We start from the raw sequence: 288358 nt of genomic DNA, 5'->3' as shown, positions 1-288358 counted from the left end.
TTTTGTTCTGGGTTGAAATACAATTCCCAATTTAGCAATTTCATAATTTAGTGGTTTCTGCTATATCAGAGCTATTTGAAATCTATCCCTAAAAGGGTATATAATATTCAAGGTGCACATTGGGTCATTCAGAATAACTTCACACACACACACGCTTCTGTGCATTTCCAAGTCTAATTCTGTCACTAAATCCATACCGGTCACCCAGCGCCTAAATACTAGGCCTCAAATTTATATCCTGCTAAATCTCTCGTTAACGCTGTCCTGTTGTGGCTGGGAAAGTTATTTAGTGTCCGTCAAAGCACATTTTTTGTTCTGGGTTGAAATACAATTCCCAATTTAGCAATTTCATAATTTAGTGGTTTCTGCTATATCAGAGCTATTTGAAATCTATCCCTAAAAGGGTATATAATATTCAAGGTGCACATTGGGTCATTCAGAATAACTTCACACACACCCGCTACTGTGTATTTCTAAGTCTAATTCTGTCACTAAACCCATACCTGTCACCCAGCGCCTAAATACTAGGCCTCAAATTTATATCCTGCTAAATCTCTCGTTAACGCTGTCCTGTTGTGGCTGGGAAAGTTATTTAGTGTCCGTCAAAGCACATTTTTTGTTCTGGGTTGAAATACAATTCCCAATTTAGCAATTTCATAATTTAGTGGTTTCTGCTATATCAGAGCTATTTGAAATCTATCCCTAAAAGGGTATATAATATTCAAGGTGCACATTGGGTCATTCAGAATAACTTCACACACACCCGCTACTGTGTATTTCTAAGTCTAATTCTGTCACTAAACCCATACCTGTCACCCAGCGCCTAAATACTAGGCCTCAAATTTATATCCTGCTAAATCTCTCGTTAACGCTGTCCTGTTGTGGCTGGGAAAGTTATTTAGTGTCCGTCAAAGCACATTTTTTGTTCTGGGTTGAAATACAATTCCCAATTTAGCAATTTCATAATTTAGTGGTTTCTGCTATATCAGAGCTATTTGAAATCTATCCCTAAAAGGGTATATAATATTCAAGGTGCACATTGGGTCATTCAGAATAACTTCACACACACACGCTTCTGTGCATTTCCAAGTCTAATTCTGTCACTAAATCCATACCGGTCACCCAGCGCCTAAATACTAGGCCTCAAATTTATATCCCGCTGAATTTGAATACAATACATTGGGCCAAATAATATATTTGTTGTTGTGGTGAACCATAACAATGAGAAAAACATCTAGTAAGGGACGTGGACGTGGACATGGTCGTGGTGGTGTTAGTGGACCCTCTGGTGCTGGGAGAGGACGTGGCCGTTCTGCCACATCCACACGTCCTAGTGTACCAACTACCTCAGGTCCCAGTAGCCGCCAGAATTTACAGCGATATATGGTGGGGCCCAATGCCGTTCTAAGGATGGTAAGGCCTGAGCAGGTACAGGCATTAGTCAATTGGGTGGCCGACAGTGGATCCAGCACGTTCACATTATCTCCCACCCAGTCTTCTGCAGAAAGCGCACAGATGGCGCCTGAAAACCAACCCCATCAGTCTGTCACATCACCCCCATGCATACCAGGGAAACTGTCTCAGCCTCAAGTTATGCAGCAGTCTCTTATGCTGTTTGAAGACTCCGCTGGCAGGGTTTCCCAAGGGCATCCACCTAGCCCTTCCCCAGCGGTGAAAGACATAGAATGCACTGACGCACAACCACTTATGTTTCCTGATGATGAGGACATGGGAATACCACCTCAGCATGTCTCTGATGATGACGAAACACAGGTGCCAACTGCTGCGTCTTTCTGCAGTGTGCAGACTGAACAGGAGGTCAGGGATCAAGACTGGGTGGAAGACGATGCAGGGGACGATGAGGTCCTAGACCCCACATGGAATGAAGGTCGTGCCACTGACTTTCACAGTTCGGAGGAAGAGGCAGTGGTGAGACCGAGCCAACAGCGTAGCAAAAGAGGGAGCAGTGGGCAAAAGCAGAACACCCGCCGCCAAGAGACTCCGCCTGCTACTGACCGCCGCCATCTGGGACCGAGCACCCCAAAGGCAGCTTCAAGGAGTTCCCTGGCATGGCACTTCTTCAAACAATGTGCTGACGACAAGACCCGAGTGGTTTGCACGCTGTGCCATCAGAGCCTGAAGCGAGGCATTAACGTTCTGAACCTGAGCACAACCTGCATGACCAGGCACCTGCATGCAAAGCATGAACTGCAGTGGAGTAAACACCTTAAAACCAAGGAAGTCACTCAGGCTCCCCCTGCTACCTCTTCTGCTGCTGCCGCCTCGGCCTATTCTGCTGCTGCCGCCTCGGCCTCTTCCTCCGCCTCTGGAGGAACGTTGGCACCTGCCGCCCAGCAAACAGGGGATGTACCACCAACACCACCACCACCACCTCCGTCACCAAGCGTCTCAACCATGTCACACGCCAGCGTTCAGCTCTCCATCTCACAAACATTTGATAGAAAGCGTAAATTCCCACCTAGCCACCCTCGATCCCTGGCCCTGAATGCCAGCATTTCTAAACTACTGGCCTATGAAATGCTGTCATTTAGGCTGGTGGACACAGACAGCTTCAAACAGCTCATGTCGCTTGCTGTCCCACAGTATGTTGTTCCCAGCCGGCACTACTTCTCCAAGAGAGCCGTGCCTTCCCTGCACAACCAAGTATCCGATAAAATCAAGTGTGCACTGCGCAACGCCATCTGTAGCAAGGTCCACCTAACCACAGATACGTGGACCAGTAAGCACGGCCAGGGACGCTATATCTCCCTAACTGCACACTGGGTAAATGTAGTGGCAGCTGGGCCCCAGGCGGAGAGCTGTTTGGCGCACGTCCTTCCGCCGCCAAGGATCGCAGGGCAACATTCTTTGCCTCCTGTTGCCACCTCCTCCTTCTCGGCTTCCTCCTCCTCTTCTTCCACCTGCTCATCCAGTCAGCCACACACCTTCACCACCAACTTCAGCACAGCCCGGGGTAAACGTCAGCAGGCCATTCTGAAACTCATATGTTTGGGGGACAGGCCCCACACCGCACAGGAGTTGTGGCGGGGTATTGAACAACAGACCGACGAGTGGTTGCTGCCGGTGAGCCTCAAGCCCGGCCTGGTGGTGTGTGATAATGGGCGAAATCTCGTTGCAGCTCTGGGACTAGCCAATTTGACGCACATCCCTTGCTTGGCGCATGTGCTGAATTTGGTGGTGCAGAAGTTCATTCACAACTACCCCGACATGTCAGAGCTGCTGCATAAAGTGCGGGCCGTCTGTTCGCGCTTCCTGCGTTCACATCCTGCTGCTGCTCGCCTGTCTGCGCTACAGCGTAACTTCGGCCTTCCCGCTCACCGCCTCATATGCGACGTGCCCACCAGGTGGAACTCCACCTTGCACATGCTGGACAGACTGTGCGAGCAGCAGCAGGCCATAGTGGAGTTTCAGCTGCAGCACGCACGGGTCAGTCGCACTACAGAACAGCACCACTTCACCACCAATGACTGGGCCTCCATGCGAGACCTGTGTGCCCTGTTGCGCTGTTTCGAGTACTCCACCAACATGGCCAGTGGCGATGACACCGTTATCAGCGTTACAATACCACTTCTATGTCTCCTTGAGAAAACACTTAGGGCGATGATGGAAGAGGAGGTGGCCCAGGAGGAGGAGGAGGAGGAGGAAGAGGGGTCATTTTTAGCACTTTCAGGCCAGTCTCTTCGAAGTGACTCAGAGGGAGGTTTTTGGCAACAGCAGAGGCCAGGTACAAATGTGGCCAGCCAGGGCCCACTACTGGAGGACGAGGAGGACGAGGATGAGGAGGAGGTGGAGGAGGATGAGGATGAAGCATGGTCACAGCGGGGTGGCACCCAACGCAGCTCGGGTCCATCACTGGTGCGTGGCTGGGGGGAAAGGCAGGACGATGACGATACGCCTCCCACAGAGGACAGCTTGTCCTTACCCCTGGGCAGCCTGGCACACATGAGCGACTACATGCTGCAGTGCCTGCGCAACGACAGCAGAGTTGCCCACATTTTAACCTGTGCGGACTACTGGGTTGCCACCCTGCTGGATCCACGCTACAAAGACAATGTGCCCACCTTACTTCCTGCACTGGAGCGTGATAGGAAGATGCGCGAGTACAAGCGCACGTTGGTAGACGCGCTACTGAGAGCATTCCCAAATGTCACAGGGGAACAAGTGGAAGCCCAAGGCCAAGGCAGAGGAGGAGCAAGAGGTCGCCAAGGCAGCTGTGTCACGGCCAGCTCCTCTGAGGGCAGGGTTAGCATGGCAGAGATGTGGAAAACTTTTGTCAACACGCCACAGCTAACTGCACCACCACCTGATACGCAACGTGTTAGCAGGAGGCAACATTTCACTAACATGGTGGAACAGTACGTGTGCACACCCCTCCACGTACTGACTGATGGTTCGGCCCCATTCAACTTCTGGGTCTCTAAATTGTCCACGTGGCCAGAGCTAGCCTTTTATGCCTTGGAGGTGCTGGCCTGCCCGGCAGCCAGCGTTTTGTCTGAACGTGTATTCAGCACGGCAGGGGGCGTCATTACAGACAAACGCAGCCGCCTGTCTACAGCCAATGTGGACAAGCTGACGTTCATAAAAATGAACCAGGCATGGATCCCACAGGACCTGTCCGTCCCTTGTCCAGATTAGACATTAACTACCTCCCCATAACCATATATTATTGGACTCCAGGGCACTTCCTCATTCAATCCTATTTTTATTTTCATTTTACCATTATATTGCGAGGCTACCCAAAGTTGAATGAACCTCTCCTCTGCCTGTGTGCTAGGCCTAAATATATGCCAATGGACTGTTGCAGTGGTGGCTGACATGAAGCCTGATTCTCTGCTATGACATGCAGACTAATTCTCTGCTGACATGAAGCCAGATTGTCTGTTACGGGACCTCTCTCCTCTGCCTGGGTGCTGGGCCTAAATTTATGACAATGGACTGTTGCAGTGGTGGCTGACGTGAAGCCTGATTCTCTGCTATGACATGCAGACTGATTCTCTGCTGACATGAAGCCAGATTGTCTGTTACGGGACCTCTCTGCTCTGCCTGTGTGCTAGGCCTAAATATATGCCAATGGACTGTTGCAGTGGTGGGTGACGTGAAGCCTCATTCTCTGCTATGACATGCAGACTGATTCTCTGCTGACATGAAGCCAGATCGTCTGTTACGGGACCTCTCTGCTCTGCCTGTGTGCTAGGCCTAAATATATGCCAATGGACTGTTGCAGTGGTGGGTGACGTGAAGCCTCATTCTCTGCTATGACATGCAGACTGATTCTCTGCTGTCATGAAGCCAGATTGTCTGTTACGGGACCTCTCTGCTCTGCCTGTGTGCTAGGCCTAAATATATGCCAATGGACTGTTGCAGTGGTGGGTGACGTGAAGCCTCATTCTCTGCTATGACATGCAGACTGATTCTCTGCTGACATGAAGCCAGATTGTCTGTTACGGGACCTCTCTCCTCTGCCTGTGTGCTAGGCCTAAATATATGCCAATGGACTGTTGCAGTGGTGGGTGACGTGAAGCCTCATTCTCTGCTATGACATGCAGACTGATTCTCTGCTGACATGAAGCCAGATCGTCTGTTACGGGACCTCTCTGCTCTGCCTGTGTGCTAGGCCTAAATATATGCCAATGGACTGTTGCAGTGGTGGGTGACGTGAAGCCTCATTCTCTGCTATGACATGCAGACTGATTCTCTGCTGTCATGAAGCCAGATTGTCTGTTACGGGACCTCTCTGCTCTGCCTGTGTGCTAGGCCTAAATATATGCCAATGGACTGTTGCAGTGGTGGGTGACGTGAAGCCTCATTCTCTGCTATGACATGCAGACTGATTCTCTGCTGACATGAAGCCAGATTGTCTGTTACGGGACCTCTCTCCTCTGCCTGTGTGCTAGGCCTAAATATATGCCAATGGACTGTTGCAGTGGTGGCTGACGTGAAGCCTCATTCTCTGCTATGACATGCAGACTAATTCTCTGCTGACATGAAGCCAGATTGTCTGTTACGGGACCTCTCTCCTCTGCCTGGGTGCTGGGCCTAAATTTATGACAATGGACTGTTGCAGTGGTGGCTGACGTGAAGCCTGATTCTCTGCTATGACATGCAGACTGATTCTCTGCTGACATGAAGCCAGATCCTCTGTTACGGGACCTCTCTCCTCTGCCTGGGTGCTGGGCCTAAATTTATGACAATGGACTGTTGCAGTGGTGGCTGACGTGAAGCCTGATTCTCTGCTATGACATGCAGACTGATTCTCTGCTGTCATGAAGCCAGATTGTCTGTTACGGGACCTCTCTGCTCTGCCTGTGTGCTAGGCCTAAATATATGCCAATGGACTGTTGCAGTGGTGGGTGACGTGAAGCCTCATTCTCTGCTATGACATGCAGACTGATTCTCTGCTGACATGAAGACAGATTCTCTGTTACGGGACCTCTCTCCTCTGCCTGTGTGTGTGCTGGGCCTAAATATATGCCAATGGACTGTTGCAGTGGTGGCTGACGTGAAGCCTCATTCTCTGCTATGACATGCAGACTGATTCTCTGCTGACATGAAGCCAGATTCTCTGTTACGGGACCTCTCTCCTCTGCCTGGGTGCCGGGGCCTAAATATCTGAGAATGGACTGTTCCAGTGGTGGGTGACGGGAAGCCAGATTCTCTGCTATGGAACCTCTCTCCAATTGATTTTGGTTAATTTTTATTTATTTAATTTTTATTTTAATTCATTTCCCTATCCACATTTGTTTGCAGGGGATTTACCTACATGTTGCTGCCTTTTGCAGCCCTCTAGCTCTTTCCTGGGCTGTTTTACAGCCTTTTTAGTGCCGAAAAGTTCGGGTCCCCATTGACTTCAATGGGGTTCGGGTTCGGGACGAAGTTCGGATCGGGTTCGGATCCCGAACCCGAACATTTCCGGGATGTTCGGCCGAACTTCTCGAACCCGAACATCCAGGTGTTCGCTCAACTCTAGTGAAGACCCTTTGGCATTGTGTTCTAACGTTTTTATTTTCAGGTTGCCCTATTTAGTCCTCACCCTGATGGTCATGCATAGTAAGGACTCCCCCCATCATCATTTAACCCCTCATGTCCAAGTTCATTGTTTTATCCCCTTTCTCAGGTTACTTGATAGCCTTGTGGAATTACGGTTCTAAATATGTGCTTTTAGACATTTTATGCCTCCTTGGATTACAATTAACTTTTATCACTGTGGATTACAATTCACTTTTTAAAAGTTTCCAGAGGATTCTACAACTTCAAGCACTTCCAGGAAAAAGGACTCAAGTTATTGTTGAGCCTCATATTGCATTAATACAATTGCACTACTTTTATAAAAATGTTTTATTGCAACATAAAAGCTTGCACCCAAAGAAATGACTCAAACGATACCTGAGCTCTTTGTGCTTTACATACTGTAATATTTTTGCACTAAGTACCAGTTTGCCTGTTATGCAACGTTTAAGATAACATGCCCATTGTGTGTATTCTTCTCCTAGGTGCCGCAATGTGAATTTATGCACTATTTGTGATGTTTGCACTTACCATTGCACTTAACTTAAAATGTAGCAACTTACTAAGTATGCCTTAACTTGACAGTTCTTATTCTTTCCTTCCCTTATACAGACTGTCTTCATACGGACGTATAAGAGGTGTCTTATTTCCAGGAGAGCAACGGGATTATAATACCCTCCTCCTGTGACATTGCCAGAAGTATACGGAGATGATGAATACCTCCCCTTCTGAGCCTTTTGCCTAAGGTATGAGCCCTCAAACCTTAGAGCCTTATTTTAGCTACCCCAAAGTCACCATAGTGATCGTGCTTTAAGCCAAATTTCTCAGGCTTTGGTGCAGGAAAGGGAATACAGGATAAAGCCACCCTTTCATTTGCGTGCATTCCATTACATAATGGTGGGACTACAGAGTAAAGACCCCCCCATGCTTTCTTTGGTGTTTAAAGGATACAGAACATTTCAAAGTCAGTCAGTAATGTTTGCTTTGTGCAGTATTTAGGTTCACTGGTTATACCAAAAGAAGGAAACTGTGTGTTGGACACCTAGCGGGCAGAAACCTGGGGAAAGCTGTTATATGTTTTGTCTTTGTATGTCATTATATGTAATTCACGCAGCACTTTGTACTTTATTGGGTACCCCAGAGCTGGTTCCTCTTGCCTCCTAAAGCCGAGGGCGGTTTAACTTAAAGTAAGGGGGAATGTAACATCCCAGAGTTATGTTACTGCGCTCTTTTACCCTGCTACAATCTATTAAGTGTATTTGTACTGTCATCTTGTGTAATTTAATATCACATCCTCAATAATGTGCATTTTGTAAGCCTGTTACATGTATGTGCTGTAATTTTCAAATGCTGCGTCCGCCTTTACTGCCACGTCCGACTCCGACGTCTGCACTGCCACGTCTGCCTCCTCAGCCTGCACTGCAACGTCTGCCTCCTCCTCCATTTGAACAGCCACCTCCAGGCTCAAGATTATTATGTCTTATATTGGCAAAATAGAGAAGTATACTGGACGCACCCAGCCATTGTTATACTCCATTGCACTTTGTGCGTCCTCTTTTCCATCTCCTAATTTTTGGTGTTCATTAGTTACTAAACCCCCCACCAGTTACCATCCTCAGAGAAAGAATAAAGTACAGCATTATATAGATTGTTTAGGACCATAAGAAGAGTGATGGCACTGTTAGCAAGGTAACACTCATCTATGGCAAAATACCTTACTGCCTGTGGTATGGGAATATTGCTTTGGTGCAGCTGTGTGGAGTAAACAGTGCTCTGGAGGTCTGAAGATATGAGGCCCCAACAAAGCTGATAGTGACCTGTCAGAGTATCATCATTGAGGAAGATTTACTACTGTTAATGTTCCCGTTTTTTTTGCCCCCCCACCTTAAAAAAAGAAAGAAAGTGTAGTGCATGCTTTCTACTGCATTTATGAAGGGTCTTAGACACTTTAAGACACTTTGGTGACTTGGAGAACAAAGGGGTATGCCTTATTGGAAGGGGTGTAGCTTAAATTTGACCTGTGCACCAAATCATGCACCAAAAATTTGTAAACAAAGTCAACATGTAGGTGGTGTAAAGTGAGAGTAGATGGTCTGTAGGTGCACCAGATTTATCACCCACCATCAGCCTCTGTGGTAAATCTGGTGCGGGGTATGTTTATACTGTCTTACTATAGATAGTATTGTGTATGTGTTAAACAATGGTTGTGTTCTGTGACATTCAAGTACATTGCGCCAGTTAGAGTCGACAGCATCTTCTACGCACACTGTGCAACAAGCATGGTTCATTGAACAAGAAAAGTAAAATCATCTATCGGACTCTTGGTCTGTGATCATTTCTATAAAGGGGAACACCCCACCTGACCACCCTCTTTTGGCCCTCCTACATAGTATACAGGTAATGAATGGGCTACAATCAGCCAAGGATGATGCGCAGTTGCAGATTATAATGCTCTCCATGGTTCTTTGTTGCTGATCCTTACACTCATTATGCAGTCCTTGTTCTTATGTCTGAATACATATATAACTCCCATCATCTATAAAACAATTAGTATGTGTAATGAATGCACATACACAAACCATTCCTGCATTACTGGTTGTTCTTTGGAGACTGAATGGTACCTACCTTATTTCGTTTCTGTAATTTGAAGGATTAAATTGCAAATGTATTGACAGTGGAAGCTCCCTGCTTGACGTATGCAACCTGTGCAATTGTACAGGGAGCATTACCCCAGTACACTGAATGGGCGCCAGGCTCCAGCCTAGCTGCAGGTTCTGTTCCTCCAGCATTCCACACCTTCACCTTCCACTATTAAGAGTGTTGAGCCCAAGGAGGCTGCAGCACAGAACTCCTATAGACAACCCCCAAACTTCCACAAAGCCCCCCCTGTTTAAAGTACAACATCTGTCAGGAGAATTCAGTTGCTCGAACCTTGGAGGATTAGCTCAGGTGACTTTGCCCTCCCTCCCTTCTCTCCTCCCTTTCTTCCTTCCCTCCTCTTCTACTAGCCCCCAGGCCCATACAACATCACATGGAGTCCTCTGAAGTTGTTCTAAACCTCGTCCTCCCCAGTAAGGTAAATGTACATGTATGTTTGTATGTGTGTTCATTTGATCACAATGGGAACACCACACGGCTACCAAAAGGATTATCTGATGATGATAATATAGGACTCATTATGTAGCTTTTACACTTGAATATAGCTGACTCCCTCCTACTCCCTATTTATTGCCATGGATGCCAAGTCTCCTTTTGTTATATTATAATTCAAGCCTTCTGCCTAGCATGCCTGGCCTGCACTGCAGCTACACTCCCCTGCCACTCTTGTATGGCCTCTTGTATGGCCTTCAAGAGTCAAGATCGGCATGGCTTGGGTGTGGAAGAGGACGGCCCGGTAGGTTTCTTACATTTAGAACTGGCGCTTGATCCACCGCCAGCACAGGGCCTTTATTAAGACCGGTGTCTAAAATGGTGGTCTTAATAAATGTGCCCCTATATTACTAAGTGCCATATAGTCTTCTTACATACACATTGGTCACAAGTAGCCAAAAAGTGGCCAACCCCGTTAAGCCGGTGGAGCTGCCTAATGATTTGCACCAAGCTTATGACAACACAAGGCTTTTTGATCAATATGGTGAAATTGCACCCACTGGATATATGGCTTTATCGCTATGTAATATGTAATGGACCCTCATTAAAACCGCACCCAGTGGATATATGGTTTTCTCGCTAGGTAATATGTGATGGATCATCACTCCCAAGCAAGACCACTTGAACCAAAGATTATGAAAGAAATGCACAACACACTTAAATTGGGTTTTAAATGGAGAAAATTTATTTAAAATTAAATTACGGTATATTCTTTCAGTGCCTCAAATTTATTATCAGACCAATCACTATGAAAATGGCACTGAAAATGGCACCCCCCCGACTCACGAAGAATCTACCCCAGCATTCAGGAGAGGAAAACCCCCTGTGGGGGAAACCTCTAGGGAACCGTGGCTGGAGGGCTGCCCTTCCCTTGGGCTTAGAAAGTTAATGCCAACATAAAACAGCATATTTTATCAAGATTTGTACATTTACAATGCCACATAATATGAATCCACTATAGATATGATGACATTACATAGTCATAAAGGTTAAACAGTGAACAGATTAGTAAGCAGTTACATAGTGTTAAAGAAGGTAAGGCCAAAGCAGACCCCTGTGTGAGCCTCTTATGCAGATATTTGACCACTAAAGGGCTTACAAATAAAGGTGTAGCAGCTAGCATTAGATGTGAGGACGATCTGGCTGGAGCATCTGTCACCCCATTAATCGCTAGGCAAATACGGCTGATCTGGCTTGCTAGGTAGATAGAGCTGATAGTGATGACCTGGTTCGCTAGGCAGATAGGGCTGATCTTGCTGGTTAGGTGGCTAGGGCTGATCTGGTTCGCTAGGCAGATAGGGCTCATCTGTTGGCTAGGCGGATAGGGCTGATCAGGCTGGCTAGGTGGATAGGGCTGATCTGGTTGTCTAGGCGAATATGACTGATCTGGGTGGCTAGGTGGATGGGGCTGATCTGGCTGGCTAGGCGGATAGGGCTGATCTGGCTCGCTAGGCGGATAGGGCTGATGTGGCTGGCTAGGCAGATAGGGCTGATCTGGCTGGTAGGCGGATAGGGCTGATCTGGCTGGCTAGGTAAATGGAGCTGATCAGGCTCGCTAGGCAGATAGAGTTGATGTGGCTGGCTAGGCAGATAGGGCTGATCTGGCTCGCTAGGCGGATAGGGCTGATCTGTTGGCTAGGCGGATAGGGCTGATCAGGCTGGCTAGGCAGATAGGGCTGATCAGGCTGGCTAGGCAGATAGGGCTGATCAGGCTGGCTAGGCAGATAGGGCTGATCTGGCTGGCTAGGCAGATAGGGCTGAAATGGCTGGCTAGGCAGATAGGGCTGATCTGGCTGGCTAGGCAGATAGGGCTGATCTGGCTGGCTAGGCAGATAGGGCTGATCTGGCTGTCTAGGCGGATAGGGCTGATCTGTTGGCTAGGCGGATAGGACTGATCAGGCTGACTAGGCGGATAGGGCTGATCTGGCTGGCTAGGCAGATAGGGCTGACATGGCTGGCTAGGCAGATAGGGCTGACATGGCTGGCTAGGCAGATAGGGCTGATCAGGCTGGCTAGGCAGATAGGGCTGATCTGGCTGGCTAGGCAGATAGGGCTGACATGGCTGGCTAGGCAGATAGGGATGATCTGGCTGGCTAGGCAGATAGGGCTGATCTGGCTGGCTAGGCAGATAGAGCTGTTCTGGCTGGCTAGGCAGATAGAGCTATTCTGGCTGGCTAGGCAGATAGGGCTGATCTGGCTGGCTAGGCAGATAGGGCTGATCTGGCTGGCTAGGCAGATACGGCTGATCTGGCTGGCTAGGCGGATAGGGCTGATCTGGCTGGCTAGGCGGATAGGGCTGATCTGGCTGGCTAGGCGGATAGGACTGATCTGGCTGGCTAGGCGGATAGGGCTGATCTGTTGGCTAGGCGGATAGGGCTGATTAGGTTGGCTAGGTGGATAGGGCTGATCTGGCTGGCTAGGCAGATAGAGCTGATCTGGTTGTCTAGGAAAATAGGACTGATCTGGCTGGCTAGGTGGATGGGGCTGATCTGGCTGGCTAGGTGGATAGGGCTGATCTGGCTGGGTAGGCAGATAGGGCTGATGTGGCTGACTAGGCGGGTTTCCCCTTTCTCTCTTACAGATGATGAAGCTCCTTGTCTCCAGACACATCAAGCATTGATAGATATAGAGGTAGACAGAGATAAAAGAACTAACACCTATAATGTACCAGTGAGTAATAGGTATGAGGATTTGGCAGGACAACATTTTTTAGACCATACCCCGGCACACCACAAGACACGCACGAGATACAGAGACCAGACACCACCACGGCACAGGTCACCTTACAATTCGAGGAACAAGAGCACCAGATATCAACATCCCACAGGAAAGAATCCCCAATCCAATCATCAAAAACTGAATCCATACACACACTATTACAACAACGATTTAAATTCACAAATTCACCAACAATACCGTCACTTGGAAAGAGAAAGAGAAAGACAAGAAGAAGTAAGAGGAAGGGAGTCACGACACATGAGACACTCACAGACCCAGAGATGGGATCAATAATTAATTTAAGTTCTAAAATTTTCACTACAAATTAATTGATTGAATAAGGGGTTGAAGTTTGCCCCGTCCAATACTATAGACAAATTCTCTACCTATATAGGAGTTCCAAAATTTATTAGGAACCTCTGTCTTAGGAAGTATTATATAAAAAACCCTATATCAAGAGATTCTTCCGGAAGTAAGTAAATTGATTTATTTAAACACACCTCTTTGAAAAAGAAATCCAAAATGTTTCCACGCAATGAAATAAGTAGGGAAATCGCAACTTTTCAGAAATGCGTAGAAGATGATCTGAGAAAGATCAGAATTAGACCCCCTACTAATAATAATCTTACGAGGCAAGAAATTCAGGCTATTAAATCACTTCAAAATGATAATAATTTAACTATACGCCCGGCCGATAAAGGCGGGGCAACAGTGATTTCAGATACCGATCAATATAATAAAGAATGCTGGAGGTTGTTAGCGGACCAAACAACATATGCAAGGCTTAAGAATGACCCAATACAGGAATTCAATCAGGGTCTGGAGGACCTATGCAGGAGAGGGGTGGAGCAAGGAATCTTGTTAAAACAGGAATCAGAATTTATTTTGGGCACAGAGAAAAGGTTACCCACTTTCTACTGCTTGCCCAAAGTACACAAGAGCCTGACGGACCCACCAGGACGCCCTTTAGTGTCCGGAATAGGATCCATCACCTCCAACTTATCTCGATATATAGATACCCAGCTCCAACCTTTGGTAAAAAATACCAAAACCTATCTAAGGGATACAACACAGATCATCCAGATCTTAGAAGGATTGGTAGTTGAACCAGGTTGGATCATAGGGACTCTAGACATTCAATCCCTTTATACAGTCATAGACCATCAACATGGACTGGAAGCGGTCAAAAAACAACTAATAAAGAATGGTATGTTTGAAGATCCCCAGATTGAATTGATACTAGATGGGATCCAATTTATCCTGCAACACCATTATTTTTATTTTGAGGGGGAGTATTATTTGCAGAAACGTGGCACCGCCATGGGAACCAGATTTGCCCCAAGTTACACAAATTTATTTTGGGCTGAATGGGAATCATCTACCATCGAACCAAGACTTGGGGCGGATCTGGTCCTATGGCGGCGCTACATCGATGATGTAATTTTCATCTGGAATAAGGGAGAAATGGAATTGATGAGATTCCTGGAGGAAATTAATAAAAACCATCTAAATTTGATTTGTACATCTAATATTAAGGAAGAAACTGAATTTCTGGATTTGCTAATTAAAAGAATTGATAATCGCTATTTGTGCAGTACATACCAAAAACCAACTGCCAAGAATAGCTTTATCCTCTTTAATAGCTGTTACCTACCAAGGTAGCTATTGAATGTCCCTTCCGGACAATTCCGCAGGATCAAAAGGAATTGCACGGAAACAGATAAATTTGAGGAAGAGGCAGTCAGAATGAAGCTCCAATTTTTAGACAAAAAATATCCAGCCACAATTTTGGAAGAATCCTTGAATAAGGTGAGAGGAATGAAAAGAAAGACATTCTTTGAAGAAAAAATTAAGGAGTCTGAGGATTCTAGGATGGATATTAAGATAATCTTACCCTTTAACAGCAATTATAAAAGAATTAACAACATCATAACTAGACACTGGTATCACATATTGAGTGATAAAATAATAGGCTCACAATTGCCCAACACACCTAAGATAGTGTATACGAAGGCCCCAAGCCTTAAACTGAAAATAGCCCCGTCAGTTAAAGAAAAAAGACCCATAAAGACAGGTATAGGATCCTTTATGAATTTAAAGGGGTTCTTTAAATGCGGGAGATGCATTGGGTGCAGGGCAAGTTCACAAGAAAGAAAAACATCCACAGTACACTCAACTCAGAACTCCTTTATTTGGGAGATCAATGATTGCCTCACATGTAACTCTTCTGGAGTCATCTATTTGATACAGTGTCCATGTAAACGCCAATACATTGGCAGAACGAAAAGATTATTGAAAACCAGAATTAGTGAATTGTGTCTTTAATTATAATAACGACATATATGTAGGGATCTAGGCCTATTGACCTCATGGGTTTTATGAGTTGATCCTATATGGAAGTATTTTAGCACTATATATGGACCTTTTTAATGTGTTCATCATATATGATTGTGATTTACATATATTGTGATAATATTTTTATGTAATATTTATTAGGATTTTATCCCGCAATGTATTAGATAGAATTTTCGAAAAAAACGCATCAAAACGGAAAAACCGCAATTATATCGCATCAAAAACGCATTGAAGTCATTACACCTATGTAATCCAGAATCCAGGTTTTCTGGATGTCCAAATGGAGTATAAAAGGTGGAGAGGATTGAGTGGCGCTTTACGCCCCAAAACGCATCTGGTAAAGGAAGGATAAGCGCCCACCTAATCAACCGGATATCTACTGAAATATTGCATGGCCATGCGATATAGACTTTCAGCTAAACCACCGATACAGTTTACAGCAACAGACACCGCCGATAAGGTATCATTCCTGTTTGCATAATCCCGCGATAACGTGACGTCATTTACTCGAGACGAGCAACGCGAGACGCTGAGGGCTGCTGGCACGGCTCTCTCCTCGTGCAACGAACCAGGGGTACGGCTTAACAGGAGACAGGTAGGAACCTGGAACTATCATCTTACTTACCTTGGCGGCATTGTCAAACAGCTGAATAAATAATAAGTAAATTCCGGATGGACTTTTCACCATTGTCCTCTTGCATATTATCCACCTGCATCCGTTGAGGTGATTTATATACACATTTACAGGACATTTTTTCTGTCTTGCGGTTTGCGGTATTCAACGTATGAACAGTGATTTTTTAGTACAACAAATTGGTTGCTCAAAGAGACATTTGAACGCCACATATTATCACTGCACATTACACTATTTAATATTGTGGGTATAGGGGCATCACCCCAACACCAGTATTTTCATTTTTAATGTTTTAATTCTTGCTACCAATTGTATTTTATTTGTTTGATATATGCATTTTTAGAAGGTTTTTATTATACAGGTTATTCCTGCAATCATCAATAAATATATCCTTATGGTCCAAATGTTGTGAGTGCTCACTCACCTTTTTATTAATGGTGCTGCATATGGCCGTGGGCCCCTCTGATATGGAATCTTCTTCCATGGGTTCTTTATGTCATAGACTTATGCATCTGACATCAGCACAGTTGCCATAGTAACTATAGGTGCTTAATGCCTCATTTACTTTCACTATGAAGTCACCTGCAGTGTGCTCAAGTATTGACCCTTTAATGACTGGCATTGTACTTTTCAGCAGAAGCTTCTAAAATGTTCCTGACACTAGGCAGGCCCTTTATTATTATGGCTACGGATGAGCGAACTTCTGTTTTCAAGTTCGGCGTACAAGGTTCGGGTTATGTAAGAATTCCGTTATTGATTCCGCTACCATTGACCATAAGTTATGTGATAGCGGAATCCATAACGGAATTCTTAGTACCTTGTATGCCAAACTTGAAGACACAAGTTCGCTCAACGCTAATTGTGGCATTTATAAGATGCTGTTACAAAAGAAAGTTGATCAGTGTATGTACAGATCTGAGATGTAATAATCAAATGAACGCCCTAAAGGCATCTGTGTTGAAGCTGTTGTTGCAGATTCTTTTATGCAGTTTGTTCAAAATCCAGTCACATTATTATGGCTGCTTCCTATTTTTGACGCTGGCAGCGCGTAGCTCATGAAAAAGGGATGATTATTGGCTTTTAGGCCAAAGGTGGCAGTATTTCTGAAACTGCACAGTTTGTTAACTGTTTGCATGCTGCTGTGTTTAAAGTGTATCGTAAGTGGACAAATGGTACATGGAAACTAGCTACAGAGCATCACGTACCATTGATGTGAGAGGGCAACGTTGGCGGGCGGACCGACACACTACAAAGGTGCAGCTCATCGCCAAATGAACCCTACTGTGTATGGGGCTCTAAGGGTGCATTCACACTACCATAGTGTTTTGCGGATCTGAAAAACTTGGATACCGGCTGTGTGCTTTCCGCATTTTGCGCACTGCACACGGCCTGCACTATGATAGAACTGCCTATTCTTTTCCGCGATTGCAGACAAGAATAGGACAAGCTCTATTTTTTTGCAGGGCCCAGCAATGGAACTACGGATGCGGACAACACACAGTGTGCTGTCCGCATCTTTTGCGGCCCTATTAAAAAAGTATGGGCCCACATCCGTTCCTTAAAATTGTGGAACGGATGCGGACCCATTTATACGGGGTCTGAATGAGCCCTAAAGCAGATGAATGGTCACTGCCTTTCTGATAACAAAGCTTCATAATAGGCTTCAGTTTTTGTGCCAATATAGAAATTGGACCTCCGCTGATTGGCAAAGGGTTGCCTTCTCCAATGAGTCAAGTTTTCTACTTTTTGACTGGATGGACATTGGTGTGTCAGACAAGAAACCTCAAAGAACAAACACGCTGCAACCATAACTGGAAGAACACAAGCTGGTGGTGGCAGAGTTGGCCATGCATGTGGGTATGAATTCATCCTTGCAGATCGCGTACACCCATACAAGCTGAATGTCTTCCCTTGGGCAGATGGGATCTTCCAGCAAGGCAATGTGGCATGTCACACAGCTAGACATGTCTCACATTGCTTGGAAGAGACTTCCAAGTACTACCCTGGTCCCCATAATTTCCCAGACTTCAGCTCAATTAAGCATTTGTGGGACCACCTCGATCATTGCGTTCGCTGTTTGGATTCACCCCCACGCGCCCTCCATGCACTGCAGTCAGCATGGCCCCAGATACCTATGACAACCTACCAGGACCTTATTGAGTCACTCCAAGGTCGTCTAGCTACTGTCCGTGCTGCACATAATGGTTACTTTAGATATTAGCTGGTAGTCATAATAATGAGACTCGACTGTGTGTCACATTTTATTTAGCACGCTTTTCACCAAGACCATATTATGAAATGTTGGATTTAGTAAATTCCCCCCGTCTGGCCTCCTCCACCCCTTAATAGCCAGCCATCACACACCTTATTTTCCCATCGCCCATAACATCACAATCAGTTGTTATAGAAGAGGGGGAAAATGTTAATTATATTTACCGGTCATCTCCGGTAAATATAATTATAGTGGTTTTTTTGCTCTCTTATGTAGTATATATATAGCAGAACACTATACATATAGTAGCATAAGGCTGTAATTGTCATGGGCATGTAGTGTGCCTGGCATGTCCAGGCACATCATAATGCCAAATAATATTTCCCCAACTTACCTATTTGGTGTCATCCATCTCTGTGGCCATCCTCTTGAACAGGAATATCTCTGGTGTTTCTTTGAGGTCCTGATCCTGACTTTAGTCTTTTATGATGATGTTTCTTGCCTGCTTGTCCAGGTCCGGCTTGCCCATCTTGATCTTCTCCTTTCTGAAGCTCTACTTGGGGCTTAGGAAGACAGCTTGCTCTGATGGTATTAAAGAGCTGGTGGATGGTCTGGGGTTTTCCAGCGGATGTTAGTAAATGAAAACCCTGTGAATAAGGCCTGGTGGTTTGCTGACATGGCCAAGTTGCTAGCCTCTGCTGCTTCCAGGATTTGGAGATTGAATGGTCTTGAGCCACGCTGGATGTTGTTTGGCTATAAGAAAGAGATAGTAGAAGGAGGTTATCACACAATAATGATATCTACTCTTCTTAGTACCATGATAAATATGGAAAAAGAGATGAAAGATATGTCACTATCATTTGTGTCTATATTTAAAATGTCTCTAAACAGGACTGTACATTGTTTCTTCTTATACTTACTGGTTTAGAAATGTGTGGTGGACGCATCCTAAGGGCTTCCACCGAGTCCCAGTCAATACACTGAAAAAACCTGTGGGCTCTGATGTTGCCATTGACTCCGAGACGCCTGGTAGGATCTTCCCGGAGGAGCTACAAATAGGAATATTAATTTAAAGTTATATAACAGCTTTATCAAAATTTAGATGAAAAAACCTATAGCAAAACTTCATAGTCAAATTTTTTTTATAGAAAAACATATTAATAGATTTATCTTTAAACATACAATAATTAGGCAATAATTAAGTAATATATATCACTAATATGTCCCTATAAGAAGTTGAGCACTGTTATAAACACCAGAGGGAAGGTTGGCTGTAATATGTAAGATTACTTCAGTACTACTTCAGTACTGCTTCAGTACTACTACTACTACCAGTGTTGTTTCTAGCCGTTTTGCTGCCGTGTGGTTAAAAAAAAAAAAAAAAATCCAGTCCTTCAAACCACACTGTTAACATGGCCTATTATAGCTTGCAGATTATATTACTGTATAATATACTAACCTTTTTAATGATGTTCTTTGCCTCTTTGCTGGAGGCATTGAATAGTCCTCGCTGGTATTTGTGGCTGTTGGTAATCATGATGTTCAAGATGATGCCAAATGCATACCAGTCTACTCCAGCATTGTACTCCTCCGCAGCCAGGATCTCAGGAGCCATGAAGCCCGGTGTTCCAGTGTATTCTGTGGCTGTTCGGTCTCCATAGATGTTCTCAAGTGCCAGACCGAAGTCGGCAATCTTAATATGGCCCGTTTCAGTCACAAGGATGTTGGAAGGCTTGAGATCTCTGTGAAGATAAGAAAAACCTTTATTGTTGTCAGTGTTCCTCCTGTAATTATCAGAGTATAATGCTGCATTTGGCTAATGTTATATTAGTCAGTGTAAGACAAAAATATTTGTTGTGGTGTTTTATCCGGGTATTAGGGAAAACCTTTACTACAAGCTCAGTCTCTAAGTGCCTGTTGTAGGATATCAGAAATGATTGTAGGAACTGGGTGATTGCATGCAGCTTTGTGTTAGAGGAAGAGGGAATCTGCTGATTAAACCCCGACAGATAGTGGACTAATAGTCACCAGACTATCTGGAAATATATTGGTCGAGGGGAATTGCAGATGGTACGGCTTGCAGACATTTGGTTTTCTGGTACACTGACTGCCAGAAGATTTTCCAAAGGTATTTATACATTTGGTGGATCTTCTACCAGCACACTGGTAGATAAGACTGGCGTATCAATCTGTCCCATTGCCTATATCACAAAGGACCATGGTGTCACTAGGATTAGTGCATGTATTTTCTCCTTTCCCTTGCTTGGGTTTCTATGAAATTTCCCCAAGTATGTGCTTGTGTCATACGAAAATGAGACTGTGATCCTGACTATGGGCAAAGACCAAGAGTACATTCTGTGCACAGTTCAGTGGACTATGTTGGTGCTCGGTGCTATATCAGGATGATACAATATATTTCGGGTTACCGGTGGATGATGCCCTTAGAATGCAGATATTGAATTCCACACACAAGTTCTGCGGCGTAGAATCTGGTAGAAAGGAAAGAAAGAGAAGAGAATAGTATTTAATGGATGATATAGTCTCAGAAGTACACAATGCTCAGTAGACCCGACCGGCTGGATTTTATGTTATTTATGACTGGAGTTTATGTTACTATTATGGCCCGGGGGCACAACTGCACTTATCGTTCTCTTCATAGCACATATGTACCTAAACCTGTTATAGTCTGAATATATGAGATTGTTTTATGTTAATATTGAAGACATACTTCCAATAATATAGAAATTATGGAATTGTTAATTCCTTCAAATTAGATCATCTTCATGCTGTTTTGATTAAAAAAAACGTCCTGGTATATGTAAAGTATCCATTACCTAAGACATAGTGTAATAATAATTATATCAGAGGTGGACATATCACATGTATAACTTATCCAGCTGCACAGAGGCCAAAACATAGAGGCCACAGACACCTGGAAAGTGACTTTGTGCTACCTATTAGACTGCATATAATGGACTGTGCTAATGAATATAATTAGGGATGAACGAAACAAGCTTTGCTCAAAACTTCGGTTTAATGACGTCGGAACTGAAGCCGAGTTCGGATCTCAGTTTTAAAATTTTTTTTTTTTTTTTCAGTTTAAAAATCAAATACCGAAGTTAGTCACCAAAGTCTCACAAGACTTCGGGAATAACTCACGTCGCCTTGTCGGAGGTCATACATTTTAATGCTTCACTGAGATGGATCTCCATACAGCATTAAACCGAAGTTATGAGCGAAGCGACTTAGAATCTAGGATCTGAAGCTCACATCGGTCATCCCTAAATGTAATTATCAGGTCTTCGCTTATTCCTAAATTTAATGATCAGGTATAGTGGATTAGACAAGGTCAGAATGCAGGTGAGTATGAAGATAAAAATTACATAACACGACTCAGCACCACTTACACTATATACCACTTACTCTAGTTTGGGGGTGTTTTACAGCTGACAGATTCCCTATAAGATAGAACACTGTATCATAATTGCAACAGACCAAATGAACAAATATTAGGTGGTATAAACTTAGACTAGACAGCCTAAAGGTCGCCAAATTATTTATCCCGCATCAGTCACTGTGATAACTCTGGCACATTTTTAGACTGTCTAGTCTAAAGGTGGCCACAGATCTCAACAGCTATTGGCTGAACACTCTTTTGCTGAGAGCTACGGTATCTCTTGACTCCCTCAAACTCATACACGCTCAGTTTGGCCAAACTCATATGTGTGTCAATTGTGAGAGAGGAGAAAGCTTCTGCCAGACACCTCTGATGGTGTCTGGCAAAAGCATTGTATGTTGAAATTCAGTGCACCCAATCCTTTTCTCCTCTGACCTCATCTGTTGGGGGAAAATCAGGGGATCCTCATATACGTTCGATCTTCTCCCGGCAGGTTCAGCTGACAATAGCTTATGGTGTACGGGGCCTTAAGTTTACACTGTCTAAATCTTAGATAGCATTAGTAAATCTGTCACATAGTTGTACTGTTTAGGCTTTGACTACTGTACCTGGCACTGGGGATGTCAAGACGCCCCTTCCTCCGCAGGAGTTGGTGGAAATCTCCACAGGTGACATATTCCATTCCAAGTAGAACAAGCTCCTGTCAGATGGATACATATTATATATATATATTAGATATCTGTTAAAGTGGTTGTAGAGTTTACATAGTTACAGTAACCAGCTATTTCATCAGCCAAGACATAGGCCATATGGAGACAGTCTGGCTTCCTCTGATGGTCCCTGTATAACAGATCATTAAGCCACTTACTCCTGATAATATAGTTGTGTAATTACAGTAATACTGTGACTTTCCTCTGCTTGTTCTCTGTGTCTGGCATATTCTATGCATGCATATGTAGACCATGCAGATATATTGTGTAAGACATTACATTTCAATGTTTGGATAACTTTACATTATCATGAAGGGCACATTTCTCACCATTTTGAAGCACTCATTAAGAACTACATCCATAGGGAAGGGGAGGACAGTAGTAGATTTTAGGACCCAGTTGGACCACTCCAGGTGCAAGTAAGATGTTCCATAGACTTCAATAACCCAAAGTCAGCCCCAAATGTTTTAGGCACATTGCCTGGTCCCCAGGGTTTGTCCAGTGTTGCCATAGGTGGTGCCAGCTACACATACAAGAAGCAGGACATTAAAATACCATATATATAAATATGTATATATACATATATGTCAGTGCAGGTTATGATATACTCATGAAGTAGTGACAATTTTACCTTGGTCTGGAATGCAAATGTGCCATGAAGAAGGAAGGGGCAGCCAGATGCAAGTTGTAACACTCGCCGCTCCACCATTGCGTGCTCTTCTCCTTCAGCAAGCAGGTCTCTCTTTGTGATGACTTTTACGGCAAATTGCTGGTGGTTAAACTTGTCCTCTGCCAGCACCACCTAGAAAAAACACTTCTTACTGGACAATCTTCATAAGTGTGGACAGGGAGCAGGAAAACACCACCAGTGCTGCTATATATACATATAAATGTCAGATTATGTAAAATGGGAACATTAGCCACAGTCACATAGATGTGGACCGGAAGAGGCCTGTGGCCTGCATCGCTGACAGTGGTGGGAAGTCAGGTGAGTATCTTTTTTCTTCTTTGTGTGTCAGGGAAAATAGTATTGGGGCAATATGGAATTGGGATGGGACATTATAACTACAGGGGCTACTAAAAGGTCTAGGGGCTCTGTAAGGTGTGGGGGCAATACAGGGGGCCCAATAAGGACTAAGGGCACTATAAAGTCTAGAAGCAGTACAAGTGGGCAGTATAAGGTCTAGGGGCACTACAGGGGGCACTATAAGATATGGGAGCAATACATGGACAACACTGTAATGACTGGGGGTACTACAAGGGGTTCTATAAGCTTAGAAACAGATGTCTAAAGCTTAGCCATACGTCTTCCTTCATCCACATCCTCTCCCATCCCCGGGCTAAGCCAGTGTCATTTTCTAACTGTACTAGGTAAACTAATGACAATGTTTTTGATACAAGGCCCTAGTCACATGACCATGTGATGGCCGTGTACATTTTGCGGACCACAGACCACAAATCTGCAAAGCACAGGCACCAGTTGTGTGCACCCTGCAAAGCGGTGCGGACCCATGGACTACAATAATTCTGAAACACTCAAGATCCTCCCAAAAATAGGACATGTCCTATGTAGGGACCCAGAAGCACATGAAAGCAAAGCTCCCACTCATATAAAGACATATTAGGAAAAAGGTCAGTTAAGTAAAAAAAGATTCAGGGGAATTAACCATTTGTTTCAGAAATTATATTATCTATTATATTATAAGTACACATTAACCCATGTATAGCCCTGGTCTACCACAAATAATGCTATAAACCTCTTCACTATCCTAAAACACCAGGGATATTAGGTGTTTACTCCTAAAAGGGAACATTACTACTAACCACTAATGCCAAAATATCTGCCATCTCTGCTATGTGCACCAGCACATTTGGGAATCTCGATGGATTTGCCTCTGGTGAGGTAGCACCAGTCAGAAGCCCTTGAGGGCGGCATGATGCTTCTGACATTACTTAAAGGGGTTGTCCAGGTTCAGAGCTGAACCTGGACATCCCTCCATTTTCACCCCGGCAGCCCCCCTGACATGAGCATCGGAGCAGTTCATGCTCCGATGCTCTCCTTTGCCCTGCGCTAAATCGCGCAGGGCAAAGGCATTTTTCTGAGTTCCGGTGACGTACCGGGGCTCTCTATGGGGCTGACAGGAACCCCGGTGACGTCACCGGCACTGATGGGCGGGATTTGGCTCTGCCCTAGCCAGTAAAATGGCTAGGGCAGAGCTAAAGCCCGTCCCTCAGAGCCGGTGACGTCACCGAACACACTGCTGGGCGGAAGTTACCGCCCGGCAGTGTGTTATTGTAAACACAAGAGCTTGTGCCCTGCGCGATCTAGCTGGAGATGCTCCGATGCCAGGCTCAGGAGGGCTGCCGGGGTGAAAATAAGGGTATGTCCGGGTTCAGCTCTGAACCCGGACAACCCCTTTAAGGGGTCATGTCTGCTTTATTAGGCAAACAATATGCTTGTAGTTTTATGGTTTCTTACCTTTCCAAAACTTCCCCGACCAAGCACATGGTGGAAAATGAATCTCTGGATGTTGTTAGAGATTGTGCTGGTGGGGTGGGATGGCCGACCATTGCTGTTTCCTAATTGAGAAATAAAACACAGGATTAGAAATTAAATTACTATAGTATGTTCCTAATGATTTGGATTTTATTTTTAATCTTAGCAGAAAACTATTAGGGGCATTTATCAAACTGTTGTAAAGTAGATAAATGGCATAGTTGATTCCACCATTTTTGACAGCTCATTTGCTATGGGCAACTAAGCCGGATCTACTTTACACCAGTTTGTTAAACGACCCCCATATGTTTTGCTCAGTTTTGGAATATGTCGGCCTCTGTCCTTAGATTAATGTTCACATAGAAGCATTGGGAACACGTATTTATCTCTGTTGTTGATGAGAGAAGACTGATTACAATGTGCGGTTCAGTTGAGTATTCAAGGTAAGGCTCTATTCACACCCAGGTGAGACGTTCTGTTCAAAGCCACGTCTCAGATTCTGTGAAATATGACGGGAAAAATATAACTGCTTGCAGTGCTCTGACAGCTGGTGGGGCTGAGTGAAGACCCCAACACCAGCCTCTTAGTACTTACAAACATTAACGTCACAATACACTGCAATACAGAAGTACTACAACGTTTTGTACAAGCTATCAAACGATCGCATGGGGAAGTGAAAAAGCCATTAATATTTTTTATTAACCTTGTCCCTTTAAACATATAAAAATAGTACAATAGTACAGTGCTCTGAAATTTCTGGCAGCCCCATAGAGAATGACTTGAGTGGCAGGATGCATGCCTGACCTGTTGTTTCATCAGATTGGCAGAACGGGACCCATGTTCTCAGGATTGATGGGGTCCCAGTGGTCGCCCCCCACCCCCCAGCAATCAGTTAGTTATCACCTACAGTATTTTTCGCCCCATAAGACGCACTTTTTCTTCCCCCAAAATGGGGGAGAAATGCCCCTGCGTCTTATGGGGCGAATGCTTGCAGTTTTACATCGCTGGCAGCGATGTATCAGTGAGCGGGGACTCGGGGAGGGACTGGGAGGAGGGGCTGACGGCTGGCAATAGCGGCGGGGCGGTGCAGTCAGTGTAGTATAGCACCGCCCCGCCGCTCCAGTATACTAATATAAGATGTCATTTTCAAGTAATACTTATTAAACTTGACCCCTTAGTCCTATTACTACCTTACATCCTAATCGCGGCAGTAGAATTCAGGCCGGGCGGGCGGGCGGCAGCGTAACTCTTGTCACGTGCCTGCGCCGCCTACTTTATGAATGAAGCAGGCGGCGCAGGCAAGTGACGTCAGTAAGAGACGCGCCGGCCACCCGTCCTGCCTGCCTGAATTCTACAGCAGCGATTCGGATGTAAGGTAGAAATAGGACTGAGGGGGCATGTTTAATAAGTATTAATTGAATATGACATCTTATTTTAGTATACTGGCGGCGGGGGCGATCTGTGGATGGCCCAGTTATGGGCTGGGGGGGTCTGTGGATGGCACTGTTATGGGCTGGGGGGGGTCTGTGGATGGCACATATATAACAGTGCCACCCACAGATCCCCCCCAGCCCATAACAGTGCCATCCACAGATTCCCCCCCCCCCTGTAACAATGCCATCCACAGATCCCCCTGTAATAGTGCAAGCAACAGATGCCCCTTATAACAGTGTCCATCATCCACAGATCCCCCCATAACAGTGTCCGTCATCCACAGATCTCCCCCATAACAGTGTCCGTCATCCACAGATCCCCCCATAATAGTGTCAGTCATCCACAGATCCCCCCATAACGGTGTCCGTCATCCACAGATCCCCCATAACAGTGTCAGTCATCCACAGATCCCCCCATAACAGTGTCCGTCATCCACAGATCCCCCCATAACAGTGTCCGTCATCCACAGATCCCCCATAACAGTGTCAGTCATCCACAGATCCCCCACATAAGTGTCAGTCATCCACAGATCCCCAGTAATAGTGCCATCCAGAGACCACCATTCGTTCCAAACCCACCAAACACACAGCACACCTTTTGGTTAAAATTTTTTTTTTCTTATTTTCCTCCCCAAAAACCTAGGTGCGTCTTATGGGCCGGTGCGTCTTATAGGGCGAAAAATACGGTATCCTGTGGATGGGGATAACTTCTAAACTTGACACAACCCGTTTACCATGATTGAGCATAACGTAGCAGACTGACCAGCCATGATCAACTGTGGCATTACTTGATATACAGACGTATATAGCGTTATTTTGGCACCAGCTGCTCCAGGATGGTCACTTTAACACAATTTGTAATACAACTGTAATGAGTTTTTCTTGCTTTAACAGGTTAAGCTTTTTCTAAATAGCGGTGGCTACATCTGTAAATCAGATTTTATTGAGATGCTCCCCCAAATAAAGAATATGTAATATCACTTGTCTTTATTAAACAACAGCTAAAGGGACGGTCAAATTATTTTCTGCATTTTCCATCAATAATTAATAAACTCATCAGGTTCTAATGTTTTGCCTGTCTAACTAATACTGACGCTATAAAGCTATGTACTGGGGTAAGAGGTAAGACTTATAAATATTGCCCTGATTTAAAAGAACTGTTCTTCATCACTGTCTATAAGTGACGGATGTCACAAGATGACTCTAACATGGACACATAGAAGTATGTACATGAGAAGCTACATTTCATGGTGTGCCCTATGGTAAGCTGCAGTATATCATTATTTACCTAAGCCCCTGGAGTTCTCCTCTTCTTTCTTGATTGAAGAGTTTTCTCTTCTCTTCTTGGCTCCGTTTCTTCTGTCAAGGACCTCCTTTTCCTCTTCCTGTTCTTCTCTCTGGCCTTGGTGATCTGTCTTTTGGGAGACGATCCCCTCCTCAGAGCCAGTTCTCTTCTCTCCCTGGCTCTTCTTGCTGGACGATTCCTCATCCTCCAAAAATGTGATTCTCCTCTTCTTTCCTCTCCTCCTGAAGACCTCCTCTTCGCTATCCATTTTCTTGCTTCGCTGAAGGCAGCTCCGCTCCATCCACATCCAACGCCAACTGTCACTCTCTAACTGCCAAGTGCCAAGGTTCTGTTTACCCTCACACCACTGGTCATGTGACTAATACCTGACTGATGGCATTCAGATATATGTCTATATAGATACATGTAGGATTTCAATTTTTTTTTGCCAGTGATAAAAATAAAAAATGCCACTAGGTCAAGGTTACATTTGGAGTTTCACTAAAGTGGTTTTGCAGTGGGGCAATTGAAGCATCCAGATGTCTCATGAGGTTAAAAATCGATGTAATATAAATCATATCTGCACTTTGCAATTAAAAATGATGCATTTTAGCATTTTTCAAAGTCCCATCTTTATCTATTGTAGTTTTGCTGTGTTTATCCCGATTTTGAAATGCACATGTAACCACCTGATAGCGGTATTTACAGGGACTATTGAAAGCAATTATTGGCCAATTTCCATAACTAGTCCTTTAACCGCCTCCAGACCGCCTAACGCAGGATCGCGGTCCGGAGGCAGCAGTCTCAGGCACAGTCACGCATATACGTGTCATCTCGCGAGACGCATGCGCATCGTGGGCCGGCAAAAGTTCAAGGGGGGTTACATCATCAGCCTGCCAGCCAATGATCATCGCTGGCAGGCTGATGATTTTAGAAAAAACGAATTACAGGCCAGTTAACACTTTATATTCTTTTCGTCGGTTGGTCTCAGCAGAGGAGCACAGTTCACAGTGAGTACACCAAACACTTCACTTAGCCCCTAGATCACCCCCCATCACCCCAATTAACCCCTTGATCGCCCCTGTCAATCACCTAGTGAAAGGGAAAAAAGTGATCAGTGTAAACTGTCACTTTTTTTTCCCACTGGTATTGACTGATAGCTTTTAGGATAGTTTAGGCCCCTTGGTTAGGTAGTTAGCAATCGGTTAGCGCCCAGCCCACCGCACCGCAGTCACTGATTCGCTGATTAGCGTATCGCTAATCAGCATTTGTACTTTTATAGTATCTGTAAGTGATCAAAACTGATCACAGTCAGATCTATAATAATATTAGTGTCACCTTAGCTCGCCCTCCACCCAAAACGCAGTGTTTGCCCGATCAGGCCTGATCGGTCGCCCACACGTGCGTTCACCCACGCCCGCCCCGCCGCAGTGACCAAAAATTATTATTTTTTTGATCACTGCACAATCACTTTCCAAGCGCTGCGGCGATAAAAAAAATCAGTTTTTATATTTTTTAGAAATCGCAGTGGCCTCCGGTACTTCGCTAGCCGTCCATTTGTAAGACAGGCTTGCTTTTTTTTCTTGGGTAGTCTCAGGGAATACCCCCTAAATTTAGTAGTCCAAATGTCAAACAAGGGGTATTCTTCTGAAGAGGCCTACAGGATTCTGACCCAGTCGGATGAGGAATGGGAACCCTCATCTGACGAATCCAGCGGGTCAGAATATGAACCTGTAGAAAGCAGTGGCTCTCTGACCCAAAGTTCGGACGAGGAGGTTGAGGTCCCTGATAGCACCAGGCGTACCCGGCCCCGTGTTGCTAGACCACAGGTTGCGCAGAATCCGCTTCAAGGGCAGCAGAGTGGGGCTGGCGCTGTCGGATTACATGGTGAGGCATACACCAGCAGCGCAGCCCACCCTGGACCTAGTACCAGCACTGCCGTACAACATGGTGAAGTGGCGAACACCAGAAGGGCAATTGAAGCTGGTATGGTGGCACGTGCAATAGTTACCCCGTCGCAGCCACCGCACAGACAGGCCCGTAGACCCCCTAGAGTCCCTGAGGTGCTGGCAAACCCTGATTGGCAGCCCCCAACTTCAGCCGCACCAATAGTTCCCCCTTTCACCGTCCAGTCTGGAGTTCGGGTTGAGACAGCTCAGATCGGTTCGGCACTGGGATTTTTTGAGCTGTTCTTGACTGCGGAGCTCTTGGACATAGTCGTGGCCGAAACAAACCGGTATGCCACTCAATTTATATCCGCCAACCCGGGAAGCTTTTATGCCCAGCCTTTCCGGTGGAAACCCGTCCTAGTTTCCGAATTACATTTTTTTCTGTGCCTTCTCCTCAACATGAGTCTAACCATAAAGCATGAATTGCGGTCATATTGGTCCACAAACCCAATTCATCAAATGCCCATGTTCTCTGCTGCCATGTCCAGTGCACGATTTGAGGCCATCCTGCATTTCCTGCACTTTAGCGATAACATCACCTCCCGTCCCAGAGGCCACCCAGCTTTTGACCGGCTCCACAAAATTCGGCCCCTCATAGACCACTTCAACAACAAATTTGCAGATTTGTATACCCATGAGCAAAACATCTGCGTAGACGAGTCCCTTATACATTTTACCGGGCGCCTTGGCTTTAAACAATACATCCCAAGTAAGCGTGCCTGGTATAGGGTCAAATTGTTTAGGCCACAGGCTATACCCACAAATTTCAGATCTATGAGGGTAAAGATCAGACCCTTGGCTGCTGTGGCACCGCGCGACCTAGTCGCCGGGGCTTCCCCCAACGGCTCGTTACCACCCGTCTTGCAAGGGGGGGAGAGGGCTGCCTTGTGTAATGAAGAACTGCTCGCGGTGAAATGGAGAGACAAGTTTACATGCTCTCCTCCATTCACGCAGACACGACAATACAAATTGAATGAGCAACCAGTGTCATTGAAAAGCCCCTCTGTGTCCACGACTTTAATTCGCTCATGGGAGGGGTGGACTTCAATGACCAGATGATGCAGGGGTGTAACTAGAAGTGACTGGGCCCCACAGCAAATATTTGTAAGGGCCCCCCCCAGCGCGCTTCGCACCTCCCTCCTCCTGTGTAAACCCCACTCCTTTGGCACAGTGTAGCGTTATACTGTATATTGTGGGGCACAGTGTAGAGGTATACTGTATATTGTGTGGCACAGTGTAGGCTATATGTGTATAACATAAACATATTTCATATGAAAACTTACAGTTACTTGGCCCTTGGGGATCTCGGATACCACTTCCACACTTTGGCCGAGGGCTCGGCGGAGCTGATGTTGTGTTTTCTCCTAATGAGAAAGATTTCATAATAAGGATTTGGAGAAGGGGCAGAGGGATAGCAGAGCAGGGAGAGGCTGGTGCTGCTACTAGGGGGTCATACCATTGGGGAGTAATAAAGCCCACCATAATGCCCCCCCCAGTAGAAATAATTCACCTTATAATGTGACAGTGAAAAAAATACCCCCTTGTAATGCCCCAAGTTGAGCTAATGTCCCCATAGTGCCCCCATAATGTGGCAGTATAAAATACCCCAATAAAGTGCCCCCAGTAAATTCCCCCATAGTGCTCCTCTCCCCCTTCCTGCTAGTGCCCCATAATGTACCAGTATAAAATGCCCCATATTTAGTGCCCCAGTAGATGCCCCTCAGTGTCCGGCCCCTGATGGGCTGCCGGCCTAGTGTCCCCCATAATGCCCTCCAATAATGTGCCAGTAAGTGTCCCCATAGATTCCCCCCCTCCCACGTGCCAGTATCAAGTGTCTCTCTCCTCCTCCCCACACGTCCCAGTATTATACACTACGCGCAGAATTATTAGGCAAATGAGTATTTTGACCACATCATCCTCTTTATGCATGTTGTCTTACTCCAAGCTGTATAGGCTCGAAAGCCTACTACCAATTAAGCATATTAGGTGATGTGCATCTCTGTAATGAGAAGGGGTGTGGTCTAATGACATCAACACCCTATATCAGGTGTGCATAATTATTAGGCAACTTCCTTTCCTTTGGCAAAATGGGTCAAAAGAAGGACTTGACAGGCTCAGAAAAGTCAAAAATAGTGAGATATCTTGCAGAGGGATGCAGCACTCTTAAAATTGCAAAGCTTCTGAAGCGTGATCATCGAACAATCAAGCGTTTCATTCAAAATAGTCAACAGGGTCGCAAGAAGCGTGTGGAAAAACCAAGGCGCAAAATAACTGCCCATGAACTGAGAAAAGTCAAGCGTGCAGCTGCCAAGATGCCACTTGCCACCAGTTTGGCCATATTTCAGAGCTGCAACATCACTGGAGTGCCCAAAAGCACAAGGTGTGCAATACTCAGAGACATGGCCAAGGTAAGAAAGGCTGAAAGACAACCACCACTGAACAAGACACACAAGCTGAAACGTCAAGACTGGGCCAAGAAATATCTCAAGACTGATTTTTCTAAGGTTTTATGGACTGATGAAATGAGAGTGAGTCTTGATCGGCCAGATGGCTGGATTGGTAAAGGGCAGAGAGCTCCAGTCCGACTCAGACGCCAGCAAGGTGGAGGTGGAGTACTGGTTTGGGCTGGTATCATCAAAGATGAGCTTGTGGGGCCTTTTTGGGTTGAGGATGGAGTCAAGCTCAACTCCCAGTCCTACTGCCAGTTTCTGGAAGACACCTTCTTCAAGCAGTGGTACAGGAAGAAGTCTGCAAGGTAAGAAAAACATGATTTTCATGCAGGACAATGCTCCATCACACGCGTCCAAGTACTCCACAACGTGGCTGGCAAGAAAGGGTATAAAAGAAGAAAATCTAATGACATGGCCTCCTTGTTCACCTGATCTGAACCCCATTGAGAACCTGTGGTCCATCATCAAATGTGAGATTTACAAGGAGGGAAAACAGTACACCTCTCTGAACAGTGTCTGGGAGGCTGTGGTTGCTGCTGCACGCAATGTTGATGGTGAACAGATCAAAACACTGACAGAATCCATGGATGGCAGGCTTTTGAGTGTCCTTGCAAAGAAAGGTGGCTATATTGGTCACTGATTTGTTTTTGTTTTGTTTTTGAATGTCAGAAATGTATATTTGTGAATGTTGAGATGTTATATTGGTTTCACTGGTAAAAATAAATAATTGAAATGGGTATATATTTGTTTTTTGTTAAGTTGCCTAATAATTATGTACAGTAATAGTCACCTGCACACACAGATATCCCCCTAAAATAGCTAAAACTAAAAACAAACTAAAAACTACTTCCAAAAATATTCAGCTTTGATATTAATGAGTTTTTTGGGTTCATTGAGAACATGGTTGTTGTTCAATAATAAAATTAATCCTCAAAAATACAACTTGCCTAATAATTCTGCACTCCCTGTAGTGCCATCCCCCCCATGTGCCAGTATCAAGTGCCTCTCTCCCCCCCATGTCCCAGTATCATAGTGCCATCTCCCCCCCAAAAAAGTGGCATTATCAAGTGCCTCTCTCCCCCCCATGTGCCAGTATCATAGTGCCATCTCCCCCCCCAAAAAAGTGGCAGTATCAAGTGCCTCTCCCCCCCATGTGCCAGTATCAAGTGCCAAACCCCCCCTCCCACGTGCCAGTATCAAGTGCCTCTCTCCTCCCCCCATGTCCCAGTATCATAGTGCCCTCTCCCCCCCCCCAAAAAAAGTGGCAGTATCAAGTGCCTCTCCCCCCCATTTCCCAGTATCATAGTGCCATCTCCCCCCCAAAAAAGTGGCAGTATCAAGTGCCTCCCCCCCATGTGCCAGTATCAAGTGCCTCCCACCCCCCATGTGCCAGTATCAAGTGCCTCTCTCCCCCCCAAAAGTGCCAGTATCAAGTGCCTCTCTCCCCCCATGTGCCAGTATCATGTCCCAACCCCTCTCCCCCCCATGTGCCAGTATCAGATGCCTCTCCCCCCCATGTGCCAGTATCAGGTGCCAACCCCCCTCCCCCATGTGCCAGTATCAAGTGCCTCCCGCTCCCCCCATGGCAGTAACAGTCAAGTATTAAAAAAAAAAATAAACACTTCTACTTACCCCCATGTCAGCGATGCGATGCAGCCTCTTCCTGTGTCCCGCCCTGTATGTCCATATATGGAGTCAGTGCTTGTATTTCAGAAAAGTTTCTGCTGGGATTCAAACCCAGCCACGACCTTCTGTATCAGAGGCAAAGCACCTAACCACAAGACCATAAGAGCTGCCTTGCTGCTGACTGAAAAAAATATGAGACTTCTACTGTTATAGCTGGCTAAGTGTACATCTATACACTTGACAGCTGCTCATATATAGAGATATAGCAGAGCTGAGTGTGCTGGGACAGCTGTCATATAGAGATATAGCAGTGCTGGGTGTGTTGGGGCAGCTGTCATGTGTATAGATGTACACTTAGCCAGCTATAACAGTAGAAGGCTTTTATAGCTCCACCAGTGTAGTGAGCCGTCTACACGAGCGAAATTTCACCAATGTCGTTGCTGGTACCTCAGCCCAACCGTCACCCCGAAAAAGATGTCGTGTCTGTAGCAGGAGTGGAATAAGGCGTGACACCCGCTATTTCTGTCCTGACTGCCCTGACCACCCTGCCCTATGCTTTGGGGAGTGTTTCCGGAAGTACCACACACAGGTACACTTAGAATAGGGATTGCATCTCACAGGACAGGCACACAGGGCAATTAGGGCCCTTTCACTCACAGCTGCTGCAAACCTCTCCTTTCACCTGGGACAAAGTGCATAATGTACTACACCACATCTATGGGTGATTTGCGCTTTGCACATTGTCCCATGGGGAAGGAGAGGTTTGTCCTATAAAGGTAAAAAAATCAAAATAAAAAAAATCACCAGTAAGCAAATAAGTTAACATTCTGTTCAAAAGGTTAAATAAGGTTTATATGTTCCGTTCAAATGGGTTTATAAAGTTAATTAATTTATTGCCTTGCGGCCTGGTTTTTTCTTTTTTTTTTTTTTTACGCTGCTGTCAGATTGCACAAAAGTCGGTGTATGCGGCGCTGCAAGACGAGATTTCTCCTCTGTAGTAAAAGATACGTTTGCCGAGGCATATGAGCTGAGGAGGCGGCGGTGTTCATATGCTTTGGTAAACACTTTGTATATAAAAAAAAAAAAAAAAATTCCGGCAATGATTTATTCATCCACATCGATTGATGTGAATGGAGAAATCGGGTTTGCCAGGGCATACGAGCTAAGTGTGTATGGATGTTTGGCGGAGCTCCTATGTCCTGGCAGACGCCTTTCCCCCCCCCTTTTTTTTTTTGGCAGAGATTTTTTCATCCACATTGATCGATGCGAATGAAGAAATCTGTGCCGTTCATTTTTTCTTTCAGCCCAGAGTCTGAACGGAAAAAAGAAATCTCATTACCTGTATGCTCAATATAAGGAGAATAGCAGAAACTCCTAATGCTGGCCATACATGTAATGATTGCGGAGACCCTCAAATGTCAGGGCAGTACAAACACCCCACAAATGACCCCATTTTGGAAAGAAGACACCCAAGGTATTCGCTGAGGGGCATATTGAGTCCATGAAAGATTGACATTTTTGTCCCAAGTTAGCGGAAAGGGAGACTGTTAGAAAAAATAAAATAAAAATAAATTTCCGCTAACTTGTGCCAAAATGTTTTTTTCCTATGAACTCGCCATGCCCCTCATTGAATACCTTGGGGTGTCTTCTTTCCAAAATGGGGTCACATGTGGGGTATTTATACTGCCCTGGCTTTTTAGGGGCCCTAAAGCGTGAGAAGAAGTCTGGGATCCAAATGTCAAATAATGCCCTCCTAAAAGGAATTTGGGCCCCTCTAGCCTGCAAAAAAGTGTCACACGTGGTATTGCCGTACTCAGGAGAAGTAGGGCAATGTGTTTTGGGGTGTCATTTTACATATACCCATGCTGGGTGAGATAAATATCTTGGTCAAATGCCAACTTTGCATTAAAAAATGGGAAAAGTTGTCTTTTGCCGAGATATTTATCTCACCCAGCATGGGTATATGTAAAATGACACCCCAAAACACATTGCCCAACTTCTCCTGAGTACGGCTATACCACATGTGTGACACTTTTTTGCAGCCCAGGTGGGCAAAGGGGCCCACATTCCAAAGAGCACCTTTCGGATTTCACAGGGCATTTTTTACAGATTTTGATTTCAAACTACTTCTCACGCATCAGGGCCCCTATAATGCCAGGGCAGTATAACTACCCCACAAGTGACCCCATTTTGGAAAGAAGACACCCCAAGGTATGCCGTGAGGGGCATGGCGAGGTTCCTCGAATTTTTTCTTTTTTTGTCACAAGTTAGCGGAAAATGATGATTTTTTTTAATTTATTTTTTTCAAACAAAGTCTTATATTTCACCAGTATAACTACCCCACAAGTGACCCCATTTTGGAAAGAAGACACCCCAAGGTATTCCGTGAGGGGCATGGCGAGTTCCTCGAATTTTTTATTTTTTGTCACAAGTTAGCGGAAAATGATGATTTTTTTTAAATTTTTTTTTTTCAAACAAAGTCTTATATTTCACCAGTATAACTACCCCACAAGTGACCCCATTTTGGAAAGAAGACACCCCAAGGTATTTCATGATGGGCATAGTGAGTTCATGGAAGTTTTTATTTTTTGTCACAAGTAAGTGGAATATGAGACTTTGTAAGGAAAAAAATAAAAAAATAAAAATCATCATTTTCCGCTAACTTGTGACAAAAAATAAAACATTCTATGAACTCACTATGCCCATCAGCGAATACCTTGTGTAACCTGTAAGTATCGATAAAACTCAGTACGGGGCAGCTGGCACTGCTTCTGAAAGTAACTAAATGGCCGAACCACATGATATTGATATACATCCTTAAGGTAGCATACATTATGTGATTTCTAATATTGGGGACCAGGGCTGGGAACATGGGATTATCCCACAGAGGTAGATCTATAATCACATCATGGAAGTCATGGAATTCCTTTGTGGCTGTCCATACCTGTATGGCAGTCCTGTGGATAGGAAGTAATACCCTGGGAAATAGTTGTGGCTTTTCCAAGACTGGCCAGAGGGACTTCAGGATTAGATAAAATGCCAGATGACCATCTGAATTTGGCAGCTGCTCCCATGGTGTGCGCCAAGCTTTCAAATCGCAAAGCTGACCCCCCAAATAATAAAAGAAAAAATCTGGTAAAGACTTGCCGCCGCTTGATCTTGGGCAACACAGGGTTGAAATAGAGAGCTTAGGTCTAGTAGACCCCCATATAAAAGGCTCATAGGAGGTAAAATCTTTTAGGGATGATGTAGGGAGAGTCCTCCAGTATATATAAACATTTGGGGAGTACAATAATTTTGATCAGGTGTATGCAGCCTGCAAACGATAATGGGAGTAAGCCCCAAATCCAGAACTTATCTTTAAAGTAAGTCAGGGTGGGATGCACATTCAGAGAGTGAAAGGAATTGGCCTCTTTGGTTATGACAATACCTAAATACTTAAAGGGAACCTGTCACCAGGATTTTGGGTATAGAACTGAGGACATGGGTTGCTAGATGGCCACTAGCACATCCGCAATACCCAGTCCCCATAGCTCTGTGTGCTTTTATTGTGTATAAAAACCAATTTGATATGTATGCAAATTAATATAAAACATAAAAGAGTCATATCTTACTTGTGTGAGCACAGAAGAGTCATATTTTCAAGCTCTGACTCATCTCAAGTTAATTTGCATATGTATCAAATCGGGTTTTATACACAATAAAAGCACACAGAGCTATGGGGACTGGATATTGCGGATGTGCTAGCGGCCATCTAGCAACCCATGTCCTCAGCTCTATACACAAAATCCAGGTGACAGGTTCCCTTTAAAGTGAGAAACTATTGGCAACTCTTAAATACAGTCAGACCAGTCTGCAGCAAATAATGGTAGAAAAGAGGACTTGGTCCAATTAATACATAACCCCGAGTATCAGCCAAAATCATTAATGATTTCCATGGCTCGGGGAGTGTATCTTTAACACGGGACATGAACAGGATCAAGTCGTCAGCATATAATCCAACCCTATCCTCCCCATCTCCCAGAGCTATGCCCTGATACGTATATGTGATCTTGTCGCAGGCGAATTGCGAGAGGTTCTATGGCCAAGGCAAACAGCAGGGGAGACAAGGGCACCCCTGCCCAGGTTAAAGTAAGTGAAATTAATGCCATTAATTGACACGTTGGATCCAGGGCTCCTATAAATAATACATACCCACTTAATGAAGGCTGGCCCAAAACCGAAACGTCTGAGTGTACCAAGCATATAAGGTCATTGAACTGAATCAAAGGCCTTAGCCACGTCGAGAGATGCCAAGGCCCATCGTTGTTGCTGTCTAATCCCTATCTGGGTGACCACCTGTACCCTACTGATATTTTCTGTTGTGGACTTACCTGACATAAATCCGTATTGATCTGGATGGATAATACTGAGGATGCATTTATTTAATCTAATCGCCAATATCTTAGCAAGAATCTTATAATCTAGATTCAGCAAAGAAATCGGGTGATACGACCCACAATTAATTGGACTCTTGTCAGGTTTGAGAATGACCACAATCGTGGCATCCCATTAAGATGGATGTAATGCACCAGTTGAAAAGGCCACTGCATACATTTTCCCTAGGGGATCTAAGAGCATTTCTGAGTATTTAGTATATATGTACTTCCAATGGGATGCCATCGGGGCCTGGGGACTTCCCATTAGCTAAGGAAGCAATAGCTATCTCCTCATTAGAGATAGGGAAATCCAGTAGGGTTGATTCATCTGGGGATAGTTGGGGAATCTCCAGGTCATGAAGATAAAGGTTTATATCCTCGTGAGTAGTAGTCAGCTGGGATTGATATAGTTCATGATAGAAATTCCTCTCTTGGAAGCGGTGGGCAATCGCTGTCACCTTGTCCTTAGACAGTATACACAAGACTGCTGGGCACTTTTAATTCTGATGTGCCAGGTGGACCAGCAATTTACTAGATCTATTGCCCAGCTCAAAATATCTCTGTTTGGTAAAGAAGAGTTTTATTCTGTGCTTTCTCCTTCAAGAAGGCAAGCTATTGATGACCCTTAAGAAGCCACGCTTGCCTCAGAGAATCTATAGGGTTGGCAACATAAGCCGCCTCTAAGCGAGCACAATCATCAGCAAGTTCAGTCTACTCTCCAGACTGAAGATATAGACATTGATAAAGAGCGTTTAAGGCAGCCTCTAAGATATGCTTTTAAGGTTTCCCATAACAACAGTGGATCCCCCTGTGACTCATGGTCGGTCAAAAATATTGATAGCTGTATCCAATCGCTAGATGTCAGGAGTGTGAGCCAGCATGGGTGCATTCTCATGGAGGTGCTAGGGTTATTCACTGAGACAGAAACAGTAAGTTGTATGGAGGAATGATCAGATACCCCTCTCACCCCATATTCAATGGTAAGGACTTTAGCACAAAACATGGAGTTGCCTAGAGCATAGTCAATGCGGGACAGTGACTGATGGTTGATGGAGTGGCAAGAGTAGACGGCAGCACTAGGGTGTCTGTGTCGTGATATATCCACCTACCCAACCGCCTGCAGCAGGTTAGCAAGTGGAGTAGGGATTTCAGAAGAATTAAGGGGATTACCCATTGGGCAAAATTTAACTGCTAAAGGGTCTAATAGCATATTAAAGTCACCCATACATAACGTCATAGCCTGGAGAAAGGCAGCGGCAAAAGCCACAGCTTGATGCAATACAGTCCATGGAAGTGGGAAAGGGAGGGGGAGACATAGACACTAGTGTTGATCGAGCATACTCGGCCGAACACCAGTTCAGCTGAAACATTGTGATGCCCGGCATATCGAGGTGTTCGGCCGAATACCGTGTGTGCTCGTGCACGATGCTCGAGTCTCCTCCCCACACATTTGTTGGCTGCTATGCAGCCAATAAATGTGCAGGTAATTACTGCCACTCACTGTAATGCCATAGCCATGTTGGTTACTGGCATTACAGTGATTGGCTGGCCGGAACGCGTCATCAGGTGCTATAAAGCACCCTATGACACGTGGTTCGCCCAGTCTTAGTCAGGGAGAGCTGTGCTGTAGAAGGGACAGATAGTGTAGAGAATTTAATTAAATTTTTTGTTAGGCAGGGTTGGTTTTAGAGACCGAAAAGTCCTTTTAAGGACTATTGTTGTATCTGGCAGCAATATATATTATTAGCGCAACCTGCGCTAAATTGCGTGCAATTGTTAGAGACCCAAAAGTACTTTTAAGGACTATAGTTGTATCTGGCAGCAATATATATTTTTAGCGCAACCTGTACTAAATAGCTTGCAATTGTTTGGCCGCTGCAGACAGCGACATTATCTGTGGAACATCTCCTGTGTAACGTGTGCGCAGCCTAAAAATATCTGTGACATCCAGTGTACTTTTTCCATAGACGGTGTCCGCTGCGGACAGTGACATTACCTGCGCTACATCTCCTGTATAACGTTTGCGCATCCTAAAAATATCTGTGACATCCAGTGTACTTTTTCCGTAGACGCTGCGGACAGTGACATTACCTGCGCTACATCCCCTGTATGATGTTTGCGCATCCCAAATAGCTGTGACATCCAGTGTACTTTTTTCGTAGACGCTGCGGACAGCGACATTACCTGCTCTACATCTCCTGTTTAACGTGTGCGCATACTAAAAATATATGTGACATCAAGTGTACTTTTTCCGTAGACGGTGTCCGCTGCGAACAGTTACATTACCTGCGCTACATCTTCTGTATAACGTTTGTGCATCCCAAATAGCTGTGGCATTCCCTGTAATTTTTTATTAGCCGCTGGTGACAGCAGCGACATTACCTGCGCTACATCTCCTGTATAACGTTTGCACACCATAAATATCAGTGATATTCCCTATAAAAAAGATTTTAGCCGCTGGTGACAGCAGCGACATTACCTACGCTACATCTCCTGTATAATGTTTGTGCATCATAAATATCAGTGACATTCAGTTTCATTTATTTGTGCATACACTTAGAAAACCTGCGCTAATGTACGTGTGACATACTTGCAAGCATATAAACCCTTTAATATGCAGAAGGCGAGTAGTAAGGGACGGGGAAGTGGCCGTGCTGCTGATGGCCCAGGACACCACTCTCGAAACCAGACCAGTGCGACCAGGTGGTCGGTTGGATTGTAGCAGATAATGCTTCCAGTCGGTTAAGCACCACCCTGTCTTCCACAAAGTCTCAGTAACCAAGAGTCTGGTCAACATAATCCTCACCCTGATCCTCCTTCCTCCCACCATGGAGAGTCTTACCAAACAAGTGATCCCACACTTGGATATTCCGAGGAGCTCTTTTCATGGCCATTCCTTGATTTGGGCCTCTCGCCAAGCCTGCTTGATGAGGGACATGAGGAGATCGTGTGCAACGATGCCCAAACTCTTGAGCATCCACAGTCACAAGAAGATGACGGTGGGGAATGGCAATTAGTGTTTCACAAGGTGTATAATGATGATGAGGCACAGTTGCCAATAAGTCAACGGCAATTACTTTTTCAAGAGGTTGATGATGAGGATGAGACACGGTTGTCAATAAGTAAGGTTTTTGTGAGGTCAACAAGTCAGAAGGATGATCAGAGTGAGAAAGTGGAAGAGGAGGTGGTGGACGATGAAATCACTGACCCAACCTGGGAAGGTAGCAAGCCCACAACTGTTCCCCGGAGCACCCCCTTGCAGTGAGCTGTGATTTTCACACATCACTTATGCGTTGCGTGAAAATCGCAGCATGCTCTATATTCTGCGTTTATCACGCAACGCAGGCCCCATAGAAGTGAATGGGGCTGAGTGAAAATCGCAAGCATCCGCAAGCAAGTGCGGATGCGGTGCGATTTTCACACATGGTTGCTAGGTGACAGTCTATACACTGTATTATTTTCCCTTATAACATTGTTATAAGGGAAAATAATAGCATTCTGAATAAAGAATTGGTGGTGATGGATCATGTGATTGGAGCATGTGATCTGACGTCCCTACAGGTCATTTAGCCGGCAGCTCATCATTAAAGAAGTAAGAAGAGACCGGCAACTACGCGATCAAGAGGAGAAGGTGAGTTAATTTTTATTTTATTTTTTAACCCTCAATTGACCACCTACTAGGCATTCTGTATTCAGAATGCTATTTTTTCCCCCTATAACCATATTATAAGGGAAAATAATAACATCTACACAACACCGAACCCAAACCTGAACTTCTGTGAAGAAGTTCGCATCTGGGTAGCACAGTCGGTTTTTTATCACGTGCGTGCAAAACACATTGCACTCGCGCGATAAAAACTGAACATCGGAACGCAATCGCAGTCAAAACTGACTGCAATTGCATACCTACTCGCGCGGGTTTGCTGCAATACACTGGGATGCATCCAGACCTAATCCGGACACGCCCGTGTGAACCCAGCCTTACTTCTAAACTTCTAAGCCTTGTAACGTCCCCCAAAAATAAAATGTCATTCCCAAAATGATCCTAACATGAAGTAGACATATGGGAAATGTAAAGTAATAACAATTTTTGTAGGTATTAATATGTATTATAGAAGTAGAGAAATTGAAATTTGGCAAATTTGGTAATTTTTTATAAATAAAAAAGATTTTTTTTTACTTCATTTTACCAGTGTCATGAAGTACAATATGTGACGAAAAAACAATCTCAGAATGGCCTGGATAAGTCAAAGCGTTTAAAAGTTATCACCACATAAAGTTACACTGGTCAGATTTGCAAAAAATGGCCTGGTCCTGAAGGTGAAAATGAGCCCGGTCCTTAAAGGCCCACTAAACCGTTTTTTTTTTGTTTACTAATAATCCCTATACTGCGATCTCTGCATACATAAGCTAAATAATCATTTTGGTTCAGTAGAATTTGATAAAAAAGGAATTTTTTTAATATGTAAATGACCTTGCTACCAGCAAGTAGGGCGGCTACTTACTGGTAGCAGCCGCATCCTCCGATCCTAATGACGCCCCCTCCGCATTGTGATTGACAGGGCCAGGGAACGGGATCGTTCTCTGCTGGCCCTGTTTGAATTCCAAATCTTGCGCCTGCGCCGTACCTGTCTTCAATCGGCACAGGCGCACTGAGAGGGCGGCCGCTCCATCTTCAATGTGCCTGCGCCGATGACGTCACATCTACACCCGGCGCAGGCGCGCTGAGGATGGAGCTGCCGAGCGAGCGTCCGCCTCTCAGCGCGCCTGTGCTGATTGAAGACAGGTACGGCGCAGGCGCGAGATTTGGAATTCAAATAGGGCCAGCAGAGAACGATTCCGTTCCCTGGCCCTGTCAATCACAATGCGGAGGGGGCGTCATTAGAATCGGAGGATGCGGCTGCTACCAGTAAGTAGCCGCCCTACTTGCTGGTAGCAAGGTAATTTACATATTTTAAAAATACCTTTTTATCAAATTCTACTGAACCAAAATGATTATTTAGCTTATGTATGCAGAGATTGCAGTGTAGGGATTATTAGTAAACAAAACAAAAAAAACGGTTTAGTGGGCTGACAGAAGCCCTTTAAGGGGTTAATTTTCAAATTGCTCTGCTAGATTTATATCAAGCTGGAAGCTTGAGGGGAGTGTCCTTTCTTCTACAGCCCAGGCAGGGTGTGTCCTTTTTTGTTGCAGCTCTCCCTATCACAGCTCAGGAGGCAGTTGAAGGATGAAACTGAGCATGTGCTGCCTTCTTCGGCTTTCAGAGTTCGGAGCGGATCCGTCTGGTGTCTGCACAGACGGATCCGCTCCTATAATGCAGACGATGAGATCCGTTCAGAACTGATCCGTCTGCATTATATTTCAGAAAAAAAGTGTGAAAGTTAGTCAGACGGATCCGTCCAGACTTTACATTGAAAGTCAATGGGGGACGGATCCGTTTGAAATTGAGCCATATTGTGTCAACTTCAAACGGATCCGTCCCCATTGACTTACATTGTAAGTCTGGATGGATCCGTTTGCCTCCGCACGGCCAGGCGGACACCCGAACGCTGCTATGCGGAGTGGAGGCCAAACGGTGCCAGACTGAGGCATTCTGAGCGGATCCGCATCCACTCAGAATGCATTGGGGCCGTACGGATGCGTTCGGGGCCGCTTGTGAGAGCCTTCAAACGGAACTCACAAGCGGAGCCCCGAACGCTAGTGTGAAAGTAGCCTTAGTGAGCTAGGCAAATTAAATAAGAAAATAAACAACCTGCAGGTGGCACTATTCAGCTATATTTTATTGCATAAGTCAGTGGCTATATAGTATTTTGTGCTGCACTATGGTATTGCTGGTCCTATCTACTTCTTTTGACCATGCTGTCTGTCAATTGGGACCCACCTACAACATGAGGCTACATTTATTATTTTTCTAAGACCGTGTTAATTTCCTAGTCCACATGAGGGCTTCTTAAGTTGTATTTCTTAAATGCACCATTTAGTTTACAATATCTTGTGTTGAAAAATGTGATAAATTGAAGAAAAAAAGCGCAATGCATGGTTTATTAGGTTTTGTTTATACGACAATCACTGTGCACTACAAATGACATGACAACCATATTCTGCGGGTCCGTGCGATTATGGCAAAACCAAAACTGTAAAGTTTACTGTTCTACTAGGTTAAAAAAAATAAGAACCTCTGAAAAAATGTTTTTCTTAACCAAAACCCATCATTTTTTTAGATTACCATCTCCAAAGCTGTGTGAGGATTTTTCTGGATGCAGCAATATCAATTATGTTTATTGTTTATTATCTTGGCAGTTCATGCTCCCCCAGGCAGCCACAAACTCCACTCCAAATACCTCCAAATACCTTAGAGCTGCTGCCACTTCTGCTCTCCTTCAGACCTGCTGGCCCTCCTCTGACCTCCAGCAGCCGCCCTGACCATCGGAACCATGTGTGTCCGTATTCTGCCACAGGTGACTGGTGGGGCCTCTTCTGTTTGCCTGTAGGGTTCATGTGCACGCATCCTTACTCTTAATAGGCCAGCACGCACACCTTAATTCTTTCCAGACCTATAGCTGACCACCTTTGGGAAGGTGCCTGAGCAATAGGTTCATCTAGCTTGCTAGTCTCTGCAAAGGTGTGCTGTTCCATTTGTCTGCCTGTGTACACCAACCTCTGCCTGATTCCCGACTCTGATTCTTCGCTGCCTGACCTGACCTCTGCCCGATTACTGTATTGACCCTTTGCTGCTCTGACCTTTTCACTGTTTACAAATTCACATGTACTCTGCCTAACCTATGCTCAGCCTGTTACTGACTATGAGTTTGGCCTGATTCCTTTTTGCTTTGTACAGGTGTTTCTGACCACCATATGTCAGCTTTCAAACACACAGGGACTACTCCAAGAGGTAGTGGCCTATTGGCTCCCCTGCAGCAAAGTCCATATCCCTGTATAATGGTTAAGGAGTGAAAACCAGGGAATTTCCAGGATAACACCCTTAGGATTAGCCCAATGTCAAACCTTTTGATTGTCAAAGTGGTTCCACGCCCACTGTCCGTAACAGCAGGCAGTTTACAATGGCAGACCTGGGAGCCTTCAAAAGACTCAGGCTACCATAGCAACCAATCGTAACCCCACCATTTTGCCATGGGACACCTTAGGGGTTAAACCACCGGGATCGGATTATCTGTTATCTGAGTCATTGTGGTTAGATATGAGTACAGCCACCACCAAACTGAAGAGCCCTTATTACAGCCAAAGCAGACAACCCCTTTAACAGAACGGGAACAGCATTTTACTTCTTCTGGTTCCTGTGCTGTGGCTTGCGGATCAGAGAATTCATTTCAGCATTACAGACCAGTCAAAATTGAGAGCATTTCTCCCAAATTGCCAATTGCTTTTCTTGGAGGGTCCATTACCATGGGGTTCTCATATGACATGTCATGAAATCACTATTGGTATGGGAATATGTGGTCATTATTGAATATATGGAGCACTCAGCAATATTTGATTGGTGGGGGTCTCACACCTTGCTGATCAGCTGGTTTTGAAGAGCTCCGGTGCTGAAATTACACAGCGCCATCCGTTGTGTAGTGGACGGAGCTGTGTACTTCAAGCATGGAATAGCTTATTGGCTTATCCTCACGATAGACCATCAATATAAAAATACTGGAAAACCCTTTTAACCCTTTTTTGACATTCACCTTACAGGTATTGCAGATGTTGGGTCTGTCTTTGGAATCAACTCCAGTCACAGACTTTTAACCTCTCAGATGCTGAGGTCTATTGCCATCTGAACAGTAATTTATTGGGAGCAGGTCACTCCTGGTAACTGAACGCCCCCCCTTTCCAATGAGATTGTTCAACCTGTTTGGTTGGCTCTGAGGCCTGCCATAGTAAAGTGGCCCTTAATAGGAAAGCAATTATGTTCCCATAGACTACAATAGTAAACCACTGCCATCTATGATATAAGCAATCTAACAATCACATGTTGAAGTTTTTAACCCATTGATGCATAATGCCGTACATGCGCAGCATTGTGGGCCCACATTTGTATTGAACGGGCTGCTACAGTGAGTCTGTTCCATACCCGGTGGGTGCCGGCTGTATAATACAGCAGGCACCCTGTCACAATGATGTTGATCTCGCCAAACCCCATTATTTAAACTTTCACATGCCACGTTCAACGCTGAACGCTGCATCTGTGAGCTAAGGCAGAGGGATGTGGCTCCCTCTGCCTTCCAATCGGAGGCCCCACAATGAAATCACGGGGCTATGATCATTTACCATGGCAGCCTGGACGCTCTGAAGCCTTCTAGGCCTGCCGTGGTAAGCTCCCTGCTGAACTGTGCACAAGGCATAGCTTAGCAGGGACATTGTCAGAATCCTTTTCACCCTAATAGATCTCAGTGAGGGTGAATAGGACAAGGGTTCAAAAGATCCCAGGTTTTATCCCCCAAGGGGGCTAATAGTTATTAACTAACCTGTAAACAAAAGTTACAAAAATAAAAAAACTGCAAAATGTAGACATTTTAAATCTAAAATATATAAAAATATATAAACAATAAAAAAATTAGGTATCAACGTGTCTGAAATATCTGAACTATTAAAATATAAAAAAAAAATCCTGTGCCTTGAACGCCATAACGGAATAAAAAAATTATAAATGCGATTCGCTGTTTTTTGTCATCTTGTCCCCCCAAATAACTTGAATAACAGTGATCAAAAAGTCATACATGCCACAAAAATGGTACCAATAAAAACTACAGATCTAAAGCTCAGTAGACCAAAATATTAAAAAGTTATGGCTGTCAGATTATGGCAATGCAAAAAAAAGTTCGATTTTTTTCAAAGGATTTTACTTTTTTAGAAGTAATTAAACAAAATAAAAGGCAGCAGTAATATTGAGCCACAGAATAAGGACGTCATGTCATTTTTAGCGCACAGTAAATGCTGTGATGTCAAAACTCCAAAAACCTTGGCACCAATTTTTTTTTTCCTGTTTTCCTATACACGGCATGGTGAATTAAATGGTGGCATTAAAAAGTGCATCTTGTCCCGCCAAAATTAAGCCCTCATATGGCTATTGGAACGTGAGGTGGAAAATCAAAAATGCTAAAATAAAAATAGGCCCGGTCTTTAAGGAGTTAAAAAAATATATTATATATATATATATATATATATATATATAAAATAGAATTCAAAATTCAAAGCACCCCCTTTCTGCATTTTACTAATAAAAATAAACATTAACCCCCAAGAAATCTAGTGCATCTTTGCCGAGGCGTGAACGGCATGACGTAAGCACGTAAGCGTGCCATGCTCCCCGCCCCCTCCTTCGCCTTGCTCACCGGTTTGATCTTGCTCCCCTCATGGTTTGCTACCTCTGTGAGTCCATGACCCAGGTATGGCCTGACTTTTGGGGATATTCCTGGCTCCCGCTTCTTACCACTTGTGGTGACAGCACGTGAGCTGCGGTATACCGCTGCCCCCGCAGACATAGACGGGCACAGTAATACAGGGGGCCTAGGGTTAAGTGTGCTGGCCTGGGATCAATCGCGCTGAAGATACCTGTCCCGGCAGGGGGCCATCTCTCTGCCAAAAAGTTTCTCCGTCTGTGCGGCCTGTTCTTGGATCGCGGTCCCTGATATGAGAGGTTTGACTTCTGGGGGCTGCTGGAGGAGAGCTGGTGGACTGTGACCCGATCTCTGAAGATTGGATTCGGCCCCTAAATGTGACGCCGGACAGGTACAGGACGGACACCCCTAGCCATCTGAACTGGGCCTCCTAGCGGCTTGTGTCTTTTAATTTATATTGCGTTGGACATATGTGGCTGCAGAGGGCCTTAACCACCTTATCCCACTCTAAGGAGGCGCTCCCCATTGAACTGGGAGATAGTGGGTTCATTTTCAATATCCCGGACTGGGTCTGCTAAGAAGTCTGGTAGGACTAGCTGAATGCGGATGGAGCTCTCTCCATAACAGAGGGGCCAGATCAGAGGACAATCTGGGAAGTTTCTTAACAAATAAAGTTTTTTTTTTCCACTTCAGATATAATTAAAAGTTACCATCCACCTTCAGACATAGCTGCTCATATTGAAGATTCCTGGAGCAGGCTCTGGATGGAAACCTATAGAAGCTGGATGAAAGCATGATGGATCCATTCTGTCCGTATTTGGGGTACCGTGAGTAATCCACAAGCTGGACTTGGATACTAACGCACTAACACCATAATCTCCATTTCTCCGTGGTATTGAGTAACCCTGCTAATCTTTATTGGATTATCTCCCTTGAATTGATAAGTGCAGGACTAGAAAGGGCATAGGATAGTGTCCTTATTAACTTATGCACTATTCTAAGTAACAGTTCTATATGTGGATACTAGATTTGCAGGTTGTCAACTGCGTCATTTATTAACCGGGCCAACTAAACATGCTAACATGATGTTATTATGTTTTCCTTAATAAATGTATGAATTCTTAGATCTGGATCTCCTTTGTTGGAATCTTAAAGTGTGGAGTGGCCAGAGCCAATATCTGTAAGTCTCGATACTAGATTATTAACTGTATTAAACTCTTTAATTTTGGGGTGGTTATTTACTTAGCAACTACGATGCTCAGGGGGGTACATGTAGCTGAATTCTGTACAGGCATAGTAGCTGGAGGATTTCTGTAAGAGGTATTGAGTTGTGGATGCTGTGGCGCTAAAACGCTACGGCATTAGTTTCTTAAGCGGTACTGCTCTGGTGTCTTCTGGTGACTGTAATAGCTATATTTTGGTCTCCCCCCCTGCCCCTTCTGGGAAGATGCCTCCTAAACCGGTTAACAGGAAATCGTCTGGGTACTCATCACCTAAAAGTGTAGGCCCGGGTAGCCTCTCAGCAAAAATAGAGAGATTCTATCTCCGCATAAGACAAGACAAGCTCATAAATCACAACCACCTCAGGAAAATCCGGGTACCCTTGATAAAATTGATGTAGGGAGTGATATTGATGGGACCTCGGCTGGAGAAAACAGGATGGAACTAATTGATAGTAAATTAGCTGATATATTGGCAGCGGTGCATCTTTCCAATCAATCACTGAAGGAGCTCCCGCTAAAGGTGGTATCGGTACAATCCGATATTTCCCTAATAAAAGACGAAATGAATAAGATATGGGATAAAGTCAGGGAGTTACAGGGCTTCACTAAAGAAATGAAACAGGATTTGGATGTGACCACGGGGAAAGCCAATGCATTGGAATCCGAGAACAAAACATTGAAGGATAAATTGGCTTCCCTGGAGGACATGTCCAGAAGATCTAATCTTAGGCTGATGGGGGCTGAGGGTGATATGGCAGAAGAATTTATACAGAGTTGGTTAGCAACTAATATAGGAACGGAATCCCTTTCGCCCTTCTTCTGTGTAGAAAGGGTGCATAGGATCCCGTTTAAAAAACCTCCACTGGGTGCCCCACCGAGGGCAATGTTAATCAGATTGCTATCTCAAAAAGACAGGGATAAGATTTTAAGGGAAAAGAGGGAGATCAAAGATTTGATCTATAATAACACCAGGATTGAGATTTACCCGGACTTCTCAAGAGATACTCAAGAGAAACGCAGGGCATTTTGTGAGGTGAAGAAACAGTTAGCAGCTGCAAAAATTAAATATTCCATAAAGTACCCAGCAACTCTTAGATTAATACATACTGGAAAGACGTTGTTCTTCCCGAAATTGGACGAATTGGTATTATGGATGGAGCAAGAGGGTATTGCTAATTAAATAAAGAATGGATATGGGCGAGGGGGGAGGGGGGAGGAGCGCAGAGAGGAAGGGGCTGTTGGGGAGGGATGCTACTCCCTGATGACCAGAAAGAGGGGTTGGGGGTGAGGGAGGGAATTCGCTGTCTGGGGGCATGTCTATGACATATACGCTGGGGAGATTGCGCTCCCAAGAATTGTTCTAGACCCCAGATAGGTGTGATCTAATGACAGATAGACTGTTGGTATGGAATGTCCGCGGGTTAGCGGACAGAACTAAAAGAGTGATTGTTTCTGATGTCATTGGTAAACATCTTCCGGCGATCGTGTGTCTAATTGAAACTCACCTGACTACTGAGACACTGCCTCGTATGAGGAAAAAGTGGGCACAGGCTGAGTACCACTCTTGTTTATCTTCCTTCTCACGGGGGGTTAGTGTGTATATACACAATAAAGTACAGTATGAACCGATTGGACAAAGAATAGACAAAGAGGGCAGGTTTGTGTTTCTCCATTGCAGATGGTCCCAGACAATATGTATATTGGCGTTTGTCTATGTCCCTCCACCCTTCTTCCTGCATATCATCTCTCAACTCTTTGACTTTGTAAGTCAAAGAGGGGAATGCCCAATCATACTGCTTGGGGATTTTAACAAAGTCATGGATCGTGCATTGGATAGGATGTCCGCAGGTGGAAGGAGTGGGGGAGGAACTGGAGGGGCATCCCATTGGCCAGTATATGTCAGGAAATTGCTCTAATAGATATTTGGCGTCAACTATACGGAGAGGCAAGAGTTTATTCCTGCTTTAGTCGCTCTTACACTGCCCTATCCAGGATAGACCTGGCTTTTACAACGGCAAATTTTATTTACAGGATTGTCCGTATGAAATATGAGTCACATACAATTTCATATCACTCCCCAGTTCTCCTAGTAGTAAAAAATCTGGAGTCTGTTGGGAGACCTCGCACCTTTAGATTGAACCCTCACTTGCTTAATATACTTTAGGACCAGGGAGCACTGGGGAGTGATCTGGAAGAATTTGGGAATTTTAATGTTGGTACTGCTCATGACCATTACGTCTGGGACGCCCTAAAAGCCTTTATTCGAGGCATTCTCTATTCTAAGATTCAAAAACTTAAAGCTTTGTATATTAAAAAGGAGAATGATTTGGAACAGCGGATATCCACTTTACAGGGTAAGGTAGCCATAGATCAAGGTGCAGGTGTATGGCAGTCTTTGCTTAGGGCAAGGGAGGAATACAACCGCCACCTTCAAGACAAATGTCAACAGAAGACTTTTTTTTGCAGGGCAAAAACAGTTTTGTGAGGCAGGCAAGCCAGGGAGATTATTAGCTTCCCTGATTAAAAACCAGCAAACTACTACTATAATTAAGGGTACTTTCACACTTGCGTTTTTGTTTTCCGGCACAGAGTTCCGTCAAAAGTGCTCTATGCCGGAAAACGACTGATCAGGCATATCCCCATGCATTCTGAATGGACAGTAATCCGTTCAGAATGCATCAGGATGTCTTCAGTTCAGTCATTTTGACTGATCAGGCAAAAGAGAAAACCGCAGCATGCTACCGTTTTTTCTCCGGCGAAAAATACTGAAGACTTGCCGGAATGACGGATCCAGCGTTTTACTCCATAGGAATGCATTAGAGCCGGATCCGTCGCAAAGGTTTCAGTTGTTTGCCTGATCGACGGATCCGGTTCTTCTTTCTGCGCCTGCGCAAACGAATAGGAGGAGCTGTGGGCGCCGTCAACTTCCTGTCACTCTTCGATCCTGCCTGCGAGGGAGAAGGGAGGACGCCATTGTAGGTGAGTAGAAACTTTTTTTTTTTTCTTTCGTCTCCGATTTTTTGGGTATAAAATCAATATAAGCAGCTCCTATGTAATTATACATGGGAGCTGTAGTAAATAGATCATGCTAGGGGTAGTAGTCCTGTTGACTACCACCCCTAGCATCCACTATGTACTTCCACCTCATGCAGGGCCTATGTAGTTTTGCATAGGCAATGCATGTGGTGCAAGTACATAGTGGATGCTAGGGGTAGTAGTCCGAAAAAATGTTAAATTATTTTATTTTTTTCCCATGTAGTCCAAAATCGAAGAAAGAAGAAGAAGAAATTTGAATAGAACTTCAGAGAATGTCAAGTAAGTATTATTAGTCTTGGTTTGTTGTTAATATTTAATAATAATAATAATCAGAGTAATATTTTTTTTTCTACAGGCTCAACATCTTCAACTGATGCCGGGACCTCTCCTCCAAGATGTAGGCGGAGACATGATACGGTAACCATTTTTTTAAAGCATTCTGCATTTACATTATGAACGCATTTCTTAATTTTTTTATTGTTTATAATTCACAGTCATCATCTGCGGAGGAGAGGCCTCGCGGCCCAGAGACCGCTGGAGAGGAGGAAGCTGGTGGTGGAGGACATGAAGCGGTAAATATTTATTTTTTATTTTTTTATTTTTTTAAACACAATATTATGATTTGTTTATTTAATTTTTTTTTTTGTTATTGGTATTTCTATTACAGGTCGCTCCTCCCGTTGGATCCAACAGAGGTCGTCAATCGAAAGCCAGATGAAGTCGGGGAGCCCGCGGCGGTCGTGTTCGTGTGAGTATTTCCTAGAGGAATATTTTTAATTTTAAAACTGTTAAAAGGATTTCTGTCAACAGGTTTGGGCCTATAGAGATACGGACCTGCACGGCTAGATCGCCGCTAGCATGTTCGCAACATATGTGTCCTATAGGGCTGTGTGGTTTTAATTTATTTCAATTTTTTTTTATAGATATGTAAATGAGTGTTCAAGGGCTGCACTAACCTTCCTTGTGAGCAGTGCCTTTATATTGTTCCTTCCCTGTCCTGACATCAGCTTCATGCCGAGAACAGCGCATGAGCGACACATTCAACACTCATTTACATATCTATAAAATCCTTTCTCTTATTTAATTAAAACCACACAGCCTTTTATTGGACACATATATTGAAAACATGCTAGCGGCGATCTAGCCGTGCAGGTCCTATCTCTATAGACCCAAACCTGCTTTAAACATGAGATTATAATTTTTTTTTTTTTTTTTTTTTTTTTAGGGTTCACGACGCTCCACCAGAACGGATGAGGAGGAATTTGGTAGTTGTATAATTGACAATGAACTCCTCATCCAGATGGTGGAGGATAGACCACCACTCTGGGACCACACGGACCGCCGCCATGCTGACCATCATGGTACCCGGCTCCTCTGGCTTGAGATATGCGAAGTCTTAGTGCCTAATTGGGACGACCTCAATGAGAGTCAATGGGAGGAGTGCCGTAAGTATACTGTAGTATAATGCACATGTGTACTTTTCATTATAAATTGGTTTTGTGTCTGGTTGAAGTTGGTCACTCAATGCTACCTATAGTGAACATCAATAATTTTTTTATTGTTGTTGTAGCAGGTTCAAACAAATACTAAACCATTTCTGATGTCTGAAATAAATTATTATAATATTTATTTTATTTATTTTTTCTTGCGGACAGGGACTACAATCCTGGTGCGGTGGCGGTCAATGAGGGACCGCTATAAGAAGGACTACAACGAGGAGGTCAAGCGCCCGAGTGGTTCAGGAGGAAGCCAAAAGCGGCCGTACCGTTATGCGGCCGCATTAGGTTTTCTTAGGAGAACCCTACAGCTGCGAAGGTAAGCTGTAATGTTTATAATAATTATGAATACTAATCTCCAATCTATGTGTGTGGCCTAGACAGACTGTCATTTGACACTCTGTCTGGGACAGTCACACATAGTTCCCTATTTGTCCATTAATTTTTTTTTTTCCTTTTACAGCACATCTAGCAGTACTCGGGCGCAACAAGCTCCTCGTGAAGTCCTTCCAGAGTCCGGAGCTCAAGAGGCGGTCCCCGAAGAGCCGCCCACCGCGGGTCCCTCACGTCCTACTCCAACAGCTGGTCGGGACCTCAATGTTCCCCTACCTGTGCCCTCTGGCGACGCAACAATGGCCACAATGGCACCACTTTTTGAGGCATTGATGCGTCGCCAGAGGACCGGTAGGAGCCGTCAGGCGGACTACGAGGATCTCACAAGGCTCGTTTACGAGTCCTTGATGGGATATACCAATAGGATTGCCGCTTTGGAGGAACAAGTGCGACGTCTGCAGGAGGGGGCGGTGCATACGTCGCAATTGGGTCCTGTGCATCACTATTGGTATTCGTTGCTCCCCGTGATGGAACGATTTACGCCCGACCAGTTGTTTGAGGCCCGAAGACAGGTGGACAGTGTCTTGTGGCAAGTTCAGCACCGCCCCACATCCTATCCCCCATCCATGCCCTATCCCCCATCCATGCCCTATCCCCCATCACAACCTCAACAACCCCCTACCCAAACTACCTACCCACCTTTCCTACCTCCTCATCCCAGCCTCCACATTCCACCGAGCACTTTTCTCACCACTTTTCTCCTTCTCCTCCTCAATATTTTCCAACTAGCAGTTTCAACACTCCTTCTACTCTGGCTCGGTCAACTCCTTCTCCCGCTCCCCCATCCAGATTGAATACTCCCTCTGTTGTGCTTGCCACAACACACACTTTTATGTCCACAGGGGCACAGGAACGAGGGGGACCAACCAGTGTTGAAACCTCCACCACCCAACCTTCTACTCCCACCACTCCCACCGGTCCTACTTACAGGCATTTGTAGCCTTTTTTTTTATTTTTTTATTATTCTAAAAAGTTATTTATATTATTTAAAAAAAAATATTTTTAAAATAAAATAGATATTGTTTATAAATTTTATTTGTTTTGTATTTATTTAATTTTTTGGTAAATAAAAGCGAACATCTCACATCGCTTTTGAAGTGAACTATACTTGGTTTGCTCCGACAGCGATGGGAGATTACTTTAGTGTATGTAGGAAAGGTCTTTAAAATTGTACGATCGCCAGCAAAGCGACACAAGTATGTGTCGCTCCGCTGGCGTTGGTCAGATTACTACACCATAACAGGCCTGATAAAATCTACCTTCGCCATTGGAGCGACACAAGTATGTGTCGCTCCGCTGGCGTTGGTCAGATTACTACACCATAACAGGCCTGATAAAATCTACCTTCGCCAGTGGAGCGACACAAGTATGTGTCGCTCGCTGGCGTTGGTCAGATTACTACACCATAACAGACCTGATAAAATCTACCTTTGCCAGTGGAGCGACACAAGTATGTGTCGCTCCTCTGGCGTCGGTCAGATTACTACACCATAACAGGCCTGATAAAATCTACCTTCGCCAGTGGAGCGACACAAGTATGTGTCGCTCCGCTGGCGTCGGTCAGATTACTACACCATAACAGGCCTGATAAAATCTACCTTCGCCAGTGGAGCGACACAAGTATGTGTCGCTCCGCTGGCGTTGGTCAGATTACTACACCATAACAGGCCTGATAAAATCTACATTCGCCAGTGGAGCGACACAAGTATGTGTCGCTCCTCTGGCGTCGGTCAGATTACTACACCATAACAGGCCTGATAAAATCTACCTTCGCCAGTGGAGCGACACAAGTATGTGTCGCTCCTCTGGCGTCGGTCAGATACTACACCATAACAGGACTGATGAAATCTACCTTCGCCAGTGGAGCAACACAAGTATGTGTCGCTCCGCTGGCGTTGGTCAGATTACTACACCATAACAGGCCTGATAAAATCTACCTTCGCCAGTGGAGCGACACAAGTATGTGTCGCTCCTCTGGCGTCGGTCAGATACTACACCATAACAGGACTGATGAAATCTACCTTCGCCAGTGGAGCAACACAAGTATGTGTTGCTCCGCTGGCGTTGCTCAGATTACTACACCATAACAGGCCTGATAAAATCTACCTTCGCCAGTGGAGCGACACAAGTATGTGTCGCTCCGCTGGCGTTGGTCAGATTACTACACCATAACAGGCCTGATAAAATCTACCTTCGCCAGTGGAGCGACACAAGTATGTGTCGCTCCTCTGGCATCGGTCAGATTACTACACACTAATTAATGATGAAATCTACCTGCACCAGCGAAGCTACACAAAGATGTGTCGCTCCTCTAGCGATATAGAAGATTGAAATTGAGTATCAACACAATTATATATCTGCAGTGTAGCAAATCACGAATGTATTTTTTCTCTTATATCGTGCTAAAAATAATATATAATTAAAATTTCAAATACTTTGAAAAACTATATTTCTTGAAACACAAATCCAATTGAAAACTAATACAAAAAACTGTAAACCACTAAAATAAACAGAAATTAACTGTAAATCTCAAAAAAACTGAAAATGTTTAAACAAATCGGTCCTGCCAGTCCACCCTTCCTGCCTCCGAGCAAAAATAATCTGCAAAACAGTCTCTCATCCGTGATACTTGACCGTGGTCCAAAACTTTCAATGCTTGGCATCTCGCTGTCCTCCTGTATCTGTTCCAAATTCAGTGGTTCCTTTTTAAGGAGGTAGTTGTGTAACACAACAGCACACTTTACAACCTCATCCACCGATTCCACCTTCATATGAATTGGTTTGGTAAAAATCCGCCATTTTGCAACCAAAATTCCAAATGTACATTCAACCATTCTTCGAGCCCTGGTCAAGCGGTAGTTGTATGTCCGTTTTGTTAAATTTAATCCGCGGCTTGAATAAGGTTTCAGAAGATTTCCACACATTTGGAAGGCCTCATCACCAACCAATACAAACGGCATGGGTGGGGCATCAGTACCTGGCAGTGGTTGAGGCTGCGGGAAATCAAATTCTCTATTATATAGACTCCTGCCCATATAAGAATTTTTAAAAACCATGGAATCGTTGGTGCGTCCATAGGCCCCCACGTCGACGGCAACAAATCGGTATTCTGCATCAGCGATAGCCATTAGAATTATTGAAAAATATTTCTTATAGTTGTAAAACTCAGATCCGGATCCTTGGGGCTTGATTATTCTTATATGTTTCCCGTCTACTGCACCTATGCAGTTGGGAAACTGACAAATATCCCAATATTTTTCAGCAATTTCGGTCCAATGCTGTCTAGTTGGATGTGGAATAAATTCCTCATGAAGTTGATCCCACAAAACACGGCATGTCTCCTTCACAATAATGGAAACAGTCGATATGCCAAGGCGAAATTGGAAATGGAGTGAGCTAAAACTTTCTCCACTTGCAAGAAACCTATGAAAAAAAAAACATTTTTATTTTAGAAAAAATTATAATATATATCATTCAAGATACAATTCTATGGGACGTTTTTTTAATCAAGATTTTTTATGTAGACAATAATAATGTAAAAAAAAGGAGAAAGGTTTCTTCTCCATGGTGACCGATATTTATCACAGTTCATTTGACATTGTTTGACCATTATTTTGATTTAAGCATAATTAAAAATAATAATGCTGATCATCACTTGTGGCCTATCCACTTTCTACAATGATCACAGGAAATAAAAATTTAAATTATTTTACTTTTACACTACCAATGAGCAGCTTTAAAAAATTAGAATTCGTACTATATATAATATTTATCTACTTTACCTTATGGTCAACAACAGGCGTTCTGCTGGGGAAACACAGCGGCGGAAAGTGGTGTCTTGCCTTTGAATGTGAGGTGACACCCGTTGTAAGAGATCGTCAAAACTTTCTACCGTCATCCGTAAGTAATTAACAAATTTCTCTGGATAATTCCTCAATTCGGGAAACAAAGTTTCAAAAACTCCCCTTCTTATTCTTGCAGATGTTATTGGATGCACCCAATAGCGACGCTTTCTACGCTGTCTGTCTCGAAGACGTCTTCTCCAGCGCGAAACCAGAATTAGAGCCTGAAATCCAAAACTAATATGGTCTGGCATCATCTTTACACTCTGCAGAAGGAACTTCTGAGTGGTAAGTGACCTTCGGTTTTCTTTTATAGCCACTTGTAGTATTTGCTTAACAGATTGCATCTTTTTATCTCTGAAATTTGAATAACGGATCCGTCCTTCCGTTTACAAACGGAAGGAAACGGAACAGACGGATCCGCTATTACGACGGATCCGGCAGACGGATCCGTCGAAAAGTGTATGTCGGGTGCAACGGAATGACGGATCCGGCATAAAATACTATTGCCGGAACGACGGATCCGTTGCATGAAAAATATCCGTTAATGTTGATTTTGACGGATCCGGCAGGTAATTCCGGCGACGGAACTGCTTGCCGGATCACTCTGCCGCAAGTGTGAAAGTAACCTTAAAGTATCAGATCGTGCAAGGGAAACATATGTACAGACAGAGCGGATATTGAACAAGAATTTCTCCGTTATTTTGCTACATTATATAAATCGGAGTTAAAGGACCGACATATTGATCATGGGATATTCTTAGATGGGATTAATCTCCCCTCCCTCTCCCGGGAGGATCGATTGATGCTGGAGAACCCTCTCCAATTGTTGGAGTTGGAAGAGGCATTGAAAACAACTAGAAGTAACTCCTCTCCAGGGGCAGATGGCCTCCCTTTTGAATTATACCGGCGGTATAGTGATGTGTTGTTACCTCACTTGCTCCAGGTGTTAAATGTGTCTTGGAATGAGGGCCAATTACCCGCATCAATGACGGAAGCTATTATCACACTGGTCCTGAAAAAGGGGAAAAGTGAATTGGAGATGGGGTCATATAGACCCATCTCCTTACTTAACATGGATTATAAAATTGGTGTTAAGGCACTTGCAAATAGACTTAGGCCTCCTGCACACGACAGTATTTTTTAACGGGCCGCAAAAAGTGGTTCCGTTGTTCCGTGATCCGTGCCCGTTTTTGCTTCCGTTGTGCTTCCGTGTGTCCGTGTGGCCGTTTTTTTTGCGGACCGTTAGAAAACTTGGCATTTTGAAAAAAAAAAAACGATTTTTAATAACTCCACCCAGGATACTGGTATAAATCAAGGGCACCTGAGTATGCATTTGTGGCCATTTTCTGTAGTCTTTGCAGAGTACAGAGGTTATTTTGGCTGCTTCTCTTTGCTGTTTCATCATGTCTGATACAGAGGAAGAGTTCGTTGTGGATTGGCTCATTGGTCGGCAATGTGGTCCGCGCCCTCCTTTGTTGACTGAGGAACCGCGTAGAAGGCGACGATTTTGGGTCCATCCGATAGTTTCCCAACGGTCCCGGAAAGGACACTTCCATATCCTCTATGAAGATCTGCGGCTGCATCCTGCGAAGTTCTATTCCTTCTGTCGGATGTCAGTGGGTACATTTGATCGCTTGCTGTCGTCTCTACGTACTGTCCTTACCTTTATGGACACCAATATGAGGCGCAGCATTACTCCAGAGGAAAGGCTCATCGTCACGTTGAGGTAAGCAGTATAGTACTTGTAAAGTTTCACCAGTAATGTGCACTGCTTGTGTCAGGGGGACCATGTGCTCCAAAATGGCTGCTGTTAGACATGTGCTAATGTTTGCCAAACCTATGTTTCTTTCTCCATTTTTTTTCCCTTTCATTTGTTTGTGGCTGTTTTGTTATCCCGTTAATCCCTGGCACCTAACATGCCAATATTTTGGCCGTTGGTTAGCGTTTGTGCACGTTTCAAACGTGTGTTTAGCTATCGGCCTCCAGACAATCCATGAATCCTCTGCACTCGCCAGTAGTTTGTTTTAAATGTCGTTTGATTCAGTCAGTCAGCCATGTTACAGCAAGCTGTGACCTGCCTGTCTGAGTGATTATTGTCAACTTTATCTTGAATTACGGGCATTTTTTTAATAAGGCTTTTTCAACTTAAAGAATTCGGTCCCTCAGTCAGGATCTCTATCTGCGTGTCCCACCCGGAGCAAAGTCTATATACCGATCAGTTCCCTTATTTCGTAGGATTGTGCTGCTGTGAACCCCTGAGATGTCCAGCTAACCTTTTCAGCATGCCTAATGTTCCCAATATTTGGACGCGCCACTACACTCTCTGCAATTAGAAAGGGGCAAAAGACAGTTTATGTTACTTAGTTCTGGTAGTACTGGCCACAGACCAATAGCTGTTAGTGTTTTGCTCAGATACTCCTTTTCCGGCTTCCAATCACTGCTGCCGGCAATAAGCATAGTGTGCCCTGTTCTGATGAATGGTTTGTAAAATCAAGGGGGGATCTTTGAAAACCATATAGTCTTTACAATGGGTGTGCGTGCCCACACAGTGGGCCTTGAGTACCGCCTCTGGCACCCGTCCCATAGGTTCCCCACCACTAGACATAGGGTGTTTACAATCCTGGTGTGTATACAACATTATGCTTGAATCTTGTATCTGTTTTCACTTATATTCGCAGTTTACTGGGGTTTTTTTTTTGTCTCCACAGATTCCTTGCAACTGGGAACTCATTTGCATCACTGCATTTTGAGTTTCTGTTAGGAGCCTCGACAATCTCGAGTATTGTACGACACACTTGCCATGTCATGTGGCAGCAACTCCGAGAGACGGTGATGCCGCAGCCCAAGGTGGAGGATTGGCTTCGGATCGCAGAGGGTTTCCAAGATTCCGCGCAGTTTCCTAACTGCATCGGGGCAATGGATGGCAAGCACATCCGTGAGAAGAAGCCGCCACACTCAGGGAGCCGTTTCTTCAATTATAAACAGTTTTTCTCGGTAGTGCTGATGGCTGTTGCTGACAGTAACTACCGGTTTATAATGGTAGATATCGGGGCCTATGGAAGTACTGCGGATGCTCGCATCTTTAGTGCTTCTAGAATGGGTGAGCGGCTTCGTGCCAACCAGCTTGCCCTGCCCGAGTCCAGAAGACTGCCCGGATATGCAGGTCCGCCGGCGCCATTTGTCATCGTGGCGGATGAAGGGTTTGCATTGACTCCACATGTTATGCGGCCCTTTCCAAAGCGTGGTTTGGATGTCAGGAGGCGTATCTTCAACTATCGGTTGACTCGTGCCCGTCGGTATGTGGAGTGCGCTTTCGGAATACTCTCTAGCAAGTGGAGGGTGTTTTTGTCATCCATACAGATGGCTCCGGAGAATGCTACCCTGGTGATTCAAGCTTGTGTTGTTCTCCACAATTTCACCAGGATTCACGAGGCTTCCTCTTCTGTTGACATGGAAGATCTTCCTACGACTTCAGATTTGGATTTGGAAAGGACCCTGCATAGACGACCTGGGACTGCAGGCATTGCAGTTCGGGAACTCTATGCAGACTACTTTTCAAGTCCAGAGGGGTCCGTGCCGTGGCAGAGGGATGCTATTCGTGGCAGTTTTTGAAATCTTCTGGGCTCTTTAGTTTTTTGTTATTTTCTAGATAGATTCCTGAAATTTAGGATTGTAGTTGAGTGTAGGGACTCGCAAGATAATGAGGACCCTTGACGTGGGCTTGCGGGCTGAGATTTTTTGGACCGCACACATTTAAATATGCATCTAACGTGATAGAATTGATGTTTTGGTCTAAATCTAAATAGACTTTAACATATTTTCCTTTTTTTTTAGTGTAGTCCAAAAAATTTTCTAATACCTCATCATGACCATATCCCCAAATAAAGATGTTGCTCACCCAAATAAAGTGTTGCTTAGTGCGGAAAAGTGTGTGGTGTTTCTTTTTTCAATTGAAATGGGTCAAAGTAAATGTTTTATGTAGCGTGCACACTAAAAAAACAGTCGACTACTTTTTGGCTCAAACAACATTTATGTTTAAGATTGAGCCAAACTTAATAAACAGGAAGCCAATGGCCCCAACATTTTAAGGACAAACATATAAAGTTCTTGTAAACAAAACATTAAACTGGCTTACAAATTCAGAAGGTCCTGAGTAAAAAATCCTGTTGGAAACGTGGACCGTGGCCTGATATTGGCCTGTTGAGGTAACCCAGATGCGAAACTGCCCGGGTAAAGGGGCTGACCCACTTGATGCATTGGGCCCTGGGGGAGTCCATAGTGGGGTTGTGGGTGGTATCCTGGACCTTGTGCTGCTTGTGGCGCACCTTCAAATGGCCCGGCACTTTGCTGCTGTTGCGCATTCTCCAGGTCCACTTTCATGGCATTAAGCTTTCCTAGAAGGTCCCCATGGTTAGGAATAGCAAACATTTTTAGAACTACAGCTAAGGACGCAAGGCACTCATGGTGCTCTAAAGGAGTGACATGCCTCAATAGCTGTCCTAAGCCCCGTAATGTCTTCTCCTCAACTCCTTCACTCCTCCTCTGGGCCAGAAATTCTATGAGGCGGGCATCAATAGCCTCCCGACTCTCTGGCACAGAGGTAGAGGGAGGGAGTTGGCGGCGCCGTCTGGGCTGGGGCTGGACCACCCGTGGTGGACTGCAAGGTGGTACGGGTTCCTCGGCCAGCGTGGAGTCCTCAGGGTCCTCAGCCGGCGTTGGCGACGGAGTTCCCTGGGGAGAAAATCTTGCAGGGGGTTCACTGGCCGACGTGTCGGAATCTTGTGAGGGATCCAGACTGTCCACAGTACTGTATTTAAAAAAAAAAAAAAAAAACACATTAGGTCATTTGATTTCAACATTACAAAAGCACATAGATTTCATTCTGTGCAAAGCAACCGTGCAAATACAATATATATATACGGAGTGGCAGCATACCATCAGAGATTTGAAATTACACAACGACTAACTGCTTCAATGTGAAATGTGGAAATCCCTTTTGAATGGCATTTGGATCTATTAATGGGATAAGTCTTGTAAAGGCCTATTGTTTCGGAAATGGGCAAACATTGTTTGCTGCTTGGAGCTGTCCAGCCTCTGAAGAGGAGTCCTTATTCAAGGACCAAAACCAGTGCTGAAAATGAGGCCAAATCATCTGTATGTGCCCCGCTACCAACATGTAAAGATACAAATTGTCATTTGAACCTAGTAGAACCTCATTTTCAGAGAAACAACATGTACCAGGCCACACTTGACCATGGTGAGAGTACTAGTTGTAATCGTGCTGCTCTTGCGTAGTTGCAACCTCAGCTTCACACTTTAGCCTAGGATGTGGTGATTGACAGTTCATAGGAGCAATGTAAGGAAACCATGTGGGGTTTGGTGCAAAACCATTTCAGCTATATAAATTACTATCCCAGTACATAAAGGGTACACATTTCCCTAACATTCCAAAATGTGAGAATATGTCGTTATGGGACAAATCTCATGCCGCCCAAAAAGTTTGGAAAAAAAAAACCCTACTCCGGGCTCCCATTAAAACGGGTGGGTTTTGGAAAGCTTTTTTAACCATTGGGGTGTGACTAGGAGCCGACATACACGATGAACTACTGTATGAGGAAATAATTCGTGCAGTGCGCAAGTGTCATCTGTATTTGCGGTTCAAAGTGGAATCATCTATGTTCCAGGAGGGAACAAAAATTGCTTCAACACAAACAAAACAGAGAAAGGAGCCGCCATCTGCACACTTCACGTGTCGTCTCATCATTCATCTCATAAGCGGTTGCCCCTGGTTTGACTACACCACTAAAATGATGTAGGCAACCAACACAAGGCATGGACAAACTGTTGCCCTCCAGCTGATGCCCAACTACAACTCCAAGCAGGACCGAGTAGCTTTCAGCTATTCTATCATGCTGGGAGTTTCAGTTGTTAAAGAGCTGGATGTAGTCAGTTTTGACATGGCTGCCCTACAGAAAGTATAGGTCTTCAATAGAACAACAAAACTGTATCCATTAGTTTCAGAAACACTTTAGCTTACCTTAAAAAAATGTAAGTGTGAAAATATGACACCGTTTGAAAAGAACGTAAAAAATACTTACGGCCTCAGTTCCATTACTGGCCGCAGAAACTGTAACTGGGCCGTATAAATATAGGCCCGTTTGGTCGATGAGCCCTCCCCACTCCGGCCTTTGCTGGTCAGCTCCCGCCGGAACTGGTCCCGGCAGCTCGCCCAGCGGGTTTTCGTTAGTTTCACTGTTTAAAAATGACATAGAAGACAATTGTGAGGTAAAAAATTAAGAAAGGGGAAAAATAGACGCCACATTAAAAAACCATGTACAGGCCTTTAGGCAAAAGGAGGCTGGACCACCCTGAAAACACTATTGTCACCTCTGGGACATTCAAACTATATATTAGGGCCACACAGAGGGCAAGGACAGCACAACTACAGTGATAACACTTACCTAATGCGGCCCGGCCTCGGCTATCAGCCTTGGCCCATTCACTTCGCCGCATGCTCCGTGCCACTTTCTCCCACGAAGCGTCTTTTTTCAGTCTGTCACTATAGGCATTTTGCCGGGTATCCCACAGCTCGGGCCTCTCCTGGACGAGACTAATCAATTTTTCTACATCCCAGCGAGGCATGGTGGATGAGATTATTAATCCTCCTGAAATGGCTGCTTCTCCTCACACAAGCTGTTTACCACAGATGTCTAGAAATTTGCATATCCTGTCACCTAAAACTTCCTGTCTTTTTTTTTTTCAATTTATTGCCACAAGTTTGGCTAGACAATTTGCCCATGCCATAAGAAGAAATAAAACGGGCGCGGAGCGGGCGCGGACGCGGATGACAAACGGGTGTGCAACCGCGTTTTTCACGGCCCCATTCACTTGAATGGGGCCGCGACCCGTTAGCCGTGAAAAAAATAGGACAGGTTATATTTTTTGACGGGCAAGAAACACGGGTCACGGACGCGGGTGACAAAACGGTGCAGTAGCCGAGTTTTCAACGGACCCATTGAAAGTCAATGGGACCGCAGAAAAAAACGTTACACGGGCCAACGGCCACGGGTGCACACAACGGTCGTGTGCAGGAGGCCTTAAGAGGATAATAGCTAAGATATTTCATACCGATCAAACAGGTTTTATACCAAAGCGCTCAGCGCATACTAATATACGAAGAACTTGAATTAATATCTATCTGGGAGAGGCAGATGACCGCTCCATCCTGTCTTTAGACGCAGCTAAGGCGTTTTACATGGTGGAGTGGGAGTTTTTGTGGGATGTATAGGATGAATTTGGTCCAAATTTTATTAAGTGGGCAAAACTGTTGTATGAATCACCTAGGGCAAGGATAAATGTGAGTGGCTCTGTCGGCCCCCTTTGAATTACAACGGGGTACTAGACAGGGTTGACCTTTATCCCCTCTGTTATTTGCGATTTTTTTTGGCCCCCTTTGAATTACAACGGGGTATTAGACAAGGTTGCCCTTTATCCCCTCTGTTATTTGCGATTTTTTTTTGGAGCCCCTGGCATGTCAATTTAGACAGGATCCGCATATTTCTGGTTTTGGGTGCCAGGATCTGCAGGACAAAATTAGCTTGTATGCTGACGATGTCCTTATTTATTTAAGGGATGGATATCTAGCCTTGCCCTATGTGATGCAGATAATAAATGAATTTGGCATCTTCTCGGGATATGAAGTGAACTGGCAGAAGTCAGCTCTGCTCCCATTAAATAAAACACCCCCAGTCAGGATCGGGGAGGTTAGATGCCTGAGGTTAACAGATTCACTGGAATATTTGGGGGTTAGGATCAGTTCTATGGTGAAGGAGTATACTAAATTGAATATTATCCCATTGATAGAAAAAATAAAAAATAAAATAAATGTATGGCAAAAGCTGACGCTGGGGCAGGCGGATAGAATTGCTCTGATTAAAATGGTTCTCCTCCCACAGATATTATATTAATTGATTCCCTGTCCGATTTGGATTGAAGACCTACATTTCAAATCTTTAGAGAGATTGTTCAATGAACTAATCTGGGGCAGGAAAAGAGTGCATATTAAACAGAATTATTTGTGGCTAGTAGAGGAGAATGGTGATGTGTCTCTCCCTTGCCTACGGGGCTACTTTTTGGCCTCGCAGATACAGTGGTATATTTCTGCAGCTTTTCACACATTCGCCAAACTTCTTGGAAATTATAGGGGGCCCCAGCGAGACATATTAAAGGGGTTGTCCCACTTTGCTTTTTCAATCTTACCAGCAGTAGATGTCCTGATAACTTCCTGGTTTGGCTCCTGTAGTTGAGTGAAGACTGGCCACGCCTCCTCATGACTCACCCTGAGAGCTCAGTCCTTGCGTGCTCGTTCATGTGGATGAGTCATCCACATGGAGCCGACAATGTATGTGAGCCCCCCCCCCAGTATAATAAACATTGAGTGAGCCCCCCCCAGTATAATAAACATTGAGTGCCGCCCCCCCAGTATAATAAACATTGAGTGCGCCCCCCCCAGTATAATATACATTGAGTGCGCCCCCCCCAGTATAATATACATTGAGTGCGGCCCCCCCCAGTATAATAAACATTGAGTGCGCCCCCCCCAGTATAATATACATTGAGTGCGCCCCCCCCAGTATAATATACATTGAGTGCGGCCCCCCCCAGTATAATAAACATTGAGTGAGCCCCCCCCAGTATAATAAACATTGAGTGCCGCCCCCCCAGTATAATAAACATTGAGTGCGCCCCCACCCCCAGTATAATATACATTGAGTGCGCCCCCCCCAGTATAATATACATTGAGTGCGGCCCCCCCCAGTATAATAAACATTGAGTGCGCCCCCCCCAGTATAATAAACATTGGTGGCGCAGTGGGAAGTGCCAATGAGGGTTAAAAAAATAAATAAAAAATTAACTCACCTCCACCAATTGATCTCGCAGCTGCCGGTCTCCTGTTCTTTCTTTAGGACCTGTCAAAGGACCTGTGGTGACATCACTGTGGTCATCACATGGTACATCATATGATCCATCACCATGGTAATGGACCATGTGATTAGCTCAGTGACGTCACCAGAAGCAAGAACAGGAGACCGGCAGCTACGCGATCAATTGGTGGAGGTGAGTTAATTTTTTATTTATTTTTTTAACCCTCATTGGCACTTCCCACTGCGCCACCAATGTTTATTATACTGGGGGGGGGGGGCCGCACTCGATGTATATTATACTGGGGGGGCCGCACTCAATGTTTATTATACTGGGGGGGGGCCGCACTCAATGTTTATTATACTGGGGGGGGGGGGCCTCACTCAATGTTTATTATACTGGGGGGGGCCTCACTCAATGTTTATTATACTGGGGTGTTGGGGGGGTGCACTGCACCACCAATGTTAATACAAATGCAGGAGGTGGGTGCCGGAGTGAAATAGCCGGCACCCGACCTCTATGATAGGGCACTGCGATCAGCGGCAGTTAACCCCTAAGGTGCCGCTCCCTGTCATAGAGGTCGGGCGCCGGCTATTTGATTCTGGCACCCGCCTCCTGTATTTGCGCATGCGCGGACGTGCGCGTACTCGTACGATACGAATAGAGAGGCGGCCCGATGACTGTGTTCAGCGGTTGTGCGCAGGCGCGGCACAGCGATGCGGCCGGCCAGAAGAGGCCGTATCCATGGGATACTGAAATAAACAAAGGGATCGCTTATCTGGATTTATTGAAAGAAAGGTAGCTTTTTGATAATGACATAGATAGGAAGATATGTTCTGTGGGGGTAAATAAATTAGATAAAACATATTTAATGAAGTGGGACAACCCCTTTAAGCATCTTGGAAACAGGGTATATGGGAGAGATGGGGAAAAAATGTAGTATATTGCACTCTATGCAACTTATATGGAACTCATTTAAAGCTATATTAGTAATTACGCATATATTTAAATTTACCCCTTTATGGTATAATGTGCAGCTCAAAGAATTTAATAAGATGGAGGACATTGAATTTGGGGAAAGAAAGGGAATAACTAGGGTTGAGCAATTGATATATAAAGGGGAAATTAGGACCTTAGCGGATATGTTTGGGCACAGAGATATTGAAATGTTGGATAGGTATAAATATTTTCAGGTCAACCACGCATATACAGACGTGGACAAAATTGTTGGTACCCTTTGGTCAATGAAAGAAAAAGTCACAATGGTCACAGAAATAACTTTAATCTGACAAAAGTAATAATAAATTAAAATTCTATAAATGTTAACCAATGAAAGTCAGACATTGTTTTTCAACCATGCTTCAACAGAATTATGTAAAAAAATAAACTCATGAAACAGGCATGGACAAAAATGATGGTACCCCTAACTTAATATTTTGTTGCGCAACCTTTTGAGGCAATCACTGCAATCAAACGCTTCCTGTAACTGTCAATGAGACATCTGCACCTCTCAGCAGGTATTTTGGCCCACTCCTCATGAGCAAACTGCTCCAGTTGTGTCCGGTTTGAAGGGTGCCTTTTCCAGACTGCATGTTTCAGCTCCTTCCAAAGATGCTCAATAGGATTGAGGTCAGGGCTCATAGAAGGCCACTTTAGAATAGTCCAATTTTTTCCTCTTAGCCATTCTTGGGTGTTTTTAGCGGTGTGTTTTGGGTCATTGTCCTGTTGCAAGACCCATGACCTGCGACTGAGACCAAGCTTTCTGACACTGGCTAGTACATTTCTCTCTAGAATTCCTTGATAGTCTTGAGATTTCATTGTACCCTGCACAGATTCAAGACACCCTGTGCCAGACGCAGCAAAGCAGCCCCAGAACATAACAGAGCCTCCTCCATGTTTCACAGTAGGGACAGTGTTCTTTTCTTGATATGCTTCATTTTTTCGTCTGTGAACATACAGCTGATGTGCCTTGGCAAAAACTTCGATTTTTGTCTCATCTGTCCACAGGACATTCTCCCAGAAGCTTTGTGGCTTGTCAACATGTAGTTTGGCATATTCCAGTCTTGCTTTTTTATGATTCGTTTTCAACAATGGTGTCCTCCTTGGTCGTCTCCCATGTAGTCCACTTTGGCTCAAACAACGACGGATGGTGCGATCTGACACTGATGTTCCTTGAGCATGAAGTTCACCTTGAATCTCTTTAGAAGTCTTTCTAGGCTCTTTTGTTACCATTCGGATTATCCGTCTCTTAGATTTGTCATCAATTTTCCTCCTGCGGCCACGTCCAGGGAGGTTGGCTACAGTCCCATGGATCTTAAACTTATGAATAATATGTGCAACTGTACTCACAGGAACATCTAGTTGCTTGGAGATGGTCTTATAGCCTTTACCTTTAACATGCTTGTCTATAATTTTCTTTCTGATCTCTTGAGACAGCTCTTTCCTTTGCTTCCTCTGGTCCATGTCGAGTGTGGTACACACCATATCACCAAACAACACAGTGATTACCTGGAGCCATATATATAGGCCCAATGGCTGATTACAAGGTTGTAGACACCTGTGATGCTAATTAGTGGACACACCTTGAATTAACATGTCCCTTTGGTCACATTATGTTCTGTGTTTTCTAGGGGTACCATCATTTTTGTCCATGCCTGTTTCATGAGTTTATTTTTTTACATAATTCTGTTGAAGCATGGTTGAAAAACAATGTCTGACTTTCATTGGTTAACATTTATAGAATTTTAATTTATTATTACTTTTGTCAGATTAAAGTTATTTCTGTGACCATTGTGACTTTTTCTTTCATTGACCAAAGGGTACCAACAATTTTGTCCACGTCTGTATGTGCACTAAAGATAAAGAGGTGCTCTTGGTTAAGTCACACAAATTTATAGATTGGTGTTTTAACTTATATCAGAATACGATCTCCATTTCACAAATTTATAGTAAAGGGAGAGCAGAAATGGCTAAACTGAATAAGTTTAGAAGTGAGGTGAAATGGGCTCACAATATTGGTAACCACAAAACACTAAAATGGGAACTAATTTATGGGAATGTTCGAAAAATTTCTATATTAGGGAATCACAGGTTAATTCAGTTTAGGATTTTACACCGTTTAGACTACACACCCATCTCTCTCTCTCGATTTTATAAGGATGCTTCAGATAGATGCCGCAGGTGTCAGGCCCAATGTGCAGATTTTATACATCTGGTTTGGGCATGCCTTCTAATCCAGGATTTTTGGAATAATGTATTTTCCCAGCTCCGCAGATGTTCCTCATGTGATGCAGAGATAGATATAACTATTGCGGTCCTAGGCACCTCTGTATATGATGATCAGGGACGGGAAAACCTGCTTTGGATGAAGTCACTTATGCTGGCCAGGGTAATAATTGCTAGATTCTGGGGCTCCAAAAAACCCTTGTTGATATCTGAATGGCACCACCTGGTGGAGAAAGTGAGGAAATATGAAAAAATTGCTATTCATAATAAAAGTCAGAAAGTTAGATGGGATAGAACATGGCTCACATGGTCGTAAGGTCTAGTGTTGTGGTAGATATGCCCCCTAGACAGCCATAATGAGGGAGGGAAAGGGAGGGGGAATTGAGATATTTGTGTTTGTGTTTGACACTCATGATAGAAAAATGTATTCAAATTGTGTATATTTTGTATTGTAATTTTGGAATATCTTGTTTGTTAAATTTGTTCGTTTTTTAAGGAAAAATAAAAACTGATTTGATAAAAAAAAAATAATAATAATCATTGGTATTGCCACATCTGCAAAATGACCAAACTATTAAAATATAACAGCATTTATCCTGAATGATGTAATGTAAAAGTTAAATAACAATGGCCAAATTGCCACATTAGGATAGGTCATATATCTGGAAAACCCTTTTAACTCAGCATTTCTTAAATGGGTTTTCTGTCTGAGCCTTTCATGGCCAAGATGGGAATTACCCACAATAAGTCCCGTGTCAAGGAGGTGGAGTTACTGAAATGGTTGAGCGGATGACATAGGACAACCCCTTTAATAGGGTATTTGAAAATGAACTTTCAAAATCAGACATCACGTCACCTATAATTTCTGATCTGGCATTGTGCAGAGAACAGAGATTTGGACCTAGAGGGCAGGAAATCCGTGCAGTACTAAGCTACAAGGACCCTCTAGCCCCAGAAAGGAGCAGAGACAACTCTATGAACTTCCTATCTGTACCTCTAATCATCAGCTGTGTGGTGAGCTCATGGAAGGGCTCTGTCTCTGGCAGCATTGTGGGCAGTGGGATTGGCACTGGGTGGGGCAATGACATTCTGCTGGAACATTGGCTGATGTTGTGTTGGGGTACTGACCTTGTGGTGGGGCACTAGCTGGTATTGTGGTGGGTCACTGACATTGTGGTTGGTCACAGTGGCTGTCATTGTGGTGGATCACTGACTGACATTGTGGTGGTTCCATAGAATAAGGAATAAGTGTCTGATCAGTGGGGATCCGACCACTAACAAAAGCCCCCCCAAGTGGTCAAACACTTGTCCCCTATTCGGCAGATAGGAGATAGGTTGTCATGGACAACCTCTTTACAGTGCACTGTTCTATTAACAAACTTGTTGTAGTGACATATACAATGTTTAGAGTTGTGGGGTCTAAGTGCTGAGACTCCTAAAACAAGGAGAAAGTAGCCTTGACACAGGCACTGTCTCTTCTCTGTGCAGAAGACAGGATCAATAGAAAGTATATGAGCCCATCTTGGGGCCATCTCTTGTAGCAAGGAGAGACAGCACTGTGTGAACACTTCTTTCTCCTTATTTTAGTGATCATGGGGGTTAGCACTCTCACCCCATTTGATAAAAACCTTTAATATACCACTATGACAAATCATAAGTTTGCTAAAAGTGCAGACACACTGTAATACACTGTAAATAAAAAGTGGTGTCTTATTTTCATGTTCTAATTCTTTTTATATCATTTTTGCAGGCCGCCCCTTTTAGGTGGACCACAGGTTTGCAGTAGAAAAATAGCCTCATCCAAGAAAATGCCATCATCAGGACCTGCTGAGGACATTCTGTCTCAGATATTCTGTGGCTTTCTTTTCATCTTGACCTCATTATTGTGTTTTATTCTTTAACTTCTGTTTTTTTTTTGGGCCTAAATGGCCTCCTAATTCTTTGTTCTTGTCTGTACACGTTGTATTCTATGAGGTAGGAAATGTTGAACGCTCTTTTTAGTGGATTTTACTAAGACTGGCATTTCATACACTGATCTTAGCCCAAAGCGCGTTGGAGTAAGATGTGACAAGTTTGTTAATGGGGTCAGGCTTCTTAATAAATTTCTCATATCTTTGCCGGTCTGTGTGCCAGAAAATCAAATCTATGGAAGCTATGAGTGTGTGTAGAATTGCGCTATAACTTCCACTAATTTCTGGTGGAAATTTTAGTAAAGCTGTCTGACCGTGAGAGGCCCCACCCACTTAGGTTGGGTAATCAAATTGTTAGGTTGTGTGTATATGATGATTATTTTTTTATTCAGTGTAATGCTGATCTAACTTTCTTTACAATAAAAATGTGCCCCATTTTTACTGCTTTTGATTTTTTTTATTCCCAATTTTTACCAGTCCGATATGACCATGGAGCCATTTGTAGGGAGGATAAAAGGGTTAATTGGCCTCCACCACAAGACATCTCCATCACATAGTTTCTCCTGCCTTCATCAGAACCAAAAATGCAAGATATGTGGGCCTTAGTTTAATATTTGGCAGAAGAGGTTATTACTTAGCTTTTCCTATTATTACTCAGGGTTTCCCCAGTAGCAGAATTTAGGGAGAGGGGGGCAGTGGAGCTTTCCTAATATCAGTTAGACTGTGTTGGAGCCTATTAACAAATATCTACTTGTTGCATCCGGCTTTGATTAGTCCCACAATGCATGCCGCTGTTAGTGGGGAGGTATTACCATAACATTTTTGACCAGTCGTCTTCACAGGACTTAATCAGGCCCTGACCAATTGTGCCATTCCACAGTGATGTTTGCTATTTAGGAAAGCTTTCTGATTTCCTGTCATTAGGATTGTAACTGACAACCCCTCCCTTCTGTGGTTAGTAATGATCAAGGGGTTTAACAATTGAAATGGCATACAGCGGACCATTTCATGTTAAGGTAGATTTACAATGCCCGATTTTTTAGCAGATTATCGAGAACAACCGTCCTACGAACGCTCGTTCCCGACAATCTGCCCATCTCAATGGTGGTTAAGGGTCCGGCAGTAGCGTGGTCACCTTGAAGGTAGACCATACCACTACTAAAGGGCCCATGGTGCAAGAGGGCAATGAAGTCATACTCCTTGAGTGAGTTTAGTGCATAGAGAATTGTTTAGTGGGACCTGTATGCATTCCTGTGCACTGAGCTCCCTCTAGTGGTGGTTGGAAGCTGTCTAGTTTCATCATCTACAATGTAAAGGGCATTGGGAATAAAGTGTATAGAGGAGATTTATAAACCATTTTTTTATTGCAAATGCATAAAACGTGTTCAGACTAAGCGTCATATTTATGAAGTCAGTGTGGGTGAAGCTTCAGAGGCACAGAGCGCTGCTTTCTGACCTGGCATCTAAGTCTAAGCCAGATTCATCCCCAGGGTGTTATACACTGCAGGGAGGAGATACCGGCACTCCGCATGCATGGTGCATCAGTATTAACAGAGCTCCCCTATAAAGGGGTGTTATTTTGTTGGACCACTGGGGGTAGGGACGGACAAACTAAGTTTTGTTATGGGACCTTATAATTTTTACGTACATCCATGGGGTGTGGCAGAGTTATACACCACCAGAAGGAGCCCAATGTTCATCCTTCCCATCAGGCCCTCTCACATATATGGACACCTCTGTCACTGAGATTACTTGAATCACACTCATAAGATGCTCTGTAGAAGCAGAAACTGCTCTTTTCATCTTATGATTTGACAGAAATGTAAATGTCTGTGTGTTATATCTTGGCAAAATACAAGTTTTTCTCTTGAATGTGATTGGTCAGTTGCTGGTCACATGATCAGCGCAATTGTGATGATCACATTTGATTGTCAATGAGTGACAATTGGAAATTCAGTTGGAAGTGACTGACGACGGAGGAGGATATGTCTGCTGGACGTAAGCAGAGCGACAAAATGGATGCGGAGGAAGAGAAGGGAGTGAAGAGAAGAAGACTGACCATGGACTCATCGGCTGATGGGAGGAAGTCTTCAGTCAAGAGGACAAAACAACCGGTCCAGAAGAAAGAAGAGGAGATCCAGAAGATGGGAGCCAAGAAGAGAGCAGCCATCTTCAGCTCAGGATGTGGGGCCAAGAAGTACAGGAAAGGTGAAGAAGGCCAGAAGAAAGAAGATGTAGAGGACGAGCAGGGAGGCTCAGGTAGATAATGTACATGTGATCAGTATGGGGAGCCATACAATTATACCCACTGGACACACAGCTCATGTCTAATGCTGCTCTGTCACCTGGAATGATTGTATCATGGGAAATGGCCGAACACTGATGGAAAGGACGTCTTCACCTCTTATGGTGTTCTGTGATAGGCTGGGGTTACATGGGGGTGGGGGTGGGGGGGGGTGATGTGTTTTTGATTATATTGGAAAAAATGAATGTGTTTTTACAGCTGCATTACCCGCTGAAAGCATACGTTAGATAGATTTATCAAAACTGGTGCAAAGTAAAACTGTCTTAGTTGTTCATAACAACCAATCAGATTGATCCCTGGAAACTAATTGGTTGCTATGGGCAAATAAGCCAGTTTCTGAATCTGATAGAGAATGAATGCAGAGGCAGCACACATCCTTTGCTTCCACTCCACTCATTTGGGACCCCTGTTCTCATCGACAGTGGGCTTCTCAGTGAAAGGACCCCACCAATCAGATGCTCATCTTCTATGCTGAGGGTAGGGGATGTTTTTTCTTTTTGACACAGATCTCTATCAATCAACCTTCATCAACTTGGGAAAATCAAGAACCCCATTCTCATGGTTGGTGGAGGTCCCAGTTTTTGAAACCTCAGCGATAAAATGCATATCCTTTTCCTGTGGATAGGAAACACATTTTACCTTGGTAAAAAAACATTTAGGGTACATTCAAACGACTGTATGTATTTTGCGGTCTGCCAAACATGGATCCACAACGTACGGATGACGTCCGTGAAAACACAACATTAGGTGATATCCATATAGCGTCCATTTTTTTTTTTGTAGACCCATTGTAACAATTATTTGTAAGGAAGGCACTCTATCCCCTGGTGTGGCATGGAAAAGACAATATAGTATAGTCAATGTTAAATTTATTATCAATAAAATGTAAAAATAAATAACTAATATTACACTAAAATGATAAACCTTTTTACCTAAATCTCCCAATCGTTCTGCATTGTCCAAACATGATTTCTACATAGATGAATAACATTTTAATGCTTTTTGCACGCACGTGAGAATAAAATCGGCATGTTTGGTACCCGAACCCGGACTTCTTTACAGAACAAGTGGATGAGGTGAGTTAAATTATTATTTATATTTTTTTAACCCCTCCAGCCCTAATTTACTTAGCATTCTGTATTAAGAATGCTATTATTTTCCCTTATAACCATGTTATAAGGGAAAATAATAATGATCGGGTCCTCATCCCGATCATCTCCTAGCAACCATGCGTGAAAATCGCACCGCATCTGCACTTGCTGGCGGATGCTTGGGATTTTCACGCAGCCCCATTCACTTCTATGGGGCCTGCATTGCGTGAAAAACGCACAAAATAGAGCTTGCTGCGATTTTCACGCAACGTACAAGTGATGCGTGAAAATTACTGCTCATGTGCACAGTCCCATAGAAATGAATGGGTCCGGATTCAGTGCGGGTGCAATGCGTTCACCTCATGCATTGCACCCACGCGGAAATCTCGCCCGTGTGAAAGAGGCCTTAGAGCTAGAACCTGTTTTATGCTGTGTTTTATGCCCATGGAATTTTGGCTCGGACCCTTGTGCCGAAATTTCGCCAGTGGCTGCATAGTTTATGCCTCCCATTCACTGTTATGTAAGGACAGCAATGAAGATCGCAGAGCGGCAGTTTAAAAACGTGGCTGTGCCAAAAGTGGACAGGTTCCTTCTTGGCGAGGGCATAGCTTTAAACTGCAGCGAAAATTGTGCCAGCAAAATAACAGTGTGAACACGCCCTTAAAGTAAATGTAGGAAGTGTGATGGCCGTGACATTGTTATGTATAGACTGTGCTGGTAAAGTGAGTGCAAATCGTATAGAGATTAAAGGGTTTTTTACTTGTCTCCTATATGCAGGACTAGGGATAAGTGTCTGATCACTGGGACCCCAGAGATCCCAAGAATGGAGGTCAGGAAGAACTCTATGAGAACCGTGAGGTGGAGCACATGTATGACCACTGCTGCATTCACTTCTATGGGATTAACTGTGTGAGTGCTGTACTGAAGTGAATAGAGTGAATAGAGTGGATGGTCATACATGTGCACCACCAAGTCATTCTTATGGGGCACTCCGGGACCTCTGTTCTCGCATGTGGATTAGTATTGTTAGCGGGAAAACCCCTTTAAGCGTGCTGCCACAATACCGTTTTTTATAGTGTGTCTTTTAACCAAGAAAAAGTCTAAAAAAACACTTGACAGACATGCTCAATATCATTTAAAGCAGTTTTTATGGATTTATTCCCTGATAGTGAGTTTTACTGGTAATTTCTCCATGCCTTGAGTTATCTTTAGATGATAATATGTGCCCCCTGTAATGTCACTTCCTCTGTAGAGCAGTTTGGGGAAAATAGATTGGTACAAAAACACCATTCAACTATGCCAATACATATTGTAGATGCGCTGGTTTTCTTAAACAACAATAAAAATGCAGTAGAAGCTTATGGGAGAAAAATTGCCAGACCCAGAGTAGACTGAGATTTAAAAAAAAAAAAAAGATTTACTTAAAGGGGTTTTCACATCTTGACATTCATGGCATATCCTCAGCATGGACCATAAATGTCCAGTAGTTGTGGGTCCAGCCTCTGGGACTTACATTTATAAATGGAATCACGTTGTGTGCTGTAGTGAATGGAGAGCGGACCGTGCACACATGGCTCTCTCCATTCACTGTTAGGGGACTTCTGAAGATAGCCAAGTAAGTGCGCTCTGCTATTTTCAGGTGTTCCGTATTGTTTAAAGGAGAGACCTGAGCATACGCAGACTGCTCTCCAATCACTATAGAGCATGATGGCGTCCTGTTCTTGATATAGAAGCAGGTCTCAAAGGCAGGACTTACATCGGAAAGACAATTTTGCAAGCTCCTTCTCCAGTGAACTTAAAGGGGTTATCCAAGACCTATAATGACCCCCCATATGACTGGGCCCCTCACACAGATAGTACTTACCTCGCTCCACGGCACCCGCGTTGCTCCTGATGCCTGCACGGCCGCCACTGCATCTCCCAGTCATGTAGATGGAAACATCGAAACGTCCGGGCAGCCAATAGTAGTCAGCAATTGGAATGAGCCTCCCTAGCTTCGCAAGAGATGCTAGGGAGGCTCATTTCCGTTGTGGCCTGCTACTGGCTGCCCCCCCCCCCCCCCCCAACACTGGATATTTTCATCTGCGCAATGGGAAGATGCAGCGGCGGCTGTGCGGGCATCAGGAGCAACGCAGGTGCCAGGCAGCAAGGTAAGTATCTGTGTGAGGGGCCCAGGCATTATATCCCATTTAAGGATCAGAATTTGTCAGAACAGAAGCTCATATTTACAATACTCCTGATATTAAAGGGGTTGGGCAACAATATATATTAATGAGTTATCCTCAGGATAGGTCATCCATATCAGATCAGTGGAGGTACGACACACGGAACCCCCACGATCAGCTGTTTGAAGAAGTTTTAGCTTTGCAGAGTAATGACAAGTACTTGCTCTATTCACTTATAATTACATTCCTGCACAGAAGATGACACGTAGCGTAACAAAGAGGATGAAACAATCATATGGAGTGTCGCCTCCTCTTCAAACAGCAGATTGGCAGGGGTGCCGGGTGTCGGACCTCCGCCCATCTGATACCTATCCTGAGGATATGTCATCAATATATTGCTGCCCAACTCCTTTAAAAACTCCATAGGCGTTATGTTTTTACTGCTCTTCCAAGCCCTTACCTAGTGCGATCAGCAGTTTAGCATAGCCAAAACTGCTGACAGTGTATTTTTAAACATGTTGGCCCACATTTACTAATAGGACTGCACCTAGACCTTGGTGTATCTAGTTTTTGGAAAAATCTACTGCACGTTGGACATCAAGACGTTGGTGCTTAGTGGACAATGGGCATGGCTTACCAGGAAACAGCAGCAGTGGCCTGAGATGCAACATTGTGCACCAAGATTGCACACATTTCTGCAGTGTAGTAAGCCAAGCAAAAGGTGATCTACACTAAAGCAAAACTGTCTAGCCATGCACCAGAGTTATCATCCAGTCTGAATCATTGTAATAAATTTGGCGCATCTTCAGACTTTCACATGTGCGTTTTCCTTTCAGGTTTTGAGATCAAGCAGGGGATCTCAAAACTGGAGGAAAACGCTTCAGCTTTGTCCCCATTCATTGTCAATGGTTACAAAACTAAACAAACCAGAACGGAGTGCATCAGAATGCATTCCGTTCCGGTTTGTTGCGTTCTGTGACCGAACACAAAACCACTGCACACTGCAATTTAGTGTCCAGTTTGCGAAAATGAACAAGCCAGGTCCGGCACTAAAAACAATGTAAGTCAATGGTGCCGGATGTTTTTTTTTTTTTTTGGGACAGGACTGGATTGTTCATTTTCAATTTAATGCAACCACATCTGAATGGAACGGATGAAGCTGGTTGTATAAAGCGAACTAAAGCGTTTTCATTTGGTTTTGAGATCTTCTGCCAGATCTCAAAACCTGAAAGGAAATATAAAAGTAGCCTTAGCCAAGATTAGTAAATCTGCCGCGTGTAATTCCTCTACTTATTCTCCTCCTAGGAAGCAGCGGTGTTCGGCCAACCGGCTCCAGCAGCACAGTCTCCGATAACATCAGAAGGAGATTATTATTCCATCATGTGCTCGGCCGGGGAAGTTTTGGAACGGTCATGCTGGCGGAAGATCCATCTACCCGCAAACACTTTGCTGTTAAGATCATCAGCAAAAGAGCCCTGCTTGCTGAAGGTCATGATGAGTCTGTGATGGTGGAGCGACGAGTTTTCCAGCTGGCATCTGGGAGTCCTTTCCTTGTCCACGCAGACTTTGCATTTCAGACCAAGGTAGAGTATGGACTACAGGATATTAGGAAATGCCATTATATGTACCACGTCCTTCACTGCTTCATGGGCCCCAATGATCTCATCTTCTGACAACATATCATACATGTCGTGTAAATGTAAATGGTATAATGTACCCCTACTGTAAAAAAATATTACCAGTCACCCAGGGAGTACAATGACCTAAAGTATCATGGGACCTCTGAGGTGACTGCTGATATTATTAATATAGTAAAAGCTACATTGGGCCTCTTTTTATTAAAATGTCTAATAGAACAACTGGCCTTGTCACCTATAGCAATCAATCACAGAGCAGTTGAAGAAATGAAAGCTGAGATCTGGTTGGTTTGTATTGGTAATACTCACCATGGAGGCTGATGACGCCACTGCTATAGGACCAGGAGTGAGAGGGGGACAGTGCTGACCTCCGTCTCCGGCTCACCGATATAAATATACCACATCTTCCTGCAGCTGCCACTAAGGGAGCTCAGAGCAAGACGAATTTTGAAGGTGTCATTGGGTTCAATGTTAAAAGGTTTTCCAGTACTTTTACACCATTAGCCTATCTTCTGGATAGGCCATCATATTCAGATTGGCGGGGGTCCGACTCCTAACACCCCCACTGATCAGCTGTTCTGCAGTATCTCTGGTGCCAGTCATTGCTGGAACTACACAGCTCTGCTCATTGTGTAGAGGGTAGAGCTGGTGACGTCAGTGCTGTTCCCTGTACAGAGCTGTGTAATTCCGCCCGACCTCTGGCCCCAGAGCTGCTGCAGAACAGCTTATCCGATAGGGTACAAGATGTCAGGGTAATAGGCTAATTTAGTGGTGCTTGCAGGCAACGAGTTTTGTACTATAATACACTTTATGAAGGGAAACAGGAGATTTGGAACAGTATGGAGGTAAATATCAATGTATTTATGTCAGGATTTCTGAGAAATATGGTGTTCAGAATGAGCACCGTATTTATGAAGCACCTCCTTCCTTATTTCTGACATAGAAGTCGGGTTAAGTAGGTAGGGAAAAGCTCAATTGTTTTCTTTTTATAAAAAAAAATCTCAGAGATCTCTATGGGGAAAGGGGTCCTTGCTAAGTTTTGCAATGGGGCCTTATGAAATGTGTACGCCCCTGGTCAGTTTATCAGTGGTTAAGGCCTCATGCACACAACCGTTTGTATTTTGTGGTCTGCATCCATGTGTCCGTTCTGAAAACATGTCCTATTTTTGTCCATAAAATGCATACTATGAACCCATTTGGTAAAGTGGTGTTATATGTAATCATATATGTAAGTGATCCACCAGAAGGGCATCTCTTTCAAGTCCAATGTCTCGTATGGTCACCAACTAGAAGGTAACTAATAAAAAGAGTACAGTTATACTGCCCTATAGTACCATGTGTAGCAATATAGCTGTATGTCTGTTCTGTGTAACAGCTGCATGTGCTGCTCGGCCTGGAGTACATGAGCTGCGGGGACTTTTACACTTACCTACTGATGAAGGACCAGCTTGACATCCCCAGTGCAAGGTAAAGGTTTCTATTAACTACAAATCTGATCAGAACTGTATATGAGATATAAGATCGTCTCTCTTCATATCTGTGTTGTTTTATGTGCATTTAGGGTTCTAGTATTTTCTGTGGTAACAATAGTGTAGACAAGGGGTGCACAACCTTTTCTGGTTGGGGGCCACATTGTCAACCTGAACCAATTCCAAGGGCCGAAAATAAACTTTAAAGGGGTATTACCAAGTGAAATACTATATTTATGGCATATTGAACATACAGTATATATAATAAATGTCTAGTTACACTTCTAGTACTCCCATCTAATAGGACAATGCATGAAAGATTCATGTGAGCAGCCACAAGACATAGAGATACATGTCTGCTGCCAGATGTTTGGGGGCTGCATAGAATGGTATTGAGGGCCGCATGTGGCCCCCGGGCCGCAGGTTGTGCACCCCTGGTGTAGACTGTGGCCATATTTTAGTCACCAGAACCTCATCAGAAGCCTGACTGACCCATTATTAGTCACTGGGGTCTGACAGGATTCGTTGTGTGTTCTGTGGACAATCATCTATGGAGCAGAAGAAATATCATGGCACTTCTTATATTATCCCAGGATGTTATACTCGTTCATTGTCTTTCTGTCAGATTCTATGCCGCTGAACTCGTCTGTGGAATCTAATTCCTACACTCAAAGGGCGCCATCCACAGGTAATTACACTTTAATTGTCTGTTCCAGGGTTCACCCTAAAGTCTAACCTCAAAATCAGCCATTTGTCAAAGATATCTAATTGTAGGATCAACTCTCCAACAAATAATTGTTTTATATTTAACAGAGACCTGAAGCCCGAGAACATCTTGGTGGCTGAAACGGGCCATATAAAGATCACTGATTTCGGTCTCGCACTTGTCAACATGCATGGAGACCGAACAGCCACCTCATACGCTGGAACAATCGGCTACATAGCTCCTGAGGTGAGCAGAATAGAGATCTTCCATATTGTATTTGTATTAGTCATCATGGATCATACACATGGCCCGACATATGCCCATTACAGTTAGAGATCATCAAATCTCAGTGTATTACATAATCACCCGGATTATTATAGTGATAACTCAGCATGGTGACATCAGATGTAGAACATTTTCACCATCTCAGTATCTACTCTCTTCCTCCTGATAGATGCTGGCTAGGAAGGAGTATAACGCCGGAGTAGACTGGTATTCTCTCGGTGTCATCTTGAAAGAAATGGTTACCAGTGATTGTGCGTACCATCAGACAATCGATGATGCATCCTCCGGCATTAAGAGCATCATTAGAAAGGTCAGTAGTCATACAAGGTATTAGCACTACAGTGTATACAGTGATGGCTGTGAGCATGGTTTATTGGCTGTATATCTTCTATTTACGGGTTTTTATTTGATCATTTTAAGCTCCTTCGGAAAGATCCTGCCAGATGCTTAGGAGTGAATGGTAACATCAGAAAGCACCGATTCTTCCAGCGTATGGACTGGGTCTCTGTGGAAGCCCTAGAGTTGCCTCCACCATACACACCTGAGGTAAGTACATAACCAAATGTTGTTCCAGCACCTCTTCTATTACAGGTTACAGAACTGATTATTTATAAGAGAAGCACTGATAGGAAGAGGACATTCATTGTAATCTTAAAGTTTTTGGAGCCTGAGTATTACTGGTGGCACCAATACTAGGAAGACGATTCCATCCAGATCTACTGTTCCATCCAGGGCGTACTTTCCATGGAATCAATAGTGAATTTGTCGGGCCAGGAGAGGCTATGGTCGCCTTAGTTAGCCTTACCCACTATTATCACTATATTTCAAAATTGGTGAAAAGTGTAGAAAGGTACATCATAATTCATGATTTTTTACGCCATAAAAAAGTTAAAGACAATGATAACACTACCTCAATGAGTTTTAATAGAGTACTATTATTATTTGACATAGGGGGTCTTTTATTATTAGATATACACCAATTTTTGTTGTATAACCGCTGCAAATTCAATTGCAAAGGGGATTAGTGGCTGAATCTGCGACTTTTCCCTGCTCATGGCAGGTTGGCAGGGAAGGGGTGGGCTGGCAGGCCCATCTCATTTATCATTATCAACGCCTGTTTTAGGCGTAGAAAATTATCTAAATTTAAATTTAGGCCAGCAGTGGATGCGCCTAAGTTATGTAGAGGCCATCGGCTCTACGTAACTTAGGCGCCTTATGTGCTAGCGCAAGAGGTATTAAGAACAGCAACTAAAATGCCAGTCTTAATAAATGACTCTAATAATCCTAATATTAATTTTATATTTCATTGTTTTTGTAGCTAACTGAGCCTCATCATCGTCCTAGACCATTCCACCTGGACAAACTGGAGGCAGCAGAGGTCAGAACACCTATTTCAGCAGCGGACCAGGCCTTGTTCGAGGGATTTTCTTTTTGTCAACTTGGAAACCCTTGATGAAACACCAGCTCCATAGTCACCAGAGCAAGCTGCCCCCCTGAGCCTCTGGAAGAGCAGGATCAAGTGAAGAAGAGGAGACTGGACATCACTGCAGTGATCTACAGGCAAGTACTGCAGGAATGAAGAGGAGGAGAAAGAAAGAGTAAGGAGGAAGAGGAGGAAGAAAGTGCAAGGAGGAAGAGGAGGAAGAAAGTGCGAGAAGGAAGAGGAGGAAGAAAGTGCAAGGAGGAAGAGGAGGAAGAAAGTGCAAGGGTCAGGATTGCCTCCTTCATAAACTCTTTTTAGATAAACCATGGTAAGTAAGGTAAGTATAGGTGAGTATAGTTTAGAAATATTTATAGTTAATAGAATTGAAAAAACACAAAAAAACAAAAAAATATACAGTATTATAGGCTTTTTTATGATTTAGAGTAAGTATAGATGAAAAATCCTATTGAATGATTATCCAAATCTGTATGTCTATTCCACAGAGGATAGAATATGTCCTATATTTGGCCACAGATGTGGACCACTTACCCAGTGAAGTCAATGAGTCCAAAAAAAAAAAAAAGATTTAACATGGAAGTCATCCGTATTTGGCGGACCACAGAATACATACAGACATGTGAATGCCGGGAAACAGCAGAGCGATCTGGTGGTCGCTGTTTCAGTAGCTCCCATTGCGGTGCTTGAGAGCTACGGAAACAGCGTAGCACAGCAAGGTATGGTGTTTCTGAGCTTACTGTGCTATGCTGTTTCCGTAGCTCTCATGCACCGCAATGGGAGCTACTGAAACAGCGAGCACCAGAGCGCTCTGCTGTTTCCTGGCCGGGAGATGGTCGGGACGTGTCTCATCTAAATATTAGACATATAATAGGGGTAAGGAATAAGAATTATAAAAGATAGGAATAAGTTAGCTATAACATAGAGGGTAAGACAGGGGGAAGGTAGATAAAGGGGGTCTGAACAGTGGAAGATAGTTAAGTTTGACATAAAACATAAAAAATAAGTTAGATGAGTAAGTTAGATATAAGGTGTACCTGCGCTTTTTCAAAACTTTTGAATTGTCATAGCGACATACAGGGAGTGCAGAATTATTAGGCAAGTTGTATTTTTGAGGATTAATTTTATTATTGAACAACAACCATGTTCTCAATGAACCCAAAAAACTCATTAATATCAAAGCTGAATATTTTTGGAAGTAGTTTTTAGTTTGTTTTTAGTTTTAGCTATTTTAGGGGGATATCTGTGTGTGCAGGTGACTATTACTGTACATAATTATTAGGCAACTTAACAAAAAACAAATATATACCCATTTCAATTATTTATTTTTACCAGTGAAACCAATATAACATCTCAACATTCACAAATATACATTTCTGACATTCAAAAACAAAACAAAAACAAATCAGTGACCAATATAGCCACCTTTCTTTGCAAGGACACTCAAAAGCCTGCCATCCATGGATTCTGTCAGTGTTTTGATCTGTTCACCATCAACATTGCGTGCAGCAGCAACCACAGCCTCCCAGACACTGTTCAGAGAGGTGTACTGTTTTCCTTCCTTGTAAATCTCACATTTGATGATGGACCACAGGTTCTCAATGGGGTTCAGATCAGGTGAACAAGGAGGCCATGTCATTAGATTTTCTTCTTTTATACCCTTTCTTGCCAGCCATGCTGTGGAGTACTTGGACGCGTGTGATGGAGCATTGTCCTGCATGAACATCATGTTTTTCTGACCTTGCAGACTTCTTCCTGTACCACTGCTTGAAGAAGGTGTCTTCCAGAAACTGGCAGTAGGACTGGGAGTTGAGCTTGACTTCATCCTCAACCCAAAAAGGCCCCACAAGCTCATCTTTGATGATACCAGCCCAAACCAGTACTCCACCTCCACCTTGCTGGAGTCGGACTGGAGCTCTCTGCCCTTTACCAATCCAGCCATCTGGCCCATCAAGACTCACTCTCATTTCATCAGTCCATAAAACCTTAGAAAAATCAGTCTTGAGATATTTCTTGGCCCAGTATTGACTTTTTAGCTTGTGTGTCTTGTTCAGTGGTGGTCGTCTTTCAGCCTTTCTTACCTTGGCCATGTCTCTGAGTATTGCACACCTTGTGCTTTTGGGCACTCCAGTGATGTTGCAGCTCTGAAATATGGCCAAACTGGTGGCAAGTGGCATCTTGGCAGCTGCACGCTTGACTTTTCTCAGTTCATGGGCAGTTATTTTGCACCTTGGTTTTTCCACACGCTTCTTGCGACCCTGTTGACTATTTTGAATGAAACGCTTGATTGTTCGATGATCACGCTTCAGAAGCTTTGCAATTTTAAGAGTGCTGCATCCCTCTGCAAGATATCTCACTATTTTTGACTTTTCTGAGCCTGTCAAGTCCTTCTTTTGACCCATTTTGCCAAAGGAAAGGAAGTTGCCTAATAATTATGCACACCTGATATAGGGTGTTGATGTCATTAGACCACACCCCTTCTCATTACAGAGATGCACATCACCTAATATGCTTAATTGGTAGTAGGCTTTCGAGCCTATACAGCTTGGAGTAAGACAACATGCATAAAGAGGATGATGTGGTCAAAATACTCATTTGCCTAATAATTCTGCACGTAGTGTATTGATCGCTGGGGTCTGAGTGCTGAGCTTTGCTCTGCAATCTGCAACAGACACCAGAAAACTGGCATATATCAGTTGGTAAATGACCCCCTAAAAGTTTTTAAAAACTGCAGTTACTCTAACAAAAAAAATAATAGTCATTGTATAGATATAACAGGTGCAAAAAATATGTAAAAAATGTACAAAATCTAACACAATTATAGGCTAGGAATAGGATAAGAATACATTAGACAACAGGTATAAGAGCAATATTTGATATAGGAGATAGTAAACTGATAATTATAGGTTTCATATAACATAGTTATCAGGTGTAAGTATAAGGTAAAGGGGTATTCCTACCTTATACATTTATGGTATTTCCAAACCTCTTCATTGACTCCTAATGGGACAAGGGACCCTCATTCTCTCCATAGATGAGATTCTCAGAGGTGAGAACAGCACATATCAGGCTGTAGGTATGCCATAAATGTTTAAGATAGGAATTGTCACTTAATGATAAGGTAGAAAGATAAGAAAGATAGAAGATATATTAGAGATTAGATAAAGGGGAGCCATAATCAGGTCCTGTTCCACAGACGGATGATAAAGAACAAGCGTTAGCTCCGCTGTTCCTGCTCCTGATCATTGCGGTGTGTACAAAATCCTCGCTCATCGGCGATCAGATCTTTTATGTGGCATTAGAAATGTCCGTTTGTTGGCAGCACATCACCCTGTGTAAACGGCATATGCTGCCGACAAATGAGCACTGTATGGGGATGAATGATCCTATTACCGATCATTTATCCCCATACTAATGATCATTGCTGCACATAAATGTAGGTAATGAGCGCCAAACAACATGGTGTACCGATCTTTACCGGACAGAATATCTGCCAGTGTGACAGGACCTGATATATAATATAGAGATAAGTTATGTAAGATATAAGATAAGTATAATAGAGAATAAGTTACAGATAAGATAGAAGTTAAGCACTAGGTAAAAATGGCCGTAGACAGAAGTTGTCACCTAAACCCAGGATTGTGAATGTTTTACAATCTAACATTCCCTCCACTGCTGACAATCAGTCTGACAACATGATCCGCCATGCTTCTTTATGTGTTGGATAGAACCTATCATTGATGTTGTCAGGCTTATAGGGGCCGATCAGACCTTACAGAAGAGCACAGGGGGTTATAATGATATCTGATATTCCTCGTCTGTGCCGGGTCATTTGGGTTTATAATGTTATCGGCCAATAACATGAGCGAGGGACTAATAAGTCATCCATCAGTCGCCCATCATTTGCTTTGTATGTCTATGACCCGTTAAAGGGTAATTTAGCTATAAGGGGTTGTATAAGGTAAGATTAAGGGGTATAAGATATACCGTAAGTTATTACATATATATAATAATAATATAATATTATAAGATGTAAGGTCAGTATGAGGCTGAATTCACACGTCCGTGGAACACGGTCCGCGAGATACCGGACTTGCATCCTGCTTAGTGAAGGAGTGCACAGCGTCATTGGTTGCTATGACGCTGTGCGCTTTGTGCCACCGCCGCAGTACAGTAATACACTCGTGTAGATCATACCATTGTATTACTGTAGTGCAGCGACGGTATAAAGCGCACGGCGTCATAGCAACCAATGACGCTGTGCGCTCCTTCACTAAGCAGGATGCAAGTCTGGTATCTCACGGACCGTGTGCCACGGACGTGTGAATTCAGCCTTAGTTAGAAATAAGCCATAAGTAAGATAAATATAGAGATAAGATAGAAATATATATTAGGATTAGGATAATATTACATATAAGGGGTGACAGGGCCCATCCAGCGCTGACACTGCAGAGAACCAGGGAGTAGCCGATCGCCAGTTGATGGGGTCAGGAAGGAATTTTTTCCCCCACAGGGGGTTATGTTTTGCCTTCCTCTGGTTCATATCTTCTTACGCAGTAAATTCTATAAAGAGTACTGGATGGTTAATTAGTCCAAATTTAATAACAGATAGGAATAAAATAATTATTTCACTTTAATTCACCGTGTCTGTGTCTTCTTTTCTGTGTGCTGTGATTCATTGTGAGTCTCCTGATCTTCCGTCATTGCCGTTCATGTTTCTACACCACAGATCTGCCTGACAATATTGTTACATAATGGGGGTTTTCCAGGAAATAACTATTAATTACCTATCTTCAGTATAGATCATCAATATCTGATTATTGGGGGACCCACATCCAGAACCCCAGCCGATCAACTATTTAAAAGGATCTCAATGCCCAGCGGTGGAACTACCACTGTAGCGGCCATATTACCTGCTAGAGGGACTGCAATATCCAGACTGTAATTTTCCTTTCAGTAGCTGAGACTAAGTGGACATTCACGAGCAGGGGCGGACTGGGAACTTAACCTCTTCAGGACACAGGGCGATCGGAACCCGGTGCCTGCTCAAATCATTGAGCAGGCACCTTGGCTAAACACGCGGGGGGGTCCCGTGACCCCCCCCCCCGTGTCAGCGATCGCCGCAAACCGATGGTCAATTCAGACCTGCGGTTTGCGGCTTTACCTGCGGTATTCGGCTGCTGGCGGTGGTGCCATCGGGTCTCAATACTGCTTACTGCTGTAGGGAGGACCCGATGGCATGAAAGGCAGAGCGATGCCTAAGGAGTGCATCGCGCTGCCTTCCGGTGACGAGCCTCTGAGATCCAGCCCCCTGGATCTCACAGGCTGGAAGCTGTATGAGTAATACACACAGTATTACTCATACAGCCAATGCATTTCAATACAGAAGTATTGGAATGCATTGTAAAGGATTAGACCCCCCAAAAGTTCAAGTCCCAAAGTGGGACAAAAAATGTAGTGAAAAAAAATTAAAAGTTTCAAGTAAAAATAAACAAAAATGTAATTTTCCCCAAATAAAGTAAAAAAAAAATTGTACAAAAATTGTAAAAAAATAGGGGGGGGGGGGGTATACTTATTAGATATCGCCGCGTCCGTATAGACCGGCTCTATAAACATATCACATGACCTAACCCCTCAAATGAACACCGTAAAAAATAAAAACTGTGCTAAATAAACCATTTTTTGGTCACCTTACATCACAAAAAGTACAACAGCAAGTGATCAAAAAGGCGTTTGCCCACCAAATTAGTACCAATCTAACTATCACCTCATCCGACAAAAAATGAGCCCCTACCTGAGACAATCGCGCAAAAAATAAAAAAAACTATGGCTCAGAATATGGAAACACTAAAACATGATTTTATTTGTTTCAAAAATGAAATCATTGTGTAAAACTTACATAAATAATAAAAAGCATACATATTAGGTATCGCCGCGTCCATATCGACCGGCTCTATAAAAATATCACATGACCTAACCCCTCAGATAAACACCGTAAAAAATGCAAAATAAAAACTGTGCTAAATAAACCATTTTTTGTCACCTTAAATCACAAAAAGTGCAATAGCAAGCGATCAAAAAGTCACACGCACCCCAAAATAGTGCCAATAAAACCATCATCTCATCCCGCAAAAATCATACCCTACCCAAGGTAATCGCTGAAAAACTGAAAAAATTATGGCTCTCAGACTATGGAAACATTAAAACATTATTTTTTTTTGCTTCAAAAATGAAATCATTGTGTAAAACTTACATAAATAAAAAAAAGTATACATATTAGGTATCGCCACATCCGTGATAACTTGGTCTATAAAAATATCACATGACCTAACCCCTCAGATAAACACCGTAAAAAATGCTAAATAAAAACTGTGCTAAATAAACAATTTTTTTGTCACCTTAAATCACAAAAAGTGTAATAGCAAGCGATCAAAAAGTCATACGCACCCCAAAATAGTGCCAATAAAACCGTTATCTCATCCCGCAAAAATCATACCCTACCCAAGGTAATCGCTGAAAAACTGAAAAAATTATGGCTCTCAGACTATGGAAACACTAAAACATGATTTTATTTGCTTCAAAAATGAAATCATTGTGTAAAACTTACATAAATAATAAAAAGCATACATATTAGGTATCGACGTGTCCATATCGACCGGCTCTATAAAAATATCACATGACCTAACCCCTCAGATAAACACCGTAAAAAATGCAAAATAAAAACTGTGCTAAATAAACCATTTTTTGTCACCTTAAATCACAAAAAGTGTAATAGCAAGCATTCAAAAAGTCACACGCACCTCAAAATAGTGCCAATAAAACCGTCATCTCATCCCGCAAAAATCATACCCTACCCAATGTAATCGCCGAAAAACTGAAAAAATTATGGCTCTCAGACTATGGAAACACTAAAACATGATTTTATTTGCTTCAAAAATGAAATCATTGTGTAAAACTTACATAAATAATAAAAAGCATACATATTAGGTATCGCCGCGTTCATATCGACCAGGTCTATAAAAATATCACATGACCTAACCCCTCAGATAAACACCGTAAAAAAGGCAAAATAAAAACTGTGCTAAATAAACCATTTTTTGTCACCTTAAATCACTAAAAGTGTAATAGCAAGCGATCAAAAAGTCACACGCACCCCAAAATAGTGCCATTAAAACCGTCATCTCATCCCGCAAAAATCATACCCTACCCAAGGTAATCGCTGAAAAACTGAAAAAATTATGGCTCTCAGACTATGGAAACATTAAAACATGATTTTTTTTTGCTTCAAAAATGAAATTATTGTGTAAAACTTACATAAATAAAAAAAAGTATACATATTAGGTATCGCCACATCCGTGATAACTTGGTCTATATAAATATCACATGATCTAACCTGTCAGATGAATGTTGTAAATAATAAAAAATAAAAACGGTGCCAAAACAGCTATTTCTTGTTACCTTGCCTCACAAAAAGTGTAATATAGAGCAACCAAAAATCATATGTACCCTAAACTAGTACCAAAAATGCTGCCACCCTATCCCGTAGTTTCTAAAATGGGGTCACTTTTTTGGAGTTTCTACTCTAGGGATGCATCAGGGGGGCTTCAAATGGGACATGGTGTCAAAAATACCAGTCCAGCAAAATCTGCCTTCCAAAAACCGTATGGCATTCCTTTCCTTCTGCGCCCTGCTGTGTGCCCGTTCAGCAGTTTACGACCACATATGGGGTGTTACTGTAAACTACAGAATCAGGGCCATAAATATTGAGTTTGGTTTGGCTGTAACCCTTGCTTTGTAACTGGAATAAAATTATTAAAATGGAACATCTGGCAAAAAAGTAAAATTTTGAAATTGTATCTCTATTTTCCATTAATTCTTGTGGACCACCTAAAGGGTTAACGATGTTTGTAAAATCAGTTTTGAATACCTTGAGGGGTGTAGTTTCTTTGATGGGGTCACTTTTATGTAGTTTCTACTCTAGGGGTGCATCGGGGGGGCTTCAAATGGGACATGGTGTCAAATTGAAATTCAGAAATTTAATCTCCATTTGCCAATAACTCTTGTGGAACACCTGAAGGGTTAACGATGTTTGTAAAATCAGTTTTGAATACCTTGAGGGGTGTAGTTTCTTAGATGGGGTCACTTTTATGTAGTTTCTACTCTAGGGGTGCATCGGGGGGGGGGGCTTCAAATGGGACATGGTGTCAAAAAAAACTGTCCAGCAAAACCTGCCTTCCAAAAACCGTATGGCATTCCTTTCCTTCTGCGCCCTGCCGTGTACCCGTACAGTAGTTTACGATCACATATGGGGTGTTTCTGTAAACTACAGAATCAAGGCCATAAATATTGAGTTTGGTTTGGCTGTTAACCCTTGCTTTGTAACTGGAAAAAAATTATTAAAATGGAAAATCTGCTAAAAAAGTGAAATTATGAAATTGTATCTCTATGTTCCATTAATTCTTGTGGAACACCTAAAGGGTTAACAAAGTTTGTAAAATCAGTTTTGAATACCTTGAGGGGTGTAGTTTATAGAATGGGATCATTTTTGGGTGGTTTCTATTATGTAAGCCTCGCAAAGTGAACTGAACTGGTCCCTAAAAATTGGGTATTTGAAAATTGCTGAAAATTTTTTGCTTCTAAACTTATAAGCCTTGTAACATCCCCAAAAAATAAAATATCATTCCCAAAATGATCCAAACATAAAGTAGACATATGGGGTATGTAATTTAATAACTATTTTTGGAGTTATTACTATGTATTGTAGAAGTAGAGAAATTGAAAGTTAGAAATTTGGAAATGTAAAGTAAAGTAAATTTTTTATTTTTTTTATAAATAAAAACTATTTTTTTTACTCAATTTTACCAGTGTCATGAAGTACAATATGTGACGAAAAAACATTCTCAGAATGGCTTGGCTAAGTAAAAGCGTTTTAAAGTTATCACCACATAAAGTGACACTGGTCCTTAAGGTGAAATAAGGCTGTGTCCTGAAGGGGTTAAAGTGGCCCTGGAAAAAATACTAAAAGTGGCCCCGTTTTGTAGTCGGTCCAAATTGATGGAAGGCAGGGCCAGCAATACCATGCTGTGGCACATTATACAACCCAAACAGAGCCAAATAGTCCATCACAAAATACTGCCGACAGAAGCACAAAATACATCCCCCAAAACTTACACTGGCTGGCATGAAGAGGGCCCAGGCGGCCCCATGGGCATCAGCCCACTGGGAAATTTCCCTGTAAGGTCTATGGCCAATCTGCTCCTGTTCACGAGAATGTATGTATTTTGTGACATCCATGTGACATCTATGTTGTATCTGTTTTTTGTTAACACATTGACTTCCATTTGAGGCCATTGTTAGGATGGGGGCCACAAGGGGGCTGGATCGTTGGCATTGGAACAGAGTGGCAGTAAATAAGTGAGGGCCCTTTTTTTCTTTATGTCACTTTCCCGGTCATAACTAAACATTTTTTGGATCTGACAATCCTTATAACCAATAGGTAGGGAAGAATCTAGGAGAGGAAAGTTTCCGGAGAATGATGAAAAGCCGGGCCCAGTGAAGTCTGATGCTGTTCCCGCAGGGAAGAGGTGGGAATTGTCCTGTCAGAAGAATGGAAGTGACACAAAGATGAACCTGTTCACACAAGCCTGGGAGTAGCGATGAGCAGCATAGGCAATAGTTGTTTTCTCAATATTTCGCTCATTTTTGGCCTAATATTTGCCATAAATTTGCAAATTCTAGAATTCCTGGTCTGATTTTCCTGTCAATTTTTTTCTTGATTGTGAAAATCGGCAATGTAATATGCGTGTATTGCATGCACAATACAGGCGTGTCTCACTTTTGCTACATTTTTTAACTTTTTTTTCAAAGACAAAAGACAAAGACACTAATCCCTATCACAGCACAGTGATTCCTCTCACAGCACAGTAATTCCTATCACAGCACAGAAAAACAGACAGTAAATTACTCTTTTTTTTTTTTTCAAAGATGAAAGACAAAGACACCAATCCCTATCACAGCACAGTAATTCCTATCACACTACCTAACACCCTGCACTGGAACCTATCAGCTACACTATATCACTATCTAATCTACACTGACTATCTCCCACTAACTATCTGTATTATATATATGAGTTAACTAACTATCTAATGTATTTAAATAAGGATCCAAATGACTCAGCAAAGTACAGAACATAGCAATAACACTACTTTCTCTCACAACTGCAAAAAACAGCAGAAAATGGCTGCTCGGGAGGTTCTTATATAGTAAGGGGTCGGCAACTTTCCTATTGGTTGCTAGGGATGTTGCTAAGCTCAAACAAAGATATTGCAGCCTTCTCCTTGGCCCACAAGCAATAAGCAGTGAGGGTACTGATGAAAACAAAATCTAGAATATTATGAAGATATAGCACTATATTCTACATCTTTCCGAATTCTCGAAGTGCCAATATACGCGATAAAAAATTAGCGATTAGAATATTCGCGATCAACACTACCTGGGAGCAGTAGAGAAATGTGGACATGTAGAGGAGGAACTTCTCAGCACAGACATTTAGTCCCCTTTCACACGGGCGAGTTTTCCGCGCGGGTGCAATGCGTTCACCTCACGCATTGCACCCGCACTGAATCCGGACCCATTAATTTCTATGGGGCTGTGCACATGAACGGTGATTTTCACGCATCACTTATGCGTTGCGTGAAAATCGCATTATGCTCCTCTTTGTGCGTTTTCCACGCAACACAGGCCCTATAGAAGTGAATGGGACTGCGTGAAAATCGCAAGCATCCGCAAGCAAGTGCGGATGCAGTGCGATTTTCACGCACGGTTGCTAGGAAATGATCGGGATGGAGACCCGATTATTATTATTTTCCCTTATAACATGGTTATAAGGAAAATAATAGCATTCTTTATACAGAATGCATAGTACAATAGGGCTGGAGGGGTTAAAAAAAATATCATAATTTAACTCACCATAATCCACTTGTTCGCGCAGCCGGCTTCTCTTCTGTCTTCTTTCTTCAGGACCTGGGTAAAGGACCTGTGATGACGTCACTGCGCTCATCACATGGCCCGTCACACGATCCATCACCATGGTAAAAAGATCATGTGATGGACCATGTGATGAGCGCAGTGACGTCACCACAGGTCCTTTACCCAGGTCCTGAAGAAAGAAGACAGAAGAGAAGCCGGGCTGCGCGAACAAGTGGATTAAGGTGAGTTAAATTATTATTATTATTTTTTTTTTTAACCCCTCCAGCCCTATTGTACTAAGCATTCTGTATTAAGAATGTTATTATTTTCCCTTCTAACCATGTTATAAGGGAAAATAGTACAATCTACAGAACACCGATCCCAAACCCGAACTTCTGTGAAGAAGTTCGGGTTTGGGTACCAAACATGCCAATTTTTCTCATGCGCGTGCAAAACGCATTACAATGTTTTGCACTTGCGTGGAAAAATCGCACATTTTCCTGCAACGCACCAGCATCTTATCCGGGTAAAAAACATGATGCCCGTGTTATAGAGGTCTTAGGGAAGGGGTATTCTATGTTACTAACTGAGATATATAAATGTAATGTATAAATGTAATATTAATAAATAAGTCTGTCTTTACTAAAAATGCAGAACAGGAGTAGTGGTAGATCTGACGATAAAAAGGCACAGTTCGAAGGCATATAATAGTGCAAATCCTCCCCAATATGAATGGACAGAAGCAATGATGGACATCGTAGTGCTCCTTCCCTCCGTCTCTTTAAAGTCTCTCACTCTGCAGAACCTTAGGCAAGCAATAACATTGTTGATAAGCTTCTGCCGTTCCCCACTGAGGGGGCAGATTTAGTTACAGCTGGCCAAACCGTCTCAACGTGTTGAAGGGTGCGTTAGTAATATTCCCTCTCACAGCAGTAAGGTTTTTCTCTGCCATAAACATGCACAACATCTTGCTGACTGACTCCAGTACACGGCCTTGTAGATCCTGTATTCTTTAATTGTCTTCTCTTTTTATGGATCACTTTAAGGCCTCATGCACGTGGCACTCGCCCAGCCGTGTCCGTATTGCGGCCCCCAAACAGTAGGTCCGCAATATGCGGGCACTGGCCGTGTGCACACCATGTGCAATCTGGAAGAAGCGGTGAGGAACGGAGGCACGGAACCCCACGGAAGCACTATGGAGTTCTCTCCGTACCTTAGCACCGCAAAAAAAAATAGAACATGGTCTATTTTTTTTGCGGTGTGGACGGATCACGGACTCATTTAAGTTCAATGGGTCTGGATCCGTCTGTGGCAGCTGCACGGATGGGGCCCCGTGCATTGGGGACCACAAGTTTTTAACCACGTCAGCTCCCCTAGCTTAAACCCCCTTAATGACCAGACCACTTTTTACACTTCTGCACTACACTACTTTCACGGTTTATTGCTCGATCATACAACTTACCACCCAAATGAATTTTACCTCCTTTTCTTCTTACTAATAGAGCTTTCCTTTGGTGGTATTTCATTGCTGCTGACATTTTTACTTTTTTTTATATTAATCAAAATTTCGGTTGTAAAATTTTTCAATGAAAACTACATTTCTATATAAATTTTTCTCTAAATGTATTGTTCTACATGTCTTTGATAAAAAAAAAATGCAATAAGTGTATATTTATTGGTTTGGGTAAAAGTTATAGCGTTTACAAACTATGGTGCAAAAATGTGAATTTCCGCATTTTGAAGCAGCTGTGACTTTCTGAGCACCTGTCATGTTTCCTGAGGTTCTACAATGCCCAGACAGTAGAAACACCCCACAAATGACCCCATTTAGGAAAGTAGACACCCTAAGGTATTCGCTGATGTGCAAAGTGAGTTCATAGAAGTTTTTATTTTTTGGCACAAGTTAGCGGAAAATGCGGATCCGCAAAACACATACGGACGTCTGAATGAAGCCTTACAGGGGGGTGATCAATGACAGGGGGGTGATCAGGGAGTTTATATGGGTGATCACCCCCCTGTAAGGCTCCATTCAGACGTCCGTATGTGTTTTGCGGATCCACAGATCCGCAAAACACATACGGACGTCTGAATGGAGCCTTACAGGGGAATTATCAATGACAGGGGGGTGATCAGGGAGTCTATATGGGGTGATCACCCCCCTGTCATTGATTACCCCTCTGTAAGGCTCCATTCAGACGTCTGTATGTGTTTTGCGGATCTATGGATCCGCAAAACACATACGGACGTCTGAATGGAGCCTTACAGGGGGGTGATCAATGACAGGGGGGTGATCAGGGAGTCTATATGGGGTGATCAGGGGTTAATAAGGGGTTAATAAGTGACAGGGGGGGTGTAGTGTAGTGTAGTGGTGTTTGGTGCTATTTTACAAAGCTGCCTGTGTTCTCTGGTGGTCGATCCAAGCAAAAGGGACCACCAGAGGACCAGGTATATCAGACGCTGTTAACAAAACAGCGTCTGATATACCTTTCAAGGGTTAAAAAAAAATCGCATCTACGGCCTGCCAGCGAATGATCGCCGCTGGCAGGCTGTAGATGCACTCGTTTACCTGCCGTTCCCGTGAAGGAGCCTGAACCGGCCGCCTTCGGACCGCAGTCCTGCGTTAGGCGGTCCGGAGGCGGTTAAAGCCACGTTTCTAGCAAAAGGGAGATGATAAATCTCCCCTTAATCACTTATGGGGTCATTTATTAAGACCAGCGTTTTAGTCGCCGATCTTAATACCCCTAGCCTCTACATAACATAGGCACATCTACCTCCGGCCTCAATCTGCGCAAGCTCCCATGCTGGCGTAGATTTAGACAATTTTCTATGTCTATAACAGGGGTAGAAAGGGATAAATGAGACGGGATGGCCTGTCCTCTCTTCCCCGTCCATGTCGCACCCCCTTTTCTAGACCTGGCGTGAGCGGGAAAATGTTGCAGATTTGTTCGTAAATCCCCTTTGTGACCGACTCTTGCGACAGATAGATGCCAAAAATTGGTGCATATCTAATAATAAATGAACCTCCTTAGTGCTGGGACCAAAAGAAAAATGATAAAGAAATAAACAAAGCATATTCTCATGATGACTTTAATAATAAAATGATTACAAAAAGCTTAAGGCCTCAGGCCTCATGCACACGACCGTTGTGTGCATCCGTGGCCGTTGTGCCGTTTTCCGTTTTTTTTTGCGGACCCATTGACTTTCAATGGGTCCGTGGAAAAATCGGAAACTGCACCGTTTGGCAGCCGCATCCGTGATCCGTTTTTCCTGGCCGTGAAAAAAATATGACCTGTCCTATTTTTTTCACGGCCAACGGTTCACGGACCCATTCAAGTCAATGGGTCCGTGAAAATCACGGATGCACACAAGATTGGCATCCGTGTCCGTGATCCGTGGCCGTAGGTTTTAGTTTCATACAGACGGATCCGAAGATCCGTCTGCATAAAAGCTTTTTCAGAGCTGAGTTTTCACTTCGTGAAAACTCAGATCCGACAGTATATTCTAACACAGAGGCGTTCCCATGGTGATGGGACGCTTCTAGTTAGAATACACTACAAACTGTGTACAAGACTGCCCCCTGCTGCCTGGCAGCACCCGATCTCTTACAGGGGGATATGATAGTACAATTAACCCCATCAGGTGCGGCACCTGAAGGGGTTAATTGTACTATCATATCCCCCTGTAAGAGATCAGGGCTGCCAGGCAGCAGGGGGCAGACCCCCCCCCCCCCTCCCCAGTTTGAATATCATTGTGCGGCCCCCCCCCTCCCCTGTTGTTAACTCGTTGGTGGCCAGTGTGCGCACCCCCCTCCCTCCCTCTATTGTTTTAATACATTGGGGCCAGTGTGCGCGCCCCCCCCAACCCCCCCCTCCCTCCCTCTATTGTTTTAATACATTGGGGCCAGTGTGCGCACCCCCTTCAACCCCCCCCCTCCCTCCCTCTATTGTAATAATACTCCCTCTATTGTAATAATAGCATTGGGGCCAGTGTGCGCACCCCCCCCCCCCCCCCCCGATCATCGGTGGCAGCGGAGTAGAAGATTTTCATACTTACCTGGCTGCTGGCTGCTGCGATGTCTGCGTCCGGCCGGGAGCTCCTCCTACTGGTAAGTGACAGCAATGCGCCGCACAGACCTGTCACTTACCAGTAGGAGGAGCTCCCGACCGGACACAGAGATCGCAGCAGCCAGCAGCCAGGTAAGTATGAATCTTCTACTCCGCTGCCACCGATGATCGGGGGGGGGGGGGGGGGGGGGTTGGCGCACACTGGCCCCAATGCTATTATTACAATAGAGGGAGGGAGGGGGGGGTTGGGGGGGCGCGCACACTGGCCTCAATGCTATTATTACAATAGAGGGAGGGAGGGGGGGGGGTGGGGTTGGGGGGGGCGCGCACACTGGCCCCAATGCTATTATTACAATAGAGGGAGGGAGGGAGGGGGGTGCGCACACTGGCCACCAACGAGTTAACAACAGGGGAGGGGGGGCCCACTGGCCACCAATGAGTTAAAAACAGGGGGGGGGGGTCTGCCCCCTGCTGCCTGGCAGCACCTGCCAGGCAGCAGGGGACAGTCATGTACACAGTTTTTTTGTATATTCTAACCTGAAGCGTCTCCATCACCATGGGAACGCCTCTGTGTTAGAATATACTGTCGGAAATGAGTTTCACGATGTAGCTCATATCCGACAGTATATTCTAACATAGAGGCGTTCCCATGGTGATGGGGACGCTACAAGTTAAAATATACCATCGGATTGGAGAAAACTCCAATCCGATGGTATAACAGAACTCCAGACTTTACATTGAAAGTCAATGGGGACGGATCCGTTTGAAATGGCACCATATTGTGTCAACTTCAAACGGATCCGTCCCCATTGACTTGCTCTGTAATTCAGGACGGATCCGTTTGGCTCCGCACGGCCAGGCGGACACCAAAATGACTTTTTTTTCATGTCCGTGGATCCTCCAAAAATCAAGGAAGACCCACGGACAGAAAAACGGTCACGGATCACGGACCAACGGAACCCCGTTTTGCGGACCGTGAAAAAAAACGTCCGTGTGCATGAGGACTAACACAGAGGCGTTCCCATGGTGATGGAGACGCTTCAGGTTAGAATATACAAAAAAACTGTGTACATGACTGTCCCCTGCTGCCTGGCAGGTGCTGCCAGGCAGCAGGGGGCAGACCCCCCCTTGTTTTTAACTCATTGGTGGCCAGTGGGCCCCCCCTCCCCTGTTGTTAACTCGTTGGTGGCCAGTGTGCGCACCCCCCCTCCCTCCCTCTATTGTAATAATAGCATTGGGGCCAGTGTGCGCGCCCCCCCAACCCCCCCCCCCCCCCCTCCCTCCCTCTATTGTAATAATAGCATTGGGGCCAGTGTGCCGCCCTCCCCCCCCCCCCCGATCATCGGTGGCAGCGGAGTAGAAGATTCATACTTACCTGGCTGCTGGCTGCTGCGATCTCTGTGTCCGGCCGGGAGCTCCTCCTACTGGTAAGTGACAGGTCTGTGCGGCGCATTGCTGTCACTTAGCAAACTGGCCCCAATGTATTAAAACAATAGAGGGAGGGAGGGGGGGGGGTTGGGGGGGCGCGCGCACACTGGCCCCAATGTATTAAAACAATAGAGGGAGGGAGGGAGGGGGGTGCGCACACTGGCCACCAACGAGTTAACAACAGGGGAGGGGGGGGGGGCCGCACAATGATATTCAAACTGGGGAGGGGGGGGGTCTGCCCCCTGCTGCCTGGCAGCCCTGATCTCTTACAGGGGGATATGATAGTACAATTAACCCCTTCAGGTGCCGCACCTGATGGGGTTAATTGTACTATCATATCCCCCTGTAAGAGATCAGGGCTGCCAGGCAGCAGGGGGCAGTCTTGTACACAGTTTGTAGTGTATTCTAACTAGAAGCGTCCCATCACCATGGGGACGCCTCTGTGTTAGAATATACTGTCGGATCTGAGTTTTCACGAAGTGAAAACTCAGCTCTGAAAAAGCTTTTATGCAGACGGATCTTCGGATCCGTCTGTATGAAACTAAAACCTACGGCCACGGATCACGGACACGGATGCCAATCTTGTGTGCATCCGTGTTCTTTCACGGACCCATTGACTTGAATGGGCCCGTGAACCGTTGGCCGTGAAAAAAATAGGACAGGTCATATTTTTTTCACGGCCAGGAAACACGGCTCACGGATGCGGCTGCCAAACGGTGCATTTTCCGATTTTTCCACGGACCCATTGAAAGTCAATGGGTCCGTGAAAAAAAACGGAAAACGGCACAACGGCCACGGATGCACACAACGGTCGTGTGCATGAGGCCTAAGGGTGAGGAATAAATAATTTTTAAACAACAGTTATGTTTATTGCATTGCAAAATTCCAATATACCACCAGATGGCAGTAAAGGAGCACTTGGTAAGCATTTTATTTTTTTAGATGTGTAAGTTACAATATGAAGCAGTAAAATAATACACATAGGGGGACAGTTATTAAGACCGTCATATCACCTATCCCCCACTGGCGTCAGATAAACCATTTTAAGGGTTTCATGTCTCTTAATAATTTTGTGTCTGTGCGTCAGAACTGAACTCTACACCAGCAAGGAGACTCCGCCAAATTTTGGGAAAAGTTTTGCCCAAGCAGGTTGTGCGCCAAACTTTCATAACTTTTTTATAGCCATATCATGCTCTGTCAGTTATTCTTCTAGAGAACATCTCTTTAATCATATGGAATCTGATGGAGCATGCTGCATTTTTGTCGGCTAGTCGTACACAGATGCAGTAGAGGTCCATGCACTTGTAGAGGCGCCATATTATACTCTGGTTATACAGCATATAGTCTATTTCTGAGCATAATCCTTGAGCTTTAGAGACTTCAGCCCATTCTAATATTGAACAACATCAACGTGCTTGCCTCGTACAAAGTGAGGAGGTGATAAAATGGAGAGGTCTCATAATGAAAGACTGGGTGAACAAACAAGGGCTGTGGTGGCATGAAATCTCACTCCGTGCCATCTGTTATCTCCTTAGTCCTTGGTTTAACTTATATTTCAAAATATTGCTGATATGCTGTTTAACTCTTAAGTAATATAAAAACCAATAATAATCAGATATCATATAGTACATGACAATCTATTTCTAGCAAAGCTAGTCGCCGTTGAAGGATGGAACTAAGCATGTGCGACCACCTCAGCGCGGTGGACATAGAGCTGTGGAACAATAGCAGCCATATAGGTATATTTTATAGAATAACTCAGTCACTATAATACATTTGTGACAAATGTAGTCTATATAATGCAAAAGTGCAATCTTTTTCAGTATTAGTAAATAAGAGTAAGCTTACTTGAACTTTTATGTTATATGTACAAACCTGATTTTGGAGTTATCCTTTATCTCTTTTTACTGAAAAAGAATAGATTTTATGCTATTTGATCTGGCACTTGTGCTTGATAATAAATGTTTTCGTATTGAGCATTTACAAGGAGTGTGCCCCGATTTTTCTATATATTTTCTTCACATTCAGTCACTATATGATGATTTTCCAGCAATTCAGTTTATTCAGTGCTAGATGTGGTCGTGAACAGTAGAACTGGGGCAGTTTCCATATACTGGCATCAGCCTTAGGAGCTGTTTTTGCACATTTAACATACAGTATACTTTGGGGAAAAAAGGCTGTAAATGCATAGTATACTACACTTTTCTATCCTGCAGAGCCTAGCAAAAAAAGCATATACATTAAATGGATACTGGAGTGTTTTGACAGGTTGGCTTCTAGGGCCCCACTGTTTGTGGACCATCTACTGGTGTGTGAACTTCACCCTCTCAGGACCAATCACAGGAGTTAATGGGGTTCTCTAAGAATGTATCAGGATGGCCTTCGGCAACCCATCTTAGGATGTGACTAGGAGGAGTTGCCTCCATTTCTACAACTGCTTAGGAGGGGTAAGGGGGCGGATGGACCTCATTAAACTGTGCTACGCTGTTGAAGACTCTTTAGGGCTCATGCAGAGGAACGTATTTTCTTTCCGTGTCCATTCTGTTTTTGTTGCGGACCGTATGGGGAACGATTCGCTTTGATGGATCCACAAAAAAAACGGAAGTTACTCCATGTGCATTCCGTTTCTGCATGTCCATATTTCCGTTCCGCAAAAATGTAGAACATGTCCTATTATTGTCCGCATTACCGACAAGGATAGTACTGTTCTATAAAGGGCCAACTGTTCCGTTCCGCAAAATAAGGAATGCACGTGGATGTCATCCGTAATTTTCGCAGATCTGTTTTTTTGAGGACCACAAAATACATACGGTCGTGTGCATGAGACCTTACAGTCAGATGTGCTGGCAGGCTGTTCAGTCTGGCAGCATATCTCAAGTACGATCAGTCGGCTGCTACCTATTGCAGAGCAGGACCTCCGCTCTACAATAGATTGTAATCATATGATGGGAAGCAATTCAAGGTGGTGCGTAGGGAGGTGCCACCACACCGTCACCCCATCCAGGCAGCTCTGCAAGTGGATGGAACCTGTCCTATTTATATTCTAGGATGGGTTACTTGCACCCATTTAACGAATTCTTGGAGAACCCCTTTAAAGGGGTTGTCCAGGCTTATTTTTAACACCCCCACATACACTCCCAGCAGATCCTGTGAAGAGGCCTATACCTAAATGTTCTCCACTTCTCCATATGGGCTCCATGACATCCAGGCGGTCTTCAATAGACTTTTGGTTCTCACCTGTAAACTTCCTGCATGGACAGGGGTCACATGCACTAATGTAGCCAATGACAGGCCTTAGTGGTGATGTGTCCCCAAGCAGGTGAGGGGAGGGGGCAATTAAAAAAAGAAAATCCCAGAACACGCCTTTAAGGCGGTGAGTTATTTGTATAGCATAAAACATGAACGCAGTTTGGTCAATATGCAGCACATGAAGCATAAGTCCTGCAAATTAAAACTTTCTGCAATTGGTCAGACAACGGTTTAAGTCCAAGTCCCAGTGACACAATCATGTGTAGGACACTGCCGATCCAGCAAGTATCTTCACTAAACTTACACAGCGACACTGTTAGGGATCTTGTCTGGAGACAGATAATAATACGGCAGCTTCTTATTCTTGTTGCGATCAAGGATGAAACTGGTGATGTCTTCAAGGTTCTTCCTGAATTTGGCCATTGCTTTTTTCACAGATTTTTCAACAAAATGTTCATCAGGATACATCCCTAGAAACAACTAGATATACAACATGGTATGAGACGAAACATAGTGGAGTGCTATTTCCTGCAGTGGGGGTAACGGGGAAATAAAGAACACCATTTACCGTGGTGTGGTTCTCAGTATGGAGATACTTCTAGGCAGCTAGTGGAAGCAAATATAAGATCTCTCATATGAAAGATTCAGTAACTTAACATTGATTTCTAAGAATCAATTTGGAGCAAGATTTGCTTTTTATCTTTAAAGGGAGTCTGTCACCAGATTTTGACCTTATAGACCGCTTACATAGCGCTCTAGCATAGCAGTCTATGATTCTAATGGTACCTTTGATGTTTTCTTGTGAAGTTCCCCCAAGGCAAAAACGTACTTTTATTCATATGTAAATTAGGGCTCGCAAGTGCCCAGGGGCGGCGTTCACCTCGCTGGTGCCCAGGCTGTTCTGCCTCTTTTTATCATATCCCCGCCCCAGCCTCTTCCTCTGCCCGCCCCAGCTCTCCATTGCTTGGCCGGGGCATGCGCAGTAGCTACTGCAATGCCGTGCCCACAATGGACAAAACTATGGATAGCGCAGGCGCGGGATCTCGCTGCAGAGAAGGAGGACGCAAAGGAAGAGCGGGGCGGGCAGAGGAAAAGGCTGGGGCGGGGATATGACGAAAAGAGGCAGAACAGCCTGGGCACCAGTGAGGTGAACACCGCCCCTGGGCACTTGCGAGCCCTAATTTACATATGAATAAAAGTCAGTTTTTGCCTTGGGGGAACTTCACAAGCAAACATCAAAGGTACCATTAGAATCATAGACTGCTATGCTAGAGCGCTATGTAAGCGGTCTATAAGGTCAAAATCTGGTGACAGACTCCCTCTAAGAAATTCCTGCAGCTGTTTATCTGCTGTTCAGACTTTAAAGGATTGTTTGGGATTTTGTTTATAACAATCACAGAAAATAATGCACTATAATATTAGATGCAATCATAACATATGGACTAAGCCCTCACTCTATTCATAAAGGTGTCTCAGATTCTATCAATAGAGTGAGGGCTTAGTCCATATGTTATGATTGCATCTATTATTATAGTGCATTATTTTCTGTGACTGTATAAATGTAGCCATGTACAGCCGCAACATTCATTATCATATCGTGCAGGATGTTATATATATTTTTTCTGTGATTTGATTTTGATCATAACCCTCCAACAGTCACATTAAAAATGGAAAAATCCTCCCAAAAATGTCACTTTTTAATGTACATTGTGAATTTATGTCTAAAGTAAATATAGTTGGTACACATCTCCTGGTGACTGAAGTACATTTAAACGCTTTAGTGACACTACTTTTAGCCTTAAAGGGTTATTCTGATCTCAGACAATGGGGGCATATCGCCGGGACTCGCACCTATATCAAGAACAGAGCCTAAAAAGTGGTGGAGGGTGCACTGCACATGCGCAGCTGCCCTTCATTCCTTTTCTATAGGGCCGCTGAAAATAGCCGAGCACTGGCTCGGCTATTTCCGTCGGGCCCATAGAAGTGAATGGGAGCGGTGGCCGGTCAATAGCGGTGCTCTCCCATTCACTTCTATGGGTAGAGCACTTGGTGGTGGCCGGACCGAAGTCCTCCAGCTACCACTTTGCGGGGCTCCGGTCCTGATATAGGTGGGGATCCCAGTGGTGGCACTCGCACCTATAAGACAATGGGGGCATTTCCTATTGATAAGCCTCTATTGTCTGAGATGAGACAACCCCTTTAAGGAGCAGTAACATTTCCGCCTTCTATCTTTAAGCAGTCATAACATTTTTATTTTTTATTTAGTTTAATGATTTAAGACCTTTAATTTAGCAGTACAAATTGTACTTTCTTAGGAACCATTTTGGAGTAAATATAGTGTAATAAATAACTTTTATTATAGTATTTTTAGGGGGAAAGAAAAAAACTGCAATTTTTACAGTATTTTGTTGGCTTTCACTCTGTGGTATAAGTAATATGATAGTACGATTATGATGATTGCAAATTCATGTAGTTTTTATTATGTTATACTACTTGCATAATAAAAACACTTGTATTTACAAAATAATCTGTTTTTGTGTCGCTGCATTCTAAGACCCGTTTTTATTTTTCTGACATAAGAGTGTGAGGGCAAATATACAGTATTAGGTTCTTCTCTAGTGATAATTGTCGCCATTAATGTAACATGTATAGTTGGAGAAGCATTCCACATATTGTGCGGTAAAGATAGTATACAGGCAGGAGGAACACTGTAGAATGGAAACTTTATAGATATTAGTGTGTGTGGGTTATAAGTGTTTGGTGTGAACTATTTGACATCATGATCCAGACGCTGGTAAACATGTGGGTCATGGCATCTATAAATTGCCTAATTTAACGCAGAAGGATGATTAGATGGGCGAGAGTCCATCTTCTCACTCCTTTCTTAAAACAAAAGATCCCCATATGTGACAGTTAGAGAGAAAGTATGCTCCTAGATTGATGGAAAAGAGGGGGATAGGTGACATGTGCAGAAGTTCATTTTAACCTCCTCCTGAGATCATGAGAGAGGATGTTTTTGCTCTCCTCCCTGCAACCTGTCAGCTCTGCCACAGCCCTCCTCTCCTCCTCTGCTGAGATCACAGGCAGCTGATGGGGGGCAGGACTTCTTTCATATCTTGTCTGAAAGCTGATAATGTAAGGTTTAGAGTAATACCAAGATCAAAGCATTGGCTGCTATAGTTAGGGCGATATAGCCTATAGAATGTGGGTCAGGACTGGAAGCAGCTGAAGCCTGATTTCTAAAGGCTATATCTCCCAATGTAGAGGAACTAATGCTTAGAGTGTCAGCTTTTAAACAAGATCAGGCTCACATCTCTAGCTGCTACAGAGCCTGAGATATGAAGGGTTAAACAGCATCCCTCGCCTGCTGCCCGAGCTCTGTTAGGTCCTTTGCTCAAAGCCCGAGCAGAACTCGGGCAAAACTGTTCGGGGCTTAGTAGCCTATCCTCAGAATAGGTCATCAATATCTAATTGCTGTGGGTCAGACTGCCAGCAAGCCCACCAATCACTCCGATGGGCGCTGCAGCCTCCTCACAGCTTACCAAGCACAGCACCGTACATGATATAGCGGATGTGGTCAGTTTTGCAGCTCAGGCTCATTCACTTGTATAGGAATGAGCTGTCCCTTGGCCATGGGACCAATAACTGTGACATCAGTAGCCGAGGAAGAGGCTGCCGTGCTTGCCGGAGTGCCATGGCCTCTTCAAACAGCTGATCAGTAGGGGTGCCAGGAGTCGGACCCCCACCAATCTTATATTGATGACCTACCCTAAGGACAGGCCATCAATATAAAAATCCCAGACAACCCCTTTAAGTAAATATATTTAGAAATGCATATGATGGCTCTTATGGTTACTAGGTACAGTAGCTTACCTCATTGTCTTGAAACTGACTCAAAGCCCATACAGCTCCAAGATGCCAACATGATCGACCTCTGTCAGGTAAGCTCTCAATGATGCATTGTATTGTAACCTCTCCTTTCTTTTTGGGTGGAGGACAGCGCATGGTAGGAGGAGCATTGGGGATCCATGAACACCAATCAAACTGCAGGGCACAATGTTCCAATATATTAGGTAATAGAAGTCAGGACTGTGAGTAAAAGAGGTTGTGCAGTGGCTTACAGCTGATGACTTATCCTACTAATCGTGTAAGCGCTGCTTCCTCTGAAAAGTACACTCACGCCATCTCCTTTGTAGTAGCAGTGCAGGATAATTACAACTGCTTGTCCCATTCAAGGAGCAGTTTTAATTACACTGGAGGTGCTGGGCCTCCTCAAAAGCTGATCAGCGGTGGTGCCAGGAGTCGCACCTCCTAAGGATAGGTCATCAATATATAAATCCTGGACAACCCCTTTAATAAACTATATACATAATAAATGTAATATTCATCTATACAAGCAACATTAGAAATATTTTTTCTAAAAAAATTATAATATTGTTTTGTTTCTACAGCTTTTATGCAGACCTACAGTGCATTCGGAAAGTCTTTAGAACCTTTCAAACTTTTTTCACATTTTGTTATGTTACGAGTATGACCTTGTGCTAAAATAAAATAAAAATCAAGATTTTCCCCATCATTCTGCACTTTTAATGAGGAAGTGAAAACAGAATTTTAGAAATGTTTACAAATGTATTAAAAAGTAGAAAATAAACTTTTGCATGGACACAAGTATTCAGAACCTTTGCTGTGACCCTTGAAATTTAACTCTGGGGGCCTACCATTTCTCTTAATCATCTTTGAGATGTTTCTACACCTTGATTGACATCCACCTGTGGTAAATTCAGAAGCTTCTCTGGTCTAATGAAACCAAGATTTTACTTTTTGGCCTCAATTCTAAGAGTCATGTTTGGAGGAATCCAGACACTGCTCAATATCCTCCCTACAGTGAAGCAGGGTGGTGGCAGCATCAAGCTGTGGGGGTGTATTTCAGTGGCTGGGACAGGGATACTGGTCAGGGTTGAGGGAAAGCTGAATGGAGTAAAGCACTGGGATATTCTTAATGAAAGCTGGTTCAGCTGCACAGGGGCCCAGCCTGGACTGGCCCACTGGGGAGATCGTGACTAACAAATGAGCTTTCGGAGTTGCCGGTAAGCTCCTCCCTCTGTGCGATTGCACACAGTAGGACAAGTAGCTGGCTGCAGTGGGGCCTGCGTCTCAGTCTCAGAGGGACTAAGAGATGATCTGCTGGTCAGGGGCTGAATAGCAGCGCTGATTCATAGGAGGGCTGGCAGGTTTTAGTGTAATCAGCACTCCTGGTCAGTAAGGCTGGAGCCACAGGGTCTGATTTTGCGGCAATGTTATCAAAAATAGGACCTTGTGGACCCAACCTTACTGACCAGAAGATGGAGAGCTGATTGGTCTACAAACTGCCACTCAAAAAGCACTGACAGCCTCTCCTCCAATCAGCCAGCTCTGCTAGAAGGAAGGAAGAGCTGCTGCTGTGTGTAGACCGAGCCCTGCTACTGAGAGGGGGAGGAGCCTGAGCCTGCTACTGAGAGGGGGAGGAGCCTGAGCCTGCTGCTGAGAGGAGGAGGAGCCTGACTGAGGACACATGAACCAGCAATACAGAGACAGGAGGTGAGGAAGGGATCTGTATGTAATGTAAAAAAGTGCCTGCCCTGCATGTATGACAGTGTGTGTATGTGAGAGTGCCTGCATCAGTGGCGTACACACAATCCACGGGGCCCCGGTGCGAAACTGATCCATGGGCCCCCCCCCCCCAAACCCACTGCCGCGCGTGTATGCGCGCGCGCGCGTGTGTGTATGTGTGTGTATGTATATATATATATATATATATATATATATATACTGTATATTACTATATACAAGAGGATGATATTCGGTATAACCCACGGTATTCCCACGTAAAACCAGCTCTGCTACATTATGTAGCAGTGCTGGTTTTGTCATGCATTTCTTTTGCCTTCATATAGTAAAATACTTTATTGGCCTATCAATGGCTTTATAACTAACTCTGCTATATTTCTGTAGCCTCTGACTGCCCAGTTGAAACTACTACACCCAACATGTTCTGGCAGTAATAGTAAATGGATATTGGTGCAATTCTGAGCTACTAGTCTATATAATAAATCTGTAGGCTACATATGTATTATATAGACTAGTAGCTCAGAATTGCACCATTATCCATTTACTATTACTGCCAGAACATGTTGGGTGTAGTAGTTTCAACTGGGCAGTCAGAGGTTGTAGGCTACAGAAATATAGCAGAGTTAGTTATAAAGCCATTGATAGGCCAATGAAGTATTTTACTATATGAAGGCAAAAGAAATGCATGACAAAACCAGCTCTGCTACATCCAAGCATATACTAGAAGCTCAATAGAAGTGCCTACACAAAAGAGCTGCACCCCAAGACAACAGAAAAAAAAACCATTACTTCATAGCACAAGTTACCGGTCATAACTTTACATACATTGCCCAACTCTCAGCCCCCATCAGACCTCACTCTGAAAGCCGGACCGGCTTCTTTGCGCAGCGCTCTCCCTCTCCCTTTCTTTTCCGGCGCCTTCTCCCTGTCCCTGCATCTCAACGTCATGTCCGGCACGCCGCACTGCCGGCCGGGGAGGAGACTCAGGGGCAGGAGCGTACATAAAAATCACTGGGGCCCATAGCAGGAATCTAAATTGGGTCCCCATTCCCCTTTAATAGCCCCTCCCTTTGTTCCATGAACTATTCTTGCTGCTGCGTTTTATAATTTATGCCATCAGGGCCGGATTGGGATTACAAAACAGCCCTGGCACACAAAAGAGGTATAATAGATGCAGTGTGTACAGATGTATATTATATACAGCGGTGTACAGTCATATGAGGAACGCGGTATAATATATGCAGTGTGTACAGGTATATAGTATATACAGCAGTGTACTGATATGTGAGGTACGGGGTATAAAATATGCAGTGTATACAGTATATACAGTAGTGTAATATGTGAGGTATAATAGATGCAGTGTGTACAGATATATAGTATATACAGCAGTGTACTGATATGTGAGGTACAGGGTATAATATATGCAGTGTGTACAGGTATATAGTATATACAGCAGTGTACTGATATGTGAGGTACGGGGTATAAAATATGCAGTGTATACAGTATATACAGTAGTGTAATATGTGAGGTATAATAGATGCAGTGTACAGGTATATAGTAAATACAGCAGTGTATTGACACCTCGTACCTCACATATCAGTACACCGCTGTATATACTATATATCTATACACACTGCATCTATTATACCTCATACCTCACATATATAGTATATACAGCAGTGTACTGATATCTGTACCCACAGCATCTATTATACCTCATACCTCACATATCAGTACACTGCTGTATATACTATATATCTGTACACACTGCATCTATTATACCTCGTACCTCACATATATAGTATATACAGCAGTGTACTGATATCTGTACACACAGCATCTATTATACCTCATACCTCACATATCAGTACACTGCGGTATATACTATATATCTGTACATATTGCATGTATAATACTGTGTAATATATGCAGTGTGTGTGTGTATGTGTGTATATATATACACACAAACACACACACACACACACACACACACACACAGCAGTGTATTGATGTGAGACATAGAAGGTATAATACTGTAGCTGCAGTGTTTACAGATATATGTGGTCAGTTATACATTATGGTCACTGTGTGTGTGAGGTATATGAGGTAGTGGTCACTGTAAGGCTACTTTCACACCTGCGTTCAGGTGTCCGCTCGTGAGCTCCGTTTGAAGGGGCTCACAAGCGGCCCTGAACGCAGCCGTCTGGCCCTAATGCATTCTCAGTGGAGGCGGATCCACTGAGAATGCATCCGCCTGCCAGCGCTCAGCCTCCGCTCCGCTCAGTGAGCGGACACCTGAACGCTGCTAGCAGCAGTTCGGGTGTCCGCCTGGCCTGTGCGGAGGCGAGCGGATCCGTTCCGACTTACAATGTAAGTCAATGGGGACGGATCCGCTTGAAGATGACACCATATGGCTCAATCTTCAAGCGGATCCGTCCCCCATTGACTTTCAATGTAAAGTCTGAACGGATCCGCTCAGGCTACTTTTACACTTAGAAACATTTTCTAAGTTATAATGCAGACGGATCCGTTCTGAACGGATGCAAACGTCTGCATTATAGGAGCAGATCCGTTCAGAACGGATTCGATCGAACGCAGGTGTGAAAGTAGCCTAACTGTCTGAAGTATTATATATGAGTGAGCAATGAGTAAAAACAGGGCATGGAGGGGGGGGTAAATGATGAAAAGTGGAGGACCTCCTCTTACCACTCCAGTCCAGTCTGTATGAATTAACGCAGAGCTGATTGTGAACTTCTAATACTTGCTGTTAGGGGTTGAAGGACCTGGGATGATGTCATCACAGGTCCTGGCATATATTCCTTTGAAACCTAGGAACTACACCATTTTTGGTGCAGTTCCTTTGCTAGATTCTGCAGGACCTGTGATGTTGAATATGATGTCATCACAGGTCCTGGCAGATGCACTGTTCTAACCTGGGAACTACACTTTACACTGTGCAGTTCCCTTACAGGACCTCTGATGACATCATCAAAGGTCCTTTAGCTTTAGAAAGATAAATAGGAGCAATTAGGGGGCGGGGCCTCTCCTCCACTTCGGGGCCCCGTCTGCCTATATGGTAGGTAGCCACTGCTCAGGGGGAGGAGACTCAAGGGAGGGTAGGGCTGGTAGCAAGGAAACAACACTGGGGGGGCGGGCCCCGGGCCGGCCACCCGGGTTATACAGGCACAGCACTACTGCAGGGCGGGTCCACAGGCGGCCGGGGAGGAGACTTAGGGGGAGGAGACTCAAGGGAGGGTAGGGCTGGCAGCAGGGAAACTCAACACTGGGGGGCGGGCCCCGGCCGGCCGCCCGGGTTATACAGGCACAGTACTACTGCAGGGCGGGTCCACAGGCGGCCGGGCCCCCTGGAGTGCCGGGCCCGGTCGCAAGTGCGACCCCTGCGACCCCTGTATGTACTCCACTGGCCTGCATGTATGACAGTGTGTGTGTATGTGAGAGTGCCTGTATGTATGACAGTGTGTGTATGTGAGAGTGCCTGCATGTATGACAGTCTGTGTATGTGAGAGTGCCTGCATGTATGACAGTGTGTGTGTATGTGAGAGTGCCTGTATGTATGACAGTGTGTGTATGTGAGAGTGCCTGTATGTATGACAGTGTGTGTATGTGAGAGTGCCTGCATGTATGACAGTCTGTGTATGTGAGAGTGCCTGCATGTATGACAGTGTGTGTATGTGAGAGTGCCTGCATGTATGACAGTGTGTGTGTATGTGAGAGTGCCTGTATGTATGACAGTGTGTGTATGTGAGAGTGCCTGTATGTATGACAGTGTGTGTATGTGAGAGTGCCTGCATGTATGACAGTCTGTGTATGTGAGAGTGCCTGCATGTATGACAGTGTGTATGTGAGAGTGCCTGCATGTATGACAGTGTGTGTATGTGAGAGTGCCTGCATGTATGACAGTCTGTGTATGTGAGAGTGCCTGTATGTATGATAGTGTGTGTATGTGAGAGTGCCTGCATGTATGACTGTGTATGTGAGAGTGCCTGCATGTATGACAGTGTATGTGAGAGTGCCTGCATGTATGATAGGGTGTGTATGTGAGAGTGCCTGCATGTATGACTGTGTATGTGAGAGTGCCTGCATGTATGACAGTGTATGTGAGAGTGCCTGTATGTATGATAGTGTGTGTATGTGAGAGTGCCTGCATGTATGACAGTGTGTATGTGAGAGTGCCTGCATGTATGACAGTGTGTATGTGAGAGTGCCTGCATGTATGACAGTGTGTATGTGAGAGTGCCTGCATGTATGACAGTGTGTATGTGAGAGTGCCTGCATGTATGACAGTCTGTGTATGTGAGAGTGCCTGCATGTATGACAGTGTGTATGTGAGAGTGCCTGCATGTATGACAGTCTGTGTATGTGAGAGTGCCTGCATGTATGACAGTGTGTGTATGTGAGAGTGCCTGCATGTATGACAGTCTGTGTATGTGAGAGTGCCTGCATGTATGACAGTGTGTGTATGTGAGAGTGCCTGCATGTATGACAGTCTGTGTATGTGAGAGTGCCTGTATGTATGATAGTGTGTGTATGTGAGAGTGCCTGCATGTATGACAGTGTGTATGTGAGAGTGCCTGCATGTATGACAGTGTGTATGTGAGAGTGCCTGCATGTATGACAGTGTGTATGTGAGAGTGCCTGCATGTATGACAGTCTGTGTATGTGAGAGTGCCTGCATGTATGACAGTCTGTGTATGTGAGAGTGCCTGCATGTATGACAGTGTGTGTATGTGAGAGTGCCTGCATGTATGACAGTCTGTGTATGTGAGAGTGCCTGCATGTATGACAGTGTGTGTATGTGAGAGCGCCTGCCTGTATGACAGTGTGTATGTGAGAGTGCCTGCATGTATGACAGTGTGTATGTGAGAGTGCCTGTATGTATGATAGTGTGTGTATGTGAGAGTGCCTGCATGTATGACAGTGTGTATGTGAGAGTGCCTGCATGTATGACAGTGTGTGTATGTGAGAGTGCCTGCATGTATGATAGTGTGTATGTGAGAGTGCCTGCATGTATGACAGTGTGTGTATGTGAGAGTGCCTGCATGTATGACAGTCTGTGTATGTGAGAGTGCCTGCATGTATGACAGTCTGTGTATGTGAGAGTGCCTGCATGTATGACAGTGTGTATGTGAGAGTGCCTGCATGTATGACAGTCTGTGTATGTGAGAGTGCCTGCATGTATGACAGTGTGTGTATGTGAGAGCGCCTGCCTGTATGACAGTGTGTATGTGAGAGTGCCTGCATGTATGACAGTCTGTGTATGTGAGAGTGCCTGCATGTATGATAGTGTGTATGTGAGAGTGCCTGCATGTATGACAGTGTGTGTATGTGAGAGTGCCTGCATGTATGACAGTGTGTGTATGTGAGAGTGCCTGCATGTATGACAGTGTGTATGTGAGAGTGCCTGCATGTATGACAGTGTGTGTATGTGAGAGTGCCTGCATGTATGACAGTGTGTGTATGTGAGAGTGCCTGCATGTATGACAGTGTGTATGTGAGAGTGCCTGCATGTATGACAGTGTGTATGTGAGAGTGCCTGCATGTATGACAGTGTGTATGTGAGAGTGCCTGCATGTATGACAGTGTGTGTATGTAAGAGTGCCTGCATGTATGATAGTGTGTATGTGAGAGTGCCTGCATGTATGACAGTGTGTGTATGTGAGAGTGCCTGCATGTATGACAGTGTGTGTATGTGAGAGCGCCTGCCTGTATGACAGTGTGTATGTGAGAGTGCCTGCATGTATGACAGTGTGTGTATGTGAGAGCGCCTGCCTGTATGACAGTGTGTGTTTTCTTATGTAAATGAATCTCTAGACAGATTTGCTATTGAGACTATTTAAAAAGTCGCAAAAAAGTCGCAAAAAAAGTCGCAAAAAATTGCGCAATTTCACTCCAGTGAGGACCATGCTTAACTTATGAGACTTTTTAAAAGAACATGCGACTTTTTCGTAAAGATGTGCGACTTTTGTAAAGCTGCTTACTGACGGATAAACTGCTACCGTCAAACCACATTTATTACAGTCTTAAAGGGCCGATCATAAATCTGACTTGGCTAAAACTGACTTTAGCCATATGTTTAAGTGGAGTGACCTGTCAGAGTCATGATAAATCTGGCCCAATGACTCTAAGCACATGGTCAAGACAACACAGAATTGGCTTAGGGACAACTCTATGAATGGCCTTGAATGGCCCAGCCAGAGACCTGACTTGAACCCAAACATCTCTGGAGAGACCTGAAAATGGCTGTCCACTGACTGTCCCTATCCAAACTGACAGAGCTTGAGAGGATCTGCAGAAAAGAATGGCAAAAAATCCCCAAATCTAGGTGTGCAAACATTGTGGCATCATAACCAAGAAGACTGGAGGCTGTAATCACTGCCAAAGGTGCTTCAACTAAGTTCTGAGTAAAGGGTTTGAATTCTTGTATTAATGGAACATTTTAGTTTTTCCTTTTCAATATATGAACAAGGATTCTAAACATTTACTTTCTCTTTATGGGGAATAAGTGCAAAACATAGTTTTTGCTTACTTTAGCACGAGGCTACAACATAATAAAATGGTAAAAAACGTAACGGCTCTGAAGACTTTCCAAATGCACTGTAGGTTCCTCCATTGTTATAGACTGCAAATAAACCTTGTGTAGTCAACTCGTAGAGTCACGCTCCTTTCCTTCTGTTCTATTCTTATTGCTAATGCTGATCTGGTAAGTACATTTTTTTGTACTAATTGCAATAAATGTAGTCTGATGATGTTTCAGAATCTGATAACATGGAAAAATACTCCACGACCACTTGAACTCCTTTTACTCATGTGAGAGCTTATCCAATCCCTAAATGGTTTCTACCACCAAAAATACTGTTATGTAGCTGACTGATATAGCGATGCGCCCATGTCAGCACTACATAACAGTATGTTTCTAACATTTGTCCCTGCAGCCGTTTTTGTAAAAAAAGCACTTTTATAATATGCTAATGAGCCTCTAGGTGCTATGTGGGCGTAAAATCAGCACCTAGAGGCTCCGTCCACTCACGCTTTATCCCGCCCAGGTCCCCTGTTCTGCCCGCCCCGCTCCTCTTGATTGATGCCACGGTCCACCGCATTGTTGACGAAATTCCGCGCTGTTCACTTCTGTCTTCGGCGCAGGCGCAGTGAGTGAATGATGCGCTCCAGGTGCCGGATTCCTCACTGCGCCTGCGCCGACTACGTCACAGTGAGGAAGCTGGCATCAGGAGAGCGGCCTTCATTCACTGCGCCTGCACCGAAGACAGAAGTGAACGGCGCAGGCGTGGAGTTTCGTCAACGATGCGGTGGACCGTGGCATCAATCAAGAGGAGCTGGGCGGGCAGAACAGGGGACCTGGGCGGAATAAAGCGTGAATGGACGGATCCTCAGGGCCATTAACTAGAGAATAGAATAGTTTGTCTCTGATGTGACAACCTCTTCAAATTAGGGCTCATGCACACAAACGTATTTTTTTTCCGTCTCTGTCTTGTTGTTTCATTTCACATCAATGGGGACACAAAAAAACGGAAATGACTTTGTGTGCATTCAGTGTCCATATTTCCGCATGTCCTATTATTGTCTGCCTTATGGAGAAGCATAGGATTGTTCTATTAGGGGCCGGCTGTTCCGTAAAATGCGGAACGCACACGGCCAATATCTGTTTGCGGTTCCGTAATTTGCATGAGCCCTTATTTTGTCTGTGAGATTTTCATTTATCATTATATATATTAGACTAACCTGGCCAAAGTTCACAGCAGCGTGTTGTCCAGATGAAGTGAATATGACAAGGGTGATGTATTCCACTAACTTCTCTTTTGTCTTGATAGTTTTGGGAAAACCTGTAACAGGCAGAAATGACAGTTTTATGATAATAATCTAAACCTATGGAAGTTTGGAAAGTTTTTAAATGTGTCTCCAACAAAATAAATATGAGGCATTTTTATTGCTTAGGGAGAAAGAGATAAGTGGCCGCCACACAGCTCTGGTTCCGCCTATCTCTTGATTGAGCAAGGATTGAGACATGAACATCCGGTATGTCTGTTCCTTGTTTCCCCAGCCGCTGACATGACTGAGACAAAGCGCCTAGCAGGTACATATCAGATTGTTGGCACGCCCTCCAGCCGCTGACATGACTGAGACAAAGCGCCTAGCAGGTACATATCAGATTGTTGGCACGCCCTCCAGCCGCTGACATGACTGAGACAAAGCGCCTAGCAGGTACATATCAGATTGTTGGCACGCCCTCTTGATTTTGATAGCATATACAGACAATCCACACTATATGACACTGCCACTGGGAGAGAAGACACCCGCCAATTATTTTTGTCCAATGTTTTTTTTGGTCTTAAAAGGGTTGTGCAAGAATGAGGGGGTGGGGGGAATTTGGCAAACCCCCACCTTACCACTTGACCAGACCTGTAAAGGGAAGATTACCTGCTTCGCAGCGCTTGCTCCCCGCTCCTTTTTCTCCCAGCCTGCGATGCTCCGCCGGGTTCCCTTGCTGTAAACATCCGGTTTGACATTGCGGAGCCAATCACTCCTTACGACAAGACAAATGGTCACATAATGCAAGGGGATCCGGTTTCCGCCACGACCAGTGATTTATCAAAAACCTCCCCATTTTTGTACAACCCTTTAAAGGCCTGTTAAGGATGAATTGTGACTAGTAGTAATGAGTGAAGTTTTGGACAATTCGATTCGGCCGCTTCGCCCAACTTTTCAAGAAATTAGATTCATTACAAATTAGGCTACTTTCACACTAGCGTTTCACGGATCCGTTTGAAGGGCATGTCAAACGGATCCGTCAATAAACTTTTGTCACAAATCGCTTTTCATTGTATGGAAAGGGCGCAATGATAGGGAGCATCGATCGTGACACTCCCCATCATTTAACCCCTCAGATGCCACATTCCATGCTGATCGCGGCATTTGAGACTCACATTAAGGTATTCAGGGGGTGACTCCGGGGTTAAAAAATGTTTTAATACTCACTTCATCCACTTGATCGCGGAGAGGGCGTCTGCTCCCATCATTATTGAAGAAAACCTGCCAAAGAACCACGTGATCATGCGCGGTGATATCATCACAGCGTGATCACGTAGTGACGTGTTCATTCGCCGCAGGTCCTTTGGTGGGTTGTCTTCAATCAAGACAGAGCGGACATCTTCACAGCGATCAAGTGGATTAGGTGAGTATAATTTTTTTCTTTTCAGCCACCATTTTAGGAAAAATTTATTCATTACCACGAAGCACAAGGAAATTCGGCTTTGTGGCGATTTTTTTTTTCATCTGGATACAATGTGTTTTTCACTCTAGCCCTATTTACTTCTATGGGGCAAGGGCTGCGTGAAAAACTATAGAACATGCTGCGATTCTCATGCAACGCAGAACTGATGCGTGAAACATGTGCTCATGTGCACAGACCCTTTGAAATGAATGGGTCAGGATTCGGTGCGGGTGCTATGCGTTCACTTCATGCATCGCACCCACGCGGAAAACTCGCTAATGTGAAATAAGCCTAATAGGGTAAGTTTGTTGTGCAACGTGATCTTTTGTGATGAGCGAAGTTTACAAAAATTCAGTTCAGCTGCTTCGCCAAATTTAACATAGAAATTCGCTTTATACAGAATTACTTTGTCACAAAGCGCATTTCTTTGTAAGTAGCGGGCGCAATGACGGGAACAGTAATCGCAGCATCTGAGATAATAAATGAGGGCTTTCAGGGGTTTAAAAAAATAGTCACCTTATCCATTTGAGTGTGAAGAGGCCGCTGCGGCCATCTTGATCATCATTATGCTGGCCGGAGTGGTGACGTTATACGTCACCGCGCACAAGTTTTTGTGCGGGATCTTTAATCAAGATGGCCTCGGCGGCCTTTTCACGCTCAGATAGATGAAGTGAGTATGTTTATTTATATTTTTCAGGCCATTTCAGTCCACTTCGGATACTTTTGTTCGCTCAACCCTAATGATATTGCTTGCGTTGGTTCCCATTGTGCAGTAGTAGTGATTGAGCTTCTTTCATGGACCCTGGCATTGTATGAGGTGAATTATTAGGTGTGGTATATATCATATAACAAAGTTTTGCTGTTACATTTGCATACATTTTTCATAACGTTATTGATAAATATTATTCATTATTTTACCGGAGGCTTCATTGTCCTGAAGTCCAAAAACTAACACATCTTTCACAAAGGCTTGAATCTCACTGTCTTCACAAACTGTCTCGTCACTTTCATAGTAAATGTCTATCACATCTTCCACAAATCTGTATAAAAACAGTATATTATACATATTACATATATATGTCTGGAGTCTTTTCTTTATCTGTAGGTGTAATAGGACCTTAAGGGTACATTTACACGACGTTATGAATGGATCCGCATCAAAGCCAAATCAGTAACCAGTATCCACAGAGATAAACCATGTCGAACCAAAAGAGACAAATAGAACAGTAAAGAAAGCCTGGAGAAGAGTCTGGAAACAGTTCGAGGTCATACATAGTATCTTATACTAGGGATCCTGGTCCCCGCACTGCCGCTGCTGCTTCTCCCCATGCGCGGATGAAAACATTCAGTGTCGGGGGGAGCAGCCAATGTCAGGCGATGACGGGGATGAGCCTCCCTAGTATCGCGGGTGACACTAGGGAGGCTCGTTCCTGACATCGCCAGCCATTGGCTGGGACCAGGAGCGAAGCGGAGAGCCAGGTAAGTAGAATTAGTGTGAGGTGCCAGCATATGGGGGAGCATTTGTTAGTGTCGGATAACCCCTTTAAACACAGATATAATCACATAATGTCCGGACATACCAGAGTAATGATTAATAACCGGCACTGAACAAAAGGACTGTAGGATTTAGGCCTATTGCACACGACCGTATGGCTTTTTCAGTGTTTTGCGGTCCGTTTTTCATGGATCCGTTGTTCCGTTTCCGTTGTGTTTCCGTTTCTGTTCCGTTTTTACGTATGGCATATACAGTATACAGTAACTACATAGATAAAATTGGGCTGGCCATAACATTTTCAATAGATGGTTCAGGAAAAAACGGAACAGAAACGGAAGACATACGGATGCATTTCCGTATATGTTCCGTTTTTTTTGCGGATCCATTGACTTGAATGGAGCCACGGACCGTGATTTGCGGGCAATAATAGGACATGTTCTATGTTAAAACAGAACGGAAAAATGGAAATACGGAAACGGAATGCATACGGAGTACATTCCGTTTTTTTTGCGGAACCATTGAAATGAATGGTTCCGTATACGGACCGCAAAAAACGGCCAGTAAACGGGGAAAAAAAATGGCCGTGTGCAGGAGGCCTTAGGTAGAGAACAGACCTAACTGCTCTATTTCAGGAGTTAGAAGAGGTGAGCCAGGCACAGCTCTCAGTCTACTCCCTCCCCTGCCTCTTTGCCTGGCCTCTGGAGCAGAAAAAGGTGAAGCTGTTACAGTAACATGATACAAGTAAAATTGACTTAATCAAATTTGACTTCCTATATTTGTAATCAGATTTGCTTATCAGTAAATTTGACTGGGGAAGGAGTCTTTATTAGTATGTCTCTCATAAGGGACTGTGAAAAAGGATGCAAACTACCCCTACAGAATAAAGAAAACTCCCGCTATTTTGACCTATCTACCCTGTAAGCAAATGTCATTGTTAAAAGAGAATCTGTCACTGGTATTATGCTACCGTTGGCAGAAGGCAAAGAGAGCTGTAAAGTCTTGAATATGAGGATTCATCAACATGAAACTGGTGACAGATTCCCTTTAAAGAGCTTTCACACATAGAGCATGAAACATCATTTTAAATGATGTGGCCGCTCCTTTTTTTTTTTTGCTTCCACTTGCCTTAGACAAAGCCCTTAGGTCATTGTGCTTCTAGAAGTAATGGCGTATAGATGGGGGTCATGTTGTCAACACTTCTGTGTACTACGGGTTACCTGTATTCTGCTTAAAGACTTATAGGGCTGATAGGAGATCTTCCTCACCTGCTGGTATTCTGTCGAGTCAATCTTGTTCATGAACATTATACCTTTCCAACCACGTTTTCTTGCTATTTACGTGATCAGCAACATCTACCGACAGCTACACTAAGAGGTGTTTCAGACAAGCGTGCCCTCCGTGGGTGAGCGAGATTCCTAGTTATGGACACTGTTCATTTAAGGCGACATGCACATGACCGTATGTGTTTTGCGGTCCGTATGGCATCCGTTTTTTTTGTGGATCCGTTTTTTTTGCGGATCCATTGTAATAATGCCTATCCTTGTCCGCAAACTAGAAAAAAATAGGACATGCGCTATTTTTTGTGCGGAGCAACGAAACAGACAAACTGATGCGGACAGCACACGTTTTTTGCGGACCCATTGAAATGAATAGGTCCGCATCATATCCGCCAAAAAAACAACAGAACGGACACGGAAACAAAATACGGTCGTGTGCATGAGGCCTTAGGCTGCATTCACACGTCCGTGGTGTGTTGCGGACCCGCAAATTGCGGGTCCGCAACACACCAGCCCGTCACCCCCATAGAAATGCCAGTTCTTGTCCGCAAGCTGCGGACAAGAATAGGTCATGCTCTATCTTTTTGCGGAGTTGCAGACCTAAAGATCGGGGACGCGCTCCACAAATACGAATGCGGACAGCACACTGTGTGCTGTCCGCATCCATTCCGTCCCTATAGAGAATGAATGGGTCCGCACCCGTTCCGCAAAATTGCGGAACGGATGCAGACACATTCTGCGGACGTGTGAATGAACAGTGATTTTTAATGCTGTGTGTCTCTGCATGACGTTACTGCTACAGAATCATACTGACAGCAATATATCAGTATTTGGCCTCTTTCACACCACCGTATGGCTTTTTCAGTGTTTTGCGGTCCGTTTTTAACGGATCCGTTGTTCCGTTTTTGTTTCCGTTGTGTTTCCGTTTCTGTTCCATTTTTCCGTATGGCATATACAGTATACAGTAATTACATAGAAAAAATTAGGCTGGGCATAACATTTTCAATAAATGGTTCCGCAAAAACGGAACGTATACGGAAGACATACGGATGCATTTCCATATGTGTTTCAGTTTTTTTGCGGACCCATTGACCTGAATTTGCGGGCAATAATAGGACATGTTCTATCTTTCAACGGAACGGAAAAACGGAAATACGGAACGGAATGCATACGGTGTTCATTCAGTTTTTTTGACGTAACCATTGAAATGAATGGTTCCGTATACGGACTGCAAAAAACAGTCCCTAAACGGGGAAAAAAAATGCTTGTGTGAAAGAGGCCTAATTCAGTAGATACAGGTTATGCAGAGACACACAGCATTATAAATCAGTATAATGCCGTGCTCTCCTGCTCAAGAAAAGTGTCCATAATGGGGAATCACGCTCACCAACAGAGCATGATTTCCACACTCGACATGATCGTCTGAAAGAGCCCTAAGATAAGTCTCAGGGAGTCATGTGCATTGTACTTATAGTCTATTGCAGTTGGGTTTTCTGTAAAAGGTTTTATGCTTGTATTGAATAGTGTGTCAGACCAATGGATATGTACATGACCCGCCATACACATGCTTTAACACGCTGATGGAAAGCCAAATGGACAGCCATGCAGATGCGATTTTCTTACGCTAGTATTGCTTCCCAGACTTTGATTCCATCATCTCTGTAGAAATAATAGGGAATCTTCTCTTTGTCCTCCATGCCCCTCAACTTGATTGCTTCTGGAAAGCAAAGACTCTCATATGTGAACTCTTTCAAGGCTCTCAGCACCAACTCCACATGTCCTCCTCCTCCGGTTGCATTGGCCTGCAACATAATTTACACTGGGATAAAATAATTTCATCTATTTGCATGTATAGAGATTTATTAGATGTACAGGTTACGGGGCAGCTCATGACAACTGCTGCTTTGGACCAGAACAGGCAGCCACAATGATGAAGTTGTATGATCTCTGGAACAGGGACTAGATAAGTATAAATTTGGGACTGAAGTGGGGAAAATGCTTTCAGAGGGTCACTTAGGAGATTGTCACATGGCTTTTGACAGCATACTGTTGCATGGATTCCATGCCAAATAGCGGTCAGTGGCCTGTGTGGGAATCCACCCCCTATTGTTTTCAATGGTATGATGCACTACTATTCATACAAAAGAATTTTAAAAGGCTGTATTACACTGGCAGATTTTCTGCCAGATGATCGCTACTACAAACACTCACCAGCGATCATCTGGCAATTGTGATCTTTCAGCATGCTATAAGATCATGATTTGCCGGCGGCAGATCGTGCTGTCTAATCATGATCTATGGCCGTTAAATCCAAGCCAAATTCATTAAGTAAAAGCCATCATTTGAACAGCCCCTAAAGGCCCTATTACACTGGCAGATAATCTTGTTAGCCATGGTCTGGCAGTGTAATACTGCCGCCGATTACCCGATGATCAAAAATAATAGTTTGCTAGCGGCAGATCATGCCGTGCAATTAGTACTCTGCTACCGGCAAACAATGAATCCGTATGGAGACACGCGATGGAATAAATGATCGCTCATCCCCATACTGAGGAGGAGATCGTTGCATGTAATAGCAGCAGTCTCTTCTGCTAGTGAGCAGGAAATTACTGGGAAGGAACGCTTTTTTCCCGACAATTGCCTGCTATATCTGCAGATGTAATGGGACCTTTCAGCTTCTGGTTTACAAGATGGTCTACGGGAAATCCCAGCAGGGTTTTCCAGTCATCGATATCAGATTGGTTGAGGTCCGACATCCAGCACCCCCACTGATCAGCCGTGTTCGGCACCTGCCAGGACTGGAAACAACTCAGTGGAAGAAGCCGAAGCAGAAAGCGCCATCCACTGTGAAGTGCCCGTGTCTGCCTACTGCAGCTTAGCTCCCATGCACTTGAACCCCCACAGATCTGATATTGATGGCCAATCCTGAGGATAGGTCATCACTATCTAAAAACCGGAAAACCCCTTTAAGCCAGTAATAAATTGACTACCAAACAATATTTGTCATCATGGATAATAGGAATATTGGAAGGTTGACCACCTGCAGATCCTGTTGTTTCCCTGAGATACTGTAAGTGGCCGCATGCACTGCCAGTCCTTCAGTTACTATAGAAATAAAATGCTTCTTTATTCAAAACTGAGGACGGGGGCGTTATGACCTCATGTTGGTGGTCATCTATAGTGGTGCCCTGGTGAAGTTTTAAATCTTTGAGACTATTATTTTTCTACATCATTAGCAAGAAAGCAAAGCTACAGAATATGACACAAACCTTATCGAAGAGGCCACATTCACATATTAGTTCCTCCCGTGCCTTCGTGTTGATTGCTATGGTGAATCTTACATGTGGTATTATAAGCTGCAACATAAAATACATTTTTATTTTTAAAAAAGTGCACATAATAACCAATCAGTCCTGTTGAAATTTTAAAGTGATCTGCTTAACCAGATCAGTTCAGGACATATTGCGGCCCGTCTACAAACCTTTATCAACTTGTATGCATGTCATATCATTTAAAGTATGCCCCTTAAAATATCCCATATCAATAAGGCTTAGTTCACACGAACGTGTGTGATCTGTGGCCGTATTGCGGCCCGCAAATCGCGGGTCGCAATACACGGCCACAGTTCCGTGTGCATTCCGATTCACGGATGCGGACCCATTCACTTCAATGGGTCCGCAAATCCGGAATAGCGGAACGGCCGCACGGGACGGGACCCCTCGGAAGCACTACGGAGTGCTTCCGTGGGGTTAAGTCCCGTACCTCCGTTCCGCAAAAAGATAGAACATGTCCTATCTTTTAGCGGAACGGGCGGATCGCGGACCCATTAAAGTGAATGGGTCCGCGATCCGATGCGGCTGACCTACGGCCGGCGATCGTGCATTGCGGCCCGCTGTTTGCGGGCCGCAGCACGAGCACGGGTCACACACGTTCGTGTGAACTCGGCCTAAGGGTGTGGTTCATTGGGGTAGCTGCAACCTCACCCAGCTACAGTGGCCAATGGCTGCACAAATTTTTGGGATAATAGAGGTATTTCCTTCAAATTTGCATACCCATTGGCCACTGAGTTTGCGGCCATATCTGGAGAACATGACCCTGTCTCATACCACTGTGAATGGAGAGCTGGGTGCACTGCATTTCTATAGGACATTTGCTTCTATGGAACTAGCAATGCATGGTTACTAGGCTATTTTTGGAAATCCTATAGAAGTGAATGGAGAGATCCACTCATGCGCTCACCTTTCATGGCACTGCGGCATACAGCCCTGTTCTCATGGGGTGGGAGTGGGTGCCAGACCTGCACCTATCAGACATTTGTGGCATATCCTGTAGATCTGACACAAATGTCTATGCTCTGTGGGCACTGGCTATGTAATACAGCTACACTGGCTATGAAACCCAGATACAGTGACTGAGATCAGAGATAACCAATCCCAATCACTTAACCTCTCAGATGCTGCAGTCACCTGGAGTGGCAAGCAGTTTTCATGGCAGCCTTGGCCTTGTTAGGGCCAGGCCTGCCATTGCAATGTTTCTATTAAGCCCTGCATGTGGCAGTGTTTGAAAAGGTTTTCTCATTACAACAACTTATCCCCTACCAACATCATAAAAGTGAGGGGCCCGTTTGACTAGAGCAGTGGACATCCATGTGCTCCATTCAACTCTATGGTAGCCGAGCAATTGTACTGGACTATCTCCTGCAGCCCCATATTGCTGAATGGAGCAGTGGACACTCATTCAGACAGGGGAACACAACCCCTGTTCTTGTAATCGGCAGGGTTGGACAACCACTGATCAGACACTTATCCCCTATACTGTGGAAAGGGGTTACGTTTCCTAATATGACAACCCCTTTAAAAATTATTTTCACCAGGAAATTCCCTGTTAAATCTTGTAGGACTAGCTTATCTGAATGAATATCTTTCACACCTGCGTTCTTTTCTTCCGGCATAGAGTTCCGTCGTCGGGGCTCTATGCCGGAAGAATCCTGATCAGTTTTATCCTAATGCATTCTGAATGGAGAGGAATCCGTTCAGGATGCATCAGGATGTCTTCAGTTCAGGACCAGAACGTTTTTTGGCCAGAGAAAATACCGCAGCATGCTGTGCTTTTTGCTCCGGCCAAAGATCCTGAAGACTTGCCGCAAGGCCGGATCCGGAATGAATGCCCATTGAAAGGCATTGATCCGGATCCGGCCTTAAGCTAAACGTTTTTTCGGCGCAACGTCGTTTCGGCGCATTCGACGTTTAGCTTTTTCTGAATGGTTACCATGGCTGCCGGGATGCTAAAGTCCTGGCAGCCATGGTAAAGTGTAGTGGGGAGCTGGGGAGCAGTATACTTACCGTCCGTGGGGCTCCCGGGGCGCTCCAGAGTGACGTCAGGGCGCCCCAAACGCATGGATCACGTGATCGCATGGCACGTCATCCATGCGCATGGGGCCCTCTGACGTCATTCTGGAGCGCCCCGGGAGCCGCACGGACTGTAAGTATACCGCTCCCCCGCTCCCCACTACTACTATGGCAACCAGGACTTTAATAGCGTCCTGGCTGCCATAGTAACACTGAAAGCATTTTGAAGACGGATCCGTCTTCAAATGCTTTCAGCTCACTTGTGTTTTTCCGGATCCGGCGTGTAATTCCGGCAAGTGGAGTACACGCCGGATCCGGACAACGCAAGTATGAAAGAGGCCTTAGCGATTTGTTCCTTCATTCTGGAAAAAAAAGTGCTTTTATTCCATGTGCAAATGAGCAATTAGGTAAAAGGTATCATTGCATTTAGCTGATCTAGCCCTACAATGCGTTGTGCCTGGTTTAAAAGTTAATTTCCTGGTGAAAAACTTCCTTTCATAGAAAGACATCGCAATCCCCATAGACTGTAATACTAAAGTATTGCAGTGTATGGTATAAGATATTAAATGATTGCATGTCTGAGTACCCTAGGGGGACTAAAAATAAAAGTACATTTTAAAAAAAAAAACTATAAAAGAGAGTATTAAAAATGTAAATCACCTCCTTTCACTAATTTAAATATAAACATAAACAATTAAAAAAATAAGCATACTTGGCATCAGCATCTCTAAAAAAAAGTCCAAACTATCAAAATATTAAATAATTCAACCTATACATTGAATGTCAGAATAAAAAAAATAAAAAAAAATACCTGAATCGCCATTTTTAGGTCATCTCACTGCACCTCCCAAAGAAAGGGAATAAAAAGTGATCAAAAAGCTTTATGATGTGTGTTAGGAAATATGGCCAATAAAAACTACAGTTTGGGCCACTAAAACAACCCCTTTCACAGGTATGTGTATGGAAATGTCAAAAAGTTCTTGGAAGGTAGGGTGGAGGGGAAAGTAAAAAGCCCAAAATTACCCACGTCCTTAAAGGGATTATGCCATGACTGATGTAAAATATGAAAAATAGACACAATATAGAGTAGTAACTGACAATCTCCTTCTAACAAAGCTAGAACCAGCCTTGTACCTTACATGGGTCCAGAGCCCCCCCCCCCCCATCATTTTTTAAATTGCTCTGCTAGATTCAGACCTTAGGTACCCTGCCATATTTCACCTTAAAGACCAGGCCATTTTTTTTCAAATCTAACATGTGTCACTTTATGTGGTGATAACTATAAAACTCTTTTATTTATCCAGCCCATTCTGAGACTGTTTTCTCGTCACATATTGTACTTCATGACAGTGGTAAAATTGAGTAAAAAATTTTTTTTTATTTATTAAAAAAATTCCAAATTTACCCCAAATTTTGAAAAATTAGCAAATTTCCGAATTTAAATTTCTCTAATTTTATAATACATAGTAATACCTCCAAAAATAGTTATTACTTTACATTCCCCATATGTCTACTACATGTTTGTATTACCGTATTTTTCTCCCTATAAGACGCACCGGCCCATTAAGACGCACCTAGGTTTTTGAGGAGGAAAATAAGAAAAAAAATATTTTGAACCAAAAGGTGTGCTTTTGGTGGGTTTTGAACTAATTGTGGTCTGTGGATGGCACTGTTATGGGGGATCTGTGGATGGCGCACTGTTATGGGGGATCTGTGGGTGACGCACTGTTATGGGGGATCTGTGGGTGACGCACTGTTATGGGGGATCTGTGGGTGACGCACTGTTATGGGGGATCTGTGGGTGACGCACTGTTATGGGGGATCTGTGGGTGACGCACTGTTATGGGGGATCTGTGGGTGACGCACAGTTATGGGGGATCTGTGGGTGACGCACTGTTATGGGGGATCTGTGGGTGACGCACTGTTATGGGGGATCTGTGGGTGACGCACTGTTATGGGGGATCTCTGGGTGACGCACTGTTATGGGGGATCTCTGGGTGACGCACTGTTATGGGGGATCTGTGGGTGACGCACTGTTATGGGGGATCTGTGGGTGACGCACTGTTATGGGGGATCTGTGGGTGACGCACTGTTATGAGGGATCTGTGGGTGACACTTATGGGGGATCTGTGGGTGACACTTATGGGGGATCTGTGGGTGACACTTATGGGGGATCTGTGGGTGGCTCTTATTGGGGTCTCTGGATGGCACTGTTATGAGGATCTGTGTATGACAGTTATGGGGGGGATCTGTGGATGACACATAGCATCTTATGCTATGTGTCATCCACAGATGCCCTCCATAAGTGTCCCTGTAGTGAATGACCCTCAATACACGCTGGGGGCCGGCATCTGCTTTTATAATGACAGTGGGGCCCGTGCAGTGACTGTATTCTACTACACGGGCCCCGCTCACTGTATAATCGTATCTTTAATAGTTAATTGTAATTGTATGTAATAGCATAAGGAGCGCTGTGTATTACCGGTACTTACAACTACAAGCGCTCGCTGCTCGGTAGGTAGCAGAGAGGAGGGAGGAGGCAGGCCAGAAGGACGGGCGCTGGCAGCGTGAGTCATACGTCATGCGCCCACGCCGCCTGCTTCATTCATAAAGTGGGCGGCGCAGGCGCGTGACGTATGACTCTCACTGCCAGCGCCCGTCCTCCCGGCCTGCCTCCTCCCTCCTCTCTGCTACCTACTGAGCGGCGAGCGATTGTAGTTGTAAGTACCGGTAATACACAGCACTCATTATGCGATTACATACAATTACAATTAACGATTAAAGATACGATATATACAGTGAGCGGGGCCCGTGTAGTAGAATACAGTCACTGCACGGGCCCCGCTGTCATTATAAAAGCAGATGCCGGCCCCCAGCCCCTCCTCCCTCACAGCTGATACACCCGCCGCGCGGCATCGCGGCGGGTGTATCATTGAAAACTCAGCAAAATCTGCAGCATTCGCCGTATAAGATGCACTGCTATTTTCCCCCCACTTTGGGGGGGGAGTGCGTCTTATACGGTGAAAAATACAGTATTTTGTGAATGTAATTTTATTTTTTGGAGACATTAGAAGGCTTAGGCCTCTTTCACACGACCGTATCGCTTTCTCAGTGTTTTACAGTCCGTTTTTCACAGATCCGTTGTTTTGTTTTTTGTTTCCATTTCTGTTCTGTTTTTCTGTATGGCATATACAGTATACAGTAATTACATAGAATTTTCAATAGATGGTTCTGCAAAAATGGAACGGATATGGAAAACATACGGATGCATTTCCATATGTATTCTGTTTTGTTTTTTTTGCGGACCCATTGACTTGAATAGAGCCACGGAATGTGGTTTGCGGGCAATATTAGGACATGTTCTATCTTTCAACGGAACGAAAAAAACTGAAATCCGGAAACGGAATGCATACTGAGTGCATTCCGTTTTTTGGGGGGAAGCATTGAAATGAATGGTTCCGTATACGGAAAAAAAAAAACGGCCCGTAAATGGAAAAAAGAAAATGGTCATGTGAAAGAGGATTTCCCAAACCCACTTTTTAAGGACCAGTCCAGGTCTGAAGTCACTTTGTGGAGCTTGCATAATAGAAACCACCCATAAATGGCCCCATTTTAGAAACTACACTCCTCAAGGTATTCAAAACTGATTTTACAAACTTTGCTAACCCTTTAGGTGTTCCACAAGAATTAAAGGATTATGTAGATGAAATTTCAGAATTTCACTTTTTTGGCAGATTTTCCATTTTAATATTTTTTTTCCAGTCATACAGCAAGGGTTAACAGTGAAACAAAACTCAATATTTATTACCCTGATTCTGTAGTTTACAGAAACACCCTATATGTGGCCGTAAACCGCTGTACAGGCACATGGCAGGGCGCAGAAGGAAAGGAACGTCATATGGTTTATGGAAAGCAGATTTCACTGGGATAATTTTAAGCTGCCTTGTCACATTGAAGACCCCCTGATGCACCCCTAGAGTAGAAACTCCAAAAAGGTGACCTTATTTTAGAAACTACACCCCTCAAGGTATACGAAAAAACTGATTTTACAAACTTTGTTAAGGTGATACACAATAATTAATGGAAAATGGAGATAAAAGTTCAGAATTTCACTTTTTGGCAGATTTTCCATAAAAAAATTTTTTTTTCACTAACAAAGCAAGGGTTAACAGCCAAAAAAAAAGAAAAAATGTATTGCCCTGAGTCTGTATTTTACAGAAACACCCCATATGTGGTACAGTCCTGATCAAAATAATTTTAAGCACCACTTGAAAAATGGCAAAAAATCATATTTAGCATTGCTGGATCTTAACAAGGTTCCAAGTAGAGCTTTAACATACAAGAAGAAGAAATGGGAGTGAGACAAAACATTTTTTGAGCATTCAATTCAATGAAAACAACAAATAAACGGAAACAGGCTGTTTTTCAGCTGATCAAAAGTTTAGGACCACACCTTCAAAAAAAAACTAAACCCCCCCAAAACAGAAATCCAACTTCCAAACATGAACTCAGTAATAAGTAGCTCCGCTGTTATTGTTTATCACTTCAAAAATTTGTTTCGGCATGCTTGATGCAAGTGTTTCCATGAGGTGAGTGGGAACATTTCTCCAAGTGGTGAAGACGGCCGCACGAAGGCCATCTACTGTCTGGAACTGTTGTCCATTTTTGCAAACTTCACTTGCCATCCATCCCCAAAAGGTTCTCAATTGGATTTAGATCAGGGGAACATCAGGATGGGCCAAAAGACTGATGTTATTATCCTGGAAGAAGTCCCTTGTCCTGAGGGCATTATGTACTGTAGCGTTGTCCTGTTGAAAAACCCAGTCGTTACCACACAGACGAGGGCCCTCAGTCATGAGGATGCTCTCTGCAACATCTGGACATAGCTAGTGGCCGTTTAACGCCCCTGCACTTCCTGAAGCTCCATTGTTCCACTGAAGGAAAAAGCACCCCAGACCATTATGGCGCCCCCTCCACTGTGGCGCGTAGAAAACATCTCAGGTGGGATTTGCTTGTCATGCCAGAAGCGTTGGAAACTATCAGGACCATCAAGGTTACATTTTTTCTCATCAGAGAATAAAACTTTCTTCCACCTTTGAATGTCCCATGTTTGGTGTTCTCTTGCAAAGTCCAAACGAGCAGTTCTGTGGCGTTCAAGGAGACGAGGTCTTTGAAGACGTTTTTTGTTTTTGAAGCCCTTCAGTCTCAGATGCCGTCTGATGGATTTGGGGCTGCAGTCAACACCAGTTTAGGGCTTTAGGGTCGAGGATCGTCCAGTGTCTTGACGGACAGCCAATTGGATCCTCCGGCTCAGTGCTGATGAATTTTTTTGGGGTCTTCCACTTGACTTTTTAGTTCCATAACCCTCAGGATCATTTAAGAAATTCCAAATGACTGTCTTACTGCGTCCGACCGCAGCAGTAATGGCGCGCTGTGAGAGACCCTGCTTATGCAGTTCAACAACCTGACCACGTTCAAAAAGGGAGATTTTTTTTTGCCTTTGCCATAACAGCGTGTGACTACCTGACAGAAAATTTATTTGCACAGATTTGGCCTTTTAAAGGCATGTGGTCCTAAAATTTTGATAAGCTGAAAAACAGCCTGTTTCAGTTTAATCGTTATTTTCAATTAATCGAATGCTCAAAAAATGTTTTGTCTCACTCTCATTTCTTCTTGTTGCATGTTGAAGCTTTACTTGGAACCTTGTTAAGATCCAACAATGTAAAATATGATTTTTTGCCATTTTTCAAGTGGTCTTAGGTCTTAAACTTTTGATCAAGACTGTAGTAAACTGCTGTATGGGCACGTGGCATTGCGCAGAAAGAAAGGAATACCATATGGTTTTTGGAAGGCAGATTTTGCTGGACTGGTTTTTTGACACCATGTCCCATTTTAAGCCCCCCTGATGCCCCCCTAGAGTAGAAACTCCAAAAAAGTGACCCCATTTTGGAAACTACGGGATAAGGTGTCAGTTTTGTTAAGGTACATATGATTTTTGGTTGCTCTATATTACACTTATTGTGAGGCAAGCTAACAAAAAATAGCTGTTTTGGCATCGTTTTTATTTTTTGTTATTTACAACATTCAATTAAACAAAAAAAACTATGTTTTAGTGTCTCCATATTATGAGCCATAGGTTTATTTACTTTTTGGGCGATTGTCTTAGATGGGGGCTCATTTTTTGCGGGATGAGGTGACGGTTAGTTCGGTACTATTTTGGGGGGGTATATGCCTTTTTCATCGCTTGGTGTTGCACTTTCAGTGATGTAAGGTGACAAAACAATTGTTTATTTAACACAGTTTTTATTTTAATTTTTTTGACAGTGTTCACCTGAGGGGTTAGGTCATGTTATAGATACCCAATATGTCTATTTTTCTTTTTTACCCTACTTTTCACAAAAAAATTTCCCTTTATTTTGGCAAAAGGATATATATATATTTTTACTTGAAACTTTAAAAAAAAAAAATTGTAAAATTGTTTTTTCGCTTTTTTTTTTGTCCCACTCTGGGACTTTTGGAGTTCTGATCCCCTTTACAATGCACGACAATACTTCTGTATTGTCATGCATTGGCTGTAAGTGTACACACTGTAATACACTTATAGCTTCCTACCTGTGAGATCCAGGGGGCTGGATCTCACAGGCTCTCCCGGAAAGCAGCCACGATGCCTAAGAAAGGCATTGTGCTGCCTTCCATGCCATAGGGTCCCCGTCACAGCAGCGCAGAGACCCGATGGCTGCTTCCTCCCTGCACAGACATCGCACGTGCCGTGGTCAGCGCTTACTGCAGGGTTTTATATGCCGGCATCGGTGATTTCACCGCTGCCAACGCATGCAGCAGGATTCCGGCTATCAGTGACTGCCGGACCCCTGCCGCTGATCGGTTGTTTCAGCTCCTGAACACGCCCGATCACCATGACGCACATGTGCTTCTCTGGTCCTTAAGTCACAGCCAGAGAGGACGTACATGTACGTCATGGGTCCTTAAGGGGTTAAGGAGTGTGTAATTTCTGCTGGAGGTCTCTACGTGTAACTGTCACAGCTTCTAATAGGAGATATAGCAGGTGGCAGTTAAAGGATGGAACTAAGTATGGATGACCACCTCATGTGGGCATGCACATTACTGTATAGATTAAACACCAGAGGACACCATTGTAATGATGTAAAGAGAATATTTCACAAATGGAGAATTTTTGTAACAGAAAGTAAATTACTAAAGTAACTAATTTTTCCTGCTGAATTATGTATATTAAATTAAAATCTAAGGGATTAAGGAATCTAGTAAAGTTAGATAACATACTGTTAAGGAAATTATCCAGCTTTTCTGAAAGTGGATATAAAATTCATAAAATGTTTTTCATTTTTTTCTGTATACGTGTTATAATGTGCTGACATTTGAAAAGAACAAGCGCAAGCTAAAAGAAAACTATAGAAGTGAACTGTGTGTGTTAAGATAAGATAACATTTGTACTACTCCTTGTAATTTTGCCTCTTTTGCTTAAAATTCTAAACCCATTAGTTAACACATTTTTGTAAAAGTGAAACTTGAAAAATAACTAACCAATCAATAGATGGATTCAAAAGCCATTATTGAAATGTCTGTAAACCAATCATGTTTTGCTTTGAGGGGTTACACCCTGTGAACTGTGTATAAATAAAGGGTGCAGGACACTTTCACTTTAGGGTCCTGATAAGGTTTTGAACTATACTCAGACTTCTGTCATTTTCCTCCGTCGACGTCATTCACCTGAACACGAGGCAACGATCATCACATGGCTGACCCTTGGCCTGCCGCAACAATACCTTAGGGATTGGCAGCCATATAGTTCATTACTCAACACAAGCATGTATATATAGTGGGGAAGGGGGGGGGGATTCAGTAAGACTGCTATTCCATACATGTTTTATCGTCTACACTTGCCCTCTGTAGAGCTCTCTGCAACATAAAAGAAACATTGTGTCACGGTCTCTCCCGTGACAGGGTCAGAAGATCTAAGAGACTGGCTGCACGTGATGTGATCTGACAGCTTCTTTGGTTTAACTTGTTTTTGTGTTGTTGCTGGTTATGACCACACCTTTTGTCTCAGGTGTAGCTTAAGTGGTCATTCCAACTCCTCTATTTAGTCTGGTCTCACCCATCATGCTCTTTTCTGTTTGTGGAAGTGCTGGTGTTGGTACTCCTCTGAGTTCCCGCTCGTCCACGTACTTTGGAGTTAAGTGTCTTTTCCTATTTCTTGTTTGTTGTATTTCCTTATCTTATGGTATTAGGCCTGAGGGAGTTTCCTGTTCCTTCAGCTGGGAAGAAACAGGTCATCTTTTGTCCTGTCACGATTTCCAGGGCCCTTTATGGTCAGATAGGGCTCTAGGTTCCTGCGTATGAACATTCCTACCTTCGAGGTCTGTTCATACTGTTAGTAGTCAGGGCTCAGTTTAGGGATTCACTAGGTGGTGACCTTTCTCCGTTCCCTAGTTTCCAGGCCTAGTACCTTTTCCCTCCCCTCCTGTGTTCAGTGTGGAGTTTGTTTATTTCAGAATAACCCACTGGACCCAGGAGGTCAAATAAATTGTTCAATAGTCAAAAGACTATAAATTCCTGATTGTGGTCTTTTACTAAAACATAACTTTTATTTCTTATTTGCACACACCAAACAAAAAACAAAAAAGACTCTATTGATAACTTTAAAAATACATATGGAGGGATATTTGATAGGGGTACAGGTATGTGATGTACTGTCACTGTTTGCAGTGAAAAGTGGGGGATATTATTATATCCTTCTATGAGTGGTGTATAATAGTCTAATATGGTTGCTTAACTTATTTGTTTGACGTGCCACCTGGCATTTAATTATTAGCTCATTTATCTGCTGATGTCATTTGGCACCAGACAATGTAGACTACACTTAATTTAATAAACAGATCGACCTAGGAGCTATGCTAATCGCTGCTTTGAATAAGTGCTCTTATTTAGGGCTATGCTGTATCCTGTGTCAATTACTGCTAAATTAATGGTCTATTCTAACCCTATCATGTGAGCTTGTGCGCACAGCGTCTGCAGATCGCCGTGCTATTGCTCAGAATAGCCCTGCCACAATCTTTAAAATATTGTGAGACGCAGCTCCCCCGACATGTTTCACCGCACAAGGAGGCGTCTTCAGGGGAATGGAGCTACAACCACCCACATCGCGCAATGACACATTGCTCCTATAAAAAGTATAAAGAATAAAGAATTTTGCATTCTACGTAATGCAGTAAGTTACATCAATACCACAGTATAATGGTTTGCTAAGGTTATCTAGGTATTTGAGTCAGCTGCTATGTGGCTAATAAAACACTACAGATTATGCTTTTTGAATTTGTGCCCAAACATGCAAAGTAGATTCGTGACTGGTACAAGGAAAACCAGTGACTAATACATATGAAAATGTATTTAAGAAAAAAAGCACAGAACGCTAATAATGTCTGAAAGAATTTATGTCCTTCCTGATCTTATTACAGATAGCCTTCAGACTTGTTTAGCAATTGGGTGTGAAAGAATTTTTATTCTGGAAAAAAATACTTACGATAATTTTTGGACATTAGATTTTGGCAAGCAGGGCTATATTCTGTAATCTAGTAAATAAGGGCAGCCTGACCTTTCAAGTAACACTAATTAAAGGAAATCCCTGACATTAACCCCTTTGCACTACATGAAGTATACATCCATCCCAAGCGAAGACTTAATTGCAATGATCTTGGGGAACCTATGCATGAAATCAGTAGCAGGAATGCATCTGATATACATAACCGTTCTTCTGTCGCAACTGACAGGATTAGAAATATCTCAGATTCTGGCAGTTTAACAAATTAGATGTCACAGTCAATAACAACAGTAGCATCTAAGTGCTTATCCAAAAGAAAGGGCTCCCTCTGTCATTCCATCATCACTTGACCCCCCCGTACTGCCATCTTAGTATATCTGTTAGGTGTTATGTTGACAGGCTTAAAGGGATAGTTTCATGTCAGACATTGGTGGCATATTGCTAGGATAAGTGCAGGTAGTGATATGCCACCAATATCTAAGATGACACAACCCATTTAATATTCTGCCATATAGAAGAAAGTCCAGCGTCCATGAAAAATAAAATCCAGACTACAATGCATCTAGAAGGTCTTCAGACCCTTTCACTTTTTTACATTTTGTTTAGTTGCAGCCTTTGTCGAAAATAAATAAAAATCAAGTTTGCCACTTAAATCTGCACTCAATACCCTATAATGCGAAAGTGAAAACAGAATTTTAGAAATGTTTGCAAATGTGTTAAAAAGGAAAAACTAAAATGTTACATTGGCATAAGTATTCAGACCCTTTGCTATGATACTTGACATTTAACACTGGGGGCCTCCCATTTCCCTTTATCATCTTAGAGATGTTTCTACACCTTGATTCGAGTCCAACAGTGGTAAATTCAGTTTGTTGGACATGATTTTTAAAGACATACCCCAGTCTATATAAGGGCAATGAGGAAGAACAGAACTGCCTGTAGAGCTCAGAGACATGACCATGTGGAGGTACAGATCTGGAAAAAGGGTACAAAAAAATTCTGCTGTACTGAAAGTTCCCAAGAGCACAATGGCCTCCATAATTCTTAAGTGGAAGAAGTTTGGAACAACCGGGACTCTTTCTAGAGTTGGCGGCCCCCACCAAACTGATTCAGGGAAAAGGGCCTTGGAAGGAGATGTGACCAAGAACTTAATGGTCACTCTGGCTGAGCGCAAAAGATCCAGTGTGCAGGAGGGAGAAACTTTCAGAAGGTCAACCATGACCGCAGCACTCCTCCAATCTGGCGTTTATGGTAGACTGTCCAGAAAGAAACCTCTCCTCAGTAAAAGACACATCAAGCCCACCTGCAGCTTGCAAAAAAAGCACCTAAAGGACTGCCAGGGGTCTTGGGAGTCAGCTCTCAGATTAAAGCGGTTGTCTGATATGAGACAACCTTCTTAATCTGCAATAATATAGTAACAAATAGTATAATAAAAGTTACCTTAAAAATAGGATGAACCGCAGGTAGTTGACGATACATGGCGATAGCAAAAACTTCTGTAACAAGATGGGCCCTCAGAAGATGGGAAACTGTCTGGTGAATGTGGAAGTCAGATGATCTCACCCATATCTTAGCTAACAGCCAGTCATACTTGGCATCAGATGGCAGAAATATAGGATTTTCTGGTCCAGGTATCTGGTTCAGCTATACAGTATAAAGCAATAAAATGTCTTATAACAATATTCATTAACAATAAAAAAATTTGCATTAAAGAGTGTTCCAACATATTCTGCAGAGCTGTCCCGAGAATATACTGTAAGTGTCCTTACACCTACTAGAACCCAAAATATAATTGGAGTAATTTATCAAACTGGTGTAAAGAAGAACTGGCTTAGTTTCCCATAGCAACCAATCAGATTCCACCTTTTATTTTTGACAACTCCTTTGGAAAATTAAAGGTGGAATCTGATTGGTTGCTATGGGAAACTAAGCCAGTTCTACTTTACACCAGTTTGATAAATGACCCCAAATGTCCCTATATCAGTCGTGCTTTGTGGTCAACATTATCAGAATTAAAGGGGTTGACTGTTTTGGTATATGAAAGTAAATGAAATACCCAGCGCAAGCCAAAGTGAAAAATGTGAGACCATACAATCTTGGATTGGCTTGGTCACAGTATAACATATAGACCTAGTGCTGCAATCCCCCCGAGCTATTCTTTCCCCCAATACTAATGACATAGTAAATGTCTTCAAAATGTCACATTTAAACTGATCTTGACCTCATATCTTGATAAGAATTGATGACCAAGAAATATCAATGGCAACACATTACACTGTTTATTGGAAACTGTTGAAAATGTACTCTAGAAAAATCTATAATGTAAACTTGATAAAGGTCCCATTGAGAGGACGAAAACGTTGCTAATTGCACTCCAGCAGGAAAGGGTGCAGACACCAATCGACTCACCCAAAGTCAAATATTAAGAAAATATAAATAATATTAGTCATGGCTGGCCCTCTCTATCTGATGTTGCATGGATCAAACCAATAGCTGTATATTATATATAAAATATTTATTAAACGAAAGGTATCACATAAAATACATGCAACAATTCACATACGCAATACTTTGATATTCTCCAATTAGATGACAAAAAATCTAAATGGAATATCCTCTTACTCCTAGGTAAACAAATGTATTCATCGTCCCTTTTCTACGGTTTAGTTTTTCATATAGAATACAACAGACGAATATATAGAACTTGGAGCTTCATATACAATATGGTGGATAAATGTCTACAATGTTAGTAAGCGTCTCCAGTGTTAATAAGCAGACAAATACATAGAGCTCTAATTGGCCAATATGCTCCCAATGGTCCTTATTGCGGCATAATCAGCTTGTTAGGGCAAATATTCCATGCTGTATTGTAATCACATAGATATTTATTAGCGTTACTTTACCACTTGTAGGATTGGTGCTGCGGCAACTCAGTTTCCCCTCTGTCTCTGCCGGTCGGATTCAGATGACGTCCTACGTGATCGGGAAGCAGAATCTGTGCTTGTCTACCGGGTCCTAGAGCGAGTTGTATAGCAGATTGTCGCAGATCAATTGTCCACAAAAATTCATATAATGCGATGATGATTTTCCAATACTGCAAACAAACCAAACACGTTTCGGAGACTAATATTCTCCTTCTTCAGTGGTGAGAAGAAGGAGAATATTAGTCTCCGAAACGCTTTTGGTTTGTTTGCAGTATTGGAAAATCATCATCACATTATATATTGCTATTTATGATTAGGCATATCCAGCATTGCTACACTAGAATTTTGGAGGACAATCGATCTGCGACAATCTGCTATACAACTCGCTCTAGGACCCGGTAGACAAGCACAGATTCTGCTTCCCGATCACGTGGGACGTCATCTGAATCCGACCAGCAGAGACAGAGGGGAAACTGAGTTGCCGCAGCACCAATCCTACAAGTGGTAAAGTAACGCTAATAAATATCTATGTGATTACAATATAGCATGGAATATTTGCCCTAACAAGCTGATTATGCCGCAATAAGGACCATTGGGAGCATATTGGCCAATTAGAGCTCTATGTATTTGTCTGCTTATTAACACTGGAGACGCTTACTAACATTGTAGACGTTTATCCACCATATTGTATATGAAGATCCAAGTTCTATATATTCGTCTGTTGTATTCTATATGAAAAACTAAACCATCGAAAAGGGACGATTAATACATTTGTTTACCTAGGAGTAAGAGGATATTCCATTTTGTTTATGTCATCTAATTGGAGAATATCAAAGTATTGCGTATGTGAAATGTTGTTTGTATTTTATGTGATACCTTTCGTTTAATATATATTTTATATATAATATACAGCTATTGGTTTGATCCATGCAACATCAGATAGAGAGGGCCAGCCATGCCTAATATTTTTATATAATGTAAACTAGAGATGAGGGAATTTCTTGAAATTTCGATTCAGGTCTGATTCTCATGAATTGGTGTTCTGGTTCGATTTGGGTCTGAATTAATTCAATCCGAATCGAAAGTGCCCCAAGTGCTCTGAAAAGCAATTGTACTTCAGCTGTAAAACTACAACTCCTAAGATGCACACTTGCTTGGCTGTTCTCAGAATTCCATAGAAATGAATGGAGCATGCTGGGAGTTGTAGTTTCACCACCACCGGAGTGCCAGAGGTTAGCTATCACTGCTCTAGGGTCTCCTAGGACTGTATCCAACCCCTTTCAAGCTCTTTAACACCAAGACCGGAGTTAGTAATGTCAAAAGTGACAGCAATATATATGGCTGCACTGCTGCAGGTAAAAGTATGGTAAGCAGGTGGTAACAAACAACCTGTTTAATAAATGCTCTATCAGATATTTTTTTAATATGAAACGGCACTTTAAAGGGAGTCTTTCACCTAATCTGAGCGTTTTAGACCGCTCAGATCAGGTTATAGACTCTTTAACCCTCATTACGATCATACCTTTCTCTTATGTGTCCCTCGCCCAGATAATGAAAATAACACTTTTTAAACTTATGCAAATTACCTTCTGAAGGTGCCCAGGGGCGGCGTTACTGGGCGATGTGCCCAGAAAAACACACCTCTTTCAGCCCTCTGGCCTGCCCTTCTGTCCTAATATTACCTCCTCCTCTGCCTCCAGCCGGCGGATGTCACGAGCGACAAGAGAAGAAGTCAGGCTGGGAACTGGCCCGCCGTCCTCTGGTGCCGCTCGTGACTTTCGCCGGCTCGAGGCGGAGGAGGTAATAGGACAGAAGGGCGGGCCAGAGGACTGAAAGAAGTGTGTTTTTCTGGGCACATCGCCCAGTAACACCGCCCCCTGGGCACCTTCAGAAGCTCATTTGCATACGTTTAAAAAGTGTTTTTTTCATGATCTGGACGAGGGACACAGAAAAGAAAGGTACCATTGTAATGAGGGTCAAAGAGTCTATAACCTGATCTGAACGGTCTAAAACGCTCAGATTAGGTGAAAGACTCCCTTTAAAAATGGTGGCACATGCCTTCTTCTCTGTCTTCTGACCTGCCATATTGAGCAATTTTTCCAGAATGAATCACAAAACTTTTGGAATTCCTAGAACCCAAATCTTTTGGAAAATTTATAATGAATCTTATTAGTTAATAATTGATCCACTTATCTCTAGCGTAAACCAGAGTTTGACAGTACCTGTATAGCAATTGGTACAATTTTGTTCTCAAGATTATTGTATAATAAGCAGAGGGGTGCGGCAAGGTACTGAATGGTGCATGGATCTGTTTTGTTTGCAGAGATGCCGTCAAGTAGATGAAAATCAACGATAAAGATGTTATCATGCTGTAAAAAGTGAGATAAGGCACATATTTTGTTACATATAGCATTTTCCATACCATCATATTTTTCTCTTCAAGTCAAATTTTCAGAATTAGCTAATTGGATCACTAAGGTTCTTTGTACACAATTGGTCCTTAACCACCTCCGGACCGCCTAACGCGCCGATGCGTCCGGAAGGTGGTTGCTTTTCTCCTCCTGGACGCATATACGCGTCATCTCGCGAGACGCGAGATTTCCTGTGAGCGCGCGCACACAGGCGCGCGCGCTCACAGGAACGGAAGGTAAGCGAGTGGATCTCCAGCATGCCAGCGGCGATCGTTCGCTGGCAGGCTGGAGATCCGAATTTTTTAACCCCTAACAGGTATATTAGACGCTGTTTTCATAACAGCGTCTAATATACCTCCTACCTGGTCCTCTGGTGGTCCCTTTTGTTAGGATCGACCACCAGAGGACTCGGGTAGGTCAGTACAGTCGCACCAAACACTACACTACACTACACCCCCCCCCCCCCCGTCACTTATTAACCCCTTATAAACCCCTGATCACCCATGATCACCCCATATAAACTCCCTGATCACCCCCCTGTCATTGATCACCGCCCTGTCATTGATCACCCCCCTGTCAGGCTCCGTTCAGACGTCCGTATGATTTTTACGGATCCACGGATACATGGATCGGATCCGCAAAACGCATACGGACGTCTAAATGGAGCCTTACAGGGGGGTGATCAATGACAGGCGGGTGATCACCCATATACACTCCCTGATCACCCCCTGTCATTGATCACCCCCCTGTCATTGATCACCCCCCTGTAAGGCTCCATTCAGACGTCCGCATGATTTTTACGGATCCATGGATACATGGATCGGATCCGCAAAAACACATGCGGACGTCTGAATGGAGCCTTACAGGGGGGTGATCACCCATATACACTCCCTGATCACCCCCTGTCATTGATCACCCCCCTGTAAGGCTCCATTCAGACGTCCGCATGATTTTTACGGATCCATGGATACATGGATCGGATCCACAAAACACATGCGGACGTCTGAATGGAGCCTTACAGGGGGTGATCAATGACAGGCGGGTGATCACCCATATACACTCCCTGATCACCCCCCTGTCATTGATCACCCCCCTGTAAGGCTCCATTCAGACGTCCGCATGTTTTTTGTGGATCCGATCCATGTATCCATGGATCCGTAAAAAATCATGCGGATGTCTGAATGGAGCCTTACAGGGGGTGTGATCAGTGACAGGGGGGTGATCACCCTGATCACCCCCTGTCATTGATAACCCCCCTGTAAGGCTCCATTCAGACGTCCGCATGTTTTTTGTGGATCCGATCCATGTATCCATGGATCCGTAAAAAATCATGCGGATGTCTGAATGGAGCCTTACAGGGGGGGGTGATCAGTGACAGGGGGGTGATCACCCTGATCACCCTGATCACCCCCTGTCATTGATAACCCCCCTGTAAGGCTCCATTCAGACGTCCGCATGTTTTTTGTGGATCCGATCCATGTATCCATGGATCCGTAAAAAATCATGCGGATGTCTGAATGGAGCCTTACAGGGGGGGTGATCAGTGACAGGGGGGTGATCACCCTGATCACCCTGATCACCCCCTGTCATTGATAACCCCCCTGTAAGGCTCCATTCAGACGTCCGCATGTTTTTTGTGGATCCGATCCATGTATCCATGGATCCGTAAAAAATCATGCGGATGTCTGAATGGAGCCTTACAGGGGGTGTGATCAGTGACAGGGGGGTGATCACCCTGATCACCCCCTGTCATTGATAACCCCCCTGTAAGGCTCCATTCAGACGTCCGCATGTTTTTTGTGGATCCGATCCATGTATCCATGGATCCGTAAAAAATCATGCGGATGTCTGAATGGAGCCTTACAGGGGGTGTGATCAGTGACAGGGGGGTGATCACCCTGATCACCCCCTGTCATTGATAACCCCCCTGTAAGGCTCCATTCAGACGTCCGCATGTGTTTTGCGGATCCGATCCATGGATCCGTAAAAATTATACGGACGTCTGAATGGAGCCTTACCAGGGGGGTGATCAATGACAGGGGGGTGATCCGGGAGTCTATATGGGTGATCACCCCCCTGTCATTGATCACCCCCCCTGTCATTGATCACCCCCCCTGTCATTGATCACCCCCCCCCCCCCTGTAAGGCTAAATTCAGACATTTTTTTTGGCACAAGTTAGCGGAAATTTTTTTTTTGTTTTTGTTTTTTCTTACTAAGTCTCATATTCCACTAACTTGTGTCAAAAAATAAAATCTCCCATGAACGCACCATACCCCTCACGGAATCCAAATGCGTAAACATTTTTAGACATTTATATTCCAGACTTCTTCTCACGCTTTAGGGCCCCTAAAAAGCCAGGGCAGTATAAATACCCCACATGTGACCCCATTTTGGAAAGAAGACACCCCAAGGTATTTGCTGAGGGGCATATTGAGTCCATGAAAGATTGAAATTTTTGTCCTAAGTTAGCGGAAAGTGAGACTTTGTGAGAAAAAAACAAAAAAAATCAATTTCCGCTAACTTATGCAAAAAATAAAAAATTTCTAGGAACTCGCCAGGCCCCTCATTGAATACCTTGGGGTGTCTTCTTTCCAAAGTGGGGTCACATGTGGGGTATTTATACTGCCCAGGCTTTTTAGGGGCCCGAAAGTGTGAGAAGAAGTCTGGGATCCAAATGTCTAAAAATGCCCTCCTAAAAGGAATTTGGGCCCCTTTGCGCATCTAGGCTGCAAAAAAGTGTGACACATCTGGTATCGCCGTACTCAGGAGAAGTTGGGGAATGTGTTTTGGGGTGTCATCTTACATATACCCATGCTGGGTGAGAAAAATATCTTGGTCAAATGCCAACTTTGTATAAAAAAAATAGGAAAAGTTGTCTTTTGCCAAGATATTTCTCTCACCCAGCATGGGTATATGTAAAATGACACCCCAAAACACATTCCCCAACTTCTCCTGAGTACGGCGATACCAGATGTGTGACACTTTTTTGCTGCCAAGGTGGGCAAAGGGGCGCATATTCCAAAGTGCACCTTTCGGATTTCACAGGCCATTTTTTACAGATTTTGATTGCAAGGTACTTCTTACACATTTGGGCCCCTAAATTGCCAGGGCAGTATAACTACGCCACAAGTGACCCCATTTTGGAAAGAAGACACCCCAAGGTATTCCGTGAGGGGCACGGCGAGTTCCTCGAATTTTTTATTTTTTGTCACAAGTTAGCGGAAAATGATGATTTTTCTTTTTTTTTCTTTTTTCCTTACAAAGTCTCATATTCCACTAACTTGCGACAAAAAATAAAAAATTCTAGGAACTCGCCATGCCCCTCACGGAATACCTTGGGGTGTCTTCTTTCCAAAATGGGGTCACTTGTGGCGTAGTTATACTGCCCTGGCAATTTAGGGGCCCATATGTGTGAGAAGAACTTTGCAATCAAAATCTGTGTAAAATGGCCTGCAAAATCTGAAAGGTGCACTTTGGAATATGTGCCCCTTTGCCCACCTTGGCAGCAAAAAAGTGTCACACATCTGGTATCGCCGTACTCAGGAGAAGTTGGGGAATGTGTTTTGGGGTGTCATCTTACATATACCCATGCTGGGTGAGAAAAATATCTTGGTCAAATGCCAACTTTGTATAAAAAAAATAGGAAAAGTTGTCTTTTGCCAAGATATTTCTCTCACCCAGCATGGGTATATGTAAAATGACACCCCAAAACACATTCCCCAACTTCTCCTGAGTACGGCGATACCAGATGTGTGACACTTTTTTGCTGCCAAGGTGGGCAAAGGGGCACATATTCCAAAGTGCACCTTTCAGATTTTGCAGGCCATTTTACACAGATTTTGATTGCAAAGTTCTTCTCACACATATGGGCCCCTAAATTGCCAGGGCAGTATAACTACGCCACAAGTGACCCCATTTTGGAAAGAAGACACCCCAAGGTATTCCGTGAGGGGCATGGCGAGTTCCTAGAATTTTTTATTTTTTGTCGCAAGTTAGTGGAATATGAGACTTTGTAAGGAAAAAAGAGAAAGAAAAAAAAAATCATCATTTTCCGCTAACTTGTGACAAAAAATAAAAAATTCTAGGAACTCGCCATGCCCCTCACGGAATACCTTGGGGTGTCTTCTTTCCAAAATGGGGTCACTTGTGGCGTAGTTATACTGCCCTGGCAATTTAGGGGCCCAAATGTGTGAGAAGTACCTTGCAATCAAAATGTGTAAAAAATGGCCTGCAAAATCTGAAAGGTGCACTTTGGAATATGTGCCCCTTTGCCCACCTTGGCAGCAAAAAAGTGTCACACATCTGGTATCGCCGTACTCAGGAGAAGTTGGGGAATGTGTTTTGGGGTGTCATTTTACATATACCCATGCTGGATGAGAGAAATATCTTGGCAAAAGACAACTTTTCCCATTTTTTTATACAAAGTTGGCATTTGACCAAGATATTTTTCTCACCCAGCATGGGTATATGTAAAATGACACCCCAAAACACATTCCCCAACTTCTCCTGAGTACGGCGATACCAGATGTGTCACACTTTTTTGCTGCCAAGGTGGGCAAAGGGGCACATATTCCAAAGTGCACCTTTTGGATTTCACCGGTCATTTTTTACACATTTTGATTGCAAAGTTCTTCTCACACATTTGGGCCCCTAAATTGCCAGGGCAGTATAACTACGCCACAAGTGACCCCATTTTGGAAAGAAGACACCCCAAGGTATTCCGTGAGGGGCATGGCGAGTTCCTAGAATTTTTAATTTTTTGTCGCAAGTTAGTGGAATATGAGACTTTGTAAGAAAAATAAAAAAAATAAAAATCATCATCATTTTCCGCTAACTTGTGACAAAAAATAAAAAGTTCTATGAACTCACTATGCCCATCAGCGAATACCTTAGGGTGTCTACTTTCCGAAATGGGGTCATTTGTGGGGTTTTTCTACTGTTTGGGCATTGTAGAACCTCAGGAATCATGACAGGTGCTCAGAAAGTCAGAGCTGTTTCAAAAAGCGGAAATTCACATTTTTGTACCATAGTTTGTAAATGCTATAACTTTTACCCAAACCATTTTTTTTGTGCCCAAACATTTTTTTTTTATCAAAGACATGTAGAACAATAAATTTGGCGAAAAATTTATATATGGATGTCGTTTTTTTTGCAAAATTTTACAGCTGAAAGTGAAAAATGTCATTTTTTTGCAAAAAAATCGTTACATTTTGATTAATAACAAAAAAAGTAAAAATGTCAGCAGCAATAAAATACCACCAAATGAAAGCTCCATTGGTGAGAAGAAAAGGAGGTAAAATTCATTTGGGTGGTAAGTTGCATGACCGAGCGATAAACGGTGAAAGGAGTGTAGTGCAGAAGTGTAAAAAGTGCTCTGGTCATGAAGGGGGTTTCACCTAGCGGGGCTGAAGTGGTTAAAGGGGTTTTCTGGGATTACTGTGTTTTTTTACATGTAGCTGTGTACCTCATGTACACCTTCCCCATACTTTTATTCTTTAGTTTGAACTCTCCTGATCCGTTTTCACCATGTAAACAAATCACTCTGGTTGGTTTTCATCCTATACAATACACTTCCTGTTGCTGTATCCAAGCAAACCCATGATGCACTTCTGCTCTCTCTGCCAAAGCTCCATCCCCACCCCTAACAAAGCTTAGGTACTTTACAGCTCCTCTCACCAGCTAGATACATACACTCCCTTATCACTGCCCCTAACAACACCCAGCTAGTTTATAGCCCCTCCCACCAGCTAGATACACAGACACTCCCCTATCACTGCCCCTAACAACGCCCAGCTAGTTTATAGCTCCTCTTGCCCAGCTAGTTACATGGACACTCCCCTATCACCGAACCTAACACCCAGCTAGTTTATAGCTCCTCCCACCCAGCTAGTTACATGGACACTCCCCTATCACCGACCCTAACACCCAGCTAGTTTATAGCTCCTCCCACCCAGCTAGTTACATGGACACTCCCCCATCACCGACCCTAACAACTCCCAGCTAGTTTATAGCTCCTCCTACCAGCTAGATACACAGACACTCCCCTAAAACCGCCCCTAACAATGCCCAGCTAGTTTATAGCCCCTCGCAACATCGAGTTACGTGGACACTCCCCTATCACCGCCCCTAACAACACCCAGATAGTTTATAGCTCCTCCCACCCAGATAGTTACATAGACACTCCCCTATCACTGCTCTGCCCATGGACATAACGTCACAGGAATTAAGAAAGAACTGCATGGACATGGTCATGTGACCACAGCCAAGAACCGAAAGTATAAGAAATACATTACAATATCATAGCTACATTTATAAATGGTTATTTTAAAGGATGCTGATGAAAACCAGAAAACTCCTTTAAGATGACATGAAATAACAACCATTGCTGTGTGTTACTGGCCTTGTGCTATAAGCTGCTAAAACACTGTCCCCTTCTCTGACATCACTTCCTGCTCTGAAAGACAAAAAAGGGGGTCAGTCAGCACATACCAAACCACGGGATGTGCTGACTGACCCCCTTTTTTGTCTATCTTTGCAGTTTGTACTGGAGGTGTGGCTGCCTCCTCAGTCATGCACTCCTGACCAAGTTGTCTGCCCTATAGGCTGATTTTAATTAGTGTGAGTATATAGTCCGGCCTGCTCCCCCTCACTCACTGAAGCCATTTGGCACCAGGAGTGAGATAGTTTGTGGACTCTCACTGCAGTCTTTGGTGGCCATTTGGCGCCGGGGGTGTTGTGGAGTGGGCCTGCATGCATGTTGATACCTGCACTCATTGGATACAGTGGAGGCGATTTTGGCACCTAAAATGACAGTTATTGAAGCAGACCCAGCATGCATGTGGAACCTACACTCCCTGAAGTGTATGGTAGCCGTCATGGCACTTAACAGGTAGAATTTAGTGTTAGGAACCCGTCTAACAGAGATCGCCTTGACGTGCGGCAGATGGGCTCAAATAATTTTGTACAAAACGATTTGCAAAGTATCTCTCACTTATAATGTAGCACTTGTAATTATTATGCAATTTTGTACTCTATAGTGAGCTGTCGCATTGCATGTTTTGTCTTTTAATCACTTCCTGCTCTGCAGCTATTGGCTGAAACTGTATTTCACACACTTCCTGCTCTGCCCGTCCCCTGCATGCACTGTGCACAGCTTTCAGCTCCAGTTCAGCCATTTGTTCTATTTCATAGGTCAGTATTACCTGTCTTATGTGCAGAGTACATGCATGAGGCAGACAGAGCAGGAAGTCTGTGTGCAGAAGACGGAAGTGATGTCAGAGAAGGAAGTGATGTCAGAGAAGGGGACGTCTTTTGGCAACTTCTCCTGTATCACCTAAAAATGGCCCATTCACACGACCATATTTATCTGCCCGCATCCGTTCTGCAATTTTGCGTATCAGATGTGGACCTATTGATTTCAATGGGGCCGCAAAAGATGCGGACAGCAAACGGTGTGTTGGCTGCATCCATAGTTCTGTTCCGTGGCCTGCAAACAAGATAGATAATGTCCTATTCTTGTCTGTATTTGCTGACTAGAATAAGTTTTTCCATCATGGAGAACGACATTATGATCCACAAAAATGTGGAAAGAACACAGCCTGTATCTGTGTTTTGCGGATCCACGATTTGTGGTCCGCAAAAACTGATACATTTGTGTGAATGAGCCCTAACATGCAGCAGTAGTTGTTATGCCAAAGACCTACAAAGTGCAGAGAATATTGGAAAGTTGCATTTGAGGGCCAGCCCTAGTATGCTAAGGGACCTAATGAGGTCTATTTTTTACTAATTATGACAATTTGCTTGGAGTTTTTTAAGGTGACTATACATTTACCTCCATTTCTTCCTGAAGCGTGAGATTCCGCTCAAGGCTGCATTCCACCATTTCTTGGGTCACTGGGAAATTCTCTGGCAATTTCTTGCATTTTTGTATTAAAACTGGATTGCAGCCATTGAGAAACTGATAACCAAACATGAAGTCTTCCTGCCAGTGCTGCATTACGTATTCTACAAAAAACAAGATAAAATCTTAATTGCTTGACTCAAAAGATTCTTTTAGCCCTATTCACCCTGTTGCTTAAACGGTGCCAACATATTCTGTGATGCTGTACGCAGATCAGTCATTACCCAGAGTAGCCCCCATTTCTTAAGGGCGACAATAATGTAATATTAGAACACAAGAGGAATATGCAAACTCCACACTGGTGTGACACTTATCTGAATTCAAACCTAATACCCCAATGCTGCAAAGCACAACAATGACCACCGAGCCACCAGGTTGTCCCAATGCCATTTGGATACTCTGGATTATATGTGCCTATGTCATTGTAAATATTGGAATTCCACTTTGTTGGCATTTTAATCTCCAATATTCTATGGCATATTTTCTCATTAAAGGGACACTGTCAACTGGATTTCACTTACTGAGCTGTTAACATCACCACATCAGTCTCCAGGATTTACATTAAAATATACTAGTATTACTGCCCTGTGTCTGATAATTTGTCTATAAAATTGCTTTGATTAATATGCTAATTATCTCAATAAGGAGCCCCGGGGGCTGTCCTTCCAGCCGTTGGAGCCCAGCCGCTCCCATTATCTTTGAGCCCAGCACCGCCTCACTGTTTATGTATTCATTGTTCATGGGCTCCAAAGTAATGGGCGCGGCTGGGCTCCAACGGCCGGAGGGACAGCCCCTTGGGCTCCTTATTGAGGTAATTGGCATATTAATAAAAGTGATTTTATAGACAAATTACAAGACACAAGGCAGTAATACTAGTATATTTTTATGTAATTCATGGAGACTGATGTGCTTATGTTAATAGCTCAGTAATCTGAAGCAGAGGCCATGTTAACTTACTGAAATGGCCCATAGAAATGGAAATTTTTTCAAAGGTTTCAACCTGTTCGAAACCCACCTGATATTGTATTACTAATCCTGACAAAAATACGTTCAAAGTCAGCAAAATCACTCCATGAGGACTGGAACATATGCATAAAACTGTTCACAAAGAGGTTTTCCATCCTGTAAGATACCAAATTTTTATTAGTAGCAGTCAAATGAACACACATCCTTTGCATTCTGAGGCCTTCTTAGTTTTAACCAACTAGCCAACCACGTAGATAACTTCTAAAACTAGCTTTGGTAGCTTGCCCTTTAATTATCTTGCAATTCGTTAAGGAGAACTTGTCCCCTCTCCCAAGGCTACTTTCACGCTTGCGGCAGAGTGATCCGGCAAAAACGTATGCCAACTGATGGCATTTGTAAGACTGATCAGAATCCTGATCAGTCTGAAAAATGCCTGATCAGTCAGAAAAATGCATTGAAATGCCGGATCTGTCTTTCTGGAAAAACGGATCTGACATTAATTTTTGTTTCACCTTGTTTTCGGTCTGCGCATGCACAGACCCGAAGGACGGATCCGGCACTAATACATTCCTACGGAAAAAAATGACGGATCCGGCATTCAGGCAAGTGTTCAGTTTTTTTGGGCCGGAGATAAAACCGTAGCACGCTGCGTTTTTTTCTCTGTCCTGATCAGTCCAAATGACTGAACTGAAGACATCCTGATGCATCCTGAACAGATTGCTCTCCAATCAGAATGCATGGGGATAAAACTGATTTGTTCTTTTGCGGTATAGAGCCCCTAGGACGGAACTCTATGGCGGAAAAGAAAAACGCAAGTGTGAAAGTACCCTAACTTGTCTGGTTTAGTAAATACTTCTATTCTTATATGTCTGTATTATACAGTTCATGTATTATTCCTTCTAGACATTATGAATTAATTGCTAGCAGTTTGCAATGAAAGTCTAAAATGGAAGTCCAGTTGAGGATGTGTTCCTGCTTTAATCAGTGCTACCAGTGACAGAATGTGCGGGGATACACCTCTAATTGGTAACACCCATCTGGACCTTTATTGTAGACTGCTAGCAATTCCTTTATAAGCGTTTAGCAGGAATAATAAAGGAATGGTACAACATAGAGTCATAAGAATAGATGTTCCATAATTATTACATGTCAGGAGAGGCAACAGGTCCTCATAAAATTGCAAAAGACTGCCAGGGACCTGCTTGGTAAAAAGACTTTCCCATGAATATCTTCTTATTAACCAGCTCTATCCATAAGATAAGTATCAGCCTGAATGCGGTCAATCAAATGTCTTTTAGCTAGTTCAAGAACGATCCAACCATGAAAACCATAACAAACATTAGATACTCATCAGGAGTGAAAAGCGACACACCTACCAAATTAACCTCCCTTTAAGAAAATATACTTTTTATTAAATAAAAAATTAAAAAAAATATATGAAAACCTACAAGTAGTGCATTTTTAAATCATACATAGTCAAAAATTGTACCGACCAGATAGGGTCTAAATTGTAGGCAAGTGTGCTCAAAATATAATCTGGATAACAAACAGGAGTAGCAAGAGGTGGAACAGCAAATGTCCTTCCATACTCACGGTTTGTTGACACAGGATATCATAGGAGAGTGGGATTCCACATATAATTCGCGTTCACATCTTTTGATTCAATGTGTCCCAAAAACTTCTCCGGCTCCAGGTATTATTGGGAATAACTAGTGTTGATCGTGAATATTCTAATCGCAATTTTTTATTGCGAATATCGGCAGATGTAGAATATAGTGCTATATATTCGTAATTTTTTTTTTCATCAGTAACCTCCCTTCTTGCTTGTGAGCCAATGAGAGGGCTGCAATATCTTTGTCAGGGCTTAGCAACATCCCTAGAAACCAATAGGAAATTTACCTACCCCATACTATATAAGAACCTCCCCAGCGGCCATTTTCTGCAGTTTTTTTGCAGTTCTGAGAGAGCAGCGTCATTGCTGTGCTCTGTGCTTTCAACTGGATCCTATTCCTTATCCAATTACATTAGTTAGCTCATATATATATATGTACAGATAGTTAGTGAGGGATAGTCAGTATAGGTTAGATAGTGATATAGTGTAGCTATGTGCAGGGTGTTAGGTAGTGTGATAGGAGTTACTGTTTCTCTGCTCTCCATACATACATGCTACAGACATAGTGCTGTGATGTCACAACAATACTTAGTGCACCAATCAGTAATATGTACTCAAACCTGATAAAATGTGGAGTTCCATGTATTACGCAAAATATATGCGCATCATTTAGTGCCGATTTGCGCACTCGTGAAAATAATGACTGGAGATCACGAATTCTAGAATTCTTGAATTTATTGCGAATATTATGCAAAAAAATGTGTGAAATATCGTAAAAACGAATATTGCCTATGCCGCTCATCACTAGGAATAGCATATGTATCTCTATTCCACCCCTGGACCTCTCCCTGCCTACAGGCAGAGCACTCTCCCCGAAAGGGGCAACCCCACCTCTCAGTGGCTAAACCCTTACAATCCCTACACTTGCCCTAAAAAAGTAAGATGTTATTCCCAATCAATAGATAAACTTTCACATATACAGGGTAGTCCCATAGGAACTATAAAAAAGATATAGTCCAGTTAAATGGGTCCCTAGGGACAGAAAAAAAGAAACACAAATATCCCCAATTCTCACTGGTTCTTCAGGGGGTAATATAGTATGTGGGAGTCAGTCCGATGGTGATCCAATGATTCAGTTCCTCAGTCTGATATCTACTCCAAACAATATAGTTGGGAAGTAGACCCTAGGTAAGGTTCTCACATGTATGGCCCATTTGCCTACAATTTAGACCCTATTTGGTCGGTACAATTTTTGACTATGTATGATTTAAAAATGCACTACTTGTAGAGGTTTTCATATATATTTTTAATGTATGTTTAATAAAAGGTATATTTTAATTAAGGGAGGTTAATTTGGTAGGTGTTAACGATCAACCATCAACATGCTTACCAAAGGCGTTTGTGCCCTTTAAAGGGGTTGTCCAGGTTCAGAGCTGAACCTGGACATCCCTCCATTTCCACCCCGGCAGCCCCCCTGACATGAGCATCGGAGCAGTTCATGCTCCGATGCTCTCCTTTGCCCTGCGCTAAATCGCGCAGGGCAAAGGCATTTTTCTGAGTTCCGGTGACGTACCGGGGCTCTCTATGGGGCTGACAGGAACCCCGGTGACGTCACCGGCACTGATGGGCGGGATTTGGCTCTGCCCTAGCCAGTAAAACGGCTAGGGCAGAGCTAAAGCCCGCCCCTCAGAGCCGGTGACGTCACCGAACACACTGCTGGGCGGAAGTTACCGCCCGGCAGTGTGTTATTGTAAACACAAGAGCCTGTGCCCTGCGCGATGTAGCGCAGGGCACGGGAGCGCATCGGAGCATGAGATGCTCCGATGCCAGGCTCAGGAGGGCTGCCGGGGTGAAAATAAGGGTATGTCCGGGTTCAGCTCTGAACCCGGACAACCCCTTTAAATGCTGTTGACAAATTTGGCAGACCTCATTCTCTCCTGATTACCCCATACACATATACTTATTCAGATGTGTATGTCTGTGTTTTTAACAGGGAGAGGAAAGTAAGCCACTGCCATATACGTCTGGTGGTGGCTTATCAACTTGGAGAAATTCAGTGCAACCGATCTTTCTCTTCCCCAACATCATCTGTCAGGGGATTATCTGGAGACCAAAATAGTCAAAATCAGTCATTTCACCTGATGTTTATCTTATCTGTATGGGCAGCTTATAGACATTTCACTTTACGTGGTCCTGTGAAGGTTCATGAGATATCAGGCTAGGAGACATATCCATTAGAGCACAAACATTGAATTCTTATTTTCAACTAGAAGGAGGTATGTTGGAGCTGTCAGAAATAGATGTGACATTAAATACTCTAATGCACCAGTACCGAATCTTTCCAGTAACAGCAGGATCAGATTATAATGTAATATAAATTAAAGGTAGATGTCACATGGCAAATCCTACATGCCAATACTTTTGTTTGATCAGGAGAAAAGGCAGTGGAATCTCGACCTTTGCTCAGTAAAATAAACATACATTCTTGGTCAAGAGTGTGAATTTTTAGAGAAGTTGGAAGAGATTGGCATCAATTTTGTGATCTGATTATCTTATTTGTATTGACAGTTTACATCTAGTTTTTTACATCTGCCATTCTTTACTTACGCTTTTGTGTAGTTCATGACAAAGTCAACTACTTTCTCACTATCAAACTGTATGTCAAGCGGAAGGTCACTATGAGCGTGAGCGTCAATGCTTAGTAGGAAGCCTGGATACCACTCCTTCCATCTGTGAAACATAAGGTCGCCATTAAGATATATCACTGATCAAAGGGTTTCATCAATTGAGAAGTTAAAAAATTCACAAGCAAAGTCCAAATATCATAATATAAAATCGAAAGATACATCTAGTAAAAATTGTTTTATTTGCCGTTTTACACCAAAATGTTAAACTTTTTTAATCAACCTGTGCCAGTTTTGAAAAGTGGTGTAAAATTTGCCGTGGTTAGGTATTGTAAAACAGTGTCTGGTAAAGTACTGGAGGAGGTGTGTATTTTATCCAGAATTCTCAGAGGTAAAAGTAGTTCAGAAAGCTGGGTTGTTTCAGCAAAGTGCAGTTTGCTGAGGAACTTTGTTCAAATTGTATTATGGGCTGGATTTTTATGGAATGACAGGTGTTGGTAGTACAACTATCACGTTTGATATGGCAGGTAACAGACATGCCACGCAGAGGGGAGGAAAGAGGAGTACCCAGGGGTCGAGTGGAGGGGGAACGCATGGGAACGGCGTTCCTGCACTTTTTTCATGGCAGGAACGCCGTTCCCTTTCAGCCTCAAGCCAGGAGAACACGGCTGAATCAGATTCACAGGGGGAGACGGAGCACACTGTGCAGGGCAGGTTAAGGGAGGAGGGGCAGCTTCAGTTGAGAGGAAGCTGTCTGTGCGGTGCCGCTGCCTGCGACTCCTCTCATGGCGCCCCGCCCCCTAATGACATCATCTCCTTCACTACGAGATCATTTAGAATGTCTTTTAGAAAAGTTTGCCCTGGGATTTGAACTCACGACCTCTACACAACAGAGGAAGGCATTTACCCTCACAGCCATGAAAGCTGTCTAGGTAGTTGCTTAAAAAAATAAATAAATAAGACTTCTACTTATACCTAGTGTACTGATACCTAGTGTACAACCATACACATGACAGCTGCCCACTGTGTATGGATGTAGCAGAGCTGGGTGTGTTGGGGCAGCTGTCATGTGTATGGTTGTACACTAGGTATCAGTACACTAGGTATAAGTAGAAGTCTTATTTTATTTTTTTTAAGCAGCTACCTAGACAGCTTTTATGGCTGTGAGGGTAAATGCCTTGCCTCTGATGTGTAGAGGTCATGAGTTCGAATCCCAGGACAAACTTTTCTAAAAGTGTTTTTTTTTTTTTTTTTATAAGACTTCTACTGATACCTAGTTTACTGATACCTAGTGCAGCGTTTCCCAACCAGTGTGCCTCCAGCTGTTGCAAAACTACAACTCCCAGCATGCCCGCACAACCAAAGTCTGTCCGTGCATGCTGGGAGTTGTAGTTTTGCAACAGCTGGAGGCACACTGGTTGGGAAACACTGACCTAGTGTACAACCATACACATGACAGCTGCCCACTGTGTATGGATGTAGCAGAGCTGGGTGTGTTGGGGCAGCTGTCATGTGTATGGTTGTACACTAGGTATAAGTAGAAGTCTTAGTTTTTTTTTTTTAAGCAACTACCTCAACAGCTTTTATGGCTGTGAGGGTAAATGCCTTGCCTGTAATGTGTAGAGGTCATGAGTTCGAATCCCAGGATAAACTTTTCTAAAAGTGTTTTTTTTTTTTTTTCTGATACTTCTACTGATACCTAGTGTACTGATACCTAGTGTACAACTATACACATGACAGCTGCCCCAACACACCCAGCTCTGCTACATCCATACACAGTGGGCAAAGTTACCTACAGTAGAAGTCTTATATATTATTTTTTTTTTAAGTAACAAGCTAGGCAGCTTTCATAGCTGTGAGGGCATATGCCTTGCTTCTGCTGTGTAGAGGTCATGAGATCGAATCCCAGGACAAACTTTTCTAAAAGTGTTATTTTTTTTATTTATTTTTTAGTTCGCAGCGACACAAATTACAGCATGCTAGATTTTCTGTGCTTTTTTATTTTTTGGAGGGGGGGGGGGGTTGCAGTGGATCTTGGGTGAGTTCCCACACTTTTTTTCCCCAGGACTTGACCCCTGGGAGTACCCTTCCACTAGGGAGAGTGAGGAGTGGTCCCTAGCTTACCTGGCACTGGCACCTGGCTGCCCTGACGTCCCTGATAGGCTGCTAACCCATACGCTGATCACGTGCCTCGTCCCTGGCTTACCCTGAAATAAGCCTTAAGTAGTGAGTAGGACGGTGGGAGCACTAGTCCTCACCACTGACACCTAGGGTAACAACAGGGAAAAGACAAACAACACAAACACGATAAACAATCCCTGAAGGGAGACAACTACAGGAGAGAACCAGAGAATTGACAGTACCATTTCCAACAGCTCCACAGTAACAGTTGTCCCAACTCCACCTGAGGTCAGAATAGAAGATTTGGAAAGAAGGTCTATATCTGGCAACAAGGAAAGCAGAAAGGGGGAATATATAGTAGTTGGGAGTGACTGACAGAGAACAGCTTAAAGGAAAAGCTACAGATTCCTAAATGGGACAAAAAGGATTGCCAACCTAAGCAGGAAAACCCGGACCGGAATCTATTCTCACCACTAGGTCATGGATCGATCTCTTGAGAAACTGAGCGCATAGCCATCCGCTGCGACCTTCTGACCCCAGGCACAACAGGGTCAGAGATAGGTCGGGACACCCTCGTGACAGGAGCCTACCATTCCTTCCCTACTCCAGTACACCACTTTCCTCTATCCCAGGTGTGAAGAAATCCCCCTTTTCTTTCAATATTTCTTCCTATGCCGATAGGTGTAACTACCGAACGAAGACCACCCTCCCTGGCTCGTTAAACCTGAAAACCCGTTTCAAGTAAGCCCTCTTCGTGTGCGGCCAGTGTTCGTACTACCGAACGCCATGTGGCTGAGGAGACCGCGGCCATTTTTCTTTCAGCCGAACTTGGTCGTCAAGTGTCTGGAACTAAAATCGGACACTCGACTCCCCGAACCCCAGTCTCAAAACAAACGCTTGATCTATATGTACCAAATAGCTAGAAGAGCGCTTTTCGGTACTTTTGTGCATACAAAGGAGGTGAACAATCGCTGCTAGGAGCCAGAGGAATCCATGCAGTACTTTATTCGTTTTCCCTTTTTCTATAGTGACCAGCAAAAACACCCAAACTTATGGAACTATTTTGGACAGCCCACCCAGGGTGAATCGGTCACAGAAGACTTCCATGTCTCTTTGAGAACCCCTAAACCGATCTGGGTGAAATTTGAATATGTTGATCACCCAGATCGGGGCTATCAGGGGATATATTATTTGTGGGGATACCTCATGTATAAAGGGGTGTTTCAGATATTGTGGAAAACTGTGACTTGATAATCAAGTTGTCACTTTATAAGGCTTGATTATCTCCATGACTAGGGGAGGGCATTGTATGTTTATGCTGGAAGGGTTTCATGTTTCCATTGTACTTGATTGACTATACTGTGTCCCTCCCTGTGGGATGTCCCCTTGCATGGGGACTTGCATAAAAAGCCTGTGTGTTATAATTAAAAGGTGTTCTATTTTGTACCCTTCTTCTTGACTTCGGCTGATGTTTGGGGATCTGCATGCTTTATTAAGGGAATAGTCTTATAAAGTTATTGGCACTTCGGAGGGAATTCGTCTACTTCAACTCCCAAACTGAGCGCTATATTCACCAGGCTCTGGCGGTTCGGGAGGAAACTACTTGGTTTCCTTACACCAGGGATGGCCAACCTGTGGCTCTCCAGCTGTTGCAAAACTAATACTCCCAGCATGCCCAGAATACCTACAGATATCAGTCTACAGCAGGGCATGGTGGGAGTTGTAGTTTTACAACAGCTGGAGAGCCACAGGTTGGCCATGCCTGCTCTAGCCAGATTCAAACCTAGGTTTAGCTGCTGGGTGGTATTGATCAAGCACCAAAGTGCTTGGGTGCTCGAGTAGAACACATCGGGATTCTCGGGTGCTCTACAGAGCGCCTGAGCACAATGGAAGTCAATGGGAGAACCTGAGCATTAAACCAGGCACCCCCTGCTCTGAAGAGGGGAGGGTGTCTGGTTCACAGGAAAAGGTCAGAAATTGATGGAAACACCGCTGAAATGGTTCAGGAGCAGCATGGGGAGGATGTCTGGATGCATCTTGGACTCCCAGGTCGCTGCTGGGAACGATGTTGTCCAAGTAGTACGCCACTTTGACTGACTAACAATAATACACACAAAACCGAAGATAAAATTAATTTTAGAGGAAAAATTGTTAGGAAACATTCTTTCCTGTATATTTACTTGTATATAAAGTGCAAGTGCTGCCAAAAATTACAAGGAAGAGGCACTCCAATACAACCTGTATATCACATGAAGGAGGGCCTCATTCACATTGTAGTACAATTGTTCAGGTAGTGGGACTCCTATACTCATAAAGCCTATGCACTAAGTGAAAGGGCTGCCAAAAATTACAAGCAACCGTCACTCCAATACACCCTTCATTACACGTAAAGGAGGGCATCATACACAGCCTTAAAAAATTATGATTGATGGCCTGCTGGTGACCCTCAAAAACATTAGGAGCAAGGGCCTGCTGGTGATCCTCTAAAACATTAGGGGCGAGGGCCTGCTGCTGAGCTGATCATCTAAAATATTATGGGCGAGGGCCTGCTGGTGACCCTCTAAAACATTAGGGGTGAGGGTCTGCTGCTGAGCTGACCCTCTAAAACATTAGGAGCGAGGGTCTGCTGCTGATATGGCCCTCTAAAATATTAGGGGTGAGGGTCTGCTGCTGAGCTGACCGTCTAAAAGATTAGGGACGAGGGCCTGCTGCTGATCTGACGATCTATAACATTAGTGGTGAGGGTCTGCTGCTGAGCTGACCCTCTAAAACATTAGGGGCGAGTACCTGCTGCTGCTCTGACCATCTAAAACATTAGTAGCGAGGGCCTGCTGCTGATCTGACCATCTAAAACATTAAAGAGGACCTTTCACCTGGAAAAACATTGTGAACTAAGTATCCTGGCATATACAGTGGCGCCCAGGGATCTCACTGCACTTAGTATTATCCCTGGGCGCCGCTCCGTTCTCCCGTTATGCCCTCCGATATGTTCGGGGACTTGGTTATAGTAGGAGGAGACTGCCCTTGTTCTGCTGGGCGTCTCCTCCTCCTAGGCTGTAGCGTTAGCAAATCGCAGCACACAGCTCACAGCCTGGGAGAAAAAAAACCTCCCAGGCTGTGAGCTCTGCGCTGTGATTGGCCAGCGCTACAGCCTAGGAGGAGGAGACGCCCAGCAGAACAAGGGCAGACTCCGCCTACTATAACCAAGAATCCTAAGTCTCCGCCTACTATAACCTACTGAACGAAGATACCGGAGGACATAACGGGAGAACGGAGCGGCGCCCAGGGATAATAGTAAGTGCATGATGTGAGATCCCTGGGCGCCGCTGTATATGTCAGGATACTTAGTTCACAATGTTTTTCCAGGTTAAAGGTCCTCTTTAAGGGCGAGAGCCTGCTGGTGACCTTTTAAAACCTTAGGGGTGAGGGTCTGCTGCTGAGCTGACCCCATTAAAACATTAGGAGCGAGGGCAACCTAATAAGCATGTTGATATGATGGAGGAGGACGAAAAAAAGGAAGATTGAACCATATACCCTTTTTTGTGGTGGAAGGGGTGCATGGAATACAGTGTATTCAATACACCATGAAAGCCACATTTAAAGTGCCTTTATGTTCAGCCGCTTTCCTCTGGTGGAGTAAAGTAGTCAGGAGCAATCCAGGCCTTGTTCATTTTGATAAGAGTCAACCTGTCTGCATTTTCAGTTGACAGGGGGATGCGCTATCAGTTATTGTGCCCCCAGCAGCACTAAATACACGCTCTGACAAAACTCTGGTGGCAGGGCAGGCCAGCACCTCCAAGGTGTAAGGTGTACCATTTAGTGCCACGTGTCCAGCTTGGACACCCAATAGTTGTAAGGCACAGAGGAATCACTGAGGATGCTAACACGTACTCCTTCACCATCTTCCAAAACTTTTTTTCCCTCTTTGTGACACTAGGCTGTGCATCAAGGTGAGGGTGCTGGCAGGGTGTCATGAAACTGTCCCAGTCCTTGGAGAGTGTTGCCCTGCCTCTGTTGGAACTGCTGTGTGTTCCCCTTTTCTCCCCTCCTCGGCTGCTCAAGGAACTACGTACTCTGCTGCCGGTGTTGTCACCTAGAAGTTTTTGGAGCAATTTTTCCACAAGGACCTTCTGTTATTGCACCATTTTGCTAGTCCTCTCCACCACAGGAATGAGAGATGAGAAGTTCCTTTTTGTAGCGGGCGTCGAGAAGGGTGAACAACCAGTAATCGGTGTTGGCCAAAATGCGTGTAACGCGAGGGTCACGGGAAAGGCAGCAAAACATAAAGTCAGCCATGTGTGCCAGAGTCCCAACAGACAAGACTTCACTGTCCTCATCACGAGGATGGACTCTCAATCTATTCATGCTCTTCCTCCTCTTCGGCCCGTCCATGCTCAACAGATGGAATAAACCTGCTATGTGTACTACCCTCTGTAGCGGAGGCAACCGTCTCCTGCTCCTCCTCCTCCAATTTGCGCTGAGAAGACGAACGGAGGGTGGTCTGGCTATCACCCTGTGTACTGTCTTCCCCCATTTCCACCTCTTCCACATGCAAAGCGTCCGCCTTCATTGTGAGCAGCAAGCATTTCAGTAGACACAGAAGTGGGATGGTTACGCTGATAATAGCGGCATCACCGCTCACCATCTGTGTTGATTCCTCAAAGTTGTGCAAAACCTCACAGAGGTCAGACATCCATACCCACTCGTCGCTTGTGAAGAGCGGAAGCTGACTAGAAAGGCGACGACCATGTTGCAGCTGGTATTCACACTACTACCCTCTGCTGCTCACAAATCCTGGCCACCATGTGGAATGAGGGGTACCAGCATGTGCTCACGTCGCACAACATTCGGTGAGCTGGCAATTGCAAGCGCTGTTGCAACGTTGCCAAACCGGCAGCACCTGTAGATGACTTTTGGAAATGGGCACACACGCGGCGCACCTTCACCAGTAGCTCAGGCAAATTGGGGTAGGATTTGAGAAACCGCTGAACCACTAAGTTGAACACGTGGGCTAGGCATGGTATGTTTGTGAGCTTGCCGAGCTTCAAAGTCGCCACCAAGTTACGGCCATTATCAGACACCCCATGCCTAGTTGTAGGTTGAGTGGCGACAGCCACAGCTCAGTCTGGTCCCTTATCCCCTGCCACAGCTCTGCGGCGGTGTGCTGTTTGTCACCTAAGCAAATTAGTTTCAGCATGGCCTGCTGCCACTTCCCCACTGCAGTGCTACACTGCTTCCAGCTTCTGACTGATGGCTGACTGGTGCTGAAAGATGAGAATTCAGAGGTGGAAATGAAGGAGAAAGTGGAGGATGAGAAGGGGGGTTGCAGCCACTAATGTAGGTGGTGGCGGAAATCCTGATAGAAGTAGGGCCCGCAATCATTGGCGTCTGTAGCACCTGTGCCATCCCAGGGTACGACTCGCTCCCGGCCTCCACAACGTTCACCCAGTGTGCTGTCAGGGAAATGTAGCATCCCTGGCCACAAGCACTTGTCCATGTGTCAGTCGTTAAGTGGACCTTACAAACAACTGCGTTGGTCAGAGCACAGGTGATGTTACGGGACACATGCTGGTGTAAGGTGAGGACTGCACACCGGGAAAAATAGTGGCGGCTGGGGACTGAGTATAGAGGGACGGCCACCACCATCAGGCGGCGGAAAGCCTCAGTGTTCACAAGCCTAAATGGCAACATTTCCAGGGCCAGCAATTTGGAAAGGTGCGCATCTAGTGCTATGGCCTGTGGGTGAATGGCTGGGTATTTGCAGTTTCGTTCAAAGGCTTGGGGTATAGACATCTGTACGCTGCGCTGGGACACAGAAGTGGATGTGCTAGAGGATGGTGTTTGCGAAGGTCAAGGTGCAGGGCGGGAGGCATCCGGGCCTGAGTCTTGGACAGTGGATTGGCCAGCAGGTAACACAGGAGAAGAGGAGGCAGTGGTGTGACCCGCAGACACTGATTGCGGACCCAGGCGTTTGGCCCACCTATTAGGGTGCTTTGATGCCATGTGGCGGATCATGCTGGTGGTGGTGAGGTTGCTAGTGTTCACGCCCCTGCTCATTTTGGTACAGCAAAGGTTGCAAATGACAATTCTTTTATCAGCCGCACTTTTCTCAAAAAGCGCCATACTGTGGAACACCTGTCCCTTGGCAAGGAAGATTTGCGGGCCTGTTGGTGTGGCCCGCCTTCTCCCTTTTGCCACCCCACTGCCTCTTCCAGCCTGTTGCAGTGCTTCCCAGGTTGGGTCAGTGATTTCATCGTCCACCACCTCCTCTTCCACTTCCTCACTCTGGTCATCCTCCTGACTTGACCTAACAAGAACCTTACTTATTGACAACTGTGTCTCATCCTCATCATCAACCTCTTGAGACACTTATTGCCATTGACTTATTGGCAACTGTGTCTCATCATCATCCACCTTGTGAAACACAAATTGCCATTCCCCACCGTCATCTTCTTCTTACTGTGGATGCTCAAGAGTTTGGGAATCAGTGTGCAAGATCTCCTCATTTCCCTCATCAAGCGGGCTTGGCGATAGGCCCAAATCAAGGAATGGTGCTGAAAAGAGCTCCTCGGATTATCTGAGTGTGAGATCACTTGTTTGGCAAGACTCTCCATGGTGGGAGGAAGGAGGATCAGGGTGAGGATTCTGTTGACCAGACTCTTGGCTACTGAGACTGGACTTTGTGTAAGACAGGGTGGTACTTAACCGACTGGAAGTATTATCTGCTGCAATCCAACCGACCACCTGGTCGCACTAGTGTGACTTCGAGAGTGGTGTCCTGCGCCGTCCAAACTGGGACATGAAGCTAGGTATTGTGGATGAGTGTGTTTACAGGGCCACGGCTCTGTGTGCGCCATCAGCAGCACGGCCACTTCCCCGTCCCTTACTGCTTGCCTTGAGCATATTAAATGGTATATATGCTTGCAAGTATGTCACACATACAGTAGTGCAGGTTTCGTAAGTGTATGCGCAAATAAATTAGACTGAATGTCACAGATATTTAGGATGCGCAAACGTTATACAGGTGATGTAGCGCAGGTAATGTCGCTGTCACCAGCAGCAAAATAAATAGACTGAATGTCACAGATATTTAGGATGCGCAAGCGTTATGCAGGAGATGTAGCGCAGGTAATGTCGCTGTCTCCAGCGGCCAAACAATTGCGTTGAATGTCACAGATATTTAGCATGCGCTAATGTAATACAACAGATGTAGCAGAGGTTGTGTCACTGTCAGCAGCGGTCAAACAATTGCACACAATTTAGTGCCGGTTGTGCTAATAATATATATAGAAGCCAGATAAAACAATAGTCCTTAAAATGACTTTTGGGTCTCTAACAACTTTCAACACTAAACAATTCCTGTCCCTACACTCTCTGTCCCTTCTGCTGCAGCTCTCCCTGACTAAGACTGAGCCGAACCACTTGTCATCAGGTGCTATATAGCACCCGATGACGTGTTCTGGACAGTCAATCACTGTAATGCCAGTAACCAACATGGCTACGGCATTACAGTGAGGGCCAGTACATCCCCGCACGTTTATTGGCTGCGAGCATGCTCGCCCTACACTACTGCTGGGTTCATTACAGGGTGAATACATACAGGGCTAACATGCTCATTTGGTGTCAGGAATCTTCAAGACCTGCTTGTTGTTAAAATTCTGATCCCCCTGTTTGTATAGAAGTACCTAGGTGGGGTGAACATCTGTATAGTTAGCGCCCAAACAGGCCGGTGTTTTGTTTTGTGTTTATGCTTCTGTGAAGTTCTTCCAAAATGACTGCATAGCTTTGGCTGCCCTTATAGTGTTTTGCACAAAATAAACAGTGATTTGAACTTTTTAACCATTAGAGTCTGTGAAGTCTACCATCACTGACAGTATCGTGACAGTATGTAAATCAGTTTCTTGCCAGATTTATAACTGCAACTTTTTACAATAAATTCACACAGCAGAGTTGCAAAATGACTCTAGTGGCAGAGATGTTATAGGAAAACTGAAGTAGCATTTATCCACAAAAGCTGTAGGTTTAAAGATGCACCAAATGCGGCAAACAACATATGACTTTTGGTAAATTTGGTGCACATTTTGCCAATCTCAAATCAAAACTGTCTGCAATAGGGCCATCATCATACATTTTCCTCTAAGTGTTAACATATATAAGGGCAGATTTACTAATGCTACTAATGCTATAGATGGCGTAAGCTTAGACATACTGTTTAGACCTGCACCAGATTTATCACAGTGGATCAGGCTGGATGATAAATGTGATGCAGGGATGGACACTTTTCTCCAACTCCAACTTTTGAATGGCTTACTTTAAGACAGAATTTTATCCTAAACGGTGGGAATTTGTTAATCAAATATATTTACAAAAATGATCACTGTCAAATCATTAACAGATTTAACAGTGATCATTATGATGGGATAACCACTTTAAGCAACACGCACTTTTCAGGCAAAACACAGATAAAAACTAGATGTGTCAAATTGCACCATATTTTGGGACTATTTATGCCAAAATATTATTGCATTTACATTAGTAAATATGGGCCAATGTGTGTCTACTTCTCAACATCCCGGGACATCACAATCACCATCCGCAGGATTATGCATGTTTTCAAAAGGAAGATTATAGTACAGGGCTGGCCAACCTGCGGCTCTCCAGCTGTTGCAAAACTACAACTCCCAGCATGCTCAGGCAGCCTACAGCTATCAGACTACAGCAGGGCATGGTGGGAATTGTAGTTTTACAACAGCTGGAGAGCCGCAGGTTGGCCAGCCCTGTTATAGTATATCAGAAGGACTCTAGGACTAAACCTTCATGGTGCAGACTTTGAGCTGTGGCCAAGCCATAGATCTAATAGTTCTAACCTCAAAAAGGTTTCCAACCAAAATGTAAAGTTTTCCATATATCAGTAAATATAAAACAGCCAAAGTCTGGTAATTAGATTTACTTATATTCATAGATATTTTCATTTTCTGTTACAGTCATTGTAGCCATTTTTGCTAAACTAATAAGAAAAAAAACTAACAGCAGGTGGCGCTATACAGATGCATTTCAGTTCCTATAGGTCTCTTATTGGTCTCTGATTGGTTGCTATGGAAAACCACCCTGTAGCATTACAGGGGCTTTCCCATGACTAATGTAAAAAATGAAAACCAGACCTCTCTTTGTAACAAAGCTAGAAACAGCCCTGTACATGGATCTAGAGATCTCCCCATATATTGCTTTGCTAGATATATATCAAGCTCATAACACAAGAGGAGTGTCCTTTCTGCTGCATCTAAGGGGGCGTGTCCATGCTCTCCCTATCACAGCCTAGGAGGCGTGTCTATGCTCTCCCTATCACAGCTCAGAAGGCAGTTGAAGGATGAAACTGAGCATGTGCGGCCTTCTCAGTGATTGACATCTGTCCGAAAAACAAGTTTTCTGTTCTGGCATAGGATCCGAAGCATATGTTAGACATCACTGCCACATGGGATCATTGATCATAATAGGGTCCATCATGTTTCCAGCATGGATACCACTATTCTGATGGACAATACACTGTTGCCATCAAGCATTTTATCCTTTTTCTGCCAGAACCTAACAGAAAGCGCAGCCATATTTACTCTCACTTTAAATTAGGTTTGTATAAATGTGGCACTGTGCTCAGCTTCTTTGGGCCCCTTTTTGGCTATTGCTCAAACTGCGATTTACTAAACATAGACAAGCTCTGTGAAAATCATCTTTAAAGGAACGGTAATTGTAAAACATAAACTAAAAAATTCTACAAAATCTACATAACATATTAGGAGGAAATGAAGTCTTTAGCACACCTGTATTGTTTTTGTCTCTCTTCCAATTCCTTTCTTCTGTGTTGCTTGAGAATTTGTGTTACGTCCTGTGTAGCCAATTTTGCTGTACAATATAAGAAAACAAAATCTTCTCATCAAGCATGTCAGTGTTACATAAATTCAGGTGCCCACTAATACAATTTAGAATTTCCCCTCCACCTACAAAAAAAGGCTTTGTTTCTTCGACAAATGCAAAATAATGAATGCCTACGGAAAACGTGTGGTCAATGCACTGCTGCCCATACACTCCTTGCTCAGCCCTGAATCATGGCAGCAAGTACCAGCAGCAGCAAGCATTAAAAGAAGGAGAGTGTGGGCCTGTGGACCCAAGGAAAAAAATCACAAAACTTGGCTGCCTGTGCTTATTGGTCAACAGGGTCTTGTGATTTTCTCGGTCTTGGGTTGATTAGTGCCAGTCATAGCTAAGACCAGGGAGCAGAGAAGAGTATGTCCAATTATAAAATTATAATGCAATAATCTCTAGGAGGAAGAATTGCTTCTTGGCACCAGCTCCTTTTAGCATTTCTGAATACAATGCAATATACAGTCAGGTCCATAAATATTGGGACATCAACACAATTCTAACATTTTTGGCTCTATACACCACCACAATGGATGTGAAATGAAACATACAAGATTTGCTTTAACTGCAGACTGCCAGATTTAATTTGAGGGCATTTACATCCAGTTTAGGTGAACAGTGCAGGAATTACAACAGTTTGCATATGTGCCTCCCACTTGTTAAGGAACCAAAAGTAATGGGACAGAATAATAATCATAAATCAAACTTTCACTTTTCAATACTTGGTTGCAAATGCTTTGCAGTCATTTACAGCCTGAAGTCTGGAACGCATAGACATCACCAGACGGTGGGTTTCATCCCTGGTGATGCTCTGCCAGGCCTCTACTGCAACTGTCTTCAGTTCCTGCTTGTTCTTGGGGCATTTCCCCTTCAGTTTTGGCTTCAGCAAGTGAAATGCATGCTCAATCGGATTCAGGTCCGGTGATTGACTTGGCCATTGCATAACATTCCACTTCTTGGTCTCATCTGTCCATAGGATGTTGTTCCAGAACTGTGAAGGCTTTTTTAGATGTCGTTTGGCAAACTCTAATCTGGCCTTCCCGTTTTTGAGGCTCACCAATGGTTTACATCTTGTGGTGAACCCTCTGTATTCACTCTGATGAAGTCTTCTCTTGATTGTTGACTTTGACACGCATACACCTACCTCCTGGAGAGTGTTCTTGATCTGGACAACTGTTGTGATTGGAGTTTTCTTCACCAGGGAAAGAATTCTTCGGTCATCCACCACAGTTATATCCGTGGTCTTCCTGGGTCTTTTGGTGTTGCTGAGCTCACCGATGCGTTCCTTCTTTTTAAGAATGTTCCAAACAGTTGTTTTGGCCACGCCTAATATTTTTGCTATCTCTCTGATGGGTTTGTTGGTTTTTTTCAGCCTAATGATGGCTTGCTTCACTGATAGTGACAGCTCTTTGGATCTCATCTTCAGAGTTGACAGCAACAGATTCTAAATGAACTCTGGACCTTTTATCTGCTCATTGTAATTGGGATAATGAGGGAATAGCACACACCTGGCCATGGAACAGCTGAGAAGCCAATTGTCCCATTACTTTTGATCCCTTAACAAGTAGGAGGCACATATGCAAACTGTTGTAATTCCTACACCGTTCACCTGATTTGGATGTAAATACCGTCAAATTAAATCTGACAGTCTGCAGTTAAAGCACATCTTGTTTATTTCATTTCAAGTCCATTGTGATGGGGTATAGAGCCAAAAATTTTAGAATTTTGTCGCTGTCCCAATATTTATGGACCTGACTAGATAAACTAGTGTATGTGCAGAAGGGGTGCACTTAGGTGCGGTACGTTTCCTGGGAGCAGAGCTGCAAGAAGGCAATAGGAGCTAGTAGCCTGACACCATGATGAGACGGAAGGTGTGTCTCAGACTCTTTCAGACTAAGGTCTCATTCACATGACCACATGAATGGGTCTGCATCCGTTCTGCAATTTTGTGGAACAGGTGCGGACCTATTAATTTCAGTGGGGCTGCAAAAGATGCGGACAGCACACAGTAGCCTCTTCGTTCCTGGGCCTCTCAAAAGAGTTTTGCGGACAAGAATAGGCATTTCTATAATGGGCAGCCCATTCCATAAATGCCACGGAATGTACCAGAGCGGCATCTATGTTTTGCGGACCACAAAACACGGCACGTTCGTCTGAATGAGCCCTTAAAGGGTTTCTACCACTTGAATATCACATATTTGGTGTTCAGACACTAGCGATCCGCTAGTGTCTGTTCTTGCCTACAAGCTAATTATCACATTAATCCGGCCTGCCGATATCTCAAAAAAAGCACTTTTATCTTTATGCAAATGAGCCTCTAGGTGCTATGCAGGCGTTTTTCATAGCACCTAGAGGCTCCGTCTACCTTGCAGTTTGCCGCCCTGCGCCTCGCTCCAGCACGCCCATCTCTGCCTGTAATCGATCCTCCCCCTGCTTCAGCCTTCCGAAATCTCGCGCCTGCGCCGTCCGTCGCGGCATTCGGAGGCATTCGGCGCAGGCGCAGTCAATGTCTGACCGCTCCGTGCTCAGACATTTCCACTGCGCCTGCGCCGATGACATCGGCGCAGGCGCAGTGGAAATGTCTGAGCACGGAGCGATCAGACATGGACTGCGCCTGCGCCGAATGCCTCCGAATGCCGCGACGGACGGCGCAGGCGCGAGATTTCGGAAGGCTGAAGCAGGGGGAGGATCGATTACAGGCAGAGATGGGCGTGCTGGAGCGAGGCGCAGGGCGGCAAACTGCAAGGTAGACGGAGCCTCTAGGTGCTATGAAAAACGCCTGCATAGCACCTAGAGGCTCATTTGCATAAAGATAAAAGTGCTTTTTTTGAGATATCGGCAGGCCGGATTAATGTGATAATTAGCTTGTAGGCAAGAACAGACACTAGCGGATCGCTAGTGTCTGAACACCAAATATGTGATATTCAAGTGGTAGAAACCCTTTAACTGTAGTCACAGATCACAGCTGCCCTAATGGAGCTGAGCTAAAACAGCAAGATCTGAGGAAAATAAATAGCAGGTAATCTTCCCCTGTAGTTATTGACTTACATATAGCTTTGAGCTATTGAAAATTGGTCCACTTTCCTCCCTAGAACAGCACCAATAACCCTTACACCTGCAAAACCAAATAATAATCACATACTGTCATTATACTGTTATATAATATAAAGTATTCACCATTAAACAACCATAGACCTCCAGGGATAGTAGATGTTAACTGATTACCTGAGGGCTAGTGTATAATGTATTTCAGTTTTAATAGCAAGATGTTAAAGGGAGTGTGTCACCAGGAAATTCACTGTTAGACCAGACATAATGCCTTGTAGGGCTAGATCAGCTGGATGTAGTGATACGTCTCACTTAGTAATCTGTTGCTTCATTCCAGCGAAAAAACACTATTTAGACCAAATGCAAATGAGCAGTTAAGTGCACCAAGGGTGGGCCCAAGCCACTTTGTGCACCTATGCTCCTCCTTCTTCCTCTGCCAGCCCCTCCCTCTCCTTCTTGATTGACAGGTGAGATGACTATGCAGGAACCTGGTCCTGTCAGTAAAGGAGAGGGACGAGCTGCTAGAGGAAGCAGGAGGAGCAAGGGTGCACATAGTGGCTTGCATCTGCCCAGGGTGCACTTAACTGCTCATTTAGATATGAAAAAATACTTTTTCTCCAAAGTGAAGCATTGTATCGCAAAGTGAAAGATATGTGAACGCTGATCTAGACCTAAAGGGCATTGTTATTGGTTTGACAGTGAATTTGTAGGGACAGATTTCCTTTAAAGATTCCTCCAATGACAAGTTACAGTTGACTGTTTCTATTGATGATGAGTGCCGCTCTGGGATATAATGCAGGCCATAACTATCAGGGCAGAATAAGTAAAGTCATGCATTTATATATTCAACGGTTAGAGGCTAGAGCATATTTGACGAAGTGTAAATAACAGTTACTATAGATAATTGCTGGCAGTGTCACACCAGAACTAACCTGTTCCTTCACGAAGAATGATTTCTTTATCATTGGTAATCCATCTGTAGCAAGGGAACTCCAAATAGTCTCCTGAGGGAGTTTTAACTGTTATGTGCCGGCAATACCAGTTGTCCCTATACCAGTATTTATATGTTTCAATTTTAATCAACTGGATCTCTCCAATGTCTTCAGATATTGTAATATCATAGGAGTCAATCTAAAGATCACACAAATAAAACAATAAAATAAATAAATAAATCAATAAATGGTTTGTCACATTTAGCACTGATTCTGTTTGCAAGAACATGGTAAGTTGCCTCCTACCATCCTCATATCAATATAGACATCACGTCACGTAAAGGCTTTCGATACTGTCCCTCATAGACGCTTAATAGGTAAAGTAAGGTCTATTGGCTTGGAAAGTATAGTTTGTAATTGGATTAAAAACTGGCTGAAGGACCGTGTCCAGTGAGTTGTGGTCAATGATTCCTATTCAGAATGGTCCCAGGTTATAAGTGGTGTACCCCAAGGTTCAGTGCTGGGCCCTTTATTATTTAATTTATTTATTAATTATATTGAGGATGGGATTAATAGCACCATTTCTATTTTTGCAGATGACACTAAGCTGTGTAAAACTGTACAGTCTATGGAAGATGTCCACAAACTACAAGCTGACTTGTTGGGCATCAACTTGGCAAATGAGATTCAATGTGGACAAATATAAAGTTATGCATCTTGGTAGTAATAATATCTGTGCTTCATATGTCCTAGGTGATGTAGCAGTGGGAGAGTCACTTATTGAGAAGGATTTGGGTGTACTTGTAGATCATAGATTAAATTACAGCATACAATGTCAATCAGCTGCTTCTAAGGCCACCAGGATATTGTCATGCATTAAACGAGGCATGGACTCGCGGGGCAGGGTTGTAATATTACCACTTTACAAAGCGCTGGTGCGTCCTCATCTGGAATATGCAGTTCAGTTCTGGGCACCAGTACATAAAAAGGATGCACTGCAGCTGGAAACAGTACAGAGGAGAGCGACTAAAATGATAAGGGGCATGGAGGATCCTAGTTATGAAAAAAGATTAAAATAATTGAATTTATTTAGTCTTGAGAAGAGACGTCTAAGGGGGGGACATGATTAACCTATATAAATATATAAATGCGCCATACAAAAAATACAGTGAAAAACAGTTCCATGTAAAATGTTCTTAAAAGACAAGGGGGCACTGCCTCCGATTGGAGAGGAAAAAGTTCAGTCTCCAGAAGCGTCAAAGCTTCTTTAATGTGAGAACTGTGAATCTGTGGAATAGACTTCCTCAGGACGTGGTCATAGCAGGAAAAGTGGACAGTTTCAAAAAGGGTTTAGACAAATTCTTAAAAGTAAAAAACATTAATGCCTATGAAAACGTCTAGAAATCGGAGTCTCTTTTCGCGTCCGCACCTATCCTTTGGTTGAACTTGATGGACGTATGTATTTTTTCAGCTGTATTAATTATGTAACTATGTTCCAGTTTACATGGAGGAGAGACAGGGGACGGAAAAAAACTAATGCCATTGGCTCATTGACATACCTTACATAGGAGTAGACCACCCAACTGCTATAGGGGCCATGATGGGGTAGAAGGCCCTGACTGGGCTATGTACTTCTACTTATACCTACATCATGTTAGTGTATATTTATTTATTTACTTACATAATATAAATTTCATATTTTTCATTGCTTACAATAAAATGTATCGCATAGTATCTGTATAGTATTTTTGTATAGTGGTTATTATTGACATAAAGTTAGTAATAGATATGAATAATTGAATAGTAACTTGTTTTTGGGTGAAATAAAATGAGAGATTATTATGATAGCATATTTTGGTATATATCGGTTTTATTTCATATAGTAGTATTTTCGTAATTAAAATAATTAATAGTTGTTCAGCAACAAACTACTATTACTATTAGTCATAACCTTTATTTAAAAAGAAAAAAAAAATGAATTTGGTGTTCGACATGACAATAAAAAAATAAGAATAATAAGATAAAATTAAATACATGAACAAATGTAAAAGAGGATCTGTAGTTATAGTTTGTGTATGCGTGTAATGTATCATCCAAAAAGTACTTATTTAACATACATATGCATATATAACATATAGTTGTACATAATCATGCAATTTTATTATTATAGGGTATTACATGATGATAGTGTTTATATGCAGCCGTCACTAGAGAGCGATTACTGCATACATATTTTACAGCTGTCATCCAGTAGCTCCTGATAGTAGCAGTAGACTTGACTTGACTAGACTTGATGGATCTGCCAGTCTCTCTATGAATGACGTTCAACATGATTGTGCCATACAAGGCCACCTTCCCAAGTTACCGTACTTTGCCAAGTTTGTGCTATGCTGGATCCATCCGCTCACCCTTTATCCCGCCCAGGTCCCCTGTTCTGCCCGCCCCACTCCTCTTGATTGATGTCACGGTTTGCAGAATCGCAGAAAAAATCCCGCGCCTCCGCCGCTCACTTCTGCATTTGGCGCAGTGAGTGAATGATGCGCTCCTGGTGCCAGATTCCTCACTACATCTGCGCCAACTACATCACAGTGAGGAAGCCGGCATCAGGAGAGCGGCCTTCACTCACTGCGCCTGCGCCGAATACAGAAGTGAACGGTGCAGGCGCGGGATTTCGTCAGCGATGCTGCGAACCGTGACATCAATCATGAGAAGCGGGGCGGGCAGAACCGGGCACTTGGGCGGGATAAAGGGTGAGCGGATGGAGCCTCCAGGTGCTGAATCTACGCACCTAGAGGCTCATTAGCATATTATAGAAGTGCTTTTTTTTATCAGAACGGCTGCAGGGAGAAATTTATAAAAACATACTGTTATGTAGTGCTGACATTAGCGCATTGCTAATGTAAGCACTACATAACAGTATTTCTGATGGTAGAAACCCTTAACCCCTTAAGGACACAGCCTTATTTCACCTTAGGACCAGGCCATTTTTTGCAAATCTGACCAGTGTCACTTTAAGTGCTGATAACTTTAAAACGCTTTGACTTAGGGCTGTTTCACACGAGCGGATGCCATGCGTGACATCTGCTCCGTGAATGACAGCCAAGACCCGATGCAGACAGCAAAGGCACGGAGCAGTAACATGACTGATAATGCTCCGTGCCTCTCTGTGATCTCTTTACTACGAAATCACAGTGACAACTTTATCTCACTGTGATTTTGTAGTAAAGAGGTCACAGAGAGGCATGGATCATTATCAATCATGTCACTGCTCCGTGCCTCTGCATCGGGTCTTGGCTGTCATTCACGGAGCGGATGACCCAGGCCGTTCTGAGATTGTATTTTCGTCACATATTGTACTTCATGACACTGCTAAAATTGGGTCAAAATTTTTTATTTTTTTGCATAAAAAAATACCTAATTTACCAAAAATTTGAAAAAATTCGCAGATTTCAAAGTTTCACTTTCTCTACTTCTGTAATACATAGTAATACCCCCAAAAATTGTGATGACTTTACATTCCCCATATGTCTACTTCATGTTTGAATTATTTTGGGAATGATATTTTATTTTTTGGGGATGTTACAAGGCTTAGAAGTTTAGAAGCAAGGTCTGAAGTCACTTTGCGAGGCTTACATAATAGAAACCACCCAAAAATGACCCTATTCTATAAACTACACCCCTCAAGGTATTCAAAACTGATTTTACAAACTTTGTTAACCGTTTAGGTGTTGCACAAGAGTTATTGGTAGGGATGAGCGAACTCGAACTGTATAGTTCGGGTTCGTACCGAATTTTGGGGTGTCCGTGACACGGACCCGAACCCGGACATTTTCGTAAAAGTCCGGGTTCGGGTTCGGTGTTCGTCGCTTTCTTGGCGCTTTTGTGACGCTTTCTTGGCGCTTTTTGAAAGGCTGCAAAACAGCCAATCAACAAGCGTCATACTACTTGCCCCAAGAGGCCGTCACAGCCATGCCTACTATTGGCATGGCTGTGATTGGCCAGAGCACCATGTGACCCAGCCTCTATTTAAGCTGGAGTCACATAGCGCCGCCCGTCACTCTGCTCTGATTAGCGTAGGGAGAGGTTGCGGATGCGACAGTAGGGCGAGATTAGGCAGATTAACTCCTCCAAAGGACTTCACTTGATTAATCGATCGATCTGCAGCTGTGCATCATTGAGCTGCTGATACTCAAATGCTCACTCACTGTTTTTAGGCTGCCCAGACCGTTTGTCAGTCACTTTTTTATGGGGTGATCGGCGGCCATTTTGTGTCTTGTGCGGTGCTGCGACCAAGTGCATCCAAGCTGCGACCAAGTGCATTTAACCCTCAATGGTGTGGTTGTTTTTTGGCTAAAGCCTACATCAGGGTGAAGCTGTCACACCAAGTGCATTTAACCAGCAATAGTCTGTTCATTTTTTGGCCATATACTAAATCAGGGGCAAGCTGCGCCTGTCACCAAGTGCATTTAACCCTCAATGGTGTGGTTGTTTTTTGGCTAAAGCCTACATCAGGGTGAAGCTGTCACACCAAGTGCATTTAACCAGCAATAGTCTGTTCATTTTTTGGCCATATACTACATCAGGGGCAAGCTGCGCCTGTCACCAAGTGCATTTAACCCTCAATGGTGTGGTTGTTTTTTGGCTAAAGCCTACATCAGGGTGAAGCTGTCACACCAAGTGCATTTAACCAGCAATAGTCTGTTCATTTTTTGGCCATATACTACATCAGGGGCAAGCTGCGCCCGTCACCAAGTGCATTTAACCCTCAGTAGTGTGGTTGGTCAAGCTGTGACACCAAGTGCATTTAACCAGCAATAGTCTGTTCATTTTTTGGCCATATACTACATCAGGGGCAAGCTGCGCCCGTCACCAAGTGCATTTAACCAGCAATAGTGTGGTTATTTTTTGGCCATATCCCAGTCTAATTCTGTCACTAAATCCATACCGGTCACCCAGCGCCTAAATACTAGGCCTCAAATTTATATCCCGCTAAATCTCTCGTTACCGCTGTCCTGTTGTGGCTGGGAAAGTTATTTAGTGTCCGTCAAAGCACATTTTTTGTTCTGGGTTGAAGTACAATTCCCAATTTAGCAATTTCATAATTTAGTGGTTCCTGCTATATCAGAGCTATTTGAAATCTATCCCTAAAAGGGTATATAATATTCAAGGTGCACATAGGGTCATTCAGAATAACTTCACACACACGCTTCTGTGCATTTCCAAGTCTAATTCTGTCACTAAATCCATACCGGTCACCCAGCGCCTAAATACTAGGCCTCAAATTTATATCCCGCTAAATCTCTCGTTACCGCTGTCCTGTTGTAGCTGGGAAAGTTATTTAGTGTCCGTCAAAGCACATTTTTTGTTCTGGGTTGAAGTACAATTCCCAATTTAGCAATTTCATAATTTAGTGGTTCCTGCTATATCAGAGCTATTTGAAATCTATCCCTAAAAGGGTATATAATATTCAAGGTGCACATAGGGTCATTCAGAATAACTTCACACACACGCTACTGTGCATTTCCAAGTCTAATTCTGTCACTAAATCCATACCGGTCACCCAGCGCCTAAATACTAGGCCTCAAATTTATATCCCGCTAAATCTCTCGTTACCGCTGTCCTGTTGTAGCTGGGAAAGTTATTTAGTGTCCGTCAAAGCACATTTTTTGTTCTGGGTTGAAGTACAATTCCCAATTTAGCAATTTCATAATTTAGTGGTTCCTGCTATATCAGAGCTATTTGAAATCTATCCCTAAAAGGGTATATAATATTCAAGGTGCACATAGGGTCATTCAGAATAACTTCACACACACGCTACTGTGCATTTCCAAGTCTAATTCTGTCACTAAATCCATACCGGTCACCCAGCGCCTAAATACTAGGCCTCAAATTTATATCCCGCTAAATCTCTCGTTACCGCTGTCCTGTTGTAGCTGGGAAAGTTATTTAGTGTCCGTCAAAGCACATTTTTTGTTCTGGGTTGAAGTACAATTCCCAATTTAGCAATTTCATAATTTAGTGGTTCCTGCTATATCAGAGCTATTTGAAATCTATCCCTAAAAGGGTATATAATATTCAAGGTGCACATAGGGTCATTCAGAATAACTTCACACACACGCTACTGTGCATTTCCAAGTCTAATTCTGTCACTAAATCCATACCGGTCACCCAGCGCCTAAATACTAGGCCTCAAATTTATATCCCGCTAAATCTCTCGTTACCGCTGTCCTGTTGTAGCTGGGAAAGTTATTTAGTGTCCGTCAAAGCACATTTTTTGTTCTGGGTTGAAGTACAATTCCCAATTTAGCAATTTCATAATTTAGTGGTTCCTGCTATATCAGAGCTATTTGAAATCTATCCCTAAAAGGGTATATAATATTCAAGGTGCACATAGGGTCATTCAGAATAACTTCACACACACGCTTCTGTGCATTTCCAAGTCTAATTCTGTCACTAAATCCATACCGGTCACCCAGCGCCTAAATACTAGGCCTCAAATTTATATCCCGCTAAATCTCTCGTTACCGCTGTCCTGTTGTAGCTGGGAAAGTTATTTAGTGTCCGTCAAAGCACATTTTTTGTTCTGGGTTGAAGTACAATTCCCAATTTAGCAATTTCATAATTTAGTGGTTCCTGCTATATCAGAGCTATTTGAAATCTATCCCTAAAAGGGTATATAATATTCAAGGTGCACATAGGGTCATTCAGAATAACTTCACACACACGCTTCTGTGCATTTCCAAGTCTAATTCTGTCACTAAATCCATACCGGTCACCCAGCGCCTAAATACTAGGCCTCAAATTTATATCCCGCTAAATCTCTCGTTACCGCTGTCCTGTTGTAGCTGGGAAAGTTATTTAGTGTCCGTCAAAGCACATTTTTTGTTCTGGGTTGAAGTACAATTCCCAATTTAGCAATTTCATAATTTAGTGGTTCCTGCTATATCAGAGCTATTTGAAATCTATCCCTAAAAGGGTATATAATATTCAAGGTGCACATAGGGTCATTCAGAATAACTTCACACACACGCTTCTGTGCATTTCCAAGTCTAATTCTGTCACTAAATCCATACCGGTCACCCAGCGCCTAAATACTAGGCCTCAAATTTATATCCCGCTAAATCTCTCGTTACCGCTGTCCTGTTGTGGCTGGGAAAGTTATTTAGTGTCCGTCAAAGCACATTTTTTGTTCTGGGTTGAAGTACAATTCCCAATTTAGCAATTTCATAATTTAGTGGTTCCTGCTATATCAGAGCTATTTGAAATCTATCCCTAAAAGGGTATATAATATTCAAGGTGCACATAGGGTCATTCAGAATAACTTCACACACACGCTTCTGTGCATTTCCAAGTCTAATTCTGTCACTAAATCCATACCGGTCACCCAGCGCCTAAATACTAGGCCTCAAATTTATATCCCGCTAAATCTCTCGTTACCGCTGTCCTGTTGTAGCTGGGAAAGTTATTTAGTGTCCGTCAAAGCACATTTTTTGTTCTGGGTTGAAGTACAATTCCCAATTTAGCAATTTCATAATTTAGTGGTTCCTGCTATATCAGAGCTATTTGAAATCTATCCCTAAAAGGGTATATAATATTCAAGGTGCACATAGGGTCATTCAGAATAACTTCACACACACGCTTCTGTGCATTTCCAAGTCTAATTCTGTCACTAAATCCATACCGGTCACCCAGCGCCTAAATACTAGGCCTCAAATTTATATCCCGCTAAATCTCTCGTTACCGCTGTCCTGTTGTGGCTGGGAAAGTTATTTAGTGTCCGTCAAAGCACATTTTTTGTTCTGGGTTGAAGTACAATTCCCAATTTAGCAATTTCATAATTTAGTGGTTCCTGCTATATCAGAGCTATTTGAAATCTATCCCTAAAAGGGTATATAATATTCAAGGTGCACATAGGGTCATTCAGAATAACTTCACACACACGCTTCTGTGCATTTCCAAGTCTAATTCTGTCACTAAATCCATACCGGTCACCCAGCGCCTAAATACTAGGCCTCAAATTTATATCCCGCTGAATTTGAATACAATACATTGGGCCAAATAATATATTTGTTGTTGTGGTGAACCATAACAATGAGAAAAACATCTAGTAAGGCCCCATGCACACGGCCGTTGTTCACGGCCGTGTGCGGGCCGTGGAACCGCGGCCTGGATCCCTTCCTGTGAGCTGGAGCGCACGGCGTCACTGGTTGCTATGACGCCGTGCGCCCCCTGCTGCCGGCACAGTACAGTAATACACTGGTATAGATCATACCAGTGTATTACTGTACTGTGCCGGCAGCAGGGAGCGCACGGCGTCATAGCAACCAGTGACGCCGTGCGCTCCAGCTCACAGGAAGGGATCCAGGCCGCGGTTCCACGGCCCGCACACGGCCGTGAACAACGGCCGTGTGCATGGGGCCTAAGGGACGCGGACGTGGACATGGTCGTGGTGGTGTTAGTGGACCCTCTGGTGCTGGGAGAGGACGTGGCCGTTCTGCCACATCCACACGTCCTAGTGTACCAACTACCTCAGGTCCCAGTAGCCGCCAGAATTTACAGCGATATATGGTGGGGCCCAATGCCGCTCTAAGGATGGTAAGGCCTGAGCAGGTACAGGCATTAGTCAATTGGGTGGCCGACAGTGGATCCAGCACGTTCACATTATCTCCCACCCAGTCTTCTGCAGAAAGCGCACAGATGGCGCCTGAAAACCAACCCCATCAGTCTGTCACATCACCCCCATGCATACCAGGGAAACTGTCTCAGCCTCAAGTTATGCAGCAGTCTCTTATGCTGTTTGAAGACTCCGCTGGCAGGGTTTCCCAAGGGCATCCACCTAGCCCTTCCCCAGCGGTGAAAGACATAGAATGCACTGACGCACAACCACTTATGTTTCCTGATGATGAGGACATGGGAATACCACCTCAGCATGTCTCTGATGATGACGAAACACAGGTGCCAACTGCTGCGTCTTTCTGCAGTGTGCAGACTGAACAGGAGGTCAGGGATCAAGACTGGGTGGAAGACGATGCAGGGGACGATGAGGTCCTAGACCCCACATGGAATGAAGGTCGTGCCACTGACTTTCACAGTTCGGAGGAAGAGGCAGTGGTGAGACCGAGCCAACAGCGTAGCAAAAGAGGGAGCAGTGGGCAAAAGCAGAACACCCGCCGCCAAGAGACTCCGCCTGCTACTGACCGCCGCCATCTGGGACCGAGCACCCCAAAGGCAGCTTCAAGGAGTTCCCTGGCATGGCACTTCTTCAAACAATGTGCTGACGACAAGACCCGAGTGGTTTGCACGCTGTGCCATCAGAGCCTGAAGCGAGGCATTAACGTTCTGAACCTGAGCACAACCTGCATGACCAGGCACCTGCATGCAAAGCATGAACTGCAGTGGAGTAAACACCTTAAAACCAAGGAAGTCACTCAGGCTCCCCCTGCTACCTCTTCTGCTGCTGCCGCCTCGGCCTGTTCTGCTGCTGCCGCCTCGGCCTCTTCCTCCGCCTCTGGAGGAACGTTGGCACCTGCCGCCCAGCAAACAGGGGATGTACCACCAACACCACCACCACCACCTCCGTCACCAAGCGTCTCAACCATGTCACACGCCAGTGTTCAGCTCTCCATCTCACAAACATTTGATAGAAAGCGTAAATTCCCACCTAGCCACCCTCGATCCCTGGCCCTGAATGCCAGCATTTCTAAACTACTGGCCTATGAAATGCTGTCATTTAGGCTGGTGGACACAGACAGCTTCAAACAGCTCATGTCGCTTGCTGTCCCACAGTATGTTGTTCCCAGCCGGCACTACTTCTCCAAGAGAGCCGTGCCTTCCCTGCACAACCAAGTATCCGATAAAATCAAGTGTGCACTGCGCAACGCCATCTGTAGCAAGGTCCACCTAACCACAGATACGTGGACCAGTAAGCACGGCCAGGGACGCTATATCTCCCTAACTGCACACTGGGTAAATGTAGTGGCAGCTGGGCCCCAGGCGGAGAGCTGTTTGGCGCACGTCCTTCCGCCGCCAAGGATCGCAGGGCAACATTCTTTGCCTCCTGTTGCCACCTCCTCCTTCTCGGCTTCCTCCTCCTCTTCTTCCACCTGCTCATCCAGTCAGCCACACACCTTCACCACCAACTTCAGCACAGCCCGGGGTAAACGTCAGCAGGCCATTCTGAAACTCATATGTTTGGGGGACAGGCCCCACACCGCACAGGAGTTGTGGCGGGGTATTGAACAACAGACCGACGAGTGGTTGCTGCCGGTGAGCCTCAAGCCCGGCCTGGTGGTGTGTGATAATGGGCGAAATCTCGTTGCAGCTCTGGGACTAGCCAATTTGACGCACATCCCTTGCTTGGCGCATGTGCTGAATTTGGTGGTGCAGAAGTTCATTCACAACTACCCCGACATGTCAGAGCTGCTGCATAAAGTGCGGGCCGTCTGTTCGCGCTTCCGGCGTTCACATCCTGCTGCTGCTCGCCTGTCTGCGCTACAGCGTAACTTCGGCCTTCCCGCTCACCGCCTCATATGCGACGTGCCCACCAGGTGGAACTCCACCTTGCACATGCTGGACAGACTGTGCGAGCAGCAGCAGGCCATAGTGGAGTTTCAGCTGCAGCACGCACGGGTCAGTCGCACTACAGAACAGCACCACTTCACCACCAATGACTGGGCCTCCATGCGAGACCTGTGTGCCCTGTTGCGCTGTTTCGAGTACTCCACCAACATGGCCAGTGGCGATGACACCGTTATCAGCGTTACAATACCACTTCTATGTCTCCTTGAGAAAACACTTAGGGCGATGATGGAAGAGGAGGTGGCCCAGGAGGAGGAGGAGGAGGAGGAGGAAGAGGGGTCATTTTTAGCACTTTCAGGCCAGTCTCTTCGAAGTGACTCAGAGGGAGGTTTTTGGCAACAGCAGAGGCCAGGTACAAATGTGGCCAGCCAGGGCCCACTACTGGAGGACGAGGAGGACGAGGATGAGGAGGAGGTGGAGGAGGATGAGGATGAAGCATGGTCACAGCGGGGTGGCACCCAACGCAGCTCGGGTCCATCACTGGTGCGTGGCTGGGGGGAAAGGCAGGACGATGACGATACGCCTCCCACAGAGGACAGCTTGTCCTTACCCCTGGGCAGCCTGGCACACATGAGCGACTACATGCTGCAGTGCCTGCGCAACGACAGCAGAGTTGCCCACATTTTAACCTGTGCGGACTACTGGGTTGCCACCCTGCTGGATCCACGCTACAAAGACAATGTGCCCACCTTACTTCCTGCACTGGAGCGTGATAGGAAGATGCGCGAGTACAAGCGCACGTTGGTAGACGCGCTACTGAGAGCATTCCCAAATGTCACAGGGGAACAAGTGGAAGCCCAAGGCCAAGGCAGAGGAGGAGCAAGAGGTCGCCAAGGCAGCTGTGTCACGGCCAGCTCCTCTGAGGGCAGGGTTAGCATGGCAGAGATGTGGAAAACTTTTGTCAACACGCCACAGCTAACTGCACCACCACCTGATACGCAACGTGTTAGCAGGAGGCAACATTTCACTAACATGGTGGAACAGTACGTGTGCACACCCCTCCACGTACTGACTGATGGTTCGGCCCCATTCAACTTCTGGGTCTCTAAATTGTCCACGTGGCCAGAGCTAGCCTTTTATGCCTTGGAGGTGCTGGCCTGCCCGGCAGCCAGCGTTTTGTCTGAACGTGTATTCAGCACGGCAGGGGGCGTCATTACAGACAAACGCAGCCGCCTGTCTACAGCCAATGTGGACAAGCTGACGTTCATAAAAATGAACCAGGCATGGATCCCACAGGACCTGTCCGTCCCTTGTCCAGATTAGACATTAACTACCTCCCCATAACCATATATTATTGGACTCCAGGGCACTTCCTCATTCAATCCTATTTTTATTTTCATTTTACCATTATATTGCGAGGCTACCCAAAGTTGAATGAACCTCTCCTCTGCCTGTGTGCTAGGCCTAAATATATGCCAATGGACTGTTGCAGTGGTGGCTGACGTGAAGCCTCATTCTCTGCTATGACATGCAGACTAATTCTCTGCTGACATGAAGCCAGATTGTCTGTTACGGGACCTCTCTCCTCTGCCTGGGTGCTGGGCCTAAATTTATGACAATGGACTGTTGCAGTGGTGGCTGACGTGAAGCCTGATTCTCTGCTATGACATGCAGACTGATTCTCTGCTGACATGAAGCCAGATCCTCTGTTACGGGACCTCTCTCCTCTGCCTGGGTGCTGGGCCTAAATTTATGAAAATGGACTGTTGCAGTGGTGGGTGACGTGAAGCCTCATTCTCTGCTATGACATGCAGACTGATTCTCTGCTGACATGAAGCCAGATTGTCTGTTACGGGACCTCTCTGCTCTGCCTGTGTGCTAGGCCTAAATATATGCCAATGGACTGTTGCAGTGGTGGGTGACGTGAAGCCTCATTCTCTGCTATGACATGCAGACTGATTCTCTGCTGACATGAAGCCAGATTGTCTGTTACGGGACCTCTCTGCTCTGCCTGTGTGCTAGGCCTAAATATATGCCAATGGACTGTTGCAGTGGTGGGTGACGTGAAGCCTCATTCTCTGCTATGACATGCAGACTGATTCTCTGCTGACATGAAGCCAGATTGTCTGTTACGGGACCTCTCTGCTCTGCCTGTGTGCTAGGCCTAAATATATGCCAATGGACTGTTGCAGTGGTGGGTGACGTGAAGCCTCATTCTCTGCTATGACATGCAGACTGATTCTCTGCTGACATGAAGCCAGATTGTCTGTTACGGGACCTCTCTGCTCTGCCTGTGTGCTAGGCCTAAATATATGCCAATGGACTGTTGCAGTGGTGGCTGACGTGAAGCCTCATTCTCTGCTATGACATGCAGACTAATTCTCTGCTGACATGAAGCCAGATTGTCTGTTACGGGACCTCTCTCCTCTGCCTGTGTGCTAGGCCTAAATATATGCCAATGGATTGTTGCAGTGGTGGCTGACGTGAAGCCTGATTCTCTGCTATGACATGCAGACTGATTCTCTGCTGACATGAAGCCAGATTGTCTGTTACGGGACCTCTCTCCTCTGCCTGGGTGCTAGGCCTAAATATATGCCAATGGACTGTTGCAGTGGTGGCTGACGTGAAGCCTGATTCTCTGCTATGACATGCAGACTGATTCTCTGCTGACATGAAGCCAGATCCTCTGTTACGGGACCTCTCTCCTCTGCCTGGGTGCTGGGCCTAAATTTATGACAATGGACTGTTGCAGTGGTGGCTGACGTGAAGCCTGATTCTCTGCTATGACATGAAGACTGATTCTCTGCTGACATGAAGCCAGATTGTCTGTTACGGGACCTCTCTCCTCTGCCTGGGTGCCGGGGCCTAAATATCTGAGAATGGACTGTTCCAGTGGTGGGTGACGGGAAGCCAGATTCTCTGCTATGGAACCTCTCTCCAATTGATTTTGGTTAATTTTTATTTATTTAATTTTTATTTTAATTCATTTCCCTATCCACATTTGTTTGCAGGGGATTTACCTACATGTTGCTGCCTTTTGCAGCCCTCTAGCCCTTTCCTGGGCTGTTTTACAGCCGTTTTAGTGCCGAAAAGTTCGGGTCCCCATTGACTTCAATGGGGTTCGGGTTCGGGACGAAGTTCGGATCGGGTTCGGATCCCGAACCCGAACATTTCCGGGATGTTCGGCCGAACTTCTCGAACCCGAACATCCAGGTGTTCACTCAACTCTAGTTATTGGCAAATGGGGATGACATTTGAGAATTTCATATTTTTGCCAAATTTTCAATTTTAACCCATTTTTTCCACTAACAAAGCAAGGGTTAACAGCCAAACAAGACTGTATCTTTATTGCCCTGACTCTGCCGTTTACAGAAACACCCCATATGTGGCCGTAAACTCCTGTACGGCCACACAGCGGGGCGTAGAGTGAAAGGTGTGCCGTTTGGTTTTTGGAAGGCAGATTTTGCTGGACTGAATTTTTTGACACCATGTCCCATTTGAAGCCCCCCTGATGCACCCCTAGAGTAGAAACTCCATAAAAGTGACACACCTAAGAAACTACACCCCTCAAGGTATTCAAAACTGATTTTACAAACTTTGTTAACCCTTTAGGTGTTGCACAAGAGTTATTGGCAAATAGAGATGAAATTTGAGAATTTCAATTTTTTGGCAAATTTTCCATTTTAATCAATTTTTTCCAGTAACAAAGCAAGAGTTAACAGCCAAACAAAATGCTATATTTATTGCCCCGATTCTCTAGTTTGCAGAAACACCCCATATGTGGCTGTAAACTACTGTACGGGCACACAGTAGGGCGTAGAGGGAAAGGTGCGCCGTATGGTTTTTGGAAGGCAGATTTTGCTGGACTGTTTTTTTTGACACCATGTCCCATTTGAAGCCCCCTGATGCACCCCTAGATTAGAAACTCCATAAAAGTGACCCCATCTAAGAAACTACACCCCTCAAGGTATTAAAAACTGATTTTACAAACTTTGTTAACCCTTTAGGTGTTCCACATGATTTAATGAAAAATAGAGATACAATTTCAAAATTTCACTTTTTGGGCAGATTTTCCACTTTAATATTTTTTTTCCAGTTACAAAGCAAGGGTTAACAGCCAAACAAAACTCTATATTTATGGCTCTGATTCTGTAGTTTACAGAAACACCCGATATGTGGTTGTAAACCGCTGTACGGGCACACGGCAGGGTGCAGAAGGAAAGGAATCCCATACGGTTTTGGAAGGCAGATTTTGCTGGACCTTTTTTTTTACACAATGTCCCACGGCCCCGCAAGTGCTTTTTTTTAGTGCACCTGCGCTGCATAACCTGTTCTAATCCCGCGAGACCCGTGACCTCCTGCGGCGGATCTCTCGTCGCGGGATCACTGCTGGAATGACACGGCGTTGCGCCGCAGGCAGAGCCACGGGATAGCACATGGAACTGAAGCCCGCCACAGCCTGCAAGTACGGGGGGCAGATGATCAGTGGCACTAATGTTTGAATTTAGAAAGGGGTGAGCCTGCAACGGCCATATGAGGGCAGGGCAGGGACAGCAAATAATGAGGGGCAAAAACTGAAATATATATATAGAGAATGGGGGCAAAATTAAATATAGGTAGAGAGGGGCCTCTGACAAAACATTGGCAATTATAACTGGGTTATTATTGCCAAAGTTTTGTCAGTGGCACCTCTCTACCTATATTTTATTTAGCCCCCAATCTCTATATATTTCCTTTTCATATTGCTCCCTCATTATTTGCTGCCCCTGCCCTAATATCATATCACATTATAATAACCGCCACTAATGTCTGAATTCAGAAAGGGAGGCCCACGCCGGCCATATGAGGGCAGGGGCAGCAAATAATGAGGGGGCAAAATGAAAATGAAATATATACAGAGAGGGGCAAAAAATGAAAAATATAGGAGTGGGGGCAAAATGAAATAGAGTAAGAAAGGGGGCGACTGACAAAACTTTGGCAATAATAACCACGTCGGCCACATGAGGGGCACGGTGGTGCTCATGGTTATTATTGCCACAGAGGGGGCCCAAATTCAAAGGTTGCCCTGGGGCCCATATTAATTCTAGTTACGCCACTGCGCCAGACGCATGCGTGCGGCCGTACAGCGGGTCGGAAAAAGAGTGTTCCTTCCTTCCAATTGTGATGCCGGCCAGCCACTGCCACCAATATGAAAGCTGAAAAGGGCTAGTGAGGGAGGGATTGGTTAGGTCTCATTGCCCCACCATAGGAAATTAATATGAAGGGGGATGTTGTCGGCATCCAGTTTCAGACAGTATCTGAGGGAGTGAGTGGGAGAATGACCTGCAGTTCCTTTTGCATGTCACCTTGAAAATATCAGCAGTGCAGCAGAGACCCTAGTCAGTTTTGAACCTCATTTTAATAATAAATGTAATAGTTATCTATTTTAACATGAACCTTGTGTTTTGTTATGCGCGTGAATCAGTCAGCGCCGACCATCACCCACTATGCCCCGCCCATGCCCGAAGTCCCGCCCAAGACCTAAGCCCCCCCCTCCCTCCCCGGTCCCTGGGAAAATTGTCTGACATGAAACTTGTCCTTGGTGCAAAAAAGGTTGGGGACCACTGGGTTAGATCATGTAATATTTTTATAGAGCAGGTTGTCACGGACGCGGCGATACCTAATATGTATACCATTTTCTTATTTATGTAAGTTTTACACAATGATTTCATTTTTGAAACAAAAAAAAATCAAGTTTTAGTGTCTCCATATTCTGAGAGCCATAGTTTTTTCAGTTTTTGGTCGATTATCTTGGGTAGGGTATGATTTTTGCGGGATGAGATGACGGTTTGATTGGCACTATTTTGGGGTGCGTATGACTTTTTGATCGCTTGCTATTACACTTTTTGTGAAGTAAGGTGACAAAAAATAGCTTTTTTACAAATTTTTTCAACGGTATTCACCTGAGGGGTTAGGTCATGTGATATTTTTATAGAGCAGGTTATTTCGGACGCGGCGATACCTAATATGTAAATATAGTTTTAGTGTCTCCATATTCTGAGAGCCATAGTTTTCAGTTTGTGGGCGATTATCTTAGGTAGGGTCTCATTTTTTGCGGGATGAGGTGACGGTTTGATTGGTACTATTTTGGCATACATACGACTTTTTTGATCACTTTTATTACCTTTTTTGGGAGGTAAGGTGGGCAAAATTTCAATTTCATAACAGTATTTTATTTTTTATTTTTATGGCGTTCACCGTTCGGGTAAAGTAACATGACCGTTTTATAGATCAGGTCGTTACAGACATGGTGATATATAACATGTGTAGGGAATTTTATTTTTTTCATTTTTTATCAGTGATAAATGTGTTTTTTTATTTTTACATTTTTTTCAACTTTTTTTTTTTTACCCAGACCCACTTGGTTCTTGAAGATCCAGTGGGTCTGATGTCTGTATAATACAGTACAGTACACTATATAGCGTACTGTACTGTATTTTACTTACACTTTGAACAGATCTATGCCTTTAGCACAGATCTGTTCAGCACCATGGACAGCAGGATGCCTGAGAAGACGTCCTGTTGCCATGGAAACCTTCCCCGTCTGCCACAACTACGCAGACAGGGAAGGGTAAGGAGAGGATCTGTCTGGGGGCTGTCTGGGGGCTCTCTCCCATCGGGGGGCTGCAAAGGCACAGCAGACCCCAGATGGGAGAGGGAGGGAGCACCCTCTTACTGTTAACCTTTTCCATACCGCGGTCCGTACGAACCACAGTATGGAAAGGGTTAAACGGCTGACATCGCATCACAGATGTCAGCCATTAATACCAGGGTGTTAGCAATGTGCTGACACCCTGGTATACCCACCGCACACCAACGATTATTCGAGGGGAGGCGGGCGGGGGATCGCGGGGATCAGAAACTGCAGAAAACGCAGCAAACCGCAGGTCTGAATTGACCTGCGGTTTGCTGCGATCGCCGACATGGGAGGGTCACGGCACCCCCCCCCCCGCGCATTTAACCTAGGTGCCTGCTCAATGATTTGAGCAGGCACCGGGATGCGATTACCGCCAGCTGCACGGCAGTGATCGAAAATACAGAGGGCGCCCTGACAAACACATGGTGCAACAGCACTCTACAAACCAAAAGTAGAGTACAAAGGTATATTACATTGCAAATGCTATGCTAATAACTTAGAGATGCTTAGCAAATACATTTTGTACAAAATCATTTGAGCCCTTCTGCCGAACGCCAAGGCAACCTCTACAAGAAGGGTCCTAACACTAAAGCTCACCTGTTGGGTGCCATAGCAGCGACCATGAATCCAGGAAGTGCAGGTCCCACATGCATGCTGGGCCCCCTTGATTTATGTCTATGTGGAGCCAAAATGGCCTTCATTGAATCCAGGGGCTACAAGTACCAGCATGCATGCTGAGTAGACTATGTACTCAGTCTAATTAAAATCAGCCTGCGAGGCATGTCCTTAAGTACCAGGACATAAGGGCGTACCTGTACGCCCTGTGTCCGGAAGAGGTTAAAGGGGTATTCCCATCTCAGACGTTGATGGCGTATCACTAGGATTGCTGGGGGTTCCATCGCGAACACCTATCTTGTGAATAGTTAATAGGTATTAATTCAGGGACAACCCTTTTAAGCATGGTTATCCTCTAGCTTTCACAAAAACCTGAAAAATGCTTATTGCTAGAATGCATGGTGTGAACTGGAACATATTGGATAACACTAATGGCTGTTTTTCACAGATTTTGGATCTAATACTGGCCATGCCAGCATTTAGTAAACATCTGGGGGGCACAGACAGGAGCAGCAATGTGCGCCCCATTGATAAACTGTACACTCTGTACTCCATGCCCTGCTTAGAGACGAGAGGTCTGCAGAAAAGTGAATTTGAAGTGTACAGGGAAAGGGGCGCTTTAGTGGGGGATATTTCTATTAAAAATTCAAAATGCATTAATAAAGTATATTACAAAAAGTATTATTAGGGCATTTAGGACATTTTCGTAAAAATGTATTTGAAAGTTCAGTTACTCTAATGATTCGACCTGCATCCATTGTGAGACTCCATAGAATTTCAGCGTTGTGTTTTGTCTAGGAAGTGACTTCTGATTTTGCAGAAGTGCTCATGTTATATATATATAGAATACATGTTTTTACACGTAGAAGACCACTTCCTTTATGAGTAGACTCTAACTCTACATTTAAGTTCCAAAAGACGTGCAAGGAAGCAGAATAGGCAATGGCTTCATTCTGTCCAAATGACTGCCTTTGAGGAGACTTTTTAAATAGCACCCCAAAACTGTATCTGTAACACCCCAGAGTTACTCCTGTGTCTGCTAACATTAATGTCATCTATGCATTTTATTCCAAGTCCTCCACATTGTGCATTCCTATTCTGTTTGCAACTGTTATGTTCAAATGTAATGTGCCTGCTTCACCAGCAGATGGCAGCCAATATTGCAGAGTTATCTTAGATAGATTGGAACCTTCTATTCCATTCTAAACTCCCTCTGTGGAGAAGTGGGCCAGTACCACTTCCTGCAGGAAGGGTGGGGACTAGTGTTAGGTAGTCTAGCTTATCCTCTGCTAGGGGAAGGAGGGTGTGCTGGACGTGCCCACGCCAGCCAGAGCACCCTAAGCTCTGCTGGCCATGGAGGCCAAAGTTTAGAGCCTCAGGAGCCAGGATGAAAGTTCCCTGGCCTTATCTAGAGCCAGACTATAAAGAAAGAAGTGCAGCATACAGAAGTAACAGTATATTAAGTCAGCCTGTCAGTACAGCAAAGATGGAGAAAGCAAGCAGAGTTATTGAAGAAGCCTGCCAGTTTAATGCTAATTCCTGCTGGACCAAAACAAAGCTTGAAGACTGTTTCTGATGAACATTTATTCAAGTAAAGCTGCTGTTCAACTACATACAAGGTCTGGACTCAATCTTTCTTTAAAATCCCTCAATTATTCCCCCTATTTATTTGCTTTGTAGCCAAATCCAGGGGTCCAGCGGTATCCAGGTAGGAGCACCATGACACACAATAAAAGACATTTTAGTCCGCAACATACCACTCAGCATTTTCCACATCTGGGATGCATTTTTACATAGAAGGCCCTAGTGGGAGGCTACTGTTCCATATCTACCTAATGCGTGGAACCTCTTGAAAATAAAGAGACACAAATGATTAACTGTTTGTAGTTGCAGCTACCAGTATACACTACAGTGTACAGTATATCCAGCTAATGAGTAAATATACTGTAGGTATAATGTTTGTTCAATTATTAGAAAGTTTAAAACTCTTTAGCTTTTTTCTAAATATGACTCACAGGAAATATATTTTTACAGTTAAAATTTCTTAAAAGATCACCTCAAACTGATATTTCTATCATGCAAGATCTAAATCTTATCTTTGTGGAAGTCTTTGGAAACCAAAGTAACAAAGTGGGTGCGAGATGTAACATCTCTGTATGATGAAACATTTTTGACGACGTGTTAACCAATTATGCACCGAATTTGTAAAAGTGAGAATTTGAAAAGTGTATTTTTTCGGTGGATTTACATTTAAGGCTACTTTAACACTTGCGGCAGAGGAATCTGGCAGGCAGTTCCGTCGCCGGAACGGCAAAACGTTTGCCAACTGAATGCATTTTAAGACTGATCAGGATCCTGATCCATTGTACAAATTCATTGCAAGAACGGATCCGTCTGTCCATTTGTCATATGGACAAATGGATCCGTTACGATTTTTTTTCACACTTTTTTCGGTCTGCGCATGCGCTGACCGGAAGGACGGATCCAGCATTCAGCTATGGAAAATAGATGCCGGATTTGGCATTCAGGCAAGTCTTCAGTTTTTTTGGCCGGAGATAAAACTGTAGCATGCTGCGGTTTTATCTTTTGCCTGATCAGTCAAAAAGACTGAACTGAAGACATCCTGATGCATCCTGAACAGATTGCCCTCCATTCAGAATGCACGGGGATAAAACTGATCAGTTCTTTTCCAGTATAGAGCCCCTAGGACGGAACTCTATGCCAGAAAAGAAAAATGCAAGTGTGAAAGTACCCTAAATATTAGATAAGCCTTGTTAAAAAGCTTTATTATATTTAATGTAATTAAAGGGGTTGTCCAGGACAAGAAAAGGGGCCTGTCTGGTATAATAGTTACTTGAATGGGAAAACGAGCTGTAGTACCAGATCCAGGCCATGGACAGATGTGGTGTTTCTGGAATAAGAGTTGGCTTACTCTACTCAAAGGATTCCCAATCCCAACCAGGGATCCATTAAACCTGCACATAGGTTCAACAGAACAGCATGAGATGTTAACATTTAGAGCAGGGATGGCAACATGGTCATAGATGCTTGGCATAGGCAAGGTTTTCTTCACCAAACACTTTCAATTCGCTGTTCTAGCCCTGTACCCTGGCCCAAGCAAAGTAGCTTGTTGTTGTTCTCCTGGCATTGATCGCCCTGGGCACATGCTCCACCAGACGACAACTCCTAGCTATGACCCTGAGCATGAGAATGGGCAAAGAAGTAAAAACAAAGGTAAAATTATAGTATGTTTTCCTACCCCTACATTAAGCATATTTGAGGTAGGGTTCTCCAGGAGTGTCTGCATTTTTTAGGGGTGATACTTTACATGGCAATACGATTTGGAATCATTGGTCTAGATTAGAATGTGGCCTTATGCTTGGGTGTGGATCAGGCGATGTATTGATTTCATACGCTGTATTGCCCTACCCAATATACACCAAGGCAGATTTCCAGCCTCTAATCTTAAGTCAATTAGTGACCAAAGTATATGCAATAATGAAGCTCATTCAATTCATGGGAGATTTATCAAAAATAGTGCAAAGGGAAACTAGTTTAGTTGACCATAGCAACCAATTCACCTTTCATTTGAATTTTTCAGAGCTCCCTTGGAAAAAGAAAATATCTATCTGATTGGTTGTCAGCGACAACTAAGTCAGTTTTCCTTTCCAACTTTTATACATCTCCCCATGGTTTCTATACTGCATTTCACTCACAATGACTTTTTTTTCCAGTAGAGATGTAATAAATATGTACACAGGGTCATTGTTAGCACCCTTCTGCTGCCATAGCAACCAATGGTACCCCACAATCTCATCCACCAATGGCCACGTCATCTAATGGATTAAACTGACGGGATCAGCATTATGTCTGATCACAGCAGTTGTAGCTGGAGCAGGGCTGTGTTACATAGTTGGTCAGTTTGAAAAAAGACACTAGTCCTTCACAGTGTAAGCTATACTACAAGCATGTTGATCCAGAGGAAGCCAAAAAACCTAGGAAGTGAATGCCTGATTCGAAAGGGGCATTCCAGGATTTGAATACTGATTGACTATCCTAAGGAGAGGCCATCCATTTATGATTGACAACCCACACACCAGCCGATCAGTTGTTTCAGAGTAGTATCGGCTCCAGATCTACTAGTACGTGCAAGGTGACATCACCCGTGATGTTATTGGGTGCACCCCCTGTTGCCGGATGTTTTGTTCCATGCGACGGGGAGAGGCAGCGGCGGCCGTGCAGGGATACAGAGTGACGCGGGTACCAGGAAGCGGGAAAAGTATGATCGATAAGAGAGGCCCTGGCATTGTGGGGGACATTTTTAAAATTGGATAACCTCTTTAATGACAAAAATGTTTGTCATGGAGCAGGGACTATCACCCATAATGACATACAGTGCTGCTTTTGAAAATTTTCTACATTTCTGCATAAATTTGACCTAAACACAGCTACATCAGCATTTCACACAAGTCCTAAAAGTAGATAAAGATAACCAAATCAAAGAAAAAATATTAGACTTATATTAGGAAAATACTGCTAGATAGAAATCACAAAAGCAAGTACAAACACATGTAAAGTGCCATTGATGTAGGTGGCATACGTGATAAAATCTCTCTCCACATGCTAATCAGACGGCAAGTGTCCTCTGGGCATGGATTTACCAGGAATGTGTCATGGCTCTTGGTCAATAAAACCCATTTCCCCATATAAGGTAGCTAATTGTACAGCCCCTTTAAATTAATTGTATGAGATTAGTAAAAAAGGCCTGCTCTTCCTCCATAAATAGTTCCACTTATTTCCATGTTCAGTGGCTGGTGTTACAGCTCAACCTTAGGGCTCCTTCAGTCAAATTTTTTTTCAGATTTTTCAAATGCCTGTAAAAAATGGTGTTTTCAGATTTTTTTTTCCCCATTTAAAGTATTTTTGGTGGAATTTTTTATTATGCATTTAATTTTTTTATATCCTATGGAGAAAGCTATGGGAAATCATTACAAAACACCCCTGTTGTGTTTTTTTTATTTATTCAAAAAATGCCACAAAAATGTCAAACGTGCATGTAGTATATTTTATTTTGCATCTACGTAAGTAAAATCTGGCTGTAAAAAATATAGAAAACCTCTTTATGCTTTACAAATGCGTTCAGTTTGTGAAACTGAATGGGGCTTAATCACATTACTAGACACAGACAGAGGAAAACATCAGCATCCTACTCCACCATTGTACTGCTGACGCTAGTTCTACCTAGTCAAAAATGATACCGTGATGTCATCGTTGTGGGCACTGCTCGTCGTGGGAATGTGGCATAATTGAGTATTCAAACTAAGGGGGCAAAATTGTGTATGGGGACACTTATGGGGGTATCATTATGTATAGGAAAAACTTATTGAGGCATCATTGTGTGGGGGCACTTATGCGGCAACCACATATAGGGGCATTGTATGGGGAATTGGGCATGCATAGATAGACACTGGGCAGCATTCGAGGGGTGGCTTAGTGTAAAAAATTCTGCCGTGCCGTGCTGCACTGATATTGTACCTTCTTGGGCTTTTCAAAGTTGGGAGGGATAGAAGCGATCAGTTTCACACTGGCGTTTTGGCTTTCCATTTGTGAGATCCGTCATGGGCTCTCACAAGCGGTCCAAAATGGATCAGTTTTGCCCTAATGCATTCTGAATGGAAAAGGATCCGCTCAGAATGCATCAGTTTGCCTCCGTTCCGTCTCCATTCGGCTCTGGAGGCGCACACCAAAACGCTGCTTGCAGCGTTTTGGTGTCCGTCTGATGAAACTGAGCCAAACAGATCCGACACACAATGCAAGTCAATGGGGACGGATCCGTTTTCTATGACACAATATGGCACAATAGAAAACGGATGCGTCCTCCATTGACTTTCAATGGTGTTCAAGATGGATCAGTTTTGGCTATGTTAAAGATAATACAAACGGATCCGTTCTGAATGGATGCAGATGGTTGTATTATCTGAACGGATCGATCTGTGCAGATCCATGACGGATCCGCACCAAACGCAAGTGTGAAAGTAGCCTAGGTGAACAATCTCTAAGTGAACCAGCACATGATATAACTGGATTATACATGGTTGTGGGCTTTAATCTACAATGAAAATATAACAGTCTTTTATTGGGTACCTGCTATTAGTGACACGGTTGTCCTCTGAAGACAAGGCAAATTCCGTTTTTAATAAGCAGGATACAAGGCCTGCCTTTGCTTAAATGGCTCTCTGTGCGAAAGGTCTTTGGCGCCACCCTGTCCCCTCAACACACATACGTCTGCAACCATTATAGGGTTTTTAAATACATTACATTTTCCCTTTTCATAATCTTTATTAAGCAATCACATACAAAATAGGCATATACATCATTTCATTACACAGAATTTTTCTTTTCCCAAAAACTTACCTCCCTCTTCCAATCACCCCACCGCACCCCCTCCTCACCTCAAAATAAACATACAGTATATATCAACTCATTAAACATGATTTTTGTTCCCCTCCAATCTTATCCCCCTGCCACCCCACCGCCTCCCCTTTACCCTGGGTGAGCGCAGGTAAGAATAGGAGAGAAAAAGAGAAGAAAAAAAGAAGAAAAACATACCATACTAAATACAAACCATACTAAATACACTAAATTAGTAGCATTTGAGAGAAAAATGCAAAGCTAAAGATTAAAGGGGTTGTTCCATCTGATACATTTATGGCAAATGAATGTCTGTAAGTCCCATCTCTAGGAGCTGCACCAATCTCATGGGGCTCTGAAGTGAATTGAGAGCAAGATGCACATGAGCAGCTAACCCCTTCGCGGGGCGTTTGAAAATAACTGAGCATTGGTTCCAGGGGTGTAGCTATAGGGGGTGCAGAGGTAGCAGTCACTACCGGGCCCCGGAGCCTGAGGGGACCCAAAGACCCTTGTGCCACATAAGACACTGGCATTATAGAAAGTGCATACTGGTCAATTTACACCTCTGGCTGGAAGGAAGGGTTTAGGTTAAGGATTTGGCATGAGGGGGTGCCCTTTCAATGCCCTTTCCTCAGGCAGCAGGAAGGCTATCTGCCCCTTGCCAGCAAGCACTGAGGGCCGGGGGCCCAAGCTGAACTCTTGCACCAGGGCCCAAGAGATTTTAGCTACGCCCCTGATTGGTTCTTTTCAGAAGTCCCATAGCAGTGAATGAAGAGGACGCCGTGTATGCCCCTTTTAGTGCCCCCTTCACAGTAGAATTACCTTTTAATACCCTCACACAGTAGTTAGTCCCCCCCACAGTAGAATGCTCCATAGTGCCTCCACACAGTAGTTATGCCCTACTAGTCCTTTGCACAGTAGTTATGCCCCATTAGTGCCTTCACACAGTAGTTATGCTTTTTTGGTACCTTAACACAGTTGAATGCTCCATTGTGCCCCCACACAGTAATTATGCCCCCTTAGTACCCCCACAAATAGCCATCCCCACTTAGTGCACTCACAAAGCAATCATGCCCCTTTAGTGCCCCCAAATAGTAAAATGCCTCCTTAGAGTCCCTACACATTAACAGGCTCCCTAAGTGCCCCCATCCAGTAGTGCGGCCCGCTTAATATCCCATTCAGTAGTGCACTTGCAGTGTCCCACTCAAGTAACCATGGGCCCCGCAAATATGTTTTTACCATGTATTAATGTCATGTGATATGCCTGTATTTTGTATTTTATCTCCTGTCATATTCTCCATGTCACAATGTGATTTTACATGCAAATATCCTTTATACAGGCCTACAGTCATGTGAAAAAATTAGGACACCCTTTGAAAGCATGTGGTTTTTTGTAACATTTTTAATAAAAGGTTATTTCATCTCCGTTTCAACAATACAGAGAGATTAAAGTAATCCAACTAAACAAAGAAAACTGAAGAAAAGTCTTTTCAAGATCTTCTGTAAATGTCATTCTACAAAAATGCCTATTCTAACTGAGGAAAAAGATAGGACACCCTCACATGTATTCCCTCTTAAATTGGCTCAGATCTCACACAGGTATATCACACCAGGTGCACATAATTAGTAGATCGTTACTCTGCATGTTGAATGAGGCTTGCCCTATTTAAACCTCAGACATTTAGTTTGGTGTGCTCCTGACTGTTGAAGTGAGAGTGAGCACCATGGTGAGAGCAAAAGAGCTGTCAGAGGACTTCAGAAAAAAGATTGTAGCAGCCTATGAGTCTGGGAAGGGATTTAAAAAGATCTCAAAAGATTTTGAAATCAGCCATTCCACTGTCCGGAAGATAGTCTACAAGTGGAGGGCTTTCAAAACAACTGCCAACATGCCCAGGACTGGTCGCCCCAGCAAGTTCACCCCAAGAGCAGACCGCAAGATGCTAAAAGAGGTCTCCAAAAACCCTAAAGTGTCATCTCGAGAACTACAGCAGGCTCTGGCTACTGTTGATGTAGAAGTACATGCCTCTACAATCAGAAAGAGACTGTACAAGTTTAACTTGCATGGGAGGTGTGCAAGGAGGAAACCTTTGCTTTCCAAGAGAAACATCGAGGCCAGACTGACATTTGCCAGAGATAAAGTTGACAAAGACCAGGACTTCTGGAATAATGTTCTTTGGACAGATGAGTCCAAAATTGAATTATTTGGACACAACAGCAGAGGACATGTTTGGCGTAAACCAAACACAGCATTCCAAGAAAAGAACCTCATACCAACTGTGAAGCATGGAGGTGGAAGTGTCATGGTTTGGGGCTGCTTTGCTGCAGCAGGACCTGGTCAGCTCACCATCATAGAATCCACGATAAATTCTACTGTGTATCAGAAGGTGCTTGAAGAACATGTGAGACCATCAGTTAGAAAATTAAAGCTGAAGCGGAACTGGACCATGCAACATGACAATGACCCAAAACATACTAGTAAATCAACCAAAGATTGGCTGAAAAAGAAGAAATGGAGAGTCCTGGAATGGCCAAGTCAAAGTCCAGATTTGAATCCCATTGAGATGCTGTGGGGTGACTTGAAAAGGGCTGTACGTGCAAGAAACCCCTCAAACATCTCACAGCTGAAAAAGTTCTGCATTGAGGAGTGGGGTAAAATTTCCTCAGACCGATGTCGAAGACTGGTAGATGGCTACAAGAACCGTCTCACTGCAGTTATTTCAGCCAAAGGAGGTAACACTCGCTATTAGGGGCAAGGGTGTCCTATCTTTTTCCTCAGTTAGAATAGGCATTTTTGTAGAATGACATTTACAGAAGATCTTGAAAAGACTTTTCTTCAGTTTTCTTTGTTTAGTCGGATTACTTTAATCTCTCTGTATTGTTGAAACGGAGATGAAATAACCTTTTATTAAAAATGTTACAAAAAAACACATGCTTTCAAAGGGTGTCCTAATTTTTTCACATGACTGTAGTTAGGGTGCATTACACTCGATTCTCCACAGGATGGAGCAGTGTTAGTGTGTATATATAGCTTAGCGCAGACCTAAGTTAGGCTAGGCAGTGCAGTCAGTGTGCCGTGTGTGCAGTGCAGTCTTGTGCCGTGTGTGCAGTGCAGTCAGTGTGCCGTGTGTGCAGTCTTGTGCCGTGTGTGCAGTGCAGTCTTGTGCCGTGTGTGCAGTGCAGTCTTGTGCCGTGTGTGCAGTGCAGTCTTGTGCCGTGTGTGCAGTGCAGTCAGGTGCCGTGTGTGCAGTGCAGTCAGGTGCCGTGTGTGCAATGCAGTCAGGTACCGTGTGTGCAGTGCAGTCAGTGTGCCGTGTGTGCAGTCCTGTGTAGTTGTGTGCGGTCAGGTGTCGTGTGTGCCGTGTGTGCAGTCCTGTGTAGTTGTGTGCAGTCAGGTGTCGTGTGTGCAGTGCAGTCAGTGTGCAGTGCAGTCCTGTGCAATTGTGTGCAGTGCAGTCAGTGTGCAGTCCTGTGCAGTTGTGTGCAGTGCAGTCCTGTGCAATTGTGTGCAGTGCAGTCAGGTGCCGTGTGTGCAGTTGTGTGCAGTGCAGTCAGGTGCCATGTGTGCAGTCCTGTGCAGTGCAGTCAGGTGCCATGTGTGCAGTGCAGTCAGGTGCCGTGTGTGCAGTCCTGTGCCGTGTGCAGTGCAGTCAGGTACCGTGTGTGCAGTGCAGTCAGTGTGCCGTGTGTGCAGTCCTGTGTAGTTGTGTGCGGTCAGGTGTCGTGTGTGCCGTGTGTGCAGTCCTGTGTAGTTGTGTGCGGTCAGGTGTCGTGTGTGCCGTGTGTGCAGTGCTGTGTGTGCAGTGCAGTCAGGTACCGTGTGTGCAGTGCAGTCAGTGTGTCATGTGTGCAGTCCTGTGTAGTTGTGTGCAGTCAGGTGCCGTCTGTGCAGGTGTGTGCAGTGCAGTCCTGTGCAACTGTGTGCAGTGCAGTCAGGTGCCGTGTGTGCAGTCCTGTGCAGTTGTGTGCAGTGCAGTCAGGTGCCGTGTGTGCAGTCCTGTGCAGTTGTGTGCAGTGCAGTCAGGTGCCGTGTGTGCAGTCCTGTGCAGTTGTGTGCAGTGCAGTCAGGTGCCGTGTGTGCAGTCCTGTGCAGTTGTGTGCACTGCAGTCAGGTGCCGTGTGTGCAGTCCTGTGCAGTTGTGTGCAGTGCAGTCAGGTGCCGTGTGTGCAGTCCTGTGCAGTTGTGTGCAGTGCAGTCAGGTGCCGTGTGTGCAGTCCTGTGCAGTTGTGTGCAGTGCAGTCAGGTGCCGTGTGTGTAGTCCTGTGCCGTGTGCAGTGCAGTCAGGTGCCATGTGTGCAGTGCAGTCAGGTGCCGTGTGTGCAGTCCTGTGCCGTGTGCAGTGCAGTCAGGTACCGTGTGTGCAGTGCAGTCAGTGTGCCGTGTGTGCAGTCCTGTGTAGTTGTGTGCGGTCAGGTGTCGTGTGTGCCGTGTGTGCAGTCCTGTGTAGTTGTGTGCGGTCAGGTGTCCTGTGAGCAGTCAGTGCAGTGCAGTGTGTGCAGTGCAGTCAGGTACCGTGTGTGCAGTGCAGTCAGTGTGTCGTGTGTGCAGTCCTGTGTAGTTGTGTGCAGTCAGGTGCCGTCTGTGCAGGTGTGTGCAGTGCAGTCCTGTGCAACTGTGTGCAGTGCAGTCAGGTGCCGTGTGTGCAGTCCTGTGCAGTTGTGTGCAGTGCAGTCAGGTGCCGTGTGTGCAGTCCTGTGCAGTTGTGTGCAGTGCAGTCAGGTGCCGTGTGTGCAGTCCTGTGCAGTTGTGTGCAGTGCAGTCAGGTGCCGTGTGTGCAGTCCTGTGCAGTTGTGTGCACTGCAGTCAGGTGCCGTGTGTGCAGTCCTGTGCAGTTGTGTGCAGTGCAGTCAGGTGCCGTGTGTGCAGTCCTGTGCAGTTGTGTGCAGTGCAGTCAGGTGCCGTGTGTGCAGTCCTGTGCAGTTGTGTGCAGTGCAGTCAGGTGCCGTGTGTGTAGTCCTGTGCCGTGTGCAGTGCAGTCAGGTGCCATGTGTGCAGTGCAGTCAGGTGCCGTGTGTGCAGTCCTGTGCCGTGTGCAGTGCAGTCAGGTACCGTGTGTGCAGTGCAGTCAGTGTGCCGTGTGTGCAGTCCTGTGTAGTTGTGTGCGGTCAGGTGTCGTGTGTGCCGTGTGTGCAGTCCTGTGTAGTTGTGTGCGGTCAGGTGTCGTGTGTGCCGTGTGTGCAGTGCTGTGTGTGCAGTGCAGTCAGGTACCGTGTGTGCAGTGCAGTCAGTGTGTCGTGTGTGCAGTCCTGTGTAGTTGTGTGCAGTCAGGTGCCGTCTGTGCAGTGCAGTCAGTGTGCAGTCCTGTGCAGGTGTGTGCAGTGCAGTCCTGTGCAACTGTGTGCAGTGCAGTCAGGTGCCGTGTGTGCAGTCCTGTGCAGTTGTGTGCAGTGCAGTCAGGTGCCGTGTGTGCAGTCCTGTGCAGTTGTGTGCAGTGCAGTCAGGTGCCGTGTGTGTAGTCCTGTGCCGTGTGCAGTGCAGTCAGGTGCCATGTGTGCAGTCCTGGGCAGTTGTGCGCTGTGCAGAGCAGTTCCTGGTTGAGGTAAATCCAGACCAGTGCAGATGAGCTCAGGTAAATCCAAGTGAGAGTTCAGTTGAATGCAGTTCTCTCATGAGCCTACAAGAAAGCAACAGCCATGTAGCTGAATATCTGGAGGGAGGCCCCTTCCTAGCCTCTCTACTCTGCCCCTGTCGGCTCCATAGCCCAGGGTTAAGGCCTGCAAGTATTCTTCCTAGAGGTGAGCAATCCCCTACTATAGGGCGCTCTTCCAGGGTGACCAATGTCTAGATTGTACGCAGCCAAGTATATAAGGAATTATCACGTTTATGCAAGACAAAGGATTAGCAAGATAGTCATTACCTGAGGACTTATTAAGCACCTTCGTACTAGGTGTGGGAGATACAGTAGCTTGAAGCATCTACATCTCCAGTTTAAATCCTGAGGACAGTCCGGCCAACTGTCAGAACACCACAGTAAAAGGCCCCCTTTGTGCCCCCAATCCAGTGCTCCTTTGTGCTCCTCTTTAATGATATATAATAAAAGTAAATATAGTGCTAGTGTGATATAATAAAATAAATATATAATCTAATTGTATGATAAAAATAGTTATACTCGCCTAGCATCCTAAATCCCCTTGATGGACGAAGAACATCCCGCACTCTTCAGCAGCAGGCATGATGTGGTAATGTCATCGTGTTGGCTGAACTGGATAGAGCACAGGACGATTCCCGGCCTTGTGTGCTTCTTTTAACACGCCCAGCAGGCGGTTTATGGTAAAGCGGGGAACTGGATGCAGATACATTTGAGTGCAGGAGTGTCCGGAATCTAGGGGAATTGTTAAGGTGACTGGGTCCCTCGCAAAGAGGACCATCTGGCGACCCCTTCAGGAGTCCAGGGTAATGTGCCCTGTGCCGTCACACACCCCTAAGGCCGGTCCTGCATGTTGTATGTTAGTGGTATGTAACCTATGGCTCTCCAACTGTGGTGCAACCATAAGGGTCCATTCACACGTCCGCAAAATGGGTCCGCAACCGTTCCGCAATTTTGCGGAACAGGTGCGGACCCATTCATTTTCAATGGGGCCGGAATGTGCTGTCTGCATCCGCACTTCCGGATCCGCACTTCCGTTCCGCAAAAAAATAGAACATGTCCTATTCTTGTCCGCAATTGCGGAATGCACATTGCCGGTGTCCGTGTTTTGCAGATCCGCAAAACACATACGGACGTGTGAATGGACCCTAACTCCCACCATTCTTCAGCTTGTGGTGTATGTAACTGAGGAGGTGGAAATGCTTTGTGTATTAGTTCCAACAGTCATGATTCATGCTCTCTATATGTTGGAACTGTTTGGTCACCTCTCTGATGTTATAATAGCGAAATATTATATTGAAAAAGCTACCCTATATATAATAAACATGAGAAAATGGAGAATATATTATAAAAATGTATTGCTGCTTCACTGAACATTTTATTTGAGTCATATTCAGGGGCGATGCAGGGGACAAGCCTCAATGCTTGTGTGTTGAGTTTTTGAACTAGTGCTAAAGGTATATTTTAGTGGTCATTATAATCAGTACCATCACACATACAGAAGAACACAGCACGTCTCCTCTGATGTAATCGTTCTCTTTCTTCATCTTCTCCATTCAGTCCAGACAACACATGACACCTTCTTTCATCCATGACTCATCTCTGCAGAGTTTGCCACACAGACATCTTAGGTTCCTCACTTTTCTATCAGTCTGCACCTTCTGGTGCCCCAGCATTGTTATCCTGCTGCTACCCCCAATACAGCAATACTGTGCCCGCTGTTTTCCCCAAAGCCCCCCGAATACCATACTTACAAAATATTAGTACACACAGATACTCCCCAAAGTGCTCCCTAAATAGTAATAAAACAGCGATAATGCTACCCGAGAGTGCCCTTGTTATTAGTGATGCCCTCCATATTGTGTCCTATAATAGTAATGCCCCCAAAAGTGACTCTAGTAGTAATAATACCACACAGTGTCCCTATTAGTTATCAAGCCCCTCCATAAGGCCCTGTAGAGGCCTCAGTAGTTATAATACCCCCTTGTAAAACAATCAGTAGTTATAATGCCCCCTCTGGTAATTAAAATGGCCTCCTGTAGTGCCCCCAGTAATTGTAATGGTCCCCTGTAGTGACTCTAATAGGTATAATGTCGCGTGTAGTGCCTCAGTTTTTTTTACTGAACTCCTGTAATGTCTCCAGTACTTATAGTGCGCCTCGCCTCTAGTGCCCCAGTTCTTATAATAACCCCCACATTGTGCCCACAGTACTTACTATATACTGACCCCCTGTAGTGCCCTTAGTACTTTTGTTGCCCCCCCCCTGTAGTGCCAGCAGTAAAAATAAAGACCTTTGCAGTGCTCCCAGTACAAATGCTGTCCCCTGTAGTGTTCTCAGTACAAATGCTGCCCCCTTTAGTTCTCCCAGTACAAATGTTGCACCCCTGTAGTTCTCCCAGTATAAATTCTGCTGTAGTGTCCCCAGTATGACTATGTTAGAGTACAACCCCACCGTGCAGTGGGCTGCATGCAGCCAATCCACGCCCTCCTGCGGCAGCCAATGGACGTACAGTTTTACCGCAGAATCATGCGGCCATTGGCTGTTGCATGTTGGCGTGGCTTTGCCACATGCCATCAGCTGTACTGTGGGCTCGTAGCCTTACTGTATTGACAGTGCTTTTCATTATTTGTTTATTGAAGTTAAGCAGACCGGATGCAGTGTGTACACTTCGAATTATCTTTTTTGATGTGTTTTAATATCGTTCATAAGTTTTTTTATTTACCTGAAAAAGCCAGCAAATATGGGAACTGTATCCAAATAGCAGTGTGCATAAGGCCTAGAATGACGTAAAGCGGCATTCCCATATCCGTATGAAATTCACGTCAAGTCAAGAAAAGAGTGTAGCATACTCTGCTATACTGTTTATGTACCTTTTATTCACTTGTGCAGCAAGCTCCTGTGGTGCTGGTGCAGAGGATGGGAGTGGTAGTGGCCCTGATGAAGTGTTGTGTCATGGTATATTCCCTCTGGCCTTTGCTCCCTGGGGATTGGTGCAGTGGAAATGTTTAATTTAAGAATGAGACAAGAATTAAACGTCTCTTTTACTAAGTGCAACAAAAAACTTCAAATACAGTCAATAGCAGCTAATTTCCAAGTACAATTTTGTAGCACCAGTAAGGATTATGGAGGTAGGTTGGATGGCTGTAATTTTAGCACTAGAGTAGTACTGGACTCAAAGTATTTGGGTGATGGGTGTCTTGGCCATAGTCCCTCACCTCACAGCAGTGTCTTTTAAATGCTGGTCTCAGCAGGTCACTGCTGTTTGCCTTTTCGAGGATTTACTTGAGGCTGTCTTTAGCTGTTATTCTCTTTTGTAGAAGCCTTCTTAAAATCAGGAGCTCTGCAGTGCCCTTACTCTCCCTTCTGGACCAGCCCACTCCTACCAAGAGGGGAGGAAAAGGGTGGTAAGCCCTGTTCCTTGCTAACCATTGCCATCCCTCCCCCACTGGTATATACAGTCAAATAAATAATATAAAAAGAATACATAATATATACATAACTATATACAATTGTAGTACCCCCAGAAAAGAGTGTAGCACATCCCATTTATCTGGTTCCATAGATCCAACCATCTCTGGCCACTGCAGTCAGACCTGATATGGTAGTGTTAGAGGTTGGACCAACATCTACTTGCCATCTATGTCATATCCTGTGGATACCCCTGTACAGTTTAATACAGTTATACAATTCTCTGATCTGTGAATCATTTTCAGCATCCTCCTTGTCTCTCTTTTGAAGACACATTGTACTTCAGTTTGCATGCTGTACACGTTAAGCTTTCAACATGTGTGATGCAACTCCTTGTAACCAAACCTCTGATTTCCACATCTTCCTATCATGTTACATAATTCTCCTCCAAGCAGGATAAGCACATATACAAGTAACAAAACCGATGACCTTTCCTTTTCAGCTTTTTTAGCCTCTTGCTCCTCTTCACTTTTATTGAATAGAATGACAGAGTGAGACTAGAATGGACAGATATCTCCCCTCCCTCAAAGACTGCAATCCATGCCCTCATCTCTATCACAGGCTACTCCCCTTAGTTCCCCATCGATCAGCTTATCATTTTGAGATCTTTCTAAAAAGAGGCATTGCGCAAATTGAATAATGGCCATTTCCATGCAGCAATCACTAAAAGCGCTTGGTATGTTATTAAAGGGGTTGTCCGGGTTCAGAGCTGAACCCAGACATACCCTTATTTCCTCCTAGGCAGTCACTCTGATGTTGGCATCGGAGCATCTCATGCTCCGTTGTGCTCTCTTGCCATGCGCTAGATCACGCAGGGCAAGGGCTCTTTTGTTTTCAATAACACACTGCCGTGTGTTCGGTGACATCACCGGCTCTGATGGGCAGGCTTTAGCGCTGCCCTAGCCGTTTTACTGGCTAGGGCAGCACTAAATCCCGCCTATCAGTGGCGGTGATGTCACCGGGCTTCCTGGCAGTCCGATGGAGAGCCCCGGTACGTCACCAGATCTCCAAAAAATGCCTTTGCCCTACTCTATTTAGCGCAGGGAAAAGGAGAGCATCGGAGCATGAATTGCTCCGATGCTTAAGTCAGGGGGGCTGCCGGGTAAGAATGGAGGTATGAACCCAGACAACCCCTTTAATATCAATATGGCTGCACAACATTTCACATACAAACAATAGAGCTGAGAAATAGGGATCATTCTAAATTAAAGTGGTATTATACCTACTATAAATGGAAAAATAAAAGCTCTTTGCGCACATCAAACGTGTGTTGGGCCCATCTACCAGGCATCAAGGTGGCTTCTGCAGATGGGTCCCTAACACTAAATATACCGCCTCTCTTGGACTTGCCTAAGCCTACAATTTTCAGGGCAGTGTAGGAACCAGCTACATTTATACTCTGCTCAGAAGCCCCAGGCAGATGGACGTAGCTCAGTCTAAAAGAGGCGCTACCCTCAATATATACTACAAGAAAATTTAGACTAGCACATTCATATTCATAGTCACAGGTACATTTTCATCAAGCAAACATGGTTGATAAAAAAATGGCTGCACAAAACAATGTTTGCTTGATGGATATACACCTGTGACTATGAATATGCTAGTAATTTAATATCAATATGACAGTTCTGCCTAAAAGTCAAAGCATTGCAATAACTTTAGCAATTTATGTAAACGTCTGGTTATCCCTAAAATTTTGTATGTACAGTATGCGTCATAAACTCTAGTTATCGAAATGTTATCGTTTACTGTATTGATATACCTAATAGCACTGTATGGACTGTTAAGGGCTAATCACTTCGTTTATCCCCTTAGGTTGCCAGGAGATGGACATGAGTCCGCCCCTGGTTAGCTCAGTCAGAGAGTGTGAGAGTCTAGCCGAGGATGGGAGAGGGCCTACCTGTATAAGCTCCTTATAGCTAGGTCCGAATTTAGAGAACCTTCATCTCTGAGACAATCTACAACCAAGTAAGCCACTTCTTTAAAGTGCTTCGGAAAGTCCAGAATCTGCGAGGCCGTGCTTTGGAGTCAGTCAGCAAGTTATTGTGCATGTATATGGCAGTGAGAGACCGCTGCTGTGAGAGGGAATGTTGCTAGTGCACTCTTCCACACTGTTTGGTCAGCTGTATCTTAAATCTGTACCAGTCAGCCCAGGAATTACAGAAACATTAAACAAGAACATGATTGCACTGCTAATGTTCTTCAGAGAGACTTTAGAGACACAGAAAAAAGGACTACGGCAACCTCCATTATATGCTACTATTTGGGGAAGAATTGTGATCTACTTGGAACTGTGCCTTCTTACTGTCAGATGTACTACTACTCCTATTCTGTACTTTAGTAAAGAGAGACCTATTTATTGATACCAACTGTCCTGGTTACTGACTCCTGCATCATCCACCGGGCACTTCATCCACATTCTTGCCTTGCACCCTGCCAAAACACCTAACAACAAGGGCACCCCAATCATTACCAGGTAGAAGCCCCAAGACCAGGGTGTGCCCTGAAGGAAGAATGGATGCCCCCTCCAGTCTTGGCACAGCCCTAGGGAGAGCCAGAGAGGGGAACTGCCACTGTGATTACACCCTCAGGGACCAAACTACTACTCCCATCCTCTGCTCCACCTTCCCAGGATGTCTGCTGCAAACAGAAATTACATGTATGTGGTTAATAAAATTTTATCACATCATCATATGTACTGTAAACATACTTTCCGAAAGTGTCTTCATGTACAGTCATTTCCTTGTCAGAGTAACTTGGGTATTATTGGAAACGGTTAATCATATACTACCGAGCAGGTTAATAAGTTGCACACCCTAACTACTGCAGCAAGAGGGGGAGAGATATGAGCGAATATCCCCAATTTATTTCCTGGTCTGATTTAGTTTGAAATCGAATAAATTCACTGCAAATCGAAAGTGTCCCAATCGCCTTATTGCCTTGAAAAGTCATGTATGAGGTCTCCTAGGACTGTATCCAACCCCTTTCAAGCTCTTTAACACCAAGGCACCATTAGCAATGTTAATGTGACAATGACATCTATGGCTTTGGGTAAATGGATGGTAGACGATGGTAACAAACAGTCGCTTATTAACAAACTGGACTATTTTTTTATCCTAAAAATGGTCCAAAAATGATCCCTTTTTGGTGAAAGATGCCTTATGCTAAAAAAAATGACCCCCATTTTGAGCAAATCGGATTTAGTAATCAATTCCCTCTGTGTACTCTATATGTGTTATAATATTCAGCACAAAAATTAGAGCAGGGGGTGCATATCCATTCAGGGTATGACCACAATTACCCACAATTGAAGAGGAGCGTATATCCTGGAATTGTTTATGTTCATATTCTATCGATTCTCTAGTAAGATTCGTTTTGGTCCAAAAGTGCCCAAATTGCCCTGGAAGATGATGAATGAAACTCTGCGGTATCCTAGGACTGTATCCAACCCCTTTGAACAAATGTCCTTCAAATGTGTGTGGGAAGTGTACAGTAAGTGAATTTAGAAATGCCTGGGCTAAACATATCTATCGTAAGATAAATAAGAAATAGTATAGGGGCAGACTAGCTGGACCATGTTGTCCTTTTCTTCTGTCAATCTTCTATGTTTCTTTTACATGAAGACAGAGTAAGTAATGTCAACATACCAGTGACATGTATGGCAAGGATGGTGACGGATGGTAGCGGGTGGTAACAAACAGCCTGTTTCATAATACACCGCACTGTCTGATTTTTTTAAATAAAAAAATGGTCTAAAAATGATCCCTTTTGGGGGGAGATGCCTGCCTGTGTTTATACACACGCATTGATATCAGAAAAAGTGTGGTGTGCTGTTTTTAACTAGTAGTCCATAAAACGATTCCTTTTTGTTGAATAGCAGGTTTAGTGTAATTTTAAAGAGGAACGTTCACATGGATATCCTTAATCTAATTATTAATTATTATCCTACCTTATAGTGCGGCCCCCACTGATGTCTTGGCACTTTTTTTCCCCTAAAGAACCCCCCCCCCGGCATGGGTCAGGCATGGGTCAGGTCAGGCAGCAGAGCTTCAGAATCCAGTAAACGGCAGAAAATCAGCACATAGACAGACAATAGAAACAACACACCTTTGCAAGACACAAGCAAGGTACCCTCCCATAGCATAAAGTGTCTTAAGGACCCAAAGGTGAGCAGCTATTGACTAGTGCGAATTAGAGGGCATGCACCCTGACCCTTCAAGAGCTGGGAGGAGCACGCAACCTACAGGCAGAGGGTGCAACCTTGCCAGCAAGAAATAGGCTGCGACCTGCTAGGGGGAACAAGCAAGCGACTAAGGTGGCTGGGCCTGCTGCAAGTGAGCAGAAGAAGGCCGGTGGGACAGGGCTGCTGGAGCAGGAGAAGCTAATGTTAGACGGGTAGGGGTATGACTCCCAGGTCCTCCCTGAATAAGCAAAATGGAAGGGCAGCACAGCGCTCATTCACACTAAGCATTATCATAAAAGCATTATTTAGACACTGTATGGTGGCATTATATGGACAATGAATGGTAGTTTTATTATGACATTACTATATGGTAGTATAATTTGGGTACTCTATAGGGGTACAGCGCTTTATTTAAAAATAGTATGGCACTACTTTTTTTTTATGCATGCAGCTTTTGAAATTATGAGGGAAGCTGTCTAAACATGGCATGCAGGGGTAGCTACTTTGCTTGGTGCCCAGGTGCCCTATGTATTTAAATAGAAGAATTAGTAAAAGACCAGACTTCATGATGAATAAAACACTGTCCTATAATGCAGGTTATCTCTTATTAGAAAAACGAATACATAAGGGGAATTTATCATGATGGTTATCCAGTATCTTGTCTGTTTTGCTTGAATCTGTGTTGATTTACTTTGTGCTAATTTTTTCTAATTACATTCTAGACACTTTGGGGCACATTTATTAAGACCGGCTTTTAGATGCTGGTTTTAATAAAGCCCCATAGCTGGCGGAAGATCCGCCGAAGTTATGAAGAGGCGACAGCCTCTCTCTAACTTTGGCGCATCCAGCGCCAGCTCTAAATGTTAAAACAGCCTCCGAGCCATCTTACATTTAGACCGTTTTCTACATCTGAAACAGGTGTAGAAAATGATGAATGAGACGGGCCTGCCGGTCTGTCCCATTCCCTGCCCACGCAAATAGCGACGCAACTAACCATTGTGCCGCCATCTGCACCTGAAATACACCTAATATAGGCATATTTCAGGTTAGTAACTGACCCCTTTGTTTAGAAAAGCTGCTCCACTTTTTATAAAACTCCCTGATGGAGCGAGTTTGCAACTTTTTTGCGACTTAAAAATAAATAAATAATCACTGTCATAAATCTGGAGTGAAACTGATTAACATTGTTAACCGTGCCCACTTTCCCACCCAGTTTTCAAATCTGAAGTGAGTTCTGTAAAAATTCAAAAAGTTGCAAAATTGCAGCACAAGCAACCCCAAGAAGTTGCAAAGCCATATTTTGTAACTTTTTGAAGGCAGAATTCTGGAGTACAGGGCACGATAAACTCCCACCATATAGCTGAGTAGTATAAACCTCACATATTGTAATGTGGGGTATCCATTGTATATGGGTATTGGTTATTCAGTTGTCAAGTCTACTATTTTTTGATTCATTTGTTTGATCTGGTTATCTTTATCTAATTTGTGTGACAATCTGATCTAGTTTTAGATCAAATTTATGCAGAAATATGAAGAATTCTAAAGGGTTCACAAACTCTCAAACACCACTGTATAGCAGCTGCTAAAGGACCCACTGGTGCACACGTGTTGTTCCTCTTTGTGGGGAAGTCTGTGGGAAATTTCTGCTGTTTAGCTTTATTTGTTCTGCTTCGTGTCCAAAATCTGATTATATGCATTATTTGTTTACTGTACCATACTTACATCACAGTTCTGTTTAGTGATAAGAAAGTGGGACCCATATCTGACTTTCCTATGGGACCCTATGTCATGTGCCTTCTTTATAATGGGCAGCATAGTGGCTCAGTGGTTAACATACCAGTAGTTACCATGTAGCACTGGGGTTTGTGCCTAAATGTGTCCCAGGCCAACCTCTGCAAAAATTGGGTATTTCTCCCAGTGATTACATGGGTTTCCAACCACACTCCAAAAACATACTGATAGGTAAACTGGAACATACAAACCTACTGATAAATTGATAGCAAAAACCTACTAATAGGTAAATTGGAACAAAATACATACTGATAGGTATACTGGCCCGAGCCAATTTTGAGCTCCACTGGGGACAGTGATGATGTTCTCTGTACAGTGCTATGGAATATGTTGGTGCTAGATAAGCTATGGAAAATACATATGGTAAATTAAATTTATACTTTCAGTTTTATGTTACAACTAGAGATAAGCAAATCAATTCTAAATTAATTAAATGTGTTACAAACTATCCAAAAACATTGGTTTCTAACAAATCCAAAGTTTTAGGGATTTGTCTTGCATGATTGTATCAAAATGTAGTCCCGCATTATACAGTACATATCAGAATACAGGGAAAATGAGAAGATGAAGAAGGAGGACCACATGATCCCATGCCAGCAGGCTTGAACATTATGCCTTGCAGTCACAGTCAGACAATCAACAGGGACTACTATAGCTGTGATGTCAGCGCATATTGGAGGGATAGCATGTCTGTTAGATGGAGGAAAGAGATCTAGAATACATCTAGTTTAGCATCAGAGAAGGTCTTTCACAGTAAAGAGACGGCAATAGCCAGTCAGATTTTACATTTCATAGACAGAAATAGTTGAGAGACAAGACAGGAGTCAGCAAGTCATTACGTAACTTATTCAGAGATAGCACATATGTTAGATTGAGGAAAGATGTCTTAAAGCACAGAATACAGATAATATAGGGTCACAGCTGGAGATTCGACCAGTTTGCTAAATTTTCCGAAAAAAATTGGTTCGATCCGAATTTATTCGTGGCGAATCGAGTTAAAAAAAACCTGCTATTTCCTGGCTGCAGAGAGCCTTTATAGTGGTGTGCCTTGCAGTAACACACATAGGGAGTGAAATAATACTGTCAGTCAATATGACATGTGGCTGACAGGCATCGCTCTTAGAATCACTGCACACTTCACTTATTTGGGCACTTACGGGGCCAAAACTGACCAAATAACTTAAGTGTGAACTCAGCCTTAAAGGTCAATGTTAGCGCCAGGGCCGGCCTTAGGTGTTCAGACGCCCTGTGCGAGCTAACCTTGTGGCGCCCCCCCCCAAAAAAAAAAACACTGCTTGTTGCTGGCATCATGGCATAGGCTGGCTGACTATCCAACCAAGTAGTTACCAGCCCGCACACCCCAAAGGCCGGTGTAATGTTATACTTCCCTACTTCGTGAGATCTCCCTACCCTCGTCACTTCCGGTCGCACCGGACATGACGTGAGGAGGTGTGCAGCGCCACGCAGGCGCACAACGACAGGTTAGGGAAATTTCACAGCAGAGTGCGCATGCGCCAGGAGCCTCGCCGGCGGTTAGGGTAGGGAAAAACTATGGGCCAGTGCGCAGGCGCAGTGATCGGATGGATGTTCTCAGCTGGACACCAGCCGACACTGCGCATGCACCGGGAGCCTCACCAGCGGTTAGGGAAGGGAAAAATTACGTACGGGCCAGTGCTTTTTCCCTACCCTAACCGCTGGTGAGGTTCCCAGCGCATGCGCAGTGTCGGCCGGTGTCCAGCTGAGAACATCCATCCGATCACCGCACCTGTGCACTGGCCCATAATTTTTCCCTACCCTAACCGCCGGCGAGGCTCCCAGCGCATGCGCACTCTGCTGTGAAATTTCCCTAACCCGTCGTTGTGCGCAGTGCGCCCCCCCAATATAATAAACATTGGTGGCGCAGTGCGCCCCTCCCAACACCCCAGTATGATAAACATTGGTGGCGCAGTGCGCCACCCCAACACCCCAGTATAATAAACATTGGTGGCGCAGTGCGCCCCCCCAACACCCCAGTATAATAAACATTGGTGGCGCAGTGCGCCCCCCCAATATAATAAACATTGGCGCAGTGCGCCCCCCCAATATAACAAACATGAGCGCAGTGCGCCCCCCAATATAACAAACATGAGCGCAGTGCGCCCCCCAATATAACAAACATGAGCGCAGTGCGCCCCCCAATATAACAAACATGAGCGCAGTGCGCCCCCCAATATAACAAACATGAGCGCAGTGCGCCCCCCAATATAATAAACATTGGTGGTTCAGTGTGCCCCCCCAACACCCCAGTATAATAAACATTGGTGGCGCAGTGCACCCCCCATATAATAAACATTGGTGGCGCAGTGGGCAGTGCCAATGAGGGTTAAAAAATAAAAAAATAATTAACTCACCTCCTCCAATTGATCGTCTCCTGTTCTTTCTTCAGAACCTGTCAAAGGACCTGTGGTGACATCACTGTGCTCATCACATGATGCATCACATGATCCATCACCATAGTAATGGGCCATGTGATGAGCTCAGTGACATCACCACAGGTCCTGAAGAAACAGGAGACCGGCAGCTACGCGATCAACTGGAGGAGGTGAGTTAATTTTTTTTATTATTTTTTAACCCTCATTGGCACTTCCCACTGTGCCACCAAGGTTTCTTATACTGGGGTGTTGAGGGGGGGGGGGGGGGCGCACTGTGCCACCAACGTTTCTTATACAAATACAGGAGGTGGGTGCCGGAATCAAATAGCCGGCACCCGACCTCTGTGACAGGGAGCTGCGATCAGCGGCAGTTAACCCCTCAGGTACCGCACCTGAAGGGTTAACTCAACTGCAGCTGATCGCAGCTCCCTGTCACAGAGGTCGGGTGCCGGCTATTTGATTCCGGCACCCGCCTCCTGTATTTGTATTACAGGTCAGTTATCTTCATTGGTGGCGCAGTGGCCACAGCCCCTCCCCTCCTCCTCCCATCTCTCTTCTTATTGGCAGCTGCGGGGGCAGCAGGCAGGTCAGACACAGGGGAGGAGGAACGAATCAGGTCAGACAGGGGAGGGCGAGATGGAGGGGGCGCCCCGAGGGAGAACACAAGTGCAGCCTCGCCTGCCGCATATTACATTGCGAGCTGTCGGCCGCCCAGCGCCCTGTTGCTATGGCGCCCTGTGTGGCCGCACAGCCCGCACACCCCAAAGGCCGGCCCTGGTTAGCGCTAGGTATAAAGAACCGTGCAGAGGACCAAGATCTTACTATAGCGTGAAAGAGTGCACTCCTTTTACACCAATTTACTGATTCCCCATAGATTTCTACAGAACCTGTTCTATCAAACGCTTATACAAGTAGAGCCCACTCACAGAGTTAAGAGGGTGTCAGCAGTAAGTTTGTGTTGAAGTCACTGATTATTTTGACCTTCATCTGATCCATCAGAACACTAACCCCCAAAAACAGATCCTGTCTCTGGAGCATCCACCTTCACTCGGTCAGCATTTGGTCAGTAATCCATCAGTATTGCTAAAGCCCAAAAAAACTGGAGTAGATCCAAAACAGAGATGACACGTGAATGGAATATTTGCATGTCTTCTGTGTTTTGTACCTACTCCTGCTTTTGGCTACCAAATCATAAGCCAGTTCTGATGCAAAAATGAAAGGCAAAATAGTGGCCCAGTCATGAAGTGGGGAGGGTGGGAACAGCATGAGAAGTCCACAGAGAGGGCCCTATGACATAGTGGTGAGGTGGAAGCAGCATGAGGAGACCACAGAGTGGCCCAATTACAGAGTATGGAGGTGGCAGTAGCATCAGGAGGAGGCCACAGAGTGGCACAATGACAGTGTGGATGTGGCAGCAGCAGCATCAGGAGGCCACAGAGTGGAACAATAACAGAGTGTGGAGGTGGCAGCAGCAGCAGTATCAGGAGGAGGCCACAGGGCGGCACAATGACAGTGTGGAGGTGGCAGCAGCATCAGGAGGCCACAAAGTGGCACAATGATAGTGTGTAGGTGTCAGCAGCATCAGGAGGCCACAGAGTAGCACAATGACAGAGTGTGAAGGTGGCGGCAGCAGCAGCATCAGGAGGAGACCACAGGGTGGCACAATGACAGTGTGGAGGTGACAGCAGCAGCAGCATCAGGAGGCCACAGAGTGGCACAATGACATAGTGTGGAGGTCGCGGCAGCAGCATCAGGAGGAGGCCACAGGGTGACACAATGACAGAGTGTGGAGGTGGCAGCAACATCATCAGGAGGCCACAGAGTGGCACAATGACAGAGTGTGGAGGTGGCAACAGCAGCATCAGGAGGAGGCCACAGGTTGGCACCATGACAGTGTGATATTGATGACACAGGGCCGTGTTGCTAGGTCATCAATATCAGATTGTCAGGGGTCGGACACCTGGCACCCCTGCTGATCAACTGGTTGAACAGAAAGCCGCGTTCCGTGCCAGCGCAGCCTACCCTTCATTGTTTACCTGCTCGCCATCAACACTGCAGCGGCGAGCAGGTGTAATTACAAGCTGTCCCATACACTTCTGAGCCATCCCTTTGAAGTGAATGGGGCTGCTTGTAATTACACCTTCTTGCCGCTGTGATATCGACAGAGAGGGCCTTCTCTTCAAGCAGCTGATCGGCAGGGGTGATGGGTGTCGGACCCCCATCGATTTGATATTGATGTGGATAGGTCATCAATATTAAAATCCCGTAAAACCCTTTTAAAGCATGACCATCGGATATTCCATAAATGCCTGACAGGTGAAGTTCCCACACCTACCAGGGTGGTGGGGTTCTTCTGACCCTCATTTGCTGATACAAAGTATCCATCAGGAGTTGCTTTTCCAGTTGAAATTAATAGCGACTTCTATGGCAGGTGTGGAACAAGCCTACATCTGATAGGCATAACAAAGAGTTTGAGGTGGCATAAACTGTGAAAGATCTCTGAAGATGTCCCATGGTATATGGCACCAAGACATTAGCAGCATATCCTATAAGTTGTGAGGTGGGGCCTTCATGGATCAGGCTAAAGTTTTCACCACATTTCACAGATGCTTGTTCAGATTGGAATCCAGGGAATTTGAAAGTTCTAAAATTTGTCTCATTCAGCAACTTTGTCTCATGTTTCTTTAAATATTCATCTTTCCTAGTAGGTCATGTATATGCACCCAGCTGTCTAAATGATGTATAAGCAAATGTGATTGATAAGATAGTTACATAGTTACATAGTTAATACGGTTGAAAAAACACAAACGTCCATCAAGTTCAACCAAGTGATAGGTGGGGACACGAATCCCAGAAGGAAGCGAGACTCAGATTTCTACACATTTTCATAAGCATTTATGTTTTTTACTTTTAAGAATTCGTCTAAACCCTTTTTGAAGCTGTCCACTGTTCCTGCTGTGACTACATCCTGAGGAACTCTATTCCACAGATTCACAGTTCTCACAGTAAAGAAGCTTTGACACTTCTGTAGACTAAACTTTTTCTTATTTTGTCGGAGGCAGTGCCCCCTTGTCTTTTGAGCGCATTTTACATGGAACAGATTTTCGCCGTATTTTTTGTATGGCACATTTATATACTTGTACAGGTTAATCATGTCCCCCTTTAGACGTCTCTTCTCAAGACTAAATACATTCAATTATTTTAATCTTTCTTCATAACTAAGATCATCCATGCTCTTATCATTTTAGTCGCTCTTCTTTGTACTTTTTCCAGCTGCAGTGCATCCTTTTTATGTACTGGTGCCCAGAACTGGACTGCATATTCCAGATGAGGACGCACCAGCACTTTGTAAAGTGGTAGTATTACATCCCTGCCCTGCGAGTCAATGCCTCGTTTAATGCATGACAATATCCTGGTGGCCTTAGAAGCAGCTGATTTACATTGTATGCTGTTATTAAATCTACCATCCACAAGGACACCCAAATCCTTCTCTATAAGTGACTCTCCCAGTGCTACATCGCCTAGGACATATGAAGCACAGAGATTATTACTACCAAGATGCATAACTTTATATTTGTCCACATTGAATCTCATTTGCCAAATTGATGCCCAATTACTCAGAGTGTTCAAGTCAGCTTGTAGTTTGTGGACATCTTCCATAGACCGTACAGTTCTACACAGCTTAGTGTCATCTGCAAAAATAGATATGGTGCTATTAATCCCGTCCTCAATATCATTAATAAATAAATTAAATGATAAAGGGCCCAGCACTGAACCTTGGGGTAAATCACTTATAACTTGGGACCATTCTAAATAGGAATCATTGACCACAACTCTCTGGACACGGTCCTTCAGCCAGTTTTCAATCCAATTACAAACAATACTTTCCAAGTCAATAGACCTTACTTTACCTATTAAACGTCTATGAGGGACAGTATCAAAAGCCTTTGCAAAATCCAGAAACACTACATCCACAGCAGCCCCTCTGTCCAGGCTACTACTCACCTCCTCATAAAAACAAATCAGGTTAGTCTTACAACTTCTGTCCTTGGTAAACCCATGCTGGTTATTTAAGGGACCTGTATATAGTCCCTTAAAAGTCCTTCAAACATTTTTCCCACAACAGAAGTTAAACTAACTGGTCTATAATTTCCTGTGGAGGACCTTGATCCTTTTTTGAATATGGGCACCAGGTTTGCCTTGCGCCAATCACTTGGCACTGTACCAGTCCCTAGAAAATCCTTAAAAATTATAAACAGGGGCACAGCAATGACTGAACAGAGCTCTTTAAGCATTCCATTTTAGTGGGAGCAGTGTTGTTGGTCTCCCTTTTTTGCTAAGGCATCAAAGTCTGGAGTTAGCTTTGTTGTTGCAATTTGCAGAAAATATACTGTGCCGGTATATAGGGCCCCCATAGTGCCCCCATAATGTGCCAGTATATAGGTCCCCATAGTGCTTCCCCTCTTCTCCATAGTGCCCCCCATATTGTGCCAGTATATAGGGCCCCCATAGTGCTTCCCCTCTTCTCCATAGTGGTCCCCATAGTGCTTCCCCTCTTCTCCATAGTACCAATCCATATTGTGCCAGTATATAGGGCCCCCATAGTGCCCCTCATAATGTGCCAGTATATAGGGCCCCACCCCCCTTCTTGCCACAGTATACTATAAATAAAAACAATAAACACATATACTTACCTTATGCTGCTGTCAGTGATGCGATGCAGGCCTCTTCCGGCCTGTGTTCCGCCCTGTACGGCTCTAGCCTATCAGAGGAACGGGCAAGGGAGACGCCTCTCCCCTGCTCCTCCGCACCATTCATCTATATCGCTGTCCCGAGGACTGCGATACAGATGACTATGGAGATGAGCGCTTCCACAATGGAATCCTGCTGCCTCCAGACAGCTCTGCAGGCCGGATAAAAAGGTCCGCCGGGCCGTAGTTTGCCCATCACTGTTCTAAAGCCTTCTTTGGCGTGTATTAGTGCAAAAAAAAGCTGTTGTGTGGTGATGTGAGAAAATTACAGACTTCACATGTATCTGGCAATCCAGTTCAGTGCCCCTTCAATGTGAAGTAGAAAACACCGGAGGGGAACTGAAGCCAGGACTGAGCCCATCGTTTTCTACTTGCTTTACCTAACAAAGGTCTATTAGCATTGAAATAAAAAGATACACACAAATCACTAAGACATCTTATCAGTGTCCAGATCCTTTCAGTGAAGGTATGTAGGAGAACATGTGTAGGAGAACATGTGTAGGCACAAGCAAAGATATTTGCTAGTGGGAACATGATAAAATATCTTTGGCAGACCCAAAGTTTGGCTCTTTTTAAACTGCGTTTCTGCGTTTTGCAGTTTCTGTTTTCTTGGGAGATGTTCCCTATGGAAACTTTTGTGACATTGGGTTATCAGATATAACTGAATGGCACCTGTGACCCATAGATGCCATGTTGATTAAAAATGTGCATTGTGTGGTAATTTTTTTTTTTACTGGATGCATCTGTATGAAATACAGCTTGACGGAAGCCAAAAGAACACTCGGTATAATGGGATTCTATGGAGATGTGGGGAAATTTCCTGGTGCATATGGCAAACGTGCAGTTGAAATGCAGTCTAAAGGGAGCTTTCTAACTAATCATTATTAGTGATGAGCGGCAGAGGTCATATTCAAATTCGTGATATTTCACTAATATTTTGTAGAATATTCGTCGAATATTTGAGAATTCGAATATTCTGCATTCCTTTTTTTTTTACTCGAAAATCGGCAAGGTAACGATCGTGTAATATATGAATATTACGCAATCAATACAGGCGTGGGTCAAAAACGAATATATAGCGTCATTTTTTTCCATCTGAACACATGATTCCTCCCTGCTTCTTGCTTGTGGGCCAATGAGTCATTGGCCCACAAGCAACTTAAGCAGGGAGGAATCATGACTTCAGATGGAAAAAAAATGACGAATATTCTAAAATACGAATATATAGCACTATATTGAATATAGTGCTATATATTCGTTATATCGAATATTTGTCATTTTTTCCATCTGAAGTCATGATTCCTCCCTGCTTAAGTTGCTTGTGGGCCAATGACTCATTGGCCCACAAGCAAGAAGCAGGAAAGAATCATGTGTTCAGATGGAAAAAAATGACAAATATTCGATAGAACGAATATATAGCACTATATTTTAAATATTCGCAAATTCTCGGAGTGGTGATATTCGAGATAAAAATTAGCTTTTTGAATACTCGTGCTCAACACTAATCATTATAGCTCCTATGCAGAGGAAATATAGCTACAAGCTATTGGTATTCCCCATGTAATAATTTTTGGACCATCTTTTCTTTGAGCTTAACATTGGCCTTCCTTCCTCTGCTGTTCCAAGTTGATGTTTAGGAATAAATTGTCATCTGGGTAACACTATTCCCTGGTAAAATGGGCTTATCTCTACACAATCTGATACTGACTGCATTGATAGTATTAGATTGTGTAGGGGCACACCCCAACTTGTAATACCCAGTTCTTAGAGAAATAACAGAGGAACCCAGAGTTCTAAGAAAAGAGACTCAAGGATTGTTATTTTCTGAGAAATACTAATATTTAAAGGGTTTGTGCCAAGTTTTGAAGATACAGTAACTAAGTAATCAGAGGGAGTCCAACCACAGGGACCCCCACTGATCCTGAGAAAAGCAGTCTGATTCCCCAGATCTGATGGAGCAGTCGTTCAGGAGTGTGCCCTACTACCCCATTTTAATTCTATATGGGACTGCCACAGATAGCTTAGTACAGAGCTTACCTATTTCTGCCCTTAGAGAATGAATGGAAGTAGGGAGCATGTTCAGGGAGTCAAGACCACCATTCTCGGGATCCCAGGGGATCCCTGTAGTTGGACCCCCACAGATCACTTAGTTATTTCTTATTCTGTGGATAGGGGATAACTTCAAAACTTGCCATAACCTCTTCATTTAATTAAACAGACATGTCTGGAGAACTGACAGATCCTTGTTAAAACAGATACAGTATGTCAGTTATTTCTTATCTGATTACAGCCATGAGCGGATTGGCCATAGACCCTACAGGGAAATTTCCCGGAGGGCCGATGTCCAGAGGTCCACCCAAGCCCTCTTCTTGGCCACCATCCAGGTAGATAAAGAACTCATGCTCTTAGCATTAATAAAGGTAGGAGCATCAGTCACTTATGTATATGGTGCTCCTGAATTCAACTGTATTGCCATCCTCAGGACAATAATACAGTTTCATACTGTGGCATGGGTGGCAGTATTTTGTGCTGCACTGTGGTATTTGGTTTTGCACTACAGTATTGCTGGACCTGCCTACTTCTGTTGTCCCGCCTTTGGACTCACCTACCATATGGGGCCACTTTTAGTTTTTTTTCCAGGGCCACTTTCAGTTCCCAATACACCCCAAATTGTTTTCTATGCAGAAGCATCCCACAAAAAAAAAAACAAGACTCTCTTACCTCTAGGATATTGGCCCAGGTCAGACATTTGCTGTATGTGGCCCGTCTTCTTATTTCTAAATCCTACAGACTCAGTAGTCCACCAAATAATCAAGAATGAATATAAAAAGTGGATCAAATATACAGTCTAGACTGAGCAACTGTTTCATTGGGAAAATAGGAGAGTGACCAGATAGCGCTCCTGGTCTGCCTGGGCCCAATACAGAGGCTTGGAAACCCTGATAGGTAAACTTTCTTGTTTCTTGCTTTTTTTTCTTATAGCTTGTTCCCTACTCTCCTCTATTCCTAGAGAGTTGACACAGCAAACAAGGCTGAGACGGATGGACGGAGTGACCTCTCGCAATTTTCTCCGCCCCCTCCCCCCATTTTCCCTCTCCCCTCACTCCCTCTTCTCCTTTCCCCCGCCATTAGGTTTACATAACAATTTATCTCCAGTTATTGCTATACTTTCCCTTATGCACGATCTCAGGATCAAGATGCCATCTAATACTCAAAAAATAATTTTGGGATTTAGAGGTCAACATTATTATTTTTATATCTGAATTTTTTTTGTTGCTTACATGAAACAACAGCTTAAGGGCTCGTTAACGTGTGAGGCCGTGCCCCTGCTGTGGACCGCAAATTGCGGTCCGCAATGCATGGGCTCTGTCCGTGGGGGAGGCGCATGGGTCTGCAATCCTTCCATTCTGCAAAAGGATAGAGCAAGTTCTATGTTTTTGCGCTGCGGAACGGTTCCCCAGAAAGCACTCCGTAGTGCTTCCGTAGGGTTCCGTTCCATTCTTCTGTTCCACACCGTTCTGCATCTCCGGATTTGCAGACCCATTGAAATCAATGGGTCCGCATCCGTGATGCGGAATGGCCACGGAACGTGTCCCCATGTATTGCGGATGCGCAAATGCGGTCCCCAATACGGCAACGGGCAGCACACATTCGTGTGAACGAGCCCTAACAATGATGGACACATTTGTAGGAGTGTTATCTCTGAGATCTCATTCATGTATTTACTTGATTACTGTTGAAATTCTCAAGAAAAATAATTTGATAATGAAATGTTCAGATCAACGGTTTGTCATGTCTACAACATTTGCATGTTGGGATCATTTGCCTACACTTATCAAGTATGTTTGACAACCTAGGTGTGCTGTCATTGTCATAAAAATAAAAATAGTGTGGAGACGATATCAGTCCAGGGATTATTCACGTACATGCAAAATACTGTCGGAACAGAGATAAAACACACTGGGATCCATTCGTGATATGAAAATGGCAATGTACAGTGAAATATTCTTTCTTTATTCATAGATGTCAATTTAGTAAAATGACTCACGTGGTACACAGTAGAGGAACTGACAGCGCGCTGCCACAACATGTAAGAGCGTTTAGCAGACTTAGGCCTCATGCACACGGACGTTTTTTTTCACGGTCCGCAAAACGGGGTTCCGTTGGTCCGTGATCCGTGACCGTTTTTCCGTCCGTGGGTCTTCCTTGATTTTTGGAGGATCCACGGACATGAAAAAAAAAAGTCATTTTGGTGTCCGCCTGGCCGTGCGGAGCCAAACGGATCCGTCCTGAATTACAATGCAAGTCAATGGGGACGGATCCGTTTGACGTTGACACAATATGGTGCCATTTCAAACGGATCCGTCCCCATTGACTTTCAATGTAAAGTCTGGAGTTCTGTTATACCATCGGATTGGAGTTTTCTCCAATCCGATGGTATATTTTAACTTGTAGCGTCCCCATCACCATGGGAACGCCTCTATGTTAGAATATACTGTCGGATATGAGCTATATCGTGAAACTCATTTCCGACAGTATATTCTAACACAGAGGCGTTCCCATGGTGATGGAGACGCTTCAGGTTAGAATATACAAAAAAACTGTGTACATGACTGTCCCCTGCTGCCTGGCAGGTGCTGCCAGGCAGCAGGGGGCAGACCCCCCCCCCCCCTGTTTTTAACTCATTGGTGGCCAGTGGGCCCCCCCTCCCCTGTTGTTAACTCGTTGGTGGCCAGTGTGCGCACCCCCCTCCCTCCCTCCCTCTATTGTAATAATAGCATTGGGGCCAGTGTGCGCGCCCCCCCAACCCCCCCCCCCCTCCCTCCCTCTATTGTAATAATAGCATTGGGGCCAGTGTGCGCGCCCCCCCCCCCTCCCTCCCTCTATTGTAATAATAGCATTGGGGCCAGTGTGCCCCCCCCCCCCGATCATCGGTGGCAGCGGAGTAGAAGATTCATACTTACCTGGCTGCTGGCTGCTGCGATCTCTATGTCCGGCCGGGAGCTCCTCCTACTGGTAAGTGACAGGTCTGTGCGGCGCATTGCTGTCACTTACCAGTAGGAGGAGCTCCCGGCCGGACGCAGACATCGCAGCAGCCAGCAGCCAGGTAAGTATGAAAATCTTCTACTCCGCTGCCACCGATGATGATTACAATAGAGGGAGGGAGGGGGGGGGGTGCGCACACTGGCCCCAATGTATTAAAACAATAGAGGGAGGGAGGGGGGGTTGGGGGGGCGCGCGCACACTGGCCCCAATGTATTAAAACAATAGAGGGAGGGAGGGAGGGGGGTGCGCACACTGGCCACCAACGAGTTAACAACAGGGGAGGGGGGGGCCGCACAATGATATTCAAACTGGGGAGGGGGGGTCTGCCCCCTGCTGCCTGGCAGCCCTGATCTCTTACAGGGGGATATGATGGGGTTAATTGTACTATCATATCCCCCTGTAAGAGATCGGGTGCTGCCAGGCAGCAGGGGGCAGTCTTGTACACAGTTTGTAGTGTATTCTAACTAGAAGCGTCCCATCACCATGGGAACGCCTCTGTGTTAGAATATACTGTCGGATCTGAGTTTTCACGAAGTGAAAACTCAGCTCTGAAAAAGCTTTTATGCAGACGGATCTTCGGATCCGTCTGTATGAAACTAAAACCTACGGCCACGGATCACGGACACGGATGCCAATCTTGTGTGCATCCGTGTTCTTTCACGGACCCATTGACTTGAATGGGCCCGTGAACCGTTGGCCGTGAAAAAAATAGGACAGGTCATATTTTTTTCACGGCCAGGAAACACGGCTCACGGATGCGGCTGCCAAACGGTGCATTTTCCGATTTTTCCACGGACCCATTGAAAGTCAATGGGTCCGCAAAAAAAAACGGAAAACGTCACAACGGCCACGGATGCACACAACGGTCGTGTGCATGAGGCCTTAAAGGAATTATCCCATCTTATACATTGTGGGCACTGATCGGTGATGTAACATGACGATCTGCGCTCGTTTAGTACATTTAAATATACCAATAATCCTACAGTATTGGGTTGTATGATCAAAATTATGATCATTCGTCCCCATTCAATGATCCCTTGCTGCCAAATAATGATGAGTGAATTTCTTGAAATTTGAGTCAGAAAAAAATTCAACCTGTAAAGTTGTGAATGACCTTCCCCTAAGACTGTGTGCAACTAATTTCAAGCTCTTTAACACAAAGCCAGCTTTAGTTATGTTAAAGGGACAGCGACATATACAGCTAGCTATAAATGTGTGGCTGCTGGCAGTAACAAACTGCACTATAGGATTTTTTGTGAAACGTGCAGCTGGCGCCATGGCTGGCAGATCTCGACTGTTTCAAACAGCAGAGACCTGCAGCTAATTACCGGGAACGGCAATAAATGAGATCACGGCACCAAAAGGGTCAAGAATCCGGAAGCTCGCGCTTCCGGGCATCTTACCAGCATTCGTTGTGGCCAATGACGATGTCGGTAATTGGTTCCAATGCTCTCAGTCTTGCTGAAGAGGCTGAGAGCATTGAAGCTGCAATTCTTGTTTTGGCCACCAGGTAGCAGGCCAACATTAAAAATGAGCAATAGTCAGTAATAAATGCATTTAAAAAATCCATCCATGATTGTTCAAAAAAGAAAAAAAAAATGCATTTTGTACATTCATATACAAGCTTCAAAACCATTACAAAAAGTAAAAAAAAGTGCTAAAAATATATAAAAAAATATAAAAGTTTAAATCACCCCCTTTCTGGATAATAAAAAATAAATGCATAAATAACAAAAAATGAGTATCACCGCAACTAAAAACACCCATACTATTAAAACATAAAAATATTTTTCCAATAGAGCAAATGGTGTAATGGAAAAAAAAGGTCAAAATGGCCAATTTACAATTTTTTCATTGCTACTCTTACCCCAAAAAATTTAATCAAATGTGATGAAAAGTCACACTTACTCCAAAATGGTATTAATAAAAGGAGTGTAGTCAAGCAGCCGAGCCGGATGCACGCAGCTCAGTGAGCTCCGCTGCAGGCCTAGCTAGAGCGGGAAAATTACAGCTCTTTTAAAAGCAGTCATGAGCAAACTCCTCAGAGAAAGAAGCAAAGAAACCCCTGATATGGACAGATTTGTGAAGAAAGCGGAGGTGAGAAACCAAAATGGCGCCATCCCTGAACGCGGCCCTCCTAGTGGGAGGTGAGGCCGACTCTGATGGCGATAGAGACATTGAGCAGGAAGACGCGGCTACAGCAGATGATCTGCCAATATCTAGCTCATGAAAGAGCTCCTTAATGCAGCTTTAGAACCTATACGCCAAGACCTGAAAGAAATAAAACAAGACATGCTACAAATGGGCTAGCGGGTCGAGACATTGGAGGCCGCTCAAGTCGCTGCAACTGAATTTGGTGAGCAAGTATCTCACAACTTGGATAATGCTCAGGCCCACCTAAATTACTTATACTCCCTGGTCGAAGACCAAGACAATAGGGGGAGATGCAACAATATCAGGCTCAAGGGGTCCTTGAGTCAGTAGGTCCAGATGTGCTGCGTGCCACAATCACTAAACTGTGCCTAAACTTCAAGAGCCCCCTAGGGATGTGATATGCCATTTGACCAGCTTTTTGGCTAAAAATATTACCAGCAGCCTGATCCAACAGGGCTATTGAGATTGAGGGATCAGCCATAACTGTATTTCAAGACATCTCTCCTATGACTCTTAGGAAAAGGCGACTCCGAAAGCCCTTGCTAGATGTTCTTCAGAAATGACCACTGACCTATAGATTCATGCTTTTGGTCTTCTGATCAATACCCCGAACCACAAGCATGTCATCCAAGCTCATGTGGATCTGCAAAGGATATATGGGGCTTTGGACAATCCTAACCTTGACATCCTGGACTGGTGCCTTGCACAGAATGTTGCCCTCCTATCTCCTTCAGTTGTGGACACCTGGAAAGCCGCCCCAGCTAAACCACAGAGGCCTAAGAAAGGCAAGCCTTCAACAACAACAAGGAGAGATCTGAGGAACATTGAATAACTCTGCGGCTCTGTCAGCTTCGATCGATCACAGTTTGTCTCTCATCATTTTCTCCTAATATCTTTTTCTCCTCTTATTTTATTTTACTGTCATTTTTCTACATGTTTCATCCTAGTTTTACATAATGGCGGAGATACCTGTAGCGCCTATGTAGCAACACTTGATGTCAGTCTTTAACTCCGCACAATTTAGTTTTGCACGTTGTGTATGTATAAGGCCCAATCCTACCTGCCCACTCTAGTAAATGGGCTTTTTTTTTTGGACCGCCTTCTTGGTTCATATGGTATACGAGTTAGTTTTGATGACAGTTTACCTTGGTCCCTTTGTTTACTGTCATGTTATTATTTGTTGTATAATTTTTCCCTTTACCTCTTCCCCAGTTCTCCCTCCCCTTACCCTTGGGGGTCTCATCTCAAGAACAGCTTCAGGTCTGTAGATATAGTTCGGTGCTATTGTATTTTTCTTTATGGCTAATTTGCAGGTATGTACATTTATTATCAGAGGGCTTAGGCTACTTTCACACTAGCGTTCATGGGTCCGTTCGTGAGCTCCGTTTGGCGGCGTTCAGCCTCCGCTCCGCTCGCCTCCGCACGGACAGGCGGACAGCTGAACGCTGCTTGCAGCGTTCAGCTGTCCGCCTGGCCATGTGGAGGCGAGCAGATCGGTTCAGACTTACAATGTAAGTCAATGGGAACGGATCCGCTTGAAGATGTCACCCTATGGCTCAATCTTCAAGCGGATCCGTCCCCCATTGACTTTACATTGAAAGTCTGAACGGATCCGCTCAGGCTGCTTTCACACTTAGAATTTTTTCTAAGTTATTAATGCAGACGGATCCGTACTGAACGGAGCCTCCGTCTGCATTAATATGATCGGATCCGTTCAGAACGGATCCGATCAAGCGCAAGTGTGAAAGTAGCCTTAATTCTCCAAAAAAACTAAACCAGATATGTCACTTTTTACACAAGAAAAAAAGTAGCTGTTATTCTTATACAAGAATCCCACTTCCGCGTCAACCATATACCAAAGATGTCCCATCAGTTATATAATCAATAGTTTCACAACCACTCTGCCCGCTCAGCGTTGAAAGGGAGGGGTCAGCATAGCCTTCCACAGAAGGACACCTTTCGCAACTATGGTTAATGAGGAAGGCAGATATATCTTCATTAAAGGAACCATAGCCCCTCAGTTGTTTACATTTGGGAATATACAGTATATGCACCTAATACCGCACAAGCACAATGGCTTAGCAATGCCATTGCTAGATTTGGTGAATTTGCTGAGGAGACAATTATGCTAGGAGGTGACTTAAATGTAGCTTTGTTCCCAGATCTAGATTGTTCAACTGGGTATTCAGCTATGTCTTTGTCATCCAAAGTAAAAAATGCTCTCTCCTCTCAAGGCTTGGTAGATGTGTGGTGAGCAATGCATTCAAATGAGAAAGACTATATCTACTTCTCAGTTGCTCATCACTCATACCAAAGACTGGACTATATTTTTCTACTAGCCCAATCCCTTCAACACGGCATCTCTTCTCAAATTGGAAGTATACTTTTATCTGATCATACACTGGTTTTCTTTACCATTGTAATACCAACTATGCAGAAGTCAGAGTTTAGATGGTGATTAAATGAAACCTTGATTAATGGCTCTCATATCACTAAGATAGCATCACCTAGCACAGGCATGCTCAACCTGCAGCCCTCCAGCTGTTGCAAAATTAAATCTGCCATCATTCCCTGACAGCCTAAAGCTATCATCCTACAGAAGGGCGTCGTGGAAGTTGTAGTTTTACAACAGCTGGAGGGTTGAGCATCCCTGACCTAGCAGAATACTTCCGTTTGAATGAATCTCCCGATATCTCAGATTCAGTGTTGTGGGACGCACACAAATCTATTGTGAGAGGTCATTTTATTGCCCTGGAGGCGCATGTCAAAAAACAAAGACAGGCAAAATTTCAGGTTTTTTTGTAACAGATCCCTGCCTTAGAATTGCAAAACAAAAGATATCTGGCTGCAGAATCTTTGGCACACCTGGATACCCTGAGATCAGAATTGAAAAACCTGACTCCCAAGAATACCGTAAAACAGAATTAATAGCGAAGCAGTTCTGTGATTACTACAGTAAACTCTATAACCTATATGATACACGCTCTCTCAACGTGTAAGCAACCAAGCAAATTCAGGATTGGTTTAAAACATTAAACTTGCCTTCCTTGCTGCCACAACAAGCCCAAAAAGCTAGAAAGCCCCTTTTCCCTTTTGGAATTGCAAGCAGCCTTAAATAACTAATTCGAAACAATACTTCTACCCTGCCTATTGGTGGTTTGTAATGCAGCACTAGGGGGACAGCCGTTCACCAGATCTATGCTCTCAGCTCAAATCTCCATTATTCCAAAACCTATTAAAGACCACTCCCTATGCTCCAATTATCGACTTATCTCACTCCTCAACAATGACCTTAAACTATACGCCAAAATGCTGGCAAATAGATTGAAAGCCTTTTTGCCAGATCTCATTTTGCTGGAACAGGTAGGGTTTATCCCTGGGAGAAAAGGGAAGAATAATATTGCGAGAGTGATCCATCTTATGCAATAAGCTAAAGGTTCTGCAATGCCTTTAATGTTACTCAGCATGGATGCTGAAAAGGCATTTGACAGAGTTGATTGGCTATTTATGTCCCAGGTACTGTCTAAATTTGGAATCCCTGCAACCCTTAGAAGTGGAGTGATGGCTATGTATAATAACCTGACGGTACAGGTACTGGTTAACAGAACTCTTTCCCCCCCATTTGATATATCTAACGGGACCCGCCAAGGTTGCCTGTTGTCCCCATTGCTTTTTGTCCTTGTTATCGAACCACTTTTACAGGCCTTCAGGTGATCAGATGAGATGAAGGGGATTCAGGTTGGACCCAATACCAACTAGCAGTGTTTGCTGATGACGTTTTATTATTTGTTGCAAACCCCAAACAGGCTTTTCCTGGCAATCATGTGCTCTCTCCAATTTTTCAGTAAATTTTTCTAAATCCATTGTACTTAATGTTTCTTTAGCCTCCCGATTTCAGGCTGGTTTACAACAATCCACCCCATTCCAATGGACTACTCAGTCAGTAGTATTCCTAGTATATACTTGTTCTCAGCAAATTTTTAGGGTCTGCCGAGGATCTTGGAGGACCTGGTAGATTCCTGGGAAATGCCCTTTGTTTCATGGTTTGGCCGAAGGACCCTCCTTAAAACTATCTTGCTCCCCAAGGTGCTATATTGTTTACAAGCTTTACCTATCCCAATCCCATGCGTATTTTTCAAATGCCTACAAGATGTTTTCTCATCCTTCCTCTGGGGACGGGGTAAACCCAGGTTGCCCCATAAATACTTAATTCAACAACCTAAAAATGGAGGACTGGGGATCCCTGATTTATATAATTACTATAGGGCGATTGTATGCGATCGGTGCCTGGACTGGCTCAGTCCCCATATGGGGAGGATTGACATTTCCATGGAGGAAGCCATGTCTAACATTCCTCTGCAATCACTTCTATTCCTAAACCGCTCCCTAGTTCATAAAATGCTTTGCACTACCAGCATTATAACATACTATACAGTAAGGATTTCGATAGACTCTAAGGTTATATCTAGTTTAACACCACTCCAACCCGCCCTTATGCAAATACGAGGTGTGCTTTTAGCATCCTCACCGACTTTTTGGGCAACATTGACTGATACAGAGAAATTTTTAAACACCCCCCCTTTTGTCCATATGCCCCGAGGATGATATCCCATACTATTCGAGCTTAAAAGCAAATCCATGCTTTTCCCAGCCCCCTCAGAACTTTCTGCCTTCGAGACTACAGATTGTCCTGCAAAAAATGAGCCCCCACACAGCTCAGTAGGTATCACCATAAAAATGGTATGGGGGTTAAAATATGGTGATGTAAAAAAAAATTTTTTTTTTCAAAGTTTACATTATTTTTTTCATTATTTAGACATAAAAAACTTTAATATAACTATATATAACTAATAAAAGCGAAAAAAAAAACTCCAGTATCCTAACGGTTAAACCGCCAGAAGTACCTCATTGCAGCCTGTTGCATAATTATAAAGTTGTCTGTGTCTTTTCTGTACAATGCATCAAAAGTCTAAAAAAAGATTTTTATTTAACTGGCCGCACTATGTAAACAATAGTCTTGAAGTCAAGGAGGCTGCAGCTTTCTTGCCTGAAGTCAAGCGTGCCCCGCCCATTTCCTGCCCTTCGGCGTTTGATTGATAGGGTTTCCAATTCCTTCACTACTGGACACTCGAACGTAGTCTTGCGCGTGCGCTGTGTCCCTGCAATGCCGGTTCCTGCGCACTGTTCCCCTCCACTGTGTGGTACTTTCCAGAGGCTTAATGCTCAGACACTCGCACACAAGAGCCTGCGCATGCGCAAGACTATGTTCGAGTGTCCGGCAGTGAAGGAATCAGAGATCCTATAAATAAAACGTTAAGGGGCATTAAAGTTTGCGCTTGACTTCAGGCGAGAAAGCCGCTGCCCCATTGTTTACATAGAGGGGACAGTTGAATTAAAGTCTTGGAAAATGGAAAAAAAAGAAACAGCCAAAGAATAAAGGTGTCCATACCCTAGCAAGAAATACGGCTCATTCAGATTAGGCCTCTTTCACACTACAGTATGTTGAATTCAGTGTTTTGCGTTCCGTTTTTCACGGATCCGTTGTTCCGTTTTTTGCTTCCGTTGTGGTTCCGTTTCCGTTCCGTTGTTCCGTTCTTCCGTATGGCATATACAGTATACAGTAATTACATAGAAAAAATTGGGCTGGGCATAACATTTTCAATTGATGGTTCCGCAAAAAACGGAACGGATACGGAAGACATACGGATGCATTTCCGTATGTGTTCCGTTTTTTTTGCGGACCCATTGACTTGAATGGAGCCACGGACCGTGATTTGCGGCCAAATATAGGACATGTTCTATCTTTCAACGGAACGGAAAAACGGAAATACGGAAACGGAATGCATACGGAACACATTCCGTTTTTTTGCGGAACCATTGAAATGAATGGTTCCGTATACGGACCGTATACGGAACGCAAAAAACGGACCTCAAAACTGAAAAAAAAAAACGGTAGTGTGAAAGAGGCCTAAGACAATGCAATGGACGCATTTTTTATACGGACCACTCACAGGCGATCTCCACGTCCTATCTGTTTCTTGCAGACCCACTCACTTGAGTGAATGAATGGTGTATACAATGTTTCTAATCATAGCATGAACCATTCATTGATGGAAATGCATTCGGACTTGTGCATTAGGTTTACACACAGGGAGCTGAGTAAGGGTAAAATTAGATGAGATTTTTTAACCACAGTCAAAATTTCATCAAAAAAGGAGTTTAAGTCGCACTCAGTTTTATCAGGTTAAGGCCTCTTTCACACTACCGTTTTTTTTTTCCATTTTGCGGTCCGTTTTTTGCGTTCCGTATACGGTCCGTATACGGAACCATTCATTTCAATGGTTCCGCAAAAAGACGGAATGTGTTCCGTATGCATTCCGTTTCCGTATTTCCGTTTTTCCGTTCCGTTGAAAAGATAGAACATGTCCTATATTTGGCCGCAAATCACGGTCCGTGGCTCCATTCAAGTCAATGGGTCCGCAAAAAAAACGGAACACAAACGGAAATGCATCAGTATGTCTTCCGTATCAGTTCTGTTTTTTGCGGAACCATCAATTGAAAATGTTATGCCCAGCCCAATTTTTTCTATGTAATTACTGTATACTGTATATGCCATACGGAAAAACGGAACGGAACAACGGAACGGAAACGGAACCACAACGGAAGCAAAAAAAAACGGAACAACGGATCCGTGAAAAACGGAACGCAAAACACTGAATTCAACATACTGTAGTGTGAAAGAGGCCTTACTGCGGTTTTGTGGTGCAGTTATTTGCCAAGCATTTTTTGCAAGTTAAAAATGTAACACAAATGTATTCCACTTCTATAAACTGCCGATAAACACATCACAAAACCACAAAAATCACCGTCAAAGTTTGTTTTTTACTACATGGTCGAAATTATTTTATTTAGCTACTGTATACCTTCAAGTCCAGCCACACTAACAGGGGCATGAGCACTACACGTGTCTAGGGTAGCATACACTCTAAAGCCTCATTCACACGTCCGTGTCCGTTTTCAAATCCGTGAGAAGGTGGTCAGTGATGCATCCATGAAGCTGTCTGTGAAGGATCCGCGTTGGGTCCATGTGTCTGTTCTTTGCTGTCCGTGTGCCATCCGTGTTTCACTGACACTGAACAGCTGAAAAATAATTGGCGTGATGGATCCGTGAACACGGACAAAATAGAGCATGCTTCCGTGCTAAAAATACGGACCCCCGGAACGTACTAAAACACTGATGTCTGATTACACACATTAAAATGAATGGGGACGTGTGCTGTCCGTGGAGAACACGTACAGCACACGTCTGTGGAACACGGACGTGTGAATGATGCTTAGGGCTCATGCACACAAATGTATTTTGTTTCCGTGTCCACTTTGGGGGTTTTTAGGAACGTTTCTGGAACCATTCATTTCAATGGGTCCTCAAAAAAAAACTAAAGTTACTCTGTGTGCATTCAGTTTCCATATGTCCGCATGTCTGTTCCGCCAAAAAATAGAACATGTCCTTTTATTGTCCTCATAACAGACAAGGATAGGACTGTTCTATTAGGGACCTTTATACTAAGTCTGGCGAGTCCTAAAAAGTCTAGAAAAGTGTCTAAAACAGGTTAATAAATGTGATGCAAAGCACTACTCTGGCTTCCTGGTGCATATTGAGCCAGAATTCTGGTGCATTCAGATTAGTAACCCCCCCCCCCTCCCCCCCCTATAGGGTTTGACAAAAACAAGGCAAAGATTCTTTCTTGAATCCCATTCATCAGTTTTTATCAGTTCAATCAGGATGTGTTTTAACAGGTTTAAAGAAACAGCATGTTACTTTCTGAATATAGAACCTAATAAAAAAATATATTAGAAAAAAACTGGTATTTTACACATAAGTTATTCATCAGTTTAGAATAGTTACACAAAACAATAAAAAAAATCTAATAGCAAATGACGCAAGCGTTCAGTAATGAAAACCATATAATACAAAAACAACAGAAAATTGGTGGTGATATTTTTCTTTTTTTTTTCTGGATGGAATAGCTTTTAGTCAAGAGAAAAAAAAAATCACCATATCCTTATGGTAAAGGGTCATTAAAAAAACCTTTATGGAAGCCTTATGGCATTGTAATTTGAGTATGTTTGGTGCTTTTTTTAGATACTGTATTGAATAACACCAAATTAACAATTTTTGCATTTTTTTATTTTTAATTCTATTACTTCAGTTCCATATTCTATTCTATTTGTGATATTGCAGCTTTAACATATTTGGTAGCATTATTTTGTCATTAGTTTAAGTACAGCTTTAAATGAAATGCATGTGTGATGGCTAATATCTAGTAGTAATTGAAGTTTGCCTATATGGCCGATATAATTAGCTCCTTGTAAACCACATGGTCAGTAGTTTGGGTATTATAACAGGCGTGAAAGCTAGTCATGGTATAGGAGATCAGTCACACTTACCGCACCCCTCTCGAAATCATTGTAGAAAGGTTTATCCAGCAAATTCTTTTCGCTGCAGCCCTTGGATCCAACTAGTGTAATATAGATATAATCATCTGTGCCAGCAAACCACTGACTGCCTGTAGCCACTGTGATGGTATATGAAGGCATCTTGCGGGTACCAAAGAGATAGCAGTATGCCTTAGTGAACAGCTCAGCAGGGCTGCCAGGTTACATCTAGACAGGGTGCTATACTTTGTATGTCCTCCCCTACTTGCTGAGCCCTTCCTCCTATTTTCACTCAACACATTCTTTACTCTGAGGTTTTAACTTCCTCTTTTGCTTCACGTCTATGTTGCTTTCAGGTATTTTTAGGTAATTATCATTACGGCTTGTGTAATTCTATCAGGAATTGGTTAACTTTTTGGTCCACTTTGCCTCATTTTGGCTTTCCTAAAATGTCACCAACCTCTAGGCAGCAGTACCACTCGGTATACTCACGATCCTGCAACGTTTTGCTATACTATCAGTCACTTTTTTAGCATAGCTTTTATACACCATGAGCACTTTACATAAAGATTTATTGCCCATAAAAACATTTAGACTGCAGGGAGACAATTATACTGGTCCACATCAGGGGTGCACGTAGCCTTCCTGCTGTCTGAGGCGAACACTGAAACAGCACCCCCCCCCCCCTCCTAATGCCAATTTCTTAACCTAACCCCTTCCATTCAGCCTATGGCCCTTTGGCTGCCCCCCCCCCCCCCCCCCCCCTTGTGCCTACCTGAGGCGATCGCCTCACCTGGCCTCATTAGTGGTGCACCCCTGGTCCACATTTGCTAATCTGTCTGCGTCTAATATCTGAAGTGAAACAATTTTGCTGGGCTAGGGTTTGTATACCCTTCCCCCTGATTTGCTTGAAAGGTGTGGGGCTTATATGAAAACGTAGGTTGCTTCATGGGAAATGCACCATTTTGCACCAAAATTGCACCACAAATCTGGCATAAGATTCTGTCTCAAAGTAAGGCTCGTTTCACACTAGTGGTAGGAGAGCTCTCTGGTTCCTTCATCGACGGATGGTACCTGAACGCCTGTATTAGGATCCGTTGGAGATCGGGCCATAACCTGGCAAATGTGCCTAAGAATAGGCCGGACAACAACCGCTGCGGTCAAGGTTTTTTGTCCAGCTGATTCCCTAGCCTAAGTCAACCAATAGTACAGAATCAGGGAGAAGTGTCTATCCCAGCACCACATTTATCATCCAGCCTAAACTCCTGGGATAAATCAGGTGCAGGTCTAGACAGCCTGAGCTTACACCATCTATCGGATTAAGGCGCATTTGCGCGCTCCGACCATGCAGGCGTGTATCAGGAAGAGGCTGTTGCTTCATGATAACTGCCTGATCATCAGGTGTGGAAAGAGCTGCATTAGCATGCAGTCATTTCCTCCACTGTAGGGGACGAGCGATGGCTACCGTCATTGCTGTTCTCATACAGATTCATTTCTGTAGGCAGCAGATCATGGCTTACACAACACAATTTGCTGCCAGAAACGATGATTTGCGCTCATTTCACCAGACGAACTGGAATTTTCGTTGTTCATACTAACATTTGCTCTTTCCACGCCTGATGATCAGGCAGCTATCATGAAAATCTGCCATAAATCTGGGCCAATGGACACAGATAAAGGGGGAGGGGGGGCAATATTTATCAGAACTGCACACTGAAATTTTATCAGAACTGACATTGAAATTCAAACATTTGCTTTGGGGCTCAGTCAGTTCTAGTTACACTACTGATTCTCCAGAAAATAACAATTCTGTTACGTCTTTTCTAATACTTCTGCATTTTGCTGCCAGTCGTCCTAGAAATGTACACAGTCTGACACCATCCAATCAGGGCTGGCATTGTTAGATTGTGTAGGGACACACCCCATTGACAAGGGGAAAGGTAGCACCCAATTGCCAATTTTTTCATAGATATTTAGGAGGAAAAACAGAGAAACAGCACAATGTAGAGTTCCAAGGAAATGTACTCTGAAATTGTTATTTTATGGAGAGTATTTACTATAAGAGACAGGTCAGGAGTGACAATCACAGGTCCACTTTAACTTGAAATGACCAACATGACTCAACAGAGAAAAAATTATTTTATTAGAACTGGATAATCTTGCTGGATTTCGATTTTTCTGATTATTGCTGCCATAATCATTTTTAATTCTATTCTAGGTTATATGAATGAAAAGAGGAATCATATCACTCCGTAATAGGAGAGGTGCTGGTAACGGGATCGCAAACCGTCAATTCATTATGGTGTTCAATACATTTGCATTTATTTCTCTTTTTTTATGGGCAAATAAGATTATAGGGCAGCACAGTGTCTCAGTGGTGCTAGGTCCATGGTGATGGACCATGTGATGAGCGCAGTGATGTCACCAAAGGTCCTTTTCCTCCCAGATCATCAAAGAAGAAGAAAGAAGACGAGCCAGGCTGCACGAACAAGTGGATGAGGTGAGTTTAATTATTTTAATTTTAACCCCTCCATCCTTAATTTACTAAGCATTCTGTATTAAGAATGCTATTATTTTCCCTTATAACCATGTTATAAGGGAAAATAATAATGATCGGGTCTCCATCCCGATCGTCACCTAGAAACCATGCATGAAAATCGCACCGCATCCGCACTTGCTTGCGATTTTCACGCAGCCCCATTAACTTCTATGGGGCCTGCGTTGCGTGAAAAACGCACAATATAGAGCATGCTGCGATTTTCGCACAACGCACAAGTGATGCGTGAAAATCACTGCTCATGTGCACAGACCCATAGAAATGAATGGGTCCGGATTCAGTGCGGGTGCAATGCGTTCACCTCACGCATTGTACCCGCGTGGAAAACTTGCCCGACATGAATTCAGGATGGAACATCTAAAGCAAAGACTGACTACTCAGATAAAGAAACTAATTGACTATTAGTAGCTGGATACTACAAGAAATTTTTAGAAAACTCCTTAAAAACCTCAATAAAGGGATTTTCCAAGACTTTTCAACTGATGGCCTATATTCTGAATAGATCATCAGTATCTGATCGGTAGGGGTCTGACATTCGGGACCCTTGATGATCAGCTAAAGAAGGCACTGGAGCTGACAGTAGTGGCGCCTCTTCTTGCAGCTTACCAAGCACAGCGCCATACATTGTTCAGCGGCTATACTTGGTATTTCAGCTCAGCCCCATTTAATTCAATGGTGTTGAGCTGTGCCTAGGCTGTCACGTCATGTGGCAGTCTAGGCAAAGCTGCAAGAAGGCTGTGGCACTACTGCAAGCGCCAGTGCCTTCTCAAACAGTTGATAGGCAGGGGTCCTGGGTGTCGAATGCTCAATCCTCACTGAAAAATCTCAGAAAATAAATGTATAAACATAAACATTTGGATAGGTAATAAATGTATCATTGTTGGTGGCTCCACCACCGATCACTAGAACAGGGGTCCAAAGTGCTTTTCACCAGCATAACCATAGAGTTTAAAGGTGCCATGCTCCTCACCATGGTTGTGCTGGGGAGAAGAAACTGGGGACTCTTAACCCCTGTAGTAGTAATAGGTAGGGATGGCTAGCTGCTGTATGCATGCTTACCAAGTTTTAGTAAAAACCCTGCCCATCCAACTCTGCCTGGAAACGCCCATTTATGGGCAAAGTTATTGTTATCCCCGCCCCAGGACTGTCTCTGAAAATATGGGACAGTCCCTGCAAATTTGGGACAGTTGGCAACTATACATATAGTGGAAAATTCTCTCTACAGTGTTTTAAAAGAAGGGAAAATCAACTGCATGCATAGTAGACATTTATATAGTTTCAATAATGAACACGTATAGGCAATATATGAGCTTTGAAATAAGATTAAATCTTTTCTATGAATAAAGAAATTCTGCAGTACCAAAATGAACTTAAACTACATCTCACATGAATTATTGATCTTAAAACCAGATGACCTGGTTATATTATGGATAGGAACTGGAACCTGCAGGACTATTGCATCTGAAACAGACTGATTTTTAACGTGATCTCAATGAAATCTGTCATTGTCAATGTCAATTCTGTCATGATCTCCATTTTTGTCTGCTACTTGTAGCATCCCTACCATGTCTTTGAAAACTGGATGCCAGCATAATGTGTTGTTCAAATTCTTTTATTAGGAGGAGCCAAGAAAAGAACAATACAGTACATCAAAAACAACCCGATTACAAGTCGAGGCTGTGTACGTATATATGTATACAATCAGATGATCATGAATAGAATAGAAGTAAATGTAATAGAGAAAAATGCAAATAGGAATATATCCAATGATCAAATCTTCCATTGAAATGACATATCAAAATCTCAATAACAGGTGTAGAGAGGCAAGAAGCCCTGATATATACTACACACCACGGGGACAAATGACTAAGACAAGGACACATAGGGAAAAGAAAGGAACGGGAGGGGGGGGTTTCCTGACAAGAAAAGTAGTGGGATATTAAACAAGATAGTAATAAATACCAAATTGACCAAACCTACATTAAAATACTCCATAGCTCAAATGGAACTATCAGTGCGGCCTGAGAAAATTAAAATCCGTTAGGGGGATGCGGTCTCCCTAGGAAATGGCAATATCCCTAGTTAACCAGTTGAGATAATCGTTAGATCCCTTAAACAGAATCCAGGGAGTCCAGATTTTTAAGAACTTATTGGAGTTGCCCGTGTCCTCTGCCCAGAGCTTCTCCATTCTATAAATTTTCTCAAAGGTGATGAGCCAGTCCCTAAGAAGAGGGGTGGATGTGGATTTCCAAATTCTAGGTATGACCAGGCGAGCGGCTTGTACAAAGAATCTTAGGAGACCTTTTTTCAAAGTGGAGGTAGAACTAGGAAACATAGAAAGAGGGGCACCCTCCGTTGTCCACCTGGAAGAGCTGCCACTGACCATATCATATAAATCATTAATAGATTCCCAGAATGGTGTAATTTTACTGCAGAACCACCAGATGTGGGACATATTGCCCTCCTCCCGGCCACATCTCCAGCATGTACTAGGGCATGCGGGAAGGAAAGAATGCAATAGGGCCGGGGTCCTGTACCACCTGGACATGATCTTAATTTTTTTTTCCTGCAGTCCACACCTTACAGACAACTTATGGGATAACTCGAATGCCTTCTCCCATAGCTCGGAAGGGATTGACTTCCCCAGTTATTTTTCCCATACACTTACAAAGGGTAGGGTGGAAATGGAATCATCCTTCCCCTGAAGTAGCCCGTAGATCAGAGACACTAAGTATGTGGGAGGGGATGTTTGGGTGCACAGCGCTTCAAAAGTGGTGAGATCCCTAGACAGGGCATCTTTGGGGCCTAAGGAGGCGAAGTAAGTTTTTAGACTGACATACCAAAGCCACGCCCCTTTAGATGACCTCTCCGGGAAGGAGGAAAGCAGCCGTAAGGAGCCCCTCTCCATAACTGAGGATACAGAAGGGTTATCTGCAAGGTCCAGACCCAAAAACGATTTACGACCCATGCCCAAAGGGAATTCAGGGTTATTGAAAAGAGGGGTCAGGGGGCTGGGGGATTGGGTGAGGCCTAGTGGTATTGCAATTTTATCCCATATTTTCAGAATTCCCGAGGTCAATAGGGGGAGCCGCGAGGGTCTTTTAGACTTAGAGATCCAGATTAAGTTTTGGGCTGGAAACCCCACCTCATGCTTCTCGAACTGGATCCATCTTTTAGATTGTCTATTATGAAAACAATCCAGTATATACGAGAGGATTGCCGCTCTATGATAATTTGGTAGGTCTGGGACCCCCGTGCCTCCCCTTGATCTATGGCGCACCAAAAATATCATCCCCATCCTAGGAGAAGAGCCCGCCCAAATGAATTTAAGGAACATAGATATAAGAGTCCTAAAGAAGGCGTTTAGAAGGGGTATGGGGATAGTGTGAAAAAGTACAAGATACGTGGGAGAATATTCATTTTAAGCGTGTGTATCCTACCGAACCAAGATAACGGTAGCCCCTTCCAGGCCCTCAGGTCCCTCTTAATGTCCTCAATAAGTGGGGTAAAATTCAAAGGGAAGAGATTTGCCGAGTAAGAAGGAATGACTGTACCTAGATAAGCTATGTGACTGTGGGCCCATCGGAAAAAAAAAGAGGATTGCAGATTGTTGACCAAGTTTTGAGGTAAAGTAGTATTAAGGACCTCTGACTTATGGATGTTAACTTTAAAATTGATAAGATCTCCAAAGGTCGAAAATTATTTCAGTATGTTAGGAAAGCTGACCAGTGGGTCTGTGCAGTAGATAAGGAGATCATCCTCATAAATGGCAATCTTCGACTCCAGATCTCCCATTCTCAGGCCCTTGATAGACTCATTGGCCCTAAGAGCTCTGGCTAAAAATTCCATAACCATAATGTATAACAGAGGGGAAAGAGGACACCCTTGTCTGGTGCCATTATGGATACGGAAAGGCGTCGATAATGATCCATAAACTCGGACCTAGGCGCTAGGGTCACGGTACAATGCCAGAATTCTATCTATCATGCTAGGGCCGAAACCGAGCGCCTTCAGGGACTCGTTCAGGAAGGACAAGTCCACACGATCGAACGCTTTCTCTGCGTCGATCGATTAAAGACACAGAGGGGACCCCAATCTACTAGCTCTGTTAATGATGGCCATGGAACGGATGGTATTATCACGTGTTTCCCTCCCCGGGACGAAACCCGCTTGATCCACATGGATCAAAGATGGTATAAACGGCTTCATTCTATCTGCTAAGATTTTTGCATAGATCTTCACATCTACGTTGATCAGAGATATAGGACGGTAATTGCTACATGCTAACGGGTCTTTCCCCGGTTTTGGAATAACATATATGTGGGCCATCAAAGCCTGGGGAGGGAAAGACGAGCCACCCGCCAGGGAGTTACACATTCTAGTAAAAGGGGGGGGGGGGGGGGGGGAAGATCTCACCCAGAAAGTGCTTGTAAAAGCGAGGTGTGAAGCCGTCAGGGCCCAGGCTTTTACCAACTATCAACCCCTTAATTGTTTTATGAACCTCCGAGTCCGTTATCTCTCTCTCCAGTTCCTCCCTCTGTTCAGAGGATAACTTAGGGCCGAGCAAGCCAGACATATATTCCCTGACCTTCTTAGTTTTGGCATCTATGGGTAACTCTGTGAATTTCCCTCTAAGGTTATACAGTTCTTCATAATCGGAGCGGAATTGGAGTATGTCCCCTGTCGCGTGTATCCGCCCCCCCATCCTGCGGTTTAGGGAAGAAATATATGAGGTGTTCGACCTCGGCCGCAACATTCTCGCTAACAATCTACCGCTTTTATCACTGTGACCGTAAAAGAGTTTTTGCAACCTATCCCTAGCACCCAGGTACTTTTGATCGATTATTTCCCTGAGAGCTGTGCGAGTCTCGCAGAGCTCCTGGAAAACCTCATTAGAGAGTGACCCTTTATGCTTCTGCTCCAAACCAGCCAGTTTCAGCAGTAGTGTTTTAACCTCCCCAGCTCTAATTTTCTTAAGTTTAGAAGCGTGTAAGATAAGTCTACCTCTAATTACACATTTTAAGGCTTCCCACTGAATGGTCGGGCTAGAGGGGTCAGATTCGTGGTTCAAAGCAAAGTCAGAAAGGGCGGATCTAATGTCAGCTGCACATACCGGATCCCTAAGTATGTTGTCATTGAGTTTCCAGGTACCGCACGATCTGGAGGCGTCACCAATGTCTAGAGCTATCCAAGTCATAGAGTGATCTGAAAATAAGGCAGGTTCAATGCCCGCAACGGGGCGTGAGTAGAGAGTGAGTAATGAATATATAGTCTAGACGGTGATACGTTTTGTGTGAGGCAGAAAAAAACGTGTAGTCTTTTGTAGTGGGAAATAGAATGCGCCATACGTCTATCAATTTAAGGGATCAGAGATGTCTCTTGAAGCTACGGGCCACTCCAGGGGAAATAGAGGACCTACCGGAGGAGTGTCACGGCTGGCGGTGGGGGAAACCCCCAGCCGTGCGGTGCCAGGAGATGATAGGGTTACCCCTTGGCCGGGACCACAGAGTATGGGAGCAGGTCACCTCCTATTGCGTCCCTAACGCTGACCCTGTCTCCTATCAGTATGAGCCGACCTTGATGGTAGGAGGACTCATACGCCGGAACCTTACAGTCCCTACGAGCCCTCAAGTCGGCCCTGTACTAGGGGACAGAGTCAGACGCCCTACTCCTCCTAGGCACGGAGGAGCCGGGGTCTCAACGGCCAAGCAACACAGGGGGAACATCAACAGACATATGGAAATGACAGGTAAGTGAGACTAGTCCTGCACTTACCTGCCACAGACACACAAACCTGGAACCCATGAACAAGTGCTGATGTCCACAGCAACATAAAGGACACAGCACACACCAGACATACAAGGGAAACCAGGAAACCATAAGCTGCACTAACAAGATAACCCCACACACACCTAGACAACACCGCGAAACATAGTATTAACTGACAATGGTTTATGACCAGAAGGATGGTCCCCACCAGGCAGATGGAGGAGACAGGAGGCTGCTCCAGCCAGCATGGCTGAGAGCAACCTACTGAGCCCAGCCAGGGACTGAGGCTTTATAGGCCAAGAGGCCCCACCCAACGATCAGCACACACCCAGTGAAGTCACACACACTGGGAAGGGAGTTAACCCTTCCAGCAACACAGAAGGGAAACTCACATAAAGGGGAAAGCACACAACCTCACTCACCTGTCTCCGACGGCAACGGCATGCGTGGCAACCGTGTCCTCCAGAACAGCCAACAGGCCGAGACACTTCCACAGCATGCAAACATCGCCAGACATTGCCGCGGACCACCGCAGGAGAAGGGAGGAGTCCAGGTGCATATAAAACATCACCTCGTGCACAACAAACAACACAAAGTGCACACAGACATACAAACGGGCATTCACACAAAACCCGTTGCCAAGGGCAACCGCACGCACACTTGTTGTCCGCGGCAACCGCACCTGAGGCAAACAACTAAGTGCCCCAGCTGCGGTTGACGAACTCCCAAACCGCGGGCAACAGCATGCGGCACCCAAGGAGTCACGACCATGACCAAGGGTCGTGACACTCCCTCCCCTCAAAGCCCCCCCAACCGAAAAGGGAGGCTGGTGGGACCAAACAACAGGGAGGGGGGGAGGGGCAATGCCTGATAACCACCAGTGTCTCCCTCCAGAGCTGCCGCCAACGGACCTGGACCGTACACAACAGTCCCAGGTCGCCAGCCAACAGAGCAGACTGGAAGAGAGAACACTGGAGGCACTGCCAGATAGATGCCCGTATCTCCCCCCGGAACTGCCGCCAACAGACCAGACCGTACACAACAGTCCCCAGGTCGCCAGCCAACAAAGCAGTCCGGAGGAGGCACACCGGACACCAGACCGATGCCCGTATCTCCCCCCAGAACTGCCGCCAACAGACCTGGACCGTACACAACAGTCCCCAGGTCGCCAGCCAACAAAGCAGTCTGGAGGAGGAAAACAGGACACCGCGTCCAACTCAGGAGGACGTTCCTACTCCAGGTCGCTGCCAGCAGACACTCCCCAACCAGCACACCTGCCGGAACACCGAAGGAATGCTGCCAGCAGACGACCAGAGATAGGAACCCTGAGAGGGACGAGGGGTCACCAACACGGACACGGTTAGCAAGGTGGCGGGAAAAAGCCACCAACCGTGCCGTTAACGGTGAACCCCGTAACGCTCTCCCTCCGGAGAACGTGCATGCACCCCAATGGTCAATGGATGCATGCTTCACCCTCTTACGAAGGAAACCAGGTGAGGTACCAGTTCTGGTCATACTGTCACGGCTGGCGGTGGGGGAAACCCCCAGCCGTGCGGTGCCAGGAGATGATAGGGTTACCCCTTGGCCGGGACCACAGAGTATGGGAGCAGGTCACCTCCTATTGCGTCCCTAACGCTGACCCTGTCTCCTATCAGTATGAGCCGACCTTGATGGTAGGAGGACTCATACGCCGGAACCTTACAGTCCCTACGAGCCCTCAAGTCGGCCCTGTACTAGGGGACAGAGTCAGACGCCCTACTCCTCCTAGGCACGGAGGAGCCGGGGTCTCAACGGCCAAGCAACACAGGGGGAACATCAACAGACATATGGAAATGACAGGTAAGTGAGACTAGTCCTGCACTTACCTGCCACAGACACACAAACCTGGAACCCATGAACAAGTGCTGATGTCCACAGCAACATAAAGGACACAGCACACACCAGACATACAAGGGAAACCAGGAAACCATAAGCTGCACTAACAAGATAACCCCACACACACCTAGACAACACCGCGAAACATAGTATTAACTGACAATGGTTTATGACCAGAAGGATGGTCCCCACCAGGCAGATGGAGGAGACAGGAGGCTGCTCCAGCCAGCATGGCTGAGAGCAACCTACTGAGCCCAGCCAGGGACTGAGGCTTTATAGGCCAAGAGGCCCCACCCAACGATCAGCACACACCCAGTGAAGTCACACACACTGGGAAGGGAGTTAACCCTTCCAGCAACACAGAAGGGAAACTCACATAAAGGGGAAAGCACACAACCTCACTCACCTGTCTCCGACGGCAACGGCATGCGTGGCAACCGTGTCCTCCAGAACAGCCAACAGGCCGAGACACTTCCACAGCATGCAAACATCGCCAGACATTGCCGCGGACCACCGCAGGAGAAGGGAGGAGTCCAGGTGCATATAAAACATCACCTCGTGCACAACAAACAACACAAAGTGCACACAGACATACAAACGGGCATTCACACAAAACCCGTTGCCAAGGGCAACCGCACGCACACTTGTTGTCCGCGGCAACCGCACCTGAGGCAAACAACTAAGTGCCCCAGCTGCGGTTGACGAACTCCCAAACCGCGGGCAACAGCATGCGGCACCCAAGGAGTCACGACCATGACCAAGGGTCGTGACAAGGAGGCATCCAAGGACACGTCCAAGGGGAATTTAATATCTCCACCAAGGACAATCGGCAGGCCATCAGTGAAGTCGATCAGGGCGGAAAACATCTTGGAGGCAAAACGAGAATGCCCTGTATTAGGGAAATAGACATTAGCAATTATTAGTAGTTTAGACGATAAGGAAACCTTAATGAAAAGGAAGCGGCCAGAACCGTCAGATACTGTGTCTATAATTTCACAAGGTACCGATTTGTGGACGGCAATGGACACACCCCGAGATTTAGCCTCTGAGTACGTGCAGTGCGACCAGGTCATGTAATATCTATTTTTGCAGGAGGGCACATGTCCTGTTTTAAGCTATCGAGACCTTTTGTTTATGCATGCTATACAGGATTTGATTACGTTTAACAGGCTCATTGAAACCGCTCACATTGTAAGAGCTAATTCTAATAGGCGCCATCTGGAACAGCAGAGGTTAACAACCCAAGTACATGTTGATCAGGAATGGAGAGGGGATGGAGAGAACAAAAAGGGAGACAAGACGAGACTAGGTAGACAAAACAAAGACTCACATTGAGAACATAAATCAGTAACCTGTGGCGTTCAGCCTGAGGTATCAGCATCTCAGGGATATCTCGGCCACACAAACTAAATAGGTAGAAGCGATGGAAGCCCAGGGTGAGCAAGCAGCCTCCCACCACTCACATATAAGGCATAACTGGTAGTAAGCTATTTGGTATACACGTTATTGCCCTTGTCCTAGTCCTACAAATGGGAGCAAAGGACAAGGCCAAAATAAACAAGAACTGCATATAACACCCGCAGGGGTATATTAATAAATGAGGAGACCGGCTAGAGAAAACTAGCTGTAAACTAGGAATAGAAACTGAATATAGGAACTTTGAGGTCTGCAAAACGAGTGCAAAGGACCACTTGACAAGTGGACGCAAAAGAGTCCAACACAGATTGAATATACAGGGGGTCTCACGGCGTCTTCCTCGACTTCGTTGACCGCGGAGATACTTGTGTCCACTGTACTCTATCTGGCAGCTGTGCTCGAGATGGCATCACCGGCCAATCTGGGGGGAAACCTTGGGTAGCGAGAAAGTCTCTAAGAATTTAGGGAGATCCTCCATGTCTCGGAACGTCGCCATCTTGCCGTCTTTCCTGGCATGCAATTGGAACGGGAAGCCCCAGCGGTATATAATGTCCTTCTCTTTCAGTAGGGCAAGAATAGGGCGCACCGCTCTGCACAGTTGAAGTGTTCTTTTAGATAGATCTGGTAGGATCTGAATTTGAGCCCCCTGATAGGACAAGTCCTCGGCCTGCCGTGTGGCCCTCATAATGTCCTCCTTGACTTTGAAAAAATGCACGCGGCACACAATGTCCCGCAGTCTGTTGGGGTCGGCTGATTTAGGCCCTAAAGCCCTGTGTACTCGATCCAGCTCAATGGGGGTATCATTTGACCTTTTCAACAGAGAGCTAAATAGCGTCTGAACGGTGGCTTCCAGGTCAGGCGGCGTAACGGTTTCTGCTAGCCCCCTTATCCGGAGGTTGTTTCTCCGGTGACGATTATCATTGTCGTCAATGTGGGATAATATCTGGGAGATCTGCATGGAATGTGCAGAAAGCACTTGCTGGTGGTCTGCAAGGTGTTCAAATACGGCCTCCTGTGTTTTTTCAGAAGCCTCCACCCGGTGTCCCAAGTGAATGATTTCCCCCTTCAGGGACTCCTGGAGTCTGTATCCGAGGGAGCCGAGCGGGAGCCGTGATCTGGAAGCGCCGTGGAGGTGCCGGCGGCCATCTTGGAAGCTCCCTGCTGTCCCACTGTGTTCGGCTGGGATCCGACAAATTTCTGAATGCCGGCTCCATCACCTTGCTGGTCGGTATCCGCATTGCCCTTTGCTGTTTTCCTACCCATTTTGATCAGGTAATGGCAGGGTTTATAGCCTGAAAATAGCTGTTTAAGCCGGAGTGGCGGGAGAGCTGCAGCGACACACGTCCTACTCAGCCATGTGCAAGCCACGCCCCCCCTCGATGCCAGCATAATGTGGAGGCTTCCGGTAAATATGCAGCTGTTATTTTACCATCTTGATCTGCTGAAATAATGTGAATATAATTATGCCATGTGCTAAATATTAGATAAAGTGATTCTCTTAAAATTATTATTCATAATAGCACAGTAACTGCACGTGTCCATGCTGTGTTTTTATGAATACAATATATATTTACATATTATATTATTTTTTAATATACATAAGTAAGAAATATATAGACCACATAACATATCTCATAATTCATCAAGTCACTAATAGAATAAACCCATCAGCACATTTTCCTATTACTGGTACCTTAATACAAAATCATATCAGTATTTCCTTTTCCTTCACTTTTTCTCCCTGCCTTCCCTCCCTTTGCGATGAATCTCGGATGAAAGAAGGATCTTGGGGGATAATTACTTAAAACCTCCAGCTGTACCAAACATCACTCCATTTTTCCACACTACTACTTAGCCTATAGAGGTTATTTTCATATCTTTTCACCGTATTAACTTAGTTTAACCACAAATTAAACTTTGGGATATTTTATGTAATCAGCAACAGTCCAGCCAGGAACAATGTTCTCGTAAGGACAATTTGAAATTTACCTTAAACCACATTTATTTAGCCAGATCGGCGTGATATATAGTCTATGTAAAATGTTGAACTGTACTAATATGTGATCCAAATAAAATTTCCAAATATATTTTCCCAATCTTCTAAGATCATCCCTGGACAATCCGTTCCCCACGCCCTTTGGCCAGAGGAGCAGGTCTCCTTAAACAGTGTCTTAACTAAGGCTACTTTCACACTAGCGTTCGATCGGATCCGTTCTGAACGGATCCGATCATAATAATGCAGACGGAGGCTCCGTTCAGAACGGATCCGTCTGCATTATATTGGCATATAAAAGCTAAGTGTGAAAATAGCCTCGGACGGATCCGTCCAGACTTTCAATGTAAAGTCAATGGGGGACGGATCCGCTTGAAGATTGAGCCATATTGTGGCATCTTCAAACGGATCCGTCCCCATTGACTTACATTGTAAGTCTGGACGGATCCGCACGCCTCCGCACGGCCAGGCGGACACCCGAACGCTGCAAGCAGCGTTCAGCTGTCCGCCTGTCCGTGCGGAGGCGAGCGGAGCGGAGGCTGAACGCCGCCAGACTGATGCAGTCTGAGCGGATCCGCTCCATTCAGACTGCATCAGGGCTGGACGGAAGCGTTCGGGTCCGCTCGTGAGCCCCTTCAAACGGAGCTCACGAGCGGACAGCCGAACGCTAGTGTGAAAGTAGCCTTATACCTTATATAATTGGGAAATCTTGGCCTTCTGGCCCGGATTCCCCATTACAACATTAAGAAGTGTACAAGTGTCTATTTCCAACTGTGTTCTTTCCTTTACACTGGCAAGTGCTGAACGCAACTGAAAATGCCTAAACCAATTCCCTTTTTGTACTAACAAAGAAAATGGAAGTATCTCTCCATTCCTCACCACCTGTGAAACATATAACATATAATTTTTTTTGCCAAAACTGATCCCCCAATAATTTATAAAGATCCTGTAAATAAAGATTATACCAAAGAAGCGTACATATAAGAGATCCCTTTATCCCCAGCCATCCTCTAATCGTGGCCTAGAGAATTGCTTACTAGCTATCCTGTAATCTTGTCCCTCATTAGTTAGTCACCCAGATTCTAACAGAGTAAATATATTATCATATGGAGATTGTCTCACCAAGGTCTTACAAAGGAAACTTTTTTTTTCCATTCTCACCACTGCACAGCTATGAAATAACCCTTAAAGTAGGTGTTAAAGCTGCTCTCAATCAGAGCTAAATGTATTTGCTCTACTGCTCCAAATTGTCTTAATCCTAGGATTTTACATGCATGGAACCAGGCAAGGGTCAAAGCAGTTCTCATTTATTACAGCAAGTTACTGTATTTTTCACCCTATAAGACGCACCGGCCCATAAGACGCACCTAGGTTTTTGAGGAGGAAAATAAGAAAAATATTTTTACCCAAAAGGTGTGTTTTTGGTGGGTTTGAACTAATGGCGGTCTGTGCATGACACTATTATGGGGGATCTGTGGATGATGCACTGTTATGGGGTGGGGGATTTGTGGATGGCACTGTTATGTGGGGGATCTGTGGATGGCACTGTTATGGGGGGAGCTGTGGATGGCATTATGATTGGGGGGGTCTGTGAATGCCATTATGATGGTGGGGGGGATCTGTGGATGGCATTATGATGGTGGGGGGATCTGTGGATGGCATTATGATGGTGGGGGGATCTGTGGATGTTACTGTTATGGGGTAGTGGATCTGTGGATGACACTGCTATATGTGTCATCCACAGATCCCCCATAACAGTCCCATCCACAGATCCCCCCCCCCCATCATAATGCCATCCACAGACCCCCCATCATAATGCCATCCACAGATCCCCCCCACCATCATAATGTCATCTACAGATCCCCCCATCATAATGCCATCCACAGACCCCCCCATCATTATCCCATCCATAGATCCCTAAGGAGGGGCTGTAGTAGGCGGGGAGAGCGGCGGGCAATGCAGGTACTCTGGCCCCACCGCTCAGTATGTACTGTATTATCCCTAGTGTTAATCATAATATCTAAACTGCGCTCCTCCTGCTCCCCATCTGTACCGTACTTACCGGTACACATGTCCCACTCCCTCTCCTGTAGTAAGCGCTAGCAGGCAGGCCGGGCTGCAGGCGGTCGTAACTCACTGAGTAGGTGGAGCAGGCACGTGACCTCAGTGAGTTATGGCCGCTTACTACAGGAGAGGGAGTGGGACATGTGTACCGGTAAGTACGGTACAGATGGGGAGCAGGGGGAGCGCAGTTTAGATATTATGATTAACACTAGGTATAATACAGTACATACTGAGCGGCGGGCCAGAGTACAGTGCCTGCACTGCCCACCGCTCTCCCGCCTACTACAGACCCTCCTCACTAATACATCGCAGTCTGCTATGTAAATTGCCAGCATTCTTTTGGGGGGGAAAAACGTGCGTCTTATGGGGTGAAAAATACGGTAAGCAGTTTATAAGTACATCAGAGGGGGCATCCCACCTGAGGCTCATGGCATTGTTCCATAGGCTAGAATACAAAAATAAGAAAAGAGATAACACTTGGCATCTGCGCATTGTGCATTATTTTACTAACTTTGGTAAGCAAATTGTGTAAACATCTAAGTGTATTGTAATGGCTTCACATTAACAGCAGTACAGCATACGTCATATATGACACATCACGGAAGAGGGTCCTTTTTGAATAAGTTGAAGCCTTTGTGCTTTTAGTCCCAACTTGAGTGAAAAGGGCGTTATCTGAGAGCCGGAGGATATGGGGGCCATCTTAGTTGATCAAGAATAATATGAACATCTCTATCAGTCCTCCCTTTGAAGCCATTTCAATTGGCTGGACGCTATCCCTAACCCAAGTGGGTTCTACAATCTGTCCCATTGTACCTGTTGGTTGTTTCACCACTTTGGAGACAACCTATCCCTATTGGATAGACTCCCTCGTAGTAGACTTATACAATGGGAAGTCAGATTCTCACCTATCACTAATACAGAATATATGGGGGCGATGTTGAGTGGTGGATGCTTAGTCGGGTTTCAGTCTTCAACTTCTCGATTATTGTGAACATAAAAACTATTAATACTGAGAATCTTTGGGCAATACTATCCATGGGTCACTGGGCTGGAAGTATCGGGCTGTAACAGCTTTGTTCTTCCTTTTACACAACTTTTTCACGGCCCAGAAACCTATTTTTGCTGTCTCATTTGAAATCCATATTCTTTGAGTCAGGATCAGCAGTCACACAAGGGGGAACAAGAAACACCATCCTTTCAAGTCTCTAGGCTCCTCCAACTTGCAGGATAACAGGCCGAACTGGATGGACAAATGTCTTTTTTTCGGCCTTATATACTCTGTTACTATGTTACTATTATCTCCTGGATCACTTCACCTGTGAAGTGAACACCTCTGTCACTTTCAATGGTCTCAGGTACCCCATACCTGCATACAACTTACATACCTGCATACAAAAATAAGAAAAGAGATAACACTTGGCATCTGCGCATTATTTTACTTTATTTACTTTGGTATGCAAACTATGTAAACATGTAAGTTCAAGTGCCATATTGTAATGACTTCACAATAACTTGAAAAATGCTTAGTTGCACACTGCTATAGATATGATGTATGGTTCTCTAGGAGTTGGGTTCCCACCCCGTCAGATAATACAAAAATAACTCCAGAGATTCCACGATAACAGTAATTTTTGAATCATGCGTATTTGTTTATTGTTCAATCCGCGGCTGTTGTTATGTTTCGGCCCATTTAGGCCTTTATCAAACTCAGGGGCGTAGCTAAAGGCTCATGGGCCCTGGTGCAAGAGTTCAGCTTGGGCCCCCCCCCCCTTCACTCAGCTCTGGTGCACCTAGCTTTTCTGCTGCCCAAGGCAATCCTACTGCTAAAGGATTGTCCTCTTTTTACTACACTTTTTTTTACTACTGATGACCTCAGGATAGGTCATCAATATCAAATCAGCCGGGGTCCTCTGGCACCCCAGACGATCAGCTATTTGAAGAGAGGGCAGCTCTTATATGAGAGCTGCTTTCTCTGTTCTGTTCACCTGCTCGCCGTAGCATTTGCAATGATGAACAGGTAAACAGAGCAGAAAAGGCAGCGCTCATACAAAAATAAAAATAAAAATGGACAACCTCTTTAAAGACATTCTTGGAAAACATTTCATACAGTGCTACAGAACATACAGGGTCATACAGCGCCACATATGTACCTCTTACATCCAGTGACTTCTCTCCTCTGATGTAGATATTCTCTTTCCTCTTCTCCTGTTAGACCAAACCGCCATGGTGACTTCTTTCAGCAGCGCCTCATCTCTTCAGAGTTTAACAAACAAACATCTTACTTTCCTACTTTTCTATCCTCCTCCTCACCTTCTCAACACCCCATCCTGCCACCCCCAATACTGTGTCCACTGTGCTCCCCAATACTTTCCTGCAGAAACAGTCCCCCTGAAAATACTGGTACCACACAGATAGTGCATCAGTACAAAAACACCCCTTTATATTGTGCGTCAGTACAAAAAAACAACAACTTTCCTTTCAGATCAGATCCCCATATAAAACCCTAAATGAGATCCCCCCATCTCAGACCAAACTCCCTTTAGACCTCTATGTCAGACCCTATATAAGATCCCAGTTTTAGACCTCAGATAAGACCCTATTAGACCTCCAGACCCCCATTTGACCTCCAGACACCCATATCAGACCTCCAGACACCCATATCAGACCTCTAAACCCCCATAGCCCTCAAAACTTCCACTAGACCTCCAGACCCCCATATCTGACCCCAATCAGACCTCCAGACCCCCAATCAGACCCCTATTAGACCTCTAGACCCCCAATCAGACCCCCATTAGACCTCCAGACCCCCAGTCAGACCTCTCCAGACCCCCTGTCAGACCTTCAGACTTCCCTTTCAGACTTCCAGACCCCCATTCAGACCTCCAGACCCCCAATAAACCACTTTAGACCTCCAGACCACCAGTCAGACCTCCAGACCCCCATTAGACCACTTCAGACCCCCAGTCAGACCTGCAGACCCCCAATAGACCACTCCAGACCCCCCAGTCAGACCTCCAGACCCCCCAGTCAGACCTCCAGACCCCAATAGACCTCTCCAGACCCCCAGTGAGACCTCTCCAGAACCCCCATTAGACCTCTATATCAGACCTCAGATCAGACTGTAGAATAATAAAGTAACTTACCTCTCCTGACACCACTCTCCCTGACCTTCTCTTCTCAGGGCACGCGCTGCAGTTACCTGACCTCCTGCAGCGTCAGGTCAGAGACCCCCATATCAGACCTCCAGACCCCCATTAGACCTCTAGACCCCCAAGCAGACCCCCATTAGACCTCCAGACCCCCAATAAGACCCCCATTAGACCACCTTGGTGCTGGGTAGGTGGGCACAGATCTTTTTTGATTAAAATATATTGGCTAAGAGTCTCAGATTTTATTACATCAGAGTGAAGGTTGGTCCATATATAATGCTTGCATCTATTTTGTTAGTGCATTATTATCTTTTTTTCTGTGATATTTTTTTTGTGAATGTGGCCAGGGACATCCGCATATTTATTTATCATACCATGCAGGGTGTTTTTATCTTAGTTTTTTCTGTGATTTTTTTTATTTATTATGTAGTTTATGCTTGAGAGAGTGGCACCTTAAAGTGTGAATGCGCTCCTATTTTATCCTGGGAGTAGCATTCCTGTGCACTTTTGCCCTTCCTATCAAACAGACCGCCTTGATTAGGTGGTACATATAGGTGTGCTTGCTCCTCCTCCCATCGGTTGCTTGATGCACATGGTGGTGACTAGGAGCAGCACACCATATGTGCAGCGTCTGTGCCCCTGAACATAGAAGCCCAATGGCTCAGGTAGGTATAGCGTAGGACCCGTCTGACCTGAGACCACCTTGGCGCTGGGTAGGTGGGCACAGATGTGTTTTGATCAAAATATATTGGCTAAGAGTCTCAGATTTTATTACATCAGAGTGAGGGCTTGGTCCATATATAATGCTTTCATCTATTTTGTTAGTGCATTATCTTTTTTTCGGTGATTTTTCTCCATTTTCTGAACGTCTTATTTATTTATTTTTTCTGCCGTCTTGTGCAGGGGATTGTTATCTGCAGAAAAAGTTGACATTTTTATAGGTACCATTTTTGGGTACATATGATTTTTTTTTATCATTCATTATTACACTTTATGGGGCAAGGTGACCAAAAAATTGGTTGTTTTGGAACAGTTTTTATTTATTTATTTATTTTTACAGAGTTCACCTGAGGGATTAGGTCATGTGACATTTATATAGAGCAAGTGGTTATGGATGTGGCAATACCTAATATGTATACTTTTTCTTATTTATTTAAGTTTTACACAATAATAGCATTTTTGAAACAAAAAAAATGTTTTAGTGTCTCTATAGTCTGAAAGCCATAGCTTTTTTATTTTTTGACCGATTGTTTTATATAGGGTCTTATTTTTTGTGGGATGAATTGATGGTTTGATTGGTACAAAAAAATGACTTTTTTTGGCACTGTTTTTATTTTTATTTTTACGATGTTCAGCTGAGTGGTTAGGTCATGTGATATTTTTTATAGAACTGATTGTTATGGACGCGGCGATACCTAATATGTATATTTTTTAAAATTAGTTTCACTTCAATACAATAATAGCATATTTGAAACAAAAGAATGATGTTTTAGTGTCTCCATGTTTTGAGAGCTATAGATTTTTTATTTTTTTAGAGATTTTCTTATGTAGGGGCAAATTTTTTCTGCAGGATGGGGTGACAATTTTGTTGGTATTATTTTGTGGGACATGCGCCTTTTTGATAGCTTGGTGTTGCACTTTTTGTTATGTAAGGTGAAAAAAATGGCTTTTTTGACACAGTTTAAAAAAAAAAAAAATTATGGTGTTTATCGGAAGGGGTGGATCATATGATATGTTTATAGAGCCTGTTGTTACAGTTGTTATTTTTTTCATTTTTTAATCTCTTATAAATGAGTGGATATAGGAAACGGCAATTTTTTTATATTTTTTATTAAATTAATTTTTTATTCTTTTCATAATACAAAATTAAAATGTTAGTTTAGGGAGGTTAATATTCTCCAGGAACCTTTCGGCGTCTCCATCCTGCTGTTTTTTATTATTTGTATATAAGGTTTTATAATACTTGACAAACTCTCGCTCAATCTCCTCCGGACAAGCAGTGACCTTCCCATTTTCCAATCTAATATTATTTATTCTATTGATATTTTTTTGATTTTGGATCTAAGATGACAAAAGGTTTCCAGGTTTACAAGCCTGAGAAAAGTATTTAGCTCCTGTAAAGAAAACCCTGTGTTGTGCTTTTTCTAATGGCTATGTAAACGCCACGCAGAAAAGCTTTAAAAGAATCCCATACAAACTGCATGGGTGCTGATGGAGCATTCAATAGCCAGAATTCCCGGATCTCCTTTGTTATGTTTTCCAATGGGGATTTAATCTGAAGATTCTTGTTTGATTCTTCAAATGCCCCATTTTGACCATTACTACTATTGGAGAATGGTCAGATATCTTATGTATTTCATACTTCATTTTTATTACATAGTCTAGAAAATCCAGGTTAGCTAAAGCTAGGTCTATTCTAGACATAACTGTGTTGCCCCGGCTAAAACGAGAAAATACTTTTTTTTCTCCATACATACTCACCTAAAGAATTATTAGGAACACCATACTAATACTGTGTTGGACCCCCTTTTGCCTTCAGAACTGCCTTAATTCTACGTGGCATTGATTCAACAAGGTGCTGATAGCATTCCTTAGAAATGTTGGTCCATATTGATAGGATAGCATCTTGCAGTTGATGGAGATTTGAGGGATGCACATCCAGGGCACGAAGCTCCCGTTCCACCACATCCCAAAGAAGCTCTATTGGGTTGAGATCTGGTGACTGTGGGGGCCATTTTAGTACAGTGAACTCATTTTCATGTTCAAGAAACCAATTTGAAATGATTCGAGCTTTGTGACATGGTGCATTATCCTGTTGGAAGTAGCCATCAGAGGATGGGTACATGGTGGTCATGAAGGGATGGACATGGTCAGAAACAATGCTCAGGTAGCCCGTGGCATTTAAACGATGGCCAATTGGCACTAAGGGGCCTAAAGTGTGCCCAGAAAGTATCCCCCACACCATTACACCACCACCACCAGCCTGCACAGTGGTAACAAGGCATGATGGATACATGTTCTCATTCTGTTTACGCCAAATTTGGACTCTACCATTTGAATGTCTCAACAGAAATCGAGACTCATCAGACCAGGCAACATTTTTCCAGTCTTCAACAGTCCAATTTTGGTGAGCTCGTGCAAATTGTAGCCTCTTTTTCCTATTTGTAGTGGAGATGAGTGGTACCCGGTGGGGTCTTCTGCTGTTGTAGCCCATCCGCCTCAAGGTTGTGCATGTTGTGGCTTCACAAATGCTTTGCTGCATACCTCGGTTGTAACGAGTGGTTATTTCAGTCAACATTGCTCTTCTATCAGCTTGAATCAGTCGGCCCATTCTCCTCTGAACTCTAGCATCAACAAGGCATTTTCGCCCACAGGACTGCCGCATACTGGATGTTTTTCCCTTTTCACACCATTCTTTGTAAACCCTAGAAATGGTTGTTCGTGAAAATCCCAGTAACTGAGCAGATTGTGAAATACTCAGAGTGGCCCGTCTGGCACCAACAACCATGCCACGCTCAAAATTGCTTAAATCACCTTTCTTTCCCATTCTGATATTCAGTTTGGAGTTCAGAAGATTGTCTTGACCAGGACCACAACCCTACATGCATTGAAGCAACTGCCATGTGATTGGTTGACTAGATAATCACATTAATGAGAAATAGAACAGGTGTTCCTAATAATTCTTTAGGTGAGTGTATATCTCCATATGTCTGTCAATGCCATTTCCCGGCAGACCCTTCTTAACGGTGTTAATCCATCTTTATTTACTTTATACACATAATCCTTAGAATATCTATCTTCGTCTAGGTTCATAACGTCATTAAAGTTCCCGATTACAAAAAACGGGCACCTTGCTCTAGAGCCGATAAAGTCTGCCAGGTATGACATGACACACATAGAAAACGGTGAAGGAACATACACAAATGCCAATATACAAACAGTGCCGTTTAAATAGCAATGCAAGAAGACAAATCTACCCTCTCTGTCGATTCTGTGGGCAATTGGGATGTAATCCACACTTCTGTGGACATAAACACTTGCACCCCAGGAATAGGCCGAGCAGCAAGCATGGAAGTCGTATTTCACCCATTTCTTTTTTGCAATACTAATATTCTCATGTGTAAGATGTGTTTCGAGAAGACCTATTATTGCAGGACGATGTCTTGTGACTACATCACCACCCATTTCGCTCTCTCAGCCATTCCTCGGATATTTCACGTAAATATTCTATTCATGTGTCCTCGTACTCAATAATAGATCCGCAAAAACCCAGCGCGGAGGGGGGAAGGGGAAGGGAGAGAGAGAGAGAACACCTCACAGTGACCACCAAGACCCCATCTTCCCACCCGACCCATCCCTCCAATTACCCTCCCTTTCCACTCCCTCCCTTTCCCATCCTGGCCAGACGAACAGTTAGCCAAGCTCTTACACTTGACCCCTCCCTCCCACCTCCCCACCCTGCCCCCATTAAATATAATCCTACTCATATCACCTGTATAAATTCAAGAGCCTATCCCCCTACTATCCAACCACTCTCGGACCTCCTCTGGCTGAGTAAAGAAGTGTGCTTGATCCTGATAGATCACTCTCAGTTTAGTAGGGTAGAACAAAGAGTATTTAATCTTAGCTACCGCCATTCTCTTCTTAACCTCTTTAAATTCTCGACGTTTAGCTTGAATTGCCCTCGAGTAATCCGGATAAACTTCTATTTTCCTTCCATTATATTCTAAAGGCGGGAGATTTATTTTATTTTTTATAATAATGTCCCTGTAATGTCCTGTCCCGGGCATTTATCATTTTGACCAGGATTGCTCTTGGCAGGCTCCCAACCGGTAGCTGTTTATTTGGTGTCTGGTGGGCTCTCTCCACTGAAAACCATATAAAGAAACAATCCGCACCAAACACTTCCTGTAGCCATTGCTGAATAAACCCGCTCAGGTCTTCTTTTTCAACCCCTTCAGGGAACCCGACCAAGCGTATATTTGTTCTACGGGATCTATCCTCTATTTCAGCAACTCTTTCCTGTAGTGCTTTCTTTTCAGTTTCCATTACTTCCATTCTATTCTTCATCCCGTCTATCTCCACTTTTAAATCTCTTGTAACCATCTGAAGAGCCTTACATTCTCCGGTACTTTGTTCATCTCGTCTTTAATCACAGACAAGTCTGCTTGTACATTAGAGATTTTTACTGACAGATCTCCCAATGCTAGACTCGATTGCTGTACAGCATTCAGGATGTCTGTCAGTTTCTCATCCACCGATTCTATCCTCTCCTCCATTGGAGCATTCTTATTACTCTTCCCTTCTGCCCTTTCACTTACTTCCTCTATATTTTGTGGATCTATCAGATCAATTTTATTTTCTTTATTGCCCTTCTGATTTGTCCTGGTCTTATATTGTGGTGATTTAAAAAAAATTATCCATTTTTGAAATTGGACTACCCCCACTTGCACCCAGAGACTTCCTATTTTGTACCTTTGGTGGCATTATATTATCTGGAGGCAACCCAGGGGGTATAGACGTGGAGAAAGAAGGAGGGGGGAGATGGGCTACAATGAGAAAGAAAACAAAAATAAAAAAAAACTACGGAGGGGATGAAGAAAAAAAAACAACAGCTACATGAAAATATACAATTATGGATTAAAACAAGGTCTTTCTGTTTGGCGATGGTAATCCACAATCTTCACATATATTTGCACACCCGACAGTTACGCGTTCCTTATAGACGGACAATACCAGAAAAAAAAAAACACTGTACATCGCAGCTGTCGTTTTTGCAGCGAAGAATATTCTCATCCTGGTTAGTTGCATACAGTTAGTAGGTAAGAGTTCCACAAACAACCAAAGATGTTAGAGGATGTTAGTTTTGAAAGACAGTTCCAATATGGTAATACTTGGGGTTCATCCCTCAAAACACTCACTCTCACCTCTGATGTTGTCCATAGAGCCCAGCCCAATCTTGCCCCTTTAAAAAATGTATTTTATTTTTAATTGACTTTTTTTTTTTTTCCAGTGGGGCTGGTGGTTGTACTATACTTTTAAATTCCTTTGCATTGCAAAGTATAATACTATCAGTTTTAGGCTACATGCACAGGAACGTTGTTTGTTTCCGTGTCCATTCCGTTTTTTTTGCGGATAGGATGTGGACCCATTCATTTCAATGGGTCCGCAAAAAACGTGTGCTGTCCGCATCACTATGTCCGTTCCGTAGCCCCGCAAAAAAAATTGTGCATGTCCTATGTTATTCTAGTTTGCGGACAAGTATAAAAAAAATCCGCAAAAAAAAGGATGCCAAAACACATAAGGTCGTATGAATGTAGCCTTACACTCATACTGGCAACACTGGACTCTACACTGGACACATGGACACAACGCATTACTGGACTCTGCACTGTCCGTGACAGCAGCAGTGCAGGGGCAGAAGCTTTAATGCAGCGCTTGGATTAAAGAGCTGCCATAACGCTTATATACACCATGCAGCTAGCACGTATATAGCCGTATGGCAGTCGGGAAGGGGTTAAGGAAGTAAGAGGGACTATAGTATGAGAGGTATGAGCAATAGTATCTAAGTACAAGATAAACGCAGAGAAACCTAATCCTTAATTGAAAAAAAGTCAGAAAGTCAAGCGAGGTACCTGGTGCCGCTGTTGGAAAATGTAGGTAAGTGTGACACAGTGAGAGGTTTGGTCTGGTAAAACAGGTATTTTCCTCCCAGCATGTGCTGCTGGGCTGATTTACAGCCAGGTGAGGTCAAATACCGGACAGGATTTTAAGCGCCGGTCCCGGTTTTTGCAGCACCTGGCTGTCCTTAAATAGGCAGCTGGGCTCAGAAGCCAGGTCTCTGTGTTGGGATCTGGGAGCCTTGTGTCTGGATGAAGGCTTGCTACCTGTTTGGTGTGAAAACAGGTTGGTGCTGCTATGGTCAAGGACTCTTTGAGGCAGAATTGTCGCATGGTGTGAATTACCTCCAACACCATAAAGGTGACTTTTTGCTTGATTATGACCATGGGCGTCCGCATAATTTTATTGACATCCATGCTCTGCTTGTTTCTGAGAATGTAATGAAGGGGAGGGGCATATTCATTATCACAAAGTATAATAGCGCATGAGCTGTGCAGTGGCGGATCCAGAGCCTGGTCTCGGGAGGGGCACTTCCAGATTATTTTCTGTCGGCCACCACAAAACAATGGTGCTTATAGAACAGACTACACAGTGTAGCGGTATACTGTATATATATAAACATACTCCACATGACAACTTACAATTACTTTGCTTGACCCTTGGGGATCTCGGACACCACTTCAACACTTGGCCGGGGGCTCGGCAGAGCTGATGTTGAGTTTTATCCTAATGAGAAAGATTTCATAATAAGGATTTGGAGAAGGGGCAGAGAGATAGCAGAGCATGGAGAGGCTGGTGCTGCTTTTAGGGGGTCATACCATGTGGGAGTAATAAAGCCCACCATAATGCCCCCCAGTAGAAATAATTCTCCTTATAATGTGACAGTGCAAAAAATACCCCATTGTAATGCCCCCAGTTGAGCTAATGTCCCCATAGTGCCCCCATAATGTGCCAGTATAAAATACCCCTATATAGTGCCCCCAGTAAATGCCTCCATAGTGCTCCTCTCCCTCCTTCCTCCTAGTGCCCCCATAATGTACCAGTATAAAATGCCCCAGTAGATGCCCTCAGTGTCCCCCATAATTTGCAAGTATAAAATACCCCTTCTTAGTGCCCCCGTAGATGACCCCATAGTACTCCTCTCCCCCCTTCCTCATAGTACCCACCATAATGTGTCTCAGTATAAAATTGTACTGTACAGAGCCGCCCATATAAAACACCCCTTCTTTGTGGCCTCAGTAGATGCCCCTATAGTGCCCCCAATAATGTGCCAGTAATAACAGCCCCCCATTATGTGCCAGTAATAACAGCCCCCATCATGTGCCAGTAATAACAGCCCCCCCATCATGTGCCAGTAATAACAGCCCCCCATTATGTGCCAGTAATGACAGCCCCCATTATGTGCCAGTAATGAAAGCCCCCTCTTGTGCCAGTAATGACAGCCCCCCATTATGTGCCAGTAATGACAGCCCCCCATTATGTGCCAGTAATGACAGCCCCTCATTATGTGCCAGTAATGACACCCCTCATTATGTGCCAGTAATGACAGCCCCCCATTATGTGCCATTAGCCAGAGACCCCTATTATGTGCCAGTAGCCAGAGACCCCCATTATGTGCCAGTAGCCAGAGACCCCCATTATGTGCCAGTAGCCAGAGACCCCCATCATGTGCCAGTAGCCACCAATATTGTACACCAAAAAAATAAACACTTATACTTACCTCCTTGGCAGCGATGCGATGCAGGCCTCTTCCGGCCTGTGTCCCGCGCTGTACGGCTCAGGTGGCGCAATTACGTCATTTCGCCGCCTGCGCCGGTCTCTGATAGGCTGCCAGCCTAGTGCCTGCAGCCTATTAGAGGAAGGGAAAGGGACACGCCTCTCCCTCCCCTGCCTCAGCACAGTCATCTGTATCGCTGTCCTGAGGACGGCGATACAGATGACTATAGAGATGAACGCTTCCACAATGGAAGCGTTCATCTCCCTGTGCCCCGCCGCCGCCCCAACTTCTGAGCAGCTCGAGGGGGGGGGGGCAATTGCCCCGTTGCCCCCCCTCCCCCCTGGATCCACCTGTAAGGTTCTCCCTACATATTGTAAACCGCAGGGGCACTCTAGGACATAGATCACACCTGCGGTTTCACAAGACATATTGCCCTTAATTTTGAACTCCTTTATATTCATCAAGAGAGCTTTGGAGATACATAGTGTCTCGGCGCATTTTAAAAGCTTTCATCAAAAAACTTTTGGTCTGAAATTCAGGGCTGTGGAACGGGTTGTGAAACATTGGAGGGGCGCGGACCCTGTCAAACAGATACATTAAAAAGAAGCGCAGTGGATTTATGACATGGGCACCCTCCAACCAAATGGGTTGAATATTGATTGGGATATCAGAGCAGCTATGTAGGATTTTAGATAGGTAGTTTATAATCATCACCCTAATAGGTTAAAATATAGCTAAAGAAGTAGGGTATGGTAATTGCTTGAAAACTGTGAATAAGTATAGTTTTTCTATTTATGAATTTTAGATATAAACCATGGCAACCAGGACGCTACTGCAGTCCTGGTTGCCATGGTTACTTAGCAATATTAGAAGCATGATACTTACCTGCTGCGCTGCCTGCGACCGGCCGGGAGCTCCTCCTACTAGTAAGTGACAGGTGAAAGTCAATGGGTCCGTAGAAAATCACGGAAAATGGAACAACGGCCACGGATGCACACAACGGTCGTGTGCATGAGGCCTAAGGGTCCATTTACACGTCCGTATGTGTTTTGAGGATCCGCAAAACAATGACACCGCACATGTGGACCGCACATCGCCGGCACTCTCATATAAAATGCCTATTCTTGTCCGCAATTACGGACAAGAATAGGACATGTTCTATTTTTTTGGTAGAACGGAAGTGCGAATCCGGAAGTGAGGATCTGCAAATGCGGATGCGGACAGCACATTCCGGCCCCATTGAAAATGAATGGGTCTGCACCTGTTCCCCAAAATTGCAGAACAGATACGGACCCATTTTGCGGACGTGTGAATGGACCCTAATGGAACGGATCCATCCTGATGTGCAAAATCAAAACAGATCTATTTAATTCCGGTATTGACATCCTCTTTTGGATCTCAATCCCGAAATTAAAAACGGAAGTGTGAAAGTAGCCAGTCTGTAATAAGCTTCTGGAATGACTTGAAGCTGAGATTCCTAAAGTTGGTCAAAAAAATAAGTTTGTGATATGATAATATCACTTGTTGTGTGCCATGTTCCCTAGGAGTCACGTGGCTTAATGAAAAGACCAAGGGAATACAGTACTGGACAGGACCTTCACGTTTCTGTTAATGTGATGTTGCAAACATTATAAATGCATTCTACTTTTATATTGTTAAAATCCAATAAAAAGATATTTTGAAAGAAAGTTTGCCTAAAAATTATTAAAATAAGTATCTTGTTAACCTTGTGACAAACTATTAGCTTTCTATCCTGCAAACTCAGTGGAACCTGGGAGAATAGCGCCACCAGGTGGATTTTCGTAGTCCACGTAAAAGAATAGGAAATCTCCCATTGTTTTCCTACCTTCCCTCTTGTGTTAAATGATGTTTATGTCTCATGTGTGCTAACTGCATTTTTTGCGGATAGCACGATAACCCATTCATTTCTATGGGGCCATGCACACAACCGTGTGGCCATTCTGAAAATCATACAACGTGCCCTATTATGGCGGATATTGTGGACCTAAATAGCCATTTCTATTGATGGGGGTGAGACAAAGGGGATCAAGGTTTTGTGGGTCCGTGATTTGAAGACCAAAATACCAATATGGCCATGGGCATCACGATTTCTTAGTATTTGTGGCTATGACTCATGGGTGTGATTGTAGATAAATGTATGAAGTCCACTAATTTTAAAAATAAACTATTCATTACGTGTTATGGTTTTAATACATGTATGATACTTTTAGCTGCAGACGTGAACACAGACAAGTCCCAAGCACAATGTGCATGCCAGGCTACAAACAGGGTCACTTCCTGAAATGTAGTGTACACGGCTATGTACAGAACACCCCAGCAAAACCCAAAGGATGAATCTACACAGGCTGGCAATATATAACAGGACACAAAAGTAGTTATAAATGTCTATGGACCAGGGCTCAAACTCATTTACAATAATGTGCAAAACAACTGTTTATGGGAAGCTCACCAAAATAGAGCACAGCCTGCTACCACCCAATAGCCAAACTTAACAAGAAGTTAATTGTATACAATTTAATCTCAACCTATAAAATTATACTAAATGTTGGCTAATCATACATATATATACATATACGTTCTTATGCTGACATAGATGCACCATATGGCAGCATGAAATCAAATGTAATATTAGATCCAAGTTTTAACAGTAAAAGTTAATACATAAAAATAAAAAAAATAATGAATAAATGATCACGGTCCCTCCTTTGTACTAAGCTGCGGAGCTGCAGCCCTATGTTTTTTACTGTTCAATTTTCCTAATTGGTGTATTTTCCTTGAGTTGATAAAGTATTCTATGGAACGTATGCGAGTGTTCAATGTCTCAATTCACACTAATGAGTGCGTTAGATAGTTAACAGTGGTGCTGTGCAAGTCCACTTACGTATCCGGACACTTCGCCGCCTTTTGATGTAACAGATGATTTTCTTTTGCAGCGCTTGTGCGCTTCTTACCCAATACAGGTGGAGTCTGATGGTATACGGTTCAGATGTCAGCCGCTCCACGGATAGTCTCCGGCCGTCGATGACGCTGCGCGCCTGCGCAGTGCGATGTTACGGACGCCGACTGCTCCACGTGTGGTCCCCGGTTCCTGACAGTGCTAGACACCTGGGCAAAATAGAAAGTTCCGGCTGCTCACGGCCTGCAGATCACTGCACTACGTTGTTTCAGCCTCGCACTTGTAGATTTTCCAAGTTTTCGATTCCCGATGGTAGGGGTATTACACCAATTATAACAGGGGTGCAGTCACTTTTCAAGCCAGACGCGTTTCAAAACCGCATGGGTTTCTTCCTCAGTGGCAATATGTTGAATGAGAAAAGGGGGACATGTTGCTCCTTATATGGAGCCTAAGTTAAAATCAAAACCCAGATCGGACCGTGACCAAATCATTAAACATACTAATCAATCCAATATCAAGTACTAATTTAATCATGCAATATGAGTTATTCACCCAATGTATGTTAAAGGGCTTCTGTCACCCCACTAAAGTCATTTTTCATTTTTTGGCTACTTAAAATCCTTATACTGCGATTTATCAATATATAGTCCTCTTACTCTTTTTCGTTCAGTAGTTTCTTTAAAAAAACGGACTTTTATAATATGTAAATTACCTTTCTGCCAGCAAGTAGGGTGGCTACTTGCTGGTAGCTGCTGCATCCTCCTTTCAAATAAACGCCCCCTACTCCTGTTGATTGACAGGGCCAGCGAGCGCTCTCGTCCTCTGGCTAGCCCTGTCTGCCTTCTAAATCTCGCGCCTGCGCCGCAACGGTCTTCAGTCGGCACAGGCGCACTGAGAGGAGGACGCTCAGGCGCTCCATCCTCATTGTGCCTGCGCATAAGGTTAACAGATTACTGGGAGGGGCTGGAGAAGATCCAACGGTCATGGTCCATATCGGAACCAATGACAAAGTTAGAGGTAGGTGGAGAGTCCTTAAAAATGATTTCAGGGATTTAGATCAAAAGCTTAGGGAAAGGACCTCAAAGGTAGTAAGGTAGTATTTTCCGAAATACTGCCTGTACCACGGGCCACACAAGAAAGGCAGTGGGAGATTAACAAGTGGCTCAACAACTGGTGTAGGAAGGAGGGGTTTGGGTTCCTGGAGAACTGGGCCGACTTCTCTATTGGCTACAGGCTCTATCGTAGGGACGAGCTGCACCTCAATGGGGAAGGGGCAGCTGTGTTGGGGAGAAAGATGGCTAGAAGGTTGGAGGAGTGTTTAAACTAAGGACTGGGGGGAGGGAAGTTACATTATTACTATCTATGCAGATAGAGACCGGCGGCAAGGTAGTGGGACTGGGGGAGGAATGGAAGGTGGGACTAGAACAGTTCAGAAGGAAAGGTGTAGGGTAAAAAATATACATAAACCTCTCAAATGTATGTATACTAATGCCAGAAGCCTGACTAATTAAACTGGGGAGCTGGAATTAGTGATGTGTGAGGAGAACTATGACATAGTGGGAATAACTGAGACATGGCTGGGCAGTTAATGTACAAGGTTACAGTCTGTTTAGAAATGATCGTCAAAACCGGAGAGGGGGAGGAGTTTGCCTTTATGTAAAGTTTTGTCTAAAGCCCACACTCCGTGAAGATATAAGTGAGGGCCATGAACTAATAGGAGTTTAGTATAAACCACCTAATACACCAGAGTCCACAGAAAGTCTACTACTAAACGAGATAGACAAGGCGGCAAATCATAATGAGGTGGTTATTATTGAGACTTCAACTACCCAGATATAAACTGGGAAACTGAAACATGTACAGGTCCTTCTAAAAAAATTAGCATATTGTGATGAAGTTCATTATTTTCTGTAATGTACTGATAAACATTAGACTTTCATATATTTTAGATTCATTACACACCAACTGAAGTAGTTCAAGCTTTTTATTGATTTAATATTGATGATTTTGGCATACAGCTCATGAAAACCCAAATTTCCTATCTCAAAAAATTAGCATATTTCATCCGACCAATAAAAGAAAAGTGTTTTTAATACAAAAAAAGTCAACCTTCAAATAATTATGTTCAGTTATGCACTCAATACTTGGTCGGGAATCCTTTTGCAGGAATCACTGCTTCAATGCGGCGTGGCATGGAGGCAATCAGCCTGTGGCACTGCTGAGGTGTTATGGAGGCCCAGGATGCTTCGATAGCGGCCTTAAGCTCATCCAGAGTGTTGGGTCTTGCGTCTCTCAACTTTCTCTTCCCAATATCCCACAGATTCTCTATGGGGTTCAGGTCAGGAGAGTTGGCAGGCCAATTGAGCACAGTAATACCATGGTCAGTAAACCATTTACCAGTGGTTTTGGCACTGTGAGCAGGTGCCAGGTCGTGCTGAAAAATGAAATCTTCATCTCCATAAAGCTTTTCAGCAGATGGAAGCATGAAGTGCTCCAAAATCTCCTGATAGCTAGCTGCATTGACCCTGCCCTTGATAAAACACAGTGGACCAACACCAGCAGCTGACATGGCACCCCAGACCATCACTGACTGGGTACTTGACACTGGACTTCAGGCATTTTGGCATTTCCCTCTCCCCAGTCTTCCTCCAGATTCTGGCACCTTGATTTCCGAATGACATGCAACAGTCCAGTGCTGCTTCTCTGTAGCCCAGGTCAGGCGCTTCTGCCGCTGTTTCTGGTTGAAAAGTGGCTTGACCTGGGGAATGCGGCACCTGTAGCCCATTTCCTGCACACGCCTTTACACGGTGGCTCTGGATGTTTCTACTCCAGACTCAGTCCACTGCTTCCGCAGGTCCCCCAAGGTCTGGAATCGGTCCTTCTCCACAATCTTCCTCAGGGTTCGGTCACCTCTTCTTGTTATGCAGCGTTTTCTGCCACACTTTTTCCTTCCCACAGACTTCCCACTGAGGTGCCTTGATACAGCACTCTGGGAACAGCCTATTCGTTCAGAAATTTCTTTCTGTGTCTTACCCTCTTGCTTGAGGGTGTCAATGATGGCCTTCTGGACAGCAGTCAGGTCGGCAGTCTTACCCATGATTGCGGTTTTGAGTAATGAACCAGGCTGGGAGTTTTTAAAAGCATCAGGAATCTTTTGCAGGTGTTTAGAGTTAATTAGTTGATTCAGATGATTAGGTTAATAGCTCGTTTAGAGAACCTTTTCATGATATGCTAATTTTTTGAGATAGGAATTTTGGGTTTTCATGAGCTGTATGCCAAAATCATCAATATTAAAACAATAAAAGGCTTGAACTACTTCAGTTGGTGTGTAATGAATCTAAAATATATGAAAGTCTAATGTTTATCAGTAAATTACAGAAAATAATGAACTTTATCACAATATGCTAATTTTTTGAGAAGGACCTGTATATCTCATAAAGGAAACAGGTTCTTGGCAATAACCAAAGACAATTACCTCTCCCAACTGGTTCAGGACCTGACTTGAGGGACAGCCATGCTGGACTTAGTATTGACCAATATGCCTGACAGAACAACAGACTTGCAGGTTGGGGGGACATCTGGCAAATAGTGACCATAAAGTAATAACCTTCCAATTATCATTCAGAAGAGCATTTCTACAGGGAGGAACAAAAATACCAAACTTCAAAAAAGCTTAATTTAGCCAACTAAAAGAGGGGCCTTAAAATAAAAATACAGCAACAAAATGGGACACCTTTAAAAGCATCCTAAAATCTCATTGTGAGAGGTACATACCGTATGGGAATAAAAGGTTAAGGAACAAAAAGAAACCAATGTGGATAAATAGAACTGTAAAGAAAGCAATAAATGACAAAAAGAAAGCATATAAAACACTAAAACAGGAAGGTAGCAGGGAAGCATAAAAACTATAAGGAAAAAAATAGAACATGTAAAAAACAAATAAAAGTGGCCAAACTAGAGACCGAGAGATTAATTGCCAAAGAGAGTAAAACTAACCCTAAAATGTTCTTCAATTATATAAATGTTAGAAAGTATAAATCTGAAGGTGTCGGCCCTTTAAAGAGTAATGAGGGGGGAGTCGCAGAGAGCGATGAGGAGAAAGCAAAGCTGTTAAATATTTTTTTCTCCAATGTATTCACTGAGGAAAATAAACTGTCAGATGACATGCAGAATGTAAAAATAAATTCCCCATTAAAAGTGTCCTGTCTGACCCAGGAATAAGTACATCAGCGACTCAGATTAAAATAGACAAATTGCCAGGACCGGATGGCATACACCCCCGTATCCTAAGGGAATTAAGTAATGTCATAGCCAGACCCTTATTTCTGATATTTGCGGACTCTATACTGACAGGGAATGTCCCACAGGATTGGCGCATGGCAAATGTGGTGCCAATATTCAAAAAGGGTCCAAAAACAGAGCCTGGAAACTATAGGCTGGTAAGTTTAACATCTGTTGTGGGTAAACTGTTTGAAGGTTTTATGAGAGATGCTATCTTCAGGCATTTCAATGGAAATAAGCAAATAACGCCATATCAGCATGGCTTCATGAGGGGTCGGTCATGCCAAACTAATTTAATCAGTTTTTATGAGGAGGTTCTAGACTTGACAGCGGTGAATCAATGGATGTCGTATATCTGGACTTCTCCAAAGCATTTGACACTGTACCACATAAAAGGTTAGAATATAAAATGAGAATGCTCGGACTGGGAGAAAACGTGTGTATGTGGGTAAGTAACTGGCTCAATGATAGAAAACAGACGGTGGTTATTAACGGTACATACTCAGATTGGGTCACTGTCACTAGTGGGGTACCTCAGGGGTCAGTATTGGGCCCTATTCTCTTCAATATATTTATTAATGATCTTGTAGAAGGCTTACATAGTAAAGTACCGGTATCCATTTTTGCGGATGACACTAAACTGTGTAAAGCAATTAACACTAAGGAGGACAGTATACTACTACAGAGGGATCTGGATATATTGGACTGACAAATGTAAAGTTATGCGCATGGGAAGGAATAATGCAAGTCACCCGTACATACTAAATGGTGATACACTCGGTAACACTGACATGGAAAAGGATCTAGAAATTTTAATAAACAGCAAACTAAGCTGCAAAAACCAGTGTCAGAGCAACTAGAGTACCCTGAAAGATTATCAAAATTAGGGTTATTCACTTTAGAAAAAAGACGACTGAGAGGAGATCTAATTAATATGTATAAATATATCAGGGGTCAGTACAGAGATCTATCCCATCAGCTATTTATCCCCAGGACTGTGACTGTGACGAGGGGACATCCTCTGCGTCTGGAGTAAAGAAGGTTTCTACACAAACATGGAAGAGGATTCTTTATGGTAAGAGCAGTGAGACTATGGAACTCTCTGCCTGAGGAGGTGGTGATGGTGAGTACAATAAAGGAATTCAAGAGGGGCCTGGATGTATTTCTGGAGTGTAATAGTATTACAGGCTATAGCTAATAGAGAGGGGTTGTTGATCCAGGGAGTTATTCTGATTGCCTGATTGGAGTCGGGAAGGAATTTTTTATTCCCCTAAAGTGGGGAAAATTGGCTTCTACCTCACAGTTTTTTTTTTTTTTTCTGCCTTCCTCTGGATCAACTTGCAGGATGACAGGCCGAACTGGATGGACAAATGTATTTTTTCAGCCTTATGTACTATGTTACTATGTTACATACAGCATCTGATGAAACCTATATGGCAGCACACAGAGGCAATTTGGCACTGTACTAGTGAACCTGAATGGCTTCCATGTACTACCATACAAGCTGCCATATGTATGAACCTTATATCTAAGAGCAGCTGCTCCAACAACAGCTGTTCTCACAAAGGGAAGCTGTAGACAACCACACGGTTCCCCTGCAGAGGCCCCTGTTGAAATGAAGTATTGCATTACACCCATTTAATTGAATGGTCAACCATTAACCACATAGTTATGCAATATCTGATGGTGGGCTCACAATCCACCAAAGTAATAGAAGTAGTTGTCTACTTGGTAACTTATTCTGTTATTAATGTAGACAGATGTGATAACATTTAAAAGATGGACTTTTCCTCTTCTAGACCATTTGTTGGTAGGCGCTTTACCACAGCCCACTGGACAGGCATCTTGTGTTCCTCTCACATCACAATGGAACAATGTGAACTTTCCCTTCATAAGCTAGATCTACCCCGCATCATTCTTGAGTATGAAGAGAAAAATTCCTAATTTATCCTACAACGCCGTCAAGCTGATTATTGAGCACATAACTATTCAATGCAACGAACAGCAGAGAATATAAGGACTTCAACTTCCTAAGTGTATACTAGTGTTAGTCGAGCACCAAAGTGCTCGGGTGCTCAAGTAGAACACTTTGGGATGCTCTGGTGCTCTACCGAGCACCCGAGCACAATGGAAGTCAATGGGAGAACCCAAGCATTAAACCTGGCACCCCATGCTCTCAAGAGGGGAGGGTGTCTGGTTCACATGACCCTCAAAAACTATTGGAGCAAGGGCCTTCTGATTTGACCCTCTAAAACATTAGGGGCGAGTGCCTGCTGCTGATCTGACCATCCAAAACATTAGGGGCGAGTGCCTGCTGCTGATCTGACCATCTAAAACATTAGGGGTGAGGGGCTGCAGCTGATCTGACCATCTAATACATTAGGGGCGAGTGCCTGCTGCTGATCTGACCATCTAAAACATTAGGGGCGAGGACCTGCTGCTGGTGACCCTCTAAAACATTAGGGGCGAGTGCCTGCTACTGATCTGACCATCTAAAACATTAGGGGCGAGTGCCTGCTGCTGATCTGACCTTCTAAAACATTAGGGGCGAGGGCCTGCTGCTGAGCTGACCTTCTAAAACATTAGGGGCGAGAGCCTGCTGCTGAGCTGACCCTCTAAAACATTAGGGGCAAGTGCCGGCTACTGATCTGACCTTCTAAAACATTAGGGGCGAGGGCCTGCTGCTGAGCTGACCTTCTAAAACATTAGGGGCGAGGGCCTGCTGCTGAGCTGACCCTCTAAAACATTAGGGGCAAGTGCCGGCTACTGATCTGACCTTCTAAAACATTAGGGGCGAGGGCCTGCTGCTGAGCTGACCCTCTAAAACATTAGGGGCAAGTGCCGGCTACTGATCTGACCTTCTAAAACATTAGGGGCGAGGGCCTGCTGCTGAGCTGACCATCCAAAACATTAGGGGCGAGTGCCTGCTGCTGATCTGACCATCTAAAACATTAGGGGTGAGGGGCTGCAGCTGATCTGACCATCTAATACATTAGGGGCGAGTGCCTGCTGCTGATCTGACCATCTAAAACATTAGGGGCGAGGACCTGCTGCTGGTGACCCTCTAAAACATTAGGGGCGAGTGCCTGCTACTGATCTGACCATCTAAAACATTAGGGGCGAGTGCCTGCTGCTGATCTGACCTTCTAAAACATTAGGGGCGAGGGCCTGCTGCTGAGCTGACCTTCTAAAACATTAGGGGCGAGAGCCTGCTGCTGAGCTGACCCTCTAAAACATTAGGGGCAAGTGCCGGCTACTGATCTGACCTTCTAAAACATTAGGGGCGAGGGCCTGCTGCTGAGCTGACCTTCTAAAACATTAGGGGCGAGGGCCTGCTGCTGAGCTGACCCTCTAAAACATTGGGGGCGAGAGCCTGCTGCTGAGCTGACCCTCTAAAACATTAGGGGCAAGTGCCGGCTACTGATCTGATCATCTAAAACATTAGGGGCGAGGGCCTGCTACTGATCTGACCATCTAAAACATTAGGGGTGAGGGGCTGCAGCTGATCTGACCATCTAATACATTAGGGGCGAGTGCCTGCTGCTGATCTGACCATCTAAAACATTAGGGGCGAGGACCTGCTGCTGACCCTCTAAAACATTAGGGGCGAGTGCCTGCTACTGATCTGACCATCTAAAACATTAGGGGCGAGTGCCTGCTGCTGATCTGACCTTCTAAAACATTAGGGGCGAGGGCCTGCTGCTGAGCTGACCTTCTAAAACATTAGGGGCGAGGGCCTGCTGCTGAGCTGACCCTCTAAAACATTGGGGGCGAGAGCCTGCTGCTGAGCTGACCCTCTAAAACATTAGGGGCAAGTGCCGGCTACTGATCTGATCATCTAAAACATTAGGGGCGAGGGCCTGCTGCTGATCTGACCATCTAAAACATAAGGGGAGAGTGTCTGCTGGTGACCCTCTAAAACATTAAGAACAAGGGCCTGATGGTGACCCACTAAAACATTATGGGTGAGGGCCTCCTGGTGACCCTCTAAAACATTATGGGCTTGTTCATTTTTTTTTTAAAGTCAATCGGTCAGCATTTTCAAAAAGTTAACAGTCGGATGTACTTATCAGTTATTATACCCCCAGCAGCACTAAATACACGCTCTGACAAATCGCTGGCAGTGGAGCAGGCCAGCACCTCCAAGGCATAGAGCGCCAGTTCGTGCCACGTGTCCAGCTTGGACACCCAATAGTTGTAAGGCACAGAGGGATGACTCAGTCACACTGACACGGTCTGCTACATACTCCTTCACCATCTTCCAAAATGTTTCCCTCCTTGTGACGCTAGGCCACGCATCAGGTTGAGGGTGCTGGCGGGGTGTCATAAAACTGTCCCAGGCCTTGGAGAGTGTTGCCCTGCCTCTGTTGAAACTGCTGTTTGTTCCCCTCGTATCCCCTCCTCGGTTGGCCAAGGAACTACGTACTCTGCAGCCAGCGTTGTCAGCTGGAAATTTTTAAAGCAATTTTTCCAATTTTGGAGAAGTGGATGTGCTAGCTGATGGTGCTTGCGAAGGTCCAGGTGCATGGCAGGAGGCATCCGGGCCTGCATCTTGGACAGGCCGAACACCATGATGTGCCGAGCATAGCGATGCTCGAGTTGAAACTGGTGTTCGGCTGAGCATGCCGGCCTAACACTAGTATATACATCTTGCATACTTGAGAACAATGGCCATTGACAGAATCATTTCCCTTTTCTTTTTTATTTAATTGTTTATTTTATTGATTTTTTATCAATGAAAAAATAGTACAGGTACTTTGTCTCAATGCACATTCGCAAGAGGCAATACAAGTACAATATTATGCTGCATAACTTCAATATCAAAAATGCACATTAGTATACAAAACATACATTTTGCATCTGAAGCCAGTAAACGCATTAAGAGCTGAAACAACAAAAGGACAAAGGACAATTACAACAACACGACACACAGGGGAAATTATAGGAAGGGGGAAGAACAACAAGCTAACCGATAACCAAAGGTCTATTATTGTAAGTGATTAAAAGCATCATCCCATGCTTGCCAGATCTTTGTAAATCTATCGACTGAGTTAGTAATACATGCAGTTAAGTATTCCATTTTCCTAACTTCCCTCACACTATCTATGAAGTCCATTCGGGTAGGCGCGTCTGCCCTCAACCAAAACCTCGCAATTAGGCGTCTGGCCGCCGTTAACACCTGAAGGACTAAAAGAAGGAATTGTTTTTTTAATGACATTTTTGGCATATTCAATAAGTAAAAAAAAGGCGTAAAAGGAAAACGAATTGCGAGGACTTGAAAAAAGTCAGACTCCACCATTCTCCAAAAGGGCACAATCACAGGACACTCCCAGAAAATGTGGAGGTGGGTCCCCTCACCCACCATACACCTCCAACATCTATCAGAGATATCTTGGCTAAAGTGTTTTAATAGCTGTGGGGTATGATACCAAAACATAAGCACCTTATATGTGTTTTCCCTATATGTGACACATGAGGACGACTTTGCTGCCCGTTCCCATATCTGTTTCCATTCCTCATACGCTATAGGATGGCCTAGAAGTGCTTCCCATTTAGTCATGTAGGAGTGAGTGATAGAGGAGGATGAGAGGATAAGATAAATGTCTGAAATGAGACCCTTCGTTGTGACCGTCAATTTACATAGTTTCTCAAATGTCGTAGGGGTTGACACCTTCGTTGAGTGAAAGAGGTCCGAAAAAAAATGGCAAATCTGCATATATTGATACCTATAAGACTCTGGTAGTTGATGCAAGGAGCGTACCTCATCAAATGAGAAAAAGCCCAGAGTCCTATAGTTCACAACATCCGCAAATCTGAACAGCTTCCTGGGAAACCATGTTTTAAGAAAAGCTGTGTGCATACCTAACTTAAATAGTGGGTTGTACAGAAAGGAGATCATAGAAGATTTTTCCGATGCAAGCGAGAACAGTCTGTTACATCTCAACCACACGTTACATGTAAAAGACATAGGGCCCAATAGCTCAGGTCTAAGTGAAGGCTGCAGGGAGTACCAAATGAGTGAATTCGGATGTACAGGGGCTATCCATAATCTCTCTATTTCCATCCATCTGGAGTACGCATACATATTGGACCATGCTGGCAGTCTTCTAAGGTGTGTAGCCCAGTAATATTTTTTAATATTTGGAACTGCTTATCCACCTTGAATTTTGGATGACATTAAGATTGAGCAAGCTATGCGATGCCTCTTTCCATTCCAGATGAACCTGAATATACATGACTGAAAATCACGCAACTCCTTCTCAGGGACAGGAATTGGGAGAGTCTCAAACAAATACAGCAATTTAGGCAAGATATTCATCTTAACCGATGCTATATGGCCCAATAAGGAAATGGGAAAAGGCATCCATTTAATCAGTAAAGCCTTGAGTTCTCGAAACATAGGTGGAAAATTTTGTGCATACAACGAGGAATAAGTAGGGGTTAAGTTGACCCCCAAATACCTCAAGGACGTTTCCGTCCATTGAAAATTAAAGCTGGATTTTAAGGTGGTCAAAATATCAGGGGCTAGGTTGAGAGGGAGAGCCTCCGTTTTTGTGGTATTAATTTTATAACCAGACAATCTACCATAAGTCTCTAGTAATTTAAAGAGGTTGGGAAGCGAAATATGCAAGTCAGTTAATGTTAGCAAAATATCATCAGCGAATAGTGAAAGTTTAAATTCAACTGCATTCACCTTAATCCCATGAATATCAGGATGGGAACGAATGGCCGCCGCCAAGGGTTCGATGCAAAGAACGAAGAGCAGAGGGGATAGTGGACATCCCTGTCGCGTACCATTTTTTATAGGAAAAGGCAAGGAATGAGCATGCTTCATTTTCACTATCGCTGTGGGTTGGGCATATAAAACATGGAGGGCTGTGAGGAAGGGGCCTTTCAGACCGAAAGCCTTCATGGCAGAGAACATAAAAGGCCATCCTAAGCGATCAAACGCTTTCTCCGCGTCAAGACTTAGCAACAACGCCGAGTCTCTGCGCTTATTCGTGATGTCAATTAAATCAATGGTGCGCCTTGTATTATCTCCGCCCTGTCGGTCACGGACAAAGCCCACCTGATCTTTATGGATCAGTTGGGGTAGCCAGTCTGAAAGACGGTTAGCCAAAGTTTTAGTGAAAATTTTCAGATCTGAATTAAGCAGTGCAATGGGCCTATAATTTCCACAGTCTAGGGGATCTTTACCCGGTTTAGGTATTAAAGTTATATAGGAGTGTGACATTGAAGTGGGTATTGGTGACCCTTGTAGGAAAGAGTTGAACAACAGCGTCATATGTGGCAGAAGAATATCGGAGAATGTTGTGTAATAGAGGTATGGTAGACTATCTGGCCCAGGGGCTTTATTATTGGGCAACTGTTTCAGTACTTCCTGCAATTCCTCTACAGTGATAGGAGCGTTTAATGAGGCAAGAGCTGCTTCCGACAACTGAGGAAGACTACACTTAGAGAGAAAAGAATCCAGGAGGAGTCTACTGCGCTCTGGGTCAGATGGGAGTTGTTGAGGGATAGAGTAAAGTGCCTTATAATATTCCTGAAATAAGTTGGAAATGACCTCTGGGTCATACACTATTGCCCCATCTCCTCGCCTCATTGCATTCGGAGTGTTTGTAGTGCCAGTGTCCCGAAGCTGTCGAGCCAGGAGGGTATGTGGTTTGTTCCCCCACATATAAAATCTTTGTCGCGAATATAGTAATTTTTTCTCAGTTTTATAAAACATTAATTCCTTCAATCTAGCACGCAGGATTATAATGCGCCTAAGCAGAGGCCGCGAGCACCGGGACTCTAGCATCTTTTCCAAATCCTTCAGCTGTGAGGTGATATTGAGATGTTGCATAGTACGATCTTTTTTCAGTCGAGACCCCATAGCTATACATGTACCTCTAAAGACTGCCTTGTGGGCTTCCCATATCATAGATATAGGGGGTCCTGAGGACTGATTCAAGGTGAAGTATTCCGTAAGGCCCTCACGTAACTCCTGCCTAAGCGGCAGCTGGTGCAAAGAGGATTCGTTAAGCCGCCAATGACATACTTTAGGGTAGTAACCTGAAGTTTTAATGTTAATTGACACTGGAGCATGGTCCGACCAGGAAATAGATCCTATATCGGCATCTGCAAGCATCCTTAGAATTGGGATATTACCAAAAAAGTAATCTATACGGGAATGTGTATTATGTGGATGTGAGAAGAAAGAAAACGTTTTTGCAGTGGGATAGTTAATTCTCCAGAGGTCATATAATTCGAATTTTCTAATAAGACGCCTAAAAAGACGTGAGTTTCTACACTGATCTTTAGTAGGCGGTCTATTCTGAAGGGTTAGTCTATCTAGACGCTCGGAAAAAGAGAGATTAAAGTCTCCTCCTACTAGCAATGCAGCTGGGAGCAACTTCGATAATTTCAAGAACACCTTATTAAGAAAAGGGATTTGAGCAGTATTTGGAGCATATAAATTGCACAGTACGTGTGGGCTACCATTAAGTGTGGTTTTTAGTATAATATACCTGCCAGCTGGGTCAATAATAGCATTTTCCACCTGTAAGGGGCAATCAGCAGACAGAAGAATGGCAACACCTGCTTTCTTTTTCCCAGAGGAAGCAGAATATATACGAGGGAATAAATATTGCGCAAACTTAAAAGAACCCTGGTGATCAAAGTGGGTCTCCTGAAGAAAAACTATGTCAGCTTTTTGAGACTTGCACTCAGTAAGTGCCAGGCGTCTCTTTACATTGGAGTTAAGACCTTTTACATTAAGCGAGACATATTTAATCATTTTCAAAGCATGGAATAAATGTACTTGCTATGTGGCTGCAGAGGGTCCTTCTCAAGGACACTGTCATAGATGAAAACACCTGAAGGCATTCAGTCGCTTGTGGTTTGGGTTTTGGAGACCTGAGTATGAAAAACAATAAAAAGAGACACAAAAGGGAAGGGGGGGGAAACACAAGACCATACAAACATAAAAAATACATCATTTAGTATCCGAACATTGGGTGCTGTCACCCAGATACAGATCAGTGAGCAGCAACTAGTGGTATCAACATCAGCAAACTGCCGCCCCTCCAACCCAGTCAACAGAAGCTGGGGGGGGGAGGGCGAAACTACTGGTCTGCTTATTGGAAGCATGACTGGATCGGCACAGGATAGGCCGGGTTTCAGAGCTTATTAGAACTTGAAATAACCAGAGAATTGAACAATAAACCAATTCTACTAACATAGGACCTTAAACAAAGAACCATAAGGCCGTCGCCTCCTGGCGAAGAGAAACAGTAGGAGATACAATTTAAGCTAATGAAGTCCATGCAGCAATCATGGGGGTTCATCTGGTAGCTCACGTGAAGGGGTCCCTCCAGCAGGGGAAGATCTTCTTCTCTTTTGTCTGGCAGGTTGCCAAATTGGACCCAGGGCAGGCTGTGGATCCGGTAGTTCCCAGTCCGTGATGGATGGAATCTCAATGCCCAAAGCAGCACAAAAATCAGGGAGGTCTGAATGCTGACGCAAGATAGAGGATCTGCCATTTTTCGTGACTATTAATGCAAACGGGAACCCCCATCTGTAAGGCGTCTTCTTTTCCTTCAGCAATTGTAATAAAGGCTGTAATACTCTTCTTTTTTGGAGTGTGCACCAAGACAAGTCCTGGTATAAATGAACAGAAGCGCCGTGAAAATCAATGGAACGTAATTCCCTGGCTTTGGACATAATGTTTTCCTTCACTTGGAAATCATGTACACAGCAAATGACGTCTCTGGGCTGCGTGGATGAGGACTTAGGCCGCAGCGCTCTGTGAGCTCGATCAAGCCTGATAAACTGGGGTGGCTGAGTGCCTAACAAAGCATTAAAAAGTTCAGATAATATTTCCTGCAGATTTTCTTCCGCATTAGCTTCAGGCAAACCCCTTACACGGATGTTATTTCTGCGTCCTCTATTATCTAGGTCTTCCAGATGACGTGCATTGTCCCTAATAACTTGGGCCTGAGAAGCAATAACAGATTGTAAATGCGCCACACTTCTGCGGGTGTCATCATGGTCTATTTCAATAGTGTCCATGCGGTCTGCTAAGTGCTTCAGATCCTGCCTTAAAGATGAAATTTCCGATTTACAGGCATTTCTGACTTCTGAGACCAGCATTTTAAAATCATCCTTAGTAGGCAAATGTTGTAATGTCTGCTGAAGTATTGCAGAGCCCTGGGAAGGTTGCAGAAGATCTTCCTCTCCCTCGTCCACATAATCATTTCCCTGCTCCCAAGTAGCAGCTTCTCCTCCCTCTCCCCTTCTATAATGCTGTTGGCTAGGGGGATCTTCAGAAGATTCGGCCCAATCTCGCCGCTTCTGGGACGGAGTGGCCATTTGTTTAGCCTGCTTAGCTGCCGATTTTGGCGGCATAATGGCGGCGATGCCTCCTGCTGGGTGCAACCCCTCTTCTGCCCCTGTGAGATTCGGCTGTGCCCCCACAACGCTAATGGGCAGGAAAGTCCTTGCAAATGGGGATAGGGAGGAGGTAGGAAGCCGGAAGGCTGAATTGCAGCTGGTACCTGTCGGCGGCTGTGCGCTCGTCTCCTCACTCCCACACGCGCCGGAGGCCTCAGATGAAAGCAGGCCGCGACCAGACGGGACCGTGTGGAGTGGACGGCTGAGGTAAGAATCGAGCGTCTTGTTCACCCAGGCGGACGGTCGGGACGAGGTGGAGGGCTTGCCCGGCAATTTTTTCCCCATGTGCCGCGCTGGCGTGGTAGGAGAGTCTCCCTTAGCGGCTACTGGCGGCGGAGCTCTGTCTTCACGCGGCCATTCCTGAAGACGTCCAGGCCACGCCCCCTCATTTCCCTTTTCTACTTCTTCTTCACTGGTTTCACTGGTCTGAATATATTTTCTTATCAAATTCTGTCACAAGTGACTATTTATATGAGAGTTTTGATGTTTCAAAGTTCATCTTTTGTCTTTTTCTTCTAACCGAAGATGGAGGTTTCATGACATATTGTGATGAATATTTTCATTGTTTTATGTCTGGTCAAGAAAATTTGGACCTTAAATGTCTTGTCTGCCCTTTCATAAATTTTTTATTATTTTATTTTAAGGCTCCACTTGATAATAAAGCAAGCCATACTCGCCTTACTGCTGCCCCCCCACCACTCCCATTCTGATGCTTCATAGTCCACCGCTGGTCTCTGCTTCCTGGTTCCCTTTAAAATATTCTTCTGGCACTATAATATTAAAAGTCTATTCTTGGGATTTCAAGCATCCCCACTGATAAGATAGGCCACTTCACTTGCTGTAACCCAATAAGCCAATTCAGTTTAGTGCCATTTAAGCAAGCTGTAACACCAGGCATAGCCACTAGAGAGATGACTGAATCAAAGTTGACGAAGTGGAATTCGATCCGAATTTCAGGAAAAATTCAATTTGCAGCGAAGCCGAATTTCCTCATGCTTCGTGGTAACGAATCAAATTTTTTCCTAAAATGGCTGCTGCACGTGCTAGTACATGGAGCATAGAACTCTGGGAACGAGGGATCACCCAAAATGCCAGGCATGCAATCAATCAGCAGCCAGCCAGCCCCTGTGATGTCACAGCGCTATAAATAGTCTCAGCCATCTTGGATTCTGCCATTTTCCAGTGTGCTTAGTGCAAGGAGAGACGTCAGCAGGCTCTAGGGACAGTGCTAGGAAAGACTTGATTGTGGTGAAAAAAATATTTACAAGTTCAGGGAAAGATTATTCATAGTGTAGGGAAAGGATAGGGAGGAAAGGAGAACAGGGTGCAATGGGAGAGTGTACAGCCTGGGTAATAGGAGCAATTCTATTACACCTTGCTGCACTAATTAGGGATCCAAATTGCAGTCATACTGCTGCTTTTAGGTTGTTTGCACTATATGATACATCACTGATTCCAGCAAAACTTGCTTGTGATTGGGGTGCAAGTTCTGTGTGATACAGCCATTTATTAGGAAAGATAGGTATGTCCTATTAGCCGCTCTGCGTTGATTTTACATTGTTTTACTATTTTTGGCGGGGTATTAATAGAAAAAAAAAGGAAACAAATATGTCATAATTGCCGTTCAGCGGTCAAGTTACATTGTACTACAGCCATTTACGTGGTGTATAAAAAGGAAATATACGTACGTCCCATTAGCCGTTGTGCGGTGAATTGTGATTGTTATATTTCTATTTTTGGGGTGTAGTAATAGGAAAAAGAATACGTCTTAATTGCCGTTCTGTGGTAAATTGTGATTGCAATTTATTTTTTTGGGGGGTTCATTAATCAGGAAAAATACATTTCTTAATTGCCATTCCGCGGTGAAGTTACATTGTACTACAGCCATTTATGTGGTGTATTAATAGGAAATATACAGTGGATATAAAAAGTCTACACACCCCTGTTAAAATGTCAGGTTTCTGTGATGTAAAAAAAAATTGACAAAGATAAATCATTTCAGAACTTTTTCCACCTTTAATTGGTCGAATTAAAGGTGGAAGAAGTTCTGAAATGATTTATCTTTGTCAAATTTTTTTTAAACTTTACCACTCAATTGAAAAACAAACTGAAATCTTTTAGGTAGAGGGAAGAAAATTAAAAAAACAAAAATAATGTGGTTGCATAAGTGTGCATAACTGGGGATGTAGCTGTGTTCAGAATTAAGCAATCACATTCAAAATCATGTTAAATAGGAGTCAGCATACACCTGCCATCATTTAAAGTGCCTCTGATTAACCCCAAATAAAGTTCTGCTGCTCTAGTTGGTCTTTCCTGAAATTTTCTTAGTCACATCCCACAGCAAAAGCCATGGTCCACAGAGAGCTTCCAAAGCATCAGAGGGATCTTATTGTTAAAAGGTATCAGTCAGGAGAAGGGTACAAAAGAATTTCCAAGGCATTAGATATACCATGGAACACAGTGAAGATAGTCATCATCAAGTGGAGAAAATATGGCACAACAGTGACATTACCAAGAACTGGACCTCCCTCCAATATTGATGAAAAGACGAGACAAAAACTGGTCTGGGAGGCTACCAAGAGGCCTACAGCAACATTAAAGAAGCTGTAGAAATATATGGCAAGTACTGGCTGTGTGGTAAATGTAACAACAATCTCCCATATTCTTCATATGTCTGGGCTATGGGGTAGAGTGGCAAGACTAAAGCCTTTTCTTACGAAGAAAAACATCCAAGCCAGGCTACATTTTACAAAAACACATCTGAAGTCTCCCAAAAGCATGTGGGAAAAGGTGTTATGGTCTGATGAAACCAAGGTTGAACTTTTTGGCCATAATTCCAACAGATATGTTTGGTGCAAAAACAACACTGCACATCACCAAAAGAACACCATGCTCACAGTGAAGCATGGTGGTGGCAGCATCATGCCAAGGGGCTGTTTTTCTTCAGCTGGAACTGGGGCCTTATTTAAGCTAGAGGGAATTATGAACAGTTCCAAATACCAGTCAATATTGGCACAAAACCTTCAGGCTTCTGCTAGAAAGCTGAACACGAAGAGGAACTTCATCTTTCAGCATGACAACGACCCAAAGCATACATCCAAATAAACCAAGGAATGGCTTCACCAGAAGAAGATTAAAGTTTTGGAATGGCCCAGCCAGAGCCCAGACCTGAATCCGATTGTGGGGTGATCTGAAGAGGGCTGTACACAGGAGATGCCCTCACAATCTGACAGATTTGGAGTGTTTTTGCAAAGAAGAGTGGGCAAATCTTGCCAAGTCAAAATGTGCCATGCTAGTAGACTTATACCCAAAATGACTGAGTGCTCTAATAAAATAAAAAGGTGCTTCAACAAAGTATTAGTTTAAGGGTGTGCACACTTATGCAACCATATTATTTTATTGTTATATTTTTTCTTCCCTCCACCTAAAAGATTTCAGTTTGTTTTTCAATTGAGTGGTACAGTTTATAGGTCACATTAAAGGTGGGAAAAGTTCTGAAATTATTTATCTTTATCTCATTTTTTTACATCACAGAAACCTGACATTTTAACAGGTGTGTGTAGACTTTTTATGTCCACTGTAGGTACGTCCCATTAGCCCTTCTGTGGTGAATTGTGTTTGTTATATTTCTTTTTTTGGGGTGTAGTAATAGGGGAAAAAAATGAAAAAAATATATGTCATAATTGCCAGAATCCAGCTTCTTGTGGAGTAAAAAATAGTTCTTTATTGGCTCATCATATAAAATCCACCAAAATCACAGGAAAAAGGTGTAGTAACATGTTTCGGGCTACAGAATCCAGCCCTTCATCCAGACATAACACACATATTAAAGCCATTCCTTTTTGTGTAGCACAAGGTCCAACCCCCTCTAATCAGCAAAGTGTCCGTACCTGGAGCCTGGAATGGGAACCACTCAGCGGTCCAGGGGAGGCGATCCAGCATCACAGGTGATGCATACATACATACACATAATGAACATATCTTATGCCACTTTCACACCTGCGTTAGGTGCGGATCCGTCTATAGGTGCACCTATAAATGCAAACAATGGCATCCGTTAAGAACGGATCCGTCCGCATTCTATGTAAAAACAGTTTAAGTCCAATTATTAGTCATCCGCCCGCAATTGCACATATTGTGTCAACGTCAAACGGATCTGTCCCCACCGACCCACACTGCAAGTCAGGACGGATCTGCCCGGCTCCACATGGCCAGGTGGACACCAAAACGCTGCAAGCAGCGCCACGGTGTCTGCCTCCAGAGCAGAATGAAGGCGGAACGGAGCCAAACTGATGCACTCCAAACGGATCCGCATCCATCCAGAATGCATTGGGGCCAAACCAATCCGCCCGTGAGAGCCCCGATATGGACCCCACAGGCAGACACCGAAACGCCGGTGCGAAAGTAGCCCTAATTGTATTGCAGAGTGAGATCATGTTTTCTATTTAACCCCTTTGGCATGCAGGTATCAAGTGAAAACATCCAAAAGGTCTCCCTGCTAAGGAGTTTTTGTTCCCTCCTCTTATGGGCAATGAAACCACTTCAATCCCCTGTGCACAAAACGTAGATGTGTCACCTCTGTGAACAGTGGCGAAGTGGAAAGTCGCTGCCGATACATTGCGAGTCTGAAAATGAGGAATATCACTAAGATGTTTTCTTATACGAATTTTCAGCTTATTTAGGCCTCATGCACACGACCGTTTTTATTTTAAGGTCCGCAAAAACGGGGTCCGTAGGTCCGTGATCCGTGACCGTTTTTTCGTCCGTGAGTCTTCCTTGATTTTTGGAGGATCCACGGACATGAAAAATGAAAAAAAAAAAAATCAAAGTCAAGTTTGCCATTGAAATGATAGGAAAAACGGACACGGATCACGGACACGGATCACAATCTTGTGTGCATCCGTGTTTTTTCACGGACCCATTGACTTGAATGGGTCCGTGAACCGTTGGCTGTGAAAAAAATAGGACAGGTCATATTTTTTTCACGGCCAGGAAACACGGATCACGGATGCGGCTGCCAAACGGTGCATTTTCCGATTTTTCCACGGACCCATTGAAAGTCAATGGGTCCGCGAAAAAAAACTGAAAACGGTCGTGTGCATGAGGCCTTACAGTGCATCCAACATATTGAACTTTACAGATTCTGCATGTAATAACATACACAACAAACTCCGCATTACAACTGATATATTGTTTTAGAGTATCTGTTGTTATTCACTGTAGATGTGACCTCCTTAGTGACACATGTATCGGCAGCAGATGCATTTCTTACTCCACATTTATAATTGCCAGTCGTTTTTGGCCAGGAACATGCCCGAGGAATGGTATCAGTAAACAGGCTGGGGCTGAGTTTTCTTCCCACCGTAGGCGCTTTCTTGGATATACACCTGATACCCGCAGACACCACAGCTCTCCACTCCTCATCGGAATTGAGGACAGGGAGACGTTTACGGATAATTCTGCATATGTGTGGATATTCTCTACTGTAGTTAGTAATAGAAACTGTAGGTTTTTTGTCCTCCTCAGCAAGGTCTTCACTTTTTTGACTTTTTTGACATCTATAGGATTTTTTCAAGGTCTGAGGAAAGATCAGAGATTCCCTATCTTTCCATCTGGCAAACTCAACGCCTTTATTAATGTTCTGGAGTGTATAGCCTCTGCTCAGGAGTCTCTGTGTGATAATCTCTGTTTCTTTTAAGAACAACCCCTCTGTAGAGAAATTACGTCTTGCTCTAATCATTCCCCCCTTTGGTATGTTGTTTATGACATGCGGTGGGTGGCAGGAGGAGGCAAGAAGAATGGTGTTCCCAGATGTCTTTTTTCTAACGGTACAGGTAGTGACCAATCCCTCAGAGAGGTCCGATTCCAAATGTAAATCCATACCATTTAATAGAGCCAGCAAAGGGGATGTCATCAAGAAATGGAAAATGTCGCTCCCACCACGCCATGTATATGTTTGCAATAGATGGTGAGTGTTTGGCCCCCAGTGAAACACCCGACATTTGGAGATAGTATTTCCTATTGAACATAAAGCAATTATGTCTCATCAGAAAATCCACACATATGCACAAAAAATCCTGCAGTTCCACAGTATAGTCGCTATAGTGCGTCAGAAACCATTAAGTCCTGAGGAATGTTAGTATATAGTGCGGTAATATCAGCCGCAACCCAAATATATTCTTCACTCCACTTAGGGCTGTTTCACACGAGCGGATGCCGTGAGTGACATCCGCTCTGTGAATGACAGCCAAGACCCGATGCAGACTGCAGAGGCACGGAGCAGTAACATGATTGATAATGCGCCGTGCCTCTGCAGTCCGCATCAGGTTTTGTCCGTCATTCATGGAGCGGATGTCACGCGCGGCATCTGCTCGTGTGAAACAGCCCTTAAAGTTATAGAAATTCTGAAGCACTGTGCGACTATCCTTCAACTAGCCAGGCATCAAAGGTATCAGTGGCTGTAGCAGGGAATCAGTCCATTCCGATAATCTCTCAGAATAGGACCCGATGCCTGCCACAATCGGACGCATAGGGGGCGGGGAACCCGGTTTATGCACTTTTGGAAGTGCGTTAAAGATTGGTGTGGTCGCACGTTCCACATAAATATACTTCACTTCTTTTTTGGATAAAATTCCCAATCTTTCACCCTCCAACAGAATGTTGTGCAGCTTCTCTTGATAAGGGAGGAGCGGATTGGAATCCAGCAGATTGGTGTTCTTGTCATTCAACATATTTAGAACTTGTTCCTTATATACGCTGCTGTCTAAGATTACCACCGCTCCTCCCTTATCAGCCTTACGAATCACAATCTGCTGCATGTCATGTAAAGCCTGCAAAGCATTCGTTTCCTCCCTGGTGAGATTGTTAGACTTTTGCTTGGACCTGTTTTTCTGTTTAAGAGTACACAGATCCTTCTCTATTCACTCCTGGAATTTGTCAAGGGCCACAGTACGAGACTGTATTGGGTAAAAACCCTTGTTTAATACCCTGAAGGTTTCAGAGACATTTTGTAATTGTAATTGTGATTTCAAACTACTTACCACACATTAGGGCCCCATTTGGATCCCAAAAAATAAATAATTCTAGGAACTCGCCGTGCCCATCAAGGAATACCTTGGGGTGTCTTCTTTCCAAAATGGGGTCACTTGTGGGGTAGTTAAACTGCCCTGGCATTCTAGGGGCCCTAATGTGAGGTAAGTAGTTTGAAATCAAAATGTGTAAAAAATTACCTGTGAAATCCGAAAGGTGCACTTTGGAATATGTGCCCCTTTGCCCACCTAGGCGGCAAAAAAGTGTCACACATGTGGTATCGCCGTACTCAGGAGAAGTTGGGGAATGTGTTTTGGGGTGTCATTTTACATATACCCATGCTGGGTGAGAGAAATATCTTGGCAAAAGACAACTTTTCCCATTTTTTTATACAAAGTTGGCATTTGACCAAGATATTTATCTCACCCAGCATGGGTATATGTAAAATGACACCCCAAAACACATTGCCCAACTTCTCCTGAGTACGGCGATACCCCATGTGTGACACTTTTTTGCAGCCTAGATGCGCAAAGGGGCCCAAATTCCTATTAGGAGGGCATTTTTAGACATTTGGATCCCAGACTTCTTCTCACGCTTTAGGGCCCCTAAAAAGCCAGGGCAGTATAAATACCCCACATGTGACCCCATTTTGGAAAGAAGACACCCCAAGGTATTCAATGAGGGGCATGGCGTGTTCATCGAAAAAAAAATTTGGGCACAAGTTAGCGGAATTATTATATTTTTTTTTTCTCACAAAGTCTCCCTTTCCGCTAACTTGGGACAAAAATTTAAATCTTTCATGACTCAATATGCCCCTCACGGAATACCTTGGGGTGTCTTCTTTCCGAAATGGGGTCACATGTGGGGTATTTATACTGCCCTGGCATTTTAGGGGCCCTAAAGCGTGAGAAGAAGTCTGGAATATAAATGTCTAAAAAATGTTACGCATTTGGATGGTGAGTTCATGTGAGATTTTATTTTTTGACACAAGTTAGTGGAATATGAGACTTTGTAAGAAAAAAAAAATTAAAAAAAAATTCTGCTAACTTGGGCCAAAAAAATGTCTGAATGGAGCCTTACGGGGGGGGGGGGGGGGTGATCACCCATATAGACTCCCTGATCACCCCCCTGTCATTGATCACCCCCCTGTCATTGATCACCCCCCTGTAAGGCTACTTTCACACTTGCGCTTGATCGGATCCGTTCTGAACGGATCCGATCATATTAATGCAGACGGAGGCTCCGTTCAGTACGGATCCGTCTGCATTAATAACTTAGAAAAATTTCTAAGTGTGAAAGCAGCCTGAGCGGATCCGTTCAGACTTTCAATGTAAAGTCAATGGGGGACGGATCCGCTTGAAGATTGAGCCATTAGGTGACATCTTCAAGCGGATCCGTTCCCATTGACTTACATTGTAAGTCTGAACAGATCCGCTCGCCTCCGCACGGCCAGGCGGACAGCTGAACGCTGCAAGCAGCGTTCAGCTGTCCACCTGTCCGTGCGGAGGCGAGCGGAGCGGAGGCTGAACGCCGCCAGACTGATGCAGTCTGAGCGGATCCGCTCCATTCAGACTGCATCAGGGCTGGACGGAGGCGTTTGGGTCCGCTCGTGAGCTCCTCCAAACGGAGCTCACGAACGGACCCATGAACGCTAGTGTGAAAGTAGCCTTAGGCTCCATTCAGACGTCCGTATGATTTTTACGGATCCACGGATACATGGATCGGATCCGCAAAACACATACGGACGTCTGAATGGAGCCTTACAGGGGGGTGATCAATGACAGAGGGGTGATCACCCATATAGACTCCCTGATCACCCCCGTCATTGATCACCCCCCTGTAAGGCTCCATTCAGACGTCCGTATGCGTTTTGTGGATCCGATCCATGTATCCGTGGATCCGTAAAAATCATACGGACGTCTGAATGGAGCCTTACACGGGGGTGATCAATGACAGGGGGGTGATCAATGACAGGGAAGTGATCAGGAAGTCTATATGCGTGATCACCCCCTTGTCATTGATCACCCCCCTGTAAGGCTCCATTCAGACGTCCGTATGTGTTTTGTGGATCCGATCCATGTATCAGTGGATCCGTAAAAATCATATGGACGTCTGAATAGAGCCTTACAGGGGGGTGATCAATGACAGGGGGGTGATCAATGACAGGGAAGTGATCAGGAAGTCTTTATGCGTGATCACCCCCTTGTCATTGATCACCCCCCTGTAAGGCTCCATTCAGACGTCCGTATGCGTTTTGCATATCCGATCCATGTATCCGTGGATCCGTGAAAATCATACGGACCTCTGAATGGAGCCTTACAGGGGGGTGATCAATGACAGGGGGTGATCAGGGAGTCTATATGGGGTGATCAGGGGTGATCAGTGGTTCATAAAGGGTTAATAAGTGACAGGGGGGGGTGTAGTGTAGTGTAGTGGTGTTTGGTGCTACTTTACTGAGCTGCCTGTGTCCTCTGGTGGTCAATCCAAACAAAAGGGACCACCAGAGGACCAGGTAGCAGGTATATTAGACGCTGTTATCAAAACAGCGTCTAATATACCTGTTAGGGGTTAAAAAAATCACATCTCCAGCCTGCCAGCGAGCGATCGCCGCTGGCAGGCTGGAGATCCACTCACTTACCTTCCGTTCCTGTGAGCACGCGCGTTCACAGGAAATCTCGGCTATCGCGAGATGACGCGCGGATGCGTCCAGGAGGAGTAAATCAACCACCTTCCAGACGCATCCGTGCGTTAGGCGGTCGGGAGGTGGTTAAGGTCCCTTTCACACGGGCAAGTATTTCGCGCGGATGCGATGCGTGAGTTGAACGCATTGCACCCGCACTGAATACCGACCCATTCATTTCTATGGGGCTGTTCACATGAGCGGTGATTTTCACGCATCACTTATGAAAATCACAGCATGCTCTATTTTGTGCGTTTTTCACGCAATGCAGGCCCCATAGAAATGAATGAGGTTGCGTGAAAATCGCAAGCATCCGCAAGCAAGTGCGGATGCGGTGCGATTTTCACGTACGGTTGCTAGGAGACGATCGGGATGGAGACCCGATCATTATTATTTTCCCTTATAACATGGTTATAAGGGAAAATAATAGTATTCTGAATATAGAATGCATAGTACAATAGCGCTGGAGGGGTTAAAAAAATAAAAATAAAAATTAACTCCCCTTATTCCACTTGATCGAGCAGCACGGCATCTCGTCTGTCTCCTTTGCTGAACAGGACCTTTGGTGACATCACTCCGGTCATCACATGTTCCATTACATGATCTTTTACCATGGTGATGGATCATGTGATAGATCATGTGATGACCGGAGTGACGTCACCACAGGTCCTGTTCCTGAAATGAATGCTCACCACAGGTCCTGTTCAGCAAAGGAGACAGAAGAGATGCCGGGTTACGCGATCAAGTGGACTAAGGTGAGCTAAATTATTATATTTATAATATTATATTATTATATTTTTTTAACCCCTCTAGCGCTATTTTACTATTTATTCTGTATTCAGAATGCTATTATTTTCCCTTATAACCATGTTATAAGGGAAAATAATACAATCTACAGAACACCGATCCCAGACAAGTTCGGGTTTAGGTACCAAACATGCGTGATTTTTCTCACGCGAGTGCAAAACGCATTACAATGTTTTGCACTCGCGCGGAAAAATCGCAGGTGTTCCCGCAACGCACCCGCACATTTTCCCGCAACGCCTGTCTGAAAGAGGCCTAAGGGGAGTGAAGAATATATTTGGGTTGCGGCTGATATTACCGCACTATATACTAACATTCCTCAGGACTTAATGGTTTCTGTCGCACTATAGCGACTATACTGTGAAACGGCAGGATTTCTTGTGCATATGTGTAGATTTTCTTTATGTTTAATAGGAAATACTATCTCCAAATGTCAGGTGTTTCACTGGGGGCTAAACACTCACCATCTATTGCAAACATATACATGGCGTGGTGGGAGCGACATTTTCTGTTTCTTGATGACATCCCCTTTGCTGGCTCTATGAAATGGTATGGACGTTATATAGATGATATGCTGTGGGTTTGGCAGGAAGGGGGGGGTGAATAAGGTGGCCCAGTGCATCAAGTATCTTAATAACTGTACAGATTCCATCAAACTTACTTATATTAGCGATTCAGCTAAAATAGATTTTCTTGATTTACATTTGGAATCGGACCTCTCTGAGGGATTGGTCACTACCTGTACCTTTAGAAAAAAGACATCTGGGAACACCATTCTTCTTGCCTCCTTCTGCCACCCACCGCATGTCATAACATACCAAAGGGGGGAATGATTAGCGCTAGACGTAACTGCTCTACAGAGGGGTTGTTCTTAAAAGAAACAGAGATTATCACACAGAGACTCCTGAGCAGAGGCTATACACTCCAGAACATTAATAAAGGCGTTGAGTTTGCCAGATTGAAAGATAGGGAATCTCTGATCTTTCCTCAGACCTTGAAAAAATCCTATAGATGTCAAAAAAGTCAAAAAAGTGAAGACCTTGCTGAGGAGGACAAAAAACCTACAGTTTCTATTACTAACTACAGTAGAGAATATACACACATATGCAGAATTATCCGTAAACGTCTCCCTGTCCTCAATTCCGATGAGGAGTGGAGAGCTGTGGTGTCTGCGGGTATCAGGTGTATATCCAAGAAAGCGCCTACGGTGGGAAGAAAACTCAGCCCCAGCCTGTTTACTGATACCATTCCTCGGGCATGTTCCTGGCCAAAAACGACTGGCAATTATAAATGTGGAGTAAGAAATGCATCTGCTGCCGATACATGTGTCACTAAGGAGGTCACATCTACAGTGAATAACAACAGATACCTTCTAAAACAATATATCAGATGTAATGCGGAGTTTGTTGTGTACGTTATTACATGCAGAATCTGTAAAGTACAATATGTTGGATGCACTATAAATGAGCTGAAAATACGTATCAGAAAACATCTTAGTGATATTCCTAATTTTCAGACTCGCAATGTATCGGCAGCGACTTTCCACTTCGCCACTGTTCACAGAGGTGACGCATCTGCGTTTTGTGCACAGGGGATTGAAGTGGTTTCATTGCCCATAAGAGGAGGGGACAAAAACTCCTTAGCAGCGAGACCTTTTGGATGTTTTCACTTGATACCTGCATGCCAAAGGGGTTAAATAGAAAATATGATCTCACTCTACAATACAATTAGGGCTACTTTCGCACCGGCGCTTCGGTGTCTGCCTATGGGGTCCATATCGGGGCTCTCACGGGCGGATCGGTTTGGCCCCATGGATGCGGATCCGTTTGGAGTGCATCAATTTGGCTCCGTTCCGCCTTCATTCCGCTCTGGAGGCGGACACCGGAGCGCTGCTTGCAGCGTTTTGGTGTCCGCCTGGCCGTGCGGAGCCGGGCAGATCCG

General features: G+C 44.2%; 4 protein-coding genes across 5 annotated transcripts; 1 reads left to right on the top strand and 3 right to left on the bottom strand.

Annotated features, from left to right (window-relative positions):
• Positions 1 to 18686: 18686 nt before the first annotated feature.
• Positions 18687 to 22174, bottom strand: LOC122942144 (protein kinase C delta type-like). The gene is made up of 5 exons (XM_044299642.1): positions 22101 to 22174; positions 20522 to 20584; positions 19555 to 19837; positions 19016 to 19144; positions 18687 to 18848 (listed from the first exon to the last, which is right to left on the bottom strand). The coding sequence occupies exons 1-5, from the start codon at positions 22172 to 22174 to the stop codon at positions 18687 to 18689; spliced, it is 711 nt and encodes a 236-aa protein (XP_044155577.1).
• A 25018-nt stretch (positions 22175 to 47192) lies between these two features.
• Positions 47193 to 54276, top strand: LOC122940962. 2 transcript variants are annotated; one of them, XM_044297909.1, is made up of 9 exons: positions 47193 to 47593; positions 47896 to 48382; positions 51685 to 51740; positions 51817 to 51878; positions 51956 to 52033; positions 52129 to 52209; positions 52687 to 52906; positions 53117 to 53276; positions 53421 to 54276. In XM_044297909.1, exons 7-9 carry the CDS (start codon positions 52762 to 52764, stop codon positions 54142 to 54144), a joined length of 1029 nt encoding a protein of 342 aa, XP_044153844.1. In that variant the 5' UTR covers positions 47193 to 47593; positions 47896 to 48382; positions 51685 to 51740; positions 51817 to 51878; positions 51956 to 52033; positions 52129 to 52209; positions 52687 to 52761; the 3' UTR covers positions 54145 to 54276. The 2 variants fall into 2 exon arrangements, with proteins under 2 accessions (XP_044153844.1, XP_044153843.1); XM_044297908.1 differs by lacking the exons at positions 47193 to 47593; positions 47896 to 48382 and having other exon boundaries at positions 51611 to 51740.
• Positions 54277 to 61326: 7050 nt separating this feature from the next.
• Positions 61327 to 63837, bottom strand: LOC122942143. The gene is made up of 3 exons (XM_044299641.1): positions 63657 to 63837; positions 63294 to 63447; positions 61327 to 62002 (listed from the first exon to the last, which is right to left on the bottom strand). Exons 1-3 carry the CDS (start codon positions 63835 to 63837, stop codon positions 61327 to 61329), a joined length of 1011 nt encoding a protein of 336 aa, XP_044155576.1.
• A 37683-nt stretch (positions 63838 to 101520) lies between these two features.
• ALOX5 (arachidonate 5-lipoxygenase) lies at positions 101521 to 231347 on the bottom strand. The gene is made up of 14 exons (XM_044296351.1): positions 231124 to 231347; positions 169066 to 169264; positions 164986 to 165067; positions 153033 to 153155; positions 148863 to 148969; positions 147779 to 147951; positions 139758 to 139904; positions 136052 to 136255; positions 122956 to 123042; positions 121310 to 121488; positions 117833 to 117954; positions 115426 to 115526; positions 105934 to 106104; positions 101521 to 102540 (listed from the first exon to the last, which is right to left on the bottom strand). The coding sequence occupies exons 1-14, from the start codon at positions 231271 to 231273 to the stop codon at positions 102361 to 102363; spliced, it is 2025 nt and encodes a 674-aa protein (XP_044152286.1). The 5' UTR covers positions 231274 to 231347; the 3' UTR covers positions 101521 to 102360.
• Between the last annotated feature and the right edge of the window lie 57011 nt (positions 231348 to 288358).

Source organism: Bufo gargarizans, chromosome 6 (genome assembly GCF_014858855.1).
Source record: "Bufo gargarizans isolate SCDJY-AF-19 chromosome 6, ASM1485885v1, whole genome shotgun sequence".
Classification (NCBI taxonomy): domain Eukaryota; kingdom Metazoa; phylum Chordata; class Amphibia; order Anura; family Bufonidae; genus Bufo; species Bufo gargarizans.
The sequence above is the reverse complement of the archived record's forward strand: the minus strand, read 5'-3'. Positions and strand labels throughout refer to the sequence as shown.

Coding starts and splice junctions, on each gene's coding strand:
- LOC122942143 (XM_044299641.1), bottom strand. CDS start 63,837: ATGCCTCGCTGGGATGTAGAAAAATTGATTAGTCTCGTCCAGGAGAGG. Junction 63,448..63,656: donor CCGAGGCCGGGCCGCATTAG/GTAAGTGTTATC, acceptor ATTTTTAAACAG/TGAAACTAACGAAAACCCGC. Junction 62,003..63,293: donor CCAGTAATGGAACTGAGGCC/GTAAGTATTTTT, acceptor TTTTAAATACAG/TACTGTGGACAGTCTGGATC.
- LOC122942144 (XM_044299642.1), bottom strand. CDS start 22,174: ATGGAATATGTCACCTGTGGAGATTTCCACCAACTCCTGCGGAGGAAG. Junction 20,585..22,100: donor CTTGACATCCCCAGTGCCAG/GTACAGTAGTCA, acceptor CCTTTCTACCAG/ATTCTACGCCGCAGAACTTG. Junction 19,145..19,554: donor CAAAGAACATCATTAAAAAG/GTTAGTATATTA, acceptor TCCTATTTGTAG/CTCCTCCGGGAAGATCCTAC.
- LOC122940962 (XM_044297909.1), top strand. CDS start 52,762: ATGGTGGAGGATAGACCACCACTCTGGGACCACACGGACCGCCGCCAT. Junction 52,907..53,116: donor GAGTCAATGGGAGGAGTGCC/GTAAGTATACTG, acceptor TCTTGCGGACAG/GGACTACAATCCTGGTGCGG. Junction 53,277..53,420: donor AGAACCCTACAGCTGCGAAG/GTAAGCTGTAAT, acceptor TTCCTTTTACAG/CACATCTAGCAGTACTCGGG.
- ALOX5 (XM_044296351.1), bottom strand. CDS start 231,273: ATGCCTTCATATACCATCACAGTGGCTACAGGCAGTCAGTGGTTTGCT. Junction 153,156..164,985: donor GAGAGACAAAAACAATACAG/GTGTGCTAAAGA, acceptor TATGTTTCACAG/ATGGAAGGAGTGGTATCCAG. Junction 123,043..136,051: donor CGGTTCATCCTATTTTTAAG/GTAACTTTTATT, acceptor TTTATGTTGCAG/CTTATAATACCACATGTAAG.